The 238,710-nt window shown below is 44.9% G+C and overlaps 30 protein-coding genes, 3 long non-coding RNA genes and 3 pseudogenes across 51 annotated transcripts; 18 read left to right on the top strand and 18 right to left on the bottom strand.

Annotated features, from left to right (window-relative positions):
- Nucleotides 1-2,952: 2,952 nt before the first annotated feature.
- On the bottom strand, nt 2,953-4,596 carry LOC106866820. The gene is made up of 4 exons (XR_001407732.2): nt 4,455-4,596; nt 4,206-4,332; nt 3,698-3,854; nt 2,953-3,607 (listed from the first exon to the last, which is right to left on the bottom strand). It is a non-coding gene; the product is annotated as an uncharacterized LOC106866820 (long non-coding RNA).
- On the top strand, nt 3,323-6,652 carry LOC100839462 (asparagine synthetase [glutamine-hydrolyzing]). 2 transcript variants are annotated; one of them, XM_003579011.3, is made up of 12 exons: nt 3,323-3,638; nt 3,750-3,845; nt 4,216-4,357; nt 4,480-4,670; nt 4,748-4,909; nt 4,994-5,074; nt 5,154-5,375; nt 5,444-5,578; nt 5,696-5,776; nt 5,862-5,948; nt 6,068-6,175; nt 6,270-6,652. In XM_003579011.3, exons 1-12 carry the CDS (start codon nt 3,420-3,422, stop codon nt 6,501-6,503), a joined length of 1,758 nt encoding a protein of 585 aa, XP_003579059.1. In that variant the 5' UTR covers nt 3,323-3,419; the 3' UTR covers nt 6,504-6,652. The 2 variants fall into 2 exon arrangements, with proteins under 2 accessions (XP_003579059.1, XP_024318928.1); XM_024463160.1 differs by having other exon boundaries at nt 3,388-3,607; nt 3,698-3,845.
- Nucleotides 6,653-7,191: 539 nt separating this feature from the next.
- Nucleotides 7,192-10,041, bottom strand: LOC100839766 (swi5-dependent recombination DNA repair protein 1 homolog). Of its 2 annotated transcripts, XM_024463161.1 has the most exons (3): nt 9,125-10,040; nt 7,785-7,849; nt 7,192-7,684 (listed from the first exon to the last, which is right to left on the bottom strand). In XM_024463161.1, exons 1-3 carry the CDS (start codon nt 9,953-9,955, stop codon nt 7,600-7,602), a joined length of 981 nt encoding a protein of 326 aa, XP_024318929.1. In that variant the 5' UTR covers nt 9,956-10,040; the 3' UTR covers nt 7,192-7,599. The 2 variants fall into 2 exon arrangements, with proteins under 2 accessions (XP_024318929.1, XP_024318930.1); XM_024463162.1 differs by lacking the exon at nt 7,785-7,849 and having other exon boundaries at nt 9,125-10,041.
- An 864-nt stretch (nt 10,042-10,905) lies between these two features.
- On the top strand, nt 10,906-12,308 carry LOC100840069 (monothiol glutaredoxin-S12, chloroplastic). The gene is made up of 2 exons (XM_003579012.4): nt 10,906-11,354; nt 11,522-12,308. The coding sequence occupies exons 1-2, from the start codon at nt 10,974-10,976 to the stop codon at nt 12,029-12,031; spliced, it is 891 nt and encodes a 296-aa protein (XP_003579060.1). The 5' UTR covers nt 10,906-10,973; the 3' UTR covers nt 12,032-12,308.
- A 2,056-nt stretch (nt 12,309-14,364) lies between these two features.
- LOC106866821 lies at nt 14,365-16,274 on the top strand. The gene is made up of 2 exons (XR_001407733.2): nt 14,365-14,735; nt 15,883-16,274. It is a non-coding gene; the product is annotated as an uncharacterized LOC106866821 (long non-coding RNA).
- A 2,998-nt stretch (nt 16,275-19,272) lies between these two features.
- On the top strand, nt 19,273-23,458 carry LOC100824939 (fatty acid desaturase DES3). The gene is made up of 8 exons (XM_003577114.4): nt 19,273-19,701; nt 19,859-19,948; nt 20,609-20,675; nt 21,822-21,914; nt 22,002-22,187; nt 22,305-22,382; nt 22,713-22,850; nt 22,944-23,458. Exons 1-8 carry the CDS (start codon nt 19,379-19,381, stop codon nt 23,145-23,147), a joined length of 1,179 nt encoding a protein of 392 aa, XP_003577162.1. The 5' UTR covers nt 19,273-19,378; the 3' UTR covers nt 23,148-23,458.
- Nucleotides 23,459-23,609: 151 nt separating this feature from the next.
- LOC100825242 (probable 2-oxoglutarate-dependent dioxygenase ANS) lies at nt 23,610-28,461 on the bottom strand. Its single transcript, XM_003577115.4, has 3 exons — nt 25,468-28,461; nt 24,978-25,311; nt 23,610-24,168 (listed from the first exon to the last, which is right to left on the bottom strand). The coding sequence occupies exons 1-3, from the start codon at nt 25,962-25,964 to the stop codon at nt 23,899-23,901; spliced, it is 1,101 nt and encodes a 366-aa protein (XP_003577163.2). The 5' UTR covers nt 25,965-28,461; the 3' UTR covers nt 23,610-23,898.
- Nucleotides 28,462-28,969: 508 nt separating this feature from the next.
- LOC100825545 (DNA-directed RNA polymerase V subunit 1) lies at nt 28,970-43,360 on the bottom strand. The gene is made up of 19 exons (XM_010240527.3): nt 43,164-43,360; nt 41,578-41,665; nt 40,849-40,975; nt 40,621-40,736; nt 40,444-40,500; nt 39,806-39,976; nt 39,166-39,324; nt 38,916-39,071; nt 36,661-38,388; nt 36,378-36,553; nt 35,713-35,785; nt 35,502-35,629; nt 33,907-34,076; nt 32,763-33,037; nt 32,134-32,307; nt 31,909-32,049; nt 30,084-31,666; nt 29,792-29,900; nt 28,970-29,694 (listed from the first exon to the last, which is right to left on the bottom strand). Exons 2-19 carry the CDS (start codon nt 41,659-41,661, stop codon nt 29,257-29,259), a joined length of 5,865 nt encoding a protein of 1,954 aa, XP_010238829.1. The 5' UTR covers nt 41,662-41,665; nt 43,164-43,360; the 3' UTR covers nt 28,970-29,256.
- Nucleotides 43,361-45,266: 1,906 nt separating this feature from the next.
- On the top strand, nt 45,267-52,274 carry LOC100825860 (E3 SUMO-protein ligase SIZ2). Its single transcript, XM_003577117.3, has 16 exons — nt 45,267-45,498; nt 46,184-46,264; nt 46,466-46,514; nt 46,612-46,690; nt 46,789-46,948; nt 47,305-47,438; nt 47,635-47,703; nt 47,835-47,922; nt 48,164-48,239; nt 48,903-48,976; nt 49,129-49,236; nt 49,731-49,892; nt 50,188-50,292; nt 50,374-50,454; nt 50,543-51,488; nt 51,749-52,274. The coding sequence occupies exons 1-16, from the start codon at nt 45,451-45,453 to the stop codon at nt 51,865-51,867; spliced, it is 2,379 nt and encodes a 792-aa protein (XP_003577165.2). The 5' UTR covers nt 45,267-45,450; the 3' UTR covers nt 51,868-52,274.
- Nucleotides 52,275-55,421: 3,147 nt separating this feature from the next.
- On the bottom strand, nt 55,422-57,240 carry LOC100826174. The gene is made up of 2 exons (XM_003577118.4): nt 56,598-57,240; nt 55,422-56,121 (listed from the first exon to the last, which is right to left on the bottom strand). Exons 1-2 carry the CDS (start codon nt 57,103-57,105, stop codon nt 55,775-55,777), a joined length of 855 nt encoding a protein of 284 aa, XP_003577166.1. The 5' UTR covers nt 57,106-57,240; the 3' UTR covers nt 55,422-55,774.
- Nucleotides 57,241-58,511: 1,271 nt separating this feature from the next.
- Nucleotides 58,512-61,658, top strand: LOC100826486 (zinc finger RNA-binding protein). The gene is made up of 2 exons (XM_003577119.3): nt 58,512-58,961; nt 60,715-61,658. Exons 1-2 carry the CDS (start codon nt 58,590-58,592, stop codon nt 61,282-61,284), a joined length of 942 nt encoding a protein of 313 aa, XP_003577167.1. The 5' UTR covers nt 58,512-58,589; the 3' UTR covers nt 61,285-61,658.
- Nucleotides 61,659-62,000: 342 nt separating this feature from the next.
- Nucleotides 62,001-64,517, bottom strand: LOC100826800 (annotated as a pseudogene).
- Nucleotides 64,518-69,802: 5,285 nt separating this feature from the next.
- Nucleotides 69,803-70,348, top strand: LOC104585222 (zinc finger protein 346-like). Its single transcript, XM_014902438.1, has one exon. The coding sequence runs from the start codon at nt 69,803-69,805 to the stop codon at nt 70,346-70,348; it is 546 nt and encodes a 181-aa protein (XP_014757924.1).
- Nucleotides 70,349-70,753: 405 nt separating this feature from the next.
- On the bottom strand, nt 70,754-74,294 carry LOC100827105. 2 transcript variants are annotated; one of them, XR_002966196.1, is made up of 4 exons: nt 73,484-74,294; nt 73,127-73,347; nt 71,003-71,751; nt 70,754-70,849 (listed from the first exon to the last, which is right to left on the bottom strand). XR_002966196.1 is itself a non-coding variant. In XM_003577121.3 (3 exons), exons 1-3 carry the CDS (start codon nt 73,956-73,958, stop codon nt 71,095-71,097), a joined length of 1,353 nt encoding a protein of 450 aa, XP_003577169.1. In that variant the 5' UTR covers nt 73,959-74,294; the 3' UTR covers nt 70,873-71,094. The 2 variants fall into 2 exon arrangements, 1 of the variants encoding a protein (XP_003577169.1); XM_003577121.3 differs by lacking the exon at nt 70,754-70,849 and having other exon boundaries at nt 70,873-71,751.
- Nucleotides 74,295-78,660: 4,366 nt separating this feature from the next.
- Nucleotides 78,661-79,571, bottom strand: LOC104584813 (protein transport protein Sec61 subunit beta). Its single transcript, XM_010240528.3, has one exon. It carries the CDS (start codon nt 79,353-79,355, stop codon nt 79,023-79,025), a length of 333 nt encoding a protein of 110 aa, XP_010238830.1. The 5' UTR covers nt 79,356-79,571; the 3' UTR covers nt 78,661-79,022.
- A 22,266-nt stretch (nt 79,572-101,837) lies between these two features.
- On the bottom strand, nt 101,838-108,105 carry LOC100827714 (ankyrin repeat-containing protein At5g02620). 3 transcript variants are annotated; one of them, XM_003577123.4, is made up of 5 exons: nt 107,813-108,105; nt 106,571-107,231; nt 105,332-105,942; nt 105,009-105,224; nt 101,838-102,226 (listed from the first exon to the last, which is right to left on the bottom strand). In XM_003577123.4, exons 2-5 carry the CDS (start codon nt 107,205-107,207, stop codon nt 102,185-102,187), a joined length of 1,506 nt encoding a protein of 501 aa, XP_003577171.2. In that variant the 5' UTR covers nt 107,208-107,231; nt 107,813-108,105; the 3' UTR covers nt 101,838-102,184. The 3 variants fall into 3 exon arrangements, with proteins under 3 accessions (XP_003577171.2, XP_024310803.1, XP_024310802.1); XM_024455035.1 differs by lacking the exon at nt 101,838-102,226 and having other exon boundaries at nt 103,915-105,224; nt 105,464-105,942; XM_024455034.1 differs by lacking the exon at nt 101,838-102,226 and having other exon boundaries at nt 103,915-105,224; nt 107,813-108,104.
- A 2,201-nt stretch (nt 108,106-110,306) lies between these two features.
- LOC100828026 (ribonuclease P protein subunit p29) lies at nt 110,307-113,538 on the bottom strand. Of its 4 annotated transcripts, XM_014902076.2 has the most exons (9): nt 113,354-113,538; nt 113,046-113,272; nt 112,916-112,960; nt 112,778-112,825; nt 112,389-112,648; nt 112,145-112,213; nt 111,413-111,471; nt 111,216-111,317; nt 110,307-110,764 (listed from the first exon to the last, which is right to left on the bottom strand). In XM_014902076.2, the coding sequence occupies exons 2-9, from the start codon at nt 113,199-113,201 to the stop codon at nt 110,628-110,630; spliced, it is 876 nt and encodes a 291-aa protein (XP_014757562.1). In that variant the 5' UTR covers nt 113,202-113,272; nt 113,354-113,538; the 3' UTR covers nt 110,307-110,627. The 4 variants fall into 4 exon arrangements, with proteins under 4 accessions (XP_014757562.1, XP_024311144.1, XP_010238831.1 ...); XM_024455376.1 differs by lacking the exon at nt 112,778-112,825 and having other exon boundaries at nt 112,389-112,597; XM_010240529.3 differs by lacking the exon at nt 112,778-112,825.
- Nucleotides 113,539-116,011: 2,473 nt separating this feature from the next.
- On the top strand, nt 116,012-120,880 carry LOC100840369 (phosphoinositide phospholipase C 6). Its single transcript, XM_003579013.4, has 9 exons — nt 116,012-116,621; nt 117,248-117,444; nt 118,230-118,365; nt 118,442-118,678; nt 118,776-118,999; nt 119,506-119,623; nt 119,839-119,991; nt 120,074-120,160; nt 120,282-120,880. Exons 1-9 carry the CDS (start codon nt 116,307-116,309, stop codon nt 120,573-120,575), a joined length of 1,761 nt encoding a protein of 586 aa, XP_003579061.1. The 5' UTR covers nt 116,012-116,306; the 3' UTR covers nt 120,576-120,880.
- Nucleotides 120,881-121,551: 671 nt separating this feature from the next.
- On the top strand, nt 121,552-126,121 carry LOC100840873 (mitochondrial substrate carrier family protein C). The gene is made up of 7 exons (XM_003579015.4): nt 121,552-122,529; nt 123,140-123,557; nt 123,720-123,864; nt 124,237-124,352; nt 124,428-124,506; nt 124,767-125,000; nt 125,440-126,121. Exons 1-7 carry the CDS (start codon nt 121,689-121,691, stop codon nt 125,794-125,796), a joined length of 2,190 nt encoding a protein of 729 aa, XP_003579063.1. The 5' UTR covers nt 121,552-121,688; the 3' UTR covers nt 125,797-126,121.
- A 65-nt stretch (nt 126,122-126,186) lies between these two features.
- LOC100828328 lies at nt 126,187-129,141 on the bottom strand. The gene is made up of 3 exons (XM_010240530.3): nt 128,414-129,141; nt 126,875-127,656; nt 126,187-126,685 (listed from the first exon to the last, which is right to left on the bottom strand). The coding sequence occupies exons 1-3, from the start codon at nt 129,080-129,082 to the stop codon at nt 126,385-126,387; spliced, it is 1,752 nt and encodes a 583-aa protein (XP_010238832.1). The 5' UTR covers nt 129,083-129,141; the 3' UTR covers nt 126,187-126,384.
- A 1,451-nt stretch (nt 129,142-130,592) lies between these two features.
- On the top strand, nt 130,593-136,428 carry LOC104584814. Of its 2 annotated transcripts, none has more exons than XM_010240531.3 (11): nt 130,593-130,912; nt 131,161-131,331; nt 131,405-131,655; nt 131,754-131,821; nt 131,962-132,101; nt 132,267-132,370; nt 132,850-133,020; nt 133,859-135,201; nt 135,291-135,402; nt 135,815-135,895; nt 136,105-136,428. In XM_010240531.3, exons 1-11 carry the CDS (start codon nt 130,873-130,875, stop codon nt 136,183-136,185), a joined length of 2,562 nt encoding a protein of 853 aa, XP_010238833.1. In that variant the 5' UTR covers nt 130,593-130,872; the 3' UTR covers nt 136,186-136,428. The 2 variants fall into 2 exon arrangements, with proteins under 2 accessions (XP_010238833.1, XP_010238834.1); XM_010240532.3 differs by having other exon boundaries at nt 130,594-130,912; nt 131,156-131,331.
- Nucleotides 136,429-136,499: 71 nt separating this feature from the next.
- On the bottom strand, nt 136,500-138,910 carry LOC100828935 (pentatricopeptide repeat-containing protein At3g09650, chloroplastic). The gene has a single exon (XM_003577127.4). The coding sequence runs from the start codon at nt 138,811-138,813 to the stop codon at nt 136,630-136,632; it is 2,184 nt and encodes a 727-aa protein (XP_003577175.2). The 5' UTR covers nt 138,814-138,910; the 3' UTR covers nt 136,500-136,629.
- Nucleotides 138,911-139,371: 461 nt separating this feature from the next.
- LOC112268709 (dof zinc finger protein DOF1.6-like) lies at nt 139,372-140,208 on the bottom strand. Its single transcript, XM_024454676.1, has one exon. The coding sequence runs from the start codon at nt 140,206-140,208 to the stop codon at nt 139,372-139,374; it is 837 nt and encodes a 278-aa protein (XP_024310444.1).
- Nucleotides 140,209-142,044: 1,836 nt separating this feature from the next.
- LOC104585226 (dof zinc finger protein DOF1.6) lies at nt 142,045-144,932 on the bottom strand. 3 transcript variants are annotated; one of them, XR_002960332.1, is made up of 4 exons: nt 144,819-144,932; nt 144,614-144,733; nt 144,137-144,199; nt 143,076-143,143 (listed from the first exon to the last, which is right to left on the bottom strand). XR_002960332.1 is itself a non-coding variant. In XM_024455016.1 (3 exons), exons 1-3 carry the CDS (start codon nt 144,233-144,235, stop codon nt 142,265-142,267), a joined length of 858 nt encoding a protein of 285 aa, XP_024310784.1. In that variant the 5' UTR covers nt 144,236-144,374; the 3' UTR covers nt 142,045-142,264. The 3 variants fall into 3 exon arrangements, 2 of the variants coding, with proteins under 2 accessions (XP_024310784.1, XP_024310783.1); XM_024455016.1 differs by lacking the exons at nt 144,614-144,733; nt 144,819-144,932 and adding an exon at nt 142,045-142,629 and having other exon boundaries at nt 142,750-143,143; nt 144,137-144,374; XM_024455015.1 differs by lacking the exons at nt 144,614-144,733; nt 144,819-144,932 and having other exon boundaries at nt 142,045-143,143; nt 144,137-144,374.
- A 5,573-nt stretch (nt 144,933-150,505) lies between these two features.
- On the top strand, nt 150,506-156,454 carry LOC100841482 (probable LRR receptor-like serine/threonine-protein kinase At1g67720). Its single transcript, XM_010240533.3, has 15 exons — nt 150,506-150,914; nt 151,246-151,780; nt 151,996-152,501; nt 152,619-152,751; nt 152,836-152,907; nt 152,991-153,059; nt 153,137-153,208; nt 153,442-153,510; nt 153,695-153,852; nt 153,928-154,169; nt 154,639-154,765; nt 155,157-155,225; nt 155,316-155,499; nt 155,637-155,772; nt 155,870-156,454. The coding sequence occupies exons 1-15, from the start codon at nt 150,848-150,850 to the stop codon at nt 156,194-156,196; spliced, it is 2,766 nt and encodes a 921-aa protein (XP_010238835.1). The 5' UTR covers nt 150,506-150,847; the 3' UTR covers nt 156,197-156,454.
- A 235-nt stretch (nt 156,455-156,689) lies between these two features.
- Nucleotides 156,690-163,440, bottom strand: LOC100841785. 2 transcript variants are annotated; one of them, XM_024455382.1, is made up of 14 exons: nt 163,208-163,440; nt 162,719-162,818; nt 162,505-162,632; nt 162,206-162,410; nt 161,998-162,110; nt 161,593-161,676; nt 161,469-161,517; nt 161,289-161,380; nt 160,757-160,886; nt 160,527-160,603; nt 158,799-160,456; nt 158,136-158,489; nt 157,331-158,063; nt 156,690-157,092 (listed from the first exon to the last, which is right to left on the bottom strand). In XM_024455382.1, coding segments are annotated over exons 1-13 (3,531 nt in total). In that variant the 5' UTR covers nt 163,210-163,440; the 3' UTR covers nt 156,690-157,092; nt 157,331-157,524. The 2 variants fall into 2 exon arrangements, with proteins under 2 accessions (XP_024311150.1, XP_024311149.1); XM_024455381.1 differs by lacking the exon at nt 163,208-163,440 and having other exon boundaries at nt 162,206-162,365.
- A 636-nt stretch (nt 163,441-164,076) lies between these two features.
- LOC104584815 (NEDD8-specific protease 1) lies at nt 164,077-165,339 on the top strand. The gene has a single exon (XM_024455356.1). It carries the CDS (start codon nt 164,160-164,162, stop codon nt 164,886-164,888), a length of 729 nt encoding a protein of 242 aa, XP_024311124.1. The 5' UTR covers nt 164,077-164,159; the 3' UTR covers nt 164,889-165,339.
- Nucleotides 165,340-168,505: 3,166 nt separating this feature from the next.
- LOC100829234 lies at nt 168,506-186,381 on the top strand (annotated as a pseudogene).
- A 613-nt stretch (nt 186,382-186,994) lies between these two features.
- On the top strand, nt 186,995-189,503 carry LOC100829535 (enoyl-[acyl-carrier-protein] reductase, mitochondrial). Its single transcript, XM_003577128.3, has 9 exons — nt 186,995-187,193; nt 187,280-187,518; nt 187,616-187,759; nt 187,827-187,929; nt 188,091-188,190; nt 188,523-188,599; nt 188,669-188,747; nt 189,010-189,128; nt 189,233-189,503. Exons 1-9 carry the CDS (start codon nt 187,060-187,062, stop codon nt 189,324-189,326), a joined length of 1,089 nt encoding a protein of 362 aa, XP_003577176.1. The 5' UTR covers nt 186,995-187,059; the 3' UTR covers nt 189,327-189,503.
- Nucleotides 189,504-189,650: 147 nt separating this feature from the next.
- On the top strand, nt 189,651-191,706 carry LOC112268958. The gene has a single exon (XM_024455354.1). The coding sequence runs from the start codon at nt 189,720-189,722 to the stop codon at nt 191,628-191,630; it is 1,911 nt and encodes a 636-aa protein (XP_024311122.1). The 5' UTR covers nt 189,651-189,719; the 3' UTR covers nt 191,631-191,706.
- A 7,923-nt stretch (nt 191,707-199,629) lies between these two features.
- Nucleotides 199,630-202,043, top strand: LOC100842699 (WRKY transcription factor 44). The gene is made up of 5 exons (XM_024455355.1): nt 199,630-199,706; nt 200,206-200,424; nt 200,619-201,142; nt 201,385-201,531; nt 201,747-202,043. Exons 2-5 carry the CDS (start codon nt 200,212-200,214, stop codon nt 201,868-201,870), a joined length of 1,008 nt encoding a protein of 335 aa, XP_024311123.1. The 5' UTR covers nt 199,630-199,706; nt 200,206-200,211; the 3' UTR covers nt 201,871-202,043.
- Nucleotides 202,034-205,653, bottom strand: LOC100842393 (annotated as a pseudogene).
- A 203-nt stretch (nt 205,654-205,856) lies between these two features.
- Nucleotides 205,857-214,444, top strand: LOC106866849. 2 transcript variants are annotated; one of them, XR_002960549.1, is made up of 3 exons: nt 205,857-206,286; nt 206,599-206,688; nt 214,114-214,444. It is a non-coding gene; the product is annotated as an uncharacterized LOC106866849 (long non-coding RNA). The 2 variants fall into 2 exon arrangements; XR_001407884.2 differs by having other exon boundaries at nt 205,858-206,286; nt 214,055-214,444.
- Nucleotides 206,852-215,243, bottom strand: LOC100842084 (phototropin-1A). 5 transcript variants are annotated; one of them, XM_010240537.3, is made up of 21 exons: nt 213,258-213,719; nt 212,425-213,103; nt 212,235-212,326; nt 211,860-212,133; nt 211,528-211,741; nt 211,330-211,400; nt 211,002-211,108; nt 210,736-210,785; nt 210,540-210,623; nt 210,310-210,369; nt 210,143-210,232; nt 209,814-209,890; nt 209,616-209,700; nt 209,450-209,530; nt 208,769-208,872; nt 208,556-208,605; nt 208,140-208,246; nt 207,832-207,954; nt 207,665-207,716; nt 207,427-207,539; nt 206,852-207,318 (listed from the first exon to the last, which is right to left on the bottom strand). In XM_010240537.3, exons 1-21 carry the CDS (start codon nt 213,277-213,279, stop codon nt 207,079-207,081), a joined length of 2,775 nt encoding a protein of 924 aa, XP_010238839.1. In that variant the 5' UTR covers nt 213,280-213,719; the 3' UTR covers nt 206,852-207,078. The 5 variants fall into 5 exon arrangements, with proteins under 5 accessions (XP_010238839.1, XP_024311120.1, XP_003579067.1 ...); XM_024455352.1 differs by lacking the exon at nt 213,258-213,719 and adding an exon at nt 214,769-215,243 and having other exon boundaries at nt 207,079-207,318; nt 212,425-213,095; XM_003579019.4 differs by lacking the exon at nt 213,258-213,719 and adding an exon at nt 214,768-215,243 and having other exon boundaries at nt 207,079-207,318.
- Nucleotides 215,244-218,354: 3,111 nt separating this feature from the next.
- LOC100829843 (kinesin-like protein KIN-5A) lies at nt 218,355-225,377 on the top strand. Of its 2 annotated transcripts, XM_014901843.2 has the most exons (23): nt 218,355-218,484; nt 218,573-218,816; nt 219,204-219,333; nt 219,410-219,568; nt 219,652-220,125; nt 220,276-220,373; nt 220,452-220,608; nt 220,701-220,770; nt 221,532-221,608; nt 221,690-221,743; nt 221,904-221,984; nt 222,065-222,176; nt 222,619-222,705; nt 222,796-222,971; nt 223,053-223,214; nt 223,341-223,448; nt 223,541-223,699; nt 223,788-223,871; nt 224,070-224,275; nt 224,356-224,457; nt 224,544-224,653; nt 224,728-224,879; nt 224,977-225,377. In XM_014901843.2, the coding sequence occupies exons 2-23, from the start codon at nt 218,584-218,586 to the stop codon at nt 225,181-225,183; spliced, it is 3,198 nt and encodes a 1,065-aa protein (XP_014757329.1). In that variant the 5' UTR covers nt 218,355-218,484; nt 218,573-218,583; the 3' UTR covers nt 225,184-225,377. The 2 variants fall into 2 exon arrangements, with proteins under 2 accessions (XP_014757329.1, XP_003577177.1); XM_003577129.4 differs by having other exon boundaries at nt 218,379-218,816.
- A 1,325-nt stretch (nt 225,378-226,702) lies between these two features.
- On the bottom strand, nt 226,703-227,885 carry LOC100830149 (WUSCHEL-related homeobox 3). The gene is made up of 2 exons (XM_024454944.1): nt 227,328-227,885; nt 226,703-227,232 (listed from the first exon to the last, which is right to left on the bottom strand). The coding sequence occupies exons 1-2, from the start codon at nt 227,718-227,720 to the stop codon at nt 226,909-226,911; spliced, it is 717 nt and encodes a 238-aa protein (XP_024310712.1). The 5' UTR covers nt 227,721-227,885; the 3' UTR covers nt 226,703-226,908.
- Between the last annotated feature and the right edge of the window lie 10,825 nt (nt 227,886-238,710).

Below are 238,710 nucleotides of genomic sequence, written 5' to 3' on the forward strand. Positions count from 1 at the left end.
TGGATGGATGAGGACGCGACGAATCGGGACCGCGCGCCGCGCGGGCAGACACGACGACATGCAGTATGCAAAGAGATTATCCAGATTATACTCTTGTTGCATGCTGACGTGTGAGCTACTCCTCCGATCCAAAATTGTTGTCGAAATATTACATGTCGATACATTCTGTCGAAATATTACATGTCGATACATTCATATTTGGACAAACTTGAGACAAAAATTTAGGATCGGATGGAGTAATTTTTTTGTTTGTTTGTTTGTTTGTTTGTTTGTTGACATGAATGTATGTATGGGCAAGACGGCGACCCTAATGTTAATCGTCATCTAAACCAAGTTGCGTTCTGAGACGGGACAGGTACGAACTAGCTTGGACAAGGGCCATTAGAGTGTACATGACTAAGAACAGGTAATCGAGGAGGAGAAGACCGGTCCTCGAATTATCATAACTAGCAAAAAAACCGTGCGTTGCTACGGAAGAAAAGAAATTGAAAAACATGCTAACTTGAGTTTTTAAAAGTGGTGTCTTTTGCACGTAGCTACGTATTGAGAGCAACTTTAGCCGTTACCGAAATTTCTGATCGAAAAAATGTTAATTCAGTCTACCGAAAACACATTTTCTGATATAATTTCATATTTTATAATTTTTAGCCCATATGAAAATTATGTTAGCCCCGACGAGATGCTGCTCTTCCTTCGCTCCATCACGCATCTATGCGATACCATGCCACATAAATTGGGCATGTTTCAACCATCATCGATTAGTCACATTGTCAAGTCCAATCGGGTCAAAAAATAGATCCAGGAAAATGGTAAACCTAAAATCATATACGGAGGGGAATTAAATCAATGGAATTTTCAGAGCAGATCCATGTCCTAATAATATTTAGAAAGCATGGTTTGCATGTACCATCAATTAGGCCAAGATTTCAGAAAATAAAAAATAAATAGAGAAAAGCGTCGGTAGTAGCAGCACCAGAACGCCCGTTCGGGAGCAGCTGCTGCTGCGGCGTGACTGGAGGAAGGCGCCCGCGCTACCGCCATGCCCATCTCCGCCACCGTGCATTGGATCCGCAGCCGTGGCGCGCCGACGACCAGCTAAGGAGGTGCCCGACCGACCCGCCGAGGAGCGGGCACCGCGGAGGATCTTGACGACGCAGGCCGGACGAAGGAGCGGCACTGTTGTCTTCCCCACGCGGATCCTCGTCACTGGGATCTGGCGGTCAACGAGACCCGGGCGCTTCGCAACTGGCAGCGTGTCGTCCTACGCCTCCACCTAGTCGTCGAATGCCACCCGGCCTCTCTCGATCTTCTACAGCACTGCCGTCGCACCTCCGTCTTCAGACTGCAGCGCCGCTGCCGAGCTCCACCTACCTTGCTCGCGGCTCGCCCCGCCTCTGCCAGAACACACCGTCGATCTCCTCCACGGACTACAGCCACCCGTCCAAATAGATGAAGAGGGAAGGGGGCAGGGGCTCGGCGTCCTTGGTCCAGATCGGGAGCACCGGAGGAGCGAAGAGGGCAGGGGGCGCTGGGCCGCTAGATGCAGGTGTGCCCGCGCGTTGCTATGGGTCAACAAAATCACAAACTCTCCCCGGGCCACCGGAACACCACGTGTCTGGCGTACTCCTCGTTGGCCACGAGCTCCTTCCACGGGTAGCAGATCTCGGCCCCGCTGCTACAGACCATGGCGTCGAAGGCAACGGGGTCGACGCCGCAGGCCCTGAGCGTGTCCGCAGCCTCCGGGATCGTCATGCTGGTTGACGATCCCCGTCCGCCCGCCGGCGCCATCGCTGGCCGTCGACATGGCCAGATCTATGGCTTCCTTCAGCTGCTCGAGATCCGGCTTCCCGTCTCCCCCATAGCAGTCAACGGCGAGGACGAGCAGGCTCTGCCTTGTGCCAGGCGCGAAGCCCATGGGCCTGCTGGCGAAGTTCCCCCTGGGCGGGGCCTGCTTGTTAGAGGCCGGGCGGCGGCAGAGTCGGCGGCGTTGGGCTCGTGGGACGCATCCACGGAGATGCGGAGCGAGAGGCCGCGGAGGGAGTCCGAGAGGGAGTCATCGACGCCGGACCTCGAGCCCGCGGCGGCGGAGGAAGAAGGGAGGCGGAGCAGCGGTTGCTGCTGCTGGTTGTCGTCGCAGTAGGCGGCGACGTGGGAGAGGTAGAGGCGGCAGTGGTGCGGCCAGGAGAAGCGGTGGATCATGCAACGATGCTTGTCTTGATCTTGAGGAAAAGAAAATAACGGGCAGTGACATATTGCTTGTAATTTTAACGAAGTTAACCTATGATGGCGACCGTGACGACCGTACCATCACCACCAACTCCAATTTAATAGATAGTAATAAATAATAGATTTAGCAAAGAAAAACAGTTCAAACCCCAGACCGTGGCGCCCCTTGGCTAGGGCTTGTCTCCGCCTCTGGGTACGAACAAATATGCACCGTATATAGCTGGAGAGCATGTTAAAAACCCGAATTAAACGGCATCTAGTCTTGTGTCAACCTTAACGGAGTACAGAGGGTGAAACAAAATCGATGATCTATCAGATAGATCATCAAACAGACTCAGCTGGACTCGATCGATCGATCCAACAAACTCATCAAGAAGACAAGTTACCCAATGCAAGGACTGGGCACGTGGCAATGTATGAGGCCAAATAGCCAAGCCAAAGCTGCAGTGTCATGTAGCATAGCCGTGCGGTCAGTACTAGTGCACATGACTGAATGAACCGCCGCTCAGGCTCAGCTCATCCATGTCGACACTCCCATCCAATAATGCCGGACGCAGGTAAGGAGGGAGAGGACGACCAACACACAATAGCATATTCTCATAGGCATCCGGATCAACCAAGCAAGGATGATGCATCATCTGATTCTTTCCTCACATGTACATGAAGTATGTAGGAAAACTTGAATAGGTGCATGCAGGATGCTATACAAATTGATGACAACATATATGTGTCACAATCCACAATCATTCCTTCAGAATTTCAGATAAACAAACAGATATGCTTCTTCGAATGAAAATAAGGCCCATCGGGGGGAGATGGGTAAAAATAAATAAAATAATGTGTGGGGAGATGATGAGGTGTCAATCAGGATCAGATGAGTCATCACAAGATCCCAACAAAAAGAAAAGGAAAAGATTGAATAGAACACATACTACAATAACGTAGCCATGTGCAATTGCCATGCAACAAGCTCTGGCTGGTCTAGCGCGGTGACCAAGCAACCCGGCGCCCGCTACAGCTTAGCTAGCTCCTCACTCCGAGGCTCCCAAGCTCTTGGCAGGCTATAAATAGGACCCTCCTATGCCACTCTTCTCCATCAGCAACTCCACAACATTCAACACCAAAGCAAACACAGAGCGGCACAGAGCTCTTTCCTTGTTAGGCATTGCCTTGCTGCCGTCGATTCGGTCAAAATGTGCGGCATACTGGCGGTGCTGGGCTGCGCCGATGACACCCAGGGGAAGAGGGCACATGTCCTGGAGCTCTCGCGCAGGCTCAAGCACCGCGGCCCCGACTGGAGCGGCATGCACCAGGTCGACGACTGCTACCTCTCCCACCAGCGCCTCGCCATCATCGACCCCGCCTCCGGCGACCAGCCGCTCTACAACGAAGACAAGTCCGTCGCTGTCACCGTAAGTTTGACTGTTTTTGTTATATCACCTTTTCTGTTTGTTTGTCGTATATGTGTTACCTGGTTTGGTTGTGTGCTAAAGAAAGGAAGGGGGCTCTTTTCTTTCTTGCAGGTGAACGGGGAGATCTATAACCATGAAGAGCTCCGGGAGCAGCTCTCTTCCCACACCTTCAGGACCGGCAGCGACTGTGAGGTCATCGCACACCTGGTCAGTCACCTACATAAAAGGACTTTCAAATGTTAACTATCACCATCCTCCTCAATAACAAACAAGTACTGGTCATGATATCATTCAGATTTGGTATGCCAAGTTGTGAAACACTAACAATCTATAATTGGACTATCACTATCACAATGTCAAAAAAAAAAAGAACTTTGGATGTGGTAAATACAGGGACAACACTAGCATGACTTTTGCTGTATATGTCCTGCCTTCATGAGGAATTGCAGTAAATAAAGAAACTGATAACAAAACTGTGTCACGCCACCAGTTGAATGAGAAACACAAGACAAATAACCAAACTGGAAATATATGTGCTTAATCAGTGGATGTATAACTTCCTTTTACCATTGTATAGTACGAGGAGCACGGAGAGAATTTCGTTGACATGCTGGATGGTGTCTTCTCCTTCGTCTTGTTCGACACACGCGATCGTAGCTTCATCGCTGCTCGTGACGCTATTGGTGTCACCCCCCTGTACATTGGTTGGGGAATTGACGGTAATCCAATGTTAATTTTCTAATCAATAATGCTTCCATAAACAAACCAGGTTTACCCGCAAAACCCCCCAAAAAAAACAAGGTTCTGTCAACACACCAGCTCATGTCCTTGAAATTGGCAGGGTCGGTGTGGATATCATCAGAGATGAAGGGGCTAAACGATGATTGCGAGCATTTTGAGATCTTCCCTCCTGGCCATCTCTACTCCAGCAAGAAGGGAGGCTTCAAGAGATGGTACAACCCTCCTTGGTTCTCCGAGGCCATTCCTTCAGTGCCCTATGATCCACTCACTCTCAGGAAGGCATTTGAAAAGGTACGAGAAGTGTCTGAATATCGAAAAGTTAACCCAGTTTCAGAGCCCACCATGTCCTAATCGTGATCTTCTTTCAGGCGGTCATCAAGAGGCTTATGACTGACGTTCCATTCGGTGTTCTGCTCTCTGGTGGCCTTGACTCGTCGTTGGTCGCAGCAGTCGCAGTTCGTCACTTGGCAGGGACAAAGGCTGCAAAGCGCTGGGGGACTAAACTCCACTCCTTTTGTGTTGGCCTTGAGGTTTGGAAAGAAGTGAATTGAACAGACAATTGGGTTAAACTTCGGGCACCATTACCAACTACTTACTACAATACTGTTGTGCAGGGATCACCTGATTTGAAGGCTGCAAGGGAGGTTGCTGACTGCCTGGGCACCATGCACCATGAGTTTCACTTCAGTGTTCAGGTACCAAAATCTGAGCAGCCCCGTACTTCATCTGTTGACAATACCAGACTACTGGTACTAATAGCACAAAGCATTCCAGGATGGCATTGATGCAATTGAAGATGTGATATATCATACTGAAACATATGATGTGACGACGATCAGGGCAAGCACGCCAATGTTTCTGATGTCACGCAAGATCAAGTCGCTTGGGGTCAAAATGGTCATCTCTGGTGAGGGCTCGGATGAGATCTTCGGAGGGTACCTCTACTTCCACAAGGCCCCCAACAAGGAGGAGCTCCACCGTGAAACCTGTCACAAGGTGAACGAAATAGAAATGTTCAGAAAAGCAGTAGATTCAGAAACCCTGACACAATTATCATTCTGTAGATCAAAGCTCTGCACCAGTATGATTGCTTGAGGGCCAACAAGGCAACTTCTGCATGGGGCCTTGAAGCACGTGTTCCGTTCTTGGACAAGGAGTTTATCAATGAGGCAATGAGCATAGATCCAGAGTGGAAAATGGTATGCTCAAGCTCGAATACCTCACAAATCTAGGAACTTGAGAAAGGCGTTACTGTATTGGTTTTAAATACCTTCCTAGTTTCTACTTTTAAACAATTACCATTTCCGATCTTACAGATCCGGCCTGATCTTGGAAGAATTGAGAAGTGGGTGCTGAGGAAAGCATTTGATGACGAGGAGCAGCCTTTCCTGCCAAAGGTAATATTTTAGTTGAAATTTCTGCTACATTCACATGTTATAAGAGCAAGTGGAGTTAACAGTTTCTGTTGCGTTACAACCGCAGCATATTCTGTACAGGCAGAAAGAGCAGTTCAGTGATGGTGTTGGCTATAGCTGGATTGATGGCCTAAAGGCTCACGCAGAATCGAATGTAAATAGCTGCTGCTTCTCATGTTCAGACACACTAGTGTTTATCCTCAAAATTAAGGCCACATATAAAAAAATTCTATAAATGATGTGATTGCAATCTATATGAAATTACTAATGCAGGTGACTGATAAGATGATGTCAAATGCAAAGTTCATCTACCCACACAACACCCCGACAACAAAAGAAGCCTACTATTACAGGATGATCTTTGAGAGGTTCTTCCCCCAGGCAAGTAAATGAAACAGCATGAACTTGAAACAGAAAACTCACATCACCGTAGGAACCGCTAGGTTGATAAGTGTGCCTGTTGCTCTTGTACCAGAACTCGGCGATCCTGACGGTGCCAGGCGGACCAAGCGTGGCATGCAGCACAGCGAAGGCGGTAGAATGGGATGCTCAGTGGTCTGGGAACTTGGATCCCTCAGGGAGAGCAGCACTTGGAGTCCATCTCTCCGCCTATGAACTGGAGCATCTCCCAGCCACCGTTGCTGCGGTAACCAGCAAGAAGCCGAGGATGCTCAAGGCCGTGGCACCTGGTGTCGCCATTGAGAGCTGATGGTTCCCTGTACTGCTTACCATATCTGATAACAAATAAGATGCACCTGGTGTGTCATTAGACTGAAGTGACCTAATGCTTGAGTGAAGTTATATGTATTAATGTTTCTGTTGTTCATATGAAACTAGAGATTCAGTTGAATTTGCTAATGCTTTTCTTGCAATTCTCCCCTACTCAAACCCAAATATATGCATGATCGTTAGTATTTGACTTAAAAGGAAAAATCTAATTAACTGATATTAACATTTGTTGATGTAGTCCACAGTTCAAACATTGGCTACAAAAGAGGATCAAGATTGATAAAATGGGAGGTTTTCATTTTTAGAAAGCAGAGGCCGCATGAACTGCAACATGAGCAGTCTATCACAGTTTGGATAAAAATATCACCAAGAAAATTGAACCAATGAGATTGGCCTCTTATATTGGACCCTTGTTCAAAACCAACAATCTAATCTCTCTAGAACGCAGCATAAGCCAAATTTTGGAATGACAAAGTTCCCCGGATTCTGCGGGAAGAATCGACCTGTTTCATACTAATTTCATGCATTCTTAACAGACCTTTCGGGGCGTTGATTGGGGAAGAGAATGGCATCCTTTTCTGAAAAATGAAACAGCACTGTGGCAAGATATCCGATCAAGATGGCAGGTTAAAAATTGGCAGAAGAAAATCACACCAACTGCGACAAAGTTTAACCAACAGTCAATTCTTTATACCCAGGCAACAATTTGCCAACAATAGCAACTCAGCTTGTACATTAAGTCAATAACCAAGTTACCGGTATAAACATCATCTACACCACCCATCAAATGGACCAAACCCAAACCTAATGCAACATTACCTAACACCAGCATTTAGACGACATTGCGAAAGTTCATCTCGGAACATGGAATTATTGCAGGTTCCAGCTTCAGATACCATGGATAATAGCCTAACAGGAATCATAATTATCGAATAGGGACCAATGAAGACATCAACAGATGAAGAGGATAGCATAAACTTAATGAGTTTGCTGGGTTTGTTAATCCCAAAGTAATGAAAATAGCGTCATTATGTGATTCCTTGCTTCATGCCTTCATTTCCCTTTCAAAGCCACCTTCAGGGCTGACTTAAGGTACTTGTACTTGGTAACAGAAATGCAGCTGCAGTTCGGCCTCCTGGTGCTGGTTCAGAGCTTCTTGGTCTGCAAATGCTCAGGTTAATATATTTCCTTAGCACCTAAATACATCAATTAATGGCTTGTGCAAAAGAGCACCCTAATGGCAGAGAATTAATCAGGCTACCTTTTCAGCATTTCAGTGGCACCATCTGGTTCCTTCACCAGATCTCCACTGATAGCGATGTTTCCCTAGAGTACACATGCATCATGCAAAGTCTTAGAGAAAAAAGTATGCATCCTCAACAGAATGTATTTTATCCACTTGCCATTAGTAACAATGGCTGCTAATACACTTGGTGTTATTACTAATATTTTAATATTTAGATTAACCATAAAGTTTATGTTCAAGAACTATCACTAGTTTGCACATGAGGCAGCTATAATATCAATGGCCAAGCTGATGATAACTGCCAAGTACAACTAAACTAACTAATTTATTTTCGCCTACAAACTGTGCGGCCACCATATTCTATTGGGAGACAAATGCTGCCAGTGACAGCACAATGCAGAAAATTTCCCCTTCCATCTACAACATAAAACAATCCCTTTTCCGCTAAGAGAGTAAACCATCCATTCCCGCCTCAGCCACATAATAAAATAATCTAAAAAAACTAAAACTTTGTGAAAGCTTCCAGGAACAGTTATTCAAGATTAGATAATGCAAGTGTACAGATGAGTGGTTCTTCAAAGTAACAATTTCAAACTGAAAGCACGCAAATTTATAGGATCTTCTGCTTGGTGTAACAGAAGAAGCTATACTGAACTCTGTTCCGCATGATAAGTTGATAACATAATCAACCAAAACAAATTATTTCATGGTTCAAGACAAGAAACAGCAGATAAGTGTGTCTGATATGGCCCAACTTTCGACCCAACCATTGTCATAATCTATGTGACTTTTATCTTCCTCTTCCTAATCACTCAAATGCAGAGGATGACGACACTAAAAACATGTACTGACACAAGCACAGCCCTTGAAGTAAGGTACTCCCTCCGATCCATATTAATTGTCTCAAATTTGTCCAAATATGGATGTATCTATACTTAAAAACCGTCTACACACATGTAATATTTCGACAGTTAATATGGATCGGAGGGAGTAACAACTTACAAACATATGATGTATGGCAAAATTAAATTATCCCAGGAATGGCTGAACTACGCATGCCTCTAAGTATGCGTGAGGGCTCAAATATCTGCCCTGCCAGTAAACATGCACAAGGTATCACCTAATACAAGCAATCTATCACCTAATAACCATCAGTATCCACATTACCAGCATCACATCATGCACAAATGTCATACCGAGGATAGAATGCATGATTGAGCATCGCTAGTGTACTTTCCAATCACTAGAAGCATGATGCATTCTCGTAAAAACGCAGGCTTTTCAAGGCATGAACCCTCTAAATAGCTAAACTAAGCAGTAAACATACTAGGGGGTGATGAATGACGATTACTCACTTGCGAAGCAGCAGCTTTTCTCTCCTTCTCCCTGTCTCGCGTGATCTTGGCGACAAGGCCGGCCCTCCTCTTGCCCTTGGCGAGGGTCTCGGGTTCAGTGACCAAGGAGACCTTCTTGTTCTGGACCTTCCAGCTTAAGCCCCGGATGTGCAGCACCTTGGAGCCCTTCCAGCCCTCGGTGCTGCTGTCGATGACGGTGACATCCGTCTTGGAGTTCCTCTCCACGGTGCCGTTGGCAGCGGCGGCAAGGGCAGCATCCCTCTCGGCGCGGCGGCGCTTCCTGCCCTTGGTCTTGGTTTCCTTCTTGTTTTTGTTTTCCTTGGTGCTGCTGCGGGGGGTCTTGTCGTCGCCCTCGTCGTCGGAGCAAGGGCGGGGCCGGGACTGCTTGCGGAAGGGCTTGAGGAGGCGGGTGGATCGCGGGGCGGAGGGGACGGCGAAGGCGAAGATGTCGGAGACGACGCCGGAGAGCGGCGGCGGCGGCGGCGTGGGGGGTTGCTGGGGTAGAGCGGGCTTGTCGGTGTTGGTGGCGGCGCTAGGGTTTGGGCGGGTGGGGGTGGTGCGGGTAGGGTTGGGCTTGGGAGGCGGGGCCTGAGGGGTGGCGGCGGGGGTTGGCGGCGGCGGGAGAGGAGCGGCAGGAGGAGGATGGGGAGCGGCGGCGGCGGCGGCGGGCTGAGCCGGGGATCGGGATCCGCCGTACAGGAGGTCGTCGATCTGGAGGTCTTTGGGGAAGGAGAGGCCGCCCTTGGCGTGGAGGCGGTGCAGCCATGACGGCGTGCCGGCGCCGCCGCTGCTGCTGGCGACGATGGAGAGCACCCAGCTGCAGCACGGCATCCTTGGTCGCCGCCGGTCCCCCAGATCGGGTCAGATCAAATCAGCATCGGGGAGATGGTTCTGGAACACTAAAGTAGCGGACGTCCGGTCCATAGTATTAATGGCCCGATATCGCGCGATTTATCGGCGCGCGATTTATCGGACCATATGCTACTGCATTTTCCATTTATTCGACATTGCACGGTACATCCGACGGTACGGTAGTACTACATTTTTCTTTATTTGATAACTTGTGATCGGTCTATGTGTCGATGTTAAGTGATATCGATACTTCAGAAGATATGCAACCACAACTGTTCATGTGGAATGATTTGATATGAAAACATGTCTGATCGAGAAAGATAATCAGATTGATATCTTGATGACTAAACTGAACAATTTTACAAGTTACCATTCTAATATGGGATAGCTAGCACATAAATATATTATGGAAAGTGTGTGGTCAACCTACAAGCAACCAAGATCTTGACTAGAGAAAATCCACAATCCAACAGAATCTATGACCAAGATGTCAGTAGTAAAACCCCAATAAAACCCTGTTCAGAATTGGTATAAACTATAGAAGGATTTAAGATCTCTTCGAAACATGGCCCAAGGATTTTGCAACATGTGCCGAGAAAAAGAAGGAGAGGAAGAGAAAATTCCTTTTTTCTTCTTCTTTCGAGTAAAGGAAATGACAGAGCAGGGGATAATGGGTGGGCCTCTTTTATTTCTCATTTACGGGCCGGGCCTCATATAACTTTTTTACGTAGGGCCGTGGGCCCACTTCTTGAAGAATATTCCGATTTGGCCAACATGTGCCGCCGAGGAAACAAAAAGAGAGAAGAGAGAATATTCCGAATTGTTTGAAACCGCAGAGCAGATGGGAATGGTCCGTAGGCCTATTTCGTTTAGGGGCCGTGGTCCTCTTTCGTTTATGGGCCGTCTAAGCCCACTTCACGAAGAATATCGTCATCTTCGTCTCCACACAGAGACACAGCCTCACCCTCCTTCTCCGGCTCACCTCCCCTTTGCCACCATGGCCTTCTCCATGGCTACCGCCGCCTCCTCCGCCGCCGCAGCCTCCCTCCGCCGCCTCCCCGCGCCGGCCTCCTCCTCCTGCTCCTCCCGCGGAGGAGTCCGCTTCCCTCCCGCGCTCCTCCTCCGGCCCCGCAGCTGGCGCGTTGTCTCATCCGTCTCCGCCGCCCTAAGCAAGCTCTCGGAGGCGGCCCCCGTGCCCATCCCGCAGGAGCCCGCCGAGGCCTTGCCCGGCGAGGACGCGCTGCCCGCCAGGCCAGGGGTCTACGGCGTCTTCGACCCCGCCGGGGACCTGCAGTTCCTCGGGATCTCCCGCAACGTCCGCGCCAGCGTCGAGGGCCACCGCCGGAAGGTTCCCGCCGACCTCTGCGCCTCCGTCAAGGTATATATACATAGATACACAACACGCATCACCGTCCGGTTCCCAATTACACCATCCTTGAATAACGAGCACGATTGCAGACTGCAGCGAGGCTCACGAATCTTGACATTCCTTGCTTCAGCAGCATGCTGCTTGAGGATTTGATCCGACCCTTTTGATTTGCGCAGGTTGCGGTGCCAGAGGAGGAGGCACCGGATAAAAGCGTCCTGACGAACGCCTGGAAATCATGGATGGAAGAGTACATAGCGGCCACCGGCAAGGCGCCGCCGGGGAACGTCGCGGGCAACCACACCTGGGTCGGTGCTCCTCCGCAGAGGCCCGCCGACTTGCGGCTGACGCCCGGTCGCCACGTCCAGCTAACCGTGCCGCTCGAGCAGCTGATCGACCGGCTAGTGAAGGAGAACAAGGTGGTGGCCTTCATCAAAGGGTCGAGGAGCGCTCCGCAGTGCGGGTTCTCGCAGAGGGTGGTGGGCATCCTGGAGGCGCACGGAGTGGATTTCGCGTCCGTAGATATTCTCGACGAGGAGCACAACCATGGCTTGAGGGAGACCCTCAAGACCTACAGCAACTGGCCGACCTTCCCACAGGTTTTTGTTGGAGGGGAGCTCGTGGGCGGGTGCGATATTATTTCATCCATGGCTGAAAATGGGGAGCTTGCTGCCTTATTTCAGAAGTAGCATTGCTCACCTTGGAGTTCAAGTTGTGTGTGTTGTTCACGTGGTGCAAAATACAAGCTTATCTCCTGTTATTATCACTTGTCTATTCTGCAGTAATACTTAGCTTCTCCTAAGATAAGGCAGTGCTATACTGCGAAACTTACTGGTTATTGTTGAGAGACGCCTTAGCAAAGCTAGATGGTCCTGTGTATTTTTGTGGTCATTTCGGATCTTGCACATGAATAAAACGTGAGATGTATGAGCTGCATAAAGTGTGAAATTAGTGTGAAGATAATTACTCTACTTTTTAATTGATGAACTGAATTTTGAGGTTCAACTCAGAAAAGTAAAATTATGGTTGAAACTTGAAGTATTATTTTACCTTCACAATGCAAACCATCTGATAACAGAAATATTTCCTGTTGCATCCATATTTCCTTTTTTTCTGTCAAATGAGAAAATAAATAAATGCTATTCACACTTCAAGTTTTCAGTTTCTTTCTTCTGTTATTGTTCTCAAGAGTGTTCACAAGGTTACCAAAGTGCTTGGATCGGAACAATGATTTTCTGTTGCTGAACTTTACTATTGGAAAGAAATTAGCATGTTTTCCTGTACCATACTGCCATATGTTGGTTGGTTTTATCAATTGTTGTCGAGCTCTACCTGAACCAAGCATAGCATGTAAGGAGCTCTCCTAGCTCAACACCTGGTGCATGTTATCTAAACAGTGAGGGGGAGATTTTTCATTGAGATCTGCAGGCAAGAGTGTATTGGAGGCAATCTCTTCTTAGCTTGTTCCAGGATCAGGGTGAATAACGTCTCAACATATTTCCTCTTGATTCAGTTCTGCATAGAGGAAATTAAGGAAATACGTTATCTTACCCTGTTCGAACTTAATCTGAATTGTTCTTCTGTTGCCATTTTACAGAAGCTGCAGCTTATGGGTATGCATTCTTTTCTGCATTTCTGAAGATTGGTTTTTGCAGCAGAAGCTAATGCACATTTGGTGCTTTTATGGGTCATGAGATTGATGGATCCATGGTCATCCATAATGACCAGGTAACTCTGAATGTGTTGTTACATCAGAACGGCAAGGGATGTGTGAGGGGACAAGGACTAGCAGCCTGTACTGAGTGCCTTATGTTGTGCCTTTTGCACTTGTTGGGAACTAATGGTTTTAGGGTCCTTTAGGCTAATCCTCGCAGGTCTTTACTTAGTAAACATGCCACATGGATTTGGTCTTTCTTTTTTACGAATGTCTCTGGTGATGTTAGATTTATCGTTACTTCAGGACTATTACCTTTATAACTTTTCTGAATCTCTAGAATCATTTACGATTTTACCTCATCTGAATGTTCAAGGTATAAGTGAGATGCATATAGTTGCACCATATTAACCATACGTTCAGCAGTGGACTATGCATCGCTCAGAACAAAATACACACCGTTTCTTTAATTGCTTATGTGGGGTTTTGCTTGCTTTCTAGTTTCTACATGAACAACCTATAAGTTAGACTGTGTTCTACCGACAGAAAAATCAACATGGAGGGGGGTGGGGTGCATGGGAGAAGTGAAGAAGGATCCATGTTTCTATAGGTGGCTAGATGGTTAGGGATTGGTCAGTGAGGAGTACTGAATGGATTCATAACAGACCGAATGTGTTCTTCTTCCAGCCTAGGAGCTGGATCTTTTCTTGTGCCTACATGCAACTCGCATGTGCTCATCATAGTTTTGTTGTATCCACTAGGAGATGTATAGAGGAGCAGGTGTTGATTATGAAGTCATCTTCTTTAGTTCCAGAAACGGTTATGAAGTCATCTTCTTTTGTTCCACAAACGGTAAATCCTATAGAAAACAGCAAATGCCATGGCTATCCTGAACTGATACTTGTTACCTTCCTGCTGCTGCCATCCTGGTCGACATGGCATATCAATAATCATATGTTAATTGTCAATTCAACTAATTTGTATTGCTGATTTAATCTCGCAGATAGTTTCGCACTTTCATGTACTTGGCAAATTTGAAATCCAGTTGAGGAGGAGCTATATAAAGTTTGTTAACTGTATCCATCTAACCGTTTATTTATTAGTTGCCGACTTCTTCATGTTCCCATCCCATCTGTAGACTAATACTGTAGTGCTATTTGATGCATATCTGTTTCATTGGACATTAGTTTTCTTCTTTTCAAACAGCTAGCTATGGCATGTACCTTTTTGGAGTAAGATTTGATTTGATAGTTGATACTGACAGTGATGGCTAAACCCTAAAACTACAACTCGCACACGCACACTCACATGGACCTGTCGCTTTCTGATCTTTTACTTAAAGTGTCTGGTTATACTTAGGTAGTTAGGTTTAGCATATCTTCATGTAATTTTTACAGACCCATACCTTTTCTGAATCTTGAGAGATGCTTACATTGTGTGGCATACACTACCTGTGATCGATGTTATTGCATCATACTTACCATACATGTAGTTTATCTTTCCTCTGATAGTTGCTAGGTTAAGAACCTGTGGAGAAAATACGGTTTACTAAACATTCCTCAAAACTAGCTTTGCACACTGTTCAATTGATCGTGTTGTTACAGGGTTTGTCTGTTTGCTTCTTGTTTTGCCACATGAGCAAATTTAGGTTAGATCCCTCCAGGAGATGTAATGCATAATCACAGAAAGAGTAACTACAAACACATGAAGCCAAGAGGAGGTATTCAAGAAGGAAGAAGGTATTTATTGCTCAAAAGTAATTTTTTTACTACCAGAGATGGATTGGTCATTCTGGAATAGGCTATGGTGTCCGCGAGGGATCAATAGTCCGGTCTTATTCTATCCTAGGAGCTTGATGCTTTCTTGTCCTTACGAACACATCTTGTACATCTTCTCCACATTTTCGCCGTGTCTATTAGAAATACATAGAGGTAGTTAATTTATGAAACCATCTAGTAGTTTCGTACACAACTGGCAATTCCTCCATGAAGCATCCCTTGTCCGTGCCTATTTCGAGTTTATGGTTTTGTTTGCTTTCCTGCTACGGCAATCTTTGTTCGACATGGACATATCGATGATCCAAGATGATACATGCCAACCCGTGTGGTTAAAAATTTCCTAGGCTGGACTATTCAAGTTAGCTCTTATGTGCGTGCACAAGGTTGCATCTGATTGAGGAAGGGCTATAGAAAGTTTGTTGATTGTATCCATCTAACCGGTTTTCAGTTGTCGATTCTTATTTTCTGTCCCATCTGTGAATAGAGGTAGTACTGTAGTTGCTATTAGCGACGCATGTGTTTCACTTTCATTGGGAAATTAATTTTTTCTTTGAAGTAGCTTAGGTAGCACGTACGTCTTGGAGTGAGACCTGATATTGATACTGACGGTTATGACAACATAGTAACATATTAGGAGAAAACTGCATGCCTAGAAAGCGACTTTTACTTGGCTTGCTTATATGGCACGCACACAAATAACATTTTACATGCATTTGTGACTTTTGGTTCTTCTATTTGATTTCTCTAGTGATGCTTATGCTTTGGTTTATCATAACTTGTATTTCTGTGAGAAGCGTCTACACTGATGATATGTCCAGGATATTACTGTACTCCCTCCGATCCTAAATTGTTGTCGAAATATTACATGTACCTACACACTTTCTAAGAATAGATACATCCATATTTGGACAAATTTGAGACAAGAATTTAGGATCAGAGGTAGTAGGTTCTAAAACCTGTGCGGATCTGTGATGGGAAATAATTACATCGTACCATCCGTGTAGATTTCATTTTCCTTCAAAACCTGCTAGGTCAATGATACGTGGGGGAAATAAGCTGGGCGCCAAATAAGCTTGACTAAATTTTTATTCAATTCTGTTTTTTGCAGGGTTGCATATGGAGAAACTTCGGTTCGGATCATTCTGAGGTGATATGTATGTGCATCGGCCTTCAAAGAAAGGAGCAACGTGAAGCACATAAACCTCACACCAAGAGTCAAGAGAAGGTATTATTCCACAAAAGGAACCACAGCAATTGCCAATTTAGATAGGTTCCTTTCCACTCCAGTGAAGGATTGGTCGGCCTGGAAAAGAACCAATTGTTGAGCAAAGAATATATCCTGTGCTTACACACACGTCTTCCTGTCCATCTTTTAGGCGAAGATGGCCTGGTTAACGAAACCATGCTGTTCCTTGCATACAAACAGCGAATCCTCCTATCCTGAATTCCATGGATTCAATTTCTGTGCATATATATATATATCCTGAATTCTCACGGTCTCTTCGTCGCTTCCGTGCTGCTGTTGCTGTGATCTTTTTTTCCGATCGATCTGGGCATATGGACGATGTTTCTGTTATACATGTCAAACTTATTGATTACTATGAATTAACTACTTGTGCAAAGTTTCTGCCGAACCCTATTGAGGAGTTGCTATGGAAATATCTAAGGAAGCATTTATTGAGCTGTTGCCGACTAGCTTGTTCAAATTGGACTACTAGCTAGCGGCTAGTGCTTTAGAGGCATGTGTTGTTTGTTCATGGGAGTAGTTTCTAGCTTAGCATGTACTGTTTAGATTGATATGCATGATAGTGACGGTTGGTTAGCATTGCAAACAAGAGTTTCTTGGCTAGCTGCCTAACCAGTCAGTACTAAGTACACGTCCCCCTTTCCTTTATTACTTATTTATCTAAGGCTGATGCACAAGGTCAATTTGGCCCTTGCACAAGGGAGAGTGCTTCGGTGAAGGACGACCAATGCCGTAAGAGCCGCTGGCAGGTGGGGTCTGTGCCAGCGGCTCTTACGGCACCGATTGTATGTCACCGAAGCCGCACCCATGCTCAAGAGGTCAACCTTACATATGTCAAATTTTCATTCTGTGAGACTAGCCTTAGGAACCAATGGCCTTTCGACAAAGAAGAGATAGGAAGAGAGACCAATAATAAGCTTCCAAAGAAGATGGGGAAGAAGAAACCTAGTAGCTAGCTATAGATTGTGATACACATACATAGATACAACATTTGTCCAGAGTATATATGTGGAGTTGGATGGAGTTGCATATGCACCCTACATTGTTACAAGTGACTAGTCTATGTAGTGTACGCATGTATATGTGGTTGGTCTCATCTTGTCATTGTATGTATGTATCAATGTATACATCGGAAGATGCCTCAGGAATCGAATACACTTGTGGACCTAGCAAGCTAACAACCTTTTTGGAAGCACTCTTTGTAAATATGTAAGGAGGAAATCTGGCGATGTGGTGATAACATTTGGTAGGGACGCATGTGGAGTTGCATACATTGCATGTGTATGTGGTTCACATCCTACGCACCACTTTGCATGCTAGCTATTAGTTCTTGGTGTAGCATTGCCACACATACTATTAGACTATCAGAGAAGTTGTATACATGTAGTTGCAGTATGGGAAGGTTGTATATAGAGGTGCTGAAATCCATGGCGACTGAGACCACAAATCAAATTAAACTTGATATATACATTTGGTCATAACTAATTTGTGGTAGTATACGTGTAGCCAAGCTAGCTTCTAACTAATTGTCGGTTGTATTCCCTTCAAAATTTAATTGCGAGTTTATTTATTTTAGATAAATGCGCAACACGTAGCTAAGAGATCCCTGAAAATCTGTTGGCGTATCACACTCCCATTCTTGAGTTTTGCTCCCACGTACTCCCTCTTCTTATATCAAGTGTCGCAATTTTGTCTGGATACACACTAAATGTGTCCAGCAAATTGCGACTCTTCATCTTAGATACCCAACACAATGTTTAGGACAATGCAATATAAATTTGAATCGGGCGTCTAAAAGCTTGTGGTGTGGCTAAGAGGTCCCCAAAGGTGGTTTCTCACGTCCATCTAAAAAAAGCTTGTTGGTAGCTAAGAGGTTCCAAAAGGTGGTCTCTCATGCACCGATCCAAACGCTTGCGCACATATTATTCTCAAAACACGATGCAGATGTAAAGAAAACCCGATAAAGTCTACGAACAATATCACTGCCGATGGCTGATGCTGCCAAGCACCATTCAAGATCGAACTAAAACCACAATCTACATTCATAAAACACACGTACACCGAATTCAAATCTGAAAAGTATCATCTCATGACAAACGGACGTACAACATATTAATACCCCTTCAACTATACGATACAACTTTTCAAATACTCTTTTGTTTCTCAACCATTTGCGTTGTGTTTTGAGGTGAACAAGGACAGACAATGCAAGGTCTAAAAGCAATGGTCGAGATGGACGGTAGAGATGCCTTGTCATCACTTGCCTGGATACACATGCACCATACAAAGAAACCAAAACCAAATCAATCTTTTTTTTCCTTGAAAAAATAAATTGAATTTCGAATTGAATCTACTCCCTCCGATACTAAATTCTTGTCATTGGTTTAGTACAGTCCGTGTAGCCGAAAAGTTTGTTCCTAGGTGTTTTGTCCGTGCCAGAGAGGAAAAAAAGCAAAGAAAGAAGGAGGCAATTTTAATGGGAGGGTTTATAAATAGCACCCAACCCCCAAAGGTGGTTTCTCACGTCCATCTAAAAAAAGTTTGTTGGTAGCTAAGAGGTCCCAAAAGGTGGTCTCTCATGCACCGATCCAAACGCTTGCGCACATATTATTCTCAAAACACGACGCGGACGTAAAGAAAACCCCGATAAAACCTACGAATAATACCACCCCCCGTGGCTGATGCTGCCAAGCACCGTCCAAGATCGAACTAAAACCGGAATCTACAGAGTACATTCATAAAACACACGTACACCGAATTCAAATAAAAAATATCATCTCATGACAAACGGACGTACAACGTATTAATACCCCTTCAACACCGGCAAATGTACAATACAACTTTTCGAATACTCATTTGTTTCTTAACCATTTGCATCATATTTTGAGGAGAACAAGGACAGACAATGCAAAGTCTAAAAGCAAAGGTCGGGATGGACGACAGAGACGCCTTGTCATCACTCGCCATGATGCACAATTGCGCATGCACCGTCCAAAGAAACCAAACCAAGTCAATCTGTTTTTCTTACTTGAAAAATTAAATTGAATTCCGAGTTGAGTCTACTCCATCCAATTCTAAATTCTTGTCGTTATTTTAGTACAGTCCGTGTAGCGAAAATGGTTGTTGCTAAGTGTTTTGTCCGTGCGAAAATGGCTGTTGCTAGGTGTTTTGTCCGTGCCAGAGAGGAAAGGAAGAAAGCAAGAAAGGAGGAAGCAATTTTAACGGGGGGTTTATAAATAGCACCCAACCCCGTCCGGACGAGAGGAGGAGAAGGAGGGGGGAGTCCCGGAACAAAGCCCGAATCTTTCTCCCATCCATCCCTCCCTTTTGTTCCTCCGCAGATCCGGGCAGCGCAGCCATGGCCGGGGCAACAATGAGGCAGCAGCGGCCGGACCGGGAGGCGAGCTGCAAGGCCACGGAGGACCGCCGTGGCCCGGACTCCTTCGACGCCGCCAAGCCACCGCCGTTCCGCATCGGCGACGTGCGCGCCGCCGTGCCGCCGCACTGCTGGCGGAAGAGCCCCCTCAGGTCCCTCTCCTACGTCGCCCGCGACGTCGCCGTCGTGGCGGCGCTCGCCGCCGCCGCCGCCGGGGGAATCCGCGGCTGGTCGCTCCTCTGGCCGCTCTACTGGGCCGTCCAGGGCACCATGTTCTGGGCTCTCTTCGTCCTCGGCCATGACTGGTACTGTGCTCTCTTCTTCTTCCTCCGGACCAAGCCAATCGAAACCAGATCGCATCCGCATTTGAATTTCGAATGCGTCGCCTGCTTGATTTGCACGATTTGCTGTTCGTTATCCCTTGTGTGGTCTGAACCGATTGGTTCTTGTTTTGGGGTTCAGTGGCCACGGGAGCTTCTCCGACAGCGCGACGCTCAACAGCGTGGTCGGCCACATCCTCCACACCTTCATCCTCGTCCCCTACAATGGCTGGTACGTATACACATACAACCACACTGCATGATGCTAATCCATACTGCATTCTCCAACATTGAAAATTTTATCACTCCTAATAGTTCAACAAATTGGGAATCTGCAGGAAACCAAACGTAATCTGCCATCGTTTTTTAGTTTTATATTTTCTGCATTAGGCTGTAGAGCAGTCTCTGTTTTGCATCTTGAAATCTGAAGGAACCGCTGCTCTTTGAAACAGAGCTTTCACTGTGCTGTGTATTGCCCATGCAATGCAATGCGATTGACCAGATGCGAAACTGAGCTTTCATCTTGGAAAAAAGTTGATCCTTTTCTTTATTCCTTGAAGGAAACAGAACAAAAAAAAGTAGTAGATCCTTTTTTTTATATTCCTTGGGAGAAGGAACAGAAGAAAAGTTGATTAATCGAATAAACTGCCGACAAGGGTTTGTTGTTTTCAGCAGCGCTGCGGTCTCCGATGCACACCGAAAATTGCACACACATGATGGGATCCATCATGGATGCAACTCCTCTGCATCATGATTCATGCCTGCATGCATGCATCCATCCATCTGAAATATCATTTTTGCATTATAAATACTGGTTTATTTCAGAATCTAGATCAAGAGCACATGTAAATCTGGCATCGATCTGAATCTGGTTGTTGTTAATAAACTGCAGGAGGATCAGCCACAGGACGCACCATCAGAACCATGGCCACATCGAAAAGGACGAATCATGGCACCCGGTTAGTAACCCTAGTACCACACAACTGTAGGGCATTTATGTATATACATATAGACATGTCTCTATCACTACATTTCAGAATAGCTTTCCTTAAAATAAGCAAAAGGAGGTAGAAATTCAGAGCTAGCTCCATCGTTGGCCAGATATTTTTCTTAAAGGATCCTCTACCTTACTTTTTTTTAACCAACACTAGTAGGACACTAAAGGCAGTAAAATTTCATAGAGTTGGGTGGATTTGAGTGAAAGTTAAACCAGACTTTGCTGCTACTGGCTGTATGAATGAATTATGGTAGAGGAGGTTGTGGCCAGCTTGCTAGCTAGCAAGCAGTAGTACTAGAAAGAAACAATGCACCTGCCTGCTGCTGCTGCTGCCTTTTCAGCTGTTGCAGGGGCACCACATGTTGACATGTTGTGGAGCAGCAGCAGCAAAGCATCAAAAGAGTCTACATAATTTAAGATCCAACAAACAAGCGATGTGGTCCGTCCCTAGATAATAATGCCAAACACAACTAGCAGCAGCCGAGTAGATCTGTTCATGTCTGTCACGTGATCAGATCTGCCTCTGCTAATCACAAAAAGCATATCAATAACCTTTTTATTTTGGAGAGGGAGAGAGGGAGAATGCAGAAAAAGATCTGCTGCTGATTATTAATCAGCAGATATCATGAAAGATGCGCATCGAATCTTACCTCAGCTCTTGGCTACCTAACAAGAGCATTTTATAGTGCACATATTCCTTTTTATGGCATCTGGGTTTGTCATCGTTGGCCGGCCTTGCCCTTTTCAGTGTTTGTGCTACTAGAAATCCTTGAGCTCAGATGTGGACTGCAACCACAACTTTAGTTAAATAAAATACTTTATTAAATTGCCTCACAGATCTGATGCTGCTAATTAAAGTTAATCAGCACAGATCAAAGATGCTCATCGAATCTTAGCCTTTTTGTCCTGCTACATACACGCACTCCTACGGTATTGTCAGAGTGCAATGTTCAGAATCAAACCACATTCCAGCATCTGCACAGTTTGATAAAACAGTCACCCTTGAGATCTTGGGGATTGGAATCACTGTTCTGATTACATATAATTTGAGATCCCTAATTGAACTCTGACACATGCAATTTGTTATATGTGCTATTGATCTGCGCAGATCACCGAGAAGCTGTACCAGAAACTGGAACCACGGACCAAGAAACTACGCTTCTCATTACCGTTCCCGTTGCTGGCTTTCCCTGTCTACCTTGTAAGGATCTCTCTTCTTGTTATTTAGTGGTGCACTGTATGGATCTGCATCTGTATGCATGAACTGAATCTCCATGGGATCTTCCAGTGGTACAGAAGCCCAGGGAAGAACGGCTCACACTTCCTTCCGAGCAGCGACCTGTTTAGCCCCAAGGAGAGGCGGGACGTGATCATCTCCACCACCTGCTGGTTCACAATGATTGCGCTGCTTATCGGCATGGCGTGTGTGTTTGGCCCGGTCCCGGTGCTCAAGCTGTACGGGGTTCCATATGTTGTAAGCAACCATACAGAATCTGCAACTCTTAACTGTTTAGTTTAGTAACACTTGCTTCTAAGCAACTTGTTCTGAACAACTAACTGAAGTAGCAACACCCCATGCCATTTGAAACAGGTGTTTGTGATGTGGCTTGATTTGGTGACGTATCTTCACCACCATGGTCATCAGGACCTCCCTTGGTACCGTGGAGAGGTACTTTCTCGCTGTATTGATTCACTACAAATGTGTAGAACTGTAGAATACCTAATCTGTATTCAGGACTTGGGTGCAGTCGATCTAGCCCTTCTTTTCAGTTTGTAGTTCTTGACTTCTTGTATGGGATGGGAGATGGCACAGTTACAGGAAAACAGAATTACCTCAGTTTCTGAATATCTTAGCTTATATCCACCGGAAGAAAAGTTTAGCTACTTAAATTTGCTGACAACACCTTTTTTTCTTGCCTTATTGATACATTTTGCACTACTATGGTGTTACCGTTTTTAGTACTGTTCTGATGTTCATGTTGTTGACAAACTGTTGCAGGAATGGAGCTACCTCCGTGGTGGTCTGACGACCGTGGACCAGGACTACGGGTGGATCAACAACATCCACCATGACATTGGCACCCATGTCATCCACCACCTCTTCCCCCAAATACCTCACTACCATCTAGTAGAAGCAGTAAGTTCAATATTACTGTTTTACCATGTTCATCAGCACTTCTGATGATTGAAACCACAACTTTCTAACCTTGTTTTGTGAACAAAAAAACAGACAAAGGCAGCAAGGCCAGTGCTTGGTAGATATTACCGGGAGCCAGTGAAGTCGGGTCCGCTTCCAGTTCACCTTGTCAACACCCTCCTCAGGAGCTTGAGAGTTGATCACTTTGTCAGTGATGTTGGGGATGTTGTCTTCTACCAAACTGACCCCAGCTTGGCTGGCGACGACAACGGGTCAGGAATCGACAAGCGCAAGTGATGAAAGATTGAAACTGAAGTTACTACTGTTCAAGGAAGAATGCCTGATAGATATAGAGAGATATCATAGCCTGCTGAGAATAAGCAGAAAGGGCCTCCTGCTGAAATCAAAGCAAGAAGCTCTGCAGCGGACAAGATGCGATGATTGGTTGGTTCATCACGAGATTCAGAGATCATTGATTAGAAGTTAGCATTCTCCAATTGTGGTTGTAACTAGCAGATGTTGTTTCAATTTTTTACCAAGTTTTGAATGTGGAACTGTACCTGTAACAAATTAATTAATTATCCAAATTGATACTATTCTGGAAGGAATATGTATGTGTCAAGCGGTCAAGCATGCAACAAGTTGTGACCCATTTCTTCTGAACTTTCAATTACTCACTGTTGCAGTATACAGCTTGCTTCAACAGTTTCTCCTGATCTTATTACTGTTACACAGGTGACAATTGCACGTTTGTAGAAATTGAAAGCCAAACTAAAATATATATCAAAGGTTCCAAACCATATGACAAATTTTACAAGCATGATGCACGATTCTGCTCACGGGCAACCTAAGAAATTATTTCACAACCTGTTTATAATATTCCAAAACAACATGCATGCATGCAGAGAAGGGTCAAAGCTGCAGGCTCTGGCTGCATGGAGCTGTTGATGCACTGAACCTAACAAATTATTGTTGATGGACTGAACCTAACAAACTATTCAAATATCTGTTCTTAATATTTCCAAACAAGCATCCATGCAGAGATGGATCAAGCTGAAGGATCTGGCTGCATGGAGCTGTTGATAGACAAGATCTGCTTCCTCCCGCTGGGACCCTTGGTGCGAATGTACTTGCGGTACTCATCAAAGGTGACAGGCTTCTGGTACAGCGCTGGCGACTCCGGGCCGACGAGCTGGCTGGATGGGGCAATGGGAAGGTCGCATTGTGGGTTGCAGAAGAAAGCGATGGTGAAGCGGTCCTTGTTGGAGTTGGCCAGCGCGCGGTGCTCCGCGCTCCGGTACCGCCCGTTGCTCAGGATCTGAAAAATCAAATCCATGTGACCAAAATATGTCAAAAGCTTCAGGTCAACCATTTTCCACAAACTTTTCTATGCTTATCATATTTTTAATATATGAAGACGTATATTGCTGCTACCTTTGCCAATTGCATGCATGCTACTGTGTGTAATTGTCATCTTTTGATGCACATGTGATATGTCCAGGTCATGGATGCCATTGATGCCAACAAGCTGAACTTAGTTCAGCTATCTAGAGCCAGACAGTTCAGAATGTATCTTGTCATTCCAAAAATATATACAAGCTAGATCTGGAAGGCTAAAACTATGAATTTTTTGTTTTGACTCCCCTTTAACCACTGCCCCAAGTTCAAAGTATGCCATAAATTCATTTGAGCAGTAGTGTTCATACGTGACATAGAAAAACCTACATGTAACAGCTGCTACCCATAGTTCATTACGATAATTAGGTGCACATTCAAGGCATGCATGGTGGCCAAATTTTCTAGAATAAAATAATAAAATTATTTCAACATAACAGCTGCTAACATATTCGACATAAAAGAACTAATAAACTGCATGCATACAGCACGCTGTTAATTCTATTTTTTATGCATTGTATTCCATTTATTTGCAAGAACACACTATATATAGCTCCTTACTGACTTCTAGATGCAAACAACATGACATTAATTTCACATGTTAGCTTCATGAGCACAAATAGTGGTTGGATGTAGTGAGGACATTACTACTTTAGACAATACAATAGAGTTACATATTGCGTCAAATTGATATTTTTTTAAACAAATAGGTAACTTGGCCACAGGGTTCACCTGAAGCTGATCACCAACATTTACGAGGAAGGAAGCTGGAATTGGCGGCACTGTGACCCACGAGTCTCCCTTGCGCACCTGTGTCCCTTCGACGTTATCATCAGCAAGGAGCAAGGTGATACCACCGGGATCAGAGTGAGCGGAGAGACCAAGAGTTAGCTCAGGCTGTGGGCATTTAGGATAGTAATTCATGCGCATGGAAGCTGAGATGCCATCACTGCCACCAAAAGCACTATGGAGGTAGTCATCCTGCAATCCCAAGCTACTGGACATAGCCTTGAGCAGAACTTTACTGAGATTCATCAATTGGCATGCAAACTTCTCAGTGGCTTCCCTGCATACATACCAAACCGAATCAAACATGTACAAAGAAAACATAAAACTAGATAAAGAAAAACATATGATGAAACCTTCTTTTACTAAACTGCAAGATCTATTAAACAATAGTCATAAATTGAAAAAAAAATTAAGATGATACAGATCTATCTACCTCAGGTCAGTAGGAATCTTTGGCCACTTGTCAAGGTTCCTGACATCACTGGGAAAGACATATAGGAAGTAATAGTCACTCCAATCCAAGATTGCTCCTTTCTCAACTCCGAGGCGGCTACCATACCCCTCATAAGTTACTGGTAAGTTTGCATATACCTTCTTCTCTTCCATGGGGAGGTCAAAGAACTCCCTCCATGCACCTCTCACCCTCTTCACAACATCCATGTCCACATCATGGTTTACTATTTGGAAGAATCCCCAGTCCTTACATGCATGAGCCATTGCTTTTAGCATTGCTTGGTGATGGTCAGGAACATTAGAGAAGCTAGCAAGATCAATAACTGGGATGCTAAGTTTGGGTTCGTTTGTGCTACCACTAGGACGCTCGGATGGAGGCTTGATGTACTGTTGTGGCAAGGTTCTCATACCAGCGTTGGAAAGAGTTTGCACTGGTACAATGGTTTCTGGCCAGGCAAGGGGATTGCAACTTGCCATGGTGGGACTGATAGGTCTTGGTTTGGTTGTGAGAAGAGGGTTGCGTGTGTGTGGGTTTATATAGAGAAAACATATGTGGTTTATGAGGTTGAATGGCAATGCATTTATTTAGTGGAATGCAATTAATGGTGGAATTGGAAGGATATATATCTACGATTTCACAAGATTATGCCCACATTTCTTACGATAAGTTGCAGAGAGATGAATCATTTATCATATCATTCTAAATAAGATCTTACAAAAATGTTTGATACTTTGATTACAGTATCAAATGCCATTAATAGAGGATATCTTATGAGGAAAGCTAATAAATACTAGCATTCATCTGCTTCTTTCCTAATTTGTACAAATAGTAAATATATGCTACGTAAGCACACATGTAATATATTTTCCTTCTTGTAAACTTGAAAATGGGGAATACAATATTGATTTGGCAATTTTAAAACGCACAGTAGATGAAGACTGAACTTTAAAGACATTAGAGGGATTTTTATTTTTCAGTTGCACTCTTGGATGTTGTCTTCGTGGACATGATTATAAACATGTTATACTATACTATTAAAACTATGAACTATAGACATGTAACAACCATTTCAGATGATGCTTGCACATAGTCAAAATCAAAGAACACATACCAATTGATGGGGATGGATTTGATTGCAGCTAGTAGGAGGGGGAATTGCATTTCTGAATCAAATCTTGCTGAGCTTCAAGGAGTTTTAGTAACCCCAGCAAGCATCGAATATATATTGCTGACCATGACAAATTACTTCTGTAAACTAGAAATCCATGTGTTCATTTGGGGAAAATGTTTGCATGCATTCTACCATACGTTTTGCAGATCATATATGCATTATAAGCACGCGTTGCTCTACAGTAAAATAATAATAACATAGCATCGGAGTTATGTGCTTGACTGTTTTACTGGATGAACCATATAAATTCTCCTAGGACGAGGAGAGTTGGTCAGGACATGAAAGAAGTACACTACCCCTCCTCACCCCCCCATGGAACAGAACATTGTAGTTGGAAAGGCTGGTTACACCACACGTGGTCTAAATCTAACAAATGGACAAATTTGGCTCCCGGAGGTCTATGGAAGGATAGGATCAGTGCAATAAAAAAAACAAAATACGCATGTGCTGAAATGAAAGTCAAACAAATCAGCAAACGATACAGTTCAGCATAACATCATGTCATCGATATCAAATTAGGTGTACAGGCACTATAACTGGTGCATATAATATACTAAATAATATTGGTATTGCCTGACATGTATGCTCATAATTAATTAGCATTGAGGTTTGGTTGGGACCATGCATGAATATCTCATTGATGATGTAAACAAAGTGTACAGGATCAAACTCAATGTGCTTACGTGCAGTATCCAGGTGCCTTGATCAATCAATTGATGAGGTGCCTGGCAGGGGGAGCTAGTTTGCAGGGTAAGGTAACTATATTTCAGCAAGAAAGGCTTTATAGCTGGAGCTCAACTAGTCAATAAGCATGACACATCAATGTACGTGCATCAGCTAGACCAGCAAATCAACTACAAACATGTTGCATTAATGCAACGTACAAAGAGCAATTCGCAAGCGAAGGCGATGCATGATACTAGAAGTGCTAGGTTAATAATAGATAGGCGACAGAGCTAATAGTATTAGAAGGCTGCCAGTTATGGATACACAATATCTTCAAAATTTACAAGGCCTGCAAATAGTTTTGGGGGAAAATAAGAGCAATCATACATTGTCAGCAGAGATAGTCCAGTAAGAGTGCAAGACATTAACAGATCAAGAAAACTGAATGGAAGACTAGGCGATGTAACTCAAGAAAACTGATTGCGCATGTGCTGAAATGGAAAGTCAAGCAAATCATCCAATGATATGATTCTGCTAACATCCATGTCAAAGGCCTACATTATAACTGAGCAAAGCGACAGCAAAAATTAAGGATAAACATACATGTAGTAGTATCTAGATTGCCCAACATGTCTAAGCTAGGAACCTTTGCTGTGTTTCGTGCACAATTGTATAATCTTGACCTCAAAACCAAGATAGGAGCGATCACCGATGACGTTACACCATCCCAGCCGTCGAAGTGAACAAAAGGAGGAGGTCGCCGGCCGGCGCAAATATACCATAATGAAGGCAGGTGCCGGTTGCAGGGCGACAGCAAAGCTAGGGCAACAGCGACCTTAATTAACTAGTCAATGCCCACATGCTAATATAGACTAGAAGAACCAACTACTAGTATTACTCTATGTGCAGCTCTACGTCAGCTAGACCAGCAAATCAATCAAACACATGTTGCATTGACACAATGTGCCACAAGAGACCTGGTGCTAGCTCTGGTAACAGTAGCAATCGTGAGATTGTCTTGTACAAGCTGGTGAAGCATTTGATTTCGGCACGCGGCAATAAGAAGTCAGCATCCAGAAGCAACCGGCGACTGATTAACCCATGGCCCATGTCAAGCACACGAGAAAGAGGAAAAAAAATACCTTCCTTTTTGGGGGGGCTGCCGGCCGTCGATGTCGATTCCGCCATGGCCGCGGCACCGGATTATGTCGCCGGCCACCGCCCCAAGATCCGCCGCCGTTGTCCTCTGTGGACATTGCCGGGGAGAAAGGCCCGGTCATAGCGGCGGCGGCGCCATGAACGCGATGGGGGAGCTCTGCTCAGCAGAAGTGGCGATGGCAGAATGATGGGCTGGCATCAAGCAAGGAGTCGGCCCAACTACCTGATCTGGGCCGCTTAGAGTATAAATGGTCCGGTTGGCATTTTCTCTCCTTTTCTTTCTCCAAGAGCATACACAAAAATACAATTTTTATTTGCGAGTAAAAAAAGGTTTCGTTTCATGTGTTGCCAGAAACAACTTTTGTTTTTTCAAAATATACATGACAAACTTATCAAGCACCAGCTCCGTCATACCATTCTGTCAAACACAACACCCAAAAGACAAATGGAAAACAATGCACATCATGGAAAAGCAGAAACGCTAGCTAGTTAAAACAGATGACAGTAGAGACTAATAATTTGCTGATGGTGGCAGCATTTTCCAGCAAGGTTCATATTTAACTGCAGCAGAGAATAGATAGGTTCTAAAACAAGACCATTTCCCAGAATTTACAGAGTTGGTTCAACTGGGATTACCACTGAGCATACCACAGGAGACGCTGGCACATCAAAAGACCGTTAATGGTCTGTCAACCTCAAGTTAGGGAGATTTTCAGCTAGGGATGATGCTCACAGAAAAAGCTATGGCATCTATATACAGCATCAGTTCTACACTACACCCCCTCAGGAAGCCCTGCCTCCGACGCTGAATGATAATCTGCCTCTGACGCTGAATCTGGATTATTTTCTGTCTCTTCTTGCTGGGTCGTCGCTGCAGGAGTCTCTTGTGGAGACACTCGAGTTTCTTCCTGGGTTGCCACGCAAGTCTCTGGCTGAGCCTCCTGTGGAGCTTCGTCTTGGGAGGTCTCCATCACCTGAGTAGACTGAGAAGCGTTGGCTGGTGTTGAACCTCCATCAACAGCAGCTGCTCGATCACGATCGCGCTTCTTGAAATACATCTGGCTGACCAAGTCGGCGTGCTCGGCAGCGTCCGTATAGGTCTTCCTCACATAGTTATCCATGCACTTGTTGTATGAAAAATCTGTGTGGGTCCCATCCGCCAACACCACATAAAAGCATCGACTTTCCTGGAATATGTGGTGCTTGTTAACCTGCCAAATCCAATAAAGCCACAAGCCAAATTAGCATCTTTCATATTTTGATGTGGTGCATCAAATAATAACATGGTAACACAAAAAAAATACATACCATTATATGATCAATTTCACCAGGAACCTTCCTTTCCTTTTCAGGGTGGTGCTCTAGAATACTCTCTTTGATAAACTTTTCATCCTCCAGCGGAAGTCTTACGCCATCACTGAAAATTTCAGCACAAGAATAAAAATAAAAATAAAAATTCAGACAGTATAAACAAAGCAACTGTTTTGCATGTGGCATACTTAGCATCAAACAAATAACCTGTCATCTGTTACTGTTGGCAACTTAAGAACGTCGCATACTGTTAAGCTAAAATAAATAAGTAACACGTGAGGTAATTTACCATGATTCACGGAAGATCTTTCTGACCATTGATACAATGGGTTCAATCTCTCGTAGAATCTTTTTGGCCTCAGCTGGTACTTCAAACCGTGGCCTTGGCGGCCTCTCATCAGGTCTCATTGGGGGCATGCTGGGATTGTCTCTTTGGTCTCTTCGGTTGCCTTTGGCACCCCATCCATCTGATTTCCAGCCTTTGTTCTTGTTGCTAGAATCATCCGCCTTGTTTGAGTCCTCAGCTAGAGCAGAACTCCATCCATCCCAAGAACCTGGCTGCTTTGCATCCAAATCCATTGGAGCAGCATTCCATGCATTGTCTGACGGTGAAGCAGTTGCATTACCCCAGGACTCTTGCTGTGCAGTAGAAGTCTGAGCTTTCGCTGCCACAATTCCCCAAGAATCATTATGTGCATCTGTATGCTCTGCAGCAGAAGTCTGGGAAATTGGAGGAGCTTTCCATGCATTGTCTGACGGTGAAGCGGCCACATTACCCCATGACTCCTGTGCAGTAGAAGTCTGAGCTTTTGCTGCCACAGCTCCCCAAGAATCATCCTGTGCATCTGTATTCTCTGCAGTAGAAGTCTGAGCCTTAGCCGCCACACTCCCCCAGAGATCATCCTGTGCATTAATATTCTGAGTTGCAATATGACCCCATGGGTCTTGCTGCATATCGTTATCCTTCACTGCCATTTTGTCCGAGGAACCATGTTGTGTATTACCCCAAGAATCCTTTTGTGCATTAGATTTCTCCCAGGAACCTTCATTTGACTCACTTGTCTTCTTTTCTTCCAAGGTGCTAGCCCGCATCTCCCAAGTGGCATCACCTCTGCTGGACTCCTTTTTATTCCATGCATTTCTTGCCGGTGACACTGGCATGTTTTTCCAAGAGTCCTGCTCCACATTTTTCTTGCAAGAGTTGGCCTGCTTGTCCCAGGTACCATCACCTCCATCTGAATTCTTTTTGGCCCATGTACTGAGTGATGGCGATGATGGCCTCTTGGCCCAAGAGTTCCGTTCCAGATTTGTCCCAGAGTCCTCACAAGTGTTCGTCTGCTTCCCCCAGCTACCACCACCTCCATCTGTACCCTTTTTAGCACCCCGATCAGACCAAGTATCGAGTTCAGCTGGCTCTGTTGACACAGTCCTATTGTCCTTTGCCTTTTCATTGCCCCAACCTCCCCAGTCAGTGGAATCGTTCTCCGCTGTTGCAGGCACATCCCAAGATGAATTGCCTTGATCTGCTGGTTTTGCAGCTCCTGTGTCAGCTGCTGCTGCTGCATTACTCCAGCCCCCCCAGTTATCAGAATCATTCCCAGCACTTGCATTTTGTTCCCAGCTTGCATTTGCCTTTGTGCCATTCTCCCATGAGTTGCCGTTCTGAGTATCTTGATGTTCGAAGTTATCTTCAAAAGTGGGCACACCATGGGTCCCATTCAATTCAGGCGATAAGCAGATATCATCCATCGCATTGTCTTCAACAAGGTAATCCACATCATCCAAGAACGTGTACCTAGCCTTTTCTTGATCGGTCCTCACCATGGCCAGGAAATCATACAGGCCATCACCATACTCCTTATTGCTTTTCAGCTGCAATAGTCAAAATTAAACATAAAAATGTACCTTTGTATGGTTAGACCACATCAAGCAGTTGCACAGTTTTACACCAACATCTAAACTAATATTATTTTAGTAAATTGATAACTCATTCAATTGACCCTAACTTCTGAAGATCTTTAAGGGCAACTCAAAGGTTAGTCCCCATAAATATTGACTCAAGCTGCATTACTGCTATGAAGAATAAGCTCAGGTGGGTTGCAAGACCAGTTCACCTGATTTTCGTTCCAAAGAATCTGAAAAGATGACCCAGTGCCAAGTGCTGCATGCTTGCCCCATGAGCATGATGAGACCACGCATCCCAATGCATCAGAATGACATTTCTCCGCAGCCTTCTCAAAGCATTTCATAGGAGTCTATAAAGAAAAGACCAAGACATCAGCATAGGGTTTGACATGATAAAAACAAATCAAATCAAGAGATCTCAGGAATAAACTTACAAACAAGGTAGACTCTGTAAAAGGTACTTGAACTTTTAATGCACGGAAAGTCGCCCTGTAACCACCAGTGTTGAACCCATACAAGTTTCCAGTGCACGTCATGCTGTTTGCCACAAGTATCAAATGGTCCTTGAGAATTCCTTTAGCGACCGTCTTCATAGTTGTTGAAAGGCGCTGCACAAATCATCAAGTGTTACAATTATAAGCATTACAAGAAAACTGTTTGTTATACTCCCTCCGTCCCATATTAAATGACTCAAATTTGTCCAAATATGAATGTATCTATATCTAAAAAGCGTCTAGATACATGTAACATTTCAGCACTTGATACGGACGGAGGGAGTAATAAGCATTACATGACACTGGAGTAGCAACATACAGTATCTCAGAATTATCCAGCTGTGATTGACTATAAGTACAAACTGATCCTAAACAATGCAATGTCTGGAAGATCTCTCTTCCCCTGCCACAACTACCTTTGGAAGGCTAAGGCGCCTCCCAAGTAAGTTTGCCTTTTTCCTTTAGCTTGCAATGCAGAACACAATTTAAAAACACCTCCAGATTTTACAAAAAAAAATGCAGAATGAAATGCCTTTCAAGTTTTTACAAATAAATCCAAGAAGACAAACCTGCACAATTTGATCAAAGGAGCATGATATGCCAAGAAGTTCTCGCACTTGCTGAATACCATAAGGTATGGACCTTCGTGTATCAATGAGGTCTATGACTGGTATACAGGCATCCATTGCTATTCTCCATGCGTCACCCTGCTTCGAAGCTTCATTTTTTTCAACAACAATTTCTACTGTTGGCTCACCCTTAGATACCTTCCTTGTGTTTTTTACCCAAGATTGTGCATCTGACCCAACCCACATAATTTTAGCCTCTTGAATTCGAGGATCACCTGCAGAGCAAATGGACCAAAAAATAGTTGCGCTCTAAGTCCTCAATTACTTTTAGAACCCTAATATGCTAATTAGGAATTAATGGCCTGAATAGAGTGCAAGCACTGATTTCTTATGCATGACTTTGCACCAAAAAATTAGTAGAAAACAAAAATGTAACAGTGCATGTCTAAATCACAGCTATAGCACTGCAGATAATGACCCCCTTCTAAAACAACAGAGATGGCATGAAACGTACACTGTTATTTTGTAGGCCCAGATGTGAATCATCCATTTAATCACTATATATAAAAATGGCGTACCATAATCTCAGTCAAATGGTATTCATCTATTACATAGGAGGATGCATATTCACATCAAACTGTGCAGGTATATATAGTCATAAGAGGACACCCAAAAGGAATGGACAATAGAAGACGTCAAGAGTCTCAAATTTGCTGTTTTATCCTTCGGTGGGTTCAGAATCCTGTACCCCCTAATCAGCTTATGCGCAGGAAGTCAGGATATAAAGCCCGCATTCATGATCTATAATCGTACAGTGAGAATAAAAATAAGGAACCTCCGGTCCACTGGAAACACCAGCCTCAACCAATAAGACAGTTATATGAAATCTATCTACTTTATATATACCAGCAACTACTGAGAAATCAGAAGGTGCCTTATACTATACTCCCACCATTCCATAAAGATTGGCGTGGCTTGAACTGCTTTGAACTACCTCTAGTTCAAAGCCGCGTCAATCTTTATGGAACGGAGGGAGTACCTTTATTGCAATAAGATAGGAGCAACAAAGTAAAGATTGTAATTTGAAAATGTCCAGTGAATGAAATTGCAATGGAAGAAAACTAGTTTGTGCAACTTACAGTACCTTTTATGATTGTATCCAAAAGCACATCACAGAGGGAATTGGCTAACACACTCACTGCTCTCTCAACAGATTCAGATAACATAGGAATGTCCTCAGAAAAAGAGAACTGCAAACATGGAACCTTAGGTAGCTTCCCATCAATCATAGGCTTCTGTGTGAAGGAGCAATCACTGAAGATTTTGGATGGAAATTGAAATCCGTTAGATTAAATCTAATGAATATCAGTTGTCAGATTAAAAAGATAACAGTGAATCATATCAAAATGGTAGAACTGAACAGTATGCTTAAGTACAGCGACGATTCCCAATCAATAATACTGATACTCTTTGTACCCAAACAAAATCCCATTATTACATTGATGAACTATGCCCCAGTGGTGCCAATTCATTGCTAGAAATAACATCAAACTGATTTGATTAGACACTGACTAGAAAGCAAATAGATACTAGACAAAAAACCAGGAAAATACGAAAAATTCTACCACAACTTCTGAATGTTCTAGTACCATTGCTATAGAACAGATATCCTCATGCCAAACCAAGCCAACACAGACAGAAAATACAACATTCTCCCTCTGATTGCAAATAAATCAATGTAGTCATTCTAACTTCCCCGTATATAAGTACTACTGGTCAGTTTACTCCTTCATTAATAATTAAACATCAAGTGAGAATTGATATGCAAGACAGAAAGCTGGTGTGTGTGCACCTATTATTAAAGCGCACTAAACACATTTTATGTGAATCTAAAAGTCATTTTCATGTGCTACTTATGGCCACATGTGAGGTTAACCTTTTTCTGATCTGCGGCCTCAGTATTCCATTCTGAGTTGGTTAAATCACAGGTCTATCCCACACAACCGACAATTTTAAATCTGGGGTGTATTGGGGTGGATGGGCTTTACACTTTTCTTTATCTTATCTTACTCTTATAAAGGTTTGAGTGGATAGTCATCCGTTCACTCTACCAAAACTACTCCTTAGATTATTAGGAAATCACCGTTATTGGACATCCATAATATGTGGTAGATAAACGTGTAACGATCTTTTGATTATAGGCGTGGATTGGTGTATATTGTGAGATTATTGCTACTCATTTACTGCAAATTTGAAGGATATATGAGGGAGCAAACATTTAAACTACTCCTGTATATTTTTTGAATTCTGTAGCAATGCACATGCATTCAGCTAGTACATAATAAGTAACCACAGGTTAGGGATGCAAGCTGGATCCCGCATATGTCGAAGCAGGACATAAGCAGGATCCCGCTTGCATCCCTACCACAGGTTACAAGTAGGAGCTCCCCTTCTTTCATCCACAACATACACCGCTCTCCAGAATCATTTTACATCCTAATATATTCACCCACCTCTGTTTTCATTTAGGGTAGTATCATAATCTTTATCTCAGTATATGTTTGCAACACATGCATGTGTGTGCATGTTTTGTATCACCAACATAACTGAACTGTAGCATTGTGGCAGCTACCAACTAGTAGCACTGCAGCAGGAACCATCCTAGCTGTTCTGAGTACTGAGCATGGCATCTAAGTTTTGAAAGGTGAATCATTGCAGTATAGAGAATAAATAGTTTACCAAGTAGAGAAAGTGATCTTTTTAAACAGGTGCCCAAGATGTCCTTTCTTCTTCCCATGTTTCAGAGAAACTTCTTGGCATTTCTGAAGAATGTCTTCAGTGCTAACATTTATCATGTCTAAACGTGCCTGCAAGAAATACATACTTATGTATTAATCTATGTTTAAGAAAACTAAGTTTACATGTGAAAAGCCAGAAAGCTTAATAATACCTTTTCAAGGTGAATATGGCCAACAAGTGCTGGGGTGGCTTCTGAAGATCCATCTAAAATCTGTTTGTGATACCTGAAAATGCAAAAGTCATATTCGTGGTGCCCAGCTCAAATGACATGAAATGCCTGCATCAAATTTGTGACAACAAGGAGCTATTTATCCCTATTTCCATTCTGAGAATGGTCCGATCATGGATTTACTCACTTAGTTAATGAATTAACTAACGAGCCAGCCATGTGGTCTTTGATCTTCCCTAACCTCCCTGATCTAGCTGCCATGACCAAATTCTATTTTAGCTAACAGAAGTTCAGTTCCATAATGCTGCACAGTTTGAATGGTAAATAAACGGATTGAAAAAAGCTCAACATGGTTGCATAGTGGGCAATACGACAAAGCACAGTAAAAGGCACTACTCATGTTTGACGGTGAGTTCCTACCAAGTTTACTTCTGAGTCCACAAATTTATCAGTTCAGTGGGTAAATCTTGAACATTTGCCAATTATCCAACTTCCACAACTTGTGAAGTTAAAACTTCTAAAAGCAATAAAAACAATGGATTCCCTTAAGACAAAAGAAAGGACCAAATCCGTTGTTTGTTTCATAGAAGGAAGAACAGCATATGCAAGTCAATCCGAATTAACAGCAAGAATTAATGAACACATACTCAATGCAGATATCAGTAGCGCAGTCCTCTAATGTGACTCTCTTTAGGCGGTTCTGTACTGCAATAGCAGCCTTTTCTTTGCAAAACTTCTTGGGGCAAGAGCAGTCATTCAAAAACAGGATAACTTTTCGATCATTCGTATCGTTTTTATAGCTAACTTTTGTCTGTAGTATTTCCTGTTAGGTTAAGAGAATACAATGTACTTGTTAAACAGTCGTTACAACAACCATTGAGTTACCAATGCATAAAATCAAGACTACAAAATAATTTACAACGTTATTACCTTCATCGATGCCCAAGAAGTATTGTTGCTCTGAGAAGCATCCAAGACAGCCTTGTATGCAGGGTTGGAGATAGCAGTGGCAGCTAAGACACCTACTGGTTCTCCAGGAGTTAATGCGCTTGGAATATCTGTGGCATCATCTTCATTGTACTTAAGTTGCATGATTGAATTGCTGCAGATGTTTCTCACTGTTCCATCATAACATATAACTACATCTCGCAAGATGGCCATTAGATTCTTGAACAGAGTTCCTGGTTCTGTCAGCCCTCTTGAGGAGCGGACAATAGCTTCTCTTGTAGATATAGAATGTACCAGCTCTTCATAAGGATTGAGACCGTGGAAATATGAATTTTGCACAAGACCATAAGCCTCTGGAGGATGCTGATTTCCAACAATAGGTGGGTGTTTATCCACAAAACTCGAGAAACAATCCTCAACCAGACGGCTTGAGTAAAACTTTCCCTCACGGTAAAGCTGCAGACCAACAAAACCAAGCTGCTGGACAACTTTTGACATTGAAGGTTCACTCTTTGGATCAATCAGAAGCCCAAGATGAGAGGATTCCACAACAAAATCTGAAATTTGCTGTTTGACATCCTTCAGATTGTTGTCAACTCGCATTTCCACAAACTGACTTTTTGAGCACCTTGACTGCTCAAGTACAAGGGACTGTTCTTGAATGCTTTTATGTACTTCTTCCAAAAGAACCTTGGGTACGTTAAAATCTTGCAGGCTTACACTAAAACCATCCAAAAGTAAATATTCCATCAACAGGGGCTGCAATGCATTCAGAAATTGGAGCGCACCTCCTGGACCCTTCACACACAGAATGGAAGATACTAAATCCGAGAATGAGGCTTGAACAGATTCTTTGGCAAGATCCAGTTTTATGACAGTGCTGTCCTTGACTAGGAATCTGCCTCCTTCACAAGTTAATGCTGCTGGCAGCGCACCTTGTATTATTTGCGTAATAGTCCAGCATGGTTTCAATTTGACCACAGCAGGATCGGGAAGAGAAAATGACAGAAGCATTGCCAACTGGTTAGCTGATTCTTTGCTTAAAACGGTTCTGGAAGACATATGCTTCAGGGCTAGCAAACTGTCATTAGATAGCTGGAGATTTACTTTCCCATTGTGTGAATTCGTCAGTTGTTTCTCCACGCTGAAAAGCTCCAACGCTTCAGCTTTTGCAGCAAGCGATTGTGGATAGTAAATATGCACACAATCACCATCAAAATCTGCTGCGAGAGGAGAGCATATGAGGGGATTGATTTTGACTGTGTGGTCATCGTGGATGTAAACATAAAATGCCTGGAGGGAATGCTTGTGAGTACTAGGTGGCCTGTTAAGGAAAACAACATCGCCATCAACGATCCTTCTACTGATCGTTTGACCCACTTTGAGTGTGGTATACCCTTTGGATCCCACAGTGATGGCGTATGTTGTTTGACCATCTCTATAGGTCAAACACAGTCCCTTGTCAACAACCTCTTGCAACCTTTTGATGTTGATGTCCGTAACCTGCTCTTCAAATGTTATTCTTTTTGCCACTTCGGAAGGCAATCCAACTACATCTACTCCAATATAGGGATCTCCGGTAAGTACACTGCGCGATGAAAAACCTGACCCTTTGCTGATGAATAATGTCCTCATCTTTTCCAGCCATTGTTTTGTTGATAAATGAGATGAATCAGTGCTAATTGTGAATCTCTTTGTGTCTTGAGGACCCTTCAAAATTACCACGGAACATAAGAAACATAATTTAACTAGACATAAATGAATCTCATCAGACATAAATGCAAATGATGCTGATAAATAATTGCTTGCAGATGGTATTTTGATCAGCACACCAAAAACCACATCAAAGGTCCAAGAGTTTGCCTAATTCTATTGGTTAAGAAAAGTGTGATCAAGTAACTAAACGCAACAAGTCTAAAAAACTGAAAGTGTAGCAAGTATCTGGCCTTGAAAGCTCCCTTATGTATGTATTTTAAGTCCACAGTTTAAAGTATTCAATGCTCAGAAGAGGATAGACACTATCATACTGTTAACACTACTACTTCTTTCACCATATACATATACAAGCATCATGCTAAGATAATGGAGCCAATTGTAATCCTAATACTTAACTAGGCGACAATTTAGAAACAAACTTTAGTGGTTTGACTCACTTAGTTTATCTGAGCTTGTGGTGGTATGATCCACTATGTAAATATGATTAATTAGGTTATTTGCTTCAAAATCATGACACGTACCTTTGTAGTACCCCTTAGATGTATATATTGGGCAATAGAAATTTGTAAATCACTCGATTCAGCTTCATGTGATTCGAAGTTTGGGGTACCAGCTCTTGATTTTTTTATCTGCTCTATCCTGTGAAGTATCTTTTTCAATAAAGATATAGAGATGTCCTGAAATGAGAAGCACATAAAATATGGCATATTATAGGCATGAACCAGTCAGTAAAATTATGAAGAACCAGAAACTGCACAGAAGAAAACTCACATAGGACATGATGCTCTGCCCATCTGTGAATTCTGGAATGTAGAGGCAGTTAGGAGGTACTGGAAGATATTTCATCACATATCCAGACTGAGCAATGTATCCCCGTGCAGCTAGCTTTTTCCGCGTGTCATCCGGAATCTTCTTTAGTATGTTCAGAGCCTGGTAAATAGTAGAGAAATGAAATAGCAGTTTTTTTTCTGAACAAAGTAATAGCAGGTTATTGGATACAAAGAGTTGCTTTCTTAGCATGCTTGTACCGACACCATTCAATGATTTCAATTTTTTGTGCCATGCCAAAAAATACGGGGAAATCCAGTAACTACTTGTGATAAGTTTATCATACAAAACTCATGGCTATATTTGGTACGCTCCAGATAAACTAAAAGGAAGGAACCTATAAATATATATTTCACATATATTCAGTACCGCTTGTCTTTTAAACACACACCACAGAGTTTGGTACTAAAATTATATGTGTATGAATGTATCATGTAATTTTCTTGAGATTTTTCGGTACATTTCTAACAACATGAAGTTTGCCCAAATTAAAGGGTGTAGGTAAACCCATGCTTAGCTGGATCTTTACTGCACAAAGAAGCTACAATAATATCTCAAAAACAGAACACGACAAGATCATTACCTCTTCTGGAAGCAATGTCCTAAAGTGGGAGGCTCCACCATGGTGAAATCCGTATTTGTCAAGGAAGTTCCAGGAACTATCCTTCATGAGTCTCCTTGGGGGTGCTCTTAGCTCTAAACGAAATGCACCATCCGCTGTCTTGACTTCCTTCAAAGATAGTGCGGGAACATCCTAAAGGAAATAAAGATGAGAAACATCAGTTGACACCCATCCAGATTACATGTGTCAGACTGACAGTGCTGGTACCAAACTAGAAGCAACTAAGGTTGTAAAGTTGGACGCCATCCACTGATTCTAACGGGCACTGGTGATAGTCTCTGATGTCATCGTTGTTTATCCTCAAAATTTAAATAGTACTCCCTAGTCCCTACTCTCCATAGACGCTACTACTCCATTATGCATAAGGTATGTTTCAACAACAACATCTCACCTACCAACATAAAACTGAACCAAGTTTACTCTCTCTCTCTTACTTCGTAAGATCAAATAGGACTGAGATCAAATACAAAAAACTGGCATACTTGGCTTCTGCAGGAGTATATATATCCCATATATCGCTACAGTTCAGCAGTGAAGTGTGTGTATCTATCCAATTCAAGGCAGAAGAGGAATATAAAAATGTTAGGGTAGACAAGTACCCGACAGTAGGAGCATGCTGTTACTGACACATTTTCCTTTCCATTGCTTTGTTTAGCCTGAGATATGGAAAGACCTCACAAATATAAGACAAGGTAAAACAACTAGGTTTAAATCAAAGTAGGGAAATCAGTGTAGAATGATGACACAATAAGATTAAGCAATTTGTTTGTAAATACCTTTCCTTTCTTGATTCGAAGGCACTTCAGACATACTAAGCTCAATAATTGCCTAAGTTCACTAACATGACACGGATGATATATAGGTACAGGCAGCTCAATGTATCCAAAATGCCCTACAAGGTCATATCAATTTTATTGTCAGCAGAAGCCAAAAAAGGATCCTCGCCTGCTGGAGCACAAGTTTGGGGCATGAAGAAGAATTAATGAGAAGTTGTTGTTTATAACCTTCGCATTTGCCGTTCTCCGAGGCACCACATGACTCACATTTGCCCGTTTCCAGTGGTAAGCCAAGGAAAGGATTCCCAAGCTGACTAGGATGGGTAACAGGACAGTCATTTATTGAGTATGTAAGCTGCAGAACATAAAAGGTTGCATATTAGTAATGTTTGGAAAAAACAAATATAGCGAGAAATTGGAACCGCGCAGGATAGTCTTTAATTGAGTGAAACATAAAAATAATAGACAAAATAAAGGTTTGAATCCATATAGATGGAGAACAGCGATGTTAAGTACGTTAGTCCATTAAATGTGCATTCATAGATTAGCTAATAAAGCAAGTGATGATGTCCCAGTAACAGTCATCTCCAAACGAAGAAACAAAATTGTCAGCATTCAATATCGCAGAGCCGGCAAGGAGCACTCGTGCCATTTATCTTGCAAAAGTTTAGCTTACAAATCCAAGTATTTACTGCAACGGTCCAATGTAACTTGGTAGGTCAATTTCATTGGCTGATCTAAAAAAATGGAACGGAAGAGGAAGGATTCTCAGGGGGACATCTGTCAGCAGCAGATGTAGTTCCCTCAACTCTTCTCCCTTGAATTATGAATCCACACAGATTAGCTCTCTCATCAGGTTCAGGAGTATTTTTTACGGACTGGTGATGTTGTTCGTTCTGCTGCATACATCTCAACACGCCATCATCACTCGTAAAAGCTTAGAGAAAGAAAACTTACTATCTCATCCTCAGTGGATAGGCTAAGCTTGATGCTCTTGATGGCACCTTCAGCGACCAGTACTGCCGACTGGTCCTCCTCCATCTCTCTGCAAGACGAGAAGGTAGAAAGCAGTGTCACAGATACAGTGAAAAGATTAAATAAAAAAGATGAGGAAACAGAAACAACCTAGAACACAAAGTTATCTCAAATCACATGAAATTAAATGCCAAACGAGAATTAAAATGTGGACGAAACAAGAGGCAAGACTCGAGCATCGTACAAAAAAAAAATAGCGAGCCAAGACGGGCAAAATTTGGATACAACCAGCTGTAAATGTTGGCACTTTCAATGACAATCCCTAATCTAAATCATATTTTTACTTTGGCCATTTTTTTCTCCTTTTGTTAATTTCGTTGGATAATTGATTAGGTGTGATTCATTTGTTCCTGTTCTTGAGCGCACCTACTTTATCATCCCATCAGAGCCAGGCACAGCACTCAGGTTTCCTGCCAAGGCATCCCATCTGTGTTCGCTGCTGAGCCATTGACAGCACACCTGTCATCTATTCGTTGGCTCCATCCACAACAACAAGAAAACAACTGGTCCGGTAGCAAGTTGTTGAGCCTAACAATGCTCCCACATAATTTGATCAGATCACTGGATGAAGTAGCCACCCTCTCCGGGGATGCCATGCTAGATAATGCCCCATGTAGCCCACCAGCTTATCCACATGGCTGCTTAGTCACCGAGTTCACTAATTCTTAGCAGTGACGAAAAATATAAGGCCAAGATCAAGAAGCCCAAGAAGGGGAGGCCACGAGAATGTGGCAAACCTGAGCTGGTTGGGATCGCATGCATCGCTCGCATTCTACCTCGGCACTAAGTCCCACCTTGCACAATTCATCAATGTGGCGCCTTTAACTACAGCCATTGCCCACTGAGCAAAACAATCACTGGGGGCTTGTGGATTTCCAGAGCATAGCACATTGGGAGCGACATGTCCCCAAATTCCCCAAACATGATATATCAATCAACCCAGGACCATTCGGACTTTGGAATCCCTATAGTCCTCCTAAGCTAACAAAAAAAAAACACAGTTCTCCTTGCAAAAACAGCATCAAACTCTAAAAACAAAGCCAGAACAAAATCACCCCAAAAAAAACAAATGATTAATCCTCCAAGAAGCATTCGGAATAACTGCCCCTGTCCAGAAACACAAGGCAACAAAGCGTTCTTAAGATTCAGCTTCGACCGCCGATTAATCAGTCCATCTAGAGAGCAAAGCCGTTCGAACACTGCCCGCAAAACCCCACCTTTTGGTAGAAACACCGCCAGAATCACAACACACAGTTCATACAGCCCCACGAAACCGAAACCCCGAGAAGAAACCTCACCGCCGGGGCGCCGGACCACAGCCCAAAGCCGGCGACCAAAATCAACCCGCCCCCAAAACAAAACCCCATTTCCCCACAGAGCGCTCAGATCGACGCGGGCACGGCGCGCGATCCATGGCCCAATCAAAACCCCACGATCGTTCGGAGCCCATCCCACAATGCGGAGACGGGATCAAAACCCCAAATAAAACCCCCACCTCCGGCGCTTACCAGACTCGCCGGCACCGGCGCCGTGGTCGTGGTGGCCAACGTTGCCCCCGCCCGTCCTTCTCCCCCAAGTCCCCAACCGACGCTCGCCCTAAAACCCTAGCAGCCAGGGAGGAGAGGGTTTGGTTCAGGCGTTCGCGTCGGAGAAGACGAGGAGGGGAGTGGCGTTTGCGTTTGCGGTGTGTGTGTGGGGGGGGGAGTGTTTGGGGGACAGGGCTAGAAATGGGGAGCAGGTGTCCGACTGGCGATTCAGCCGGAGGTCCACCCGCCGGTGACACGCTAGGTAGCTTCGCGGGTGGCATTGACTGGCTTTGACTGATTCACGCCTCTCTCTCTCTTTTTTATCTTCTATATGGTGGCAATAACCTAAAAAATGATACCCGCCGCCGCCGTCGTCGGAGAAGGAAAAGAGGAGAAATGATGGGGCATAAGGTCACCACACCTTTCGCTTCGGTGCGACGATGGAGTCCGGCCGATCTGTTATCGTTGGTGGCGTGGGCTCCGGAGAGAAAACCAGGAAGCATGTCGCAAGCAAAGCTTGGTGTGATGAGGGTTAGGCGAGAAGTTGGGCGGGAAGAAGAGAGCAACACAAGCGAACGTGGCGGGGTAGGTGGAGTCTGGTGGATCTGTTATCGTCGGCGGTGACGTGGGTGTTGGAGAAAAAGGCGGAAGTGTGCTTGTTTCGTTAAGCTAGGTTGGGCGAGACGTGGAGCGAAGAGAAGAAACCGGCACAAGCGAGCATGCTGCGGTGGTACGTAGGTGGAGTCCGACGGAGTTTTTATCGGCGGTGATGACGTGAGCATCGAAGAAGCTTATTCCGATAAATTTTGGACAAGACGTGTAGAACAAGGAGAAAGAAGCACGAGCGAACACGGGTAGGTGAAAATCTCTTTCCGAAAATAGGAGTTGGTGGTATCTTTTGTCATTAAATGTCTTCAGCCTTCGTTTTCTAGATTGGAGGTGAGCGGGGAAATTCATTGCATTATACGCGTGCTTCAAATATGCAAATCCAACATTTGAGGAAACAAATCTTCTTTTTTGAAACAGATTTAGTAGATTGTGATATCTGGCTATACAAAAATTGACACACCTGTCAGCCATGTCACACCTAGAGCAAACCCAGAGATATTATTTTTTAGTGAAAAATATATTTTTGGTACGTATGCATGTGTATGGGCTGAAAGGACTCCTCGAGGCGGACCATATCGAATTTGCATGCGTTTTAGATGCGGCCCATCAGTTTCTCAAAAAAAAGATGCGGCCCACCAATAAACGATCCCCTCTTCATTTTAATTTCCATCTTTATCGAATTGTCACCATGACCGTGGGTCGTTGCACATGACCAAAATTACTCCTGGCTACAAAATTTGTTGTTCTTTCACCATTTAGTTCACAAAGTGTGCGAACGTAGCTGGTGGATCGGGGAAATAGGAAATCCTTGTGGTATTTATTGGTGCTCACACGCTTGTCATGGTGAAATCCACAATGTTGGGATGGCTTCTCACAACTAGAAACCGAGATCACGCGAGTGCTGTGTCAGTATGTTTTTTCTCAAACTTATGGGCTAGATAGTTAATAACTTCTTCTCTAAGCCGGATAGTATCGGACCTGACTTTGCCTTGCTTATTACAGACTGTGTGGTATTCTTCTCCGTCAACAAGAACCTCAGCAAATAAACCTCAAAGTGGCATGTTAAACTCCGATTGCACCAAGCGACAAGGCCAATCGACACCGAGAGAAATCGTGATGCACGAGGATGATCAAAGTAAAAAAAAAGAGTGAAGTAGAAAGCGAGATCGGTGAGTGATTTTAGACGCAAAAGAACGGGATACAAACGAGAGAAAGACAACTATAGAGAATGTGGCTTACGACATTTTAAGAGAAAAGTACGAACGACAAATTATCATCATCGATGAACGTGAGTGACATTAAACATCCTTATTTTCGGCACTTACCGCACAAACAAGTTCCCACCTTTATATATAATGGCCGCCGACGCTCTCGTTGGCGGCGGAATGTGTGCATGGGCAGAGAAGGGGAGGGAGGGCGAGCTTTGAGATTCGTGCTGAGCACTCGGTAGGCTGCACGTGTCGCTTCTGGATCGGCTTCCTAGGTTTCATCCTCCTCCCCCCAACCGTCTCGTCGTCATCGCTCCGCAGCGCCGCCGCACGCTCCGGCGGGACGCGATTTCTTCCAGAACCTCCTCGAACAACCCTACTCCCCCTCCCTCCCCTCCCCCCAAATCGCTCCAGTCTCCGCCACCCCGCGCCTGCGCGGAAGCCCTACCGCCATGAAGCCGGAGCCGGCCGACGTCTCGTCGGCACTCGCTGCGTGCAAGGTACCATCCGCACCGGAGTATGTACGGTTACGCCTCGTGTTTGTATGATTTCTTTTCTCGGATGTTGATGTATGGATGCCTGCTTGTGCTTTATTACCGGGCGCGCTCAATCTGATGTTGGGTCGGTTCTTAAGCCCTCTCCGGCGACCCCCCCCCCCCCCCCCCCCCTTCCCATAACCTAGAACTGTTGATTCGATTACATGGCTGCTGCTACTGCTTTGTTTCTTGACGTCCGTGTCTCGTGGTTGAATTGCTGCTATCTAGAAGCTGTTCTTGAACTCGAGCATTCAACATCACTAGTGTTTTTATTATATTTGGAATCGTCAGTAGTATGTATACAGGATGTATAGCTGAAGTCCAGAATATTCCCCATATTATATACTACGCGAGCCTCTTGCTCGCAGTATAGTATACAAGGATAGCGACATCAGTAGTGTCTTGTGTTTGAATTACCCTCTACGTACAATCAATTAGAACGGTCCATGTGGAGGTTTATTCATTTTCTAAATACCAGTTTGTTCTGTTGTTGTTGTCAAGATGCTCGCCTTACAAAGTAGAGGGGTGAAGTAACTGTGTCATGTAGCCTCCCTTTTCATGTATGTTTTGTTTGTTGTAAAGGGTAAACCTGAGTAGCTTATTTATCCATTTTATTTCGGTGATAAACCAAATGTTGTGTTGGTTGCAGGACAAGTTGAAGCACTTCCGGATAAAAGAGCTAAAGGATGTCCTTCATCAACTTGGCCTTTCGAGGCAAGGAAAGAAGCAGGTTTGTCCACTGCAGTTATGATATCTCCAGTTATTGCTTTACTTAAGCTTTGATGTTCGCTTCACTGTCGGAAAGCACAGAATCAATTGGTTCCTTAACATATTGTGAAACTAATTAACTCCCCTGTGCCCTTTAGTATTATTATATTGAATATTTACTTTTAACCCATCTCGGTTTTATGTTTTTGCTTTACAATTACAGGAACTGGTGGAAAAAATCGCAGCCCTATTGTCTGACCAACAAGATCAAGGTACATTGCGTTATTGTTTTTTCTTCAAAGGACGATCTTTTTATACTAGTGGTTTTCTGGAGGTACATGATGAATCAGGTTCATTATGTTCTTGTAGTATCGCAAATGAGTGACTTAGCAAAGAAAATCGTGGCTGAAAAAGAAGCGGTGGTGAAAATAATCGAGGAAACTTTTAGGTGAGTTTATAATTCTGCACATATTGACCTCATGTTTGTATTATCCGGATTGGCTACTAGATTTTGTCATAATGTCGATTTTTGCTTACTGTTTCTAGAAAAATGCACGAGCCTGCAAATCCTGTTGCAGCCTCTAAGAACCAGATTGATCCAGTACACAGTGTAAAACCTAAAAAGAAATCAAATGATTCTGCTCAAGTCGGTGTCAAGGTTCGTTGCCCTTGCGGTAACTCCACGGCCAAGGGGTCCATGGTTACGGTACGGTTTTCCCTTACAATTATGACTATGTGATTGTTTGATTGTCCTTTTCATTACCTCCAATAAATCTAGTAAGATCTTTTTTCTTTTTTTGGTATTAATCCTGTTGATTATACAGATCATATGCCGAATCATCAAATCATTTAATTTTGTATATCCTGGACCTGCAAAGCAGTTAACCGTTTTCATATTCTGAAGCTAATTGTTTTGGAGTACCTTTTTCTCATAAAGAAACCTGCAGCTATTTTGACTGAACTTAGTTTTCATCCTGAACAAATCAGTGTTTGAATTACCAATGTTGTTCTTGATAGTTTCTCTTGCTTGCTCTTTTCCTAAATTTGCTTTGTCCTTTTCAGTGCGTTGATCCACAATGCAACGTATCGCAACATGTTGGTTGTGTTATCATATCTGAGAAGCCTGCAGACACTGGTCCTCCAGATTTACCTTCCAACTTCTATTGTGAGATGTGCCGAATTAGCAGGGCAGATCCGTAAGTTCTTTTGAAACTTTTATGTAATAGCAAACGCAAGAATACCAATTACAATCACTTGCTTAATTAATTGTGACCTGTTCCTGTGCCATCACATTAGTGATGTTTGAAGTCATTCAGTACCTTTTTGCTCCAGTGTTTATATTGCATGATCAATTTTCTGACATAGTTTCCTTCTATGACTATTAACTTGCAGATTCTGGGTCACTATCAACCATTTATTACTTCCAGCATCAATAGCTCCTTCTAAAATAGCTGCAGATGGGTGAGTTATGCATTTATCACCAAAAAGACACTTAGTGCATAAATTGATGATGACTTTTTATTTAGAATTGAATCATGATACTTCTGCAATTAGCATGTTTTTTGTGTGTAATTCATGCTTATTATGCCCAGGTCATATACTGTACAGTATCTCGAGAAAACCTTTCCATTATCAAGAGCTAATTGGGAAATGCTACAGAAAGCTGAATATGACATTCAGGTTAATTTCATTTCCTTGAATTATTAGGTTTATCCAGGGTCATCTTTCAACCACCATTTCTTCACTAATACATATTTAGAATTTTCAAATTGCAATTTCAAAGATTTGTCTCTGACTTCTGAGTATAAGCTTGACTACTGTGTACACTTTCTAGTGTTATCATGCGATATTAGGAAATACTGGACTCATATCCCTTTTTGACATTGGGTATCTTATCTTTGCACCATATATGTTTTTGCAGGTTTGGTGTATCCTTCTCAATGACGGAGTTCCTTTTAGGATTCACTGGCCTTTACACTCTGATATGCAAGTTAATGGTATATGTATAGGCTTACTAAAAAGTTATTCTCTGATAGGTTCTGTAGAAAATTGTTTTTTTAGTTTAAATGTCACTTCCTCAAGTTCACTGGACTGGTTTGGGTTATGACGAGTCATGTATTCACATGTGTCCATGTAAGATACATCTTTAACTTTAAGTATGCTCTTTTACTATTAGTGTACTATAACTTGTTGTACACAGACATTATGTTCTCTGCCATGCACCCTATTGAAGGGCTGGGCTCTATATTCCTTCGGCATACCAATTTTTGGCTGTCAGGATGAGTGGAGCTTAAGTTCTCACATGGCATTTTACCTTGCAAGTTGTCATGCATTGTGATTCCCAAGTGAGATGTAGTTTGTTCTTGGTTCTTGCACTGAATGCCATTTTCCATCTTTAGCTCATCTTGTGCTGCATTCCCTTGCCTCATTACAAGTGATATGTGCCTGCCCGTTGGTAACATTTATGGCTTCAGCTTAGGCATACTCTTATATTGGCAATTCATGATCTTAGTATTTTTCATCCTTCTAGCTATATATATGGTCTAGCCTTTGTTATATGAAACATGCTGTGGCAGCCAGTAGCTCTTCTTTCGTGCTGAATATTAATCAATCACAACAGATCTGCACTATTCATGTTAGTAGTTCTTTTTTCCCCCCAGGTAATCATGTTAGGGTTATCAACAGGCAAGCTACACAGCAGTTAGGGGCCAATAGTAGAGATGATGGTCCTGTAGTAAGTATCTTGTTGCCATGAAGCATTATGTTTTTTTACTTCTAACTGCAGAATTATTTGCCCAAATACTTTATACACTATCTTTCTTGGCTAATTAGTTATATTTTCTGTTTAAATATTTTTTAATTCTACTATTCTTTTTCTGTTCCCAGTTAACGGATTATTGTAAAGAAGGACCTAATAAAATTGTTCTATCTAGAAGCGACTCCCGCACATTCTGTCTGGGTGTCAGAATTGCCAAAAGGAGATCTCTGGAAGAGGTATTTTTATGTATATTGTGGTGTGTCTCCATATCTCATTCGTTAAAACACTTAATCTTAGATAGTTCATTGGCATGCCTGTCAGTTGTCAATATTTTTGAAGCATGTTATCTGCCCCCTCTCCACTGAAGATGTTCTTTTCTTCTTTTGTTTACCTTTAATGTTAGATGGTGTCTATATCATCTCCCAAAGTGAACTCCACTGTAAGGCTTTGGGGGATAGTTGTTTAATGTGATGAAAAATGGCACATATTACAGAATTAATAACATATGTTATTGAAGGTTACAAATTCCAGTTGGTTCCTAGCAAGGATTCCTGGTTTACAATGAACTATGGTGTTAAAAAAAGTATTTTCTTCCCAAACTCCAGAAAAGGCCTGAAAGTTTTTCCCAGCATTTACTGCAAACAAGCTGATACCTGTGAACCATCCACCACCTTGATTAGGACCCTGTTTTATGATTTCCATTCCGTTCTTATAGTTTGATAATGCACAGGTCCTAAGTTTGGTGCCTAAGGAACAGGATGGTGAGAAGTTTGACCATGCTCTTGCTCGTGTGCGTCGCTGTGTTGGTGGTGGAGCTGAGGCAGATAATGCAGACAGTGATAGTGATATCGAGGTTGTGGCTGACACGGTCTCTGTGAATCTCCGATGCCCGGTAATTACTCTGGCCATTACTAAGAATGTTTAGATCCGCAATGATATTTCTGATATCCTGCTGCTTTCTCGGACATGGTCTGTTTACACCTGACCCCATGTGCACTGAAGTGCCAAATATTAGCATTTGCAACCTGACATTATTCTCTTTGTACAATGATAATTGCTAAAATGATATTCTTTTATCATAAATTGCTAACCCAGATGCTTGACTCGTTTACACATAGTTGGCTATTATGTATTCATATGCTAGGTTTTGTTATATGTGCCTGCCTAAAAGCATTTATCTTTTACAGATGACCGGTTCAAGGATTAAGATAGCTGGTAGGTTCAAGCCCTGTGTTCACATGGGTTGTTTTGACTTAGAAGCTTATGTGGAACTTAATCAACGTTCAAGGAAGGTTTGATTATTTTTTCCTTCATCAATTACTTTTCCTCTCTCCTTGCGTTGTCAAAATAAAACTATGTTTCCTTGTCTGCAGTGGCAGTGCCCAATTTGCCTGAAGAACTATTCTCTGGAGAACATAATCATTGATCCTTATTTCAATCGCATCACTTCTCTGGTGAGTTCATAGTGGAAATCAAGTGTTTAAGCCTATGTTGGTCCGTTATGTGTTATTTTGCTGATATTGTTGCATTTTGGTGATCCAGGTCCAGAGCTGCGGAGATGATGTATCTGAAATTGATGTCAAGCCTGATGGTTCCTGGAGAGTCAAGGGTGGAACTGAACCGAAGGCTCTCACGCAGTGGCACTTACCAGATGGTACTCTCGCTAAGGCCACCGATATAGGTTCCAAGCCCAACATGGGTATTGTGAAGCATGAGATGAAAGAGGAGGCTCTGTCTGAAGATATGGGTTGTCGCATTAAGTTGGGATTAAGGAAAAATGACAATGGCAAGTGGGAAATTACCAAGAGAGGTGATGTTAACTTGTTGCCATCTTCTGATAATGACCAGACAGAGCACTTTGCAAGTGGGAACTCCATCAGTCCTACAAGCAGCAATGATCACAAGAACACTGAAGATTTGAGACCAGGACAATATGGTAACCCTGCTAGCAATGTACATGATCTTGATCCAGAACCAAGAGACCAGGATATAATAGTTTTGAGCGACTCTGATGATGATGATGCCATGTTGTTGGCTCCTGATGCTTTAAATTGCACCTCAGCACATGACACTGGGGATGACACTGGGGATCCATTTCCACCCAACCCACCTGAAACTGCAGGAACGTGCGAGGAACAACCTGGAGGAGGCCCAGATGTAACTTCATTTCTTGTGCTTAGTGAAGATTTTGATGATCTGGGACTATCATTTTGGGAGTATCCTTCTAATCCCGCAGATGATCCTGTCACACAGTTGACTGATAGTCCAGATGAAGTACAGAACTACACTGCCAACCATCAACTTCTGCATGAGCCAGTTACTGGGGGTAATTTGGTAGTAGCACCAGCAGCAAACTCACTGGAAGACGAGCATGATGGTGCGTTACAAGCATCGCTTGGCCTCACTAGCACTGATGAAAGCTTAAATTCTGCCAAAAATGCTTCTCGGAAAAGGATGAACCCTGGAGATGAAATAGCAGCTTTCGATGGTATGGTAGAAGTCACCAGCCCCTTCTTATTTCTACAGTTTATTTATCCTTATTTACTCCATCCGTCACAAGTCATCCTAATCTACTCTTTTAGGAGACTAGAACTGAAGCAACGCTGCCATAATTTTACTGCGTCTTTGCTTACTGCCAATAATGTCGTTAGCTAACTGTCTTTGCAAACGTGAACACATTAGCATAAAAGCACTTGACACCTCTACACTTTACGAGGGAAGATTTAATATTTGATTTCCTTTGTGCAGCTTCAGTTCTTGACGATGACTTGCCTGGAGAGAGACCTGGTGGTACTTCCTCATCGCCTCGGCAGCAACGTTCAGTTCGACCAAGATTGATAGTAACAATTGACTCAGATTCTGAGTAGCATCTATTATGTCTGTAGTCTGGTGCTGATGCTGACTCCTCCCTGGAACGATCACATAGGTTTCATTTGTGATCTATCCTTCCCAGTCTTTGAAGAAGGACCTGATGTTGGAGGATGAATATAGGTCTGAGAGCTGCAAGCAGGCAAGAAGCAGTTTTTGTTTTCCTGGAGCTGATCTGATGTTGTAGGCCAGCCCTAGAATTTCGCCAAGAGCATCATTGTATAGAGCTCTATTGAGTAGGCAAATTTACTTTTGTAGCATAGCATTAGCAGGAAACTGTTAGTGTGTACATACATATGGTTAGTTTTTTCCGTTCTTTAGAGAGTAACTAATGTTTTCTGAAAGAACCAAAGGGAGAAATGCATTGCCTTTAAATTTAGTTATATTTCATCATTATTTATCATCATCATACTGGGAATTTGAGTCAGGCCTGATATTTTGTGGCCTTAAAATGCTTGCCTTCCAATAGTTATCGAGGTCTCCTGGATCAAGATTTACCAAAGATTGTTGTTGCATGCTTCTGAACCATATTGGTGTTGTTCATGTTGCATGGAGTACTGATGATGAGTTACAAAACTCTGAGTACACCAGCCTTTTCTAGTGGGACAAGGTTCTCCATGGCTGATGTGCGGCCTTCATATTCCTCCATGAAGTGGGGCCACTTGACTACCCTGTTTCTTGTTTCTATCGTCATACGCTTCAGCTGTGTCGCGTTCCTCATGATATATTTCACCAGCTCAACTTGGCCTCCATCGCCACAAAACCCACTTACGCTAGCTGTCTTGAGATTGTAGTGGCGGCAACCAGCGATCAAGTCTCCGTCGATAGGGAATAGATAACTAATAGTACAATTCATCTGCAGGAAAGTTTGATTGTAGAATATCAGTCTGCCTTTCTAGCACCGTTGCAGTTAATATTTTCCATGTGGAACAAGGCAGTCTTCCAATATAGATAAAATATGAAATGCGTGCATGCTTATTGTACTATGATTTCTAGCCCAGGACAAGGGTAGTTTGAGTTTTGACAAAGCCCAAGATCTACCAAATTATAATTGTAAGAAGGAAAAATGGGAAGCTGCACACGATCAATACAATCAATGACCGCCATTGCTTCTCCAGTAACCAAAACTAAGATAAACATATTTTAAACCACAATCATCCAGACACAATTGAACATACGATCAATCCTAACCTAGTGTTAAGTTCATCGCAGCTAAAGATTAATCAGATCCCAAAAGACTGGGTTTGAGGTGCCGTTCGACTGGTCTAGTTGAGTACTGGCAATTAAAGATGGGAATTGTAAAATCAACTAGAATAACCGCACGATGAAGAGGTTCAAGACAAGAGTACTTACATCCAGACAAAGGTCCTCCAAAAGAGGAGCTGCTTCCAGAAGACAACCTAACTGAAGAACCGAAGTTTTACCTTTCATTTGTATTTTCAAGGCCAGATGCCTCAGATGACTACTAAATACAAGAGGGGCATGCTTAAATCCAGGCATCTGAAATATGACAAAGGGGAAGTTAAGAAAACAAGATGTGGAAAGAAAAATACCAGCTAAAGATTTTAGGGCACATCCGATATCCTAACCTCAAAAACGACATATGCTTCCACGCGTAAAGCCTCAACGTGAGGTAATACATTTGGGATCCCAGTGAACACATAATCGAGGGTTTGCTGAACATTTAATTCAAAGCTTGCCTTCTTCAGCTTCAAGCATTCATGAAAATTGATAAGGATTTGGGATCCCTTGTACTCAAATGTGTTGAGATTAGGGGCAACAAGATCAATCTTATTAACAGCAGAGTCTTGAACGCATAAATATTTCAACCGACATAATGGTTCAGAAGCATGCAAATTACACTTCTGGGAACATGATCGGATGCTCAACCATTCCAGAACAGGGCATTTTGATAAGAAGTGCTGTAAATCTTGAAAGGCAAGCACATGTAATTGACCCTATCAATAGACCTCTTGATGCTCAGCATTCTCTTATACCGATTGGAGCTTTGATTTCTCTTCGCATTACTGCCAAGCACCGTAGAGATATCAAACCTTAGATTAGGATGGCACCTCCAGTACCATCTCCACTTACTGGACAGAACACTTGTCCGAACAGCTTCCTTCAATGTTAGCTCTGACATTATCCTTGATACAATACCCTGGTGATGCAGTATTAACAATCATCAGAAGTCAGTTGTTAGGCGCATTAATAGAGCTCATGCCAAATTTAATATACCTCGGGAAGTGAGTGAAAACTAAGTCGGCGTGGTCTTTCCCCCGTGCTGCAACCTTGTTAAATGTGTGCTTCAATCTCTTCCTTTCTGACACCGATATGTTCTGGTTCCCTGGATGTGCCCTTTTGGCCGGAGAGCTATTATTACTCATTGAACCTACAAATAGCATGCATTAGTTCGTCAAAATATTCCTTAGTCTTGTTGGATAACTATGTTATTAATATACACCTGTGCGGCATAATTTTTCGAGTACGGATATTTCCAGATGCCCCATTCCATATACTAGATATAATCAACTAACATGATTCATTTGAATCAGAAAAAAGAAGGATGTTGATATGCGGTTTTTCTCCCAACTTTGTGCCAAAAAGAAATACTAAACTAGAGTGGTCAAAAGTAGAATGTGCGTCCAATGGATCATACATAATCACTAAAATATCTGTCATAAAAAATAGTGCGCAAAAACACACTAATGTGGTTCTTCATTCTAGATTGTTCCATCTGAACAAGAGAAGAAAAAAAGGATGATGAATATGTGGATTTCTTCAACTTTCTATTTTGAATGAGGAGTTAAGGACCATGGAATTCCTCATGTACAAAATATTACTCCCTCTGTCCAACAAAGGATGTCTCAACTTTGAATAAATTTGAATGCATCTATACATGACTTAATGTATAGATACATTTAAAATTTGACAAACTTGAGACATCTTTTGTTGGACATAGGAATACATAACTAGTTCTTGACTCTGTTTATTCTGAAGTAGTGGGCTGCTAACAGGAGCTGGAAACATGGGGATTTTTTTACCTTAAATATATGATGGCCGGCGGTGTAAAAGCAGTGTTGATGAAAGGAAACCCTAGCATTGAGAAGGAGACAATCAATCAGAGGGGGGCTCTTATATATAGTTTCATCTGCAGTACAAGGAAGAAAGGAGGGAGGCTTTACTTTCAGTTTGGCGGCCCAGCGGGGAGGCTCTGTGTGCCGTCGAGAGGATCGCCAGCGCCGGCCCGCGATAGATGTATCGCGGTGAGGATCTGATGGCGGAGAGAGGAGAGCTTGTGCAGGGAAGCCGGCGGCGTGCATGATGAGATCTTTTCTTTTTCTTTTTTGGGATGAGACGATGAGAGTCCAGTACGTATTGGATTGGGCCTGGGCAATAATCCGTTCGTGTGAAATCTGATAAGTACTCGAGACTTGAATGTGTTTGAGATGATCAAGGGCAACAAACTCAATCATCCTATCAACATCACAATTTTTTAAAGACATGAATATTTTAACCAGGTGCCTGAGATTAGGGATTCCAGAAAAGCATGTACTAGCAAAAAACATTTGTGCTTAACAATTTAGGACAGAGCAATTATGATAACAAGTACTGTAAATCAAGCACATGACAGTGATCAAGAGTAAGCATTCTAAGGTTAGCAAAAGGCCACAACCTGGGACCCAAACTGATGCTGCTGTCAAAGCCTTAAAGCCTGAACACAACAAGCTTCATATTTTGGCTGTTACAAAACTGGCAAGAGAAGCTGCAATCAGCTGTTTTCATATGAACCCAGAATTGGCGAGAAGTGAGCCTGGCTATCTTCACATTGCGCAACAAGAGCAAACAGACCCACCCATCACTATGTTACCATGTTCCTAATAGCTACATCAATAGCAGGCTGCTTCAATGCTCTTCGAAGTCCGCAGGGGCCGCACCGATGAGCGAAGGTGCAATGGCCAGTTCCTGGTAACTTGCAAGTCTGTCCCCAAGGTCAGTGATGGTCCTCCGAACACACTCCAGCAACTTAGGGGAATCGTTGATTAGATCCATGCTATCAAGCCAATCCGTGACAGAAAGTGCAGCAAGGATCTGACTGTCCATGTCATCGGGCACTTGAAATTGAAGGTCAAGAGGGTAGTGTTCCTTAAGATGATCTGCGAGGTCCTCCGTGTCTTCGAGTCCAATATTTCCAAGATTGCTTGAGATACCTGGGAACCCCCTGAGCATCTCCTTGGCTGTCTCCAAGTCATCTGGAGGCAAAAGACAATTAAAATATATTTCCGCAAAGAAAAATAAGACAATTAAAATATTATTGCAAATAACATGATTTATGTTTTTGGTTGATATAATAGCAAAGTCCAGATGTGTTTCCACGAAACAATACGTTTTTTAGTGTTTCTCAACAATACATGCCTCCCATCAAGAATTTCCTACCAGCCAACCGTTACTGCTAACAGGGATCAGACAGTATTCACTTGTTCACTAATCATCCGACACGATCATGGATGGTGCTCCTAGTAAACAGGTCAGTTGCTTAAGGGCAAGATCATGGATGGTGGCAACACCAAAGTAGCTACTTCCAAGGGCGCGCACTATATACGTGAATGTAAGATTGCAACGAGATGTGAATGAAGAAGTGGAAGATTATTTTGGAGTCCCGTTGGTGTCATAATCAAGAAGCGGCACATTCATAAAAATTGGAGCAGATGGTTTGCAAGTTATATACCTGAATCGATCTTGGCGAGCGTGTACTGCACCTTGAGAGCAAGAAGCGGAGGCCGCCCAGCAGGATTGGCGGGCTGGAGCTCCGCAGCCAAATCTTGAAGCCAGTCGATCAACGCCTCCACGTCTTGGATGTTTTGCCTGAGCCGATTAAGCATGTCTTCCTTAGCCTCAAGCACCTCCATGTTCCGGACCACGATATTGGGGAGTCCTTGTTCCTCCTGCAGTTGCTGCATCAACTCCCGGATCTTGCTGCTTTCTTCTAGGGGCAGGTAGGTGACGATGTAGCAGGATAGCTTGGGAGCGGTGGTGGTGGAGGAGGACGGCGCTGTCGCCATGGTTTTGAGGGCGGCCTCCAGCCCCTCGGAGGTCGCCACACGCACGTAGTCGCCTAAGATGACCTCGCCGTCGGCCGCCTTCTGGAGAAAACTCGGCATCCCCTCTCTCAGCAGCTCCACTGGTATCCCGTACCTCTCCGCCATTTCCTGGTCTAACTGGGGTTGCGGAGCCATGGCCGGTGCAGCGAGCAGGAGGAGGCCGCTGTGTTGGCCGGAGGCGGAGGCGGTGGCCGGAGGCGGCGTTGATTTGATCGGCGAGGAGGAGGAGGAGAAGGGCCCCTCTTTCTTTCTTTCTTGGCAGCGAAGAAAGAAAAGAAAAGAAAAAAAAAAAAAAAAGGAAAGGGCTGAGGTCGGGTCAAGTCCGGTCCGGTCTGGTCCGGTTAATTACGGGACTTGTTGTATTAATTTCCGTATTTTTAAAAAAAATGGCAAATCATGGTTATTTGTACAACTCTTTTCAAATGGAGTAACATTTGGTTCGTTTGTAAGACGTGTTTGACGACATTTTTGACTAATGGGGCTTGTTTATAAGGGGCATCTAGTTTTGTCAGCAAAGACCAACTAGCCCGCACCAACATATATGGATATCTCACACCCAAGAGTCCCTTGGCAACGACTTGGTCGATCATGTTGGTGACACCCTCGCCGGGCTTATTTGCAAAAGGCCGTCCACGTTGGCACTTGACGAGTGGGCCCAAAGAGCCACGTAGGCATGCGGAACGTGCTAGAGCCAGTATAAGACCTGAGATGAACCACTTATGAAACTTTTAAGACTAAAATATGCAGTTTCAAATATGTAGAACTAACTTGGAACATTTACAAAAGAATTAGGACCTCTTATGCATTTTACTCTTTTTCTAATAACACTCAATAAAAATGGTACTATCCAAATTATGCGGTAATAAATATTGAGATTCTGAGTTTCTTTCGCCATGCTCCAATAATTTACTGTAATAATAGTGATAACAAATATTAACAATAATATTTTTTTTCTCCTATTTTCCTTAACTCATCAATTATGGGTCCAAATGAATCTCATCGAAGAAGAGATAAAAAGAGATGCAGGGGAAGACCGAACCAACAGTGATCGCACCCCCAACCAGCGGTGATCGCACCCTTAGATGGCGTCTCTTAGTGTTCTTTATAAAGCAGCGGTTATTTAATAATTTTATGAGAGAGGTCTAATGTCTTTTGTGTTGTTTGCGTGAAGAGACAGTTACTAGCACATACGAGACGATTACCACACTAATTATGTGTCAAGTCAGCAAAATGTCTAAGATAACGTGCTAAGAGTTCCCATACCGGGAGAAACCTAATTGGAATGCGACGGGAGATACGAATGGAACACGAGAAAGAATCGAGTGACGTGGTAATGAAGACCGGAGGGGGAGAGCAAATGTCTAGGATAGTTTTCTTAATAGAAGTTGCTATTATAAAAAAAATAAACATCGAGACCTCGAATTTCTTTCACGATGCTCTATTATTAATTTATTATTATTTTCCTACAGTTTTCAGTAAAAAAAATGCTCTGTTATTGTTATTATTATTTGTCCTGTTTTAGTTAACCCATTTATATTGGTCGAAATCTCATCTGAAAAGAAAAAGGGATCGAGAAGGAGAGGGGATACACCTGCACACCCGAACCACCGGTGATCGCCATGGACTACGCCGCCCAGGCGCCGCCGGCCGCCGATCCCAACTACCCACACGCCTACGGCCACAACCCTTACACCTACGCCGCGGCGGCGTACCACTATCCCGACCCCGCCGCCGCGGTCGACCCCTCCGCCTCCTACAGCTACCCCAACCCTAGCGCCGCCCCGGTCGCCACGTACGACCCCTACGCCCAGTACAACTACTACGGCGCCCCGGCGTACTACTACGGCGCCGGCGCCGGGGCCCCTCAGCCTCCGCCCGTTTCGTCGGTGGCGGCGGAGGCGGTTCCGTCTTCCTCGGCGGCGGCGGCGGCGGCGGCGGCTGGAAGAGAGGCCGTGAAGCATTTCGGCTTCGATCCCCAGCGCTACGCGCAGGTCGGTGCCCTGATGCTTCCGCTTCATCGTGTCAATACCGTGTTCGGTGAATTTAGGTTGATTTTTAGAGGGATTCAGTTAGATGTTTGCGACGGCATGGTTAGCAACAGGAGGCTCGTTTGGCCAATTGATTACATACATGTGGCCCTAGATAAATTCAGTCATTTTGTTATGTAACCGGGAGGGTCAAGTGCAGTCCAACTCAGATTTAGGTGTTCCGGCACTGTTCTTGCATTATGGGTTCTAAGGTTTAGGAACCATGGCAAACTGTTTTGGACTAGCTGGAAAAATTAAGTCGTTTGCTTGGAAATTGTTTGCTTGCATCTTAAACTAGCAGAGTGGGTTCACATATGTGTTGAGCTGCAAGGATATCACGTGGTTCACTTTGTTAAATGTTGTCCATCAAAAGTTCTTTCATCAAATCCTTTAAGATGGGCCTTTGTGTTCCTAGTTAGAGTGCAACCTCCTGACTTGTATCCCTTTACTATTTGGGGGAAAACAGGACATGTGATTTCACTACTTTGGCATAACTTAGGGGGAGAAATCAGGATGAGGATGCATTTGTGTTCGTGTGGAGAAAAGCAATAAAATGGACCTTCACTCCCAGCCTTGGTTAAAATTCTTCTGATAATAAAGCGATTGATTATGAAATAGGTCACACAATTTGAGGTGCTAATGCGGCACCATCATATTGTACAAGAGCTAGACTACGACGGGAAATTGCTTTAAATGTCTGTCCGTCTCATGGAAATTATTGTTGGTTCTGCCAGAGAGATAATGCCTCATTAGTCTGTTTTGTTACTTTATGATCTATATCTATATGTCTTCTTCTATGTTGCTTCATAGCTCATACCTTTCCAAAGCCAAACAATTTGAGGCTAAAATTAACCATCCTGGAGGATGTGAAAGTCTGCTGCACACTGCCCTAGGGAAAATAATAAAGATGAACGTGTTTTCCCCATTTCTGACTCATTTTCATTATTATATAAAGATTTTTACAAGCATGTATTGGATCTCTTATTTTGATTAAGTAAATAACTTTCCAAATTTAGTTTCCTTGTTTGTAGGTTGTTATTCTCTAGGAATTTTATGACTCTTAAGATACGCACAAATGGGATTGAGTGTATCGTAAGAACTGTACCCAACACCACCGCTACTTTGTACTAGCCTCATACACTTTGGTGCTAGCCTTGACAATGAGAACATACAACCAAGGGTTTGTTGTTTCATTTCTTCTACGGCATCGATGAATCTTACCCCGACTTTAACACTTGCGTGCTTCCCTTGACAATTACAATAACAAGGGCTTGCTGAGGCATCATTTGTTTTGGGTGTGCGGGTGTCATTGATATGTTGCATCTATATGTGGGTACCATGTCTTTTCACCTGCATCATATTTGAATAATGATACTAGAGAGAACATATTCAGAGTAAGGTATACATGGATCAAGTACCTTCACCATCTATCATCAGCTTAGATGGCTGTAATTCAAAGTTTATCCCTTGCCCCTAAAATATGCTTACCTCCATTGAATGTTAATTTGTGAATAACTGTCCTCTAAGTAACACATCAATGTGGAATTAACATGTGTACCAACTAATTTTACAAAGTAGGATCTGTATGTCACATCTTATGTTCAGTTATGTTGTTCTGATTGGTTCACCACTTTTTTTTTCCGCTGATTAGTTTTTATACTACATTTCTCATTTCTCATTCCTTGCTACTAACTCCATAACAACATTGTCTCTTTAGGTAGCAGCTGCGAAAGCTCCTAACAAAATGGCACCAGCAGCTGCAGCAGCCACAAGCATGCACCATGCCCAGTGGAATGCCCATTTTGGGCATCCTCTGCCCAAGAACGTTCCGAGGAAGTTCATGAAGAAACCACCAAAGGTTGTCCAACCAGCAAGCTGTGAAGTGTGTAAGATCCAGTGCGATACTCTAGAAGTTCTCATGATCCATAAAACGGGTAAGAAGCACAAGAAGAATCTGGAGAAGTTACAAGACTCCATCACGCCTAAACCAGCAAAGCCTCTGAACAATGCTGTTGAAACAAATACAGCACCTGCTGCTGCCTCTGATAGTGTGATGCCAGTGGTACAGGCAAAGAAGAACAAGAGCTCCCCAGCAAGTGCAGAAGACCTGGAGGTGAAGAAGAGGCGAGTGCTTGAGGCTGGAGCAGCTCAAGGTGAAGTGAAAATCTGCACAGCGTGCAATGTCGTCGTCAACAGCCAGAAGGTATACGAGTTCCACATACTTGGGCATAAGCACAAGGCCAATGTACAGAAGCAGCAGCAGGCGGCGCAACAACATCATTTATAGCCTGAGTTGAGGAGCGGCTCAAGGTAACCTGCATCCTCCAAAGACTTGTTCCAGTGCTTCCAAAGGGTCAACAGGAACCAGGATTCACACACATTCATGCTTTCTACTGTGTTGGTAGTTTGTTCGCGGTTCCAGTTAGCTCTCCTTGTAGTGCAGCAGAAATTCTAGAAAATTATGTGTATTTCTTGCCTGCTGCAATAAGCAGTGAATGTTGGAGGCAAAGACTGCGATGTATTTGTTTCTTTGTACTACTTGACAAGTTTGAGATTTTCTTGCTATATTAGTTTCCCCTCTGTTTAATGTAACAAATTGGATCTGAAACTACGTGCTGCGACATTGCATGATAGTTAAACAAAAAGCTGGTGTTCTCTATACTATTTCATGTTGTAGCTGTAGCCTGTAGACACGATTAACTATGAAGGATTGTAAAACTGATAGAAAGAGGATGTAAATTAATTGGTTGCCAGGATCTGGCACTCTTTCAGCAACCCTGTTGGGCAAACCTGACTTTCGTTCTTTTCAAGTTACTGGGGAATCCATTAATTACGAGGCTTAACTGAAGAGAAAGGATATATGTTAGTCCTGTGATAGAAAATAACACCACTCACCAGCAATACAGAATTGCCCACAGACCCAATAGGCCAATAGACCTCTATACACACCGCAAAAAAATAATGCAAGTGATTGGTTATACAAGCCACTGTACTCGCAAAATATGAACACGACTCCCAGATCCTCAAGATCTTCAAGTTATTTCCAAAATTTCTACTCAATGCTCTTAGGCAGTTAGAAATAGAAAGAAAATCTGGAATGCAGTACAGTTCAGAATTAGGGTTGGAGTAACAGTTAAAGTTCATCATCTAAAAAAAAAGGTCCATCAACGACTACACCAACTTAAAGTTCATCAAGACATCTATCCTACTATATACATAAAAAAACATAACTGGCGACAAATAGTTAATTACAAGATTGTAAGTACGCCACGAGCCTCTTCTGATCGGGCAAGTTCCCTTTTCGCATACATACGGCCATCAAATTCATTACCTATGGATCTGCCAAACATAATGTTTCTCGGATCTATAGTCATACGCTCCAGTTCCACAGCGTTCCTCATAATATACTTTGCCAGCTCAATTTGGCCTCGGTTGCCACGAAACCCAGTCATGCAGGCTGTCTTGAGATGGTAGTGAGGGCTGTCAACAATCATGTCTAAAGCACTGCCAATGTAATCAACACCTTCGAAACAATACATCTGCATGCATGCAACAGAGTAAGTTTGCTTCTTTGTTTGTTTAATTTATTTTCCTTTTAGCTTACATACATGCATGCTTGTGTACTATGTAGTATATTTCAGTTTAGTCAATGGTTGCAGCACGATGAGTAGTTTCAAGCCAGTGTGAGATTAATAATCATCAACTAATAAATGTAAATGTAAAGGATGATGAAAGACATGGCTACTTACATCCAAATGAAGGTCCTCCAGAAACGGAGCTGCTTCCAATAGACAAGCTAACTGAAGGGCTGTAGTTTTACCAAACAATCGTACTCTCAAGGCCAAATGCTTCAGATGACTAAATACAAGAGGGGCATACCTGAATTCAGGAATCTGAAAGATGGAAAATCCTAGTAATTAAGAAACAAGACGTCAAATGGAAAGTCAGCAAAATGCCAAACTGAAGATTTTACAGGGCATATGTAGGAATATCCAAACCTTGGGAATATCGACAAATGTTTCCACATGTAAAGTCTCAACGTGAGGTACTGCATTCGGGAGCCCAGTGAACACATATTCGAGGGTGCTATGACCGATTATGTGAATGATTGCCATCTTCAGCTTCGAGCATTCATGGAATTTGATAAGGATTTGATACCCCCTGTACTCAAATGTGTTGAGATTTGGGGCAGCAAACTCAATCCTATCAACCTCACAATTTTTAACACATAAATATTTGAGCCGGCCTAGTGGTGCAGAAGCATGACAATTACATTTCAGGTAGCACCGTTGGATGCTTAACCATTCTAGGGCAGGGCATTTTGATAAGAAATACTGTAAATCTTGCATGACAAGCACATGATCCAGAGCAAGCATTTTAAGGTTAGCAAAGCCGCAAAAATCAATACTTGGAACCAAATTGACGCTGTCGAGCCTAAGAGCCTGAAGATAGGAAGCATTTTTGCTGTTAAAAAGATGGCAAGGGAAGGTGTAATGGTTTTCATATCCCAAATAAGGAGAGAAGTTGAGTGTGAGTATCTTTGCCATTGATGCAATAGCAAAATAAACCCATCCATCAATATGATCAGCATGCTCCTCCCGCAAATCAAACTTAACAGCAAGCTTACTCACTGCTAAACCACTGTTTACTCAGGATATAACTGACCCTGTCAATAAATCTCTTCCTCAGCCTTCGCTTATGCTGATCAGAGCTTCGTTTTCTCTTTGCTTTACTGCCAAGCACAGATGAGATGACAAATCTTAGAATAGGATGGTACTTCCAAATGTGTCTCCAATCGCTGGACACCACGCTTGTCCGAACAGCGTCCTTCAATGTTAGCCTTGACACTATAATTGACAGAATATCCTGGCGATGCAGTGTAAACATGCATCAGAAGTCAAGTCTTTGAGCACACGGTAAAGTTGATGCGGAAATTTGACATACCTCAGGAAGAGAATGAAAAGTGGTTTGCTGTGATCTTATCCTCATGCTGCAATCTTTTTCAGGACATGATATATGCTTCAATCTCTTTCGTTCTGTTAACAAAATATTCTCGTGTCTCCTTTTGGCTGGAGTGATATTACTCATGAAATCTGCAAATAGCATGCATTGGTTCGTGACAATATTCATTAACAGCTTGTTGGAGAATAATGTTAATACTGCATAACAGGGAATCTACTTTTCAAGTCAAGTACAAGTCTTTCCAAGTGCCTCATTCCATATACTAAGATGTGACCAATATTATTCTTAAACTTGCATAAATACGGAGCAACAGTGCACTACAGCACAACACTCATGTGATTATCCATTCTGAATAACGGGCGGAGGACCCGGTAGGGCAATTTTTGCCTCAGTTACGAATTGGAGTGATTAAGGAGATGAAACGGGGGGCTAAAGGGCGTAATTCATTCGTGAGGTGATGGGAGGAGAAACGGCCGGGAACGAGAGAATCCGAGAGATCAACCTGGTGGCGGGCGCTTCCGCGAGGAGGAAGACGAGCGACGGAGCGGGGGCACTGGGGCGCTCGGCCGTGGGATGGGGAGGGAGGGGTGGCGGCGCTAGCTCGAGGAGGGAGACGAGCTACGGGGCTGGGGCGCTCGGCATCGGGACGGGGTGGCGGCGCTCGCTCGATGAGGAAGACGAGCGACGGAGCGACGGGGTTGGGGCGGTCGGCAGCGAGATGGGCCAAATTTGTAACATATGTCCAGATACACATTCAAATTTTAATAAATTTGAGACATCTGTTGGACGGAGTGAGTATTAGGGTTCGTTGCCTTTGATCACAAATTACTTCATGAATATGTGACTAATGTGATCAAAATCATATCCATGATCAAATATCCTTAAGTAGTAATATAATGCATATGAATTTATGTCATATAATTATATATTAATAGAGTAATTTGTGGTCAAAGGAAACCTAATACGCCCCTTATTGTTGGACGGAGGTAGTAGTGTATAAATGCATTTAAATTTAGTCAAAGTTGAGACATTCTTTGTTGGATGTAAGGAGTATTATTATTTTTACCTTTCTTCACTAGAAACACCCATCATTATGTCTTCAGTTACATATTCATACGTCCAACCACACGCACACACTCCACATACGTCTTAGACCGTTGAGAGATTCGCCATGCTAGTTTAACTAGTGCCAAAGAGTAAATACGACTCCCTCTGATCTTACATGCTCACTCCGATCCTAAATTCTTGACTCAAATTTATCCAAATATGGATGTATCTATTCTTAAAAAGCGTCTAGATACATGTAATATTTCGGCAACAATTTAGGATTGCGTAAATAATGAAACTAGATAGAACATATTCAGAGTAAGGTATATATGGAAAATGGATCAATACCTCCACCATCTATTCATCAGCTTAGATGGCTATAATTCAAAGTTTATCGCTTGCCCCCAAAATATGCTTACCTCCATTGAATGTAAATTTCTGAATAACTGTCCTCTAAGTAACACATTAATGAGGAATTAACATGTGTACCAAATAATTTTACAAAGTAGAATCTGTGTGTCACATCTTATGTTCAGTTATGTTGTTCTGATTGGTTCACCTCATTTTTGTCCGATGATTTTTCTTTTGAGAGATCACCGGGGGCCAAGACCCGCGAGGATATGTAGTCGCACCACATAGCGGCAGCCACCTTAAGATCGGCATTCTTAAGCCGATGGGACCAAAGCGTGAAGTCCGCTAAAATGTTTCGGACGATTACATGAGATGGTAGTATTACATGGCGAAAAACAACACTGTTTCGGGAATCCCAAATTTTCCAGAGCGCAGCCATTAGCATAGCAGGCCATAGAAGCGGCGAGGCAGCAGCAGCAGGGGGCGGCGACGCCCAGGGCGCTGCCAGCGACGAAGGCATGAAATCGAGGAGAGCCCAGACTGCTTGGCTATCCCTGCAGTGGATGAACAGGTGGTCGGATGTTTTCGATGCACCGTTACATCTAGGGCAGGCATCCTCCACCACAATCGTTTTGTTGAGGAGGTTACGCCTGGTATTCAGGCGATCTCGATGAAACAGCCAGGCGAAGATTTTAACTTTGAGGGGCACATGACAGCGCCAGATCAATTCAGCCGGTAGATCAAGGGCACCTGGTGAGAGCATCAGGTATGCACCGCGCGTGGTGAAGGGCTGCCCGGAGAGGAGAATCCGCGAGTCATCAGCATCCGAGGTGGTGAAATCCTGCAAGAGTGCAAAGAGCGAGGCGAGCTCTGCTTCCGCAGCAGCAGTTAGTCTGTTCCACAGGCTCAAATCCAGACCATTACACAGTACATCACTAACACGGGTGAAAGGCTTGATGCAATGGGAAAACAGTGCAAGAAATGTGGTGGACAATGGTTCCGAGAGGAGCCACCGATCTAGCCAGAAAAAACATGATTTCCCATTCCCAACTATCACAGAAGTGATCTGTCTAAGGATGGAGAGGTGTTTCTTGATGATGCATTTAAGGTGTGAGAGTGGGGTGGTGGTAGATTCTAGGTCATCACCCAAATCATGATGTAGCCATGTTTTCCAGGATAAATTGCTCCATGTAGGAATTTAAATGCAAACTTTAAAATTTGAACCTACAAGTTTCTTATGTCCAGACCACCAAGTTTCTTTGGTTTGGAAAGAGCATCCCAAGCCACCAAGCATTGTGGACCATTACAGGTGTCTTCTTGTGTCCAAAAAAAGGCACGGCGTTTTTTGTCAATCTTTTCAGTTGAGACAAGGTTTAAATCGAAAGCCGACATGCAATAGGTAGGCAGGCTGTCCAGGACGGCTGAGACTAGGATGAGCCGACCCCCCTTGGAAAGGAGTTTTGCCCACCAGCCAGATAAGTAGGAACTACATTTGTCGATTAAAGGGGAGAAGGCAGCACTGTGGAGTTTGTGTGGTGACAGCGGCAAACCAAGGTATGTTTGTGGAAAGGACGCAATGGAGCATCGCAGGGATGAGGCCATCGCGAGGGCATCAGGTGCAGACACATGCATTGGAATGAAAGTAGTTTTGTGGAAGTTGATCGCTAGGCCAGTGGCGGCAGAGAATTGTTGTAAAAGCTCCGTTATTTTCCGGGTAGTAGGTACAGTTGACTTCGCAAGTATGAGTGTATCGTCAGCATACTGTAGAACGGCCGCCGGCATGTTATCGCAAATGGGGTGGCTAATAAGACTGGACTGCACCTCAGCTTTGATCATTTGCTGCAATAGGTCAGCAACAATGATGAAGAGATAGGGTGATAGTGGGTCGCCTTGGCGAAGGCCGTTTTTGCATGTAATCCATGGTCCCGGGACACCATTTAGAAGAACATCAGTTTTCCCTGTGCGAAGGATGTCGTGAATCCAGTGGCACCAGGTGGGTGGGAAACCGCGGTGGAGTAGGATTTGCAGGAGGGAGGTCCAGCAGACTGAGTCGAAGGCTTTTCGGAAATCAAGCTTGAGTACAATGGTTGGTTTACCGCGTTTGTGGCAGCAGCTTAGGAGGTCGGCAGCGTAAACGAAGTTATCAGCAATGCTATGCCCAGAGATGAAACCCGTTTGGTCATCATCCACTAAGGATGGAATCATAGGCTTTAGCCGATTTGTCAGTAGTTTGGCTGCCGCCTTCATAGGGCCGTTCTGAAGCGAAATAACGCGGAAGGCATCAGCTGTTCTGGCGTTGTCCTTTTTAGGCAGAAGGGCGATGTGAGCACGGTTAATCCGTGACAGATCCGAGTCCCTGTTATAGAAGCTAGTCATAAAGGATTTTAGTCTTGGCTTGACAGTCATCCAGGCACGTTTGTAAAAGCCTGGCCCAAAACCATCCGGGCCTGGACTAGCGTTTTGATTGGCCGATAGGAAGGCAGTAGCGATTTCATCTTCGGTGAAAGGGGCATCTAGGGATTGGAGGCCCGCGGTGGTGGATGGGTAAAAGTCAGTTAAGTTGAAGGCCAGGAGGGTTGGTGGGCCGTGCCTAGAAGATTGGAGTAAAAATCGTGTAGGATTTTCTCTTTTTGCTCGTGGGTGGAGAATTCGACGCTATCACACTCTAGGGTCGTGATTTTATTCTTACGCATACGTTGAGACGCGGCTACATGGAAATACTTTGTGTCTCATCTCCTTCCACGGCAAACCACACTTTGCCACGCTGTTTCCAGTGTGACACTTTTGCACGGATCGCCCGTTGCAGTAGAGAGATGACTAGCCGCCGGAGGGCAAGCTCAACTGGCACCAGTAGCCGGTGCTCTTCTCGCTTATCTAGTAGGGCGATTACTATCTTACAGTTGGTTTCGGCCTGATTGTGCAGCAGACATTTTTTTCTCCAAGTTTTGATGGAAGCCCTAGTTTTCTTGGTCGTGTTAACGAGATCGGCTAATGCGTCGGCGAAGGGGTTGTGGCTACACCAAAGCGGTTGGATAAGGTCTAGGAAATCCGGGTGGGCGGCTTAGCTATTATCGAAACGGAAGCTAGGCGAACGTGGGATGGACGAAGAGATGGAGATGACTAAGGCACATGGTCAGAGGTGAATCGAGTGAGGGAGGCGAGTGAAGAGTTGGGGAAGAGGGCGTCCCAGGCTAGGTTAAAAAACACGTGGTCGATTCGTTCTAGGGTTGGCCGTTCACGGGCGTTGGAGCAAGTGTAGAGGCGATCAAGGAGTGGGAGCTCGAGTAGGTCAATTTCGTCTAGGCATTCATTAAACCCGTTGGCTTCAGAAGAACGGAAGGCATCGTTGTTCTTATCCAGCGGGTATCTAATCAGGTTAAAATCGCCGGCAGCGATCCAGGGGTCGAGTTAGGCGGTTTGATAATGTGCAGCTCTCGGAGGAAATCCGGCTTGGATGCATGGTCAGCTGGTGCATAGATGTTGGAGATAACAAACTCAACGGGGGAGTTGAGGCAGGTGCATTTCGAGTTCAAGGAGAAGGCCGCATTGTTGGATGCAGACAAGGAGATAAGTGAAGAGTTAAGCGCAGTTAGAATGCCGCCCGAGGTACCATTTGCAGGGACAAAATCCCAGGTGTCCAGAAAGTGTGGAAGGAACGATCTTAACTTCTGGTTAGTAATGGAGTTGAGCTTTGTTTCCTGTAGCATAACTAAGGTGGGCTTTAATGCGATAAGTTCGGAGAGGACATCCTCGCATTTTTGAGGGTCACGTCACCGAGACCACGTACATTCCAAGAGCAAAACGTAAGCGTTGCATTCATATCAAAACGAGGGCGCACCGAAAACAAAAACGAGTAGATGAACGACAAAACAGACACGGGTACGCATATTATTAAACGAGACCGGCGGTACAGGTTGAAATGGACAGAAAAAGAAAAAAGGAAAAAGCTAAAGTTGCGAAAAAGGTAGACAATATAGGGGCGAGCCTAGGCGGGGGGATGGCGGGGATACAAATGCAGCTTGTGCAAAACACGCTGCGGACGTGTCCATGATGAGAATAGGGCTTCATTTTGGCACCGTAGGCACCTGAAGCTCAGTGAGAGCTGCAACATCCGAAGTGGAGGCACCGCAAGCAGCAGCAAGGTGAGCTGCCTGGTCCACCGTGAGTGGCGGAGCATCATCGTCTTCGAGCTTGGTTGCCATGACCGCAGCGGCAAGGGCTTTGGTGGCCTTTGCCATGGCGACGTCATTGCGAGCAGCCTTCGCAAGGACGGCCTTGGCGGTCATGTCGACGAACTGGGCCCCGCGTTCTCGATGAGGCGCCGGCTGCGTCTAGGACCGTCCTTTGTCCGATGATTAGCTTTTATACTTCAGTTCTCATTCCTTGCTACTAACTCCATAACAACATTGTCTCTTTAGGTAGCAGCCGCGAAAGCTCCTAACAAAATGGCACCAGCAGCTGCAGCAGCCACAAGCATGCACCATGCCCAGTGGAATGCCCATTTTGGGCATCCTCTGCCCAAGAACGTTCCGAGGAAGTTCATGAAGAAACCACCAAAGGTTGTCCAACCAGCAAGCTGTGAAGTGTGTAAGATCCAGTGCGATACTCTAGAAGTTCTCATGATCCATAAAACGGGTAAGAAGCACAAGAAGAATCTGGAGAAGTTACAAGACTCCATCACGCCTAAACCATCAAAGCCTCTGAACAATGCTGTTGAAACAAATACAGCACCTGCTGCTGCCTCTGATGGTGTGATGCCAGTGGTACAGGCAAAGAAGAACAAGAGCTCCCCAGCAAGCGCAGAAGACCTGGAGGTGAAGAAGAGGCGAGTGCTTGAAGCTGGAGCAGCTCAAGGTGAAGTGAAAATCTGCACAGCGTGCAATGTCGTCGTCAACAGCCAGAAGCTTTACGAGTTCCACATACTTGGGCATAAGCACAAGGCCAATGTACAGAAGCAGCAGCAGGTGGCGCAGGAACATCATTTAGCCTGAGTTGAAGAGCGGCTCAAGGTAACCTGCATCTTCCAAATGGTCAAAAGAAACCAGGATTCACACACATTAATGCGTTCTACCGTGTTGGTAGTTTGTTCGCGGTTCCAGTTAGCTCTCCTTGTAGTGTAGCAGGAATGCCAGAAAATTATGTGGATTTCTTGCCTGCTGCAATAAGCAGTGAATGTTGGAGGCAAAGACTGCGATGTATTTGGTTCTTTGTACTTCACAAGTTTGAGATTTTCTTGCTATATTAGTTTCCCCTCTGGCTGTTTAATGTAACAAATTGGGTCTGAAACTACGTGCTGCGACATTGCATGATAGTTAAACAAAAAGCTAGTGTTCTCTGTACTATTTCATGTTGTAGCTGTAGCCTGTAGACACGATGAACTATGGATCATTAAAAAAGTGATAGAAAGATAATATAAATTAATTGGTTGCCAGAAACTGGCCTGTTACCGGGGAATCCATTACTTATGAGGCCCACAAGTGGGAAATAAATATTTAACAGTGGACTCTCCAGCACATCATTTCACAAGCAATAGCCACACAATCCAGAGTTCAAAATATACATTTAGCATACTGGTATCCTCGTTGGTTATCACAAAACACCGCTACTAACAAATTTAAAACCACGACAAATGGGGAAATAAATATTTAACAGTGGACTCCCCAGCACATCATTTCACAAGCAATAGCGACAATGCGGAGTTCAACACATTCAGCAATCAATGCGAGTCAACTTGGGATTAGCTCCTGCTAGAACCAACCTCGCCGGAGGATCCTCCAGCCTTGGCTAGAGAAAAACCAGGTGCAGGATAGCAAATCAGAAATGGCGACCAGGCCACGGTGACTTGCAACTTACAGAAGCCAACATCAAACACACCATGGCTTCTACCGGCTTCCAAAGGTGCAAAGGACATCTCAACCTCTACAACCTGGTCGCCGCCCCGAAACACCACGGCAGAAACGTTGAGCCGCCCGAAACTTTCAACAGAAACGACACGGCGCGAGAGCTCCACCGTGCCGTCCAAGGAAGCCACCTTCTCTTCGCCGGAATCAAGCAGCAAGACTTTCATGTCCGGCACGCTGGTGTTGCAGGCGGTAAACTGGCAGCGGAGCCCATCTGGCCATGAACCTTCCATGACATGAACCGCTATAGTGGCCTCAGTGGAGGAGACGACAAGGCCACACTCCAGTTCCAGTGTGCTGAGCTTGCTGGTGAAGGTTATGCTGGTCGCACTCGATTTGGGCAATTCTCTGTCCTTGGAGCGCTTTATTAGGAGGCTTAGATCTTTGTCCTCAGATTCGGTATTGCCCTTCACTTTCAGCAAGGCTTCGAAGTACACAGACCCATATTCATGCACAACAGCACGGGCAGGACCTGTTAGTATCAAACGTGGATCCTGCATGCAAACACCGTTGAATAAATAAACAATAATGCTTCATGCATTCCTATGGAAAGTATTTATTGAAGAAATGACAAAGTGTCCATGGATATAATCTGTTAACTGAGTGGAACTTAATTATAATGGTTAGAACTGGAAATCCGTGAATGGGATTGCAGAAAAAAAACTCGCGTAGAGGATAATTTGCCAAGAGAGAATAAATGAATTGCACCAGCAAGGATGTTTAAATCGTTTAGGCGTTCAAACTGAAGGAGACACTTGAAAAAAATTAAGTAAACTGAAGTCGAAGGATATATTGTTAATCTGTTTACTAAATGCAAAGTGCATAGCATGAATGATGTGAGCTGCATAACAAAACTGATGGATCCTGTATTAAATAAATAATTATGCAACATTATCAAGGAATAAATGAGTGGGTGCCCACTGCCCATGGATATTCTAATCTGTTAATCAAGCGAAACTTAATTATAATGATTCAAGCTAAGAATCATGCCATGCCAGAAAAATGATGAGGAAAATTTGGCATCGACCAGACATCTGTTTAATCCTTTCAGGACTGTGTATAAATTAAAACCAGAAAACAGGTAAATAATAAGTAAATTAAAACCAGAAAATAGGTAACCAACTAAACATTGAAAAGCCCAATCTTCAAAACATCGCAAAATCGTTCACTGAACACTTGGTGCATAACAAAACTGATGGCAGAAAATAGTAACCTATTTTGTTGTGGTTGAGGCATGCATATACTGAAAAACACATCAGCACAAGTCTTACTAGAAATTTCCAATGCCTTGCAAATAACCGTAATATATTTGAGAACAGCAAAAAATATCAATCACAACAAAATAAAACATTAGTCTAAAATATATTTGAAGGAACACGAGTCTGCCTATGCATTGTGCCAGACTGCGCACATGTAAATGGTACGGTCAGAGCAGAAGTGCAGATACTTATCCGTATGGCTAACTGGCTCCCCTATAACTGACAGCGTACATCTGTCCCCCCAAGTCGGTATGTGCTTGGTTGCATTTGAGTCACTACATTACTGTTGTTCACTCATTTTTCTGACATGTTACCAAACAAAAAAAATGGGTGTGACTAAGTTGGCATCCGAAGTGCACTGAGACAACGGGTTGACTATCATACATGCTCATATGTGATATCGATGTTGGCTACTTATATGGCACAGCCTCTTAGAATTTAGAAATATCATTGATGTTTACTGAATTTTTCTACAACCAAAAACCTGCATTGTGTATTTTTCTTATTCAAATGGATATGCCTTTGATGTGGATTTTAGCATGGTTACAATGCACTACAAGATGGTTACTTGGGTGCTCTCATCGACAAGGAAAAACAAAAAATTTATAACCTGTTGGGTGAGGGTTTGGCAGTTGTCCCTTGAGCGAGAGAAGATAATATTGCGATTGTGATCCAGGTCGTCGCGCATGGCCATCATGCCAAACACATGGATGGGCCACTGCAAACCACCAGATATTCCCGCAACTTTGACTGAAGATACTTGCAGAGCACTCGGGTGGCAGGTGATGCAAGGCATAGGGTTTTCTGTGAAACACATGGCGGGGATACGCGCTGCATGGACAATAGATATAAAAAGAATTCAGTTAGATGGATGGTGCTGTGAACATTGCAGGAACATGAATCGGTGAGCACAGGTAGATAGAGTGGAGAAGAAATTAAAGAGAAGCAATAATCAGGTGCTGCTTACTGATGTCCTCGAATGAACCGTAAAGTTCGGACCATTTGGTGTTCCAGATCCGGCGGTAGCCGTTGTAATTCAGTTCGTCTTGGTTGGGATTCGGCGGTCGCGGCTGCGGCCGCGGCGGCGCCCGCTCTAGCTCCGCGAGCCGCTGCAGGGAGTACTCGCGAGTCGCCGCCTTGTCCCTGTCCTTCTCTTCCTGCACCAGCGCCGCCCGTTGCTCCGCCGTGAGCGCCTCGGCCACGATGGGATCCGCGCCGGGGTTCTCCTGGTTCCGCCTCTCCAACGCTCGCTTCAGCCTCAAGGCGTCCATCTGCTGTCGAATTTCCATCCGCTCTCGCTTGAGACGATCCAGCACGCTTGGGATCTCTGCGGATAATTTCCCCGGCGGCGGCGGCGGCCCTTTCTTCCTCCCTGCCTGCGCCGTCTCAGTCTCCGTCCGGCGCTCTCTCTTCCTCCCCGCCGCCTCCGACTCCATCTCCATCTGGAATTCGATCGATCGCTCGCCCGCCGCCGTAAACCCTAGTTTGTGTCTCCAGAGGGAAGTAGCGAACGATTCTGAAAATGGGACAAAAACCTACCCCCTAACCTACCGAACAACAGAAGATCAAAATAGTTAACAGGTTTAAACAAGACCGGTACAACCACAAACATAGATCTTAGCCCGAAAGAAGGATCTTCAGCCATCAGTCAGGGGGGCACAGTTTAGCGTGCCCTCCCCCATACGACGCATCGTCTCCTTTGCATTTGCCACCAGCTTCTGAGCCCCCTCCTTCAGCAGGTCCACGTCCACCGGCTTCTCAAGACCTGCCCACGAAAGAAGGGAAGAACAGGAAGCAAAAATGATCTCAAAAGGGGACCTGACAAGATATTTGTCAAAAGTGACACGGTTTCTGCAGTTCTAGATGGCCCACACAACAGCAGCCAACCCAGTTAGCCTCATGATGGCCAAGACCTGGTCGATCAGGACCGTATCGAGGAGGCGGTGACCTCGAGTCCCCTGAGGACAGGTCGACTTTGCGTTTCTCCAGATTCCTTGCCACGATCTGCAGATTCTGGAGGAGCCCTTCTCTCAGGAGGAGATTTGGGTGGCCATTCGCCTGATGCCTCGTGACCGTGCTCCCGGCCCCGACGGGTTCACTGGTCTCTTCTTCTCTTCGTGTTGGCCCATCATCAAGGGCGAGGTCGTTGCTCTCTTTCGCTGGCTTCACAGCGGGGGGCATGCGGGTTTCCACAACCTTAACCATGCGCTCCTTACCCTCATTCCCAAGAAGAACTGCCTGTCTGAAGTTCAGGACTTTCGCCCTATTGGCTTGGTCCATGGCATTGCCAAGCTTGTGGCAAGGGTGATGTCGCTTCGGCTGGCGCCCCTCCTACCCTCATTGGTCTCCCCTAACTAGTGCGCGTTCATCCGTGGTCGAGCCGTTCACGACAACTTCATGATTGTTAAGCAAACTGCGAGATCGCTTCACCTTTCCAGGCAGGCCGCGGTCCTTTTCAAGCTGGACATCGCACGGGCCTTTGACTCCGTCTCCTGGGCCTTCCTCCTTGACCTCCTACGGCATCTTGGTTTTGGTCGTCTCTAGTGTGATATTATCTGCTTGTTGCTCTCCACCTCCAGCATGCGGATTATCATCAATGGCAACTTGAGTCGGGAGATTGTCCATCGCAGGGGCTTGCGTCAGGGTGACCCCCTATCCCCGATGCTCTTCGTCATTGTCATGGAGGCTTTCAACAGTCTCTTTCTTGCCGCCTCTCGGGAGCTTCTACTCTCACGTCTTCGTGGGATCCTCCCTAGTTGTCAGGCCTCCTTCTATGCCGACGACGTGGTCGTTTTCATTAGGCCTGCGGTTGATGATTGTGCGGCCTTGCTCGATCTCTTAGAGCTCTTTGGAAATGCTTCCGGCCTTCGGACCTGCATCCTTAAGAGCTCCGCCACTCCCATTTGTTGTGATCCCAATGATCTTCAGGTCGTTTTGCACTACCTTGCCTGCCCCATCCAGGACTTCCCCATCCCCTACCTTGGGGCGCCCCGCTCCATCTCCAAGCTTCGCCGGCAGGACCTCCAGGCCATCCTCGACAAGCTTGACCGCAAGTTGCTGGGGTGACTTGCCGAGATGTTGTCTAGGGGTGGTCGGTTGTTCTCGTCAAGTCCGTCCTTTCGGCCATCCCGGTTCATACCCTCTTACCATTGACACACCCAAGTGGTTTGGCGAGGCCATTAATAAGAAGCAACGGAGCTTCTTTTGGAAGGGTCGGACGGACGCTCAGAGGGGTCACTGTGCTGTGGCCTGGGGCAAGGTCTGCCTTCCGATCCGTCTTGGTGGTTTGGGGGTGCGTGATGCCAACCTGGTGAGCACGGCCCTCCAGCTCTGTTGGCCGTGGCTTTAGCGCTCGGAGGCTTCTAAACCCTGGGCCTCTTTCCGCATCCGATTCAGTAAGCCTGTTCTCGCCCTCTTTCGCGAGGCTTGCATCTCTGTGATCGGTGATGGTCGCTCCACCCTCTTTTGGTCGGACCGCTGGCTTGATGGTAATTCAATTGAATCCTTGGCCCCGGTCGTGTTCTCGGCCGTCTCAAGTCGGACCGCCTGCAGACGCACTGTTGCGGCCGGCCTCCTTGATGATTCTTGGATTCAGGACGTCACCGCCCCCCTGAACTCCCAAGGTCTGGTCGAGTTCCTTCACCTTGTCGACTCCCTGGCCCCTGTGATGCTCACTCCTGGCCAAGCGGATGTGCTTCGGTGGACTTGGTTGAGTTCCGAAGTTTACTCCGCGAAGTCTGCGTTCCTTCACTTCTTCGAGGACCGCCCGACTTCTCCGACTTGGTCCCAGATCTGGCGGTGCTGGGCTCCCTTAAAATGTCGGATTTGGGTTTGGCTCGCCTGCGCTGATCGTTGCTGGAAGACGGATCGGTTGGAGCGCTGGAATCTCCCCTCCAATGCGACTTGCCCTTTGTGCGACCAGGCGCCGGAGACCATGGCTCACCTCCTCCTGTCATGCCCTTTCACTAGGTCGGTCCTTCACGAGGTTCTGTCCAAGGTCAGAGCTCTTTGCTGTCTACCGTGGCCTGATGAGATTCTCTCAGATTGGCTGGCTGTTGGGGCCCGGCGACTCCGCGGGAAGACGAAGGCTATGCGGTCGCTCATCAATCTCTCCCTTTGGCGCATTTGGAAGCTGCGGAATGCGTTCATCTTTGAGGGTGTTCGACCGGTAGGGGCTCGGCTTGCCGAGGACATTCTTGTCGAGGCAGACTTGTGGTGTGCCGCTGGCGCACGTGCACTAGACCACCTCCCCCCTACACTTAGTTTCGGTTTCCGCCCTTGTATAGCGGCCTTTGGCCTTTTTTTCCCCTTTCTTTCCTTTTCTTGTTTTGGGCTCCGTTGGGTCCCGGTTTTTGTTGCCTCGGTGTACTTGCGTTTCTTGCGCTTTCTTCTCAATGAAAATGACACGCTGCTTGTCGTGTTCGAGAAAAAAAAATCTGCTAGCCTTAACTTGTTTCTTTGTTACAAGAAAATTAATTGTTCCAGTGTAGCAATTGACTTGGAAAAGTCTCTTTCCTGGAGAGAAAACGGTGCCACTATCTTTGTTACAAGACAAGAATCGCACTCCAGGTTGCGTGATTTTGATTCCTGTAAACACTCGAGGTTCTACTCTGAGGGAATCGGTGGAGCCTTCCAGTATGTGCAGATGGGGTGGAACAGTGTGGTAATTCAATTGATAGATTTACATGATTCTTTCTTTCTTTGTGTAATGAAGGGCAGCCTGCTTCATCAGAAGAAGCAGCTACTGATGGCGGACTGGAGCTTGACCTAGATTAGATATTGGCAAGGAAGTTGAGTTGTTGATAGGATGTGAATGTGACCATGATTATAGTACATAGGTGTATGTCGCCCTATGGAACCAATGAAGTCTGAATCCTCATCAGCAGAGCAGCTAATAACTCTTCAATCCCATTCTGTTAGCTGTTTCAGTTAGAGTTGGCTGAATAATCGGCCGAGTAGCAGTGTTGTACACCTCGCGTCCGTCAGTCTCGTCAGTTAATTGTTCAGTAGCTTGTTAGGCGCTCCTTGTCGGGCCTCAGTTCGCCCCACAGCACAAGCTTGTTCAGTACTAGCTTGTTTCGTCAGTTTTTGTCTTGCCGGAACAAATGCCGAGGGCCATCTTTTTTTAACCTTAAAAATCAGGCTATAAAATGATCAATCTTAACACACATTCACCTTATTAGCATTCAACAGCTCAGACAAACAACAAAACAGCAAGACAAGACTCACCGTTGCAAAATAATTTATCCATCAACATAGTAGTAAACCGCCAAAACAAATATTAAGAGCCAATGGCACAAGGAATTGTTAAGGATCCTTCACAGCAAAGGACTACTGAAATCAGCAAACCAACGTGGCATCTGTGCACACTTTACTATAACTATGGAGCAAGTATACAAACTTTAATCTGCTCCATACACAAAAAGCAAATGATTTTCACACCTCTCTCTGCTTCAGAATTATCAACAGCAGCACTCAAGAGTGTGCAGCATCAGGTTTTGCAACAGGGGAAACAAATTCAACAAACCAAGGCTCAGATTAGGTAATTCACTGCAGCACTCAAGATGTAGCTAAGATTTTGTAACAACTCTAGATCAACCATAGATGAAATCAATAATTTATTATCAGACAAACATTAAATCCTGCCTACAACTTAAGGAACATCATCCAGGACATCCAACCATATCAGCAATTAATTTGTGCACGTTGTCGATGAGAAACGCCTGGCCTTCTCGGCGCTAACTATAACTAAACCAAAGCAGCCTAAAGAAATGCCTTTGAATACGAGATTTTTAAGAAATTCACAAATTTGGAATAACTGAAAGTGCTCATCAAGGAAAAAACCAAAATCCAAGCTCACATATGCTCGTTTCTATGATGACCAGTCAGTTACGAGACACCAGCCTTCCTAGCTAGAAACTACAAAGGCCCGTGCAAAAAAGAAGCATACACAAACAGGAGCACATCACATAGATGTAGAATCATAGTACTAGTGCAAAGCTCTAGCAATAATAAATGATGAGACAGAAACCTCAATTCTCTAAATGCAGTAGCTATAACAAATTAACCAATAGATGGAGAGAGCTAGCATGATGCAGAAACTGCACCAACAAGGGTACTCACAAAGCGCATCAGAAGACAAGATGCAAAAACTGTACCCAAATTAATCCTCAAATGGCAGACACCACATATGCTGATTCCAAATTCACAGCGGATTAATTAATTCTCTGCAACAAGGTAAAGTTTAACAGAAATGGCACCCATAATTGAACTAGTAAAGCTGTTTGGCACGGCAGATCCAAGTGAGGAAGTAATTAAAGTCGAAGCAAGGCTAGCCTCCTCTCGGATCTGTCGCACATGAAAACCCATATTGGGCAGATCTAACTCACAACGAAAACTAGCATCCCATCTCTGTTTGTTGCTGTTACACACGAAAACCATCTGAATATCTGATCTGATCTGAGGAAGAAGAAGAGGAAGAAGAAGAAGAAGGAGCATGGGGGCGATCAGGCGGAGGCGGCGGCGGCGCGGGAGCGGTAGAGCTTGCCGAAGACGTGCAGCGCGGTGACGAAGCCGATGAAGCAGACGGACATGACGAGCACCATGGTCGGGGACAGGCGCAGCCCCGGGGCCTCGTCGGTGTAGAACCGCAGCATGTTGCTCCCGCCACCGGAGAAGCCCCCGCTCCCGCCACCGCCGGACGCGGATGCGCGGCCCGGGCGGCGGCGCATGCCGGCCGCTGCGGCGGGCGTGCCGCGGGGTCCCACGGTGGCCGGGCGGGACGCGCCGGCGCCGGCTCCGCCGACCGAGGACTGCGACTGTGAGGAGGAGCGAGCCATGGGACTTGGGTTGCGCCGCCGGCTCGGGGGGGAATGAAGGAAGAAGGGTCGTTTGCGCGCGTGGGTGTGGAAAAGTCTCGGCTTTTGCTGCTGCTGGATCTCGAGCCTTTAGAAGAAGAAGAAGAAGAAGAAGAAGAGATGCAGGAAGAAGAAGGGGTCGCCGGCTAGGGAGGGCCCACCTGTCGGTGTGCCACATTCATTTCTAACTGCCTTGCCATTATGCCAAAGCGTTCCTCGTTGAGGCTGTTTATCTTGTTTTTTTCCTCTCTACCAAGGTTTTTCAGCCACTTTCTACGTCATTGGTTTCTTCTCTCTGCTTTTAGGATAACTTGCGGAATGCTAGCTAGTTCCTACAGATATCATATTTCGTTCCTATAAATTTCAGACATTGATGTAATATTTATTTCGATTTGTTTCAACTCTCTTTAATACCGTAGATGTAAGCAACATGTTGCTTGTTTGCGGCTCCAAGTCAAAACAATTAGATCGATAGCAAATTGTGTGTATTAAGATGCCCCCGCTAGATTTGAGTGTTTTTTTCTTTTTCTTTATCACTCTAGATTATTAAATAAATTCAGTGCGGCACATTCAGCACCCCTCAAACTAATACTAAAACTATCAATAAAGAAGAAAGCAGTCGCTCCCAGCGGAAAACGTTAAGTACTGGTGCGGAATATAATGATGCAGCGAGGCGGTGGCGGAGCAGCAGGTCGGCCAGCATCAGAAGCCGGAGCTCGGTACAACAGAGGATGGCAGCGGCACCGGGCACCTGAAGGTACATGTGCACAAACAAAATATTTTCTTTTCTTTTTGAAGCTGAGTTATCTGTGCTTGTTAGATCTGATTGGTGTGGCTTGATAATTTGGAGAGAAAAAATCACCCCTCAGCTATTTGTGATTGTTAGATCTAATTTCCTTCGATTACCAATTTCTTGAGTGTTGCTAGCCTATTAGTAACTCATCAGAAGAACAGGTTGTGGCATTGTTTCGTTACACATGGAAATTTTGGTGGGAAACTGTGTCCGTACTGTTTATGGTGATCCGTGGAATCCATATTCTACTCTGTGGCCAGTCTAGTTTGATAATTGCTGTTTCCCACAGAAAAATAGAAACAGATCCACATATCATCATCATTTTATTTTCAGGGACAATCCCATGGATTATCTTTTACCTTGCTCACATGAAGTTTTCCTCATATTAGAATGGGTAATCACATGAGTGTTGAGCTGTCGGCATGACTTATTCAACTTCGTAGATTTGCATTGCTCCGTATTTATGCAAGTTCAAGAATGATATTGATCACATCAAGTATATGGAAGGGGGCACTTGGAAAGATCTGTAGTTCAAAAGTATATTCCCTTGTTATGCACTAACATTATTCTCCAACAAGCTGGTAATGACTATTTTCACGAACCAATGCATGCTATTTGCAGATTCCATGAATAATATCCCTCCAGCCAAAAGGACACATGAGAACATTTTGTTAACAGAAAGAAAGAGATTGAAGCATATATCATTTTCTGAAAAAGATTGCAGCATGAGGATAAGATCACAGAAAATCACTTTTCATTCTCTTCCTGATGCATGTCAAATTTTTCGCACGAACTTTACCCATGTGCTCAAAGATTTGACTTGTGATGCATGTTTACACTGCATCACCAGGATATTCTGTCAATTATAGTGTCAAGGCTAACATTGAAGGAAGCTGTTCGGACAAGCGTGGTGTCCAGCGATTGGAGACACATTTGGAAGTGCCATCCTAATCTAAGATTTGACATCTCATCTGTGCTTGGCAGTAAAACAAAGAGAAAACGAAGCTCTGATCAGCATAAGCGAATGCTGAGGAAGAGATTTATTGACAGGGTCAGTTATATCCTGAGTAAACACAGTGGTTTAGCAGTGAGTAAGCTTGCTGTGAAGTTTGATTTGCGGAGGAGCATGCTAATCATATTGATGGATGGGTTTATTTTGCTATTGCATCAATGGCAAAGATAGTAACACTCAACTTCTCTCCTTATTTGGGATATGAAAACAATTACACCTTCCCTTGCCATCTTTTTAACAGCAAAAATGCTTCTTATCTTCAGGCTCGACCTTAGGCTTGACAGCGTCAATTTGGTTCCAAGTATTGATTTTTGCGGCTTTGCTAACCTTAAAATGCTTGCTCTGGATCATGTGCTTGTCATGCAAGATTTACAGTATTGCTTGTCAATGCTGAGGTTTGGATATCCTATATAGGCCCTGTAAAATCTTCAGTTTGGCATTTTGCTGATTTTACATTTCCCGTTTCCTGACTTACCAGTATTTTCCATCTTTCAGATTCCCGAATTTAGGTATGCCCCTCTTGTATATTTCTGGTCATCTGAAGCATTTGGCCTTGAGAGTAGAAATGTTTGGTAAAACTACCGCCATTCAGCTTGTTTATCTATTGGAAGCAGCTCCGTTTCTGGAGGACCTTCATCTGGATGTAAGTAGTCATGTCTTCATCATGCTTTACAGTTACATTTATTAGTTATGATTATTAATCTCACCCTGGCTTGACACTACTCATTGCTGCAACCATTGACTAAACTGAAATATAGTACACAAGCATGCATGTATGTATTGTATGCTAAAAGGAAAAAATAAGAAAAGAAGAAGCAAACTTACTCTGTTGCATGCATGCAGATGTATTGTTTCAGAGCTTTTGATTACACCGGCAGTGTTTTAGACATGATTACCATCTCAAGACAGCCTGCATGAAAACTCGCTCTGCCTCGCAGTTCAGCTGTTGGGAGTTGGAGAGGTCGCGGCAGAGCCAGAGAGCTCGTCGGCCCTTCTTCTTTTCCGACGACAGGTGAGCTCGTCGACCACTGCTGAAGAGCGCGAGCTGACAAGCTCGTGCAGTCAGAGGAGGATGCGAGATAGGCGGCAGCGTGGCGCGGAGGTGGAGCATGTCGTGGACCTGGCCGGCGTGTGAGGGGGGCTTTTCTGGTTATGTACCTTTTTCTGTTTAACCCCCTCGAATCTCCAGAACGGGAAGACGCTGCCCTCGCCGGAGAACTCACTTCGGGCCGGCATACGCGGTGTCCACGCGAATGGCTCCGTCGATGGGTTCGGCGGCGTCTACTCGAACGGCCAGATCCACGTCACATGCCATCCTGACCGAATTTCGCCCGAATCTGGACATTTGGACTAAAATGAGCAAATATGTCAAGTTTAGTGAGTCAGTTGAGAAGTTTTCAAGTTAATGGATGGAATTGAACATCGCTCTCAAGTTCATGGACCCGCCGGTGTAATTTCTTCTAATTTACTCTCTTCAAGTCTATGTTGTCTTTACAATTTACTGTACACACTATAAGGGAATGTTTTTTGGAAAACAATTCAAAACTGTTTAATTTTGATTATGTTTACGAATTTATGACAAACATTTGTGTTTATGTCTACGTCAAGGATTTGGTCTCCTAGACAATTAGAAGATTATTTTTGTACTACGTGGTTATGTCATTCACATACTATTTTCTAACTGTTAATATTTTCGAGCTTTATGTGGCATAGTTTTGCACGCTTGTTTAAACTTGAGCATTGGGATGAAGTCGGGGCTCGAAATCATACGGCCCTGTAGGTTTTCTCTAAGCACAAAATTACTTTTTTTTGGGTCAAAAATATACTTTTGACAGAGAAAAGAAAATGCTGGAAGCAGAGGAGAGGAGAGGAGAAATGGTTCTTCCTTTTTCTCTTTTGGCCCCGGTTTTTACGCCGGGTCGTCAGAGTACTGTAGCGTGCCTCAAGACCACAACGTCCTCCATGCAACACATTAACACACCCGGTATCGTTTGGGTACAGACACTAACAAAGTGGGCCACGGATTATATAACCCCACATGTCGGTCTCACTTGGGTTTACAAAATAGTTTCTCCCCTCCAAAGCCCCATTTGCTTCTCCCCTCAAAAGCCCCCCGTTAGTTCTATTCTTGCGTTGCCGCAGCATCTCGGAGAAGGGGAGGGCGGCGGTGGCGGCAAGCGGCGCGTCGGAGGTAGCTGAAGGCTGCTGCATTATTTTCTCAAGAATCATGACGACGAGGGTTTTCTTTTCGCCATTATTTTCTCGAGAATCAAAACTTGGGCCCGAAGCCTTTCTCTTTGCAGACCGCAGCTGTGAGCGGCCGCCCAACTGACCCCGAGCTCGAAGCCACGCCGCCCTGCCGGAGCGTCGGAGGCCGGAGAACGATAAGCAGCGCAACGGATCCCTCGGACTGGGCTTGGATTTGGGGGGGCCTCTCCCTCTCGGAGAAGGGGTGTTGAGCTTCGCCCGTGCGCTGCTACTGGAGCGAGTTGAGTTGCTCGCTCGTGTTGCGCCGCTGCCGGAGCGAGTTAAGCTGGGATCTTCCGTGCGCGTCCATCAATACTACTGGTAAATTTTGCTTTGCTACACACAATTTATTAATAGAATGCCATATTGCCAAATCGCTTTCACCATCTTGCATTCTTTCTTCTTCTTCTTCTTTTTTTTTTTGAAAGGCACCATCTTGCTTTCTTGAAAGCAATGGCCACCATCCTCATTGAGACGGTGACAAACAGGGCACATCCATGCCTCTTCCCATCAATTTCATTCTGACATGTAGACTATTATTTGCCAGTTACCGTCATAAGAAATGAAGTATCTTGCCGGGGACAATTTCTTCCAAGGAAACTGCTATTTCCCTCCATACGTATTATTTGAAGCTGATGCCAGTCCATGTGAAGACTCCCGAGCTTAGTTGGCAATTGATCACAACTTAATAAGCTGATTTCATTAAGAACACTCCTTTCTTATCAAAGTGCCAGGCGCTATGAAATTTTCAACATTTTTCTTGTATCGGAATTTGAAGGATAGCTAGCACATCATCCCTTTCAAAAGTTAATTTGCTGGATTAATTGGGTGTCCCAAGTTCCAGTAATAGGATCAATGAGCTCAGCTAATTTTGTGACGAGCTGATTCCTACGATCACTTTCCTGGAAATTCCCCTTGGTATCCATGGATCACTCCACGCATGAATATTTTCTCCATTTCCCACTCGCCAAATAATACCATTTTTTAGTACCTGGACACCTTTCAGGTTCCACCTCCAGCAATATGGGATACCATTTCCTCCACACCTTCTCTTTTATGTATTGAAAGGCTTTTGTTTTTTAGTTGCCAATGTACATAGGTAGCCCCAAGTATTTCCCAGACAGGCCTTCTGTAGAAATATTAAGTCGCTTCTTCACCTTCTCTTTATTAATCTGTGTAGTATTCTTGCTGAAAAGAACAGTTGATTTGTCCTTATTTATAGCTTGACCTGAACAGCCTTTAAGTGTTGAGAATGCGCTGAACCTGACAAGCATTTCTTTCATTTGCTTCGAAGAGGAGAAGTGAATCATCTTAGACGAAGTCCTCTTTGAGGAATAATAATATGTGTAGTATCTCCATTCACCTTGACCTGGTACTTCACTGTAGTAACACATTTCATTACAAGATTAACCCATTTTTTATTAAAGCGCATGCATAGCATCAAGTCTTGTAGAAATTTCCACTCCACCTGATTAAATGCAAACACGTCTCTTATTCAGGGGTCAGGGCATCTTTGCATTGAAGAAATTCCAAAGGATTTTTGTAGGATTTTAGCTCATCATATGATTTTTCCTCTAGAAGCTCTTTGGTTCAAAAGAATTGAAACCCCAAATTCCTATGAATTGCTTTCCTACACCTCAATCCTATAGGAATTCTAGCAAGAGGTTAGACTTCTTGGAAAATTCCTTTGTGTCTATGATAACTATGTTATTCACTCAGCTCCATACAAATTTCCTGCATTTTTCCTACATTGCAACCAAACAACTTGTGTTACATATTCATGTGTTTTCAAATTAATCATGTAGGCTTTGCTATGACATGACATTTGATTCCTACATTTTTCTATTCCCGTGTTTTCGAATTCCTGTGATCCAAAGAGACCATCACTAATTGTTATGCTTCAGGTGATCGAAGATGCTTCCGCATGCTCCCCATCAACCCAGTTTGTAGCAAGTGCCAATACTAATAATGCAAGTGGATGCTCAGCTGGAGGACTATCAGATTGTCATGGAAAGGAAGAAGCTGAGGGAGGAAAGAATTGCACCGGCGATGTACAGAGGTCGACCTGTGAGCCCACCAAATAATCCTACTACCGGTGCAAGTTTTCACATCTTAAGATTAGTTAATCCAGATACCGGGAAGAAGTCAGTGCTTGACTCGAAGTTCTATGCCCCCGCCAAGGCACCGGCTGAAGACCAAGAGATTGAGAAGGTGGCGACGCTGGGATGCATGAACAGTGCCAGCACCCGGTGGCGGCTCTCTTGCCGCCGCCGACCTCTTGGAACGCGACGTTCCCCATCGTTTGCATCATCCCCGCCCCGATTCCTTGTCGTGGGCCATCCGTGTTTGGGGCTGGTCCGTCGAGGGGCAAGGATCGGTTAACGGTCCTGGTTGCGCCACGTTCTCCTCCCAATTCTCCGACGCGTGCCCCTCTCCCTACCCCACAACCATCACCTCACCGACACGGGGGTACCAATGGAATTTCCCATTCGCTGCCTCTGATCCCTTCACCCACCGCCCCACCACACCGACCGCATCTAGGGTTTTCCGTCGAGTCTCTTTTGGCTCATTTCTGGCGGCGCCCTTCTTCTCCTCCTATTCGTGTGGGTGCTCCGACCGGGGCCTGGCGAGGAACGGTACGGGGAGATCGGCATTCCTTTGCTCAGGTGCTTCGGTCTCCAGTCATGGTGGCGGCGCGTGGAGGGTACGGGCAGTAGAGGGAGGGTTTCGGTGCGGGTCGTGGTCGCGGTCAGGGCCGTGGTCGTGGCCTTGTCTGGAACCGTGACCAGGTGCGGGAGACCCAGATCCGTGGCCAGGATCAACAAATCCGTGGTCAGGAGCGTCAGATCCGTGGCCAGGATCAACAACCCCGGGGACAAGCACAGAACTCGCGGGGGGAGGAGGCGGCTCGGACTTCGACGGCGGGCGAGTCTTCGGGTACAAACCATTGGGTGGATCCGGCGAGGGCTGCTGTCACGGCGACCGAGACGGCGCCGATTGGCCGCATCGAGGAGGTGGCGACTGGAGACCAGTTGGCACCACAACGCCCTCCTCCTTCCCCCTGCAAGCATCCAAGGGATGATGGGCCTCCTCAAGGGCGCGATGCTAAGGTACCTGATCTCCCTAAAGGTGCGTGTGCGAAGTGTGGTCTCCTTGGACATGTAGTTCGTGAATGTTCTGTGAAGTTTTTTGAGGATTATGCTGCTCCTATGTGTGGGTTTCAATCTAAGGGGCAAGGGTTCTTCTTTATCCCTCCAATTCCTTCTGAAAAATCGGTTAAAGACAAGAATTCCTCGGTGGTGATCTCGGTTGTTGAGGGGGTAGCTACTGCTTGTCAGATAGAGAGTGCTTTCAATCCTGTTTTTGCTGGTACTTGGAGGTGTTCGGCTCGCCCTATTGGTCCTGGCAAATTTGTGATGCGTTTTCCTTCAGCCAAGAAGGTGGAGGAGTTTTCCTTCTTCAAAGGTTTTGTTCTCAAACATACTAATGCTAAGGTGGACATTGATCCATGGTCTCCCTCGGTTGGGGCTAAAGGAGAGATGCACCAAGCTTGGGTCCGGGTGAGCAACATTCCTGGTGATATGAGGTCAGAAGCTGTGGTGGCGTATGTTGGTTCCCTAGTGGGTGTGACCTTGGACATTGATCCTACTACACTGGCAAAACCTGAATATGTGCGTATCAAGCTCGGTTGTGTTGATGCCTATAGTATCCCTGCTTCAGCTGAGGGGTACTTAGGAACCTTACTGTATGACTTCTACTATGAAAGAGAGTCTGTGATTGTTGGACCGGCAAAGCCAGTGGCCAAAATTCCTGTTGGCCAAGAAGATCATGAGCCTGATGAGGTGCATACACCCAAGAGACACAGGGGAAATGACCCTTATCCTAAATCTGCCCCTGCTAAAACTGTTGGAGGCCTTTGTAGGGGGTAAACAAATGCTTACTGTTGATTTGGAGGTGGTTGATGAGGAGGAGGATAGTGGAAATACCTATAATGAACTCTTCATTGATACCATTTGCCAGGAAGCTGAATCAGCTCTGGTGGTTGCTGAGCAAGTTTTTTCCTGTCATAATATGGTACCTGACAATGTCTCACTTCACATGCCTATGGATTTGGGTCTTTCCTCCTGGCTCTCTTCTCACCAAAGGAATCTGCCTTCCCAGGTTTTTCACATCCCCTCTGATATCATGAGCATGCTTCAAGCTTTATGTCCTGGTGTTGATTGGTCTCATCCTTCCCCTTATCAGTGTGGCCGTTTGCAAGGTACTCTTGTGATGAATTCTCAGATGAGTGATGCTCCTATTTGCTACTCTGATGATGGCGGTCCCATGTCGCAAGACTCGCAACCTTCCCCTGTGAAAGTGCTTCCCCCTGTGCCTGCTAAGCCTAAGAAAGTTGCTGCTCCTGTGAGGTTTAGTGATAGACTCTCCAAGAAGGCGCCGGGGCCAATGCTGCAGAAGGCGACTTCTCTGCTTCAAAAGAAAAATCTGGAAGGTATGTGTGCTCCCCCTAAGTCCTTCTCTGTTCTTGGGGATGATGCCATTATCTCTAGGGCTCAGGCTATGGGTGCTCTTATCTTGAATGACAATTTTTCTTGTGTTGATGTTTTAAAGGAGCTGGAATCTGCTAGGGCTTCTCTTAGAACTCATATATTTGTCCCCCCCCCCCGTCTCTGTTTCTGTTTCTGAATCTGTGACTTTACCCTCTGATGAATCTCTTTGTGAACAAATGATTGATGATATGCTGCCTCCTGAGATTCCTAGTGATGACTTTGTTTTGGTGCAATCTAGAAAGGCTAAGAAAACTAAAGCACGGCTGAATTCAGCTGGTGTTATTGGTCCTCCCAGAGGGATGGACATGGCTTCTAGTAGTGTTTCTCAGCCCGGGTCTGAGAAGCCTACTAGAAGAATTGGGAAGAAAAATAAAAAAACCTCATGATCTGTGGCCTATTTTGGAACTGTAGAGGGAGTGGGAAGAAAGGTATGGAAATTTGTGTTAGGGAACTCATTTGGGAACACTCTCTTGAGTTCATCTGCTTACAAGAGACTAAGAAACCTGTGATTACTTTTGCTTACTTGAGAAAGTTTGATCCTTATGATCTGTTTTTCTGGGTCTGGCTTCCTTCTGAAGGAAAATATGGAGGCATTCTTGTTGGTGTCAAAAATGATACTTTTGATGTTCATATGACTAGGGTGGGCAAATATATAGTGTTGGTGTGTCTGGGGGACAAACAACTTAAAATTAAATGGAATCTTCTTTCTGTGTATGGATCTGCACACGATGATTTTAAAAATGAATTCCTAGATGAACTAATTGATTTCATCACTGCTTAGGATGTCCCTTTTATTGTTGGAGGGGACTTTAACATAATTAGAAGGCCTGATGATAAAAATCATAACTATGTTCACTCTGGTTTCATTGATTCTTTTAATGCAATTATTCATGCATACAATTTGCGGGAAATTGACTTGAATGGTGGCAAATTCACTTGGACTAATAACCAAGATCCTCCTACTTTGGTGAAACTGGATAGAGTCCTTATGTCTGCTTCTTGGGAAGATCTCTTCCCCTTAGTCACTGTCAGGAAGCTCCCTAGGTCACTTTCTGATCATAATGCTCTTTTGCTTTCTAGTGGGGGTTCCCATCCCCATATTAAACATGGTTTCAAGTATGAATTGGCCTGGCTCAAACAAGCTGATTTCCTTAGCAAACTTAGAGAGATCTGGTGTGAGCCCATTAGAGCTAAATCTATCATAGATATTTTACATATCAAAATTAAGAGATGTAAAAAGTATTTTAGGGGTTGGGGTGCTAACCTTTCTGGTCATATTAAAAAGGAAAGAAAATCTTTGAGAGAGAAATTGGATAACCTTGAAATTCTGGAGGAAGATTGTTTACTTCTTCCTGATATGTGCATTAGAAAAGTGGCCATTATGACTAGATTGCACCACCTGTATGCTGAGGAGGAACACTATTGGTTCCAGAGGTCACACCAAAAATGGCTTTTGGAAGGGGATTGTAATTCAAAATACTTTCATAGAATTGCTAATGGGAGGAAAAGGAAGAATACCATTTTTCTCTGGAAACTGATTCTGGTAATATCTCTGATCCTAAACTTTTATTGTAGCATGCAACTGACTATTATAGAACTTTGTTTGGCCCTGCTACATCCTATCCTATCCAGGTTGATCCAACCCTGTGGAGTGGGGTTGAGAATGTTAATTTTGGTGAAAATGATTTCCTGACTAGGCCTTTCTCGGAGGAGGAAGTGAGTTTTGCCCTTTTTGCTATGGAGCCTAACAAAGCCCCTGGCCCTGATGGATTGCCTATTGAGTTCTTCCAAGATGGGTGGGATTTTATGAAACTTGACATTCTGTATCTTTTTCATGAGTTTCACAAGGGGGGTTTGGACATTCATAGACTCAATTATGGGGTGATCACCTTGCTGCCTAAGATCTCTGATGCTTGCAAAATCCAACAGTTTAGGCCTATTTGTTTGCTTAACTGCTTATACAAATTAGTCACCAAGGTTCTTTCTATTAGGCTTGATTCTGTCATGCATAAATTGATCAGTATTCATCAAAATGCTTTCATAAGGGGGAGATATATAGTTGATGGTATTCTTTCTTTACATGAAATCATGCATGAGGTTAAAAGACAAAACACCACTGCTCTTTTTCTGAAACTTGATTTTGAGAAAGCTTATGACAAGGTTGGTTGGGCTTTTTTGCTGTCTTGCATTGAAGCTAGAGGTTTTTGTTCCACTTGGGTTTCCTGGATTATGAAAGTTTTATGTAATGGGACAGTGTGTGTTAAGATGAATGATATGATTGGTCCTTACTTCCAGAGTTTTAAAGGGGTTAGGCAGGGTGACCCTTTGTCCCCTTCTCTGTTTAATTTTGCTGCTGACTGTCTCACTAGAATGATCTTTAGAGCTCAGCATGCTGGCTTGATTTCTGGTTTGATTCCCACTTGCTTCCTCCTGGTATAGCCATTTTACAATATGCTGATGACACAATCCTATGCATTGAACATGACATGGATAAGGCCGTCAATTTGAAGCTGCTTCTCTATTCTTTTGAATTGGTGTCTGGTCTCAAAATTAACTTTTTGAAGAGTGAAATTTATATAATTGGAGGGGACAATCTCATCGCCCAATCTTATTCAGATCTTTTTGGTTGTAAGGTTGGGGAAATTCCTTTCTCTTATCTGGGTGTGCCTGTTGGTGGCTCCAGGCTCCTGAGCAAACACTGGAACTTCCTTTGTGCTAAAGTTGCTAAAAAATTAGATGCTTGGAGAGGTGGTTCCTTATCCTCTGGGGGTAGGGTTGTTCTGATTAAAGCTTGCCTTGAGAGTGTGCCTACTTACCATATGTCTATGTATAGACTTCCTAAGAATGTTGTTGAGAAGATTGACAAATCTAGAAGAACTTTCTTCTGGCAGGGAAACTGTAATAAGAAGAAGTATCATTTGGTCAAATGGTCCAGGGTTTGTAGGCCCAAGGAGAAAGGGGGTCTGGGCTTTAGAAATATTGAGACCTTTAACACTGTCCTTCTGTGCAAGTGGTGGTGGCGCTTGGAAACCAAGCAGGGGATTTGGCAGAGCATTGTCTTGGCTAAATACATGAGGAATGCTTCTGTTGCTTCTGTGACTGTCAAGCTTAATGATTCTCCTTGTTGGAAGGATCTTATGAAAGTTAAAAGCATATATCTGGCTGGTAGGACAGGTATCGTTGGCTCAGAAAATACTATTAGGTTTTGGGAGGACTTCTGGTGGGGAGATGTTCCACTTTATCAAACTTATCCTGAGTTGTATTTGTTTTGCAACCTGAAAGATACTCCCATTGCTGTGTTCAAACATGATTTTCATGTTGTCTCCTTTTCTAGATGGTTACATGGACCTTTGGCTGCTCAATGGGATGAGCTCAAGAATATAGTTCAGAACCTTGTCCTCACTGACACTCCTGATACCTTCCTGTGAACTTGGGATGCTAAGAAAGTGTTTACTGTCAGGTCTTTATATCAGCATTTAAGTAGAACTGTTATTGGTCCCAATTTGTCCTTCATCTGGAAAGCAAAGTTACCTCTTAAGATCAAATCTTCCTTTGGCAAGTTTTCCTGAATTCCATCTTGACTAAAGACAATATGATTAAGAGGCAGTGGCCTGGTAATCCAAAGTGTTACTTTTGTCACAAGAATGAAACTATGTTGCATCTGTTCTTTGCATGCACTGTGGCAAGAGTGGTGTGGGGATGCCTGGGTTACTTACTTGGTACTGATCTGATACCTTCCTCTCCCTAGCAATATTTTATTTGGATCAGACGCTTTGTTCCTGGTTTGAAATCCTTCTTCTTGGAAGGCCTGGGTGCGGTCTGCTGGGCTATATGGAAAACTAGAAACTCTGTGTGCTTCGAGAGAAAAGTTGTTCATCACCCTACAGCTATTGTGTTTCTTCTGTGCTCCTTACTCCAATACTGGGCTGAGATGCAAAAGGATCTGAAGATGCGACAGGGGATCATGGAGGGGGCTTTTGAACTTCTACAGGCGACGATCAGGCTCCGACGTCGACACCAAGCTGCAAGACCAGGCGACTTGATTCTGCGCTCCGTCAGCTGAAGCCTCGTTGTTGTGGCTGTTGTTATGTTTCGTCCTCGTTTACTTGCTATATCTTTTGTCCCCTGCGTGGGCTTTGATCTTCACTGTTTAAACTGTTACTCCCATATGTTGATGGGTGAATAGTACTTTGTTGGTGGCAGCAGGTTTTCGCCCCATAGTGATCCCTCCGAGCCGGGTGGATCACAGTGGGTTTCTTGCTGGTGCCCGAATCCGCTTCTTCCCCCCCCCCCCCCCCCCGCCCCCTTCTCTCACTGTTTTCTGTAAAACTTGAGACTTTGTTGTTTCCGTTGTGAAATGGAAAATAGGGGAAGTCGCCCGATTCGGAAAAAAAAGATTAGTTAATCCGAATACACCTGGTGGGTGTGTGGATTTTCTTATCTGTGATGCAAACCAATACTTGGTTGCCTTTCGTCGGTTGGTCGAGGGGGAATGGAGTCCATGGTATCACTTTCAAGATATGAAGAACTATATGCCACAGTTTATGACAGAGGCTGAGTACATGTCATTGAACTTTCAGGCATCGCACAACAGAGAGACGACACTACCTGGAGGCTTAAATAATGTATTGGCTGACATGTTCTTTGTGCTTTTGAATCCAGATTCAGATGATGTAGATCTAGAAAGGGTTCTTTTTAGGGCAGTGCTACTCTTTTGTGAGGCAACCAGGTTGAGCTCGGTGAAGCATGATATATTTAGGAGATGGATGGACCATGCTTCGGTGGTTCAACAATTGAATGTCACGTTGTGGTCAAGGATTGGAAAATGGAGCAAGATGTCAAAATGCGCTTTGAGTTGCCGTGCAAATCAAGATGTTGTAAACCCTTCTCTCCTAGCTCGCTTGGTGGGCTGTCATCTTGCAGACTTTGATGCTGTTATGGAGGAGCTTCAATTAATCCTATATGAAAGTGAGTACATACAGCTGGCCAACCAACCGCCTCTAGTATACCCAGAAGACTTCAATGACATGTTCCCAATCCCAATGCTGGATGAGGCTGAAGAGGACCTGCAAGAACAAGCACCAACACCAGCTCAAGCACAAGGCCGAGGCCGAGGCCAAGGAAGAGGACGCGGACGAGGACGAGGACGTGCTCGTGGCGGTGCCCGAGGAAGAGGGCTGTGATTAGCGCGTGCCAGAGAGGATAAGGTAATAGTTCAAGATCTTTTCTTAAAGGAACTTTTATTATCGATGATCCATCTTTTTGCAATATTTGTCAATTGAAAAATTATAGATAAGAAAAGGTTGACTTTGTTTTTACATGAAAAACCGGACCTAAAAACCATAGCTTATTCAAGGAAAGCCACACAAAAAATAATCCACTGCCATCCCATCAATAACTCTACAAAACTAGACAATAGAAAAGAAGGTGAAAGAAGCTTGGAAAAATTTAACATATAATTACCAATCTTCACTAATAAAAATGACTAAGTTAGATCTAACTAGATGTATCGACAAATATGGCCACACATTTTTTTTCCAATGATACAATTTATAGGTCCTCAACAGAATCAACTCCAGTAGCATGAACATTATTTACTTATCGGAACTCCCCAAATACCTCTGTGATACAGAGTGTGATCTCAATCCCACCTTCAAATTATCGAAATATGTGAATAGATTAGAACATAGTGACAGGACTGATCTGAACAAAAATCAAGAACAAGAAATATGTTACCTCCAAGCAGCTTGTCAAGCGCTTGGCTACCAGTGGTAATTCGAACTACAGGCTTTCGCTTCAAAATAAGCAAATGTAAATCAAACAGCCTAAATGACAGTACAGAGGTCGAGTAATGAAAGCACTCAAGCAGATTCAGCCTAAACAATTTTCAGATACAAACATAAATCTTGTTGCACTGTTTTACTACTTCAGTGATATGTCATGAATAGTGTAAGTCAAGACTGTAGAAAGGAAACTTTATGATGATCTAAAATTTTCCATTGTTTGTTCAGCAGGGTTCTTGTAAAATTGAAATTAGCGTGATACATCGTTAAAAACCCAGTTTATTGCTGATCTTGGTTTTGAGTCCATATCAGAAGAAGTTCCTGTTAGTATTTCACGTTTACCATGCATGTGGAGATAGATGATCTTGGTGTGCATAACTGCACATATATTTTTTTTAATTGTGATGGGATCTACCTGTAGGCTGTAGCTAGTATATATAATATTGACGCTGTCAATAAAAGAAGATAAGATAAATATAGACAGCTAGAAATATGTCTTAACGTGTTGGTTCTTGGCTGTTGCAGGTGTGGATCTGAATGAATTTTGCAGTAAGACCTGTTGCCAGTTACTTTGACGATTGATGTAACATCATCTGATTTGGTCTGTAATGGTGAATGCCATGGAGGAAAAAAGAAGATGACTAGAAGGACGAATTACCATGTGGAAGCAGACTTTTTCACCATAACAATTTCTACCGTTAGCATTTGCTAGTCCAGAATTTTCAGTAGTATTCGGTTCTTTTGCAACTCTATATCACTCCTCTCCCTGTTAAACAGCAATGTGCATAAGCAGGATCATCATCCTTTGCTCTACGTGTTAATTGGTATGCCAGCTGAGATCATGTTGCTGCCATGTCGATGCTCTTTTTTTCTTTCCCATTTTGTCCAGAATTTTTTCAACGGGGTACCCATATTTGAAAAGAATACCTAAAAACTGTTAATATGGGTATTTTGTCCTAAAATCTAGCTCCAGCAGCATATCCAAACAAATTGGATACCCATATTTTATTTTTTGATAGCTATCCATATTTTATCCATATTTTAGCTCCCAATACCCAAACATGGGTATTGCAAGCCCAGAGTACCCATCCGACCCAAAACGCACGCGCGAACCCAACTACCGTGAACTTTCCGGATTTCGTCCGTGGCCCCTCCCCTCCCGTCGCGGCCCGCCGGATTTCGCGTCGCCGCCGGTGAGTGGGACCCCTCCGTCGCCCTCGCCGCCGCGTCGGACCCCTCCGCCGCCCACCTCGTCGCCTCTGCTGCTCCCTCCATGACTGCCGCCGCTCCGGCTCGGGCTCGCGCCGCCGCCGGCCGCCGTCCCAAGCCTGCCCTGCTCGACTCCCCACCAAGCCCGAGGGCTTCGCCGCCTCCATGTTGCCCCCACCGACGCCCTACTCTGCTTCCCGCGCAGCCGAGCCCGACCGCCGCCCCCCTCGTGCGCCGCGCCGCACGCTCGTCGCTGCCCTCCGCCGCGGCACCAAGACGGCCCGCTGCCGCCCTCGCTTGCCGCCGAGCCCGCCTGACACAGCCCTCCCGTGTGCGCCCTTGCAAGCCGCCTTGCCGACCGCCGGCACTCCTCCTCTTCCCCTCCTCATCACGTGCTGCTTCCCGATGCGGAGACCACCATCGCCCTGCCGCCGACCACCGCTGCGCGCGACCACCGTCGCCCTCCTGCACGCCGCCTCTTGCGCTGCCGTCGATGGGGATGGAGGAGGGTCACCGGCGATGGGGATTGGGGATGCCACGGGGAGTGAGAGGAGAGGAGGAGATGGAATAGATAAAAAAGGAAACAAGATAATGAAAAGAAAGAAAGCATCAAATGAGAATATTTTCTTTTGGGTATCTAGTTTTAGGTATGCTAGAATAGTTGGACACATTTTGGATATCCAAATTTTCTCTCTCTTCTACTCTAATGGATTTGGATATCCAAAATATGGGTATGCTGTTGGAGATGCTTTTAGACTTAAGGTCTCATATTCTGTTGAGGTTAATGAGCTGAGTACCGTTTCAAAAATTTCAGATAAGAAAGCTAGGCAGTGTCAATAAGTAATGACTCCTCTCAAGTCTTAATTACACACTACATATAAAAGTAAATTTCTTTCAAAGAAATCGACGAAAAATGTGTTAATTTGTTGACGCGGGTGTAGAAAAATCACAACTAATACGCCAAATGACTTGTCAAACTTTATAGTTACTAGTAAGGTATCCGTCCGTTGCAACGTGTGCCACCACTCAATCGTGGGCGTGTACTCCGACATGCCAAAGAGCTGATCCCAGGTTTGAGGGGGTCGTTCGGCATTTCACACGCAAGGAAAAATATTATATTTCAAAGGGACAAAAGACCAATAAAAATAAAGGGGACGTACCAGTACTTGAGTATATTCGGTCCAAAATTCAAAACAATTTGATCGTTATTTTTTTTCATCAGTTTAATAAGACCAGAACAGGCGTCTCATTCAGTTCCCAAATCCCCTGGTCTGCGCCGCCGATCGTGGCCACCACTGCCGATGACGAAGACCTCGCGTTCCGACTCCAGCTCGCCGAGGCCCTCCAAGCACCTTGCTCGGCAGCTAGCAGCTGTGGCGCCAGTGTATGTATCAAATGCAAGCACATGATCGAACTCGCGTAGGGTTGCTACGTACCATATGACTTGTGTGTGAGTATCTACTTGTGATCGTGCCATTTTCATCTTTCTTTACTAATCGATCGTACTCTAAAGATGAATGGACAGAACAGTACTAACTTTTGTTCATGGCCTATGCATGTTCTGACTCTGATATTAATGATCTTCTCTGGATAGCATGTCACTCATGCGCGCTTCTCTGATATTTTATTTGCTAGCCACTAAATCTCAATTCTCAAACAAAAAAACAAACCTCAACTGATAAGTCATGCCTGAGGGCAAACACAGGAAAAGCGCATGGCAGAAATGCCGTGGATTGCTTGAGAAGTACTCCATATATAGATGAAAGTAAGCTCAGCATGAGGAAAGAGCAGCATGAAGTTCCTGCCATCTCTACTATACATACAGTGGTGTGAAGGCCTATGAAGACGTAACATCAAAATGTTTTCCTCGAGAGGGGAAAGGTTACAAGAACCTAACATTTGGTAAGAAGGCCGTGTGGAAAATTTGTCGCGTTTCTTTGCAACAAGGGCATAAAAACTTTGTGTTGCATTGGCTCCACTTTTCTGTTTTTACAAAATAGAGGTAACCAGCCAAGCCAGTAGTTCATCCTCTGGAACCCACACACCATGGTTTTCTTCTCGTTTAACGACTCGCTCTCAGCTCCGATCTCATTGCCTTCTTGGTAAGCTCATATATAGCCTGCAAATTAAGTTCATTGCTCCGAGAGGGATCCAGAAGAAGCTGCCGTCCGTGAAGAGCCAAAGAGGGTCCTCGTTTCGAGAGGATGGAGAAGACTATCAGCTAGCTGCATGGAGATTGGAGACCGGTGTGCCTGAGGGGGCAGTCATCATCCGGCCGGCCGGGTCTTCATCGATCACATCGAAAGGCCGCAAGCTGATGCTAGCAGCACTGGGTTGATGGCCGGGATAGGCTTCGGCATGGGAACCAGCTGATCCACAGTGCTCCATGGGGCACATCTTTCAACTGCTGGACTCTCATTATCGCCAGGGCCAGTGGTCATTGCAAAAGCTTGACTTCCGTCTCCCTCCTCCTCTCCGGTCGCCAAGAAACGTCGGTGGCAAGAGACGGGAATTGCCAAGAAGAAGATCGATCTGGTGGAGGGAGGAGAGGACGGCGGATGAGGATTCCGGTCGATCTGGGGAGGGAGAGCTCGCCGGAACACTGATCCTAGTTGCAAACAAAGAGAGAAATTACTAGTGATCCGTACATGAATGAATGAATGAGCCGGGGGGTTTCCCTCCTTTTCAAAATAAAAACATGAATGAATGAATGAGCGGCTCTTCGTCTGACGAGTGAGTCGCACGCAGTCCCAACTCCACACCGTTCACAGTCTTACTTGATTTTTTTTTTGACTTAAACAGTAAGAGTTGCGCGATTGCAGTCCAACAGCAAGCTATGCTTGGTTCTCCTCTTACTTGAATTATTAGTGGGAGTTGCCACACGACAGGAGTGAAACTCCTATAGATTTCCATCCCTGCCATCGGCCATCCATAGTTAGCAATGAGAAGCCCAGGTGCTTCTTATCGACAACGTGCACGAATTAATTGCTGATATGAATGGATGTCTTATACGATCTTCCTTGAGATTTAATAATCTTTGGCGGATAATAAATGATCAATTTAATCTATGGTTGATCTAGAATTGCCATAAGATCTTAGCCACCTCTTGAGCGTTGTAGGCATGTTGTTTCTTCCTTATCTGACCATTGACACAAACTATGCTATGTGTCTTAACCATGATTGTACTTTGTGCAAAGCTTCTATATGTTGTAGTGACGTGTGCCTTGGTTTGTCTAATTTGTTTGCCCTGTTGCAAAACCTGAGGCTACAGGCCGGTAAAGTGTGCACCGATACCACATTGGTTTGCTGATTTCACTAGTCCTTCACTGTGAAGGATCCTTGCGCCGTTGGACAGAATGCATGCTTGTCCCCTAAATAAATTTTGGTTGTTTACTACTACGTTGATGGACTGATTATTTTGCAACAACGTGGATCTTGTCTTTGTTTTGTTTGTCTGAGCTGTGAATGGTATGGTCAAAGTGTGTTGAGATCATTTTCTTGCCTGATTTAGGGGGGGGGGGGGGGGGGGGGGGGGGGGGAGGAGATGTCTCTCAACACTCAACATTTGTTTGTGAAATTATAAGCAGCCTTTGATGCAAAAGAGCGGTGATGGATGCCAGCAGCCCAGCAGAGCCAACGTAGCATGAATAATTACTTCTTCACCACAAAACATAAGACGAAAAGCATCACCACAAACAACTACATAGATATTTATGTCCAAAAAAAGAAAACTCAAGACAGGATTAAACAAAAATGTCAACAGTCAAGACCTATGTAGCTAGCTAGACTGCTCAAAGGCCTTTCAATCTTTAACCTCCAGGGAATCATGCAAGCTATCTCCAGGGAATTTTAATTTTTTAATTAAGGAAAAAAAAAGAACTGGATGTATGATAAAGGCAACTAGATAGTAAATCACTAAATTGTAGTGGCAATACTGTATTTGGATAACTAAAGTCCATGTTCTGCTGTAACATTGTTCTTGCAGTATGACAATAAGGTGAAGCCAGAGAGCAGTGCTAAATTAGTATTTGAAAGTTAAAAAAATGAAGTGGACAATCAGTCTTACGAAATAATGTTATAAGTAGAGGCTCGTATTCAAGTCCAGACATCTGGACACATACACGCTTGTTATAAATCCAATCGGTCTTAAGAAATAATGTTACAAACCAACACAAGGAACAAACCAGAGAGTACTTCCCTAACACAAGTTATGGACAAGAGCACACCCACACACTTATGATTAAGCGCAAATTCAATCAGTCTTGAAATCCCAATTAATTTACATGCCAGAACAAGAAACCAAATACCTTAATTTGTAACCAACAATTGTGATGATCTGAGAAGAAAGCCTGAACCTGGAACACACTCTAGCATCATACCTCGGACATTAGCGGTAGATCCTTGCGAATGCAGCCCAACCAAAGATAAGTACGAAGGTCCAAAGAGCAGCGAGTGCTTGTGCATAGATTTTACGTTGTATAAATTTCATTCCCTGGAATCCTTTCCTAACCCATAACGGCCAGGCTAGACAAATCTGTTTGAATAAAAACTCCACATGTGCAGATAGCCCTCCAAATGGAATAATAACACAGATCACAACTGCAGTTTTATGAGCAACCGGAGCTAGCACCATGTACATACCCAAGGCAAAAGCAGCTGACATGCTTGTGACAGAACTTGACATGAAATACACCGATATAGCCAAGTTGAAACTGCGGGTGGTCAAGTTAACCATGGGAGTCCCAGAGAAGACGAAGCCAATGGTAGCTATCGTGGAGCAAAGGAAAGCTAATGTGCTGGCCATCATGAATGCGTCAAATGTATAGGTGCCAGCAAGTGTAGGTGTGCCTCCATTCGTGTGATCATCGGCTCTATAACCTCCAGGAAGGGCAAAAATTGCCCCGAACGTCACTGTTGCTATCAGAACTGACCCAATGGAAAACATTTCTGTCGCATCTTTCAACTTGGTTGATTCTCTACCTCTGTCATCTGGCAGCATTACACGGCGACTATAATTTTCAGCACTTTTATCACAGGGAAAGGCACTGCAGTCAGCATCGACGAACTCCAAGGCCTTCCATATTTGATACTCAGAATTCTGAACGAAACCAAGGGGCTGTCCACTGAAGATGAGTCCGCCAACGCCAACCTTTACGAACATTCAGCGATGAAGCAAAGTGAAGAGGTGTACTTCCATCTCCATCCCTTTCTATGGTAAGGCTCTTGTTCCATTCTAGTACCGGTATTGTCACCGCTGCAAATGTGCTATTCATGTTAGACCAAGACCAAGTGAGTCAAAACGCTCATTTTATGCCCATTAAGAAGACAACGTGACTGGAAGTGGATCATCAATACGACGTTCATAGGGCCATAGTGAAACCATGTAGTAAATAGAAATTGACAAAGAAAAATAACTTATAATGAGTACCTAGCATTTTTTTCCCTGTTCTGTAACACATGGAGAAGTTGATCCTTTTTTATTCTATGAAGAACAGAACTCATGATCCATATATATTTTTTCACATGAAGAAATTGTAAAGCAAATTTTGTGTGAAAGCATGTAGTTTCTAAACCACAGTAATTTATCATCCCCAAGACATGTGCACCTACAATAGAATGCGTAGAAAATAGGTAGGCAAGCATATATTTATGATATTCTGAATCGAGCAACACTTTGAAGGAGGGGTCTCATGAAAAAGATGTGACGCCTGACGTTCGGGCCCACCTGTAAGAAATAGTGTCAAAGGAGCTTAAACATGTGTTTTGGGTGGACTGAGACAATTAGACAAACAAGTTGTGGTTCTATGGATAAATTAGCATCTACCAGTGCTCCATGAGAAGGCTGCCTCAAAACCTGTGGTTTTGTGAAATTTACTCATTTTTTTGGGAAGATTCGTCGTCAATTTGCCATTGTCCTTTTGTATTTGAGTCGCATAAGTATTTCCTGTTGTCACGAACACTCCATGGTTTACTCAACAAGACAGTGCTAACCAAAGAAAACGACATGTGTTGTGGTCATGTGGAAGAAGTGCAGAACCTGTACGTTGTTGATTGCTTCTTCGTTGTGAAACTTTCCTGGTCCAGTTAGGGTTTTAAGATGCAGATGAGTTGCATAATTTGTCAATCTAAGTAGAGGATAACCGACGACGTTAGAATTCGGCTGTAACATTGTTCTTGCAGTATGACTATAAGGTGACCAGTGCTAAATTAATATTTGAAAGTTACAGCACCATCACAAGCGCGCAACACATATATGCATGTACCGGGGCTATAGGAAAAAGTGCGCAACACACATACTTAAGTGGACAATCGGTCTTAAGAAATAATGTTACGAACCAGCAACGAGGAAGTAGGAACAAACCAAATTGTACTTCCCTAACACAAGTTCTGGAGAAGCCACACACTTATGATTAACTGCAAATTCAATCAGTCTTGAAATCCCAAGTTACATGCCAGCACAACAAACCAAATACCTTAATTTGTAACACAAGTTGTGAGCAAGCAAGCAGCGGACACGATTGTGATGATTTACGGTACGTGCGAAGAAAGCCTGAAGCTGGTACCAGCTCTGTTACCTGCGAGCATCATACCTCGGACATCATGTTATTGACATTAGCGGTGGATCCTTGCGATTGCAGCCCAACCAAAGATAATTACGAAGGGCCAAAGAGCACACAATGCTATGTCAAAGATCTGAGGTAGTATCCATAGCATTCCTGGGAATAATCCATTCCTAACACATAACTGTCGGGCTAGATAAATCCGTTTCAATAGCCCCTTCGCATGTGTATATAGCCCTCCAAATGAAATAATAACACAGACCGCAACTGCAGTTTTATGAGCAACCGGAGCTAGCGCCTTATAAACGGAACTTGCCATGGAAAACACCGATATGTTCAAGTTGAATTGGCGGGTGTTCAAGCTAACCAAGGAAGTCCCAGAGAACATGAAGCCAATGGTAGCTATCGAGGAGCAAATGAAAGCTAATGTGTTGGCCATCATGAATGCGTCAAATGTATAGGTGCCAGAAAGTGTTGGCGTGCCTCCGTTCGGGTGATCATCTGCTCTGTAACCTCCAGGAGGGGAAAAAGTTACACCGAACGCCACCGTTGCTATCAGAACTGAACCAATGGAAAACATTTGTGTTGCATCTTTCACCTTGTCTGATTCTTTGTCTATCTCCTCTGGTTTTAGACGGCGACTATACTTTTCATTACTTATATCCCATCGAAGGGCACTGTAGTTAGCACCAACGAACCGCAAGGCCCTCCATATTTGGTTCTCAGAGTTCTGAAAACAAAAAAAAATGAGTATCAAATGGAGCAATGGGCCATGCATGAATTGTCTTAATTCATTTTGATTCAAGGGGCGAAAGCTCGAAACTATACCATAGCATATCCCATTCCGCGCGAATTATTGCTTCTGGATAGATCATAGGGAGTTTCCCCGCAGTTATTGCGTAAACTTAACTGCACTTCTCGATTTCCGAACAGAGTACAGAATATCCTAAATTTTCCAGCCTGGACTGCTAAGTGCAGTGCAGTGTTCCCGTCATTGTCTTGCATATTCAAGATCCAATCTAAAGATGGAGTTTGACAAACAAACTTCACTGTCTTCAACCTTTCTTTCTCAACGGCAACATGAAGAAATGTCCTTCCTTTAGCATCACAGAGTCCAGCACTGTCGGGACACTTTGCAAGGAAATATTTTATGATACTTATGGCACCTACAGAGGCAGCGACATGTATGGGGGAAAATCCCATTGATGCTAATCGCATACAAAGAACGGGCTGTTTTCTGTGCGATCGGCGTATCATGCCGAATGGGAATGGGACTATCAATTCGGGAGGCCGTTGGACAATCCCAAGTGAACCCAGTGTGGAAGAAATTATGGAATTTACGGTTGCCTGCAAAAATCAAGATTTTCGGCTGGAGAGCTCTCCACGGATAGATCCCTAGCTTGCCTGGGTGTGCTCACTAATAGACATATAATTCCTCTCAGTGGCCGGCTGTCCGGTTTGTGAGATGGGATGTGAGGATATCATGCACATGATCTTTACTTGTGAAGGTGCAAAACTTGTGTGGCATTTTGGAGGTAATCAACGGCATATCGGGTGCAGTAGCCCTGAACCATATTATTTGTACTAAAGGAGCTTGGAACCCGCTTGGTGGTGTTGGTCTCAGGAGCCTGGTATATTTGGTGGGAGCGGAGACAGTTTGTGCGCGATGAGGCAGTGCAAACACCGCAAAGGTCAGCCATGGCGATAGGTGTGTTGGCGACTAATTCTTGGCGTGGTCTGACGAAAGCTCCTGCAGTTAAACGTGCTTCCTATGATCAGTCTCCTGGTCATCATCCTCACTTGTACCGTAAAAATTCTCCTAACTAAACCTTATACGGAGTATCTGTTTTCCTCAAAAAAAAAATCCTATATCTGTAGCTTCGCATGAACAAATTAAGCTTATAACCCTGTGCATCTCATACGGTGGTTTCATTGCAATAAAATGGAACCGGGGAGGGAGTCCCTGTTCATCTAAAAAAAATCTCATACGGCAAGCCATCTCAAGACAGTGCTAACGAAAACGGGATGCGTTATGGTCAGGTGGAACAAGTGCACAACATAGTTGCTTGCTTCATCGTTGTGAAACTTTTCTGGTCCGGTTAGTTAGGGTGTTCAAGATGCAGATGAGCCTGTACATTCTGCTGCAACATTGTTCTTGGAGTATGACAATAAGGTGAAGCCAGAGAGCAATTCTAAATTATTACTCCATCCGATCCTAAATACATGCCGTTGTTTTAGTTCAAATTTAAACTAAAACCACGACAAGAATTTATGATTGGAGGGAGTATTTGGAAGTTACAGCACCAGCACGAGCGCCCAACACATATATGCATGGACCGGAACTGTAGGAAAGTGCGCAACATACATACTTAAGTGGACAATCGGTCTTACGAAATAAGTAGAGGCTTGTAACATTAAAGTCCAGACATCTGGACACATACACGCTTGTTATAAATCCAACCGGTCTTACTCCCTCCGTCCCATATTAAGTGACTTTCTATATATGTATCTAGACGCTTTTTAGGGATACATCCATATTTGCACAAATTTGAGTCACTTAATATGAGACGGAGGGAGTATAATAAAATAATGTTACAAACCAGCACAAGGAACAACCCAAATAGTACTTCCATAACACGAGTTCTGTACAAGCACACACTTATTATGAACAGCAAACTCAATAGTGGTACAAACCAGCACAACAAACCAAATACTTCCTCCGTACAACAAAAGATGTCTCAAGTTTGTCAAAATTTGAATGTATCTAGACATGACTTAGTATATAGATGCATTCAAATTTAGTCAAAGTTGAAACATCTTTTGTTGGACGGAAGGAGTACTTTAATTTGTAGTAACACAAGTTGGGAGCAAGCAAGCAGCGGCCACAATTGTGATGATGTACAGTACGTGCAAAGAAAGCCTGAACCTGGTACCCACTAGCTCTGCGACCTGCGAGCATCATACCACAGACATCTTGTTCTTCACATTAGTGGTGGGTCCTTGCGAATGCAGCCCAACCAAAGATAACCACGAAGGGCCAGAGAGCATGCAATGCCATTCCAAAGATCTGACGCATTATCCATACCATTCCTGGGAATAATCCATTCCTAACACATAACGGACGGGCTAGAAGAATCAGTTTGACTAAAAACTCCTCATATGTATATAGCCCTCCAAGTGGAACAATAACACAGACTGCAACTGCAGTTTTATGAGCAACCGGAGCTAGCACCATATACACACCCAGTGTAAAAGCAGCTGACATGCTTGTAACGGAACTTGCCATGGAAAACACCGATATGTTCAAGTTGAATTGGCGGGTGTTCAAGCTAACCAAGGAAGTCCCAGAGAACATGAAGCCAATGGTAGCTATCGAGGAGCAAATGAAAGCTAATGTATTGGCCATCATGAATGCGTCAAATGCAAAGGTGCCAGCAAGTGTCGGCGTGCCTCCATTCGTGTGATCATCTGCTCTGTAACCTCCAGGGAGGGCAAAAGTTGCCCCAAACGTCACTGTTGCTATCAGAACTGAACCAACGGAAAACATTTGTGTTGCATCTTTCACCTTCTCTGATTCTCTGTCTATCTCCTCTGGTATTAGAAGGCGACTATACTTTTCATTACTTTTATCCCGGTGAAGGGTAATGTAGGCAGCACCAACGAACCGCAAGGCTTCCCATATTTGGTCCTCGGAGTTCTGAAAGGAAAATAGGCAGTACTATATGAGTATCAAATGGAGCAAAGGGCCATGCGTGAATTGCCATATTTTATTTTGATTCAAGGGGTGAAAGCTCGAAAGTATACCATATGATATCCCATTCCATGTAGAAGCTTACTTTTGGATACATCATAGGGAGTTTCCCAGCAGTTATTTGGTAAAATTAACTGCACTTTTTGATTTCCTAATAGAGTATAGAATATCCTTAAGTTCCCAACCTGGATTGCTAAGTGCAGCGCTGTGTTCCCGTCATTGTCTTGCATATTCAAAATCCAATCTAAAGATGAAGTTTGGCAAACAAACTTCACAATCTTCAACATTTCTTTCTCAACGGCAACATGAAGAAATGTCCTTCCTTTAGCATCACAGAGTCCAGCACTGTTGGGACACTTTGCAAGGAAATATTCTATGATACTTGTCGAACCTACAGAGGCAGCGACATGTATGGGGGAAAGTCCCTTGTTGTCTGCTTGACACAATGCTGCAGGGTTCGCTTTGAATACTTCTATGAGTGTCGACATCAAAAGCGTGGGACGCCGGGAAAAACGAAACCAAGGGGTTGTCTGATCAAGATGAAGACGCCGATGCCAACCTCTAGGAACATACAACGACGAAACGAAGTGAAGAGGTGTACTTCCATCTCCATCCCTCTGTATCGTAAGGCTCTTGTTCCATTCTAATACCAGTTTTGTCATCCCTGCAAATGTGCTATTCATGTTAGACCAAACCCAAGTGAGTCAAAAAGCGTATTGTATGCCCATTAAGAAGACAACGTGACTGGAAGTGGATCATCGATACAACGTTCATAGGGCCATAGTGAAACCAAGTAGTAAATAGAAATGGACTAAGAAAAATAACTTAAAATGAGTACCTAGAATTTATTTTCCTGTTTTGTAACACATGGAGAAGTTGATCCTTTTTTATTCTATGACGAACAGAACTCATAATCCACATATATTTTTTCACATTAAGAAATTGTAAAGCAAATTTTGTGTGCAAGCATGTAGTTTCTGAACCATAGTAATTTATCAGTCCCCAAGACATATGCACCAAATGGAGAATTCGTAGGAAATCATATATATGTGTGTGTCATATCTATAAGTTGGTAAATAATGGATGCATCTCATAAGTACCTGTGTGTCGAAGAATTGCAATACGCAACACATTTTCTCCATTAGGTCCAGAATAGAATGTAGTTTCTAAAACTTATCAGTCCCCAAGACATATGCACCAAATGGAGAATTCGTAGGAAATAGGTAGGAAATCATATATATGTGTGTGTCATATCTATAAGTTGGTAAATAATGGATGCATCTCATAAGTACCTGTGAGTCGAAGAACTGCAATATGCAACACATTTTGTCCATTAGGTCCAGAATATGAGAGATTCCCGTTACTCTGGCGATGTAATGTTTCTGTAATTCTGTACATGCACAAAAAGATGGCTAGGTATAATGGTGAAACACCATGGTCTTTAGGATAATTAGCCAGTTCAGGATCAAGCTCCATTAGCTTCTTGACCATCTTCTCATCTCCAATATGGACAGCGTCGTGCAAGGCCGTCTCCTGAAGGCCATTCACCTCCCTCAACAGTTTGTGCTTCCTATGATCAGTGTCCTGGCCATCATCCTCACTTGTAGCTAGGCCAATGAGATGAGAGACCATTCTGGATTTTCCAGCACGGACAGCACAATGCAAGGGCGTGTCACCCTTGTTGTTCTTGGCAAACAGGAGGTGCTTGGCCCTATTGTAGATGATATCAGCACACTTGAAGAATTGTTCATCGTCCCCATGGCTGGCGACCACATGTAGTGCGGTGTCACCCGCTATGGTAACGCCCTCGAGAAGTGGTGCTGCTGCAGGCAAAACATGCTGGTCAATGCCCTCCTCTTCGACAATATCTTCATTGCTGCTGCTGCCTTCTTTCACTATGGAGTCGATAAATTTCCTAGAAGGAATCATGGAAGGTGGCCTTCCTGCGTCTTCCTGCTCAAAAAGACGAGTCAGTTCCTCTGAGGAGCCTAAGCAGGCTGATGACAGAAGCACTGGATTAATGATGGCCGGGATAGGCTTCGGCACGGGAACCAGCTGATGCATAGCATTATCCTTGCTCGATGGCAGATCTTTCAACTGCTGGACATTGCCAGCGCCCGTGGCCATTGATATCGCTACGACGAGCAAGCAGCTGCAAACCTGGCCTCTCTCTTGCGCTTTCTGGTCAGAGTTTGGATGGCGTGTGTCTACAGTCTACACACTAGCTAGCTTGGTAGCTAATGGTGCTTAGAATCAAGTGGCGTGTGTCTACAGTCACATTAGGTAGCTTGTTGTTAATGGTGCTTAGGATCTAGATGACGTGTGTCTACATACTAGCTAGCTTGGTTGTTAATGGTGCTAATGGTGCGTAGATGGCTTGTGTTCAGAGAGACTGTCTCTCTATTGTCTATTCTACTCTGCCCTACTTGGTTGCTAATGGTGCCGAGGCTGACTTTTATAAAGGAGCACAATTAATTTCTTCCGCGAGCAGCATGGTAGTACTAAAGAAGAGTTGAGAGTGTTGTTTGCCTTACCCGCCTAGCCAGCCGGCCGCGCCGCCGCAGGTGCTTTGCCTTCCCGGGAAACGCCGCCGCCCGCGCGAATGCGTGACCTCCATCTCCCTCCCTCCCTCCTCTCCAGTCGCCAAGAAACGTTTGTAGGTGGCAAGAGACGGGGATGGCGAAGAAGAATCTCGATCTCGTGGAGGGAGGTAGGACGGCGGATGAGGGTTCCCGGCGCGGCTCCGGTCTGGGGATGGGAGAGCTCCGCCGGAAACGAAGAGGACGAGTGGGGGATTAGACGAGTGTTTTTTTTTTTGTTTTCTTTTTTAGAATGGACAGTGTGAGGTGGGCTTATTGTTATTGCTCTGTTTCCTATTGGGCCTTATTCTTAGATGGGCTAAAACTCAATGAAAAATCAGGCCCATTTTGTTTTTCATCCATATATTTGTTTTGTTTTTTTGTTGTTGTAGCGAGGAAATCCATATATTTGTTGCTTCACAGGAACTAATTAGACAAGCTTATACACAGCTTTAAGCTTCTTCTTTTTTTTTTTTTGAGGAGATATATAGCACTCTCTTGCAAGTCCATGCCGTTCACACTCAATGAAAAAACATCGATTCTTTTTTTTTTTTGCAGACAGAGAAATTATACGAAGGGCTCGTGACATGTCGTGTGACAAGTCGCATGCATAATGCAAGCAGTCCCTTGCAAGTCCATGCCGTTCAGACACTATATATAAAAACCAACTTGATATTTATTATTTTTTGTTGGGTTGGTGTTGTCCCATCCGATCCGACCCGATTGGACAGCTAGCTAGCTAGTCCATGCGATTCCATTGATGATTAGTTATTAAAGAAAATCTTGTTTTGGACGTGCTAGATAAGAAATCTATTCTCTTGACGACTGTGAAAGATGATGCATTGGTATATGACACAAAGTCAACGTCTCAAATGAAGAAAAACACAAGATTTTACAGAAAATACCCTCTTTATTAACCTCAGCAAAAGACCTTTAGATTTCTAACTAAAAGTATTAGCCTTACAAAACAAGAGTTACATCGTTAAGCAAGAGGGAATCCATCCACGATGAAGCTGGCTAGCTGCTTCAAATCTCTAGATTAATTTTTCTTTTTCTTTGGAGATTTTAACAGACATAAAAAAATGGCAGCATTACATGTAGCTTCTCTATGCCCTCTTCATATTTTAAATGACTTGGAGCTAGGTCTTGGCTCTCTGGTCTTGCTTGTTGGTGGGCACGTTAATCAGCAGGTAGCAAATTAATACCAACAATATTGCAAATGGCCCTCCGTGTTTCCCAGTAATCTGGTTCTAACCTTGTGGTTTACTGCTTTCCTCCCAAAAGAAGAAGAATTCTAGCCTCATTGGCAGCACGTTTCATCTAGCTAGCTCGATTCATGCATGTAGGAAAGTTCCTACAAGCTAATTACTAGAGGCCTAGAGCTATATATAGAGTCGTAAAGGCTAATTCCAAAAGTTTAAAGTGCATGCAAAGCATATACACAAACCAACGAGTCACAGCTGCAAGGCATTATTTGCAAAGCTTTCCCAAATATAGAGTATTAAATCCTAAATCTTTTTGACAAATTATTGATTTCTCCTTGTGTAACATATATTTTCCAAAAGCAACATGCATAACTAGTTTTGAAAATGAACTTACTTTGTTTAGCATGCACGTGGAAAATAGTACCGTCCGGTGGTGAAATTAAATGGAATGATGCATGATTGGAGAATTAGAAGCCTTCTTCAAGTGGTATATATGTAGTGCTGAAAATGTGTAGTGATCGATGTGAATTAGTACTAGATGCTAATTCGCTGGTTGAGTAGTGGAGGACTAGCTATATATAGCTACCAGCTGCTTTGCATGACTTGCTTGGAAGAACTAGTAGTAGAATCTTGTCTGGTTTTCCAAGGGAATCGATGATCATCTACTTCTCTTACTTAATGTGGAAAGATCGATCATTGGCATTCATTATGTGCAACCAATAATCTGATCGATCTGATCTATGGAGTTGAAGAAAATTAATCTCATTATGCATCCATGCGGCTCATCCAGACAGTTAGTTTGATTTGGGCTTATTTTGCCTCTGCATGCTCGATTAGTTAATTATACTGTACTTTTTTTCTAACATGACTTGGCTCCACGTCTTCTTGGGTGTATTAATTAATTAAAAGGAATGGAATCTCACAAGTCTCGGACGTCATTAGTTCTTTATTACATGCTTGTTTTACAAATCACCCTCTCAGTTACCCAATATCAATTTTTACATCTCTGTGCAATGCATGCGTGCTCTAGCCATCATTTTCCATTTTTATCTTGCCAGCTAGTAGTAGTAGTGTAGTATTCCCTCTTATCCTAAATTCTTGACTCAAATTTGTCCAAATGTTGATTTATCTATTTTTAAAAACGTCTAGAAAGAGTACAAGATCAGCTAGCAGGACATATCTATTGGAAGCGGGAAAAGATCGAAGCCACAGTGGTGAGTTTCCCGCAGCCGCAACAGATACAATTAGCCACCAATCACGCCCTTTGAATTACTCCTTCCAACCCATAAAAAGTGTGACTTATTACAAAATGGACGACACTTTTTAGAGGTCGGAGAGAGTACACAAAATGGACTGGTCACGGATGCTTCGGTTCCACAGGGATGCAACCCGCCCGAGAAGCTCGTTCAAACATTAAAGAAACTCTTGAAGCAAGAAGAACTGAGTGACCTCGAAGGGATATATTGCAATTAAGCCTATGTGACAGGAACTGAGCAATGAAAACTGTACAGATTCCTTTTGGGCAAAATTTGTTAGAACAGCAGTCTAACAACAGACTGGAAGCTCTATCTGATCAGTGACTGTGCACGCTGCTGGCGCTGGTTCTCCTTCAACGTCTCCTTGGGTGAGAGTTTGTCGCCCATCAGTGTAACCTTCCAACAATCAGCTTGGAGGACGAAAACTGACCCAGCTTTTGGTACAACTGCAGGTTTCAAAGTAAGCTACTGAGACAGCAATCCAGACAGATCTGCGGAATTAATAGTATCTCATGTTCTATGAGCAAGAAGCTGAAGAACCCTTGTTATTTGCAAGTACTAATCATGAAAAATTCAAGCGTGGACCACACAAAAATATAGGTATATATAGGTACTGTTTGAACATCAGGGAACACCTTTCTGTTGTAAATTTCATGGTATTTCTTTGCCAATTCAATGAGAATCAAATGGACAAAAAGCTAAAATAGATTTATTTAGCAGAATCTGCAGTAATACAAGTATTGAATTAGCGGTAGAAACAAAAGGCTGGCATAAATTGTAATAACCATATCTTTCAGAAGAGAAAAGGATTGCAACAGCCATGATCTCAAGCAAAATAAACAATGACTTTTACTAGTCTCTTCAAAATATCGCATTAGGAAGTGGAATACTAAGTACCTCGAAAGTGGTTATCCTCTGATATAATTCCAAAAGTTTCTGCAGTGTCACAAATCATGATGCCACTTACACCTTCATATAAAGCAGCTTTGCACTGGGCCACTGCAAATAACAAAAAAAATCCATATAAACCATGAAGAAATCAACAGAAACAGTCAAACAATCCAGTATGCAACTAATTCAAGTATATGAATCACCTATTAGAAGGGCCCCATGAAGATCTGATGAAAGGAGGGATTCAGCCAATTGCTTTTTCCTATGTAGAAAACAGGAGACATAAGTACCTCACATATAGTATATAAAATGCATAATAAAAGGGTAAGACCCAGTTTTGAAAAAGGTTAAACTGATCTGTCATTTCTAGTTTAAATAGTAGTATTACTTATTTGGATATTTAGCTCATTATTGCATTTCTTGGTTTTAGTTGCTCAACTCTTCGAATTTGTTAATATTCAAGAATTCCTTATAATGACAGTTGGATCTATATTTGAAACAATAAAACCATATGATTTAGTCCCTACAGGCAATACAGATAGCAGTTTGGGTTGGCCGATTTTATTAACAGCATAAAGCTAGCGTGTGCGTTATAGTGATTACGTGTTAAAACTAACTGTACATTCAGAATGCATATAACGAAAGTAGTTCAAATGCAGAATTCAACCTATTAGCTGCAGGATTCTATTAAAGAAAACACCAACTACGGAAGGTCTGAAAACAGAAATTTAAGACCAAGAGACCAGTAGCTGCAAAATATTCAGAGACCAAGTGCATTTCTCAAAAAATAAAAAATTCAGAGACCAAGTGCATTTCTCTTGCTGAAGTTTAGGATATAAACATCATACACCTTTTATCTTTCCCTACAATAAGAGCACAATTATGGAAAAGAGGCCTCAAAATAACAGACGGAAAAGATAGTGTGAGATCCATACGGGGTACTTTTGGTAAGCTCTCGCATATACTCTTTCCACATTTCATGCATTGGCTTATAGAGGTCAAACCTGCAAAGAACAAGAATCACTTGTAAACACTGCATAACTCTTATGACCAAGAATATGTGGGAATTTTAGCAAGAATACAATCGTGTTCATTCTTGTCGTAAAAGATCATGATAGAGGAAAAAAACTCAAATCTACACGATAACCATATAAAGCAAACTCTTTCCACGAGGCTTACCTGTGGAATGTATCATGTAAATGAAATGACCCACATTTCTTATGCTGCTTCAGTGACATGTGTCGTTTTGATCTCTTTGAATGAATCAACAAAGATCGTGATTGCGCATCCACTAGCCTAGGACCCCTCTGGACATAGTTATCCAAAAGAATCCCTTTTTCCAGCTTTAACTTTTTTGCTCCTTTGGTAATTTTCCCAGCCCCGCCTTTCTGAATTATATCATAAAGAGCACTCTGAACTAAATCTGTGCTATCGAGATCCTACACCAAAGTTCACCGCACAGAAAAATTAGACATTGTTTCATCAATTCTCGCATATAAAATTAAATTTGAAATCCACAACCCATATCAGGGGAATGTTTACTGAAATGTTATCTTGCGACAAATTACCATGAAGAGCAAATGAAAGTTCAGAGTATATAGGATTGGTTTCTTCACCTACAAGGTTAAGAAATTAGGCAGGTCTTTATGTCCCCAGTAGTCCTCTTCAAAGATGTTTATAAAGGAGAGTGCGCGCGTGGGGTTTACCTGAAGAAGCAGAAGGTTTTTGTTTATGACTGGAAGTTGCTTGAGCTGAGAAGCAGACGTAGTATGAGAAAAACCGGTGAGACATAAAAATTGCGTCAACAGAATGGAGAATCATGGACAAAACTTAAACCTTTAAGCATAGGGAGCTGGGCAGAAGTTTGACATGGAGTGGATTCAGGAGTTTTGAGTTTCCTCTGTGGATCAAACTTGGGCTTGGGGGTACAATCTTTGTTCTGCTGAAGTTTAAGCTGTTCACCTTGCAGTTGCTTAGCTTTAGCTGCTGCATACCGTTGTTGAATGGCTTCTAAGGTCTGTCTCTTGTGATCAGAAATAGTTGGCATTGAGCCCAAGCTAGATCTGAGATTAAAGAAAGCTTGAAGGTATGAGTGTGATACAAATACTCCATGGTGGCGAAATGGCCGGGAACGAGAGATCAACCTGGTGGCGCGAGGAGGGAGACGAGCGACGGAGCGGGGGCGCTCGGCAGTGGGATGGGGAGGGAGACGAGCTACGGGGCTGGGGCGCTCGGCATCGGGACGGGGTGGCGGCGCTCGCTCGAGGAGGAAGACGAGCGACGGAGCGACGGGGTTGGGCCGCTCGGCACCTGATTTTTATTTCCAAAATACTCGAGTCCATGCCGTCCACACCAGGCCAAAGTATTCATAGAACCAAGGTATTATTTATTACTTTTATTTTTGCTGGGGCTCAAACTAAACAGCTTTATATAAGATGCCCGGATCTAAAAACATATATTGATGGATTCTTCTAATCCGTATAAATTTTGTCAAAAATTGAAAAGTTTGACTTATAACAAACTAAGTCCGGTCTTTGCAAAAAAAACAAAAACTAAGTCTAATATCCAAAACGCGACGTCTATATATATCTTGTGTGTGGACGTACCTATGGTACGGGGTACTCTTTGTTCATATATCTCATACCTGCAGGCTGCAGGCAAAGAAATTATATCGGAATGGATGAAGGGCTCGTGTCTTGTCGTGTGACGAGTCGCGCGCACATGCATAATGCGTGCCAGTCTCAGGTCCATGCCGTTCACACCGCACCAAGAAAAAAAATTAATCCATCCACAAATCTTGGTGATTGGATCGGTTGTTACCAACGACTTAGAAGTGATTGTTTTTCCGTCGTCATAAAAATAACAAAACCGTAAAAGGATTCCTTAGAGATTTTAACGGTCATAAAACATGGCAGCATTATATGTAGCTTCTCTATGCACTGTTCATATTTTAAATGACTTGGAGCTAGGTCCTGGCTCTCCGGTCTTGCTTGTGTTGGTGGGCACGTTAATCAGCAGGTACGGTACCAAACACCAGAAATATTGCAAATGGCCCTCCGTGTTTCCCAGTAATCACCTCTTCTCTCTGGTTTCCTTTCCTCCCAAAGAAAGAAGAAGAATTCTAGCTAGCACGTGGTAGCACGTTTCCTGTGGCTCGATTCATGCATGTAGGGAAGTTCCTGCACGCTACTCCATCGGTTTCATAATTCTTGTCAAAATATTACATATATGTAGATGTTTTTTAGAATAGGTACATTCATTTTTGAATAAAATTAAGACAAAAAGTAATTACGTTCCAGTGGCCTAGAGCTACATAAATATAGTCATAAAGGCTAGTTCCAAAAGTTTAAAGTGCATGCAAGCATATACAGAAACCAACAAGCCACAGCTGCAATTAAGGCATTATTTGCAAGCTCTCCTTTCCCAAATATAGAGTACTATCAAATTAATCTTTTTGACAAACTATCGATTTCTCTTTCTGTAACATGTTTTCCAAAAGGAAGACGAACTGTTTGGTTTTATGGTGTGTTATGAATTTACTTTGTTTTGCATGCGCGTGGAAAATATATAGTACCGGTGGTGAAATTAAATGGAATGATGCATGATGTACTAATTTGTGATCTACAAATTAGTGCCGGTGTGTCGATCGAATAGATGCTAATTCGCTGGTTGAGTGGAGGACTAGCTATAGCTACAAGCTGCTTTGCATGACTTGCTTGGAAGAACTAGCAGCAGAAGAATCTTGTCTGGTTTTCCAAGGGAATCGATCGATGATCATATACTTCTCTTGACTTAATGTGGAAAGATCGATCATTGGCATATTCATTATATATGTACAACCAATATCTGATTGATCTGATGGAGTTGAAGATGATAATCTCATTATGCATTCATGCAACTCATCCAGACAGTTTGAATCCCCAAGAATGCAACAAAAGGAAAGGAAAAATTGGGCTTATATATTTTGCTCGATTAATTAACATTTGCATGTTTTCTAACATGACCTGGCTCCACGTACGTCTTCTTTGGCAGTACGTATATTAAAGGAAAGGAATCTTGCAAGTCTCGGTCATTAGTTCTTTATACACGCTTGTTTTACAAATCGCCCTCTCATTTACCCAATATCAATTTTTTACATCTCTGTTCACGCACATGCTCTAGCTAGCTAGCTAGCTATATATTCCCGCTATTAATTTCCATTTTTATCTTGCCAGCTACTGTCCTAGCTAGTACAAGATCAGCACGACATACATTAATTGGAGAATGTATAACCAGTTGTGTGATTTGGTCAGTATCCGGCCAGGAAGTTGCATAGGAAGGAAGGAAGGGACCCAAAAGAGACAACACGTTTGCTCTTAATCAAGTGCCAATATATACAGCTAGCTAGCTTAGCTAGAATGAGAATGTTTCATAATTGTTGCGTATATATATTGCTTGACGAGATACTAGTAAAAAGCTACTACCAAAAAGTCCCCCAGCTGCCAAATTAAAGAGACCTTATTAATTAATCAAATTAACCTGGTGGCGCACTAACACAATGATAGAGCAGCAATTGCAAAAGATCTCCTTCCCATGTATGTATACATGTAACTCAAGCAAAGAAGAAATTATGGACCCTTAATTTCTGACTAAGAATTGTTCTTAATTAAACCTACTGTGACATAATACTCCACGGGAAAAGAGGGACTTTTGGAGAAAACTAAAAACAAATCAGTTGGACATAAAGTTTATAGAAACAAAAGAGGGGGCTGCACGTGAAAAAACCACCCTTTTTTGAAACAGCGTCGCGTCTCTTGGCATCTTCTTCCTCGCCCAGAGAGAAAGAGAAGCCATTTCTTCCCTTGGTCTCCTCTTCCTCTTCCTCTTCTTCACGCGGAGGAGACGGCGCACGCGAACGCGGACGCGGAGACGACGACCTCAATGCCCACCACGCGCCATTAGAGCGCATCGCTAGATCACAGCAGAGCAGAGCAGAGAGTGTTGTACAGAGAGGAGCGGCATCTCATTCTCCTATACTACTAGTAGTTCTCCTAGGAGGAGGAGAAGGAGATTCGGCTCCTCCAACCTCCCGCTCCGGACCAGCAACCGGACGAATCAATGGGGAGCTACGCCTACAGGTACTGCATGTGCTTCACCCGCAAGTTCCGCTCCCCGGACGCGCACCCGCCGCCCGACGTCCGCGCCGCCCACGCCGCCGCCGCTTCCGCCGACGAAGGAGCCGGGCTCCGACGCTTCCTCGCCGACGTGCAGCGGGAGGACCCCTCCGAGGCGGACCGCATCCTCGCGGCCCTCGCCGGCGGCGGGGGCGGCGGGATCGCGCGCCTCGTCGGCCGCTCCCCGGCCCTGCCCTCGCTCGACGACTTCTTCGGCTTCCTCTTCTCCCCCGACCTCAACCCGCCCATCCCCGACAAGGTCAGTTCGTCTGTTTCTTCCTCGATTGATTGCTTCGGGAATTTAAGGAAATTGAACTGAGTTGATTGCTGCTGCGTCGATCGATTCGGCCGATCCCCCGATCTTGTTGCCCATTTTGGTTGACTTCGTGCCACTCTGCTCTGTGTTGTCTTGCAATGCTACTATGCTAGTGGTCAACGCGCTTGGTTCTAAAAAAACACACGAGCGCCTCGTTCCTCTTTAGGATACGATTTGATGGATGGAAGGTGAATGGGTGATGTGGACTTCACATCCACGCTTGTCTGACATCGCACTCCACTAGAAAACCAACAAAGGGGGTCTATTTTTAGGTTGTCGAAAACTACTTCAAGAAAAGCTTGGTCTCGTTCATCCCCCACACATCACCAACAAATTTGCTCTGCCGTTAATGATTCTTGCCATGATCTCTTACTTGTTTTCAGATTGTCAGTTTTTATTTAGTGATCCTCATCCAGTGGTTAGACTTGAAAGAATACAACATGATGTAGGCTATTGTACAAACTACAAAATGTGGGCTTTTGTGTTGCTCATTTCTATTTTTTTTATTTTATTTCTCTGTTGACCGACCCTTACATTATGTCTCATTCTTCTGTTAATTCTCTGCTCAGGTTCACCAGGACATGTCAGCCCCGATTTCTCATTATTATGTGTTCACCGGTCACAATTCTTACTTGACTGGGAACCAGCTTAATAGTGACTCCAGTGACATCCCAATCATAAGAGCATTGCAGAGGGGCGTGAGAGTGATTGAGCTCGATATGTGGCCCAACTCCGCAAAGAACTGTGTTGAGATTCTCCATGGAGGGTAGGGATTCTGCTTCCTCAAAACATTGCCTTTATGAATACTTGTCATATTTACATTGGGTAACAATTCTCAGCATGGTTGCAACATATGTTATACTGACATTTTGGTCACAAAACTGAACATATCTTGTATCATGACATCCCTTTTTTTTAACAAATGTCACTCTGTGCTTAGCTCTGTTTCTGAGTGGATCTGTTGACGAGTGTGACTACTCTACCAAGAAAGGTCAATCACCACATGTTCCTTTTCATATGAACCCTACTAGATGGTCCTGCTGTACCGGACAATTCTGATACATATTCACTCCTCTGCATGTGAGTGTATTAATTGCACTTAGTATTGAACAGTATACATAGTTGCTGCATAATAAACTGAACTCTTCCAGTGAAGTAACTTTTGTAGTGTATGGATAAGGTAGAATGTGACATTACAGACTGTGTGTTTTCTTTTTGGTAGAAAGAAAAGATCAAGTTGGGCCTAGTAGTAAATATCGTATATGTTTCAGATTATTTTGAACTGGTAGACTTATGGCATGAGATACTATATAAGCCTGTTTAACTTAACACATAAATTTATGACTTCTGTCAAACCAAAATTTCACCTGACCTTACCTTTTGTTTTATTAGCTTCTCGATTATATCGTCAATTTTGTATTTGTTTGAACTGAAAACTGTAGGGGGTTGTTTTTCTTTTTGTCTAGTCATAACCTGTTTCTTGAATTTGCAACTATCCCTTTTTCCCCAATATATTTCTAATTTTGCCTTCCTTTTCATGTCATTTGAAAGGACGCTGACTGCACCTGTAGAAATCATCAAATGTTTAAAGTCCATTAAAGAACATGCCTTCTGTGCCTCTACATATCCTCTTGTAATTACTCTAGAAGATCACCTGACTGCAGATCTCCAAGCTAAAGTAGCTGAGGTAACGTGTATTTTGTATACTATTTTCCTGTACATGTTTCATTTAAATCATCAATTCTGACTCCAAATTATTATAGATGATCACCGAAACATTTGGGGACCTCCTTTATGTCCCTAGTTCAGACGCACTAAATGAGTTTCCTTCTCCAGAAGCTCTAATGAAAAGAATAATCATCTCGACTAAACCGCCACAAGAATTCAGGGAATTTCTTAAAGCTCAGGGTAATCAGAACAACAATGGCAACACAGCTAATTTGTCAGACGAAGGAGCCCTGAGAAGATTAGATTCAAATGCTGATGATTCTGATGGAAAGGTCTGCAATATATGTGCCTTTTGAAGGCATGCACCCATTAGCAAAAGTAAAGAACTCATTAAGTAATGAAATTCATACTTGTTATTGTCATGAGCAGGATGATCTGGATGAGGAAGATGATGAAGAATCTGAGGAAGAGGATCCCAAATTTCAGCCAGATACTGCCTGTGAGTATAGGAAACTGATAACCATACATGCTGGCAAACCAAAAGGCCATTTGAGGGATGCACTTAAGGTGGACCCTGACAAAGTCAGGCGCCTTTCTTTGAGCGAGACACAATTGACTAAAGCAACAGCTTCTCATGGTGCTGATATCATAAGGTAAACGGATTCTACCAATAGTTGATTATGTTAGAAGCTCAGTGCACAAGAACATTAGGAGTTTTATGGTCAATTAATTGTGATATGATTGGAGGCGTATGAACCCACCCACCTCCAGTCATTTTATCATTGTTGCGGTTTGTGCTTTTAGAGTGACGGAATAACTGTTTCTCCAAGGGGAAAAGAAGAGCTGTTGATAACAATAAATTATTTGTAATAGACTGCTACTTGGACGAGATATTGCGCTTACAGTCATTTTGATACCCTTTACGCACTATTTTCTGAATTGTAATGTTAAGTGTCTACTTATGCAAAATCTAAGGCATTTCATTTGATGTCATAGACGCTGGTTTAATATTTGGAATGTGATGGATCTTCCTGTTTTTTTTTCCTCGACATTATTTCCTAAAGAAAAGCTGACACACTGCTGAGATTTAATTTAGGTTGCATCTTGGTTCCTTGAACATCTGGTAAATGTTTATCTGACGTGCATAAATCTGAATCAGGTTCACTCAGAAGAATATACTGAGGGTTTATCCAAAGGGTACAAGGATTAATTCTTCTAATTATGATCCAATAAATGCCTGGACTCATGGCGCTCAGATGGTTGCATTTAACATGCAGGTTGGATTACAGTTCTTAACTGTATTTTTATAGACAAACTTCTTTTCCCATTTTTGCTTGATTTTATCCTTACATGTTGTATTATGCAAATCAATATAGTGTTGTAGGCGAAGTTAAGCTGTTCTGACAGACCCAGAATATGAATTGCATCTTAACAGTTGGCAATGCGTTGTGTCATTACAATTTCTTTGTTTTGATTGGTTCTCATTTTTCAGGGACATGACAAATCGCTAAGGTTAATGCAAGGATTTTTTAGAGCCAATGGGGGTTGTGGGTATGTTAAAAAGCCCGACTTCTTGCTGAAGACAGGTCCGAATGGCGAAGTATTTGATCCCAAAGCAAATCTGCCTGTGAAGAAAACTCTGAAGGTCGTCAATATACATTTCTGAAACGGATAATCTTCCTGATACCATAGCCATACATGGTTAACACGTTGCAATGCTTAAGCAGGTCAAAGTATACATGGGAGACGGGTGGCGCATGGACTTCAGCAAAACCCATTTCGACGCCTTTTCTCCGCCCGATTTCTACGCCAGGGTATGTATCTCGTGTAGTTAAACGCCGAGCCATAATCATCCATGTCGTGAAAGAAGCTTTCAGTGTTTCACCGTACCTAACTGTGCTGGTGAATACTGAATGTTCCCTGGCAATTAAACAGGTAGGGATAGCAGGAGTGAAGGCGGACTGCGTGATGAAGAAGACGAAGACGATCGAGGACCAGTGGGTGCCGGTGTGGGACGAAGAGTTCACATTCCCGCTGACGGTCCCGGAGCTGGCCCTGCTGAGGGTGGAGGTGCAGGAGTACGACATGTCGGAGAAGCATGACTTTGGCGGGCAGACGTGCCTGCCGGTGATGGAGCTGAAGCAAGGCATCCGCGCCGTGCCCCTCCATGATCGCAAGGGCAACCGGTACAAGTCCGTCAGGCTTCTCATGCGCTTCGACCTCATCTAGCCTCGCTGCAACCATCTTTGCAGTGACCGGAGCTTGGTTGTGTCCATGAGAAAGAACTGAGAATGAGATAAATCCTGAGCAGGATAACATTGTGGGTTGTGTGCTTCAGTCTGGCTGGTGTTATATGTAGGAGTAGTTGTCATCTTGTCTGAATAATAATAAGCAGCAGCAGCAAGAGTGCCTGGTTTTGTTCTTCTTGTGCAGTCTGAATGGGGGTTGTGTTGAACTGTTATCTGTTGTAAGTACAGTAGTGGTGGTGGAGGAGAAGGGCAATATACATATATATATATATATATATATATATATATATCTACTGGAGTGGTAAATTAGTAAGCAGTAAGATTTTTGTGCTGGAACTTGTTGGCCTACATTCAGCACACATGGCATGAATAAATGCCTCCATTTTTGAACTGATAAAGCTGAGGTTTTTTCTTGGATGCGGTTGGTTGGGGGTGGCAGATCTCAGATGTGACACGTCACATGCTCTTTGTTTATGAATTTCCCTTTTCTTTGTCATGAGTCTTATCCGTTTTGCTGCTGATCACGCTAGCTGCGGGGCCCCGCTTAACAGAAGGAGCAGTTAGATTGGCCTGGAAATTGCTACAAAATCCTCCTGAAAATCGAGCTGTTCTTCAAACTGTTGGGCAGAAAGCAGTAATCAACGGTTTGCAGTGAAATTAAGATTGATGTATGAATGCAGTATATGTGCGTTTCTTTTTCCCAGGAGAGAAAATTCGATTTTTATTTCGTTAAAAAAATAAAAAAAATAAGGCCATCATATTTTATTCCCCACGAAAAATCGTTTTTTGCCCCCTCTAAAGAAATGGTCTTTTATTCTGTCGTTTTGGGTTCGTGCTCGCGGCTCGCCGCTTCTCCACCTCCCGTCTCCCCTCCTCCTTCCGGCCTCAGGCTCAGGTTCTTCCTCTCCTCCTCCGCCGCCGCTAGCTCGCCGGAAGGAAAGGGGACCTCCATTTGTTCAACCTCCGCAGGCAACTACAGAGGCCTGCCTGCCTCCGGTTAACCAATCATGCGGCCTTTCCCGCCACCCGCCGGGATCCACCGCCACCGCCCCACCTAGTGCCTCCGCCGCCGCCGCCCGCCTGCGCCGTCGCGATGGCGGCCGACCAGCACCCCCTCGACTCCTTCCTCGCCGCCGCCCGCGGCGCCCTCGCCCACCTCCACCTCCCCATCCACCTCCCAGGATCCGATTCCGATTCCAAGCAGCAGCAGCGGCAGCCGGACTGCCTCCTCCACCTCCACGTTGCGCTCGCCAACTTCCTCCACAAGCCCCTCCGCTCATTCTCCAGATGCTTCGGCAACGACGACCACCACAAGCCCAAGCGCGGCCGGGCCAAGCATTCGCCGCCCTTGCCGCCGCTCCGGGACACTGGCAAGAAGCAGCAGGAGCAGCAGCTGGAGCTTCTGCTCTGCATTGCGTTCGACGCCCTGGCGCACAACCTGCAGATGCTGGAGGGCGCCTGCAAGCAGAAAGGCGAGGAAATCGGCAGCGCCGCCCTGCGAATCGACCAGTTTCGGGTTGTCAGGAAGGTGATTGTTGGCAAGAAGGCTGACTTCGATGGGTTCCTTTCCAACCTGGGGTTCGCCAGGGTTGGGGCACCGCCAGCGAGCTTTGGCGATGACTTGCCTGCCTCGGCGCCACCAGCTGTTGGCCAGGAGGGCCCTGCGAGTGTGACTGGGGACAGAGAAGGGGCTGGCAGTGCTGGTGGTGATGGTACTACTCCACAGCCGCCGCAGAAGTTTGCCGGCCGGTTGCTCAACATCCCATTGTCGAACGTGGAACGGCTGCGGTCGACTCTGTCCACGGTTTCGCTGACGGAGCTGATCGAGTTAGTTCCGCAGCTGGTTGGCAGATTGTCAACTTCGGTAGATAGCCATCCAGACAAGAAGAAGCTTTTCTCCGTGCAGGACTTCTTCCGGTATGCTGAATTCGAAGGTATTATAAGTTTATAACCATTATCATGTGTTTTGTCAAATAAAGAATGCCATTATCTATTATAATGGTGCCAAATGGAACAACTGTAGGATAAATCTTGCAATCTACAAAGTATGTTGATTCCTAATTATGCATATCAGTTGTCTTATTCACACAGATCGCCTTCAAATTTGCAAATTTAGGGTCTGTCCTAACCTGTAGTTCTGATCATCTGATGTGATACTCTTCTACTCCCCTTGCGTTGAAAATGTATGTAAGGCTTGTGAGTTGGTACTTGCCATTAGCAGTCAGCCTCATTAACTACTGGAGAACATGGTAGTGCCATCATATAAATTTTTCAATTTTAATAAAAGCTGCTCAGACTATGCACCATTACCTATCAGGCACTTCTCTCCACTGGTAGTGTAACTGTTGTTAGGGTATTGTATCATCTAAAGTTAATAGATCTAGAGCTACATAGATTGGCTTGATGCCGTTATTCTGACACAAACGTTACTGAATCTTTCTTGAGATCTTAGTTCTGGAAAGGTTGATTTGTTGATCTACTCGAAATGAATAGAGTTTTTTTTGGCATGTTACACCGCTTTACTGCGTATTTGTGTTGCTGCAGGAAAGCGATTCTTTGAGGAGTTGGACAGAGATGGTGATGGTCAAGTCACCCTGGAAGACCTTGAAGTTGCAATGAAAAATAGGCGATTGCCTAGGAGGTATGCTCGGGATTTGTTACGGCGCACCCGAAGTAACTATTTTTCAAAATCTATTGGGTGGAAACAATTTCAATCCTTGATGGAGCAGAAGGAGGCAACAATCCTCCGGGCTTACACCACATTATGTTTGAGCAAGTCCGGGACACTTCACAAAAATCAAATCCTTGAATCATTAAAAGGTGCAGGCCTTCCGTCCAATGAAGATAATGCTGCTGCCATGCTGCGATATCTAAATGCAGACTCTGAAGGATCAATTTCATACAGCCACTTCCGCAGTTTCATGCTTCTACTTCCTTCAGAGCGCCTTGAAGATGATCCTCGGTATGTCTAATATATCATCTTGAGCTATTAAATATTACATCTGAGTTAACTTGAGTGAACGTCCAACTAGAGATGGCAATAATTACCCTTTCTTGACTATCTTCTAGCAGTACTGATACTCATATTACAATTGATTCATTCTTCACTTGCAAATGCATTCAGGAACATTTGGTTTGAGGCTGCTACTCTGGTTGCAGTTCCCCCACCTGTAGAAATATCAGCTGGAAATGTTTTGAAGTCGGCTTTAGCTGGAGGTCTTGCTAGTGCGCTTTCTACTTCTATGTTGCATCCTATTGATACAATGAAGGTATAGCAGCATGCTTCCATTTACCTTTTAGTTCAAACAAGTTTGTTCTCCAAAGCACTGATTCAGCAATATTTTCACTGGATATTTACTAAAACAGCAGGATATCTTAATGACCAAAGTTACTGAAGCCATATATAACAACATTAGGTTTGACTTTATTACATATAGTATCAAACAACATATACGTCTTGCACTCCTTGTCAGAGCATTAGTTATTACATCTTATAGTTTTACTGTATAATATGTTGGGCAGGGCACCTGCTACTGCTATATGTTACTTACCTTGTCCTGTGTTTAGGCCTACGCCGACTGCAATCTAATTATCGCTTTGGGAGATTTCTCATTCAAGTTCATGTCTTTTCTTATTATCAGACACGTGTCCAAGCTTCTACGCTCTCATTTCCAGAGCTCATTGCAAAGCTTCCACAGATTGGGCTTCGAGGACTCTATCGAGGTTCTATCCCTGCAATTCTCGGACAGTTTTCAAGGTCTGTTCTTCTTCAAAGTTCAATAAAAGCATTCTTTTGTAGACTGCATGCCTGTTCACATCATGCCATTTGCAGCCATGGTTTGAGGACAGGAATCTTTGAAGCAAGTAAGCTCATATTAGTAAGAGTGGCTCCAACACTTCCGGAGATTCAGGTACTCTTTAGTCTTTACTGTTCGTCGTGCAAACTTACCTTGGCTATAATCTGGAATACAAAGTCTCAAGTTTTGTATGATCCACTCAGTGTCTCCTTGGCATTGAGTTTGGACCCACCTTGTCAGCCTCACATCAGAAAGTTTGAAAGTTTGCAGTCATAGCACAAACTCTGCCGGCCGGCCCTCTACATCTGAACAAGGATATTGGCAACATAAAGTACTCCAATAGCCATTTTGCCTTATGAGCTGCTCTTCTGCAGGTGCAATCGTTGGCTTCCTTCTGCAGCACAATCCTGGGGACTGCCGTCCGTATTCCTTGTGAGGTTCTTAAGCAACGTTTGCAGGCTGGAATATTTGACAATGTAGGGGAAGCCATTGTTGGTACCATGAAAAAAGATGGCATAAAGGGCTTCTTCCGTGGCACTGGTGCCACACTCTGTCGTGAGGTTCCATTCTATGTTGCTGGAATGTGCCTCTATGCTGAAGCTAAAAAGGTATCCCAAATTCTTACTAATTCTAAACATACACCATAGCTTCAAATTGGCATTCTTCGATCCTTATTTTTGTAACTTATTATTGCCTACCTTGAGTGGCCTTATAAAGCTTATTATCAACTCCATAGGTTTGAATTTTTTCATGGATCTGAAAATGGTTTCAAAATGGCAAGTCGATGGAATTCTGTTCCATGCGTCTATCGATGGATGACTGACATTAATTATTTTGCGTGTTCTGTTTTCTTCAAAGATGCCAGCCGTAAGATTGATACCAGCTAGGCCATAGTTTAAGGGTTGAACTAGTAACTTCAATATATAGTCGATTCACTGGTAGTTGTCCAAAGTTGAAATGCAACTGTCTAAAATCCAGACATACCTTATTAGTTTTCCAAAACTAAATTTAATTTATCTAATAATGACCATGCCCTTTCTTTTGTAGGGGGCACAACATGTCTTGAACAGAGACTTGGAACCATGGGAAACTATAGCCGTCGGAGCATTGTCTGGAGGGCTCGCAGCAGTTGTCACCACCCCTTTCGATGTGATGAAGACCCGGATGATGACTGCCCCTCCAGGCACACCGGTCTCCATGCAGTTGATAGTCTTTTCCATCCTCCGGAACGAGGGCCCTCTCGGGCTCTTCAAGGGCGCGATACCCCGCTTCTTCTGGATCGCGCCTCTCGGAGCAATGAACTTTGCAGGCTATGAGCTCGCCAAGAAGGCGATGATCGAAGCTGAGAGCGAGTCGACAGACCCATTAAATGAGAAGAAAACCATGGTGGGTTCCAGAGGATGAACTGGCTTGGCTGGTTACCTCTATTTTGTAAAAACAGAAAACTGGAGCCATGCAACGGAAGTTTTTATGCCCTTGTTGCAAAGAAACAGGACAGATTTTCCACACGGCCTTCTTTCCAAATGTTAGGTTCTTGTAACCTTTCCCCTCTCGAGGAAAACATTTTGATTTTACATCTTCATAGGCCTTCACACCACTGTATGTATAGTAGATGGCAGGAACTACATGTGTACACATGCTGCTCTTTCTTCCTGCTGAGCTTACTTTCATCTGTTACTTATCAAGCAATCCATGCTCCTTTCTTGTGTTTGCCCTCAGGCATGACTAATCAGTTGTGGGTTCTTTTTTGTTTGAGAATTAAGATTTAGTGGCGAGCAAATAAAATATCAGAGCTATGTTCTGAGAAGTATGGCATGCTATCCAGAGAAGATCATTGAGCAAAAACAAAACACAGCTAATTAATATCAGAGCCAGAACATAGGCCATGAACTAAACCTAGTGAAATATTGCACGGTAGGATATCCAGCTTAGATAATAGCAGTATCAGTTATACTCCGAACTAAGTTGATAGAGAATTTTCGGTCCAATGGACTAGTTATTGTAGTTGTAGAAAATTCTTGGCGCTCCACCGCGACGATGGCGGCCGGGATTGTTGTTGTAGCCATAGTGAACTTGGGCGCCTCCACCACCATGATGACGACCGTGATCCTGGTTTGCTGGGTAGTAATCATCATCATCATCCTCATCCTCATCGTAGTCGTCGTCGTCGTCGTCGTCGTCCTCGTCGCTGTCATCATGGATAATGTTGCCTTCATCCCACAGCGGGCAGGAGCAGGTTGCTTTCTTCTCCTTCCATTCTTTCCCACAGGTGTAGCAGAATTCGTAGCCACACCTGCAGGAATTAAGCAAGAACAAGATGCATGTAAATGTTAAAGAGGAAACAAGTCTGGGGCAGTGAGCAATTAGGCATGAAACGCATTCAAAGAGGAGCAGACTGGCATGGAAATTTGTAATCATAAATTCTTTAGAGTATGATTAGTAAAGAAAGATGAAAATGGCACAATCAGAGGTAGATACTCACACACAAGTCATATGGTAGCAACCCTCCGCGAGTTCAATCATGTGCTTGCATTTGATACACTGGCGCCACAGCTGCTGCCGGGCAAGGTTCTGTAACTTTGCGTCTTCTGGACGAGCATGAGGGTACCTTCTCTTGTAGTCGTAGCAACTCATTCTGTCATGCCATGGGACCTTGCAGCTGATGCAGAATGAGCCTCTGCATTTGACACAGTTCCTCAATGTGGCAGCATCAGCAATGGTGTACTTTGAGGAAGATTCTTGCATTGGGCGTATCACTTCACTCAAGGACATTAACGCTGAGCACTTGGGATATGGACAATAGATCTTTTGAGTAGGAGGGATCTGCGCTTCCCTGATGCGCTGCACCATGATATCTAACAGTCGGGGCGATAGGAATATCTTTGAGCCCTCCACAGATAGCTTTGTAGTGCAACCATCCTGTGGGCAAGCTGGGAGCGTTCCGTCGAGCAGCTTAACTTTCACATGCTCCTTCATGCAGGAGAAGCAAAAGCGATGCCCACAACCTTCGACTGCATGAATTTTAGTGACATCAGTGTCTTCCAAGCATATGGTGCATGTCTCCCTTTTCTCCTTGCTAGCATCCATGGCAGCAGCTTTGGCAACCTGGGAATCTATTGAATCTCTTGCTAATTTCATCACGTAGTCAAGTTGGTTTCGTTGAACAAGTGAGATTTGGCATCGCTGAAATTTCTTTCGTAGTGACGCAGCCTGATTTAACACATCTATAACCTTCTTTTGTGTCGGATGCCAATATCCAAGTAACTGCACTCCAAATATTAGGAAATGAGAGTGAGAGTCTAGTAGTGTATATTTTCCATGCATGTACAATACTCATAATAAGAACAGTTCTAAAAAATCTGACTACTTGACCATTCAATTTACATGTACACCTTCGCCCAAAACGAATATATATATATGAAGTTATGCAAACCAAGATCATCTAAACAAGTATGCAAAACGTGAAATGACAGATACTTCTATCATGGAGTGAAAACCAAGACTAGCAACGAATTAGATGTGAAACTGATACACCAGCTTTTAAGGCACCATTTCTGGTGAACAAACAGTGAAATTTAGATCATAAGCAGTTGTCACTGAAGTAGTGAACTATACAGCAAGATGTATGTCTGTACATGAAATTCTGAATGATATTTGCTAAAGCCCCTGTCACTCCTCTGAAGCAAACTTTTCCATTGATCATGAACTCAAAAGAGGCCGGCTCTATTCTCATCTCCTCTAATATGGGATTTCTCATCACTCGCTCTATATCGAACACCCTCTGGAACTACCGAGTACCCTAAGCATGATGAAAATGCAACACTAAATATATACTGTGTCGTGCATCACATTTTTGGCAAGAAGATTCTCTGTCGACGCTAATATATTCTGTGTGTTGTTCATCAGGCCCTTCGAGTAAGCATCTACTGTACTACTTATGTACTAATTAACAGTGGTAAAAAAACAGATCACAGATGCAAACATTTGGAATTTGTATGATCGAATTCGAAGGCATACATACATGATTGCTGAGCGACCTGTAATCGGTGACAATCTTGACGCTCTGGATCCCCAGCCCGAGCGCGGCGTGGAGGCCTTCGTTGAGCGCCATGACCTCAAGCGTCATGCGGCCGCCGACGAACGCTTGCACGGGCTTCTGCACCCTGAGCACCACCTCCCCCTGTGGCCCGCAGATGGCGACGGCGAGCGCGGCGACGCCGGGGTCCCGGTCCCGCGGCGCCACGACCTCCTTGCTGGACATGCCCTTGAAGAAGACCCGGAAGAGGGGGCCGGCGGCGGCGGAGGATTCGAGGGGCCGCTCGATGTTGTCGCCGTCGTCGGCCCACCGGTCCTCCGGGACGGCGGCGAGCTCGCGCGCGAAGACGGCGTCGTGGGCCGCCACGCGGACGGAGGCGGCGGCCCGCGCGTGGTAGGCGCGGCAGGCCTTGGCGTAGCGGTGGTCCTCCTCGGCGCGCCTGAGGTCCGCGGCGTGGAGGGCTAGCGCGTACGCCGCGTCCGAGTCCAATGGCCCGGGTCGAGACGACGACGACGACGTAGAAGAGGAGGCGATTGCAGGGGTTTTGGAAGAGGAGGGGTTACGGGTGTCGAGGCGGAGAGATGCTTGGAGGGCCTCGGCGAGCTGGAGGCGGAAGGCGAGGTCGAGGTCGTCGTCAGCGGCGGCGGAGGCCATGATCGGCGGCGCAGACGAGGGGATTTGGGAACCGAACTGGAACACTTTGCGTGACTGGTCTTATTAAATTCTAAAACTAATATTAACGGGTTGATTTCAAATTTCTTCGTCTTTTGTCCAATTCAATTGCGGGGTTTTTTTACAAAATAAAATACATTTTGATGTTTGATATTTTTTTTAGTAAAATACACCACTAGTCCATGAACTCGGCAAAAAAGAACACTTTAGTTCACGAATTCGGAAAACGCACACTTAAACTTCTAAACTGAGACTACTGTGTCACTTTAGTCAAAAAATGGTTCGGCGAGGTTTAAACACACCACGTAGCTGCCACGTCAGCTTCGGTTAGGACCGGACTGCTACTCGATTTTCTCAGATTTCTTTTTGCAAAATCACCGTGCCCGAGCCGCCCCGTGAGAGGCAAGGCGGCCGCGCCCAGACGAGGATCCTAGGGCCCTGAGAACCATGCCGTTGCAAAAAAAACCTAAGAAAATCGAGTAGCAGCCCGCGGTCTTTGCCGAATCCGATGTGGCGGCCACGTGACGTGTTTAAGCCTCACCGAACCGTTTTTGGACTAAAGTGACACAGTAGCCCCAGTTTAGGATTTAAATGTGTGTTTTCCGAATTCGTGGACTGAATATCCATTTTTGCCGAGTTCATGAACTGGTGCTGTATTTTACTATTTATTTTTCCTTGAATCTAATGTTCAATAGAGAAAACCCGTGCAACCCCCTCAAGCCGTGGGATCAAAGGCACACACACTCATGCCTAAGCGATCGGACGGCGTCGGAGCGATAGATGCCTGCCCGGCCGCGCACTAGTATCGTTTTTTTGTTGGTAGCAACAAACTACATGGTGGTTGTCGAATAAAGGTTGATTTGTGATTTATTTTTTATAGTGTCAGCAGCATATGGAGAAAGTTCGAAAGACAAAGTCACCATACCATGGTATGTCACACTCGCTCATGAAGCACCTTCATATAAAGAAGCAGCATAATAGGGATACATGCCGAGAAGAGCAAACATGAAAAGTGAGGAATAATAAGCTGAACCATCTCAAAGATGACACTGTGGCACGAAGAAAAGAAGAAATGACAAAATGGAAGAGCTGGAAAGATCCCAGGACAATATTGAATAGATAACTTTTTTGTTAGACAATTATGCATCGAGAGGGAGTGTTATTGTTAGACATGATAACTACGAAATATTTAATCCATTTCGGTATTGCATAAAATTTGTTCCACTATGAAATTCAATATAACAATTATAGATTACTATGATACTTTTTTCTATATAGTTGAGACATGAACAAAAAATGTACGCGTTAATATTTTCTAAAAAAATAAAATACACGACTAGTACTTAAAGTTGGAGCGAACGGACACTTGTGACCAAATATATGTGTGTTTCTTCCTCATTTCGTTTCTCAAATGGACCAAAGCGGCCCTAGATTCACATTTGTTGGGAGGCCCAAATTAAGCTCGTTGTCTTGGTGGGTTCGGCCTCTGAGTCTGCGCGCCCGGCCCGTTCGTTCCCCCGCAATCAAATCGGCTCAAATCTAAATCTCCCACCTCTCTCACTACCGGCGACCGGCGGTGGCCGAGGCCGACGGAGGGCATCTACGAGGTCAACCAGCTGCGGCGCGGAGCGGAGATCCGCACGCAGGCGCTCAAGTCCTCTCCCAGAGGAGGAAGAAACATATTCAGTTCCTCGTCCCCCGTTCCCCCTTCTCCGCCGCCGCCGCAGCCTCCCGGGACGGCTTCATTTCCGGCGGGATCAACGCACGCGCGCATGGCTTCTCCGCGCCACATCCCCGACGCCGCCGGATCCGGTGAGACCCCTTCTCCCTCTCTCTGCCGGCACGGGCGCGCGCGATTTCATTTCAAATTTGACGGGCGGGCGGTTGGAGCCCTAGATGTTCTGTGCCTGCCAATTTTTTAGCGCGGCGGCGAGATTTTCATCTCTAGAATTTCGCGCAACGCTGCTGTGTTGTGCTGGTCCATCCCTGCGGCTTTAGTCTACAGATTCTGTGAGGAATCCGTGGGTAGGAAGTAATTCTAGGTTTCTGATTTAGTATAGATTCTCCACCACTACCCATGGAAACTTGCGACAAAGAGAACATCTGCCATGACCAAGAGAACAGCACGCTGCGCGCGGAGGGGACTGTCTCTACAAAGAGGAAGAAGAAGCTTGGGGGTTTCAACCTCAGGAAGAGCATAGCATGGAACCCTGCTTTCTTCACCGAAGAAGGTGCCGTAACTCTTGCCCAGCTCTCCCATGCTAGATCTGCCTGGGGCTAAACTGATTTTGGTGGAATTCGCAGGTGTTTTGGACAACACGGAGCTCTCTGTGCTCAGCGGCTCCCAAATGAAGCCAAGCAGGAGCCCTGGCCCAGGGGTCGGTGGTGCTACTGCTTCCCCATTCTGTAGGTTTGGGAGATCCGGCAGTGCATCCGTGCTGAAGGAAGTCGCTGAGGACTCCCGTGGCAAATTGTTTGTCAAGTATCGGACTGCCGAGAACAAGGGAAGGAAATTGTTTTCTCCTGCAAAAACTTCTGACTCGGATGAGCTTGCGGTCAGTTCATCAGTGAAGACTCAGTGCATTGTTTACCTATGGTAGTGGCAAACGCTAATAATCGTGCAATACAATTGCTCTTTTCTGGCCAATTGCAGGGAACACAGGATAAAAGGTCTGCTCGAAGCATCCAAAAGTGCATACCACGGTCACCAGCTGGATATGCATATCCTTTGTCAAGTTTTGAGTTAATTGGACAACTCATAGTTTTTCTTAACAGCAGTAGGGTTAAGTTGTTGCCAATACTACAGTTCTAAGTTTAAGTGTTGATAACTATAAGTGCTGTTACCCTTAACTTGTTTATACAACGAAGAAGGTGCCAAACTTAAGTGCTACAGCTCAGATGTTAAGAACACCGAAAAAGTCCCAACCTTCTATTCCCGTGGTCCCAACAAGTGCCTCATCGTCGAGAAACGTATCTAAACTAAGCAAGATGTTACCTCCAGGTATTCTTATATTTACCTGGCTTTTTAAAGAAGACAGATCTTGGAACATTTTCTTTTACTTGACCTCCCAGATTTCCCAATGGCATTTGCTTGTCATTTAGCTTACCTATTTGCACTCTTGTATGCTACTACCAACTGTCTAATTCATTGCACTGCTATTTTCAGTTAAAACTGAGCGCAGACCTAGAGTGGACGGACTGCAGCTTAAATCGAAGATCAAGCCTACATCTTCAACTAAATCTTTTGGACCAAACATAGAGAAGGATGTGGTGAGTGGTAGAACTAATTACCATTTTAACATGGGAGAATCACTGATATTTCAGGCAATTTTAGTTGTATCACCGAGCCTGATAAAAACAAAGATCTAAAGCCCTGAAAATTGGGGATATTTAAATCTGAATTTTTACACTGAGATTTGAGATTTTCATATCTTGTTTTATGAAGCTCTTGACCATATCTAATTTGTTATACAAAAGGGCAACGGTTTTTCTTCTGAGTAACGATAAGGTTAATTTAGTCAGTTTGGAGAAAAATAACAGTTGAGAATGGCATGTAGGCTGTAGCGTCCTGCTGTCCTCTCAGCACAAGAAAAGACATTTTTAAATCTTAATTGTACCTAAAAAAACAAGATTTCTTGCGGACCCTTTAGTAATTGAAGTGTTGTTACATATAATATGGTCTGAACCACCATTTGGAAAATCTACCTGCTTTTTTTAGCAGTAATCAGAACATATTATTTCTTGTGCAGGTGCCTGCTGTTACCGCCATCCATGAAGAAGCCAGTGGTTCTAGGAAATGTGAAAGTTTTTCAACATATTCACAAAATAAGCCATCCAGTTCGGCTGGTGTCCCCACGTCAACTTTTGCTAAGCCATCAGCACTACGCATGCCTTCACCTTCAGTCGGTTTTTTCGCTCAGGTAGCCTGTTACACTCTTCCATACCTAGTTGTGTGTGATGGTTTTATATTTTTCATTTTTTCTAATGGTGACAAAAGCTTTGTGTTGCCATAGATAAAGAAGCAAACAGAGTTAGAACATAATTACAAGCCAAACAAAGCCTGCTAACAAACACGAGCGAAATAGAAATTAAAGCACACCCAGAACTTGTGCTGGGTGCTTAACAGCCAAAAATAAAGATCCAGGTTGCGCCTCTCCTTGAGCTTTGCAAACAGGACCAGAGGCAATGGCATGATAGACCTATTATTGAAACATGCCATTGCTCTCCACCATATCTCCCAACAAAACTTTATATTGTTAGAATACATCTTCTGTTCATCGTGGTCTGATGCACGTGGTGTTGTTTCTTATCTTCACTGTGGTTGTGAAGTTCTTGCTAGCATATGACCAAGCTTTCAGTTAGTTCCCTGCAGATGTATGAAAGATAATGGTGCTGATATTGTGATTTGTATGGAAGGTATTTTGTGAGAACATACATCTGGAGAGTATTGGCAATTAATTGTTTTAGGTTATAGAGTACCTTGTAATGTATAATTGCATATGTAGCACAAGGATGGTATGAGAATTGCTGGAAACAAGGGATGACATCCTACATACACTACTAAATAGATGAACTAAGGGATCTCATTAATTTTGTCATAGGAAGAACTAAATAGATGTCTGAGCTGGTACAAGTTCTTGTTTCTCTTCTTAAAGTAATTTAGCTTCCAACTTGATGTTGGCTTCCTTTGTCATTTGATTCTTATTTTCTTGAGATTTCTCTTGTCAAAACTTTCTTGCCTCACTGTTATTTTTTCAGGGAAAGCCTTCTGTCAATATTTCTCAAGGAAATGCAAAGAGCTCCTTGGCTGGAAATACTTCATCACTTTCAAAGCCTCCTAGATATAGGCAGCCCGAGGATCCAAAAAGCAGACTCTGGCATGCTCCTGTGTCGACTGGCGATACTGCTCAAGGAAATTCAAAGAACTGCTTTACTGGAAATACATCATCACTTTTAAAGCCTCCTAGATACAAGCAGCCTGATGATTTTAAAAGCAGACACTATCTAACGAAGGAGCTGCCAACCAATTGCCCTGCTACTTTGAAGCCTCCTGTGCATCCTGTAACTAATGAGAGCACTCTCAACACTTTGGACTCTTCATTGCCTGGTCTGCAGCATGCTAATGTGTGTTCTGGGAAAGAATCCTCGTCAAAAGGTATAATAACATACTCCGCAAAATTGAGAAATACAAATACTGAACCGATGCGAAATGTCAATTGCTTCTCTGGTGGAAGTGGAGCTAGTTCACTGCCATTGAGTTCAGAACAGAATGTTGTGCCAAATTCGTTAAGTGATGCATTACAAGTAGAAGGAAGGGGCATTATCAACCGAACTGAACCTATTGAGGATTCAGACTATGTTAAAGCTATTTGCCCCTCAAACATTGAGCCTGCTGATGATTCCTGCTCTCGTGAAGCTAAACTGTCATCTTCTTGCATTTCTTCTCAAGTGCGCACCCTTGATGATCCCAAGTGTCAAAGCAAGTTAGACAATTGTGCCAGTGTAGCAATTGACATGGAAATGTCTCTTGCTGGAGAGACAGCGGTGGCAGTTTCTTTGTTAGAAGACAACAATCACACTCCAGGTCCTGACTTCTTGTGTGACTTCGATTCCTGCAAACAGTATAGTACTGAAGGCTCCACTCTGAAGGAAACAGTGGAGTCTCCAGTATGTGCAGATGGGGTGGAACAGTGTGGTAATTCAATTGATATAAAACCAGCTTTAGTTGACAGTACAACAGATTTACATGGTTCTTTGTGTAATGAAGAACGACCTACTTCATCAGAAGAACCAGGTACTGATGGCGGAGTGGAGCTTGACGTAGATAGTTCACATGTTGGCGAGGAAGTTCAGTTGTTAATAGGGTGTGAGTGTGACGGTGATTATAGGTGTACAAAATGCCCCCCTATGGAACCTACAACACCTATGCCTCGTGCAGACTTTGGTGATTCAATAGAAGTTACAATCGACAGTAACACAGAAGTACATGATTCTTTCCCAGTGGAAGAACTACATGTTTTATCGGAAGAACCAAATACTGAAGACGATATGGAACTTGACACAAATGAGTTGTCAGCTCCAGAGGATGCATCGCCTAAAGGGTATGGCTGCACCAAGTATATTGAATTTATAAAGTTAAGTGGCTTTAATTGCATAGTGTTTGATGTTGTCTCGTTCTTATCTTTTGCAGAAAGAATAAGTCAGTGAAAAAATCAGGCAAGAATACTATCATTAAAGATCATCTAAAACAGTTGGTACCATTCACGGAAGAATGGCTTGCTGCCATGGAGGCTTGTGGTGAGGTCAGTTTCATTGACATCACTGAAATTCCAAACATTACATCTAGATATGAGTTGTTGAGATGGTTTATCTGAATTTTGTATATACAGCTAACAGCTGTAATGTACAATATTCCCCCACCCCCTGCTCGAAAATTGTTAATGCCAACTTGTTTCTTTAGTTTTGTCGTGCTCTCTTGGTAATATTAGGTAGATACTATAATTGATCCGAATCCAGTATCTCAGCAGTAGCAGTGTTAGAACTATTGCATTGCCATGTCCCCTGGGGTTATACTGCATGTAGAACTACTGTACAAGTGTACATACCAACCAGGGAAATGCAATTTGATCAATAATCTGTTGAAATAAGCTATATAAGCATGCAATAATCTTCACTTTGAGGTTTGCACCTGACGTGTAAATATATTTTTGACAGGAAGTTTTGGAACAGAAGAGTGGAGCTGTGCAGAATTCTCCTACAGACAAAGCTGTTCCAGAACCCAATCCATGGTCACCGGTATGCTTCTATCGAATTGCGAATATGGAATTCATCTTCTCTAAACATGCTCAATTCTTCGAGTACACACTTTGAATTCACAAGATACTAATTCAGTTTGCATGTGAAATATGGATAAGTAGATGCACTTTTCCTTGCAACAGAAGGACATGCATTCCTTGTTATCTTTGACACTCAGTGGAACTCAAAGAGATTTTTATATTGTGCAGGTTAAGCGGAAAGCTCAAGATGTTGGTCCATTTGATTGTACCAAGTACTCCAAAACCGTGCCAGCATCTGACACTCCTTAACCCTGCACTTGACCTTCTCTTGAGGCCAGCATACACGTTGTATACAAGAACAGAGCACCGCCATGAGTTTTATTCTCTGGCACTGAATCTCATTTTGTGTTTGTGCTTTCAGCAACCTCGTTGAAGTGGTTTCCTTTTTCTGTTACCTTTATTCTTTCCACGAATTGTAAAATCAGCACTATTGGGATCACGCCACAAGCACAGCTTGTGTGTAGTAAATAATAAAGATGGCAATTTTCATTCTGAATCCTCATCAGCAGAGCAGCTAATAGCTCTGAATATTATCTCAATCCCGTTATGTGAGTCTCCAGATCTTATCGAACGAGCAACATGTTGAAATGAACGACTCGTTCATTCAATGGTAAAAATGTTACAACAGCAGCAGTATGTATAGTAGTATCTCGAGTCTTGTCAAAATTTTCACCAGAAGAGAAAGACAAGCCTCTACTCGTAGTTGCCATCGTCGTCTTCGCTGTTGCTGTCGAGGGGGCCGACCCGCCACTCGCTGCCGTAGTAAGAGTTGGGGAGGCCGAGCCAGAACTTGAAGGCCTCCGCCGCCCGTTTGCGCTCCCGGCGGCGGTCCTGCCTGGCCTGCGACGCGTGCTTGCTGGTGAACATCCTGGAGTGCATCTCGATGTAGATCTTCTTGTACTTGGTCTTGTTGGGCGCGATGCCGTTCTCCTCCATGCACGCCACGATCTCCAGGGCCTTCTTGAAGAATGCGCCCCGGACGCAGACGTCGGCGAGCGCGTCCAGGAGCTCCTCGTCGGGCCTCAGCTCGCCGGCGTCGCGCCGCGCCTTCACCTCGCCCCACAGCACCAGCGCCTCCCCGGGCTTCCTCGCCGCCGCCACTCCCTTGGCCAGGCTGCCGAACGTCGCCACGTCCGGCTGCACGCCGCGCTCCTTCATCTTCTCCGTCGCCGCCTTCGCCGACTCCAGGTGCCCCTGCTGGCAGTACCCTTCCACCAGCATGTTCCACGCCGCCCGGTCCGGCGCCGCGTTGGGGTCTCTGTCCATCTCGTCGAACACCCTCTGCACGGCCCTCGGCTGCCCCGCCGCCGCGAACGCCTTCATCAGCGTCGTGTAGCTCGCCGTGGACGGCGCCACCCCGCGCGACCGCATCTCGTTGAACAGCGCCAGCGCGCCCGCGCTGTCGTCGGCCAGCACGCAGCCGTCCATCAGCGTGTTGTATGTCACCACGTCGGGCTCGATGCCGCCGCCGTCAGCTGACATCATCTCCTGGAGGAGCTCCCTGGCCTTGCTCATCTGGAGCTGCTGGCAGTAGCCCTTGATGAGCACGTTGTAGGTCACCCGGCTCGCCGGGACCCCTGCGCCCGCCATGTCGTCGAGCAGGGCGTGCGCGCGGCCGACGTCGCCGGCGGCGACCAGCGTCGACATGACCGTGGTGTAGGTGACGTGGTCCGGCTTGCTCGCCGGCATCGTCTCCCCCTCGCGGCGCATGGCGCGCGCCATGGCCACCACGTCGTCCACGCGGCCGGCGTTCATGTACCCCTTCATCAGCGTGGTGTACACCCTCGAGTCCGGCGGGTACGTCCTCGGCAGCAGCAATGGCGCCTTCTCCGTGCCTTGGCCGTCGTCCCCGACGACGATGTCCTCGAGGACATGGCTGTGCTCGTCCGCGTCCGAAGAAGATGATGGTGATGAGGGGAGCTGGCGGAGCAGGAGGCAGAGGTCGGCGCGGCGGTCGCGCATGGCCTGGACGACGGCCTCGGCGGCGGGGATGTCGCGGAGGCCGACGTAGGCGGCGACGATGGAGTGGAAGGTGGTGGCGTCGGGGGCGAGGCCGGCGGCGAGGATCCGGGGGAGCACGCGGGCGACGAGGTCCTTCCTGCCGGCGCGGGCGCACATCTTGATGGCCACGTTGTATGTCACCACGTCGGGCTCCGCGGCGGCGCCCCAGGCGCGCATTTCGTCGAACAGGCGGCGGAAGCGGCGGCAGTCCCCGGCGTCGGCGCACGCGCTCAGCGCCGCGTTGAAGGCGGCCGTGTCCGGCAGCGACGACGCTGGAGCGTCGGTGGTGCGGCGGAGGTGGTGGAGGACGGCGTCGAAGAGGCGGAGCGCGCGGGAAGGCGGGCTGAGGCGGGAGACGGCGGCGGTGTATGCGCGGCGGTCCGGGAGGAGGCCGCGGCGGAGCATGGAGAGGAGGAGGGAGCAGGCGAGGCGCGCGTGGCCGGAGCGGGCCGCGGCGGAGGCGGCGAGGGAGAGGGAGTTGGCGTCGAGGAGGCCGAGAGAGCCTTCGGCGCGGAGGCGGCGGAGGAGGTCGGCGGCGCGCGGGAAGGTGCGCGGGGAGGTGTAGGAGAGCTGCGCGAGGAGGCGGGACGCCGCGGCGGGGGAGCCCGGGAGGGTCGGGGAGGCGGCGAAGAGCTTGTAGGCCGCGTCCGTGTCGCCGGCGCGGAGGAGGGCCAGGAGAGCGTCGTCGTTTTCGTCGCCGTCGCCGTCGTGGGTGGGGGAGAGCTGCGGGGCGGGGGAGATGGCGGAGTGGAGGAGGTGGTTGTGGGCGCGCGAGGAAGAAGAAGAGGGAGGGAAGAATGATGGGGGCGGGGCGGGCGGAGGGAGGGGCTGTGGTTGGAGGTTGAGCTTGCCGCCGTGCCATTGGAGCATCATCATGGATGCTCTGCTCTGCTCGACGCGAGGAGGAAGAAGAAGAAGAAGAGGATGACGCTGACGTGGTACGCTGTGAGTGTCTCGCGCACAAATACAAAAACAAAATCCTTTTTCTTTTCTTTTTGAGAGGATGGAGCCACTCTAGGAATCGTGGCCGAATCTCTGCCGCGCCAAGCTACCTCGGCCCAAATACTCTTCCAGGCCCACTAACGTATGTTGTGTTGGACGCGGGGCAGATCCAACACGACAGAGTGCAATGGCGGAGAATCGGGCCGGAACCATACTGCAGGCCCAAGGAAAGACATGCATAATATGCGCACAAGGCAAAACCAATTCACTGAGGCAAAACCGCTTGAATTGTCTCAGGAGCAAAATGAAGAATGAATTAATCCATGGTCTCTCATCTTGCATTGCATGTTTAACCGAAAACGGACGGAATGACGGGGAAATTATTAAAGCCGAACAAAAGGCTAGTAACCGAAAACAGGCGAATTAGTGCTCTGCTAATTGCCTTTTGTCCCCCATTTTTGCTGCGGTCACTAGCTAGCTCGCATGAGGGAGCTACTGGCTGTTGTTGGTGAGGCCCTGCCATGGGCCTCCTCCATTGTTGTCGTCGTCGATCCAGTAGTAGTCGTCCCTCGACGGCCCTTCGCCGCCGTTGATGATGTACTTGTCGTTGTCTGTCACGTTCTTCTCGCCAGCGCCCAGATGCTGCTGCGCAAATCCTGATGATTCAATGCCACCATTAACGCCACCAATCAGTTGCGGCTGCCACTCAAGCCCAGCCATCGGCATTGGCATGGGCATGTCACCCACACCGCCGTCGCCAGCTCCTTCCTCGCCAACAGCGAGCTCCTGATGCACCGTGGCAGTGCCGCCAAAGGACGGCATGGCCATGCCAATGTCGGCATAGTAGTCAGTGTTGTTCTGACGGTGCGGCATGGCGCCGTCAATCGGAAGAAGGCCTCCTCCAGATCTCAGGATGTCCAGGAAAGACGGCGTTGGTGGAACAACCAGGTCCCTGCCCCAGCCCGGTGGGGGCACGAAGGCCGGGAGCATGGTGGGGATCAGGTTGACCATGGAAGACGCTGCCATGGCCGTTGGGCCTGACGAGGAGGAGGCAGCAGCCGGATCAGGCAGCGGCACCGTGGAGCGGGCGATCTTGTTGCCGGAAGAGCGCTGCTTGGTGCTGCTGCTGCGGTTGCGGCATCCGCCGCCGACGGGGACGTTGCGGAGGGCGCCGCCTTGGGTCCAGTAGCGGCGGCAGCCCCTGCAGTGGTAGCGGGGCTGCGTGATGCTGTAGTTGTTGTAGTAGCAGAACTTGGTGTCGCCCGAATGGCACCGCGGGCACTCCGGACGAAGCCGCGCCGCCGCCCCCTGCCTGCCGTTCGTTGCCATGCCCGCTTCCTCCGTCTACAGGTGGTATCAAGACACACATACAACAAAATTAAGTTGACATGACTACCTAGCACCGAGAGATCAAGATATATTCTTGGTAATGATGCTCAAAACTTTATGAGGCCTAACCTTAATTAGCTAGTACCAATCATGTAAATAAGAAAAACATATGAGTTATGGAATGCCCTAAGTGAAAATTTTGGCCTAGAAACACAAGCATGATAAAGGAGAGACGGCGCATCGGGCCTCCGTATCAACTGAAACACGGCCACGAGGGATCTCTTCATGAAATCAATTAAGGCATGCAGCAAACAGCTACGAAATTACACAAATTTAACAAGCTATATAGCTAGAGAAAACAAGGAATTCGACTTGCAAATCAACACTACACAACACTCTCTCCCTAATAACGGGTTCCTAGAACCAGAGATACACATGAACAAGAAAACGCGAAAGACATAAGCAGTGTGTGGATCATCTAAAACATATAAATTGAAGTAAGGTAAGTAAATACGGCATGGCTAGCTTATTACCTCGTGGCTAGCAAAGGCACACTCACGAAGAGGAAGGAGAAGAAGGACAAGGAAGCCAAGAAGAGGATGATACATGTAGAGGAGAGGAGAAGCTAACCTGCAGGGAGCGCAAGTAGCTAGTTTGCTTGATCGACTGCAGGTGCTTGCCTTGCTCTTCCTTTAATAGCACGCGAATTAAGATAGGTCCTTAATTAAATACTGCCAGAGAATGAACAATGCGATATGTACATGTATATGTAGAGCCAAATTAAGAGAGGGTGGAAGTAAGGTTCATGTGAGCGATGAACGGTAGCTAAAACAGAAACGGATGCGCGTATAGAGCTAGCTGGGACGGTACGTTCTCCATGGAAGACAGAACGGCAAAAGGTGACGCATGCTAGCTAGAGTGAAAAAGGACAGGGAGGGATGCATGGCTTGCAAGGCAGCGAGCTTGGCTCTCTCAGGACTCTCTTATGTACCGTAAGCTTCTCCATCCTTCCGTGGCTTGCCATTGAAAACAAGGGGCGAGCCGTGTGTTTGTATATAATTTTGGTTGCCAAAACATGGGGCTATAGGATCTTAAGCCCATGGTGGGAGTATATGTAGAATCAAATTAACAGAGGGAGAGACGAAGTAAACTTTGATCGTTCATGTGAGCGATGAAGGGCATATAAAACAGAAACGAATTATACGCAGGTTCTCCGTGGAAGACAAAACGGCTAAAGGTGATGCACACACTGGCTAGACAGAAGGACAGAAAAGAGGGAGAATACAAGCCTAATCTCGGGGCTCTTACACCGCAAGCTTCTCCATTCTTATGTTACTGGTCAGTAAGTGGGACCGCACAGCCAGCCGTGTGTGTGGGCTGCCAGTGACTCGAGGTAAACAAAATTTGTCGCTATGATTTGTCCATGCCCTGCCCTGACTCGAAGCGGAATTTTTTGTCTGCGTTGCTCGGTTTTCTCCCGAACTCACCATCGTGGATGGTTTTTTCGTTCCCGTCGTATTGCCACCTAGGCTAGCGAGTTGGCACCAATGTGTCGTTTTGGGACAAAATAAAAAGAACTATCCACAGTGGCTAGTTTAGGGTAAAAACCATGCCATGTGAACAAAAATACTGCTTCTGGTCTGGGTTCAAGGACGTCCTATTTGAAAGTTGAAGGATGAAAAAAGTACGAAACTTAGTTACGGTACGAAAAACGAACTTCACAGCAAGTTGATATATGGAAAAAAAAGAAGTGCTTTGCTATAATGAAATCAAACCAACGGAACCATAGTAAAACTAATAATGCCACCAATTAATTCAAGCAGCAACTTAAATGTGCATGCATTCTCTCCAGAGTTCAATCTAAATAAACAACCACACTCAATCTTGTTGAAACGAAACATGAGCAAATGGGGTGAAACTTAAAGCCAAGTACTACTAATGAGCAAAAAATGCAAGCATAAATCCACTGCTCCAATCCAATCCACAATGGCGACGCAGATTGACTCTAGCTTCTTAATAATTTCCCCATTGATCGATGGTGCTTGATTGCAGCAGCTCACATGAGGGAACTGTCGTTCATGAGGCTCTGCCACAGACCTCCATTGTTGTTGTTGATCAAGTAGCAGCCCCTGGACGACCCTTCGCCGCCGTTGGTGGTGTTGCTAATGTCCATTGCCGCCGTCACGCCCAGTTGCTGCGCGCCTCCATTAACGCCATTTAGCTGCGGTTGCCAGTCGAGCCCCATGGTGGACATGGGCAGGGACATGACACTCATGTTGTTGATGCTGCCTCCTCCTTGGTCGCCGCACTGGAATGCTGCTGTGGGCTGCATCATGGGAGTAGTACCTCCAATGCCAAACGACAGCGGTGGCAATGGCATGGCCATCCCAATGCCGGCCTTGTTCTGACTGTGCAGCATGCCTGCATCCAGAAACTCTTCTACTGATCTCAGCACGTCCAGGAACGACGAAGATGATGATGATGCCTCCGGGTTGTTGGAAGAAGGCAACATCAAGTCTGTAGTGGCCATGGGAAGCTCACCGATGCCGGCCGGCGGTGGGGAGCTGATGAAGTTGGGGAAGTCGGCCATGGACATGGACATGGAGGTTGAGGCCGGCGGTGCAGCAGGGGCGACGGGGAGCTTGGCACGGGAGGAGGAAGCTGCAGGGCGCTTGTTGCGGTTGCGGCATCCGACGCCTACGGGGACGTTGCGGAGGGCGCCGCCGACGGTCCAGTAGCGTTCGCAGCCCCTGCAGTGGTAGCGGGGCTGCAGCACGTTGTAGTTGTTGTAGTAGCAGAACTTGGTGTCCAACGAATGGCACCGCGGGCACTCGATGTTCTGCGCCGGCTGAGGCCGCACTACCGCCGTCGCCTTCGCCTTCCTCCGTCCGGCCCCCTGCCCGGCACCATTTGCTGACTTGTCTGCTTCCTTCGTCTGCAAAATCAACATGTGTTTTTTAGACAATACACATTTATGTATATGTGCACAAAACTAAATTATTGCGGGTCATAAATTGGCATGACTACCTATGACCGAAAGATCAAGATATTTTGTGGCCTGAAAGAGTCAACTCTTAGCTCCTAAAATCTTAGCTCGGAATAGAATTGACAAGACTGGCTGAAACACAAGATTGTGTACCTTTTGGTTGTGTGTTTCTCATATGCAGAGACCGAAAGAGTGTTCAAGACACTTTTCAAACCAAATCTTAACTACCTAACCAAAGTATACATGGAAAGAACCTATGACAACCGAATGTCCAAGAAGTGATATTTTTCCTAGAAAACACACATGATCTTGCTTCTTTTAGACAAAGGAGGAGGCCCCTGCCCTCTGCATCGATCGATGTGTGCAGTATTGATCCTCATCCAGTTCTGGCCACGGGGAATTTATGAAAATGAATTATGGGAGAAATAGCATCAAAATCACACAGATTTGTCACAAATCGTGATCAAGAGATGCAGAGCAGTGCTTCCTGATGGGTTTCTAAAACAAGAAAAATCAAGAGATACACATATGAACCAGAAAACGTGAAGAACAAAATTAAGAATCATGAATCTATCTATGGAAGATATATTTATCTTACCTCGTGACTAGAGAAGGCACATGGATGAAGAGGAAGGAGAAGAAGAAAGACAAGAAAAAGGTGATACATATAGAGAAGAAGCTCACGAGGGACCAAGAGTAGTGGAATGGTATGCTTGATCCACCGGTGCTAAAATACTACTAGAGAATGAGTTATGAGAGAGAGAGTAAGGTACGATGGTTCATGTGAGCGGAAGGCTATGATGGTTCATGTGAGCGGAAGGCTAGTTAAAACAAAAATGGTTATACGTAGAGCTGGCTGGTTCTCCGTCGAAGAAAAAAACGGCCAAAGATGACGCATACACTAGCTACCGAGTAGGACAAGGATGACTGCACTCCGCGTACCTTCTGCCCCGGCTGAGGCCGTGCTGCCACCTTCCTCCGCTCCGCCAGCCTAGATGCCGCCACCTGCTCACCACGGGTACCATTTATTGACTTGCTCATTTCCTCCTTCTACAAATCAACATACACATTTATGTATATGCGCGCAAATTAAATTATTGGTCCTGAAATTGAATGGCTAGCTCTGACTGAAATCTCAAGGTTTATTGCGTGTTTCCATCTCACAATGCAGAGGCCCCCGAAGAGTGGACTCTTCGGTCTTCTAAAAAATAAAGCTTGAGAATAAAATTGACATGGCTGACAAAAACTCAAAGTTGTGTACTTTTTTGGTTGCGTATATCTCAGATGCAGATGCTGAAAGAGTGTTTAAGATGCTTTTCATAGTACCAGATCTGAAGTACCTAACCAAATCATACATGTAAAGAAAACATATGACAATCAAATGTCCAGGAAGTGAATCTTTTTGCCTAGAAAACATACAAGATCCTGCTTTTAGACAAAGAAGGTGGTGCTCCCGGCATATGCATCCATTGATGCATGCAACCAATGTTTGCCAGCTAGTTCTGTCAGATGCTGGCTGGTGCTCCCAACGGTTTTAATCTAAAACACACATGAACCAGAAAACGTGAAAAACATATATAATTCAGAATCATGGATCGATCTATGGAAGGTATATTTATCTTACCTTGTTATCAAGGGCACATGGACGAAGAGGAAGGAGAAGAAGAAATTCAAGGAAAAGGCGATACATGTAGAGAAAAATCTCACGGCGGACCAAGAGTAGTGGACTGGTTTGCTCGAACCACCGGTGGTTGCCTTCCTCTTCCTTTAATAGCGAGAAAATTAAGAGAGGAAGTACTGGATACATAGAGATAGGACGGTTCTCCGTTGGAGAAAAAACAGGTAAAGGTGATGCATACACTAGCCATAGTGACCTGGACGACAGATGGTAGCTCGCAAGGTAGCGCAAATTGAGTGGAAACAGAAAAGAGAGAGAAGACAAGCCTAATCTCAGGGGTATTGCACCGCAAGCTTCTGCGTCCTTCGGCCGTTACTTGTCAGTAAGTGGGACCATCTAGAAAACATGGATCTGGCCATGTGTGTATAGAACTTTTCTCCTTCGCTTGTCAGTGAGCAGGACTCCCGGAAACCATGGGGCTAAAACATGAGGCTAGCCGTGTGTGTGTATAGAAATTTTCTCCTTTGCTTGTTGGTGAACGGGGCAGCCCAGAAAACATGAGGCTAACCGTTTTTGTGTATATATAAATTTTTTTTCTTGAACGTGTCATGCACACAAATATGGACGGTTGCATTTATAGAAAATTTCTCCTTTGCTTGTCGGGCAGTCTAGAAAACATGAGGCTAAAACATGGGGCTAACCGTTTTTGTGTATATATAAAAAAAAATCCTTGAACGTGTCATACACGCAAACGTGGACGGTTGCATGTCTATGACAAGCATGGACCAGCTAAGCTAGCCTGACACACCTGCGCATATGTCTCCCATCCGATCTCCACATGAAATGCACATCTGCAAGGTTCGTGCACGTAGTGAAAGCTTCATCATCACCCTTCCTTCCCTTCGGGTGCATGTGTGGCAGCTGGCCTAGCTAGCTATACATGATGGTTGTCTGTGGTGTGTACGAAACATTTTAACGTGTCGTATACATACCACATGATGCCTTTTGCTTTTCCGTTTGGGTAGTATAAGCACTACTTCAAATCAAGTTCTTTTCCTAGACTTACAGATCAGTTCCTTTTTTACAGCAAGCTGCATGCTAGCTAGAGAACAATTTCCTTTGTCAACGCCTTTCTATGTACCGCTTGCTAGAACCGCACGTATCATAAGTCCTCCAATTGTGGTAATATTTGCATCAAGAGGATGTTGTGAATCTTTTATCTCCCACCATCCAATTAGTAATAAGCCAAATACTGGTGCACTTTGAGCCAGTCGTGTGCGCGCGCGCGCGCAAAACATTTTGTTGGACGTACGTGTCATACACACACGTGGCATGACTACATGCACATATATCCATGCATGCTCCCTGATCTAAAAATATTTCCCATGCATGGGGCTATTTTTCAAAATCACGCATGTGCGTAGAGTTTTCTCTAGACAAAGCATAGGACGACCCCATGTCCAACAAGTGATCTTTATCCTAGGAAACACACATGATCTTGCTTATGTTAGACAAAGGAGGTGGCGTCCCTGGTCTCTGCATCGATTGATGTGCAGTATCGATCCCCATCCAGTTCTCCCCCACGGGGAATTCATGAAAATGAATTATGGGAGAAATAGCTTCAAAATCACACAGATTTGACAACAAGGTCTATGTCTAGATGAAACAAGAAATCGGTTCATCAGCCACAAACTCGCACAAATCGAGATCAAGAGATGCAGGGCAGTGCTTCCTGATGGGTTTCTAAAGCAATAAAAATCAAGAGATACACATATGAACCAGAAAACGTGAAGAACACAATTGAATCGTGAACCGATCTATATGGAAGATCTTACCTCTTGACTAGGAAAGGCACATGTACGAAGAGGAAGGAGAAGAGCAAAACCAAGAAAAAGGTGACACCGAGAAGAAGCTCACAAGGGACCAGAGTAGTGGATTGGTTTGCTTGATCCACTGGTGCTTGGCTTTCTCTCCTTTAATAGCAATCAAATTAGGACAGATAGCTAAAATACTACTAGAGAATGAGTTATGAGAGACAGGTGAGGAGTAAGCTATGATGGTTCATGTGAGCGGAAGGGCTAGCTAAAACAGAAACAGTTATTTGTAGAGCTGGCTGGTTCTTCGTCGAAGGAAAACGGCTAAAGATGACGCATACTCTATAGCTCTTGAGTAGGACAAGGATCGCTGCATTCCACGTACCTTCTGCTCCAGCTGAGGCCGTGCTGCCACCTTCCTCCACTCCCCCGGCCTCGATACTGCCGCCTGCCCGCCACAAGCACCATTTGTTGACTTGCTCATTTGATCCATCTACAAATCAACATACACATTTATGTATATGTGCACAAATTAAATAGTTGGTACTAAAATTGGTATAACTAGCTCTGACTGAAAGCTCAAGGATTTTTGCGTGTTTGCATCTCACGATGCAGAGGCAGCTTGAGAATAAAATTGACATGGCCCAACAAAAACTCAAAGTTGCGTATTTTTTTTGGTTGCATACATCTCAGATGCAGATGTTGAAAGAATGTTCAAGATGCTTTTCATAGTATCATATCTGAAGTACCTAACCAAATCATACATGAAAAGGAAAAAAAAAATACAAAAATCAAATGTCCAAGAAGAGAATCTTTTTGCCTACAAAACATACAACGATTGATGCATGAAACCAATGTTCGCCAGCTAGTTCTGGCCGTAGGGGATTCATGGAAATGAATTATGGCAATGATATCTTCCAAATTACACAATTTTGATGACAAGCTATCTAGCTAGATGAACCAAGAAATAGGCTCAGCCACAAAATCTAGGAAATCAAGATCAAGAGATGCTGGCTAGCTGGAGCTCCGGACAGTTTTAATCTACAACGCACATGAACCAGAAAACGTGAAAAACATATATATAATTCAGAATCATAGATCGATCTACGGAAGTTATCTTTATCTTACCTCGTGGCGGTCAAGGGCACATGGGCGAAGAGGAAGGAGAAGAAGAAATCCAAGGAGAAGGGGATACATCTAGAGAAAAATCTCACGGCGGGCCAAAGAGTAGTGGACTGGTTTGCTCGAACCACCGGTGATTGCCTTCCTCTTTAGTAGCGAGACGTCAACACGTATGGGATCGACGATGATGGTATAAATACGCATGCATGGCAGCAACCGTACAACAACAAGCCAGTCAAGAATACTTTTTTTTTTGAGGGCACGCAGCAGGTTTCGTTTTGGATGCACGTACGTGTGCTGGGCCTATGTATCAGAATCTGCTACGCGCAGGGCCTTTTAGATTTTTTTTCTTTTTCTTTTTTATCAGAGCAGGGCCTTGAAATCTCTCAGGCTTACGTTGTGTGGATCAGGAGGACGAGCTGCTGATTCAAGTGATTCAGAAGTGGTCTTAAAAGACAACTACTGGGCTGATCCGAGCGTCGATGGAGCTGGGCTGCGGCCCGGTGCACTATCCTTTATCTGCTAATTGTGGGTCTCCTTCTGACCTCTCCAGTACTAGTAAAGCCCAATTCTGCAGAACTCGAAAGCCCAACTATTTCTACTGGAAGAAGAGCTCCATTCTGCAGAACCGGAAAGCCCGACTATTTGTACTGCAAAGCCCAATTCGAGATCATTACTAGTACCTTTTTAGGCCAAATTATAGTTTTCACTGACTCGCCTACAAGTCAGTTTAAAAAACCTACAAGTCAGTGCCGGCAAGAAGGTTAACCGTATATGTATGCTTTTCTAGAAATTTATGTCTACCTACATTTTCCAAAGAAATAGAGGTATATGTAGCTTGTTGACTTTGTGCATGAATGCGTGCGTAAATTAACGTCTTTAAACCTTTGTGGGTGGATCGAAGGGAACTGAAGGACGATCTGGACAGCTAGCTGGTACGTACATTATTGTTGAATGGTTGGAATGTATATCCATGGATCATATATATATATACCGGAGTAGGAATGCCTCTGTGGCCTTTTCTGCAAAGTCGTCTGATGAGTTAGCCACCATGCAGCACTCAATCATAATGGAGCATGCTGCTCCAAAGCAAAGCATGCGAATTAAAGCTAGGCCTGCACGATCGATCGACATATATGTCGTTGGACTTGTATGTTGGATCTCAAACTCAACTCCAAGTCTCCAAAGTCCACTTCTAATAGTATTAGAACGTGCGGTGGAGTAAAAGTATACTTAAAGCTAGCAGGGGAGGATGTCCTGATCATACATATATATCCATGGTCATATTCATTCATTCATGGAGATGCATGACGTATGGAAATTATTGCTTCATACTGTAGTACGTGTAAACCTTGGGATCTAGGAGTATATGTGTAGTGGTCTTATGGAAATTAAAGTAAGAATATATACTGTATGTAGTGTTTAGCTAGCTTAGCTTGTAAGGCCTGTTAATTACAGCATGACATGCAATGCATGATGAAGGCGAAATGATTATTGTGAGGACGCATATATATAAGACCGGCCACTTTGCGTTGCGTTGCATGCCAATCAGCTGCATGAATGCCCAACCTAGCTAGCTAGAATGCTAGATCGATCATGCTTAAAGCTCAAGACACATCGCAAAACCACTACATGTTCATGTTCTTTTTCTCTCTTTTGGTTACCTTTACTTTTTAGCTCAGCAGCGTTGCATGCATGAACGCATCATCTGAGAAAATAATTAAAGTTGACACTTGACAGTGAGAGATCGATCCAGCCTGCCAGGGAACAATGATCGATACAGCACGCACTGATCGATTCGAGTATGTATGTATTTATAAATAAACTTGTCAGTTAGTACTACCAATTAAATCTACTCAAATAATATTTGCATTTACATTTCATTATCATTCGATCATTTGGGCTGAACCAAGCATGCATATATATGCAGATCTAGCTACCTAACTTTACTTAGTAGCTTGGTACAGCTGATGATTGTTAGTTGGTGTTTTACTACAGCTAGCTCTATGTACATGCATGGCTTATTAGTTCGTACGTATAACTGTACGACAAGTACATTGGTTGTCGCTCCAGTGAGTTGTCTAAAGTGGCCGCCGTACGATATACAAGTACATACATTCATTCGTGCACGGCTCAGCTCAAATTTACTTATTCGTACGTAATTAGTTTCTCAAACTAGCTACTCATATCTTGGTTCCTTTTTTGTATCATATCGGTACGCCAAAATTGCCTACCAAAACATCTTATATTTGAAACATGGGTAGTACAAGCTAATTAAGAGAAACCAATCTCGAATAAAATATCTGAAGCTTTTTACTCCACCTGCAAAAACAACAAACACGCATATATGTACATCATATCATTTGTCTCTGATTATTGCTCTTTGGAGAATTCATTACATAATACGGATGAAACATATACCTGATATTAGTTAGTAGTATCTTGTATCATTAAACCCTATGAAAAAAAAACAATCACCCTAAGCATAAGTATGATATTGGTACTAGCAATAATAATCTATAACAAGGGCCACAACATGGTCCACAGAAGTTGCTCCCACAACTTTTGAACAAGAGGACGAGTGGCTCCTCCTTTTGCTCTCCTTTAGCAGCTACGGGGCCTACCTGTAAGTCTCACCTTTCAGGCCAGGTGGGGTCACTTTCCTCTTTTTCACTGTCTTTCACACACTGCAGCAGTCTCCACTGCCTCTCTCTAATCCTCTCTCCCCTTCTTTTGTCGATTTTTGAACAACCAATGCGCCCCACTTTGTTGATTTTTCCCAGCAAACCAGCAGCAGCACACGGAGCCTGCTCTGCTGTGAGTGAGTGTGTGCTCATCTTCTCCTGCTGCTCCTGCCTTTTCTCTTCCCACTTCCCACACACCCCCTTTTTTTCCCTTTTTCCTGGTGGGAACAATGGAGTCTGCCGGCGGCTGTTGCTGTGCCCTCATCTGCTCTGTGTGAACTGAGCTGAGGATCCGCTCGATTTTTGATCCCTTGATGCACGAGAGGATGCTCAGGATTGAGGGACAGGCAGCACCTCCAGTTGCCTAGCTACTTTCCTTTCCTCTGCGTGGGAGTGAGGTCTCGAGACGAATTCCATGGCGTACGCCGCCGCCGCCGTTCTTCTTCTGCTGCTCCTCTTCTCGCTCTCCACTGCTCAGCCTGGTGAGTCGCCCTTCCTTTCTTTCTTTCTCACAAGATTAGTTCTTGGGCTCATGCAGGATTAACTGGCCGCGTCTCACCTGCTTGGGTAAGAGTTAGCTGTCATAGATGCCGAAAGGTTCCAGCTTCCCAAGGAGATTTGGGCAGCATATGCATGTTCTTAAGTTGATAATCGACCCAGATTTCACCTTGTTATGCAACACATGCATGCTGGTGTTAATTAATTGATAAGGAGTTGGGGATTTAGGCCTGGACCAGCCCTGCTCTTAAATGAGGATTGTCTGCCGAAATGTCACGAAACAAAATGAGAATAAAAAACTGGTCCTGTATGCAGGTTTCATTAGCTTGGATTGTGGGGGAGCAGATGATTACACCGATGGCATTGGGATCCAGTGGACTTCTGATGCCAAGTTGGTCTTCGGTGGACAGACTGCAAACTTGCTGGTCCAAAACCAGCCCCAGAAGCAGTATTCAACTTTGAGGTATTTTCCAGCAGACACCAGGAAGTATTGCTACACCATGAATGTCAGGACCAGGACGCGGTACCTCGTGAGAGCTAGTTTCCTATATGGCAATTTCGACAACAGCAACGTCTATCCCAAGTTTGATCTCTCCCTCGGAGCGACTCACTGGTCCACGGTCATAATCGATGATGCCGACACGCCGGTAGTCGAGGAGGCGACTATCTTGGCTTCTGCTCCGACGCTCAGTGTCTGCGTTTCTAATGCCAGTACAGGGCAGCCGTTTATCTCTACCCTCGAGCTTCGCCAATTTAACGGTTCGCTCTACTATACCGACTATGAGGCACAGTTCTTCCTTGCACTGTCTGCAAGGATAAATTTCGGTGCTCAAGGCAATGAATCAGTCAGGTACTGTTGCACTACACCATGTTTGTCCTAACATTGTCAATGGCTTCACAGAACATGGTCTTGTTGTTGTGATTTTTCTGTCCTAATACTCTTTTGTGTGACTGCGTACCATGCTGCCCCATAACAAATTTATGATCACACTTCACTTAGTATCAAAACTATGTTTGTTCCATACAAAAAGATTGTTCACAGGTGCTCTTCTTTCAATTTCTCAGGTACCCTGATGATCCATTCGATCGAATATGGGAATCTGACTCTTCGAGGAGAGCAAATTACCTTGTTGATGTTGCTCCAGGAACTCAAAGAATATCAACCACAAACCCGGTATTTGTCAGTATCAATGAAGAACCACCTGAAAAGGTCATGCAAACAGCAGTTGTTGGCCAAAATGGATCCTTGAACTACCGGCTTGATTTGGAAGGGTTCCCGGGAAATGCATGGGCGGTCTCATATTTTGCAGAGATTGAAGCTTTGGCCTCAAATGAAACTAGAAAATTTAAGTTAGTTGTTCCTGGCATGCCAGCATTCAGTAAACCAACAGTTGATGTGGAGGAGAATGCACAGGGGAAGTATCGTTTATACCAACCAGGTTACACGAACGTGTCACTTCCATTTGTTTTCTCTTTCGAGTTCAAGAAGACAAATGATTCTTCAAAGGGACCTATCTTGAATGCCATGGAAATTTACAAATATGTCCAGATTACCATGGGATCTCAAGATGGTAAGCAATTTCCACATTGTTATTATTGTTAATTTTTGGATAAAGATGATAATCAATTTCCTCTGTGTTGTAGAACAAACAGTTTGGACTAATTTAGTGGTTCGGTAATATTGACAGCAAACATCATGGCTAGCTTGGTCTCACGGTATCCACAAGCAGGTTGGGCACAAGAGGGTGGTGATCCATGCTTGCCAGCATCATGGACCTGGGTACAATGCAGTTCAGAACCAGCACCCAGGGTGTCTTCGATGTATGATAATTGTGTCATGCTGCCTGAAATATTGGATTTCTTGATTAACTTCTTGTATTAAAACCTGAGATTTTTCAATCACAGCACACTGTCAGGGAAGAACATTACAGGAAGTATCCCTCTGGAATTAACAAAGTTATCGGCATTGGTCGACTTGTAAGTTCAGATGTTTTATTCTATTCATATTCCTTTTTTTTTCTCACTTCTCTTGTCTGATATATTTATTTCTGTGAATGCAGAAAGCTCGATGGTAACTCATTTTCTGGTGAAATACCTGATTTCAGTGGATGCCGAAATCTGCAGTACATGTGAGTTTGCAGTTCTTGTCATAGTGAAGCATTCTGCAGGATTTATTGAACTAATCCGCTGTGCTTTGACATTATAGTCACCTTGAAAACAATCAGATAACGGGTGCATTGCCGTCCTCTATGGGTGACCTACCTAACCTCAAAGAGTTGTAAGTTTGACAAACTTTTTTTTGTCTTGTTTCTCCACCCTTTATTACGGAGAATGCAAGTAAATCCAGTGTGCAGCATTCTTCTTAATTTTTTCTTCCTTTCTTTGTTTCCTGATGTTTTGTACGTTTGTGGACGATGCTATTGATTTTATCTTATTTCTGGTAGAAATGCAATTGTTCAAGAGTCTTCACATAAATAAAGGAGCTTCCCTACTAATTCCCAACCTCTGCAGGTATGTTCAGAACAATAGGCTGTCCGGACAGATTCCAAGGGCACTGTCCAAGAAGGGCATCACTTTCAGGTCTGCTTACAGATGGCTTAATACGTTTTTCAGATTATTAAGGGAGACGTTATAGTGGTTTTGTATGTAGAGAGGATAACTATATGCTGTCACTTAGGATTTGCAGGCATTTTTAAACTGGAAAAATTAAACCTGATTGTGTTCTTAGGACGTTCCGCCTGTTCTAATTTCTTACCTGCTGCAGTTGGTCAGGCAACAATGGTCTTCACACTGCAAATGATAGTATCAGCCACACCACCATAATAATCATCGTATGTGCTGTGGTTGGGGCGATCTTGTTACTTGCTGTCGCTATTGCATGTTGTTTTTGTACACTCAAGAGAAAGAGAAAACCTTCACATGGTATGTGCTCTTTGGCTCAAGGTATGTTTCTGGTATTATGTAAGAACATACACTGATTTTTTCCTGCCTGCCCAGAAACTGTTGTTGTTGCAGCACCAGCAAAAAAGTTAGGCTCATATTTCAGTGAAGTAGCCACAGAATCAGCACACAGGTTTGCTTTATCCGAAATTGAAGATGCTACAGGTAAATTTGAGAAAAGAATCGGATCTGGAGGATTCGGCATAGTATATTATGGAAAGCTGGCAGATGGGAGAGAGATCGCAGTTAAGCTTCTGACAAATGACTCCTATCAGGGCATCCGAGAATTCTTGAATGAGGTCTGTTTCTGTTAGCCTTATTTAGGTTTCTTCTGCAAGTGTAACTGTATGGCACATTGTTGAAGAGATAAATCAACCTATTTGTTGCTGCTTTAAGTATTGCTTGATAGAACAAGGGCCTGCAGCAGATCCAGATTACCAGAGCCTGTTAGTGATATGTTCCGGCATCTCGCATTTTCCTTTTTCTTGATCTAGTGACTTGTTTGTGGGATATAGAATGTGACAATTGTTGCCTCAAATATACTTATTTCTATATTTGATTAGTCAGAGATAATCCTTATGTATGTTTCTACAATTTCTGTAATGATTAGGTGCCTGCAGCTTGCTGTTTGAAATGATTTTTGCATTCTATATTACACACTCTTTAAGTCTGCTGTCAGTGCTATGATTGAACGCACCATACGCTCATGCATTCCTGTTCTTCTGGATGGTTCTCCTGATGAGTTAATTTGCTGGCTTATTGTTTCAGGTAGCATTGCTTTCCAGAATACATCACAGGAACTTGGTAACTTTCCTTGGTTACAGTCAACAGGATGGAAAAAACATACTCGTGTATGAGTACATGCATAACGGAACGCTAAAAGAGCACCTTCGCGGTATGTCTCCTTCTAGGCTAGCTGATGCTAAATCTAGTTTGTAAAATGAGAACCAAAACGTTCTTTGTGCAGTTGTATTTTAGGATCTTTTAGTACACCATGGTATTACTGTGTGCTTATTTGTTTGAGCTCAAACTTGTACCCCGGTCGGCTTCTTTGCTTGTTTTCAAGCCTGGCATTGCTGATTTTACCCTTAAACCCAAGCTTGTCATGAACCATTAGGAAATTTCAGTAGTGCACATAAATTTAGCTGTAGTTACTTACTGTTATTATCTCTATATATTGAGGTTTATTCTTTGGTGTTGAACTGCCGGATGACATGAACTGTTAGATTAATGTACTCTGCAGAATTTCAACATATAAAACATAAAACTTTTGATGATGTTCACAGGAGGTCCTAATGATGTAAAAATAACTAGCTGGGTCAAGCGTCTTGAGATAGCAGAAGATGCTGCAAAAGGTCTCTCTCACTCTCAAATTTCCTTTGGTTCTGCTAGCAATGCAATCGCAGTCTGAAGATTCTGAATCCCTTTAACATTGCAAACATCAGGTATAGAGTATCTCCATACAGGATGCTCTCCAACTATAATTCATAGAGATGTCAAGAGCAGTAACATTCTACTTGACAAGAACATGAGGGCAAAGGTCGCAGATTTTGGCCTGTCAAAACCTGCGGTCGATGGGTCTCATGTATCAAGTATCGTTCGCGGGACAGTTGGGTATCTGGATCCAGAGTAAGACCATCATTTCCATAAGCTTTTAGTATCTGTTTTTCTTTTGCATGATTTAGCAAATTGAACCACCGATGTGTTCGATATCTTGGTAGCATCTGATGTCATTCTGCTCTTATGCTTGTTCTGATGATGAGCAGGTATTACATCTCCCAGCAGCTAACCGAGAAGAGTGACATCTACAGTTTCGGTGTTATTCTACTCGAGCTAATCTCAGGCCACGAGCCAATCTCCAGTGACAACTTTGGTCTCAATTGCCGTAACATCGTTGCATGGGTAAGCATCTTGTGACCCCCACTGGTTTTCTGCATTTAGTTTCTTCTGACACTGATGAGCAATGCTGCTGATGGTGAAATGAACTCAAACCGGGCAGGCTAGATCGCACCTCGAGAGTGGGAACATCGATGCCATCATCGATGCATCGCTAGACACTGGCTACGACCTGCAGTCGGTATGGAAGATCGCGGAGGCAGGCATCATGTGTGTGGAGCCAAAGGGCGCACAAAGGCCGACAATCTCAGAGGTGCTCAAGGAGATCCAGGACGCCATCGCCATCGAGAAGCAGCGGCAGGCGCCCCAAGCTCAGCAGCTCATGTCCAAGAGGTCCATGGGGTCTGCCTCTGTCAACACGGATAACAGCATGGACTTGGAGCAGAATGCGACATTCGACGATCAACTCATGCGGCCAGCTCTCAGATAGGAGGAATAGGATCATTCAGGGCTGGACAAGATGCTTTTACTTTTCCATCTAAGCAAAGCACAAGGCAAGGGCTCATGTGTTAATGTTGTAGCTAGTTTTTTCCGTTCCTATCCCTGATGTGTTGATGTAGTTGCTAGGTTTTTCTGTTCCATTGTAATGATTTGATTTGAAAGCTGTGAAGAATCAATTACCTAGCTAGGCAGCAAGCATGAATTGGGGATTTTTATGGTGAAAAAAAAAGCTGTTTTCATTCCCGTAGATCGCCGTACAGAAGCTCAATTCTTGGTGAAAAAGCTGTTTTTCAGGTTGTTATGGAGTTCTTGGTGTAAAAGGATAGGAATGAAGGCCAAGTAGAATGGCATGAAGATAATTCTAATCCACACCCAACAAATATGTAATCCAACTTCTTGGTTGGATTTCACAGCGAGTGGGGTGATGTATGTTCATCTCCACACCCAAAAAGAAAAGGAAATGTTCTACGGAATGTTCCATGTTAACGCTAGTACACAGAACCTTATATGAGAACAGCAGACAGAAGGTATTTAACAACAAGGTTTAAATGTACTCAAATCTTCAGTTTAATACCAAACAATTGTCAACTGAGCTATAGATGATAGTCAATTGCTTTCGGTTTAGCAATGCCATGTCCCACACCAAAACATGAGCTTCTGTGCACCACAAGAGCTATCAGCGGCGGCAAGTTACATATTTCATGTACAAACGACTCTTTCGATTTCCCAAGGCAAAAAAACATTTGCACAGCAGCTACCACGGCGAAATAGAACAAATGTTAAAAAGTCCCTTGGACAAGCCAGCTTCCATCGCACCAAAACCACACATGTATCCATATACTTCATGGGTCACCTCTTCATGTATGGCTTTATCTAGAAAGGAACCTGATGATGACCATGAAAGGAAACAACAGTCAGTAACATAGTGTGCCAGCACATCCGGCAACTTCCAGTTCCAGAAACCTATATAGCACAACTCTAATTGAACAATGGAAAAGGTGCTGAAGTCTAACCAAAACTAACAAATGCCTGAAGCTATACAAATTAACACCAACTATTCAGGTACAATGTATTGGAAGCTAAGCATAAATACACACACATATCATAAGGGGCTAACACATACCTGGTGCCTTGGGAGGACTGGTTAAAACTCAAGTTCATGTTGGTCCATTTGAATCAACTGCCTTCCAATAGAACACTCATTGTACCAGCTCATAAGCACAACCATTAGCCAGCACTGTGCAACCAGTTACTTTCAGAACGAGAGACGAGCTCAAGTTAGGCACAGAAAGGTCAGATACGCATCTTCCAAGACAACTAAAGCCCATAGGTTCTGTTATACATATCATTTGAACCCAGCATGTGAAAGTTGCTAGCTTCAGATGGATACAACATCCTCGACATGTCCGACATGGGAACATTATTCCCTTGTCTCAAATCACTCCAGCCATCCCAGTGACCATTTGCAAGCTGTGAGTTTCTAGGTTGTTGGAGTGGCATCTGTGCATAAGGCGATAGAGAACCATGGTTTTGTTGTAGAAGTCGGGATGCCAGATAATTATCATTCATAGGGTTGAATGCATCCTGAACATGGTCTGTATATCTGAGATTTTGATGAGAGGGCATGCTCTGTTGCATAAGTAACTGAAGCCTTGGATCGTTGTTTGATGTTTGCAACTGCGCTGGAAAAGGAGCATTTTTCATATCCAACCCAGAATCACCAACTCCTGGCATCCGCCCCTTGCCCACAGCCAGTATAGCAGGATCAATAAATTCTATATCACTTGTGTGTCTCGATATCTGAGGTTGATACTGATTGGTGTGGCTACCAAAAAGATTATCAAGTAGACGAGTTTCTGCGAAGCATAAAAAAATGTTTGAGAAACTGAAATTGGTTTTAGAGAAGCAAAAAAGTTAAGCAAACAGACCTGAGTATGTTGAGCCATACGCCTGGTTAGACCCATTTTGGGATGAAAATCCAGCAGAAAATGCAGAAGAAAAGCCAGGAGGGATATTAGAACCATCCTGTGATGAAAATCCAGAATTAAATCCACGGGGCGGATTAGACCCAGCCTGGGATGAAAATCCAAGAGGGGGATTAGATCCAGCCTGAGATGAAAATCCAGAAGAAAATCCATGGGTATTCAACATATCCTGAGATGAGAATCCTGAAGAAAATCCAGGAGGGGGATTCAATCCATCCTGGGATGAAAATCCAGGGGGGGGGACTCTTGCTGGAGCCGAAAATCCAGGAGGTGCGGATATTTTAGACCTTGAAGTGCCTGACAATGAAAAACATCAGTTACCGAGTCATTTCACATAAAAAATATTATAAAATACAATACAATAATAGCAAATAGATTGAAAACCAATTCACACGCGTTACAAGATTTACATGCTCAATCAAAACAATTGAAGTGCACAAACGTTGTATATTCCTTTAGCATGCAAGTTACAACATTTGGTTTGGTATTATTTTGGTAAAACAATTAAGATAAGAAGATAATAGAAATCCATTAAAAACTTCAATTTAGTACTAAATGCATCATTTCTGATGAGTGAAATACAGAAGACACAAGTACAATACTCACCAGCGGTTGGCATATCGGACATAGTAAGAGGATTGCTCTTTGGAAAATCTTCCTCTGGAGATTGGAATGCAATGCCATTCTGATAAACATTGCCATGAGAATTCTGGGATAACAAGCTGAAATTCTGTTCACTACCACAATTTCTGAAAGATGAATCTGGGAAGTTTCGTTGATTATCCTGTCTAGCAAATGAAAATCTAGACTCGTTACTGCTGCCTTTTGATTTCCATGAAGGCCCATTGAAAAGTACATCATTCTTTTCAGATTCGTTAAGCATCTTAGCAAAATTATTAGCAGTCGAATACGACTCATCCCATGGATCAAACTCCAAAGACAATATGTCAGAAATTATGCTGCCCTCATCCTTATTTCCACCTACAGCCTTGCCAAAACTACCTATGTTACCCGTTCTTACTGCATCCAGTACTCCATGCTGATGGCTTCTCAAACCAGAATGTTCAGAAACCATGCCAGGAGCATACATTGTTCCTAACCCCTCTTGCCGGAGATTCAAAAAGGCGGAAGTGTTGTCAGTCGAAGATGACAACCCAGTTTGCGTCATGGTACTGGAAGTTCTATCACTTGTCGAAGTACGGTTAATTTCTTTATCATTCCACAATGACATATGTGGCGTATTAGCAGTACGGACATATGATGAAGATAATGCCTGATCTGCAGTATCCAGCATCCTTGCATGGGGTTTATCAGTGGCCACAGAAGAATTCCAAATGTCATCTAAACGAGAAGTCACACCATGACTTTGCAGCTCTGAACTCCAGTCAAGATGCTTATCAGCACTAGATTGACAAGAAAGTGCAGGGTCCTTATTTCCTGATGACAAAAACTCAGCAAGCTTCGAATGAGATGGTTCCTTGTTCAAATTTTGACTCGATGGTATCACGACCGAAGTATCTAGAATTGCATCCAGCTGTTGCTTTTCTGCCATACTTTGAACCTTATCTTTGCTATCTAAAGTTACTGATGACACCCCAACAGATAACTTCTCAACTTCTGTGTCCACAGGTCTACTCTCGCTAGCAGTTTGATTTGGCTGGCTGTTCATAGCTCTCAAAGTTGTAGCACCCATGTTAATTACTTGGTGGTCACCATCACCACTCTTTACATCTGAATTAGATATTGCTGAACGTGACACGCAGTCTAAAAGACTCTGCTTGGAAATGTTTAATGTTGTGTCTTTCTTTGGTGATGTTAATAACTTGGACGCAGGCTGGCTTGACTCCGTTGGCTTTAAAGATGGTGAAGAAACAAGCTGTCCATTTACAACTTGCTTTTTCTCACTCCCTTTCAACGGCTCATCTGATGCCACAACTTCATCATCATTCCACGCGGAGGGTATTGTAGAGAAGTCTATGTCCAATGACGACTCCAGCGATGTCACAGCTTGGGTTTCCTTTGCAATACCAGGTCTATACAGCTTCAAGGTTTTGGACAGACTATCCCGTTCCGATAAATGTCTTCCTTCAGTCATTTTGGGTACTGTGCTTGTATCATCATTCCATGAAGAAGGTAGTCTTGCACTTGGAATCATCGAAGAACTCGGAAATGAATTACTATGTGTCTCTGATTTTGATTTTATAAGAGATTGTGAGGATGTCACCTCTGTTGCTGGTGTCCTTGTATTTAATTCACGATGTCCCCTGTGCATACCAAAAATTTAGCAACAGAGTGCATTCAAAATGTAACATAACATTCGATGAGGAACCATACCATGAAGTAGCTGGTGGGAGCGTGGACCTCCCAGAACTACTGTTTGGAGGTGACAGTCTGGACTGGCCTGTGGTATTCTGCGGAGAAGAAGGGCATCAATTTAGCAACATCATGTGCAATAGACCAATAAAGGCAGAAATAACCAAGAAGTTAGTCACACAGGAAAGGAGAATAAAATCAAGAAAAAATTGAACATGTCTTCGAATGGATCCAATATTAAAAAAACATACAGATGTTCCATTCTTGATGGTATGTTTGGCTGAAACCACTGCACTGTAAGAGAAATCATCTGCTGGGGAAGGCAATACAGTCCCTGAACGTCTTTGAGACACAGTAGACGCCATTTGAGGAACCCTACTCCTGATAGAAATATCAGAGGATGAGTCAAAATATCAATTGAGTTACAAAGAGTTTAGCTTTTTTATCTCATAGAGACAGGACCTCACCAGACCATTCAACTACGATGAGTTTAGCTTTTTTATCTCATAGAGACAGGCTCTCACCAGACCATTGAATTACAAAGAGTTTAGCTATTTTTATCTCATAGAGACAGGATCCCACCAGACCAAACCACTAAGTGCTCTAGCAATTTACACATCACATGGAGAATAGCTCACCAAAATAATATGCAATATTAGACATGCAGAATAAGTCAGCTAGCTCGTTTTTCCCGATCCATTTTACTAGGCTACTTGTGTAGGGAGAAGTGGAAAGATAGACACGGTGGTTTGATATTACAGGTTAACAGAAGTTCAGTGTTACCTGGTATATGCTGAAATTATCTCATCTTTAGTGAAACTATCCTCCTGACTGCCTACATCATGCAAATAGAGACAGTCTGGATTCCCACATGTCTGAGAAAAAAACATCAAGAAGCGCTGAGAAAGATAGCACTATGTAGTGCTTGTAAATGAAGTTGTCAGGATGGAGCCTCAATCATACCATGTTTCTTAGCCACGCATGACAATATTTTGTAGTACCAAAGCATGCTCTACAACAATCAAGAACCATTAGAATAACAATATTGCGTAAAACTGCTAGAAGAAAAAAAATGTATAAGGCTAACCTTAACACTTTCCCTTCCAAGACAAAATTGTGTACAGCCTGAATACACCGGATGGCCTCTTCTTCTTTGGCGTAAGTAATATATCTGATCACATATCACAGTAACAACTAATGAGCCATTTGTTTATATCAGTTTTCAACTCTACATTTTCGGAGAATAGGAACGTATTGATAATCCTTTAACAATGAGCAACTAAATTGCTCCGAGCACACATGATGGACATAGCAACAGGCTTCACTTGTGGACCTTTCATTTGCAGGAAATGGACATTTCATTCAGGCTTTCTTTTGCAGTCTACTCCAAGAAAATTGATGATTCACAGAGAAGTTACTAAAACAAAGGGCAATAGTAATGCAGATGTGAGGGCATATGAGAAGATCATTTGTGCCGTTTGTAGAGACATACACGCTGATACCGTTGTTTGTTGATGTCTGCTGGGAAGGAGCCCCAGTCGGACGAGAAACTGAAACCTTCAGAACCTTTCCGTACTGACCAAAGTATTCCCTGCGCTCAAGTACCTAAAACAAAGGACAATAGTAATGCAGACGTGAGGGCGACAATCAATAGGGTCGCTTGGCTTGACAGAATTTAGATGTGAAGATATTGCGCTTACGCTCTCATTGCATAAATTTGCAGGAAGCCCAATTATGTACACGAGGTTCCTCTGTATAACTCTGACGCTAGCGAGATGCTTCTTAGCTTCCACAGTCAGTGCCTTTGACTTGACCTTCTGGGTCTTCTGCTTCTTCTCAGTATTTTTATCTGTTACGGTCCTGTATCCATCCATCGGGAGAGAAAAAAACCCGTAAGTTGTGAGCCTATCATCGAACACACAAGTGGACAATAAGATTTCACGCATATTCACTGGCCTAAAAAGGGCAGAGAATCGAAAGTTTGTGGAGACAGGCATACCTCTCACAAGTGGCAGCCATCTTGACGATCCTGTCCTTGTCGTAGCGCGTGCGGCACGCGGGGCAGCGGCCCTCGGTGTCCTCCTTCTCAGCCATGTCAATGATGTGGTGCCAGCACCAGACACAAATCTGCAGAGAGTCGCAAACAGAAATGAGATACAAATCTGCAGAGAGTCGCAAACAGAGCATGGGGGCGGTGGTTATGAGTGTGTTACCTCGTAGCCGCATTTGCAGGGCTTGAGTTGCTGGTCGGTGATGTCCATCTCCTCGGCACAGAGCGGGCAGGTGCGGTCTCCGTCGTCGCTCATGGTCATCCTGCGGCACACAAGCACACCCCCAAAGGAAGAGAGTCGTATCAGCAGCAATCCGGCAGCAGGAGACCACAACAGGCTACCGACTACCGAAATCGACACAAGGGCAATCCCAAAGCTACGAGAAGGGCGAGATCCCAAACAAGCACAAGAGAATTCACAAGGCGCACGCACGCATGGGGGGCAAGGCAATCCGAATCGGCCGGATTCCACCACCAAATCGGGCGTCGTCCAATCCACGCACGAAAATTCCGAGGCGGATTAAATCGGATTGTGGGGGGCATACGCAGACAAATCAGATTGAACAACCTAACGCAGGGCCTAAAATTTGCGACGGAAGTGCATCGAATCTAGGGCAGGGGGCGTGCGGAGGTAGGGATCGGGCGAACTCACATTGGAGGTGGATCCGATGGGGCGGCGGCGGCGGCGGCGCTGGAGGGCGGGCGGGCGAAACCCTAGAGGCGGGGCGGGGCTCTCTCTCTCTCTCTCTCTCTCTCTCTCTGATGGAATCGAGCAGAGGGGTGTGGATTGGGTTGGGGAGCGGCGGAAAGGAGGTTGGACTTTTTCGGTGGAGGAACGAAGAAGCGCTCGCTGGGGGTCGGGTTGGGGAAGAAGAAGAAGGAGAAATGGGTTGGGGATTGTTTGCCACCACTCAGCCGCTGGATCCCCTCCTCCTGTGCCCTACCATGTGCCTTCTTGCCGCCTGCCTCCCCATTCTTCTTCTTCTTCTGTTTCCCTTTTATGCCGAATTGCAAACGAACCGGCTCGTCTATTTGAGTGAATCTTATAGAGTGCGGAGATGTATCACGTTGTCGTTAGCTAACGGCTCGACCGGATCTTTTAAAACGCGGAGATCCATCCCGTTGTCGTTAGCTAACGGCTCGATCGGATCTAGTATCACGTGGAGATCTATCTGTTTGTCGTTTGCTGACAGCTCTATCGGATCTGTCCGAAGACCAAGATATATATCTTCTTGCCGCTACCATGCTTCTGGTGGTACGTTTAAGGAAATGTTAACTAATTGAAATCTAGCAGCCTTCTATGCAGTGATGCATGTTGTTAAGAGGGCGGGAAGACAAGGGGTGGCCACATGATGGGCTGCAGAGTTGTGCATCTGCACTAGATCTGGACTCGGATTATTTCCATGAAAATAAAATACAGAAAAAACCCACCGCTATACATACTCTCTCACCTACTCACCCCACCCAAGCGTGACACCGACGCGTGGACCCAACATGTCATGCTAAGCAGCACTAGTAAATTGCACGCACACCCCTGCATTATTCTTCTGTCAGTAACAGTCCGGTACATCTGACTCGTTCGTTCCCCTCTCCGGCGGATCGACATGGACGAGCGCGTGCTGAGCTACGGCGACGTGGTGCTGCTCCGCTCCGACCTGGCCATCCTCCGCGGGCCGCACTTCCTCAACGACCGCATCATCGCCTTCTACCTCGCCCACCTCTCCGCCTCCTTCCACGGCGACGGCGACCTCCTCCTGCTGCCGCCGTCCATCCCCTACCTCCTCTCCAACCTCCCGGACCCGGAATCCGTCGCCGAGCCGCTCTGCCTCGCCTCCCGCCGCCTCGTGCTCCTCCCCGTCAACGATAACCCGGACGCCTCCGTCGCCAACGGCGGGTCCCACTGGACCCTCCTCGTCCTCGACGCCGCCACCACCGACCCCCAAGCTCCGCGATTCGTCCACCACGACAGCCTCCGCGGCTCCGCCAACGCCGCCGCCGCGCGCCGCCTCGCCCGCGCGCTGACCGCCGGCGGGGCGCCGCTCCGGTTCGTCGAGGCGCCCACCCCGACGCAGCGCAACGGCCACGACTGCGGCGTCTACGTCCTCGCCGTCGCCAGAGCCATCTGCGGCTGGTGGAGGAGCAGCCGCCGTCGGGAGAACCAGCAGGGCGGCGGAGGTGATTGGTTCGCCACGATGATGGAGGAGGTGGACGCCGAGAGCGTCGGCGCCATGAGAGCCGAGCTGCTGCAACTGATCCATCGCCTCATCCAAGACAAGGAGCAGGAGGAAGAGAAGAAGAGCAAGGCCGGGGTGGAAGACACTTGTGGTCAGTGAACTGAATTCCAACTTGTGTAGTTGTGTTCATTGTCTGTCTAATTCTCAACTCTGAAGCGAGAATGGAAGAACAAGTAGAGCTTGTGTAAGCAAAAGTTTTGGCAGAGTTTCATGGTGGAGTGTTAATTCTTGAATCCTCAAGTGAGATTGGAAGAACAGCAAGTAGAGCTTGTGTAAGCAAAAGTTTTGGCATAGTTTCATGGTGAAGTACTCAAGTGTTAATTCTTGACTCGGGTATGCATTGTTGATGCTGCTGCAATTTTACTGTGCTCATATGTTTCCATGGTGATGGAGTATGGAATTTGCATGTATGGATCACAACTGCTCGGATTTCATGGGTTTTTTGCTTGGTATCATTCTGTATCTCTTGGTACTATGTAATATGTATTTTCATGTCTGTTCTTTTGGAGGCTCGAGTTTTTACCATGAAAATTATATGTTTGCATATGGATGGATCACAAGTGCTGGGAGTTCATGGAGTTTAGCTTTATGATGATTGGCTGAGTTATTGTTCTGTAGTATCTCTTAGTAGTTGGCATGTGTTCAGGTTCTACGTTTCCGGTTTGTTTTCATTTCGGAAAGGGAGCTTTTATTGGCTAATCAATTGCATGCTCAAGTTGTTTTCTTAGTCTGTTGTTAGCAGGTGGAGCATTTCTGCTGTTTGGTGTAGCTTTCTGTTAATGCAAATTTGTAAATTGAAATCCTTCAAAGTATAAGGCTCTGGGACTTGAATCCTGCCAAAATAAAATATTGTGATTCTTGCTTAAATATCTTCTAGATATAAATGTTGATATCAATCAAGCTTCAGTTTGACTCACATAGAGGCATATATGGATCAACATCAATATGGTCAACCCAATTCACGGTTTCTTATATCCTCTTCATTTTGGATTGATACTCCTAACACTTCTTGTCCACATGCAAAGCAACCCATTATAGAGACCAAACCACAATCATCAACTCATGTCTCATTTGTCATTTGCCAAACATGCTTGCTTTCACATGATGCTATGATATCCCACAACATATATGCCATTTCATTAATCATTTGCATTGCCATCTTTTGCTTGAACTAGATTGTTCCATAATCTTCCAATACAACAATAAACAACTTTGGCTTTCACTTTAACACTATGTGGAATACCATCAAGTTTGCTTACTTATTGAACCTTTGGATACTTATTAATACACCATTCACAAGTATATGCAATAGACTCAATTTCCTGCTCAACATTTAGCAAACTTATTAGACCTTTAATTATGTTTCATTCAATCAACCAAAACCCACTAAAGGGCTAGATGCACTTTCACGCTTGATTCCATGTTTGAGTCCTGCAAATCATGATTCTCGGAATACAAGTGGAACTAGGTTAATAGTAAAGGCATATGTGACGGAGGTTTGCAAGTTCCTCTCTTTTTAGACATAAGTTGGCGGTATCAAATGATCGATAACGACCGCAGAATTGGAAAATCCACATGATCGATACGATTGTCTATCAGCCAGAACGACACCTAGCACAACGTCCTTTGCCAACCAAGAAATAGATGATCCACATATATACATTTCTCTGTAACACTTTGATTGTAACATTGCTTTGTGTTACTATATGGGATATACTTGTCACACATGCTACATGTGTTCTATTTACGTGTTACAACATAGTACCACTTTGTAACATTTTACTTGTAACATTAACTTTTGTGTTACTATAATCAATTGTTAGTAACACATTTTCATAAAACAAGTGTTTTGTGTTACTACAGACACCTGTAACACATAGTTTTATGTTACTATGAAATTTCATTGGAACACATTGATGAATATGTTACAAAAAAGTGTTACGATATCCTTGTTGTGCAGTAGTGAGAACAACCAACAAATCATATGAAGCAAAGGCATCATTGGACTCATATATATGCTCAGTAAGAAACGAAAAAAACTGTAGCAAGCAATGAAAACTAAATAGTAGATGCAAAAGAGAACTGCCAAGATATAATATTGGTATTGTCATCACAGAGAACCAATGCAAATAGCAAGAATCATGGAAGGATGAAATAATTAATCATCATCGCACAATTCCATTGTCTCAGTGCAAATAAATATCTATCATTGCACAACCCCAAAACCTCAGTAGGTAACATGAACTCATGAAAAATGAAACAACCAATCATCATTGTATAACGAAAGATACCAATTCTGAGCATGATCTGCACATCTAAAGACAAGAGAACATCAGGCCAGCAGAGAGCGGAAGGAGCCGACAGCCTCCTAGAGGAGCGGAGCCAAGACCCTCGCATTAAAGAGAGAGCCGAGGAAAGGGGAGAAGGGGAGAGAGCGCAACGGGCCAATCGCGCGGTGTGGGGCTCCTCCAGCGACGAAGGCCGGCGAGCTTGATCCACACATGTGCCCGAGCTATTTGGTGACAGACCATTATGGGAAGTGGGATTCGGAGTTATGCCATCCCGCAATGGGGCTTCACCAGTATGCCATTATGAAGCGCGACACAACCGTTGCAATGCCATCCGGTCGATTTTGGAGCCTTCTATTCTGCTTCTGCCCCTGCCTTCTCTCTTTTTCTCCATCTCCACTCTTCACCGATGGAACGGAGTCTGATCCCCAGAACGGATTGAGCCGGAGTCTTCTTCGTCGCCGACACCCGTCCGCCTCCAGCCCCTACGGCCCCCTCCTCGACGTTCGCCCGCCTGCCTCCCCACGGTCGGCTGCCCGCCCAGCGTGGCTGCTTGGCCCGGCCGCCATGGCCAACCCGAACTCGCCTTGGCGCAACTGCAGCGCCTCCAAGCCGGCCATGGAGCACAGCACGGCAGCAACGCCCCTAAGTCTGGACAGGCACAACAAGTACACAATACCACGAAGCCGAAGGATTTCAAACAATGAAATCCCTCTTGTTCATTGCCCACACTGTAAGTTTCGGATTCTCAACATCTGTACATTAAAGACAGATAAGAACTATGATCGCCAGTTCTATGTTTGTCCAACTCGAACGGTTAGCTGCAAATTTTGTGTTTCGTATATTTTGTGTGATTTGATGACGGAGCTTTGATTAATTTTCATTCATGTGGTGACAGAGAGATGGTGGTGGCTGTCCATTTTGGGAGTGGGAGGAGGGATATGAGCAATACTTAGTTGACGAAAAATTGGTGCCTCTAGATTATCAACCTGTTTTAGAGTCTACTAAGTTGCGACCAATTGTTTTAGACAAGACAAATTGTGAAGAATCAAATCAAACCATGATGAACAAGTTAAGGAGCTTAGGGAGATAGCAATGCTGCTGAAGTATTTGATTCTTGTGTGTGGACTTGTGTTAGCTAGCAATGTGTATGCAATTGTGAGGAGTGGGTGAATCTTGTGTAGTTGCTATCAAAATGTACCAGCTGTGGAACAATCAATGAAATTGACATGTTATGTTCTCAATTGACAGATTATTTCACAAACACAAAAGTCTAGTAGCATACATGTTCATCAAACACACAGGTTCACAAACACACAGGTTCATCAAACACACATGTTTCTAAAAATGAGACAGGTTCTGAAAATGACACAGGTTCTCAGATTTTTTGCATTTTCCTTGGGACCAACTTCTTTGCTGTCGTTCTCTTCTTTCTTGGTGTTCCTTGAGCGGTGTGAGGCCGTGAATGGGCCCATCGGAGCCGGGCTTCGTTTAGGCTCTCACTGGACCGCTCTGGCCCATATGTTCCGGAGCATCATCCACGTCCGTTCGAAAACGAATGGCCTCGATCTGCCACGTGCCACTGAGGCCGCCACGAGAGGCATCCGCCACCGCCTCGCCGTCCGCCGATGCTGAGCTGCCTCCTCTCCGGCATCGCGCCACGCCCACCGCCGGCCGCTCTCCGCCACCTCCTCCGCCGCCGCAGAATGGCCTCCTCCGGGCCGACCCGCGCATTCCAGCTCCGCCTCAACCCGCTGACAGGCGACTCCGAGTGGCTCGTCGTCGATGAGGCGGAAGCGGAAGCTGAGGCGCCGGCGCATGCGCCGACCCACCACAAGCAGCTCCTCGCCGCCACCTCCTACCTCGGCATGCTCAACGACGCCTCCTGCAACCGCGCGTACCGCCTCGCCATCGACGCCACGTCACGGACCCCACTTCCCGCGTCCTCGACATCGGGTGATCCGTAGAGCCTCAGTTCTCTTTCAGTTTATTTCAGCTGCCACCACCAAATGTTGGATTGGATTTGGCTGCCAAGGATGCTAATGCTCAGGTATGGTATGGAAACCAGAGCTGGGACGGGGTTGCTGTCCATGATGACTGCGCGAGCTTTGGCAGCTGCTGGAGGTGAAGGTAGGGGAAGCGTGTCAGCATGTGAGTCCTACCTTGGCAAACTAACCCGGAGGGTACTCAGAGCCAATGGGATGGAAAATAAGGTCAAAGTATTTCACAAGCGTTCAGATGAGCTCAGAGTTGGAGTTGAGCTTGATTCTCGAGCTGATATACTGGTAACCTCTCTATCTTGGCTCTACTGCCCTAGCATTCTGTTGTACCGTAGAGGTTGATGTAGATCCCCCCTGCTCCTATAGCAAAACGCAGTTTGCCTTGAATTGAGCCATTGTATTTTTCTGGCAAGTATGTACCCTGTGATGCTTCTTCAACTGTCCACTTGTACATGCTAAAGATTTGAATTATCAGCCACTCTGTTACCCCAAGCAACAGGTCTCAATTTTCATTAAATGGTAGCATAGTACGCAACATTTCGTAATCATTCGTGCAGTTACCGATACCAAGTCATTTGGCACCTCTCTGGTTTGTGCAGGCAAGTGAAATTCTTGATTCTGAGCTGTTGGGTGAGGGTCTCATACCTACTCTACAGCATGCGCATGACATGTTATTGGTGAAAAATCCAAAGACGGTTCCATATCGATCGAGCTACTACGTATGGAGTAGTCAGTACTGCTTGCTGCATTCTTTTTAGAATACCATATAAGTTCTTCCCGGTAATACCTTGTGTTAAATTGACCTCAACCTGTTGGTGCCCTAGTTAGTTGAGAGCACGTCCTTGTGGAAGATGCATGATCTACACAGCAATGAAGCAAATGCCGAAGATGGCGTGTGGCTTACTCCCAGTGGAGCACAAAATGTTCTTTCTGTTTAGTCACAACAACATGCGATGCAATGTGATGCGCTGGCAGATGAAATAAGATTGGTATAGAGTTTTTCTTCACATGCTGTTTTATATAGTCCTAATTTCTTTGCTTTAGCTGTCAGAACCCTTCAAAGTTTTTGAATTTGACTTTTCGAAACGGCCAGATAGTCATCGTGAAACAAAGATTGAGATAAAAGCAACTGCTGATGGGCATGCTGATGCTATTTGTTTCATGGTAAGCACAAGGTCTTGTTGTCTCTCTACCTATACTCTCCTAAAATTTCGCTGAATATTGCTGTTTTTCACTGCAGGTGGGTGCTTCAACTGGATTCTGCTGGATCAGTCTTTTACTCAACTGCTCCTAGATGGGTGAGACAATCCAGTGATGTGGATTTACCACAATATGCCAATGGTTGGAAAAACTATTGCGATTCTCACCTTGTGCACTATTTCTTCTTCTCCATTCATATAAGGATTTCCCCTGGATTAGTTCTTATACCAGCATGCAGAACTAGTAGTCTATTGTCGTTACTTATAAGTAAAAACTTTTATTGACACAAGACAATGCTGAAATGCAGTAAATCATATGCTGTTTTAATGAAAAAACACACAATGTTACTGTACCTGCATGGCGGTGATGCTCACATTGCACAACTGTACTGATGCGACCTAGCATCTTGCGGGAGGAATAATTGATTTTGACATATTATCTTTTGGTGCATGATGGATTGTTTTAAGAGTTTTGTTAGAGTCCCATATGGCTGGGCTGCCGGTTGATTAGGATAGACATGATTAATCAGGCAAGGATCACCGTTGATTGGGTGCCCTATTGATCCTTGCCTATATATGTAGAGAACCCATGTATTCAATGTCTATCAATCAATTATCCCGATCGAGACCTAATTGCTCTCATGGTATCAGACGCCTAGGTTAGGTCTTGATCTTCTGCTGCCCACCCCATCGCGCGCCGTGCAGCGCCATGTCGCCAAGTCCACAGGACGACACCATCAACGCCCGCTTCGCCAAGGAGCAGGCGAATGCTGCCGCCGGGGCTGCCCAACTCCAGGAGAAGGAGCCAAGGAACCCTGGTGGCGCTTCCTTCAGCACGTCCTCGCCGCCCGATCTCGCCTCCGCCATGCTTCTACACGAGGCAATGGCGCTGCTGCAACTTCACGCGCAGGCCGTCGCCGTCAACAACATCCGGAACCACGTCACCCTCGACGTCGACTCCGGTAATTTCAACATCAGTTGTTGCTTATCCTCGGCAAGTTCTCTCTTCAGGATCATGTTCGCGACGACCCTCCGGCCCCGATCTCTCCTGACTGGGCCCGGATGGATTGCGTCGCCACTCTCACTGACGACCTTGCGGAGAACATCTCCGCCCAGGGCTCCACCGCTCGACATGCCTGGCTCGCCGTTAAGTCGCAGTTCCTCAGCAACCGGGAGGCTTGTTCCATCCACCTTGAGACGCGCGCGGTTTCGCAACTTCGTCCAGGGCGACCTCTCCGTCACCGACTACTGCCGCCGCCTGAAGAAGATGGCCGACGACCTCACGGCTCTTGCCGACCGCACCCTCGTCCTCAACGTCATCCGCCGTCGGGGCTCTTCTTCGCCGCACCAGGCCCTTCCCCACCTTCCTGGAGGCCCGTGACGACCTCATCCTTGAGGAACTCACCGTGGAGAACAACAAGGACGCCCCTGCCACTGCTCTTGCTGCATCTGCAGCAGCCCCTCCACCGACGCCCACCTCGGGCTCCGGCGGCCCCAAGCCCTCCAACGCCAACCGCCGCAGGAAGCGGTGGCAAAGGGGCGGGTCCAGCAGCGGCAACACTTCTGGAGGCCAGCGCCCTCCATCTGGTGGCCCGGCGCCGGAGGACGTCCCTGGCCCAGTTACTACAACCCATGGATGGGTTCCATCCAGATGTGGCCCGGGGGCCCTCGACCTCCGCCCCTGGCACCCATCCTGGTGCCTCCTCACCTCCAGGCACAGCACCAGGCGCAGCAACAGCAGCACTTCGCCCAGCAGCACCCGGGGGCTGCTCCTGATGCTGCCAGCCAGTGGGTCGCTCCTGGGTACTATAGTACAACCCGGTGGCTGGCCTGCCCTCCTGGGACCTGACGGCTCTCGCCTCCGCCTTCAGCAGCTGACCCCACCTTCGTCCAAGGAGTGGTACTTCGACTCAGGTGCTACTTCCCATATGACATCTCAGCCTCCTCTCTTTCACATGTTGTATTCCCGCGGTACCCTACTCCTTCATCCATTGTTGTCGGTAATGGCTCTCTTCTTCCTGTCACTACCTCATAATTTACGTCTTAATAATGTTCTTGTGTCACCATAGATTATTAAGAACCTTATCTCTGTCTGCCAATTTACTATCGACAATTGTTCTATCGAGTTTGACCCCGCTGGTTGCTCTGTGAAGGTTCTTTCATCTTGGACCGAGATCGTCATGCTTGTCAGTTAGGGTGCCATGTTCGCTTGCCCTTTCACGAGGAGTCCTCTCGTGCGTCTAATAAGTTTGATCTTATACATTGTGATTATGGACCTCTCCAGTCGTCAGCATTTCTGGTTATAAATATTATTTGGTCATTCTTGATGATTGCACTCATTACTTGTGGACTTTTCCTTTGCGCCTCAAATCTGACACATTCAGCACGCTCGCTACCTTCTTCGCCTACGCCTCCACCCAGTTCGACACACGCGTCAAGGCTGTCCAGTGCGACGACGGGGGCGAGGTCGACAACTCCAGCTCCTGGCAATTCTTTCTCGCTCAGGGCATCCATCTTCGCATGTCCTGCCCCTACACTTCGTCTCAAAATGGTAAAGCTGAACGCATTATTCGCTCCATCAATAATGTTGTTCGCTCCCTGCTTTTTCAGGCGTCCATGCCTCCGTCCTACTAGGCTGAGGCTCTCTCTACAGCCACTGTTCTACTCAACATATTGCCCACCAAGACTTTGCAGTTTTCTACGCCTCACCTTGCCCTGCTCGGCAAGCCACCAACATATGATCATCTAAGAGTCTTTGGTTGCAAATGTTACCCCAACATGTCGGCTACTGCACCCCACAAACTCGCCCCTAGGTCTGTCCTCTGTGTCTTCCTAGGCTACTCCGCTCATCACAAAGGGTACCGCTGCCTTGACCTCTCCTCCAATAGAGTCATCGTCTCCAGGCACGTCATCTTCGATGAAACGGCCTTCCCCTTTGCTGAGCGACATGGTCCTAGTGCTCCAGCAGACCTTCAGTTCCTGGATGATGATACTACTGACTCTGTGCTCCCTCCTATTGGACCGATGCACAAGTTTTTGTCTGCAGGAACACCAGCTGTCACCTCCAGCGCCCCTGCCGGTTCCTCCGGGACTGTGCGTGGGGCGCCCCTCCCGGTTACCGATGATGCTGATGATCCACCGGCGCCCGCGCTCTACATTTCGCCTGCGCGACGAACGTCGGGGACACTGACCGCGCCACGTGTGGCCACCAGGACTCCCTCTCCCGCGCCACGCGCGGACAAGGCGCTGCCCAGCGCGCCTGGAGAGGCCTCTCTGGTCTACATCCCGCCCGCCCTTCGTGCAGGCGCGGGACCCCCGCCCGGATTCCCACCTCTACGCTCGGATCGCTTCTTCACGCAGCACTACACGCGACGACCAGCTGCTCCTCCCGTGCCAGTTGCTCAACCGCCACCTGCCCAGCTGCTGCTCCACCGACCGCACCTCTACCCAAGGGTGCCGTCGCTCTCCCTCCAGTGGCGAACCAGCATGCCATGAGCACTCGGTCGAAGAGCAGCTATCGGATGCCTGTTGCCTATCACGCCGCCCCTCTTTCTGCGGTGCCGAAGACCTTCTGTAGCGCCCTCACTGACCCCAATTGGCGAGCGGCCATGGAAGAAGAACACAGTGCTCTCCTGAAGAATCACACTTGGGACCTCGTGCCTCGTCCTCCTCGGGCCAACGTCGTGACTGGGAAGTGGATCTTCAAGCACAAGTTTCAGTCTGATGGCTCCCTTGAGCGGTATAAGGCACGCTGGGTTCTCCGTGGCTTTACCCAGCGGCCCGGTGTCGACTTCGATGAGACGTTCAGTCCTGTCGTCAAGCCGGCCACAGTCCGTATGGTGCTCTCCTTGGCTCTCTCCCACAGGTGGCCTATTCACCAGCTACATGTGAAGAATGCCTTCCTCCATGGCAATCTGTCTGAGATTGTATATTGCCAGCAGCCGTCCGGGTTCGAAGATCCAGCTCATCCGGACTTTGTCTGCCTCCTGAAGAAGTCCCTGTATGGCCTGAAGCAGGCTCCTAGTGCATGGTGCAGCCGGATGGCCTCATTCCTGTTGTCCATCGGGTTTTTTGAAGCCAAGTCAGACACCTCTCTGTTCGTTTACCAACGTGGATCAGACACAGCCTACTTGTTGCTTTATGTGGATGATATTGTCCTCACAGCGTCCTCACCTGATCTCCTTCGGCGGATTATCTCAGCTCTTCATCGAGAGTTTGCCATGAAAGATCTCGGTGAATTGCATCACTTCCTCGGCATGGAGGTTCAGCGCAGTGGTGATGGTCTCCTCCTCTCACAGCGACAATATATGCTGGACATTCTGGATCGTGCAGGGATGACAGAGTGCAAGCCGTGCTCCACTCCAGTTGACACCAATCCAAAGGTTGCTCTAGCTGAGGGGGCCCCAGTGTCTGATGCTACAGACTTCCGCAGCCTTGCTAGCGCTCTTCAGTACCCGACGTTCACTCGGCCAGACATTGCATATGCAGTCCAGCAGGTCTGTCTACACATGCATGACCCACGTGAGCCTCACCTTGCAGCCTTGAAGTGGATTCTTTGCTCCGTTCGAGGCACACTCCACCTTGGTCTCTTGCTCCGACCATCCTCTTCGACTGATCTTATCGTCTACACTTATGCTGATTGGGCTGGCTGTCCAGACACTCGCAAGTCCACCTCGGGCTATGCTGTGTTCCTTGGCAACAACCTTGTCTCCTGGTCCTCCAAGCGTCAGAACACCGTGTCAAGATCAAGTGCTGAAGCCGAGTATCGCGCAGTGGCCAACGGAGTTGCAGAGGCCACCTGGCTGCGCCAGCTACTTCTGGAGCTGCATGTCCCTCTCAGGCGCGCCACATTGGTGTATTGTGAAAACATCAGTGCAGTCTACATGACCTCCAATCCAGTTCAGCATCAGCGAACCAAGCACATCGAGATCGATCTTCACTTCGTCCGAGAACGAGTCGCCGTTGGTGCTGTTCGAGTACTGCATGTTCCTACTTCCTCACAGTATGCGGATATCTTCACCAAAGGGCTGCCTTCCTCAGTGTTCACGGAGTTTAGGTCCAGTCTAAACGTGCAAAGTGGCTGACGTTTCGACTGAGGGGGAGTGTTAGAGTACAGGCGCCCTCTGGGCAGGCCATGGGCCAGGCGCCCAAGCCCATATGGCTGGGCTGCCGGTTGATTAGGATAGACATGATTAATTAGGCAAGGATCATGTCGCACCAGTGGCACCCGGGGTACCACTGCTACGCGACGCGTGGGCCCCGTTCCCAAGCCCTCGGGAAGGTTTCACCCCGGGGAGCGTCTATGAGCAGCCCAGCAAGCTACCTGCCCGGAAGGGGCTTGCGGGGCTTCGGGGAAAAATCTCGCCTGGGCACCTCCCGGGAAGCTGCTTCCCGGGTGGGTTCCCGGGCGCGCTGGGCCCGGGCGCTTCCCGGGGTCGACTTGCCGGGGGAGGGGGTTCCCGGGCGCACACCCCCGCCTCAAGCGTGGGGCCCAGTAGGCAGATCAACAGCGCCACGAGGACGCGTGGCGGGCGTGGGGTGCGCGGCCCCACCGGGGCAAGGAGTAAGGCGCGCGGCTCAGTAAATGAGCCGACCGACGGGTTGTTACCCGTCCGATCAAAGGAACAGTGGCTGTCCAATCCTACTCTAGGGTTTTAGACCCCTAGCGGCGGAGGTGGCGTCCATGCGCGCCACCAGCTCACCGAGGGAGAGCTGGATGCCTCTCCGCTCGACATTTGTAGCCCATGCACCATGGCACCTGTGGCATCCCCTTGAGTATAAAAGGAGTGTTAGGTTCGTTGCATAGGAAACAAAAAAATTTCCTACGAGAAGTGCGGAAGAAAACCCAAGAATATATATACTAGATGTATGTAACGAGAGAGATCATGAACACCATACCCTCGTAGACCGCTAAGCGTTACGATCACGAGATCGTTGTTGGTGTAGTGGAACTTTCAATGAGATCAATCTCAGTGCCGAACGGACAGCACCTCCTTGGTATCCACACGTTCAGCTTCACGTTGTCTCCTCCTTCCTCGATCCAGCAAGCAAAAGGGAGAGGTAGACGAGATCCCGGCAGCACGACGGCGTGGTGACTATGGTGAATATTCTCACGGGCAGGGCTACGCCGTGCGCGTGAGAAGAGGAGGAGAGGAGGGCTCAGGGGAGAGAGATCCAACTGAAAGCTTGGGGTGTCTCTCTCCCTTGCCCCCCCTTCTATTTATATAGGGGTAGAGGAGGCGTGGCCGGCCAGGACTATCCCGTGGCCAGGACTCTCCGGCGGCCAGGACTCTCCGGCGGCCAGGACTCTCATGCGGCCAGGACTCTCCTCCTGGCCGCATGGGCCCTGTGGGCTAGCCCCTCGGCCCATTAAGGCCAGGGTGCTCCCTCACAGGCCCATTTAGCCCAGGGATAGGTGGGCCTCAAGGTGGAACCCTCCGGATCCCTCCGGAACCTTCTAGAAGCTTCCCGGTCAAAACCGGGAAATATTCCAAACTTTCCAGAACCCTGAAAACAACTTTCCATATATAAATCTTTATCTCCGGAACATTCCGGAGCTCCTCGTTGCGTCTAGGATCCCATCCAAGACTCCGAATCATAATTCGATATCATCATTTATCTCATATAACCCAAGCAACATGAAACGTTAAGTGTGTGACCCTACGGGTTCGAGAACATGTGGACATGATCAAATATCAATAACCAATAGCGGGACCTGGATGTCCATAATAGTTCCCACATATTCCACGAAGATCTCATCGGTTGAACCACTATGTCGAGGATTCAATTAATCCAGTATCCAATTCTCTTTGTCTCGCGATATATTACTTGCCCGAGATTTGATCGTCGGTATCGCCATACCTAGTTTAATCTCGTTACCGGCAAGTTCTCTTTACTCGTTCCGTAATATAATACCCCCGCAACTAAACACATTAGTCGCATGCTTGCAAGCTCATTAGGATGTTATATTACCGAGAGGGCCCAGAGATATCTCTCCGTCACAAGGAGTGACAAATCCCAGTCTTGATCCATACAACCCAACAAGCATCTTCTGGGATACCTGAAAAACACCTTTATGATCACCCAGTTACGAGATGACGGTTGATGCCCACAAAGTATTCTTTCGGTACTAGGGAGTGGCATGATCTCATGGTCTAAAGAAATAATACTTGACATAATAAAACATAAGCAATTTAAACTTAAGTGACACGATCAAAAGCTATGTTTAGGTTTGGGTCTGTCCATCACATCATTCTCCTAATGATATGATCTCGTTATTAAATGACAACACATGTCTATGGTTAGGAAACCTTAACCATCTTTAATCAACGAGCTAATCTAGTAGAGGCGTATTAGGGACACGGTATTTGTTTATTTATCCACACATGTATTTGAGTTTCCAATCAATACAATTATAGCATGGGCAATAAACATTTATCAAGAACAATGAAATATGATAATAACAAATTTATTATTGCCTCTAGGGCATATTTCCAACAAGGAGGACTCCCGCCAACGGTCAAAGGGTTGGTTCTGCCCGGTTGGTTCATTCGGATGGGTTGTCCGGATTCATACTAGCATTAGCCGAGAATAGCAAGTAGCACTTAGCTGAAAGGGGAGAGAGCGTCCAGGGACTCCCCCCGGGGAAACTTGTAAACACTTGGTTTCGGTGACAATACAAGCTCAGACAAGCAGGACGTAGGGTTTTACACCTCCGGGTGGCCCGAACCTGGGTAAAAACGCTCGTGCATGTGTTCTTTGCTTGCATGCACCTTGGGTGTACCTCTCTTCGGACTACGCACACCATCGGCCACGCCGGCGATCGCCGGAGCGATCCCCGACGCCCCCGCCGAACCTAAAAGGGGGGTGTGCCAGCACGTCCCCGGTGTCGGAGCCCCGTGCGACGACAGATCACCGTTGATTGGGTGTTTCTATAAACCCTATTGATCTTTGCCTATATATGTAACCCATGCATTCAATGTCTATCAATCAATTATCCCGAGACCTAATTGCTCTCAAGTTTGAATGCTATTTCTGTATTTTTAATGTGTAGAGATCTATTTCAATGTAGACTGTGGAAGTGGCAGTCCATGTGAAGCTTTCAAGACTTCACCTAGTTCATTTCTCTACCTACAAACTGGAATGGAATAGCCTTCTTGAAGGGTAATAATATTAGGGCAGGGTGCTTGGAATATTGTAAGCTTATTTTCACCATGTGTTCCCTTATTTCCTTTGCTAGGAACTAAGGATTGGTGTGATCATTGGAAGCAGTGTGTTTGGTTTATACAAGGGACAGGGGCTCCTGCAAAGAAAGATCAAGCTCTTTCTTTGAGCGCTAGCCATAACCAAACGAGCAGCTCATATCAGTTGAATATGAATGGTAAAGGAAGTAGAAGCCCCAAAAGTAACCATCTAACATTGTTGCCAGAAAAGGTAGCACTTTATGGTGATAAAGGTTGGAGGGCAGCGTTGGTAAGTGTAATCAGGAATTCTGTAAGTAATCGCACTATTTACTTGGTATAATATGTTCTTATATCCAACTAGTATTCCATGAGCTTGTGCATCATACTATGATTCCTCATTGTAACTTCCTAAGAATTATAATAAGTATCCCAATATTCAAAAGCCTGTGCAACCTTTCAATCTGTGATGCAGTTTCCTCATTTTTTAAGAATACAGAACCATATTGGTCAACTCTGCTATCTGACACTATTTGTAGCTATTCTATCCTGTGCATCTCCCCACCTTAACTTTTTCGTGTTTAACTTTTCTCTGCCCAGATGAGTGCAAGATCCTCTCCAACCTGCATTGTGGCTGATGACAGTGTGTTCCTAGCTCTCATAGTTTCTTCTTTGTTACCATCTTCAAAAGTTTTTACAATGTTTCCAAGTCTTAGAGACAGGGGCTTCAACTATCTTCAAGCTGTTGCAGATGCAAATAATTTATCCATGGACCAGATTAAAGTGATTGGTCAAAAGGCATCATCCCTTACTATGAATGACTTAAATCATGAAAAGGTAGAGAGACTGTTGAAGTCCAATATTTGTCATCCTCATTTAATTCCAAAATCCATGCTATAGTGTTTTTGAATCATGAATGATCCTTGATCCTTTATCACTCTAGGTTAATCTGATAGTGGGGGAGCCTTTTTATCATGGAAGTGAAGGGATGCTGCCATGGCAAAATCTGCGTTTCTGGTTCGTATAAGATACTTCAACTAATGGCTACCACTTTTTATTTTCCTTCCCTTCCAGTTATATGCTATAGGGGTCACCCATTGTAACACCCTAGTCCAAGTTGGTCCATGTTTGGCTGGAAGTAGTGGTCTGAGTCCCACATGGTTAGTTATAGTTGCATATACAAACCATGGAGAACCATCCATACCAGCTGGGTTAACCGGTTTAGGAGAAGCAAGAGCAAAAGTTTGAGACTCTGTACAGGCTGGATGAAGTCAGGGTGTTACACCTAGTTTGTAGGGTTCACTCGTCCACATTGATGAAATTTCTTAACAATTCATTTTACTAATATGGAATTTCCCCTTCAAGTCAAAGGGCAACATGAAGCTTATTTATCTTATATGAAACTCCTTTTGTGTTTTTTCATTGTTTTTAGTTTTAAAAAATATGTTGTTCTGACACTAGGAATGAAAGGACGCTGCTTGATCCATTGCTATCTGAGGATGCATTCAGCATGCCTTGCAAGGGAATATTAAGATTCTGTGCCATGTCACTTCCGGTTAGCCTGTCATATATCTACGTTTCTGTTCCTATTGGCTCTATTGTCTTTGCTTGGGTACAAAATTATTCTTTTTGTCCTGAGAGTTATGATATTGCAGGACTTGTGGAGAAGCCGCCGTGGCCTTGAAGATGTTGAGGGTTTTGACCACTCAGTTGTTAATGATACTTTAGGAGCCTGTGGTGACCTGCCTGGAGAGCAGCAAGGCCCATGCCTCTCTTATTTTGGGTCCGTTTGTTTGGGCTCCAAAGAGCTGCTCCAACAGCTTCCAGGCCCTAGAAGTTAGAGCCCAAAAAAACACCAAATTTCGGGCCAGATTCTCGTAGCCGCTCGAGTGGAGCCCTCCACCCAAATGCACTACGAGCGAGAAGCTGGGAAATGGGTGCTTCCCACAGCTGCTGCTGCTCCAAATCGGCCCTTGTACCGAAATACCCTCCCACCAATTCACATATTACGTACCAAATGCCACAAAACGTTTCACCATCTATTCTTCTCCTTAGCCACATCCGGACTCCCGAGCAGAACCCCGGTCAAAATATCTCGCCTCTCACGCGCGATGGTGAAGTGGTGAACTAGGGTTCAGAACCTTCCCTCACCGGCGCCGCCTCCGGCAGGTCTCCCCTCACCGCCGCCGCCGGCCGACCTCCTGCTCCCGACGGCCCTGACTCCCCCCAGCCCTTGCTCCTTTGTCCCCGACGCCTGCACCCCCCAGCCCTTGCTCCTCTCTATTCCTTCAGACTAATCAACTGTCTGTGTTTCCGTACGATGGGTATATTGTTAATTCAGTTTTGCCTTCCAAGATATTTTGCATGCCCAAAGAGTTTCCGTGGAAAAGGTGTTAATTTTGGCTAGCTACATGCACCACTCGGTTTTTGTAGCTTTACCGGTGTCGATGTGTGGCAACACCAAGATTGTGCTTCTTTGACTTAGAATCCAGTGTCAATTTTTTTTCATCATCTAATTAAAACAACAAGGCAAATACTTCGCAACTCAAGCCGGCCTCAATATCTCTGAAATATAAGAATATGATAATAAAAAGATGCTATGTACTCTTGTATCATACAACAAAATACAAGAGTTAGCATTCAGTACTGTGGTGATGCGCCACAGAAAAAATTAAAAAACATGTGGATGGATTTTTTTTTTCCTTCCAAAATAGCGTGCAGGGTATCTTTAGTTGGCCGTTCATTCCAATATTGATGGACCCAAAGAATTAGGAAGAACTTAAAACCTTACGAACAGAAAGATATACAAACGAAAAATGCTAGAGATTCAAAGAAGACCTATAATCATGATGTCACCACAAGGGCCATTGTTAGGGATTCAAGAAGCCCTATAATCATGATGTCACCACAAGGGCCATTGCTAGGGATTCAAAGAAGCCCTATAATCATGATGTCACCACAAGGGACATTCTCATGTCACTCCGAGGTGAACTCATAGTTGGCCATTTATTCCAATATTGATGGACTCAGGTCGAGGAAGAGACACGCCCAATCAATGCTTCGTTTTCCCCACCCCCAAATTCCACCTTTTCCATTTTCTGTAGATTTATGTTGGTAAGAATAAATTAGATGAAATGCTCCCATTTTATTGTTCTATAAGGTATGGGGCCTATTTCCAAGTTGACTTGTATTTCCAAATCAGCTTACAAGTTTTTATCTTTAAAACGATGATTGTGAGCGATTATTCTTCATCGACCATAAATATAGAAATGTGCTCTTGCAATTGAAGTTGCGCATTTGTTTTCTTGCAACATTAATATTCATGTTGTACAAATTGGTCTAGCTCCATGTGATTAACTACTTCTGTCAGCTTAGAAATGACAAAGTCATTCTTCTATACATGCATATGCATTCTTTTTTACTTGTTGAGTTGTTTTCTTTTTTTCCTCCTCGTCCCCTCGTCTTCTTGTACAAACTAATCAACAACTGAATTAACTCGAAGAGCATGCTTGCGCAAATGGATCAGTTCGGAGAAGCTTCAGCATGTGTAACAAGATGAATTGGTCGAGGGCTAATGAATGAGCTATCACAACGAAACAACAAGCAAGAAAAATGAAGATGAGACTATAGGACCGGGAGCAATTAGATCTGAGAATGGGAGAAGGAAGCTAGCTCCAGGCTTGGGTTGGTACTCGTGGAGGGCGTCCACCACGGGATTTGGGCGCCTCCATGGAGTTGTTCGCCTGTGACTGCCATCGTCTCAAGGTCCAACCAGAGCCAGCCCCGTTCAGATCCCATGGAGGCAAGTTGGGTAGCGCGCGCAACGCATTGTGTCCCGACAACGGCGCCCTCCCGAAGTATTGTCCGGCCAGCCACCACCGGTAAGCAACTAAGGACCGTTGGGCTGGGCCTTGCAACTGTCGAGCCCTCTTCAAACAACAGTTGCAGAAGCATATTCTCCTCGCCCCCCACCCGTAGCCGGTGAAACGGTGGGGGAGGGGGAACCATGGCCCTCTTCGCCGCCGCCCATCGAGCCGCCCCCAACCTCCCACTGGGGCCTCCTTCGCCTCCCCCATTGTCCTACGCACCCCGGCCACTGGCGTGGTCTCTCTGTCCTGGATGGCACTCCCCATCCACCTCCCGCGACGCCACCCCCTCACAAGATAAGATAGGGTATTTGCGCTTTTCCCCTTGTATGTGCGTTCATATCTCACTGTTGTTGTACTTCATGGAGAAGCCATATCCATACTGCTTACTGCTTAGGGTGAAAACCACCTGTTTTCTCTGGGCAGAAAGGTTATCCTTTCCCTTCTTTTTACTGGCTAACCTTGTCAACCAGTAAATAGTTCTTGGTTTCAGACTACAAAATGGATACTTGGTCAAATTAGAAACTGAATTGCTTGATAACCATATGGTCACATTAATTATGTAGCTCTAGTTGGTGTCATGGTTACTGAACTTGAGAAAATTGTATTGTTGGTTACCTGGCTTAACTAGGGCCTGAGAGAGCAAGGGCCTGCTGTTTGGAAAATGTGAGGTTTGCACTTTCCTCTTGCATGATTTTGTTCCTCTTCTTTTTTCTTGTGTTGAAAGTAGCTCAAGCAGAAGTGACGAAAATGGTTTGTGGCCGCTGGCTATTGTGCCCTGTAAATGCATAAGCAAACACGTCAATTTTAGAATGTGTTCCTCCTGATTTTGCTTCCATCCGTGGATAAAGGTTCAACAATGAGGCTGTGTGGAATATTTGATGCTGATTGTAGATTCCCCAACATTCTCATACTCTGCGACATCTATGATTCCCCAACTCCATAACAGTGGCAGGTGGAGCTTCTGTCTACCATGTTTGTTGATTTGACTCAACACGTGCAGAGAATGTATGCCCTAGAGTCACGAAACACTCAATATCATAGTTGTTGTAAAAACACACACTCAATCATAGTTCAATGATAAGATTTTTTTTCCCCTTCAGTAATTCAATTCAATGAATCAGATTGATGATTCTCACGTAAACATATTGCTCCATACGTTTGGGTTTATCTTAGGTTTTTAAGTAGGCATAGAATTTTGAAGGAATTTTATGTTTGATAGGAAGTTGGGTGAAAACTACCTGTTTTCTCTCTGCAGAAAGGTTATCATTTCCCTTCTTTTTACTGGCTAACCTTATGAAGGGTAGGCATTTTCTTGTAATAATAGTTCTTGGTTTCAGACTACAAAATGGATATGGATACTTGGTCGAATTTAAAACTTAATTTCGTAATAACCATATGGTCACATTAATTATGTAGCTCTAGTTGGTGTCATGATTACTGAACTTGAGAAAATTGCAGCGGCAGGAGTTGGGGATTGCCATCGCAACCAGCGGCCTAAGCAACACCACCACCTTCTGTAGCAGGATGACCTCCTGTGTATGTCCTCTATGTGCTTTTTAATGTCACTATTGTTATTACTGTTTTCATGTCTCATGCATGTAACTCTGCATTGTATACTGAGCATAAAGGCTACCCTTTCTCTTCAGGTTAACCTTGTGACCGGTGTGCATTTTCTTCTTGTAATAATAGGTGTTTGTTTCAGACTTGTAATGAATACTTGGTCAAACTAAAGAACTTAATTACTTATGAAGTTCTTGACCATATGATACATTAATTATGTTTACATTATAACATTGAAAATAGTAACATCAATATAGACCCTATTGTAGCCTTAATTGGTATCATGATTATTGAACTAGAGAGAATTTCAGCTGCAGGAGTCGGGGATTCGAATCATGAGTGGCGGCCCACGCGACACCACCACTTTCTGTGACGGAACTTCTTGTGTACTTCCTTTGTGCTCTTTAATCTGACTAGTGTTGTTACTGTCTCCCTATGTGTACATGCAACTCTGTTCTGCATTGCATATTTATATGGGTAATTATCTAGCTTATGTGTTACAAAAATAAAATTAATATATTAAATTATGTGGTACTTATTTGTTTTTTGTTGCAGGAGGTTAGGGATGGAGGTTATGCAATGACTTGGAGGAGAGGCAGCGAACTACCTGCACATGTTTGTCGCGCGACTAGCTGCCTCTTTGTATCGAGACACCAATTCTCCTCTACTCCAAGCTGGGACTTGCCTGTGATAGGGCAACTGATGTAAGATAGCCTTAAACTTGGGAGAATGTCATATTTATATGAGCAGGATTTATAACCGTGTCTTTGAACTCATTAAGACGGTGTGTTTAGTACATTTGGTAATTACTAGGTTTTTTTGGGCAGAACTTAGAAGCCGTTGGATATGTATTTGTACATTTGATCTCTTGTAGGTTTATTACAACACAGAATTGTTTTTTTAGGCAGAACTTAGAAGCTGGTGGATATGGTTTTATACATTTGATCTCTTTCTCTTGTAGGAGCATTACAATAGATAATTGGGTTTTTTGGGCAGAACTTAGAAACTGCTGGATATGTTTTTATACATTTGATCTCCCTCTTTCTTATAGGCTTATTACAACAGATAATTGGGTTTTTGGGCAGAACTTTGATGGTGCTGGATATGTTTTTATATATTTGATATTTCTCTCTCCAGTAGGCTTATAACAACAGATAATTGGTTTATTTTGTTGGCAGAACTTAGATAATTGGTTTTTTGGGTAGAACTTAGAAACTGCTGGATATGTATCTCCCTCTCTCTTATAGGCTTATTACAACAGATAATTGAGTTTTTGGGCAGAACTTAGATGATGCTGGACATGTTTTTATATATTTGATATCGCTTTCTCTAGTAGGCTTATTACAACAGATAATTGGATTATTTTGTTGGCAGAACTTGTACAGTTGATCTTGTAGGTGTATCACAACAAATAATTGGTTCTTTTGGGCAAAACTTGAGAGAGATATGATATATATTTGATTTATTTCTGTATAAGGTTTACTAAATATCTTTATTTCTTTCCCTTGTAGGTTTAATAGTCATCAGGACATTGCTATGGAGAAATGGCTAGATCCATTGAGATATGCCGTGAACATTCCTCTTTTGAGGGAAGCAAAAGTGATAGGGCTGATTAGACAAGAAGATCTTGATGCACCATCTACAGCCAGATATGAGTTGACTAAACCAGGTATAAAACTTGTTGACTCAATTCTCTCACTAGTTGTCATAAATCTGAAGAGAGGGAGAAATATCAGTCAGTTGTTGAAAGGGTATAACCTGATGGTGTCAACAAGATATGGGGGGTTGCAATGAAAAGCACGGCTATGCATGATGAACCGAGAGGTATTAGCAATAACCCTCTAGCCTATAGAGCTGCACGTGCCTTCATGTTCGAGGTATTTAATGCTTCGGTTGGAGGCTGAGCTTCCGGGAGGAGTCATCAATCTTCTTGACTTGTTAGATGATGCAACCAGTGTGGACAAACGGTTGATCACATATCATGGTAGTGTTTTGTCACCTCAGATACTGATCCACCTATATCATTGAGTTGATATAGTATTGGAAGGACTTAAGGTGTTTGGTACGGCAGAAGAGCTCCAGGCAAGAGATGGGATTCTATCAGACTTTCCTGATCCGGACACAAGTGATAGTTGGTGCTTCCATGATCAGCACCCGTTCCTTGAGTACTGGCTTGATTTCACCAAGAAGAAGAAACATCAAAGGAAGAGCAATCCGGGAGTGGGTCCCCCATGGTCAGAGTGTGACTACGGAACATCATTGATGAAGCTTCATCCTTACAGCCCGCGTGCTTCTTCTCCAGTCTTGAAGTTTGATATCTTGGATGTGCAGAGGTTGCTATCGTTTAGATTCTCCATGTATCCTTGGGCAGTCCAACAGGGGTTCAGTGCAAGAGGAATGTTTGACATGTTGAAGATGGTGAGCATGTGTCTTGAGAAGGTGGCATTTGGAGATTGGACAGATGTTTCCTGTGGTGTTGTTGTACCCACTGTGTAGTGACTGTTGGTAGATGTAGTTGTTGGTAACAAAATGATCCCCAAGAGAAATTGTATGGAGATGAGCCAATGGATGTATTTTGTTTTGATATTGTGATTCTTCTATCTGGAATGCACTTTTAGCTTCTCCTTGTGCTGTGTAGTATTAATGCTTTGCTCTGTCACAAATTTATATATTTTCACAGTGAGTATTTTTCTCCTTGTGCTGATCCTTTGTTTTGTCATAAATCCATTTTTTTTTCTTTCCATGGTGAGTGAGTGTTGAGTTGAGTTTTGATGACACGAAGTTGTCTGGACAGAAACATGGAGATTACAGTCAGGATGTAACTGGAGTCCTGTTTGTGATACATTGTATATATGGTTTAGAGCTAACAGGAGGATTCATTCAATTAGCTCTTGTATTTGCTTTCGCTCTTGAACCTGCTCCATCAGACACCGGAAAGAATAAAACCCAGCAAATTATCATCCCGCCTGTATTTTTGTGCTTTTCACAGTGAATTTGGATGACATGAAGTTGGCACATTAGTCTCTGTCTGGTTTGTAGATTCGATGATACAATGACATACATTGTATGGTTTAGAGGTAACACGAGGAGTCTGAGTCTGGAATAAGAAAAGAGGCCATCGTTTGCTTAGGCTCCATCAGAATCAGATACGAAAACAGAATAAATACGAGACCCATGGCGCCGCCGACGGCGAGGCTGCTCCTCCGAACACCCCGCCTCTCCCTCTCCACCGCCGCAGCATCGCTCTTCTCGCCGCCCTCCAAGGCCGTCCTCTACGACCAACACGGCCCTCCCGACCAAGTCCTAAGGTACTATCTCTCTCTCCATCGACCTCTCTTCTCTTCCCCACTAGGAGTATTATTAGATAACCATCTGGCGGACGCCTGTGCCAAAGGGTGGCGGACGTGCCGCCGGTGGAGCTCGGGGAGCGCGACGTGTGCGTCAAGATGCTGGCGGCGCCCATCAACCCCTCCGACATCAACCGCGTCCAGGGCGTCTACCCGGTCCGGCCTCCCGTCCCCCCCGCCGCCGTCGCCGGCTACGAGGGCGTCGCCCAGGTCCATGCCCTCGGCCCCGCCGTCACCCGGCCCCTCTCCCCCGGCGACTGGGTCATCCCTTCCCCGCCCTCCTTCGGTACCCCTATTTTTCTCTTCCTGCTGCCTCACTCCCCATTTTTAGCTGTCCCTCAAGTCCGGAAGAGCTCAAATTGATGGAATTCGCTTGCTTGCAGGAACGTGGCAGACCTACATTGTCAAGCCGGAGCACGTGTGGCACAAGGTCCGCGACGACGTGCCCGTCGAGTACGCTGCCACTGTCACCGTCAACCCCTTGACGGCGCTCCGGATGCTGCAGGACTTTGTGAAACTCAGTCCTGGTGATCACCGTCGCCCCTTGCTGCTTCCTTCTTAGCATGCCTACTCATTTATTTCATATGTTATTAGGCGATGCTGTTGTCCAGAACGGCGCCACCAGCATCGTCGGCCAGTGCGTTATTCAGCTCGCCAAAGTGCAGGGGATTCGCACCATCAACATCATAAGGGACAGGTGCAAATCCAACCTGGAATCGATAATACTGCCCCTATCTTAGTTTTCTGCATCATCATCATGATAATTTGCTCAATCTGGTTCTCTACTTCCCATGGAATTTATCTTTCCTCGTTTGAATTGCTTGCTTCAATGAGTCATCTGTAACTGCATTGTGGTAGGCCTGGGTCAGAAGAAGCAAAAGAGAAACTCAAACAGCTTGGTGCAGATGAGGTTTTCACAGAAGGTCAGCTGGATGTTAAGAATGTCAAGAGCTTGCTGGTACTGCTCTCTACACTGCAGCCTGCATTCCAAACCTTATTGTCCTAGTAAACTATTTTGTTTAACTTAATGATCCGTTGATAGCATGTATTTGCATGGTATGGTAAAGTTCTTTGTTTCCAACAATGTGAAGCGAGGATATTGTAATTTTTTATCAGCCATACCAAAGTGGTGATGCCCAAGCTCTTGTGCAACTCAAATCATGAGTTAGAATCGAAGTTGTTTTGCAACTATCACAAGTGATGCCAGGATAGAGCTTCAAGTTAGTGTATGTATAGGATCACCCCAACCGTTTGCTTATGCTGGTACTATTCTGTTTACTGTGATGTTAGGGTGCTCTACCAGAACCTGCACTAGGATTTAACTGTGTAGGAGGAAATGCTGCAGCTTTGATACTGAAGTTATTAAGGTAACGTCGTTAAACTTGGATCTGGAAATGTCCCTGTTTTCGACGTATAGATATAACCTGTCTCTTTAGGCAAGGAGGCACCATGGTGACATATGGCGGAATGTCCAAGAGACCTGTGACTGTTTCTACTTCGTCGTTTATTTTCAAGGTCAGTATACATCAGATCCTGGTCCTGATTATGAACAATAGTCAATAGGATTTCCAATTCTGTACGTAATGTAATAGTGAGGGAACTGAACATTCATTACTGTTTTAATGTGAGAATTAGTTTACGCGTCAAAACTATCAGCTCATTATTATGTCATGATGTGCTGAATTACCATCAATCTGAAGGAGCGGTTGCCATGTCTCAAGTTGTTTCTCCTCTCCCGTCAACCATTTTAACACGATGCGACCCTTGTGAGTGACAGGATCTTTCTCTGAGAGGATTCTGGCTACAGAAGTGGATGAGTTCAGACAAGGCGGACGATTGCAGAAGGCTGATAGACTACCTGCTGGGACTGGTGCAGGAAGGGAAACTTAAATACGAGTGCGTACTTGCTTTAACTGTTTCGGATCTTGAAACACACAACCAGATAACTTAAATGGATCTTTTGGAAGATTAACCAATGATTTTGCCGTACGTTGGTGCAGGATGGAGTTGAGTCCCTTTGACGACTTTGGACTGGCTCTTGACAAGGCCCTGGGCAAACATGGGAGCCAACCGAAGCAGGTCCTGAGGTTCTGATGGTGTGTAGATTGAACAAGGGTGTGAAATTTTTGTACGTTAGCGACTCAGTGTTGAAGTTGTGTGGCTGTGTCTGTGCGGTTAGTGGATGTGAGAGAGTCTTGTTTCCAGTGGTTGGTTATGTGGCAATTATGTGTGGTAAGACGCAAAATGTGGTGAGTATTCTGAAGGCGGTTCCTTTTTTTGCGAGGAGTCTCTACGGTTCCTTGACTGACACAAGGCAGCCAACGAGGGTCGTCCTAATCCGATTCTTGTTGCAATCCGGGCCGTTTGGATAGCCCATGTTTCCTGTTGGGCTTACAATACAGTCAACAATGGTCCTTGTTGGCCTTTAAATATAACAACAACCTCTGGTTGGAAAATAAAATAAAATAAAAAAAGAGCTAGGGAGCCATGGCTAGCAGCGGGCGGCGGCGGCGCGTGTTCTCGCCGAACGAGGAGAAGAAGAAGGAGCCCCTGCGCAACGAGCGGGAAGCGGAGAGATCGCAGCTCGTGTCCCAGATCCAAGCCTCCTACACGCAAGCCCTGCTGCTGCTGCCGGCCTTCAACGCCGGCGGCCTCTGCTTCGGCCTCCTCGACCCCGTCTCCAACATCGTCGTCAACGCCCTCTCGTCTCCTCCTCCGGCTGACTCTCAATTGGCGGTATCGGAGAAGCTCCGGCAGGAAGAAGCGGCGGGGCGGTCGGCGGAGGCGCTGCTCACCTTCCTCACCTACTTCTTCCCCTACCTCCCGGAGTGGGAGGCCGTGCGCTACCTGCTTGTGGCCCATGCCGACCTCGTCGTCGCCGTCCGCCTCATCATTCGTGACCGCTGCCTTGTCGATTACTGCTTCGCCGATTCTTTCAAGATGGCGCTCAAGTGCGCCGCCCTTGCCGCCGACCATGACCGCCTCGTCGCCACCTGGTCCGATCCCTCCACCAGCTCTCTCCGAGAATTGCGGTCCAAGATCACCTCCATGGAAGACGATGATGGTGCTCGGCGGCTCGCTCGTCTGCGCACCAAGCTGTCGTCGTCAATGCCGCCGGTGGCCGGATCAACTAGTCGGATCATCAGCTGGGAGGAGCTGGCGGCGGATCGCGAACATGATGGTGACATGGATCACAAGGAAGAGGTGGCGTCTATGATGTCTCTCCGGCGCGCGCTGCTGGACAAGATCCACGGCTACTGCCTGCGGGCGCTGGCGCGGCTGCCGGTGGAGTACCACCGGAGCATGCTCCACGCCGGCCACTGCTACGGGCCCATGGATCCCGTATCCAACATCGTCCTCAACACAGTCTCCTGCCACCACTTCCCATTCCCGGCAGCGAAGCCGATGGCGATGGAGCAGGAGGACGATTCGGCAGCTGCCAGTGCCATGCCGAGGCTGCTCCTCCGCGTCGGGGCGCGATCCCTCTATGGCCTCGCCTCCTTCCTTGACACGCGCTACCCAGGCCTCGACTTCCATGCCGCACTCCGCTGCCTCCTCTCCGCCGGTGCCCACCTCCAGGGAGCCTGCAAGCACGCGGAGAGGCAGCTTCTTGGCCCCCGCCCACATCCACATCTCAATGGCGTCCTCCTAGAAGCATATGCCGCCGCGGCCATTGCTGCGCGGCACCCGCAGCCTGACGCACAGGCATGCCGCCTCACCTCCCTCTCCCTGCAATTATCATCATCATCGGCATCCATGGAGATGATCTTTAAGCTGCTGCCAACAAACAACTCCGTCGCCGCCGCCGATAGTCGGACACTGCCAATGAGGATGCACTCGAGAGGATCACCGTCATCATCATCAGAGAGCAGGATCCACACCAAGGTCAAGGCCGCATTGAGCAAATACTACGCAAACATGAGGATCACGGCTGACCCTGACATCCATGCCATCTGCGGCGTCAACGATCGTGTCATGGGCCCTGACACCATCCTGTACCGGTGCAGCGGCCATCCCTACTACAACACCCATGTCAACTTCCTCGTCGGTACCCATTGCAGCAACAAGCAGCAGCCAATGCTCTTCTTCGCCGAGCTGAGCAATGAAGACGACGACAATGACATGGTGGCCGCGGCGTGCCCCGTGACGCCCGGACAGCTGCTGCCGCGGTGCCTCTACTGCAACTACAAGGGGTCCAGGATCGCGCACCCGCGCGTCCACGAGTTCCATGGCCGCGACCTCGAGTTCCAGAGGATGGTGTGCCACCAAGATCTCTTGGTCCCGCAGCACCAGAGCTACACATACACCAACTCTTCTATCATCCAGCGAAGTGACTACATTGCAGAGCGGCTTCAGGACATACGTAACGACTCCTGGTCTTACATTCGTGCAATTTAAAGATGATACTTTCTAAACAAACTTTATCATATATACGAGCTGCAAACTGGTGGTATTTGCGGCCGCATTTTCTTTACCAGAGTGCATACAACACGACTATATATGTCTGCAAGAAGCCATAGAAAACACATTAGTGAGTACATTAGCATCATAACTAGTATCAGAACGTTAGTATATATCAGGCTGTTTAACACGATGCTCCGTATACAAAGGCGGCAATCATCGATAAAACGCTCCTAAGTACTGAATAATCTTCGATCATACTCAGATCACCCTGGCCTCAATCGAGATGCATGAAGCGTGGGCTGAACTAACCCTCCTTCAAGTCATCGCTGCGGATGTACATGCAATCCTCTTCCAAGTCTCCCACCCACTCTGAATTCAGTGCACTGGCCGCAAGGACACGATAGTTGGCTTAGAATTGCTCTTCCAATTCCGGATCGAAATCATCGTCGTACAGATCTTCTCCGCGGAACAACTTGTCAAACTCCAACTTGCGCCCATGGAATTCCTCTGAAACCAGACATAAGTGATAGTTAATGCCTCCATGATCACCACCCTTTCTTCGAGCATTGGCTTGATTTCACAAATAAGAACAAACATCAAAGGAAAAGAAATCTGGGAGTGGGTCCTCCATGGTAAGTGTGACGGAACATCGTTGATGAAGCTTCATCTGTACGGTGCGGTCATCCATATCGTGTGCGTGCTTCTTGTACCGTCCTGAAATTCAATATCTTGGATGTGCAAAGTTTGTTATCGTTGAGATTCTCCACATATTCTTCGCCAGTCAGCAGGTGTTTAGTGCAAGATGGATGTTTGACCTGTTGAAGATGGTGATCATGTGTCCTGAGAATGTGTCATTAATTTGGAGATTGGATGGATGCGTCCGATGGTGTTGTTGTACTCATGGCGTAGTTGTTGGTAGATGTGTCTGGTGGTGCAGTGATTGGTAGCAAAATGATCGCTAGTAGTTGGTAGATGTGTCTGATGGTGCAGTGGCAAAATGATCACCAGTGTGACTTATGTTAATGAGGAGAAATTGTATGTGATATGAGTCAATATGATCTAAATGGATGTATTTTTTTGTTTTGATATTGTGATTCTTCTATCTGAAATGCTTTTTGGCGTTGCAGTGTTATTTTCTCCTTGTGTTGTGTACTATTGGTCATTTGTTTTTTCATAAAAATTTTTGACACAAAACAGTAGGAAAGTTTCCTAGTGTGTCATTTTCATTAATATATGTCAAATATGTACAATGGATATTTACAATGTTTATTGAAGAAAAATATCATAAGGTGTCTAGCCATGCCGGCATTCCTTCTTTCAGACTTGGTTTGGCACGATGTCTAACATTGGTGAAGTAATTTAAGAAAAGATGGAAAGCTGAATGTAAACTTCTATTCTCATTCTGGAAAATAATGTGATTCCGAAGGCTCCAAATGCTCCAGCATTGCAGGATAAGAGTGTCCTTGAAACAGGTGATGGTCTGATTCTGATTTTGCTGTGCTGATGAGCATATGATGGACATTAATAAATTTATATTTTTCAAAGTGAGTATTTTTTCTCCTTGTGCTATGTAGTATTGATCCTTTGTTTTGTCATTAATTCAGTTTTTCGCGGTGAGCGAGTGTTGAGTTGAGTTTTGATGACATGAAGTTGTCTGGACAGAACAGACGAGACGATAGAAACATCGAGATTACAGTCAGGATGGAACTGGAGTCATGTTCGTGATACACAGTATGGTTTAGAGCTAACAAGAGAGGAGTGACGTACCCGTCAACTACAAGGCGTCTGTGGTGACTTCGTCAATCTCAAGATGATGTGCCGGACCAGTCTGTCGAAGGCGATCATAGGGGTGAGTCTGCGTGCATACTTGTGAGCGTCTGCGTCTGTATTTTGTTTCCTAAAAAAAGGGCATCATTTGCTTCATACGCTCAGCTCACCGTATTTGCTCTATTCTATGTGCGACAACACGCCGAGGCTGCTCCTCCGTGTCGGGGCGCACTCGCTCTACGGTCTCGCCTCCTTCCTCGGCACGCGCTACCCTGGCCTCGGCTTCCACGCCACTCTCCGTTGCCTCCTCTCCGCCGCCAGCCACCTCCAGGGAGCCTGCAAGCACGCGGAGAGGCAGCTTGGCCACCGCCCACATCCACATGGAGTCCTTCTAGAAGCGTACGCCGCCGCGGCCGGTGCACGGCACCCATAGCCCGACGCGCAGGCAAGCTGCCTCGCCTCCCTCTCCCTATCACTGCAATTACCATCGTCACCGGCATCCATGGGGATGGCCACGCTGCTGACATTGCAAGACCACCACCAGCAGCTCATGATCTCTTCTTCCCAACACCATAAGCGCCTTGCCGCCGTGAGAGGATCACCGTCATTATCAGACCACAGGATCCACACCAAGATGAAGGCCACATTAAGAAATACTACGCAAACATGAGGATCACAGCTGACCCCGAGATCCATGCCATCTGCTGCGTGAACAAGCGTGTCCTGGGCCCTGACACGATCCTGGGCCGGAGCAGCGGCCATCGCTACTACAGCACCATGTAAACTTCCTCGCCACTACCCATTGCAGCAGCAAGAACCAACAGCCAATGCTCTTCTTCGCCGAGCTGAGCAACGACGATGACGACAAGGACATGGACGGCGACATGGTGGCCGCGGCGTGCCTTGTGGCGCCTGGGCAGCTTCTGCTGCTACCGCGGTGCCTCTACTGCGACTACGAGGGGTCCATGATAATGCACCCGTGCGTCCACGAGTTCCATGGACGTGACCTCAAGTTCTAGAGGATGGTGTGCCACCAAGATCTCTTGGACCCGCAGCACGAGACCTACAGATACACCAATGCTTCTATCGTCCAGCAGAATGACTACATTGCAGAGCAGCTTCTAGAGATAGGCGACGACGACTTGAGTTACATTCGTGAAATTTGTCGATGATACTTTCCAAACAAATTTTATTATATATACGAGCTGCAAACTAGTGGTATTTGCAGCCGGATTTTATTTACCAGAGTGCATACAACACGATTATATGTGTCTGTTCACCCATAAAGAAGGACTATATGTATTTCCAAGCAGCCATGGAAAACACACTAGTGAACATATTACCGTCGCAATTAGTACCAGAGCGCTGATATATATCAGGCTGTTTAACACAACGCTCCTGATGTTAACTCATGCACCACAACTAACTCCTCCTCTAGCTTCCTTTCCAACTCTTTGACTCAATTTTCCTTATTGCTCTTTCAGTGCTTAGCTACCAGTCTGCAGCTCTCTGACGGAGCTTACAACAGAAGGATCTAGGTACGTGTATGAACCTTTTATTTCCCTTATTTTTCTTCCTTGTTCAGGTTGCTCATACACGCGCAAGGAGAAAAAAAAAGCAAGTTATTAGCACTTTTAAATTGCATTGATAAACTAACATGTCTGTAAATAATGTTAAATAGTACTCCCTTCGATTCTAAATTGTTGTCGAAATATTACATAATATTACATGTATCTAGACGTTTTTTTAGGAATAGATACATCCATATTTGGACAAATGTGAGTCAACAATTTAGGATCAAAGGGAGTATTAAATATGTTTGTAAATAATGTTCATGCTAATACAAAAAAAATGCACATGGGGTTACTAAGTAAATCGGACACTCAAATACTTTTTACTATGAAACACCTCATCTAGATACTCAAACATTATAGAATCTTCTACTCCCTCTAACACATATTACTTGTCTCATATTTGCGCAAAAATGGATGTGTCTATGTTTAATAAGTGTCTAGATATATGTGTTCGATGATTTTTTTTACCAAAATATAATAAAGTTAGCGATGTGTTACCCTATGACATGCGGGTCCCGCTGATTACTAAATATTCGAAATGAAAATATATATTCTATATTAGACTCCTTGTGTAGAGTTCATCACGTGGATTCCAGTAGAGCAGACAGATTATAATTTAAATGCCCTGTTTAAAGAAAATGATCTTCACAAGGATTGAATCATGAACGTGTATAAAAGAGCTAGCAAAGTTCCCCGCTGCATTCAACCTTTGCATATTCGATGGCAGAAGCCAAGGTACTAATGCATATCTTTGCTTAGCACGGGCCCACGACACATTGAGCAATGACTGGCTGGGTATAGCTTTTGCATGTATCTTGGTAAAGGCTGATTAATCAACGTGTACCTGTGCACCTGGCTGGTTTCTGGAAGCCTCGCCCGCAGCTAACAAATCGGATAAGCTGCCGAAGTCAGTAGAAGTACTATTATGAAAAAATTCAGACCTCAGCTTGAGGGCGCAGTTTCCCCATAAAAAAAAGCATGTGTCATATAACAATTGCACTAAATATAGTAAAGAGATCTAAATAACCCTTAGATCCAGCTAAGATTTCGATACCCAGTAAAAAAAATAGAATAGAAAAATATGGGACAAAAAATAAATCCACTTGGTTTCAGACTTGGTACAACCCAAAAACAACATTCCTTTTGGTTCGCACAACCAAAAGATCGAAACAAACTCTTGTTACCCGAAAAAAAAATCGCATACGCGTACGCGTATCCGGCAGATAAAGGCGTCTTCGATTTAAACAGCTGCTGTGAAACAAGATGCAGAGGAGCGCCTATGACCAGGCGAGCTCTCGGCCAGCAGGGGTTTTGGAGGTTGGAGAGAGGAGGCGGCATCTTTCATCTAGCCATTAAAAATCAAGATCGGCCAGCGGCGGCAACGACGACACATCTTCAACGAGGCTACGTTTCATCAAGATGGTGATCCCGCTTGTGTCCTTTCACGCTTTTACTTGATGGAAGAGAAAAGTAATAGCATACATGGCTGCTTCTCTAGATCATCCAAGATGGGTGCTAGAGTCAGTTATGCATTTATACGACCGCAGCGCGACAGCCTCATCCACGTCGGTTGTGCGAAGCATATAAAAAACAATACACCAAGTGTTAAAAGTATCTCAATACCTATGACCATGGCGCGACCGCTTCATCACGTCGGTCATGCGGAATCTATTCTTAAAAAGCGTCTAGATACATGTAATATTTCGACAACAATTTAAGATCGGAGGGAGTACATTGCAAAGATCAGGAAAATTACAGCAAAAAACAGTTGAAAAGAGTATAGCGTGCAAAGCTGTTAATCTAGATCATCCAAAAAAAGGGTGCTAGATCGAACCAGCTAAACGCTAATACGACCATGGACCAATTGCCTCATCATGTTGGCCATGGATATCAAAGGCATGCTTCATCAAGCGCCTAAGCTACAAAATAATCGATCACATCTAGTACCTACGAGGCTGGATGAGATCATGACCTGCCGAGGCCAGGTCACGAATATATCGACATGTCATAAATCCATAGTATTGGACACTCCATTGCTGGGCACCGACGAGGCAAAAGCAACATACACATGTCCAGACTCGATGAAGTTAAGGTGGATACACGACTGGGCACCGACGAGGCGAAAGTCATCCCCTTCATCGACGACAAATCCTATTGGCAATACCAACATGCCAATATATACACGTGACCGGGTATCGGCAAAACAAAGCCGGACACCCACACCATATTTATAAAAATCATATGCATCTGGACGAGCAATCCAAAATTCAACGACGACCATCAGGGAATCAGCGGACCACACGCAATCTTCTAGTCAGATACTCCTTAAGCATAGTCGCAGAAGGCAAACTCCTGCGGGAGCATGTACCGTGTACTTTGTATTCAATACAATGATCAATAAAGATACAGCGTTCTCGTATTTACTGTGTGTGTTTGTCATCTATTTGTTTTGTTTTCGTCAAACAACATGTAATATTTCGACAAGTAATACCGGCCGGAGGGACCACTCAAACTTTTGCAAAATGCACATGGGGTTACTAAGTAAATCGGACACTCAAATACTTTTTACTATGAAACACCTCGTCTAGATACTCAAACATTGTAAAATCTTCTACTCCCTCCGACACATATTACTGGTGTACTCTGATTTTTTTATGAAATGTTTAAGTGATTCAAAATTAGAAATGGTCACACACATATAAACCCTTAACTATGCTCTCATAAATATACCATCCTGTACATATACATTATATAAACGCTTAATGACGCATTAGGGACCTTCCCTACTGTTTTTTCATAAAGAAAAAACTACGCTCTCATAAGAAAATTAGAAGTACTAACACATATATAAACCTTATCTTTTTTTGTAAGAAAAAAATAATGGAAATTTTGTATGTAGTAAAATAATAATATACACTAATTAATTATCTGAGAATTTTATCTATTGAAATCACATTAGGTCTCTTTTCTCATTTAGTATTACTAAATATTTAATTGTATTCTGTTAGATGCGTTGAGGATATGTTGTGATTATTCATCTTATTAGTGAAGTAAAAAAAATATTGGTATTCAATTTATGTACGTTGAATGAAGCATATAAAATAATAGTTATTTAATAATATCACTAGTTGCAATTAACCTGAAAAGTGATAAAAAAATTACTTAATTGTTAAAAGACTTAACATTTATCTTTGTATTATTTAATAATACATCATCGCCCGCCTGTCGTCGTCGTGGTGCGGCCGTATGTTCTCGAGGAAACGCTAGACGCTGACGTTGGGCAAAGATGGTGGCCATCGCCCGCCTATTGTCGTTGTGGTGATGTCGGATGTTCTCAAGGAGCCGTGTCCTGTCCTTCTTCAGTTTCTTGTAGACGGTGACGCTGGCAGAGATGGCGGTCATCGCCCGTCTCGCGCTCGGCGGAGACATGGTTTGGGGAGGCTATGACGGACGGAGTCAAAAAAGGGAAACTTCGTGGGTGGGGGAACTATTTTTTCTGAGAAAAGCACTCATGTCAATTTTCTTGCCACAACTTGCTGTAGCAACAACAACAACAACAGCCAATACTTTTCTTGGCCGAGCTCGGCGACATGGTAGTAGGGGCATGTCCCGTGATGATTGGACAGCTGCTGTTTATACTGCGACTATGAGACTCCAGGATCATGCATCCGTGCATCCACGAGTTCCATGGCCGCGACCTTGACTTTCACAGAATGATGTACAAACAGTATCTCTTGGACCCACATCACCGCAGCTACTACTACACCAACTATTCTATTATCCAGCGGAGTGACTACTTTGCAGAGCGGCTTCCGTACATAGACGACCGCTCCTGGTGTTAATTCATTCATGCAATTTGCATATGATACTCTAAGCAAACTTTATACAGCTACAAAAACACTAGTATATGTATCTGCAAACAGTAATAGAAAACACACATGTGAATAGTACATTAGTATCAGAGCGCCTGGTATCAGGCCGTTTAGCAAAACACTCCGAGACACGCTCATGGAATTCCTCCGAAGCAGGGTGCATTTGGAAGAAGATGGGAGTAACTCTTTTCTTTTTAAAGCCGATCGTATCATGAATTAAGCTAGCCCAGTGTTTAATTGTGTACGTATTTGCATCAATTTGACCGTTTTGAGTCGAGTTTGAATTTTTTTTTATTGATTCCTATGTTTCGTGCAAAATATCTAGTTACTCCCTCTGATCCTAAATTGTTGTCGAAATATTACATGTATCTAGACATTTTTTAAGAATAGATACATTTATATTTGGGCAAATTTGAGTCAAGAATTTAGGAGTACTAAGTAGCAATATTCTATAATCTCAGTATGTTTTACATCTACGATGAATACAATGGGTGAAACACGTGAGGTGTTAGTATTAACAGGTAATAGTAGATCGATAAGATGTTTAGACGAATATGCTATTTTGCCAAGTGAAACATTAGTGAGCAGGCCGGCCGGGTAGCTGTGGCATATATCTACCTACCCAAGCCTAGTCTACACCTAACAGTCAACCATCTATGCATACACGTAGCACAACTCCCTCCCTCTCTAGCTTCTTGCCAACTCTTCAACTCAATTTTCTTTGTTGCTCTCCCATTGCATATCTACAGCTCTGGCAGAGTACACGGCTCAAGGATCTAAGGTACGTGTGTGAACCTTTTATTCCCGCATTTTTTTCTCTCTCGTTGAAGTTGCTCATACACGCGCAAGGGGAAAAGGTAAGTTATTAGCACTTTTAAATTGCACTGTTAAATTAACATGTTCTGTCGTGGCTGCTCAATCTTAACCAAGCTTCAAAATTCAGCTAAAAATTGTATAATTTCGTAGAGAAAAAAAAAAGCATGCATCTGATTGATCTAGCAAAGTTCTGTACTTTGATCTTCCATTCCCTCTTCACAAGGGTTTTCTAAATCTCTATGGTTTCATATGCACATATACCTGTAATTTCCAGCACGCATCTGTTGATTTGTTTGTGCACATAAGTTATTGCAACCCCAACATCTTTCTTTAACTCGGTTGATATCTTGCTATTTGTTTTACCATTTTCAGCACAAAATAATTCCTCGTTACTAGCTCAGGATCAACTTCTCCAAAATATAACCTAGCCTTATTCCATCCTATCATTGTTTCCCCTTAAAAGAAAAGACCCAAAACCATTTGTTTTTATGATTGATTAGGTTGAACGGTTGATGAATTGCCCTCTACTTGTTTTGTCAGTGGAAGATGCCAAGTCAAGAAAAGATAACAGCTGTGAAGCCTGTGGCCTCCAGGCCTTTCTCCAGCTTCAGTTCCTTTTCGAAGCTTCTGAAAGACTTCACTACCACTGGTTCCACGCCGATTACTTCTCCAGAGGAGACTGTTATAGTTAGGCGGCCAAAGGCTACACGCTTCGCATCGGCACCGAGTGATCTGACAACTGGAATCACTGCAACCACGGTCAGTTCCACACTGAAATTCAACTTCTGAATTTAGAAAGAAACTTAGTTTGTTTTTATCAGGTACCAGCAAAATTCTCCCCAAAACAACTCTTCAAATTTAAGCACATATATAATATCTGTTAGATGAGTTTTCAAACTAACTAGGATGTTACATTGTGATGGTACTATGGCACTTAATGTCCCAAACTTTAGTTACAGGACGGTGGTTCAGACACCACACATGAGCAGATGGTCGTAAACACAGAACAAGCAGTCTCTTGTGATGACCATCAGACCGTATTCCACAACATCAACAAGCCGATCCACAGTGCGAGAAATCGTCTGTCCTATGATGGCTACAACTGGAGGAAGTATGGGCAGAAGCAAGTGAAAGGGAGCGAGTTCCCAAGGAGCTACTACAAGTGCACCTACCCAACCTGCCCTGTCAAGAGGAAGGTGGAAACTACACTTGATGGCCAGATTGCTGAAATTGTGTACAATGGTGAGCACAACCATCCCAAGCCCCATCTTTCAAAGAAGCCAGTGTCATCAACGGGTACAGAGGTTGTCATTGCCGACCTCTATGGCAGTAATGATGCTGGAGCAGAAAGCCGTTTAGGAGGATGCAACGGCCTATCTCTTATTGGTTCCAATGTTGTGGCTGATACATTCAGAAGGTGTTGTGATTGCTTCGATGAGCTTGGAGAAAATAGTCTGGTCTGTGACTGCAAGGGCAGGTATTTATGTTAATGTTGTTTAATTTGGGGATTCAAAACTTTGTTACTTTGTTAAACCTAGCAGCAAAATGTCTCTAGTCAAAATTCTATGCAGTCAAGAACAATATGTCTACAAATCCATGTGAGTGTACATGTGTGAGAGTGCTTTCTTACCGTGTTTCCTAAAAAAAAGCACAATATGTCTACATCTGTTTGGTCCAAGAAATCCAATGTTTCATTGTTCAAAATCGCCATTTTTTCAGCCGAAAGGAGGAGCAATTAAATGGCCTGGGAGCTCATGTTGAGGCTGCTCGTGTGTTCCAGGCTTCGACAGAATACGAGTCATCTGAGGATGCATTCCGTTGGCGCAAGTATGGTCAGAAGGCTGTTAACGGCAATTTGTTTCCAAGGTAACATACTTCTGCATGAAACCTTGGAACATAACCATCACCTCCGTGAATTCATACTATTGTCTATTTCTGGGAGGATTTGTACTACTAGTGTCATAGCATAAACATGTTTGTGTTTAAACACTGAAATGTCAAATTGCAATTAAATAAACACAAGTGCAAATTATAGATCCATATTAATTACTCTACCTGAAGAGTGGCTGTTGAACTTGCAGGAGCTACTACAGATGCAGCACAGCCAGATGCAATGCACGCAAGTTCGTTGAGCGTTCATCGGACAATTCACTGGTAACAACATATGAAGGAAGACACAATCATATTGCTGAACGACTTGGATGAAAAGAGAAACAATGCTGCTGTGATTCAAGGAAGAAGAATACAATATCAATAGTGTGCTTGTGATGATGCTAAGATAGATATTCAGAAGAGAAGGATACAATGTTTATCTTCGCCTAATAATGTTACTGAATTGATCCATCTCGGACTAGTGTATTCTGATTGCTTAGTAACAACTCTTTAGATATCACAAGTTACGTTACAACTTACTAATATTAATATACTAGCCTTATCTGCCTCTGGTACAATTCCATACATTTGAAACAGCAGCAATCTTTCGACGTAAATCAAAACAATTTGTTCCACACACCACAAAAATCATTCGCACACAAATCTCATCTCAGGTGCATTAATTAGTTGGATTACAACATGGAAACGGGGCCGAACACGATCCAGTACCAACCAAGAGGGGATACAAAAGTTCCAAGGGGAACCAAGCAAGCCAGGAGCGCATCGGAGCTGTTACACCTTAAAGTTTTCACTCAGCACCATTGCCTGGATGCCTACGATGATACAGAAGATGTCATCAAAATGCAAAGCCATAAATGAGGGTGAAGGTACAAAGGCAAACAACTGTAACACCAGTTGCCTACCTCCAGGATGTGGTCAGATTCCGGGCTTTCCGGTCTAATTGGAGGTTCTCCACACCGCTGGTTGCACGCAGTACTTCTTCTGAGATGTCGTCGGCATCATATCCCCAGTTGTACTCATCTTTCCTTGTGTTGGAAGCGGAAGAGCCCCCTCTTCGATCTGCATGTAGAGAGCATTTGTTTTAAAATTTATGGGCGCAACACCGTGGCATGTGACAAAATGAAAGAATTATATGGCAGTACCTGATGTCTGTGATGATGGCATTTGCCTGGCAGGTTAAAAGGCAAGTGTTACCACAATTAAAGGAAAAATAAGAAACAGCTGCAACGTATTTAGAATGTCAGAATATCATTAAGTTAGGTGTTACCCACCTTCCCATAGGAGGAAGGACCCCAACTGAAGATGAAGATGGTGGCCTCCTCATATTCCGATGTTCAGTGTTTAATGTTTGTTCGGACTTGGAATTGCCAATCCTCCTACCAGCCATCCTTGTTTGAGACAAATTCTACTCCACAGAAGAATTTCATGTAAACCAAGTATGCACCGATGTCAGATAAAGGTTTTTATTGACTATTTAGAGGAGGATAACAGAGATCTCATTAACAAAAAGAGTGAAGAAACGAAGATGGAAAATAGTAAACAAATTCATACATTGAAACTATAATTGATCCATGCCGTCCACACCAAACTACATATGCCCACCAAAAGTACACTTCAACGACAGATATTTAAACCACCAATGTTCAGGTGTGGACAAATCAAATGTGATCACAGCTCAACAACAATAATGTGTTCCAAATATAAATGCCACAGCATGGTAAGCTAATAGAAAACTAACCGATGTAAAATAGTTAGAAATTTATTGTCCTACTCAATCTATTCTCTATCCATAAAATTCAAAACAATTGCCTTCTACGGGTACGCTGAAAATCCAAAACAACTGCATCTAACTTGTTTACACAGTTAGAATATCTTAATGGGCATCATAACAGTTGCTTACACAATTAGAAATTGAGAATATCCTGAGGGTACATCATAACAGCCACAAATCTTTTTGTTACGGACGGACAAGCATGTTCTGACAGGTTGGTTAATTTGCATATAAATACTAATCAAGAATGGGTTATGCGTCAAATTCATGCAGATCTATTTTACTGACCGTACTTCGGGGTTAGCAGGAGATTTACTAACCTCATATTTGAGATATCCTTAAAGAACATCTAGAAGCATGGGACCACTCTCAGCACTCCTGCTCCCTTCAGCTCCATTTTTGCTAGAAAAATCCTTGAGTTCATTCTTCCAAAAGTCCTTGGGCTGATTTACAGTGCAAGACACACATTAGTGGATGTTGATTTCTGACAAAGACAACCAAGGTACATTAAATATAAGAAATATTTACCAGATTACATTCTGGCAAATAAACTTTCATTGTGTGACTTAGCTGGGCCCACTCCAAGTATTCGCCTATAAGTGCTGTCAATAACCTACCTGCAAGCAACATAAACTCTAGGATGTGAACCACTAATCCTACAGAAGTTTGCAAAAAGAAAAAAAAACAATATGAGGACCTTCAACATTGAAAAGATATGTGGATGAGACTTTATGCAACAAATACAAAGGCAATAAATTATATTTTTACAAATGCATCTTTGATCTAATAGCAATGGTGCAGAACAGCAGAAACATGAGAACTTGTTGGTCACCATCCAGCAGAAAATAAGATAGATCTTTCAGGTTGAAGCATAGATAAAATAAAAAAGAGATATGCAATACAACACGCTTAATTGATCTGAGTTCCATCATTCCTAGCATCCCAAACAAGTTATGTGCAGATGATACAGGCTGTATCGATCAAACAAGGCATCCTTATCCAGAGCACAAACCTGACGCTGAAGCATGCAGCTGCTTAGCACGGTCATTGCAGCTGCCAAGCAAAGCAGGATTCCCTCCGTCATCATTCTCCTCTACGACACGATCCTCCTCTTCTATGGCCTCAAACACACTTGCTCTCAGTTCAGCCTGGTCATGCAAGACACGTCATGCGAAGATATGATGCCTTGTGCCAAAACAAGCCTTTCAATGTAAATTTAATAACTAATGGGAGTGTGTGGATATCACTGAACATAACCTAGCTGCAACAGATAAGGAAACAACAGCACATCTCAAGCTCTTTACCCAACAATTATGGTATTGTGAAAATTCGTTAACATACACTTAACTGAACTACATTCCCAGATCACTTTTTCGCATAATAACCATACAAGTGTTGTAAAAAAAAGGAACCTTACAGTCCAAAAGAGCACTGGGGTCATCTAGTGATGCGGACACCTCACAAGAACACATTTCCAACCCATGTCTGTAACACTAGCACAACACAGACGCTAATTGATACTGTCTTTTTTTAGGTAATCAACACGGGGGGAAGCATCCCCACCTGAATATATTACTTCATAGGGGGGATAGGTAGTCCCGCCACAAGACGGTGACTACCCTATGATCTGGGCTCTTGAACCGGATAGACCAAAGGGTTAGACCATCTAGAATACTAGTATAAAGGACACATGTTACACGAAGGGTCTCGCTTCGGAAGACCTTAGCATTGTGAGCATTCCATATCTTGAAATTGAGCTGGGTAGGCCGTGCGGGCTAATTCATAATGCAACCAAAACTAAACTAGGTAGAGTTACGCCAGTGAGAATTACTGCTGTGTTGTGTACCAACCCCCTCAGAAGAAGGGCTGAGGCAGTAGCTAGCAACCGGGGAGGTCGAAGCGCAGAGTGAATCTAACAGGAGCAGCGTAGGGGTAGGATACAGCTTTCTAGAATGGGGGCAAAAAATAAAAATAAAAGATGTAAGATTTGGTGAAAGGGGATCGCGGGCGGAAGCAGGAAATGTGGAGTGGAGATCCTGGGACTGGGAGCGCACAGACGGGGAGGGAGAGGTAGATCCGCCGCAAGCCCTAGCACTAGTGGATCGAAAGTAAGAAGGGGATGGGTTGTGAAGTGACAGACCCTAATCTTGGCGAGGACGCCCTTCTTCTCGAGGGTGTGGGTGACGAGCGTCTTGAGCTCCATCATCTCCCGCGCGTAGTCGTCCATCTCCTCTCCACCAAGGTGCCATTTTTTTTCTCAAAAAGAAGGCGGAGCGGAGCAGCCCGGCGGTGCGAGAGGACAGGAGGGAGAGATGCGAGAGGAGGAAGAAGAAGAGCAAGGGGGGGTGGCAAGTAAAATTACCAAAAGGACCACGGCGGTGAACGTATGACAAGTAGGCCCATGGACCGTCTCCAAATGGGCCGGCTGATTTGCTTTAGGCATTTGTCACAAAAGGCTGTTAATAAGTAAGTATATAGTTTAATAAAACTGCTACAGTAGTATAATATACACCATCGTGCTTCTCCCAATTGATAAAATTCCCTCATTCAAACATGATTCGTCAACCAGAGGGACATTTCGTGCACAAAGAAAACTTTCGTACGATTTCCCTCATTCAAACATAACATGTGCCACGTTCTTCACAGGCCTTTCCGTTTCCGATGGCTGCGATTAGACACCTCCCAGGTAGCTGATAGACTAGAGCAGAGGAGCAGTGCAGAACTACCGGACCTTAACCTAAGTCAGATCGACCACCTAGCTAGCTGCAGCTGCAGTTAAATTCGATCCCCTCCTCTTTCTTTCTTCTTCTCCCCAGCTGGCTCACACAACAGACAACGCTCGCCCCCAAATCGATCCCCTCCCGACCTCAAGAATCCACCATGGCTGCAAAGGAAGAGGAAGAGGAAGAGGATGAGGAGTACTGATAGATCCAGGCAAAAGAGTAATCCATCGCCCGGTAAGAGTAGTGCGCTTGCAGCTCGATCCATCATTCGCGGATCGAATGTCCGCACATCTTTAATTTCCTTGTGATTTGCCGAGTCGATCTACTATGTGGTACTAGTATATGGCATGGATCTCGAATTGTATACTCTACTCTACTGTGTATCCAGTGCGCTTCTTCGACGACTTGCTTGTAATAATCATCATCCTCTATAATTACGACAATTCCCTTGAGGAAATTAACAAAATTTTGCTTGCCGTATTAGCCCAATTATCTGAATCCTGTTTCTATACTCTAGTGTTTTATAGTGATGACACATTTTTCCAGCCGCCCGGGAACATCGTATGGAGCGACGGCGATGCACGCGTACGTACGTGGCTGAATACATACGGCCATAGGTATTACTTGACATCATAGGTATTACTCCCTCCGATCCATATTACCAGTCGAAATATTACATGTATCTATCTAGACGTTTTTTACCCATAGATAGATACATCTATATTCGGACAAATTTGAGACAAAAAAGCAACCTTGGTGTCGAATCCAGTCCAGTCCTGCATCCCCCCAGCCCACTCTGTTGATATCAACTTTGCATTAACCTTCTTTATCTCAATAAATAGATAAATAAAAATACGTGTCCATGATCAACCATATATATGATCCACACAGGCAGAGCAATACTAATACAGAGATACTACAAGATTATTACAGACAGGGGCCGGCCACGTCTTCTTATTCCATGCAACATGCAACATGCAACATGTTCCATGGCTACCTCCTCCTCCTCCTCCTTCTTCTTCTTCTTCAGAACATGTCCGTGTGGTTATCATCACCACCACCAGCAGTCATTCCCTGCTTCCTCATGTCGTCTGGAAAGAGTGGAGCGTCCAGCTTTGGAGGAGCCCTGCCGCGGATAAGAGCCCAGTTGATGCCGCGGAAGAAGGCGTGCTCCTTGATCTCGTTCGACCCCTCGTATGATCCCATCCGGTTCGCTGGGTCCCTGTGCAGCAGCCTGTACATCAGCTGCCTCGCCGGCAGGCTCACCTGCATGATCCATCCATCAAACACCACCACCATTAGCCAGCCTTTTTAAATTTGTTTCAGAAATGCTACCAGACTGTTGCTTGCTTGCTCGCTCGCTTAATTGATTACCGATATACTCGCAGGGAATCTGATGTCCTTGTGCAGGATGTTGGCAAAGGTCCTTTGCCTGGTTTTCCCTCTGAAGGGTGTGTACCCGTACAGCATTTCATACAGAAGAATCCCTGTTGAACCAAATATCGACTTCGTTAGGCAGCATCGATGATGTGATGATCACCGTGTAATACAATACATATGATAAAACCCATTGTTGGTGGAAGAGTAGTAGTACTAGTATTTATGTGTGTACCTAGCGCCCACCAATCAACGGCACTTGTATGCCCAGCTCCAGTGATAATCTCCTGCCATACAAGGATTTGAGAATTCAATTATGAGACTACATACATCATGGGAAAACTGGGAAAAAACGAAAATGTTGCCAGAATAGTACAGAAAACCAAGGGCATATATACGTACAGGTGCGATGTACTCTTCTGTACCAACAAATGAATTGGATGCTCGCATAGGTTCAGCGAAAAATAAGGGCGAACTCCTGCTTTTCCTCCTCCTTTTCTTATCAGCTTCTTCTGGAAGAATGACCTGCCGATAACAGGAAAACATAAATGCTTCACCTGACGTAAACTACGAAAATGCTGAAGCCAACCTTCCTTTTTCTGGCCCAACAACACATAAAAATATAGAATGCTTTAAGATTTCTTAGAGACAGAAATAAGTTGACAAATTAAGATATAACTTTAGTAGAATAAAATTTAGTGTCTTTGTACCTGTGGTCTGCAAGATGTCAGGCATGACAGATCAAAGTCTGTCAGGGAGATGTGCCCGTCTCTGTGAAGCAAAATATTCTCTGGCTTCAAGTCTCGGTAGATTATACCTGAAGATGAAAATATTTAATAACAGGAAATCTGGTTCACTTACAGGTAGTAGAAATCTCAACTGTATCGCAAGTTCGCAACCAACGAAATGTGATGAAGTATAAAACCGCTAGCTGTTTCTTTTATCTAGTAAGGGAACACATTCCTATTCCTATTCCTATTTAAGGTACTACAAAAGACATGCTACAATGGCTAAATCCTTACTGAAGGCATGCATTCAAAAGGATGACTTAGTTAGCCATTGACGGTAGAATAATCAAAGGGAATTTTCATGTCCACAAAATCAGCTAGCAGCAGGGTGTGTATACCTTGGCAATGCAAGTACTCGAGTGCAACGACAACTTCAGCAGCGTAGAACCTGTCCCAATCATGAAAAATATTAAATAGTGCCTCTTCTACAACATCTAGATTGGACAAAACCCAAAAACAATGAACACGTCTGTGACTATGATCAGTGGCCCACCGAAATCATGCAAATCACCCCAGCAGATCTAAGCAAAATAAACAGGTTGGATTATGACCTGACTGCATCCTCCCGCAGAACCTTTAGAGGTTGCCTATCTAGGAGCAGAAAGAGCTCCCCGCCAGGGTAGTAGTCTGTAATGAGACATATATGTGTCTTTGTCTGCAATATATGAGCAGAAACAAAAAGGTCACACTCTCCATAGAAACAGTCATGGTGTCAATGAAATGAAAATAGCCCCTTTCTCAACCCCACCCCCACCCCTTTCTCAAAAACACGATAGACGTGCCATCAGGTTGCCAGTCAGGCTGCTATGGTAGGGTTTAAATAAAGTAAAAAAAGTGGAGCTAGTGTATTTGTTATCAAATAAGCTTATTTTATATATAGAAGTCAACTTACTGATTGCAAACCTATGCAGAGCCTCAAAACCCTTGAGATCATTACCAAATAGCATGTAACAGAAGGCATTATGAGATCGGAGGAGCATGTAACAGTGGCCATGTTGGGATTTAAGAATTTAAACAGCTCACACCCATTAAGATAATCGCTCACTAATAAGAAATGAAAACACAATTGCAAAAGAGTTTACTGACTTATATTGATATAACAAACCTGAAATGACGCATATAATGTCGGAAGGAATGGTAAACAGCTCACACCCATTAAGATAATCGCTCACTAATAAGAAATGAAAACACAATTCCAAAAGAGTTTACTGACTTATATTGATATAACAAACCTGAAATGACGCATATAATGTTGGAAGGAATGGATGGTCCAGCATATCAAGGATTTGTCGCTCAGCAGTAGCTCTATGGACCTAGAGGCATTATAATGTTATCAGAAAGATGAAGCATCGATGAAAGTTGTCATCAATGCAAAAGGTGAAGAAACAAGAAACCAACCTTATTTCGGTTAAGCATAACGTTTTTATCCATCGCTTTCATGGCAAAGTATTCACCGGTGTTTAGCAACTCCACCAAGTGCACACTAGAATTCCAAGAATAATGGATATGTTTACTAATTGAAACTGCTAATTAAGACAACACTGAGGAGGCTAATGTATTAGTTGTTCCATTGGAACTAAGTATGATGGAATTTACCTTCCAGTGTCACCAGATCCCAAAGGTTTTACAGGCCTGAAGTGTTTCAAATCAATGCTTTCTCCGCCTTCAAGAACCTACAAACGAAGTAACATGATCATCACAAAGAAAAGGACATATGTATGTATTCAGGTCTTCACAATACCGAATAGATCAAACATATATTCACTATTCTGTAATGGCAACTGAATCCCAATACCTAGGAGGAACTGGGTATATTCCATTAAGAAACCAAGAGGCACCTAGATCTCTAGTTTCTTCATATAATGCCAGATCCATCCAGTATTCTTAAAATGACATGCAAAAGGAAATTTGATAAACTGGCATACTTTTTGGATGGCTCTCCATGATGCAGAATCCTTCATATGCGGCTTTGGCAAAACTACTTTTGAGTGGTTGGCCCATAAATCCTCTGGTCTCTGAAAGTAATGATGAATGTCAGTACCGCGCCCATGTACTTATTTGATAAACTGAAGGAATGATGGTCTAGACCTACCAAATTAGCATCTGGAAGCTCTTTTGCAGCCTCATCAATATTATCTGCAGTCTTCTTAATCTGTCAGGTCCGTGGGGGATAAATTGAAGGATTAGTTTATCCAGACAAAAAGAAAAGAAGTCCACTAAAGGAAGTACCATAACATGTTTCGCTCAATTGGCAGATATAATGTTAACTACGGAGACTAAAATGACATATGCATAACGTTTCACAAGTTTACTAGTACGAACCAACATGACACCCTCTCTTTCGGCAGCATCTTTGACATGCTCAGTTCCATCCAACTGAACCCCAATAAAGTACTGGACATCTCCCTGATAATCAATCAAAATTGACTCATCTCAAATTAAGTGCAAAACAATTACCACTGAATTATATGGAATAAGTTGGAAAACATTTCCCATGTGACGTCCATTGTTATAGTACCTTCTGATCACGCATAGGCTGCAAGTGAAAGAGGTTCCAGAACTTTTTACCTGTAAAAGGGATGAACACAGATAACTAATTTTAGCTGGATTCATTACCATGAAGAGATATACTTGCACACGAAAGTAATAGTTTTACTATGTTCGTAACTGATACAAAAATACTGTATCTCAGTTGAACATTTGGGAGAAAAGAGGCATCAAACAGAAATTAAATGATACTCATGCATGAGCATGAACATGCAAGGCATGTGAAGAGTAACATACCACTCTTTGTATAATTAATCAGCTGAACTGTGACATCTGTTTGGTTATCAATGGCATCTCTAATTTTCCTTACTGTCGCGCGGTCAGTTTCAGGACCTTGGAGAAACCTGGAAGGAGGGCCCAGGGAAGCAACAGGGAAGTGTGCATTTAGTCTATTTGCATTGAGCCTAATATTTGTTCAGGGCAATATTCAGAGCAATATAAGTCTAATCAGGATTTGCCTAATATTTTGTTCAGGATATTTGCATTGAGCTAAATTTTGCTAAAGATTAAAAAACATTGCCAGTGAAATTATCGGAGAAACTGGTAATATGAGACTGTCATTCACCTGCAGTTCCTTCCCAAAATTTCTTCACGGCAATATTCTGTCAATTGCAGGAAACTGTCGGATGCAAATATCTGAAACATTGACCAACGAGTGAACACAGATTCATGGAAAGGTTTTTCTTTTACTTAAATGTTCATGAAAAATTGACATCAATATGAATGGGAGATGAGTGGAGTAAGAGGTCCTGATGAATCTTACGATGGGATTATCTGGCAATCTTGGGTCAGTAATGACAAAGTTCTTCTCAATACGTTCAAGTGTAGTAGCCAGATCTATACCCCTTCTCATTTCTTTCCTCCTTAGTTCATCATCAAAGCTCTCAGGTCTTTCATCATCACTGTCAAGTAGCGGATCTTCATCTCTTGGTTTCAGCATGTTCTTCTCTACATTTCCTTGGCCCATACCAAGTAAACTGCACGTACAGATTGAATAAGACAAAATGCAACCAAGGAACAGAGATTGCACAATGGAATTAAAGAAACGAGATGCTGCAATTCTACCATTTGACTTGTATCAACCAGCCAGCTTACCCCATAAGTGAGAACAGACCAGACTTTCTAGCTTTATTGCCTCCTTCGGGTACTTCGCTGATCTTCTGCAGTGAGCTTCTTGCTCCACTACGCGAGGTACGTCGAGATCCACTTTCTGAACTTCTCTTGCCAGTACCGTCGCCCGTCAGTGCACCTACCGACTCCTGTGATTTTCTTTTGAAGGTGCTATTGCTTGATTCTGACAATGAGCGTGGATTCTTGAGAGCCAACAATAGCTCGGACACCGAGCTACGGGCCTGATCCTTCTGCCTGGCTGCACACATATGTTTTTTTATTACTTGAGTTTGAAACAAACTTTCTGAAAATAACAGAACCTGCATTGAAGGAGCATCTAAAATAACAGCAGCAGCATACCATCATATTTGATGAGTGACTCCGGCAGTCCATTTGGACGAACAACCGCATCCTTGCTCCCCTCAGTGTATTTACTCACTTCCACTTGCATCCTAGAAGGAATAGCAACACAAATTTGTGGCACTTAATTCATCACATATTTGCACAAATTAATGACGCTGGAGAAAAAGAAAAGGAAAGAAGAACCCACCCAATGAACTTGAGGACCCTGCCATCCTCATCCTTGATGGGGGCAATGGTGAGGAGGTTCCAGAAGGGGGTGCCGTCCTTCTTGTAGTTGAGCACACGGCCGCAGTAGTTGGAGCCGTCGGCGAGGGCCTGCCTGATCTTGGCGATCTCGGCCGGGTCGGTGCCGGAGCCCTGGAGGAAGCGGCAGTTCCGGCCGACGACCTCCTTGGAGGTGTACCCGGTCATGTTGAAGAAGCCGGCGCTGGCGTACATGATGGGGTGGCCGGGCTTGGTGGCGTCCGACACCACGAAGGTCTGCTGGAACGCCGAGAGCGCGGCCCGGAGCTCCTCGGAGACCCTGGGGATGGCGCCGCCGCCGGGCTTGCCGTCGTCGGAGCTGCTGCGCGCGGAGCCGGAGGCGCGGGCGGAGACGCCCTGGGGGCGGCCCGTCTGCTCGTCGGTCTGGAGCACCAGGCCCCACTCCGCCGCCCGCTTCGTCGCCTTACCCACATCCTCCTCCTTGTCCTTGTCCCTGGTGCCGAAAGGGGAGGATTTGGCGGCGGCGGCGGCGGCGGGGCGGAAGGCGGTGGAGGAGTCGGCGGAGGAGGGGTTGAAGACCTCGAGGGAGCCGCGGGAGTCGCGCGGCAGCTGCTGCTTGGGCCGCTGGGGCTCATCCTCCTCATGGCCGCCGCCGCCGCCGCCTGCACCCAACAATTAACACTGACTCATTGAGCACTCACTGTACTAGTAGCAGTAGCAGCAGTACTCTGCATATGCTCTTGGGAAGAAGCTAAGCTCGAGCTCGCATGCAATTCCGCGGAAATTAATGGAAGAATTGCACTATACGATATATACTTGTACGGTACTCGTTGATCATTCACGGATCGATCCGGTGTTGAATGTTGATGGATCAACCAAAATTTCGGTCCGAATTGTGATGAACTGAACTGAATCACAGCTGCAGCAGTAGTTCTGGTTCCTTTATGGATCTAGCAAGCGAAGCAAAAGGTAGCTAATTTCTGCAGTAGCTTGCAGTTGCAGCATGCATGGCCGGGTGGGTGGATCATCTGTAGCTAATTGCTCTTATCTTTGTGTGTGGATAGAATCGATCGATCATTACTAGGCAGGATGGATATATACACTGTATAGATTTTAAGTGGAAGTGCGTAATCGATTTAGCACGCAATTGATTGATTGATCTTGTGACTGAAGGAGCTTTGGAGTTTAATTTGTACCCCTGGCCCTGTATATGTGACAAAGAGATTGATCGAGAGGTTATTATTCCTGGATAATTGGGACTAGTGAAAAATGGAGGACAACAGGGGCCTAGTAGCTGTTACTGTCTGATCGATACTACTGCCCTGTATCTTATCTATCTAGAACAACAGGGATCGGTTGAAATAAACCACAGAAATCAAGCTCTGAAAAGGGAAGCAGGCATGGAACTGGATTCTCTAGCTACCTGTCCTGTCCACGTCACTTTATTAATTTTATTATTATTCTCAGGCTATTAATATAGTATATTAGATTCAGATACTCCGGTCTTTTTTTTTGCATGGATCTCAGGTTAATTAGTACTGCTGCTAGCTGATGAAACTTTCTGTTTTTTCATTACACTAGCTGTAAGTTGATGTTTTTCATCACACTTGCAGGCAGCAGTAGCAAATTGAGGTTAATGGAAAGTGCAACTGTGTGCATGTTATTAATTCAGGTGGAGTCAGCTGGAGTTGAGGCTTGAGGTGAAAGTAAAGTGAGAATAGAAGAGCATGGAGGCCAGCAGCAGGCAGCCAACCAGCTGACAGTGTAGCTAAAAGGCAGAATGATGGGGACTGCCTCATCCCAACCAAAGAAAGATCTCTGCAGGAAAGGACACGGAATTTCTTCTCTTCCTGCTATCGATCACTGCACATCCACATATATGCTGACATGCCCTGGCGTCCCTATCCCCTTCTTCCCTTCCCCTCAGGCTACAGAGCAGCTGAATCATGCATGCATGCGAATACAACTATCTAGTACGGGGTAGTAGTTTACTCGTATACCTAGCTAGCTCCCAAAACAAAAACAAAAACAAAATAAAAATTGATCGACCCAACTAAAATTTGGTGTAATTAATTAGGTACAAATCCCTCATCTTACGGAGTATATAAGACTTAATCCGCATGTCTGCTTAAATCAATCGATCGGCTCATATCGAATTACGATGAAGATTGATCAGCTAGCTAGCTATGTGTGAAAAATCAAGAGATATGCAAGCCAGGGGCCGGCCGGCCAGTGGAATCGATGGAGCTAGCTAGCTATGTGCATGCCCCTGCGCGCTACCTATAGCTTAATTGAATTGAGGATATATAGAATTGGGTCTACGTACCTTTGGAAGCCATTGAAGCTAAGCTGCTGCTTCTTCTTCTTCAAGTCGATATATCTTGTTGTTGTTCCGCCGGCCAAGCTAGGAAAGCAAAGAGGATCGAAATGGGCGTGATCCAAGAAACTAACTAAACTTAGTACTACTACTCCTCCATATATATATATGTTTATTGCATGGTTGGGAGAATTGGAGGGAGCGAGAGATATAGTATTTGATGAAGAGACGATCGAGGTCGATATCGATCGGGGGGAGGGGAGCTAGCATGCACTAAGCGCTAGCTTGCCTGTCTGTATAAGTGAAGCAGCTAGCTAAGCTAAGCTGGAAATGATCGGCCGGGCAGCATGGTGGGCATGGATTGTGCTACTATACACTGCCATCGATGCATGCATCATGGGCTAGTTGTATCTTCTCCCCAACCCCAATATGGAGCGATGGAGGACGACGACGACGGCTTGGGCTGGGCTTGGTGGTCCCGCGTGCCAGTCTGTCCACTGCCTATTATTATAGATATATATATAGATATATAGATAGCAGCGAGAGAAGGGCCGGCCGGGATCCAATCCAAGATAGATAGCTCTACATGCATGTTGGGGTTTTACTGCCAATAATGTCGATCACACCACCATTCCTCCCATATCCATATCTCACTCCGTCCTAGATATCAATCCATCGGGATCGATGCAACGTACATGCAACCCTAGCATTTTAATTGTCAACTTATTACTGTTTGTGTTGACTGCTGCAAAAATAATAATCCTAAGTGCACATTTCATAGTATATAATTCAGGAAAATGCATGACATAAAGCTAAATTAATCCTGACCAACGTACTCAGGAAAATCAAAACAGAGCTTTTAGGATTTTCCTTTGATTTTCTTAAGGGACCGACAAGTGTAGATGAGGATGCAACGAAATTGCTTTCCTGGCCCAATTGGCGATGTGATGATCGTCACAGCAGGGCGGGCCATCCCATTCCCAGCCAAATCCAACAAGCTGTGGCCGATGATGGGCTTTCCGCTTCCAAGTAAGTGGCTGGGCTTACGACTTTGCTTCTTAGTTAATAATGATCTGATGACGGGCCATCCTATTTAACAATTAGTCCAATGTGACAAGCGGGCTGTACTTGTCCAATTGGTTGGGCTTACAGCTTTGCTTCTGACGGGCTTTTCTTCCAAAATATTTTTTATCATCCTTGTAATGCTAGTCGCTTAAGTCCGTACGGTCACGATGATCCTTGTTTCTGAAAAGAAGAAGGGTGTAAAAGTAGTGGGAGCAGTAGCAAACTCCCTCGGTAACCTGGAACGTTGAAAATGAGAATACATTTTATTTTATGTATAATAAATGGAGGAATCTACTTGGAACCCAGGATACCCCTTCAAGTAAAATACACCCGCGGTCCTAATATTACTGACAAGGTATCAAGTTAGTTCTAAAATTGCATATTTAGGTCTCAATTTTTTGCTAAGTGTTTCACGACAGGTCCTACGCTCGTCCAAGAGCGTTTGACCGGCCTACGTGGCGCGTTGAGCGAGTACACGTCAGCCAAAGAGTCCGCTGGACATAACTGACGTGAGGAAAAATGCATCCACGATCCTAATATTATTTTGAGAAGTGGGGAGGTGTGGGGCCTGTTCCACCCGATTAGGGTTAGAGTCGCCCTATAAAGGGCTTGTCCCACCCGATGCATATTTAGGTCATAATGTTTTGTTAAGTGGGTTACGAGAGGTCCTAAGCTCGTTTAGGAGCATTTGACCGTCCTACGTGACCGAATACACGTCGGCTAAGGGGCCTGTTGTCATAATTGGCGCTATGAACGTTACACAACACGAGGATGGTCGAAGGTGTACAGCAACGAGACGAAGCTAGTAAGCAAGGAGTCACGGCTCGGGGAGGCCATTGCCCGAGGCGGTGTACAGCGACGACGCGCAGTGTGCTCGGGACCGCACGCAACGGCGCAAATGTTGTTCACGTTCTCGACGATACAGGACACTAGCGCAAGACTCGCTTGTGGTTCTAGTTTCGGCGGAGAAAGACAGTCAAGGCAACGTAGTTTAGAGACTGTGGGGGGGCGCGGGGTTGGTTGTAGGTGTCACGGAGAACGAGGTTAGGACCTGTCGTGACCCACTTACCAAAAAAATAGGCCTTAAATATGCAGTTTTAGTAATTTTAGGACTAACTTGGCACTTTGTCAATAATATTAAGACCGAGGGTGCAATTAATATAATTTTATAGCTTCAGTCATGTCCAGCAGGGCCTTTAGCTGACGTGTATTCGGCCAGCGCGTCACGTAAGGACAACGCTGGTGAAGCGTGGGATCTATCGATTCCGCATGGGAGTCCTTGTCCGAGTCGGCGCCAGGGAGTTTTTCGTTCTGGACACCTCGTTTGAGTGGAATTCCTCCTGGACTCTTTGGCCGCAACTCTAGATAAAGATTGGATCCCGATCTGTTTCGGTCCTACCGATCTAAAGATTGGACTCTTTGCACTAACTTGATGGTGCAGCGTGTACCCGAAGATCGCGTAGAAGGACAAGGACAACACTGGAATATATTTCAAACCCAATGCACAGTCCAGAACACCACTTGCTTATCGATGGTGGCAGCTACACCAATATTGTTAGCAAGAGTTTGGTGGATTCTCTTTCATTGCCCACATGGAAACACCCACAGCACATTGTGTTGAGTGGTTGTACAATTCCGGGAAGCTGAAGGTGACACGCAAGGTGCGCCTGACATTTTTGGTGGGTACTTATGAAGACACGGTGGTCTGCGATGTTTTGTCTATGGATGCTTGTCATGTGTTGCTAGGCTGTCCGTGGCAATTTGATAAACGTACCACGCATCAAGACAGATCCAATGTTTATTCTTTGTGGCATCAAGGGAAGCGTCATGTGCTGCAGCCTATGTGTGACAAAGATATTAAGATGGCTACGTTTGCTGTGAAGACGAAGAAGATCCAACAAGCAAAGTCGAAACCGAGGACGGTTTCCTCTCAAGTTGGGGGGATGATGAGGGGAGGATATCGATTACCGCTGCTATTTCACCAACTCCATATATTCTGAGGTTTGGATCTTTTTGCGTTGAAGTTTCCGCTAAGGAAAAGGTGAAGCCCAATTTCAGAACACCACCGGTTTTGAAGCGTACTCCGGTTTAAAGTTTGTTTTCTTTTGTTTTTCGTTTGATGGTTTTTGGGCCTGTTAATCTGCCATGTTTTGAGAAGCGGGGAGGTGTGGGGCCTGTCCCACCCGATTAGGATTAGAGTCGCCCTGTAAAGGGTTTTGGTAACCGCCGTTATAGTTGTTTTAATCTGTGGGACCTATCCCACCCGACTAAAGAAACTAAGGAAAACCTTTCCTTAGTTTTTTTTTAACAAATGGAGATGCCCTTAGTTATTTTAATGTGTGGGCTATTTTGATTGGTGCGGAGAGAAGAGGGCAGCGTTGCGTTCCACTTGGAACGCCTCCAACGGTCGGGTCGGACCAAGTTTTGGTTTTTGAATTGGCTCATCAGCAAACAAAAACAAAAACAAAAAGGATCCATGGGTCCCTCTCTCTCTCAGCCGCACGACCGCGACGTGCTTCATTCTCTTTTCTTCTCTCTTGTGTAACGTAACGGCTTTCTAGTAGTACAAGTGTAGAAGAAGGCCGAGAGCGCACTCCATTTCAAACCAATTCAAACCCCCAAATCCCCTCTCCCTCTCTCCGCCGCTCGCCGCCGATCGAGGTACTACCGCCTTCCCCTCTCCTCTGCTCCGATCCGCTCCACTCTACCTGCCCGATCTCCCCTTTCCAATCCCGATCCCCACTCGCAGGGCTGCCGGCAATGGAGACCACCCCTCGCCGGGCGCCACCGCAACCGGACGCCGCCTCCGCCTACGTCTCCATGTCGCCCTCCCCCTCCCACACCCCGCGCTCCTCCTCCAAGGCCAAGCGCCCGCTCAACCACACCGCCAACGCCGTCGCCGCATCCTCCCCTTCCCCTTCCATCCCGCCCAAGCCCAACACCACCTCCTCCAACGGCACCGGCGTCAACATCCAGGTCCTCCTCAGATGCAGGTATATCATCATCATCTACCTCCTTCTTCCTCGCTTACTATTTATTGCTAACGCACGCGTATATTACTACTGCTCTCTTAGCAGCACTTTACAGATTTTACTTCAAGTGCGTTTCCTACCTGCTTCTATCAACCATTAACTGCTGCTTGTGTATTCCGTTTATTTATTGCCCAAATGGGTAGCCGCATTAACGATATACTTATGTGCTGGCTACTCCTTGGCCAGATTATCTTTTAGCTTTCACAAATCTACTAGCTGGAGTACCAATTTTGCTTGCTTTCTTGTCCATTCTCTAGTTAGCGTATATATGCAAACATTCGGTTGTCTCTGTACTAGCCTGCCTGTTTGGCCGAAAACGCCTGCTGTATACTCATGGTTTCAATGCAGGCCTTTGAGCCAGGAGGAGCTCCGAGCCAACACTCCCGTCGTCATCACTTGCAACGAGCAGAGGCGAGAGGTTTCCGCTGCGCAGAACATCGCAAACAAGCAGATTGACCGAACATTTGTGTTTGACAAGGTTTACTAGTTCTCCAATCAAACTATTTTGACCTCACTCACTTCAGATTGTTGCCTAATTACACAAACGAATGCAGGTGTTCGGCCCAAAGTCTAGACAGCAAGATGTGTTCAACCACGCTGTTGTTCCACTTGTCGGTGAGGTTCTGGATGGTTACAACTGCACCATATTTGCTTACGGGCAGACCGGGACTGGGAAAACATACACCATGGAAGGTGGAGGGGGCAAAACACACGTAATTTGAACTTCACAACCTACCAACATCGTCGATGCACTGTCTTGTTTGAACCACTCGTGACCGCAGCTGTCTTTGTGTAGGATGGTGTGCTTCCATCTGATGCTGGTGTTATTCCAAGGGCCGTCAAGCGGATATTCGATATCCTCGAGGCACAGAATGCAGAATACAGCATGAAGGTCTCATTTCTTGAACTGTATAACGAGGAACTCACTGATCTCTTAGCTCCAGAGGAATCTAAGTTCTCAGATGACAAGTCCAAGAAGCCCATGGCACTCATGGAAGATGGCAAGGGAGGTGTTTTTGTTAGAGGACTGGAGGAAGAGGTAGTTTCGTCGGCTGGTGAGATATACAAGATACTTGAGAGGGGATCTGCCAAAAGAAAAACTGCCGAAACCTTCCTCAACAAGCAAAGCAGTCGGTCACACTCTATTTTCTCCATCACCATCCATATTAAGGAATGCACACCAGAGGGTGAAGAATTGATCAAGTGTGGAAAACTAAACCTAGTTGATCTCGCTGGTTCCGAGAACATATCTCGGTCGGGTGCTAGAGATGTAAGTTCCTCCTTTTTGTTCGTACTGCTATGATCTGGCTGCACTCTTGTTGATAGGGCGCTAGCGATGTAGGTTCCTCCTTTCTTTGTTTCGGACTGCTATGGTCTGGATGCGCCTGTGGACAATACTTACTGCTATCATCTATTACAGGGGCGAGCTCGTGAAGCAGGAGAGATCAACAAGAGTCTGCTTACACTTGGGCGTGTCATTAATACCCTTGTGGAGCACTCTGGTCACATACCATACAGGTAAAGCTAACACTAGCTTTTATGATGCTTCCTTATGGAATCTGCTCAATCATCTGACATTTGTGTTTTCTCATACAGGGATAGCAAGTTGACAAGATTGTTAAGAGATTCCTTGGGTGGGAAGACAAAGACTTGCATCATAGCAACCATTGCACCTTCAGTGCATTGCCTTGACGAGACATTAAGCACACTAGACTATGCGCATCGTGCAAAAAATATCAAGAACAAACCAGAGGTGGGGCTCTTGGATCTATTAAACTACCTGTCATATCATAGTAATCATTGCTCTTGGATAATTGAAGTTAATTATGTGGACTTGATTTCCAGGTTAATCAGAAGATGATGAAATCTGCACTCATCAAAGATTTGTACTTCGAAATGGATCGCCTCAAGCAAGGTATGCCCTTAGAAGTATGCTTGAATATCTGGTATTGCCAACTTCATGGAAACACGATGCATCAATCTCTTACTTAAATCATCTGCTGAGTGCTGATGTTAAGCTTATTCTCTTGAAATAAAGAACAGAATGAATTCCTGATTCTCTGAAACATAATTATGCTATGTGCAAATTTTCTTACTACAGAGGGGTTACCTGCAGGTTTTCTTGTGCTTTTGACTTTTAGTCAACTCCTTTAATACCATGATATTTGAAACCACATACCTAAATATCATTGAGGAGAACCATCCGACGAGTTGATTTACCTTGACCATCCATGTTATGGAATAATTTACCTTGACCATTCAGGATAAATATCAACGGCGTTTCCAGACTTCTGCGTGTGTTCTTGTTAGCTTCGCGCGGCAAGTGCGTCAAAACTACGTGGGGCGTGAACGTTTGTATGTCTGTTCCGTTATCTTTTGATAGTGGAACCCGGTCCTGAGGGATCGTAAGGAAAAAAAATGTTATGGAATATTTTATGGCAAGGTTCCAGTCCTTTGGTCACCACAAAATCATGAAAAACACGTCTGTAAATGTGGCCTAGCAAGTTGACGTTGCTTGATTATATATTTTCTTGCAAATATATGCGGCCAGAGGGAGTATTTTTCTGCCATCATTCTCCTCAACTTTCTAGTTTTGGATCGACCTTAGGTAGGCCATTTCGAAAGCAATATATTTTCAGGTCACTATAGTTATTCAATCTGTTTATCTATGTGCAGAACTGTATGCTGCTAGGGAAAAGAATGGTATTTATATTCCAGGGGACCAGTACTTAGCTGATGAAGCTGAAAAGAAGGTACTTTGCTCTTTGCTTTATTAAACATATACACTAGGCTGTATTTTTTTTCTTCTTGAGTAAGATGGACAAACATTTCAGGCTATGTCAGAGAAGCTGGATCGGTTAGAGCTTGGATTGGAATCAAAAGATAAGGTATACCTTTAGTCAAGGTGACGGATTTCAGCTTACTGAGTGTAGGCTTAGTATTTCTGGCTATTGCAGTGGCTTATTTATTTACTTATGTGCAGAAAAGTAAATTTGTATAGTATTTTTTACTGCATGTAATATAATGTAGTATTTATAATTGTAACAGCAATTAGATGAACTCCAAGGACTGTACGATTCTCAGAAAGTGTTGAGTGCAGATTTAAGTGATAAGCTTCAGACATTACAGGTACCAATGTTTTCTTATCATATGCTTGTCGAGTGATTGAACAATTGTGCCTGTATTTATGTTTTCTCGTTCTTTTGCAGAAAAAGATGCAGGAAACTGAGTGCGCCCTAGCAGACCTTGAAGGGAAGTATGTGCAGGCAAACAATACAATAAAGGAGAAGGAGTATCTGATAGAAAATCTTCTGAAATCAGGTTAGAAAAAAAAACATACTTCAAGCTTCTATTAAGTGAAGCTGATATGTTGGCTTACTGTGATTCATGTGATTGGGAATACTGTCTGTTTTATCAAACATGATATATTCAAGGTATCTTGTAGCATGCTTAATAATTAGTTCATGCATGTACTGAAGTACTAATATTATCATGTGTAAGCTGCTGTTGTTCTGTTTCGGACATGACTATCTTATTTGTTGGTTTGCATATCTCTACTGAGGAACTTTTAGATACGTATGCTATACATACACAAGCGCCAACATTAGGAACACAAGTGCGGCTCTATATATATTTATTGTTGCCCATGTTCTAAACTCTTTGCTTCACTACTTTACTACATTTTTTACTTGGGATGCATTGGTAGCTGTAGGTGTTTGTACTAACTCATCTGTCTTTTTTTCCTTCTTTTTAATCTTTTCAGAAAAAGTTCTTGTTCATGAAGCTCAAACACTTCGATCTGAGCTGGAGAATACGACAGACGACCTATCTGGGCTATTTTCAAAATTAGGTTCATTTTCTTTTCTTCCTCTCCTCCCATCTCCTCCTTTTCACTTTGCATATTATGGTAATATATATGTGTGCATGTTATTGATTTCAGAAAGGAAGGGCAAGACTGAAGATGCAAACAAAAATATAGTTCGAAGTTTCCATTCTCAACTAACTCAAGACATGAATATCTTGAATAGAACCATCTCAACTTCGGTCTCTCAACAGGAGAGCCAACTAAAAGTACTTGAAGAGGAGATGCAATCTTTTATCACCTCAAAGGACAAGGTAATTGTAGCACGAGAACATGTTCCTACCAGTGTTTTATCTAATCGTATAAGTTTATTTGACCATTGCAATCTTGCACAGGTTGCTGGAGGACTTAAAGAGCATGCACGAGAACTGAAAGAGAGCTTCAATTCAAGGATTGCAGAATTGCATGGCTTTGCAAATGAACTCAACCTCAAATCTCAATTAAGCTCTGAGAGGCTTGATGCACAAGTTAGCGCACACACATCTGATCTGGAGGATGTAAGTACACTCCATTATCATATCCTTTTGTGGGACTATGTTGACTATCTTGCTCCTTTTTGAACAAATTGTCATCCTATGTTGTTACTGTGATAATTTATTGGTAAACTTATTTGGCTCATGCAGTCTTTGAAGGGCCTCTTGGCTGATGCTGACCAATTGCTCCTTGGGCTACAAAATGGTCTTTCTAAGCAAGAAGAGGGCTTGACTACATTGGTTGAGCAGCAACATGAGGTTTTACCATGAAGCTAATTGTTTTTTTCATCTAAATGACCACTCGTATTACTGATTACAGTTGTTTTAAGAAATATCTTGTTCTCAAACAGGAACTCACTAGAAATGTGGAGAGAACCAAGTCCATCTCAGCAACCACAATGAATTTCTTTGGCACAATAGATGCTCATGCATTGGAACTTAAAAGGATATTGGAAGAATCACAAGCGTCACATCAAAAGCAACTTCTACAGCTCCAAACAAAGTTTGAGGTAATCATAGGTTGTAGATTTTATGTAAATTCGCCAGTCGAATCTCTTGGAAAGTTCAGTAGCCGTTGACATGAAAACATGGATTCAGGTCTGTGCTGCTGATGAAGAGAAGTATCTGATGGAGAAGGTAGCAGGGTTATTAGCAGAGTCAAATGCTAGAAAGAAAAACTTGGTATGCACGTTGTACTTTGTCAGTACTGCCACACTATTTGTTTCAATAAGTGAATATTCAGATAGTGCCACATTGTGTATTTTGCTGTTGTACAACTTATGGTTGTATTCAGTGTATCTATGCAAATTACTGATTGCAAACCCTCAGCCCTAAAACCAAGCATTGATGAGAGTTTTATATGTGGTCACCTTTCATTAGGTTCGAGATGATATAAGCAACCTCAATAAGACGGCTTCAGAGCGATCCAATAATTTACAAAGTGAAACCACCAAGCTTCATGATTTCACATCTTCGACAAGAGAGCAATGGTCAGCCTACATGGAGACAACTGAAGATGCATTTCACAAAAACATATCCTCTGTTGAACAAAAGAGGTGTTGCTTGGTGGAGAATCTCCAACAGTGGTAAGTTTTTGACATTTGTAGTCGATTTTGAATTTCTCTAACACAAACTAACATAGTAACATATATTCCTTATTCTGCAGCAAGACAAGGACAGAATTGTGCTCAGAACAATGGAGCAATGCTCAAAATTCAGTATTGGCACTTGGAAGAAGTGATGCAGAAGCAATACGTTCGGTGATAAGGTAATTACAATGACTCGCTCGTATCAATTTGTTTGATGAGGAGAAAACCCAGTCAACTCATGCTAAATGTCTCCTTTTGAATGAAGTGATGGAAATGAGGCGAACAGCCAACTTCACACCAGATTTTCATCTGCCGTTAGCACTGCACTTGAAGATAATGATGTTTCAAGTGAAGCTCTTGTTTGCTCTATTGATGGTACTACTATATCTTACTGCACAGTTGCTTCATTTTGGGCTTGAATGTGTTCCTTACAAATTGTTTCTTGTCAGATTCACTAAGACTTGACCGTGGAGTTTGTGAGACCGTGAAACCTATCATCATCTCATCACAAGCGCAGCTCCATGACCTGCAAAGGAATCACCATGAGAAAACACATGGGATATCAGGGAATGCCAACAGATCATTGGCGGATGATTACAAGGTGAGCAGATCGGTTATGGTGCCAGTTTGTTTATCAAACACATGTTTTTGTTATAGTTTTCCAACGAGAAGGTCTCTATTTGTGTTGCTTGACTCAGGTGGATGAACCAACTTGTTCAACACCAAGAAGGCGCGAGATCAACATCCCGAGCTCCCAGTCAATCGAGGGCTTGGCAACTCCGCTGGAGGACCTCGTGAAGTCATTCTGGGACAGCACAACTCCGTCAAAACTCGTGACTGGGAACGCGAAGCGCTTAGATTCGGCGCTGGAGACCGAGAGAGTTCCTCTCACTGCAATTAACTAGAACTAGGTAGTACTGCTGCTGTACACTACATATGCTGTTAGAGCAGGAACTTGGTTCACATGTTCTTGAACTGCTGGGTGTTGATGCTGTAGTTTGAACTTTGAAGGTCAATCTCAGTGGCCTGAGATAGTTGATCTTTCTGTCGCTGAATTATGCAATGAGATGTCATGGGTTCCAAGCGGCTGGAGCATTTCTGTATCGTGTATCCTTCGTGTGAGAGGTAGACGATATGCATATACAGTTATCCGCAGGGTTCGTATATGGCCGGAAAACAAGATATCTATCACTGTTGGGCCACCAGCCCATATAACATGCAAGCGCTACACGTGCCACGTCCATAGAAACTAGCCCAACAGCACTTGCCAGCCCGGCAATCCTTTAGCCCAACGTACGTCCATGGATGCTACGGCCCCCGGTGGAATCGAGACGCCAAGCCCAACTGCGATCATCGTTCAGCGCTTCCTAAGTCCTAATCGATCCCTTCTCCTTCCTCCTGCCATGCTGCGCCATTTGAGGTACTCCTGTTTTTTAATATTTGTACATGTGCCAAATAAGCTAGGGTTCATTTAGATGAACACATAGCTGTTTGGCCTTCTTTTCCATGCAATTAATTTTATCATTCATTCAATCATCATCCAATCTCTCCCATCTCCGATCCAGCCTCACCCAATAGGATGCCAATATTAGATTTTTTTGCCTTGGGAAACATGGTTAGTTAGTTAGGCTTTGTTAGTCCAAATGTATAGATATTTTGAGAAAATTTGAACAAAGGGATCAGTTCTTTCCTATTGCATTGTATGTTAGTTTCTACTGCAGTATGCGATCTTCTTCTGCCAAATTTGATTTCTCTATGTGTTAGGCGTTTCTACTGCATTTGAAGATGATGCTCTTTTTTTTTCAAATTGGATGTACTTTTGACCGATATATATATGCATTTTTTACTGAATTTTCTATCACTTTTCCACTACACTTTTCTTATGTTTGACACATTCAAATGAGCAAACACCCTTTTTGGACAGTGTGAAATTAAAATTCCACATATTTATTATGTTTTTGTTTAACAAACACCCTTTTTGTACATGTCATGCCACCGCAATGTCAAAAACAAAACACACTTCGATCGGTTTCAAGGATCTTTCTTCATAGGGTATGTTTTTGTAACATGTATGTATCAAATTTGTTGGACTAATTAAAGTAAGAAGTAAAAGAAACACCACGCTTACCACATGCTTATCTATCTTTATCCTGCTTTTTACCAATGTTGGGTGAGATAAACAATTTTTTTGGTTGATAATACAACATGCAAGCAGTTACCTTCTGAATAGGAAAAATATGCGCAGACAAGACATGCATGCAGCTTAATGAGATGATCGGGAGCATCAATCCATTGTAATGCCAAAAAACAGCTGAATTAACAAAGCAGTACGGGAGTTGTGCACTGAGCATACACATACATGTTACAAATACTCTAGCAACAGTGCAACTTAGGAAATTAAAACGCAGTACATAATAATGAAACTTAGAAGAAAAGCGATATTAATTCAACAAACTCATTGAGCTAAACACAAGCAACAAACTGCTCAAATATTGTGGATCGATTATAGCTAGGGTGACCCACTAATTAAAATCTAAAATCAAACTAACAAACACAACACACAACACCAAACTAAAGAAAAACATTGGCAAATTGATTAACTAGCTAGAGGTAATATAGTGATTAATTAATTAGTTTGTGGAGGTTGAGCAAGAGGAGGACTTTGAGCTGCTGCACTCATCCCTGAGGCCACCGCCGGTGCTCTTTGTAGGGAAGAGCTCAAGCGTTCTAAGCGGCCGGCAGCATGGCCATGGCGGCGGGGTCATACCACCGGCGCCGGAGCTGCCTCCAGCGTTAATGTTGTTGCTGTTCTCCATCATCATCATCTGTTGCTGCTGCTGTGTAGTCCATTCTTGCTGCTGCTGATGAGCCTTGCCTCCACCAGCTGCTGGAAACTCCAACCCTGAAACGGGAACAGCTCCTCCTGCATCCTGCTGCTGCTGGTGCGAGTAGCCCTAGATTGTAAAGAAAACAAGTAACTGCATGTTAGGATTCAGGAAATAGAACAAAAATCATCATTCGTTTTATTTGAAAGATTTGAAGAAAAGACCTGAGGCGGCATGAAGCTGCAGGTGGTTGTGGTAGCGTAGGGGTGGTGGTGGTGGTGATGGTGAAGCTGCATCACGGCAGGGTGCATCACATTGACAGCTCCTGCAGAAGCATTTGGAGGAGGAGGTGTGACCGGAGACGGAGAAGAAGCAGGCGGCTGCTGCTGGTGGCGTGCGCAGAGGCGGCGGCGGAGGCGCTGTCGCTCGCGGGCCTTGTGGTTCTGGAACCAGTAGAAGACGTTCTTGCCCTCGATGCGGCCGTAGTAGGCGAGGTGCGCCGTGATCTGCTGGATCTCCGCCGCGTTGGGCGTCCTCACGCCGCTCCGGTACATCTCCTCCAGGATCATCAGCTGCTCCGGCGTCGGGCACCACCGAGTCGACGGCGTCTGCGGCATCTTCTTCGATCTAGTTTCTTCTTGGATCTCGATCTTTACTTGTGTCTAGCTTAGCTATCTCTGCTACTAGTGTGGTAGTGGAGCTGGTGCTAGAGCTAGGAAGGCTGAAAGGCTTAGGTTTGACTTATATAGATGGATGGAAGAGGAGCTAGCAGCTGGGATGGGCTGGCTATGTCCTATGGCTAGCTTTCTAGGGCAGTCAATTACTAGTAGTCAAGTGAAGTGAAGTGACCATGCAGGTGATCCACGAGAGAAGGGGGCCAGCCGGCCGGAGACGTGCATGAGACAAATTGCTGGGGTGAACGTACGGTCAGACCCAAGCTAGAAGACCAGGCTGGTCAACAAACTTTATAATTCAGAGTTATATTATAAGACTTAACCCTGTAGATAGTGATTCCATTTTTGATCCTCAAGTTTCAGTTTTTTGACAGAGCTTTGACCCCACCTTTAGTGAGATTTTCGGTTTTTTTACCCCATTTAGCAAAAAATTTACGACAAATGACTCCATATTAGTAATTCGATCCTAATCCCTCCGTTCTGACAGGTGGGCCCCAAACAGTAAAATGTTGTCCTTATTGTGGGCATTCAAGTCTTACCACGCAATGCAAGATGCATACACGGAGGAATTAGTGCCACACAATCCAAGATGACCTCCACAATTAGTCTTTAGTTATAACTAGCAGGATGTCCATGCGCTGCTACGGAACACCTTACGTTGCCATAAAACTAGCATGGGAGGTGAATTGACGACCACTAGCCAACTGAAAAAAAATTATAAGTAGGAAAGAAATATTGTGTGTTTGAAACCATGCATACACAGCTATACCCCAGCTCTTGCATGCTAACCAACTGCCCATATATTAAAAGTGTTTGGTTATTTCCATGTGAGCGCATGCATGGCATGGGATCAGGGTCATCAGATGTATATTGCGTCCGCAGGTTCCATTCCAGCCTGAAGAAGCTAGCAGTGCTACTTTTTCTTTCTTCTGCTGCTGCTGTTTATGTACGTTGAATTGATAGCGATGTTAAATGAGTTGGCAGAGAGCGTACAGTAGAATAGAAGAAGAAGGAGAAGTTGTGTATACAGAGATGCATGGGATGGGACAAGATGGGAGGATGCGTAAATTGCCCTGCACACACTGTGTTGTCCTTAGTGTGGGCATTCAAGGGAGGGGAACTTGAATGCATGCCCTTCAATTCCTCTCTTCAATACAATCTCTTCCACTTTTACCATGGATCGACATGTACAAGAGGCTGGCTGGCTAGGATCGGTCGATGTGTAACGCTTTTAAATGTTTTTGTCTGCCTGCCCTTGCTAGCTTTGCTAGTACTGTTAGTACTGTGCACATTGTGTGTTGTGTGAGTGAGAGATCTAGATAGATAGAGAGAGTCGTTGGAGAAGAAGAGAGAGAGAGATAGTGATGGATGGGGAATGCCATGCACGTAGGTAGACATAACACGACGACCCTTCTGCCTAGACTGCTGGTTGGGTGCTGCATCATAAGGTGATGATGAGAGAGATCGACACACCCATGCATGCATGTACCATTCAGGCATGCATCACCGTTTTTTTTGTTCTTTTCCTACGTACTACTACTGCGTAGCTAGATCCTCAGGCCCCCAACAAGCCCCAATTAACCCGGAAAATATGCTTTTGATCGACAAACTAATTAAGCAATACTGATATATATGCATGGATATTATTATTAGCCACATTAATTAATATGCATGTATGGTGTATATACTACAATAAGAAAGCGGTTTTGCTATTGATAAGTCACCCGTTTTTTAGTTAGGGATCAATCGACGTGTTAGCCATGCATTGAATCTTAATCCAACGATAGCATGTCAGAGATAGAGAATGGAGATGACCCTCAGAGCTTAAAACAACGATTGATATCTAAGACCTTAAGAAAATTGCTGGCATGCATGCAAGCACAGTACTGATCCATAAATTAAGCTTCCTGCATGCATGCGTGCATTCATGAAGCTCGTCAAGCATAGTACGTGAGGGATTAAATCAAAGCTACTCCACTTTGCTGTGCGCCCTTTACTCATGCAGCTCGTCAATTTCTTTTTGTTGCACGCACGCATGCATGCACTTACGTTTAGCCATTCATGCATCCATATGCGATATCCAATTAGTGTAGATCACTTTTGCATGTAAATAAAGATTCCCAGCCGTCCACACTTTGGCTGGCCTCCTCCGATCCTCGATCTTCCATCCAATTTCCAGGGTTCCATTAATAAGATTCATGAAGCATGCAGCTAGCTAGCGTGGATACCGAGACAGACTACTACACCATTCAAGCCGGATGCCGCAGCTATACTGCAGTTGCTGCAGTGCAAATGCAGGCATGAGCTAGCTAGCTGCTCCAGCAATAACATCTTGAGCATATGCCATCGGTTTAATTTGCTCTCTCTCTCTCTTCATTCTTTCCTTCTTAATTACTCCATTCATTCAAAACCCAAGTAATGCTTCTGTGATATATTTTGCTTTTTCCTACTGACACATGTATCTATTGCACCGGCCCTAGCTAGCCCACATCACTCATCTTTCCCTTCCCCTGCACCGCCGTTGTGTCGGCAGTACTCTCTCCATTTCACAAAGGTTGGCGTATTTTGTTTCGTTAAGACAAGGCTTTGCCAACGAAAACTGTATTGATATGTATTTTTTCATACATGAAATTCATATCGATGGATTCGTCTTTAAAAGTTCTTACAAATGATCATGGTTTGCTATCATATAATTTACATATTAATAGAGTAATTTTTGATCAAAGACTTGTCTTAACGAAACTAAATACGCCAACCTTTATGAAATGGAGAGAATATCTTTTAAACATTCACCATTCTTCAACTCTTGTATCCTTCGAGCCTTCAACAACACGCCTTTATGTCCTCTAACCATTTTACCACCAAACCATATATATAGAACCACCGCATGTATATGTACGTATGAGTATACTCCTTATACAAATCTATCTCTCTTCAATTGATGTCAATCTTCTCTCTTTAATTTTCACCATATAATGGAGCTAGAGAGAGTACTGCATGCATGCGTAACAAAGCTAGCAAGACCGGACCATGGACGCCAGTACATTAAATTCCCATGCATTAATACTGCATGCTTGTCTTGTCGGACCAATAGTTTTCTCTTGGGTTCTGCACCTGGAGAGAAAGAATGAGCGACGACGCTTGCTATATAATGCTAGCTAGGTAGGGAGACAAACTGTTTATTGCACCGGTCAGAAGAGAGAGATGGAGTAGCCAGACAGATCGATATATATAGTCGAGATGAGCCTAATATATATAAGTGTCAGATAATGTGTTTGACGATTTGTAGTACTCACATGCAGACGTAGATAGAATGAGATGTCAAGTCTATTTTATGACTGACGTCGATCGTCGCATCACATCAAACTGATACACATGCACCCTCAGACAGTCGATCCCCATCTTCAAAATGACAACTAGAACTAGCGAGCTAGCTAGACGTACGTCAGATCGAAATATATACTCTTCAACCATGAGTTTCAGGGAGAATTTAATTTCTGCCCTCATTTTCGAAAAAAAAAACATGCATGTAGGACAAAATTAAATTAAAATTTCTTTCTGAAGAAAAATAAAATTATTTGATTTCCTTGTATAGAAAACAAGTTTGAAGATTGGTATGATATATATCATGACGGATTCTTTTTAAATTATTTAATTTTTTAAAGTTTGATCAAGTTTATATAAAATGTACTAATTAATATTTACAATGAGTATGATATATATCGTGATGGATATAATAAAACTAATTTAGATTTGTAGATGTTGGTACATATGTTTTTCTATTTAGAAAGTTTGACTTTTGACAAACTTAAAACATCTTATTTTAGATGTTTAAGCTAGCCTTCTGCTCTTCCTTCGGTGCACCGGCCGGGAGCCAGAACACCATGCCGGATAAGGAGTGTCTTGCTAGCTCTCCGGCCGTGCATGCATTCGTTTACATTCTCCATTCTGCGCAGCATTTACACTTGCTTCAATAGTTCACTCCACACCGAAGTCATGGATCAAGGAAATTTTTATCTCTGCTTCCTGGCACATCTGGAAGCAAAGAAACGGCTTTATTCTTAACCAGATTCCGCCTTCCAAAAGAACTTGGTTCCAAAACCTCAAGGCTGAGCTCTTTCATCAGAGCGTTAGACTTTCCCCTGTTGCCAAATCTGAACTGTTAGACTGGCTTGTGTCTGTTTCTTTTGTGCCTTAGGGCCTTGTTTCTTTTGTGCCTTCGGGACTTCCTCTTGTACTCTTTGTAATTAATTTTTTCTTTATATTAATATGTATGCTGTCGGAGACTTTGCTACATCTTTCGGTCAAAAATAGTTCACTCCACCACCTCCATGCATCAATTGAATGAATGCTAGCTGATCTCTTCATGGTCTTCTTCTTCTTGTATATTCACACGCACCGGTGCCACGTACCACGTACGTACGTAACAGTAGCTAAGAAACAGTGCAAGACTGGGAACTGTTCTAGGGTTCTCCTCTACAGTGTGTTTTAGTTATCTGGATGCGTGCATGCCTTTGAAGCTCGATCCTACATAGCTACTACAGCTACTCCGCTTAATTAATTGCAATCTTCTTTTAACAATACCAGTCGATCCCATCCGTCTATAGAAAACGAAATAGCTAGCTCTCGTACTTTGATTCCACGAGACAATATTGACTAACAATATTTTTCTCCTTCCAAATATATGTGGTTTACTTAACATAGAATCTCTTAAGAATATACTATGACTGAATATAATCTACTGACGACGATGGCCTCTACGGTCATGCTTAAATTTTAAGAAACCATGAAGCGCTAAGTACGTGTGCATGGCAACTGCAGCATCTAATTTGAAGCCCAACATCTAATTAAGCGCTGGAAAATCATCTAGAAGCCCAAAAACCATGGGCCAAGGCACGAAGATAGGCACGTATAAATGGCTACCTAGATGACGACGGAAGACTCCGTTGTCAACGTTATGCTTAAATGTTACGGCTACCGTCACAGGCGTAGCCAATAATTTATCACACCTCAGAGAGATCTGACTGGGCTGAAGTGGGCTGCGCCCCATGTCAAGGCACAAAACTAACCTATTATAGCCTGAAAATTTTCTCCACGACCCAGGCCGTGGCCCAGGTAGCCTGGGGCCTGGCTCAGCCGTTGGCTGCTGCACTTAGCGCTTCATGATCATGGCGACCATCTAGAAGCCCACAACCCATGGGCTAACCCACAAAGATATTTAACAACACACAAAAGAATCCCATGGGAGTGGGAGACCACGGCGGCCATTGCGTGGTCCATCTGCGCGCCACGCCGGCTTGACGCCCTCGACGTCGACCGTGCCATCCGCGCCGAGTTTCGCATCAGCCACGCCGACATCGTCGTCCCTCTGCACCACCCGCAGCAGTTTCTGGTGAAATTTGCCAACAAAGTTCACTGTGACGAGGTCCTGAAGAGGGGCTGCACGACCGCCCGTGGCAGCACCGTCTGCATCCGCCCCTACCGCCCTCTGGAGCACGCCTTCGCCGCCGCCATGGCCTTCCGCGTGCACCTGCGCTTGGAGAAGGTTCCGGCCTTCGCCTGGACCCCGCGCATCGTCGAGCGGGTCATCGGCCGCCGCTGCTCCTTCAACCGCCTCGACAGGAAGTCATCCTTCATGGAGAAGACGGACACGCTTGATTTGTGGGCGTGGACGACAAACCCTACCCTCATCCCTAAGGTCATGTGGGTCACCTTCATGGGGCGGTCTCTGGACGAGCGCGCGGACGAGATCCTCGTCACAGATTATCGCCCGTCGGGAGTCAAGCGTGGATCCACCTACCGCATCATCATCCATCTCGACACGGTTGAGGACTACACCGCCGCGCCCCTCGATTTCAGCTCGAGCTCCGGCAAGACGCCGTTGTTCAAACCCCGCGTCACCACCTTCTCCTGCATGTTGGGGCTGATCGACGGGATCCCTCCGCCGACCGCCGTCGCGGCGCCCGTGGCCGACCTTCGCGATGACGCTAACTCGCTGCCCCGACGTCGTGAGGACGACAACGACGACCGCCGGGGGCGACGCTCGCCCCTCCGTGCATCTCAGGAACGGGGCTCCGGTGATAACCTGCTCACTTTCCGCTGTGAGCGAACCGCTCGCCGAGGCGCCGTGACGGCGACTCTGCATGCCACGGGCACCGCCGTGACTCGGCGGCCGTGGATGGGGCTCCACGGGCCCTTGCTGCGGCCCAGGCCAGCTCCCCGGTGGGCCTGCCGGCTGCTGACCCTAGGCTGCAACGCTAGTTTGCTGCACAGGCCAAGGAAATCCAGGCGGGCTTGTCGGCTCACGCTGTGTTGGCCCCTGCTTCGCAGTCCGAGAAGACGGAGGAGCTGCGCGTGCTCCTCGACTGGGCACGCTCCTACCTGGCGCGTGCGACGACTGAGGCCGTGAAGCTGGGCATTGCACCACCACCGACAACCGTGATCGCCTCCCCGACACCGCTCACTGCGTCCCCCTCCCCGACGCCGCACTGGACGAATGAAGCCTGGTCCGCTACGCCGCCGTCAGGCACGCTCCCGACCTCCATCGCTTCGGAGCTCCTGGCTGCCTTCGCTGGGCTGGAGATTGCCGCCGCCACTCTGCCGGCTACTGAGATGCCCGCAGGAGCCGCGGCATCTGAGCTAGACGCTGGCTCTGCCCTACCTTCCCCCCTTGTTGATGTTGTCTTGCAGGAACCAGTGACCCTGGGGACTGCCCCAGCTGTGCTTGAGGAGGATGCGGTGCCTGACAGCTGCACCCTTGCCGACTTTCTCTCCTCCATCAGCAAGCAGAAGCAACCGGCGCTCCTCCAGCCTCCTGCCCCTGTGGTGAAGAGGACGTCCCCGCCTCCTGCTGCCCCCCCCAAGGCGCAGCGGACGGCTTGCTGCCAAGAAGAAGGGCCACGCCTCCTGTTCTGCTGCTGTGCGGGAGCTTCTTGCCCGGGTCTGTGGCCTCATTGACCCGGCCGCTGCTTTCGACGACAAGAGCGAAGAGGCTTATGCCTCCCTTTTCAAGACGCCACTGTCCGCCCCTGTCATCAAAGCGATTGAGACTCTCGTCAAGCAGGTGAAGAAGATGAAGGCCAAACCTGCGGCGGCACGGGGCAAGGCCGCTGCCCATGTGGTGTCTACGGTTCCTGATAATTAGGGTCAGCTCGTGGATCGTTAGCAGGTGTCCGTGTCTGTGTTTCCGCATGAATGTACCTCTAGGAGAGTCCCAGGCGGAGGGAACGTGTGTACTGCTGTCTTCGCTGTTTCCTTCCTCGCATGTGTGCTTCAGTCATTGTCTTCATAACGTGTCCAGACTCTTCTCTGTTCTGCATGGCGTCGCCTTACTGCACCAATGTCGCAAAACAACGTGAATATCGTGTGTTGGAATGTGAGGGGACTCAACAACCCTGCACGTCGTACTGCGGACCGCGAACTCATCCACAACACTCACGCCACTATTGTCTGCATCCAGGAGATCAAACGCAGTTCGTCGACGACCGTCTCATCCGCGATTTGCTTGGCCCTTGCTTTTGTGCCAACTATGCTATGTTGCCGACCGACGGCACCCGTGGAGGGATGATATTGGCCGTCTCCGAGGAGTTCTTCTCTATCTCGGACACCCACTTCTTGACTCACTCGATCACGGTGTCCATTGCCATGTGCAGCGAGGGGATCTCCTGGTCTTCAACGACGGTTTACGGGCCCCAAGGTGAACCTGAGAAGCTTCTCTTCATCAAGGAGCTCAAGCTGCTCCGGCCTTTCGTCAAACCAGAGTGGGTTGTTCTAGGCGATTTCAACCTCATCACCAAGGCGGCTGACAAGAGCAACACGAACATCAACCCTCGCCTCATTGGCAAGTTCAGAGGCGCCCTGGACTTCCTACAAATCAAGGACATTAGCCTTGGGGGCCGCCGCTTCACCTGGTCCAATGAACAAGAGAACCCTGTGCTCACCAAGATCGATCACGTCTTCTGCTCTGACGACCGGGACATGCTGTTCCCTAACGCCCTCCTCACGGCCGTTCCCATGCTCTGTTCGGATCACGCCCCTCTCTTCCTGCAGGGGGCACCCCCCCAGCTGTCCCAAGCCCTCCTTCAAGTTTGAGGAGTTTTGGCTGCATGCGGCGGGCTTCAAGGAAACGGTCACCCAGACATGGAGCAAGCCTATCCGCGCCATGGACCCCCTTCGCGTCATCCACATCAAGCTCTGCCGTGTCGCCAAGGCCCTCAAGAAGTGGCAGAGAGAGAGATTTGGGGTCCTCGACTGCCAACTGGCAATCATCAAAGAGGTCATGTGGCGCCTGGACACTGCTGAGGAGGACCGATCGCTCTCGGCGGAGGAGCGGTCTCTACGCCGGCATTTAAAGAGTAGCTACCTGGGCCACCTTTCTGTTCAGAAAATCAAGATGCGGCAACGCTCTAGGCTTACGTGGATCAAAGTGGCGGACGCTAACACCGAGCTCTTCCACATCAAGGTTAACGACAGGCGTAGGAGGAATTACATCCAGCAGTTGCAAACCAAAACAGGTTTGGCGATCACTCAGGCTGACAAAGAAAACGAGCTTCACATGCACTTCCATAGTCACCTCGGAGTGGCGCCGGTGAGGACCACGTCCCTTGATTGGGCATCTCTTGGTTACCAACCTGCCGACCTGTCCTCGCTGGATGCTGACTTCACGGAGACTGAGATCAGAGAGGCCGTGTTCTCCATTCCCGCGGTTAAAGCCCCTGGCTCGGACGGCTTCATTGGTGCCTTCTTCAAGTCTTGTTGGGAGATTATCAAGGGCGACGTGGTCGCTGCCATCCTTTGGATGGCTAACCTGCGTGGGGACTGTATGCATCTCCTCAACTCTGCCAACATCATTCTTCTGGCCAAGCAACCGGATGCTGCTCGGGTTGGCGACTACCGCCCCATCAGCCTCATCCATATCATGTCCAAGATTTTCTCCAAGCTCTTGGCGCTGCGGGTGGCCCCAGAGTTGGGGGCCCTGGTGTCCAACTGTCAAAGTGCTTTCATCAAAACTTGGTGCATCCATGACAACTTCCTCTTTGTCCAGAACTCGATCAAGGCCCTCCACCAGTCCCGCACGCCGAGCCTCTTCCTTAAGCTGGACATCTCAAAAGCGTTTGATTCGGTTGACTGGACCTTCCTCCTTGAGGTGCTTGAGCAGCTGGGCTTCGGACAGCGTTGGAGAGATTGGATCTGCCTTTCCTTTGCCACTGCTTCGTCGCGTGTGCTCCTCAATGGTCGGCCGGGGATGCCTTTTATGCACCGCTGGGGGCTACGCCAAGGAGACCCGCTCTCCCCTATGCTATTCATCCTGGCCATTGATCCTCTCCAGGTCATCCTTCGTCAGGCGGAGGAGTGTGGCCTCTTGCAACCCGTGGGCGCCCGATCGGTCCGCTGTAGGATATCCCTGTATGCTGATGATGCCAGCATTTTTGCCAACCCCGTCAAGGAGGAGATTGACTCCATTTCGGCCATCCTGCAGCTCTTTGGCGAGGCTAGTGGACTCATCACGAATGTCTCCAAGTCCGAAGCCTTCCCGATCAGATGCGAAGGGGTTTGACCTGAATGACATCCTCGTGGACTTCTCGGCTAAGATCGCCTCCTTCCCTAGCAAATACCTCGGCTTGCATCTTCATTTCCGGAAGCTGCGTAATCGACTTCCAGCCCCTCATCGACAAGATTGGAGGTCGCCTCAAGGGTTGGAAGGGAAAGAACCTCTCCAGAGCTGGCCGAGTCATGCTTGCTAAGGCGGTGCTTACCTCTTCGGCGACCTACCATCTCACTGCGATCATGCTGCCGAAATGGGTGAGTTCGAAGCTCGATAGGATTTGAAGGGGATTCATATGGAAGGGCGACGACAATGAGACGGTTGGGGGTGGCCATGCCCTTGTCAACTGGAAGACTGTGTGCCGTCCGTTGTCCCTCGGCGGTCTGGGTATCGCCGACATGGAACGCTTTGGGAGGGCCCTTCGGCTTCGGTGGCCGTGGCTCAGGGGGACGGAGCCGGACAGACCTTGGGTGGGCTCCGGCCTGCCATGTGATAGCTCTGATATGGACCTGTTCAGAACTTCCACTCGAATCACGATTGGCGACGGCAACTTGGCCTTGTTCTGGCTCGACAATTGGTCCGGTGAATGGGCCTTCTGCTCTCGCGCCCCTGAGTTGTTCAAGATTGCCACGCAGAAAAACAGATCGGTGCACAAAGAATTGAGCAACGGGAACTAGATCAGGGCTATCAGCTGGCTTTCCTCCGTGGTGCAGTTCAGCGAATTCCTTGACCTGGCCCGGATCGTGAACTCCACCGTCCTTGACGCTGGAAGACCGGACTCACCTGGATATGGACCCTGGACGGTGTTTACTCTTGCCGCTCTGCCTATCGGGCGCAGTTCATTGGCTCTCACCCCACACTTTGTGGCCTCCAAGATTTGGGAGGCACATGCTGAGCCAAAGTGCAAGATCTTCTCGTGGCTGCTCCTGCAGAATCGCATCCTCACCGCGGACAGGCTTGCCATTCGCGGCTGGCCACACGACCCGGTCTGTCAACTTTGCCTGGGGGCCCCTGAATCCGCGACCCATTTATGCAAGGACTGCCCGTTCACCAAGAGCGTCTGGCGGACGGTGTCCCATTGGATGGGCGTGGCTGCTGCCCCGACGTCATCCTTTGCCTCCATTGACGAGTGGTGGGATGCCTCCCTTCCCCACACTGATAAAAGTGCTAAGAGAAGAATGAGTGGCCACCTCATCTATGTTTGGTGGAACGCCTGGAAGGAGCGCAACCATCGTATTTTCAACCTGGTGCGTCTCACTTATGTCCAAGTTGCTCACCTCGCTTTGGAGGATATCAATCAGCGTAGCCTTGCCTTGGGCCTCCCCGCTGTTGATTTCGCTCTAGAGCCTGACTAGGTGTGCTTAGTATGCGGTACCGGGGTTTTGTGCG

This window comes from Brachypodium distachyon, chromosome 4 (genome assembly GCF_000005505.3).
Source record: "Brachypodium distachyon strain Bd21 chromosome 4, Brachypodium_distachyon_v3.0, whole genome shotgun sequence".
NCBI classification, from domain to species: Eukaryota; Viridiplantae; Streptophyta; class Magnoliopsida; order Poales; family Poaceae; genus Brachypodium; species Brachypodium distachyon.

What these genes read in the sequence shown, in the direction of transcription:
- LOC100840069 (XM_003579012.4), top strand. Translation starts at nt 10,974, where the DNA reads ATGGCCTTCTCCATGGCTACCGCCGCCTCCTCCGCCGCCGCAGCCTCC. An exon ending in ACCTCTGCGCCTCCGTCAAG is followed by an intron (nt 11,355 to 11,521) that starts GTATATATACAT and finishes TGATTTGCGCAG; the next exon opens with GTTGCGGTGCCAGAGGAGGA.
- LOC100842699 (XM_024455355.1), top strand. Translation starts at nt 200,212, where the DNA reads ATGCCAAGTCAAGAAAAGATAACAGCTGTGAAGCCTGTGGCCTCCAGG. An exon ending in CTGGAATCACTGCAACCACG is followed by an intron (nt 200,425 to 200,618) that starts GTCAGTTCCACA and finishes CCCAAACTTTAG; the next exon opens with TTACAGGACGGTGGTTCAGA. An exon ending in GTCTGTGACTGCAAGGGCAG is followed by an intron (nt 201,143 to 201,384) that starts GTATTTATGTTA and finishes CCATTTTTTCAG; the next exon opens with CCGAAAGGAGGAGCAATTAA.
- LOC100828026 (XM_014902077.1), bottom strand. Translation starts at nt 113,256, where the DNA reads ATGCCAACTATTTCTGATCACAAGAGACAGACCTTAGAAGCCATTCAA. An exon ending in TTACATGATACATTCCACAG is followed by an intron (nt 112,214 to 112,388) that starts GTAAGCCTCGTG and finishes TGTTCTTTGCAG; the next exon opens with GTTTGACCTCTATAAGCCAA. An exon ending in AGAGGATAACCACTTTCGAG is followed by an intron (nt 110,765 to 111,215) that starts GTACTTAGTATT and finishes TGAAACCTGCAG; the next exon opens with TTGTACCAAAAGCTGGGTCA.
- LOC100828935 (XM_003577127.4), bottom strand. Translation starts at nt 138,813, where the DNA reads ATGATGATGCTCCAATGGCACGGCGGCAAGCTCAACCTCCAACCACAG.
- LOC100826486 (XM_003577119.3), top strand. Translation starts at nt 58,590, where the DNA reads ATGGACTACGCCGCCCAGGCGCCGCCGGCCGCCGATCCCAACTACCCA. An exon ending in ATCCCCAGCGCTACGCGCAG is followed by an intron (nt 58,962 to 60,714) that starts GTCGGTGCCCTG and finishes TTGTCTCTTTAG; the next exon opens with GTAGCAGCTGCGAAAGCTCC.
- LOC100829843 (XM_014901843.2), top strand. Translation starts at nt 218,584, where the DNA reads ATGGAGACCACCCCTCGCCGGGCGCCACCGCAACCGGACGCCGCCTCC. An exon ending in GTGGAGAATCTCCAACAGTG is followed by an intron (nt 224,276 to 224,355) that starts GTAAGTTTTTGA and finishes CTTATTCTGCAG; the next exon opens with CAAGACAAGGACAGAATTGT. An exon ending in GCAATACGTTCGGTGATAAG is followed by an intron (nt 224,458 to 224,543) that starts GTAATTACAATG and finishes TTTTGAATGAAG; the next exon opens with TGATGGAAATGAGGCGAACA.
- LOC100842084 (XM_010240537.3), bottom strand. Translation starts at nt 213,279, where the DNA reads ATGATCAACGAGTACCGTACAA. An exon ending in ATTTTGGGAAGGAACTGCAG is followed by an intron (nt 211,109 to 211,329) that starts GTGAATGACAGT and finishes CCCTCCTTCCAG; the next exon opens with GTTTCTCCAAGGTCCTGAAA. An exon ending in TTATGCTTAACCGAAATAAG is followed by an intron (nt 209,531 to 209,615) that starts GTTGGTTTCTTG and finishes TAATGCCTCTAG; the next exon opens with GTCCATAGAGCTACTGCTGA.
- LOC104584815 (XM_024455356.1), top strand. Translation starts at nt 164,160, where the DNA reads ATGGACGAGCGCGTGCTGAGCTACGGCGACGTGGTGCTGCTCCGCTCC.
- LOC100839462 (XM_024463160.1), top strand. Translation starts at nt 3,420, where the DNA reads ATGTGCGGCATACTGGCGGTGCTGGGCTGCGCCGATGACACCCAGGGG. An exon ending in AGTTTCACTTCAGTGTTCAG is followed by an intron (nt 5,075 to 5,153) that starts GTACCAAAATCT and finishes AAAGCATTCCAG; the next exon opens with GATGGCATTGATGCAATTGA. An exon ending in TAGATCCAGAGTGGAAAATG is followed by an intron (nt 5,579 to 5,695) that starts GTATGCTCAAGC and finishes CCGATCTTACAG; the next exon opens with ATCCGGCCTGATCTTGGAAG.
- LOC104584814 (XM_010240531.3), top strand. Translation starts at nt 130,873, where the DNA reads ATGGCTTCTCCGCGCCACATCCCCGACGCCGCCGGATCCG. An exon ending in CAAACATAGAGAAGGATGTG is followed by an intron (nt 132,371 to 132,849) that starts GTGAGTGGTAGA and finishes TTTCTTGTGCAG; the next exon opens with GTGCCTGCTGTTACCGCCAT. An exon ending in GAGGATGCATCGCCTAAAGG is followed by an intron (nt 135,202 to 135,290) that starts GTATGGCTGCAC and finishes TATCTTTTGCAG; the next exon opens with AAAGAATAAGTCAGTGAAAA.
- LOC100840873 (XM_003579015.4), top strand. Translation starts at nt 121,689, where the DNA reads ATGGCGGCCGACCAGCACCCCCTCGACTCCTTCCTCGCCGCCGCCCGC. An exon ending in CGCCTTGAAGATGATCCTCG is followed by an intron (nt 123,558 to 123,719) that starts GTATGTCTAATA and finishes AAATGCATTCAG; the next exon opens with GAACATTTGGTTTGAGGCTG. An exon ending in CAACACTTCCGGAGATTCAG is followed by an intron (nt 124,507 to 124,766) that starts GTACTCTTTAGT and finishes GCTCTTCTGCAG; the next exon opens with GTGCAATCGTTGGCTTCCTT.
- LOC100840369 (XM_003579013.4), top strand. Translation starts at nt 116,307, where the DNA reads ATGGGGAGCTACGCCTACAGGTACTGCATGTGCTTCACCCGCAAGTTC. An exon ending in ACCCGCCCATCCCCGACAAG is followed by an intron (nt 116,622 to 117,247) that starts GTCAGTTCGTCT and finishes TTCTCTGCTCAG; the next exon opens with GTTCACCAGGACATGTCAGC. An exon ending in CTGTGAAGAAAACTCTGAAG is followed by an intron (nt 119,992 to 120,073) that starts GTCGTCAATATA and finishes ATGCTTAAGCAG; the next exon opens with GTCAAAGTATACATGGGAGA.
- LOC100829535 (XM_003577128.3), top strand. Translation starts at nt 187,060, where the DNA reads ATGGCGCCGCCGACGGCGAGGCTGCTCCTCCGAACACCCCGCCTCTCC. An exon ending in AGAATGTCAAGAGCTTGCTG is followed by an intron (nt 188,191 to 188,522) that starts GTACTGCTCTCT and finishes CTGTGATGTTAG; the next exon opens with GGTGCTCTACCAGAACCTGC. An exon ending in CTTCGTCGTTTATTTTCAAG is followed by an intron (nt 188,748 to 189,009) that starts GTCAGTATACAT and finishes TGTGAGTGACAG; the next exon opens with GATCTTTCTCTGAGAGGATT.
- LOC104584813 (XM_010240528.3), bottom strand. Translation starts at nt 79,355, where the DNA reads ATGGCTCGCTCCTCCTCACAGTCGCAGTCCTCGGTCGGCGGAGCCGGC.
- LOC100826174 (XM_003577118.4), bottom strand. Translation starts at nt 57,105, where the DNA reads ATGGCTCCGCAACCCCAGTTAGACCAGGAAATGGCGGAGAGGTACGGG. An exon ending in GCTCGCCAAGATCGATTCAG is followed by an intron (nt 56,122 to 56,597) that starts GTATATAACTTG and finishes TTTTGCCTCCAG; the next exon opens with ATGACTTGGAGACAGCCAAG.
- LOC100827105 (XM_003577121.3), bottom strand. Translation starts at nt 73,958, where the DNA reads ATGGAGATGGAGTCGGAGGCGGCGGGGAGGAAGAGAGAGCGCCGGACG. An exon ending in CGGTTCATTCGAGGACATCA is followed by an intron (nt 73,348 to 73,483) that starts GTAAGCAGCACC and finishes TTGTCCATGCAG; the next exon opens with CGCGTATCCCCGCCATGTGT. An exon ending in GCCAAACCCTCACCCAACAG is followed by an intron (nt 71,752 to 73,126) that starts GTTATAAATTTT and finishes GTTTGCATGCAG; the next exon opens with GATCCACGTTTGATACTAAC.
- LOC100825545 (XM_010240527.3), bottom strand. Translation starts at nt 41,661, where the DNA reads ATGGAGGAGGACCAGTCGGCAGTACTGGTCGCTGAAGGTGCCATCAAG. An exon ending in GCTACTGATATCTGCATTGA is followed by an intron (nt 35,786 to 36,377) that starts GTATGTGTTCAT and finishes TTGCATTTTCAG; the next exon opens with GTATCACAAACAGATTTTAG. An exon ending in GCCATATTCACCTTGAAAAG is followed by an intron (nt 35,630 to 35,712) that starts GTATTATTAAGC and finishes TATTTCTTGCAG; the next exon opens with GCACGTTTAGACATGATAAA.
- LOC100839766 (XM_024463161.1), bottom strand. Translation starts at nt 9,955, where the DNA reads ATGCCGTGCTGCAGCTGGGTGCTCTCCATCGTCGCCAGCAGCAGCGGC. An exon ending in GAAAAGCTGCTGCTTCGCAA is followed by an intron (nt 7,850 to 9,124) that starts GTGAGTAATCGT and finishes TGTGTACTCTAG; the next exon opens with GGAAACATCGCTATCAGTGG. An exon ending in GCCACTGAAATGCTGAAAAG is followed by an intron (nt 7,685 to 7,784) that starts GTAGCCTGATTA and finishes GAGCATTTGCAG; the next exon opens with ACCAAGAAGCTCTGAACCAG.
- LOC100825242 (XM_003577115.4), bottom strand. Translation starts at nt 25,964, where the DNA reads ATGGCAAGTTGCAATCCCCTTGCCTGGCCAGAAACCATTGTACCAGTG. An exon ending in AAGATTCCTACTGACCTGAG is followed by an intron (nt 25,312 to 25,467) that starts GTAGATAGATCT and finishes GTATGTATGCAG; the next exon opens with GGAAGCCACTGAGAAGTTTG. An exon ending in ATGTTGGTGATCAGCTTCAG is followed by an intron (nt 24,169 to 24,977) that starts GTGAACCCTGTG and finishes TTGATTTTTCAG; the next exon opens with ATCCTGAGCAACGGGCGGTA.
- LOC100827714 (XM_024455034.1), bottom strand. Translation starts at nt 107,207, where the DNA reads ATGATTCCTTCTAGGAAATTTATCGACTCCATAGTGAAAGAAGGCAGC. An exon ending in TGCAGTTCTTCGACTCACAG is followed by an intron (nt 105,943 to 106,570) that starts GTACTTATGAGA and finishes GCACATTTGCAG; the next exon opens with GGATGACAAAACTGGTATTA. An exon ending in ATGGAATGGGATATCATATG is followed by an intron (nt 105,225 to 105,331) that starts GTATACTTTCGA and finishes TTTTCCTTTCAG; the next exon opens with AACTCCGAGGACCAAATATG.
- LOC100825860 (XM_003577117.3), top strand. Translation starts at nt 45,451, where the DNA reads ATGAAGCCGGAGCCGGCCGACGTCTCGTCGGCACTCGCTGCGTGCAAG. An exon ending in GTAGAGATGATGGTCCTGTA is followed by an intron (nt 48,977 to 49,128) that starts GTAAGTATCTTG and finishes TTCTGTTCCCAG; the next exon opens with TTAACGGATTATTGTAAAGA. An exon ending in TTAATCAACGTTCAAGGAAG is followed by an intron (nt 50,293 to 50,373) that starts GTTTGATTATTT and finishes CCTTGTCTGCAG; the next exon opens with TGGCAGTGCCCAATTTGCCT.
- LOC112268709 (XM_024454676.1), bottom strand. Translation starts at nt 140,208, where the DNA reads ATGGCAACGAACGGCAGGCAGGGGGCGGCGGCGCGGCTTCGTCCGGAG.
- LOC100841482 (XM_010240533.3), top strand. Translation starts at nt 150,848, where the DNA reads ATGGCGTACGCCGCCGCCGCCGTTCTTCTTCTGCTGCTCCTCTTCTCG. An exon ending in GCTCTCCACTGCTCAGCCTG is followed by an intron (nt 150,915 to 151,245) that starts GTGAGTCGCCCT and finishes TCCTGTATGCAG; the next exon opens with GTTTCATTAGCTTGGATTGT. An exon ending in TTATCGGCATTGGTCGACTT is followed by an intron (nt 152,908 to 152,990) that starts GTAAGTTCAGAT and finishes CTGTGAATGCAG; the next exon opens with AAAGCTCGATGGTAACTCAT.
- LOC100830149 (XM_024454944.1), bottom strand. Translation starts at nt 227,720, where the DNA reads ATGCCGCAGACGCCGTCGACTCGGTGGTGCCCGACGCCGGAGCAGCTG. An exon ending in GCAGCTTCATGCCGCCTCAG is followed by an intron (nt 227,233 to 227,327) that starts GTCTTTTCTTCA and finishes TTTACAATCTAG; the next exon opens with GGCTACTCGCACCAGCAGCA.
- LOC104585222 (XM_014902438.1), top strand. Translation starts at nt 69,803, where the DNA reads ATGGCACCAGCAGCTGCAGCAGCCACAAGCATGCACCATGCCCAGTGG.
- LOC112268958 (XM_024455354.1), top strand. Translation starts at nt 189,720, where the DNA reads ATGGCTAGCAGCGGGCGGCGGCGGCGCGTGTTCTCGCCGAACGAGGAG.
- LOC100828328 (XM_010240530.3), bottom strand. Translation starts at nt 129,082, where the DNA reads ATGGCCTCCGCCGCCGCTGACGACGACCTCGACCTCGCCTTCCGCCTC. An exon ending in ACAGGTCGCTCAGCAATCAT is followed by an intron (nt 127,657 to 128,413) that starts GTATGTATGCCT and finishes TTTGGAGTGCAG; the next exon opens with TTACTTGGATATTGGCATCC. An exon ending in TGCTACCATATGACTTGTGT is followed by an intron (nt 126,686 to 126,874) that starts GTGAGTATCTAC and finishes TAATTCCTGCAG; the next exon opens with GTGTGGCTACGAATTCTGCT.
- LOC100824939 (XM_003577114.4), top strand. Translation starts at nt 19,379, where the DNA reads ATGGCCGGGGCAACAATGAGGCAGCAGCGGCCGGACCGGGAGGCGAGC. An exon ending in TGGCTTTCCCTGTCTACCTT is followed by an intron (nt 21,915 to 22,001) that starts GTAAGGATCTCT and finishes GGGATCTTCCAG; the next exon opens with TGGTACAGAAGCCCAGGGAA. An exon ending in TCCCTTGGTACCGTGGAGAG is followed by an intron (nt 22,383 to 22,712) that starts GTACTTTCTCGC and finishes AAACTGTTGCAG; the next exon opens with GAATGGAGCTACCTCCGTGG.
- LOC104585226 (XM_024455015.1), bottom strand. Translation starts at nt 144,235, where the DNA reads ATGAGCAAGTCAATAAATGGTACCCGTGGTGAGCAGGTGGCGGCATCT. An exon ending in GGCCTCAGCCGGGGCAGAAG is followed by an intron (nt 143,144 to 144,136) that starts GTACGCGGAGTG and finishes TTGATTTTGCAG; the next exon opens with ACGAAGGAAGCAGACAAGTC.
- LOC100841785 (XM_024455382.1), bottom strand. An exon ending in ATAATTTCAGCATATACCAG is followed by an intron (nt 160,887 to 161,288) that starts GTAACACTGAAC and finishes TATTTCTATCAG; the next exon opens with GAGTAGGGTTCCTCAAATGG. An exon ending in GTCCGATATGCCAACCGCTG is followed by an intron (nt 158,490 to 158,798) that starts GTGAGTATTGTA and finishes TTTCATTGTCAG; the next exon opens with GCACTTCAAGGTCTAAAATA.